The sequence below is a fragment of the Falco punctatus genome (genome assembly GCF_963210335.1).
Source record: "Falco punctatus genome assembly, chromosome: Z".
Taxonomy (NCBI): Eukaryota; Metazoa; Chordata; class Aves; order Falconiformes; family Falconidae; genus Falco; species Falco punctatus.
This window is the reverse complement of record NC_137586.1, coordinates 34,198,539-34,477,389: the sequence shown is the minus strand read 5'-3', so window position 1 is coordinate 34,477,389 and position 278,851 is coordinate 34,198,539. Positions and strand designations below refer to the sequence as shown.

Genomic DNA, 278,851 nt, shown 5'->3' with positions numbered 1-278,851 from the left:
GAATACATATTGCAGTCTATGATGAAACCAAGACTGTATTTTGTAGTTTAACTGCAGATGGATTTGAGTCAAAAGTTTGGATAAAGTTTCAACTTTTTTCAAAGCTTAGGGGTGTTTGGATCTGGTTTTGTGGTAGTTTTGTGCTTCAGTGCAGTCAATGGAGACATTCTTGCAGGGTTACACAGGAGTTGGATCGGGTTTTCAAAATGTAATATAAATGGATAACACCATAAATGTCTTTATTATGAGAGCATGAACTGTAGGATTTTGTAAGGAAAAATTTCTTAGCATTGATACTTAGCTTAAAGTGTAATATTTCCAGCTGAAGAGTTCTGTTTATAACTGTTACTATCAAATCAAGTAGAAAATAGCAATCATCAAAGAAAGGGAAGGATTTGGACTTGCTCTGCTTGATAAACCAGTTGAGTGTAAAATAAAAATATGAAAAAAGAAAAAAAAAGTTAATTTGCATGGTCATTAGATGGATTTATTCTTTATAAATACATCAATCACTTAACTTCAGCCATAAAGGGGGTTGACTGTGCTCTGTGTTATGATCCTGTAACATTTCTCACTTCTTAGTGAAGTTTTTCTCTAGCCAGAGGGAAAAAATAATAGTAACATATCCAAAATCTGTCCAGAAAGAAGTGGTTTTGGCTTTTCTGTATCTAAGGAAACTGTCCAAATCAATTTCAATCACATTTTATTCAACAGAAACCAAATAGCACACACGTCTCTGAACATAAATTCTGTTTAGCCACAATTAAAGCAGCAGTGAGACTAGAGCCCAATTATTAAGCTCTCTCACACAGGATTTCATAATAGAAAAAAGTAAAATAATTTGTGTGTATGTATGCAGTACAGGAATATTAACCAGCTGCACAAAACTAGGTAGCTTGTAATTTCATAAACTGGGTCGGATTTTTCAGCTGGAGCTTCAACAGACATACATAACAGCTGATGATCTCTGCTGTTATTTTCCCACCTATTTTGTATGTCACAGACAGTTGCCCATCCTTTAATTTAACTGTAGTCTAGTGTTTACATAACAAACAATGCCAGCTATGTGTATATCACTTGCAAGTTTACTTCTGGGTGATTGTAGTAGAACATCTTGCAGTTCTGGGCATGCCACTAAGGAAGTATCATGTAGAATTGGTGCAAATAGTTTTGAAAAGAAAATTATTTCCAGAGAGGATATGTTAATAACAGAAACTAAGGATGTGTTGAAGGAAATATATAACTTCATGGGAATAGGTGAACTAATCCCTCTCTTATCGACTAATGACTTACCTCACTGAACTGGTTAGATTCAGGGAGGACGACTGTTAAGTTCTCATTTGATCAAATATTAACGCTACCTGGAAAAAACAATGAAACGTGCTGAGATGCACCTATCAGGTTACAAATACATGCAGTTTGATATTTATACTCAACTCAAATATTCTGCATTTTTTTTCTTTTGGAAACTACTCTAGGAATTTTCTGTTTCTTCCTTTTAAAGTCTCTTTACATTTTGGAAACTTCAGAGAGAATGGTTCTGTAAATGTCTTCTATCTAGGGTTCATGAAATTGGTTCAGTCTATAAGAGTGGTGTGCCAAGGCAATGAAGTGCTAAATTCAGGTAGTACACACATGCTGGGTAAAAGCTAGGCTGTGCTGTGGTCATCATGCAATACTAAAGCCTAATAAAAACTATCCATTGACCTTTCCATGGAGGGGGAGAAAAGATGTTTACACTCTGTGACCTCAATGGTAGCCCACAAAGCTACCAGGTAGAACAAAATAAGCATGTTTATACTACCATAAATTTTAAAATATGTCATTATTTCAAGAAGTCAGAAACTGAAGCACTCGGAGACTGTCAGTCTCTCACATATTCAAAGACTGGGTATAGCAGGGGTACTACGATGTCAAAACACTGTCAAGTGTTTTATGGAGCCGAGTTTTTATGGACCACTTACAGTGAAATGACACTTCAGCTAAGATCTTTCAGCTCTGACTTTCTTGATGAGAAGACTGTTAAGAAGACTGATGTTTGAAGTTGTGGTTTTGTAACAAGACTGTTATCCTTTGGGAAGATCTCAAAAATCACTAGCTTATTTAATGAATGATACTGAGGGGATAACCATCTAATTTTAATTGTTCTTTCCACTGAACCAGTTTTAAATCCAAAGCTCAGGGGACAAAGAAAACCTTCCAAGTCAGAAAGCAGCAAGACTGGAGTGGCACCATAAGGGTGAACTGGGAGCTGAGAGGGACAACACACTACCACAAGGTTCTCAACCATCAGTCAGTGATAGGGTTGTGTTTCCACAGCCAAGACAGCCTGAGGATGACAGGATAGAGGGGGGTACACAGGAGTCTCTGAGGGTCTAGGTCCCATGGTTTACCTTAAGATGAACATCACCAGAGCTTCTATGCATAGGAATGAACATGGTTGAGGTGGGTTGGGGCCAAGTAGGCATCTGGACATCCTGGACAAACTCAGAGATCGCAAAACTATGGGCACTGTGGAATGGACAGTGCACTCGTCCCAGGAGGATGATGGCAAGGAGTATTGTGTGGCAGGGTGCTGGTGCAGATGCCTCCTGACTGCACTGCCTTTGCAGTGGTCAGGGCATGGAGACTGCTTAAGCCAGTGGCCTTTGTCACCACAGCAAAAGCATGATCCTTCCCTACACCTGCATCCTCACTCTTGGGATATAGGGTGAGGAGTGGTGCCTACCTCCATGGACTTCTTCTCTGTGGGTGGTAAGTAGAGGAAAGTGTGGCTGAGCTCCCCTAAGGTCTCTGGTGCTCTCTCTTGTGTGCTGTCTGGCACCTCTCCAAAGTGACAGCCAGGTTCAAGACCCCAGGTTCTGTGTGGCTCTTCCTTGGCCATCTTGTCAGTAAGGGCCTCAGTCAGCACTGAAGCTGCATAGTATAGTATATATACTGAAGCTGCAAAGTATAGCGGGCTGCAAGGACTTCCTCCCAGCCAGTTCCCACAGCCATCTCCATGAATCCGATGGTGCCATCCGTGGCAGACTGGCTGCTCTGCAGGAGCTCCAGCAAGGGAGCCTCAGCCATGCCCTGGGATTGCTGTTTCTAAAATGCTGCTCCAGAGCAGTGAACTGGGAACATGGGGCCTAGGGCAGGGAGCATTGCCTTCTACCTGGGGGACACCCACTAGACCATCCTGAAGGGCCACATAATTACTGCTGAGGATGGGCTAATGTCTGTTGTGTGGGTCAGACATTACGTAACATTGAAAGTTAGACTCACCTGACAAAACCTTATACCCTTCCTCTGATCATTATCAAAGTGTTTGGGCAACTGGGGGGCAGGAGTTGCCCTGAGTGCAGTGGGTTAGGGAAGCCTGCAGGGCCATGACCTGCTGTTGTGTCCTGGCCCCATTTTGGGCAAAGCCCCTGGCAGATGAGCTCTGTAAGACACAGCTGTGGGTGCAGTCCCTGGCGTGGTTGTGGGGCCAGGACCCATGGTACGTGGCTGAGGGGGCAGCCCTTGACACAGCCATGGGGCCTGTCCCCCACCCGCAGCTCAGGTCCCATCAGGGTTTGGCCCAGGACCATCAGCAGGCAGTGGGTAGGGCCTGGCCAGGCCCTGGCAGCTCCAGGCTCAGGGTGGCAGTCATATTGACTTTCAGAAATCATAAGACATTCACTTAAATGAATGAAATTCAGCAGACACTGAGGACAGGACACACACAAATTCCTGTTTATTTGTGTGGATGGATTGTTCCAGCAAGGTTTCCATGTTTCCATATTGTCCTCAAGCGATGAGATTTTTTTGTTGCTTGGATATTACTACAGTATGTGTAGTGGTTGTGGAATAACTTTTTTCTTACATTAGAAAAACAAAACGTCCCAAAAGTCACTGAAGTGTTATTAGATTGATCCAAGACTGTGTTGCCAGATTTCAGTCAATAAAAATATAAGTGAAATACAGAGAACAGAGCTACCATTCATATTTATGTAATGAATATCCAGCTGTTAATAGATAGAAGTTCAGGTGCAATGAAAAGTGAGATATTACCAATAAAATGCTTGCTGCCTATGAGGAATTACATCCCCAGCAAACTCCACCTTTGCTGTTGGAAGTAAACTCCTGTTTATTTGCACAGAGGGATTATCCTAGCCCACAGCTCTCTCAATGTCTCTAGTCACACTAACTTCTTAGGGACACAGTCTACCTGAAAGCAGCTAAGCTGGTCTCCCAGTGCAGGAGGTTGCCATTTAAGAAAGTGGCATCATCTGGGAGACAACTCACTGAAAAAACATGTTGTCTCCTAATCCTTTGTTAGCACCATTGTGAGGCCTCAAACACAGAGCAGTTTCTGGCCTCTGCAACAGGCAAATTCTGTGGCTTCTTTCATAAAACTGCATCAGATCATTGATATTCCATTTGCAAACCCATGCTCAAATATCATTTATGTCTGAAAGATTTCTATCTTTTAATTAGGTTTTTAAAGGTGTTTCTATCACACCAGCCATATATGTCTCTGCATTAATGCCTTAGGCTGGCTGAAGAAGCTGAAGGGAAAAATGGCAACAATTTTTACTACAGCTCTGTTACCTTCACCCTCAACCTTGGCACCTCAGTATCCTGTCTGCATTATGTTAAAAGCAAGTCATTGACTTGAATATAAAACCCTTAGATTTATGTGTTCTGCAATTTCTTAAATTTCATACACTGGGCCACTTAAAAACTTGAAAGAAACAGGTTTTATATAGCAACTGTCAACATAAGGGGATGGTTCTTTGATTTATATCTAGAAATAAAGTCTAAAGTTTCAGGGTTGCCAAACCGCCCACTTGAAAAACACAGTAACTACAGGAGGGAAAGAAATGGAAGAAGTCCTTGTGTTCACAGTCATTCCCTAATAGAACAAATCTGTGCTGTTTACTGTTAACCCCTTCCACAGGCTACCTCACATATAGAAAAGGAGTAATATTTGTTCCTAAAGACATTTTGACTGTGAATTACTCACTCAGAGTCAAGATGTAGCTTCATTGAAGAAAAACATTGTAAAAGTAAAATTAAATCTTTGCAGATGCCAGTTGTTAAGTATCTTGCTTCTTCTGTGGTAACTTCTGTAACTGTGTAGCAGTCCTTATGTCTTGATGGGACGGTGAAGCTATTGCTTTAATAACTCATAAAAAATATGAACTTCATCCAAATTGAAATTATGGCTAAAAGCTAAATTACATGGTGAAGTTATATAGCCTGGAGCCAGCTCCATCTGCGAGGGCTGGGATGGGTGAAGACTTACCTTCTACTCACTTTCCCACCAGAGGTAGGAGACACAGAATTCTTGACAAGGAGCTCCTAGATACTAAGAAAACAGTCTACTAGGGAAACACTGCTCTAGATGCCTGAATGACGGATGATTCCAGGGAAAAGCTTTAATAGAAAAAAGGTCTCCACAACAGAGCAGCAGCAAAGGTATAGAGCTACAGTAGCAATAGCTGCAATAAAGCTGGCAAATGAAAAGTAATTTCCAGCCAAAACACAAAAAAATTGTTCCAAAACCACAACTGCAATAGAAAAAAGTCATAGATGGTAAACTGGAAGAGGACTTCTTCATTACACCAGAGTGGTCTTGTGGAAAAGAATCAAGAAAATTCCTATTAATTTCAGGATGGCCTAAGATTTTTCATTAACCTAGCCTATGGTGCCCTTCATGAAGACACTCCACAGCTCTTTACTGCCCAAAATGGTAAACTAGTAGCTTACAGCTACTTCAGAAATAAAAATACCTATCTTGCTGAGTCAGCATCACCCTAGGTCAGCCTCATTAGTATATTATCTGTCTCCCTCCCATCCCATGTGGCTGCAGCTCTGTAGAGAGAGCAGAGCTGTGTACTCCCCAGTGGAAGCTGTTCTGTTTCTTTCTGTCTGCTTTGCATTTCCTGCATTTCACTCACTTACTAAAATTCTGCAAGGACTTTCTCTGTCTCTAGCTACCCGCACTTCTTTTTCTCATTGTCAGACTCCATAAAACTTTGAAGATGTGGTTAAGGTTGCAAATCTCCCAGTCTTTGATAACAAATGCAGTGTTCTTCTTTTGAAACAAGTTCTGCCCTGAAGCAAACACTGGTTTCCCACATGTTTGCCCAACACAGAATAACAGCTTTTGGCACTTTTCCCCCGACTCCGCCTACCTTTTCCATGTCCTCAACAAATGATGCCTTGATTTAAATGGTATGTTTATTTACCTATGGAAACTGAGTTCTACTCTGGGAAATGGGAACTGGATACAAGCAGAGCTTCACAGCACATCACAAATATTTTCATTTGTTGAAAAATAGTGAAATTCAGGGCAGGAGAGGACAAAAAAATGAAGCTATGCAAAGATGTGTCCTCCAGGAGACACAGAGATGGCAAGTTCTCTGAGGTACATCATGGAAAGTAAAGGATGATATACAGAACTGCCAGAAACTCATGGAGAGAGGCTTCTGCTTCTGTCATTTTTGTATTTTCAGAGTTTTATAAGTAGCACCTAGATGACTGTTCCCCAAAATACATACTGTAACTCCACTGTTAGGCAAGTAGGATAGCTAATGCACTCAGACAGGCAAAAGACAGTAATAAAATCAGCAGTAGTTGTGAATTTTGCTATTTTGACTATTTGGTTGTCTGGCATAGCTAATATATCTAATTTTTCATGTCCACTTCCTTCTACTTAAAAGAAGACTAAGTTAGAAATTGAAATGAATCTTTACAGGGTTAAGGTAAGCATGGCCTGTGTATCAGTTTAAGATATTTGAGCAGAGTCCTTTGATGCACAGAGCTATGTAGTTGTTTCACATTTTCTGCACGCAGACTCTGCAGTCAAAAACATTGTGAATGCTGCAGGTATAGCAATAATCCTTTTGAGAAAGCTTGTAAAATCCAGCCAGGGATGTCCTTGAGGTACCAGACTAACCCTAGCCTAGCTCCTACCAGATCAGTAACAGTTAGGTGGACCATAGAGGTTTCAATTCCTGTTCTTGTGCTAAGACAGTAAGTGACCTCCAGATGCTAACTCCTTTATAATTAGACAAATCTAGTATTGACTCTTAGCTTCACATCAAAAATCCCCTTTTATATCTCCATCTGGTCTTAAACTAAACCATGAATCTATAGCTAACAAATCCACTCCTGTTTCTGATCTCTCTGTTAAATGCAGGCTAGAACCTTCTGCCTGATCCAGTTCCTGCTGTGGCTTATCAGCCTATTCTAAGCTTGGTGCTCCAGCCTGAATCCAACTCTCATTCCAGATCACTGGTGGAAACTTTAGCCTCAGCTGAAACTTCACTTTGGGCTCAAATCATCACTTTTGGCTGGAGATCTCTTCCAGCATTAGTCCTTAATCTGTGAGCTGTAGACTAAACTATTGACTTTGTTGTTGTTGTTTTTTAAAACTACAGATCTGTTCTTATGTACCCATCTGGTTCTATCCCTCATCCACAGCACAATTTAAAGAAGTTCTAGTGTATGGTGCCTAAAAAGTCTGGCAGATATAATCTTGTCTTGGAGATACAATTTTAAAATGTTCTCAGCTACGGGAAGTAGTCTGTAGGAAACTAGTTCCGGAATAAGGAGCAGACTGGAATATCTACTTTGTTTTCCACCAGTTTCTGACTGAATTTACATAGACTGTTACATTGAACTAACTATTCAATTGTTAATGAATGATACATCCTTCTTATTGTGAAACAATAGTTTGTATGCTTCACGTTTGGTTTCATTTAATAGTCAGCCCAACACTTGAAAGTATAGAGGTTATTATAATAACTCTACAGTAGTGCGGCTGATATACTGTCTGCTTTTTTATGTTCAGTCCAAATCTGCAATTTCCCCAAAGAGATCTGACCTCTTTATAAAAGTGTATTGAGATGCACTTACAGATAGTTAGGATTCCTGTTTATTCCTTTTTGTCATTGTTGCAGTGATTAAGTTGGTGTTAGAGCAGATGAGTGGAAATCAAATCACCTTGCACCAGCAGGGGTGTAAGGTAACGCACAGTGTTTCTTGAAACAGGAATTTTAGGCGAACTTGTCTGAACACTTATTTTCCATGCACTCTTGCACTCAGAGTTTCACAGTTATCTAATTATTCAAACACAGCAGTAAAATTAGTTTCACATTTTGCTTTTTATAGTATTAGCAATTACTACTTGCAAGCCACCACTGGAGAATAATTTCAGCAACTAAAGCTACCAGTGTTAATTATTCTGTTACTAGGTTCCTATGTTTTCTACTCCCTATTTGGTCAACATTTATGAAGTTCAAGGACTTTTGCAGGTTTCTATGAGAAATAGCATATAAATAATGTGGTCTAAAATACCTTTTCATTGCAACCCATTGTAAAGTAGAGAAAAGGTGATTAAAGATGATTTCACAACTCTTTGCATGGGAAGTTTTACAAGTATGACCTAACAGTGTGACTCTTACCTTCAATAGAGTGTAACCTGTTATTCCTTGCACTTCCAGGAGCTGCTATTGTTGTGGAATCATACGCAAAACCTAAAAGCTGTAGGACATTTTCCAAAGTACAAGCTGTACTCCTTACTCTGTGTGCATGTGTGTGTGTGCACATATACATGTGTATGGATATAGATATGTAGATACAGATATACAGATACAGATATGTAGGTATGTATATCTCTATAGCCTCAAAAGTTTGTGTGATTCTTTCTTGGCAACTCACTTTTAGGTTGCATGTGTTGTCTTGGATGAAGTCCTGGGGGAAAGCAAGCCCATGGAGAAAATTAGCAGCCTTTGACTCTGGACACCAAGTACTTGCAGGATCACATTTTCTAAGAAGGTCAGCTCTTCTACTCAGCTGAAGAGTCTGCAAATATTTTACTCCACTATAAACCCTTAGAAGTATGGTGATGACTATTCTAACACAAAGAGTGATTTAGCAGGGCTTGGAAACCATTATCTGCAAAGTTTTTCAAAATTATTACAGGGCTTACAAGACTTAGTGATGTCTATAATGCTTAATAAAATATCCCATTTAAATAAAGCTGTTAGAACATGGCCTTAAGAAAGCATCAGTACTTCCAGTTTATGGTTACAGTTTATACTAATACAATAGAACATGCTTTTCCTATTAATTTGGTGAAGAATTGCTCAGCATAGTGTTTAAGTATGTGCATATTGGAGTTCTGTCAGTTATTTCAACAGGAGGAAATCTTGCCTTGTTGGTAGTTGGTAATTTTTCCATGTTAATACATGTATATTTTCAGTCTTATAAAATGACACAATTTTAATAACTCAGTCAGCAATATCTTTGAAATACGATCATTAGAAAAGAGTAAACCAAATCCCTTGCCTCTTTCCCAGCAACTAAATTTATCTGCTGATTCCCTCACCATCTCCTAGACCGCACATCCCAGTAGAAGTGGTTTCAAAATTGTCCACTATTTGTGATTCAGACATGCAGCTGGGCTGTTTAGGAGGTGGACATGATTTGAATTCCCACATCTCCATTTGCCAGGTAAATGACCAGCCCTTTCAATTGCTTCTCATTAGGTGTACTTGAGTTACCCTTCCCTCTTATTTCAAGAACAAACACGATCCCATGTTTGTAGTTTCATTGACACAGGTGCATTCTTATGGAAAAGTTTTGAGTTTTCTTGAATTGGCTCTTTCTATTAAAAATTGAGTTGTGAAAAATTATTCTTGCCTCAGCAACATTTGCATTTGAAGGAATGGTAATTTCTATTTTCACATTCTAACATAACTAGACTCAAGTGTTAATGCTAGTAGCACTTAATTATAGCCAGAATATCTCTGCCTAAATTCTACTTACTGTAGCATTATTGGTTTTGATTTACTATGCCCTAAATTACGTTACCAGGAGTTTTACATTAGAAACTTGCATAGAGAAAGGTCATAATACAATTTTGATCTCCACATACAGCAAATAGCTTCTATTTTTAAAAGAAGCAATAATTGATGATTCAACGGGAAACCTCACAGTAGCTGTGTAGATAAGGCAATGAAGGGCCCAAGGGAAAAGGGAAAATCAAGCCAAGCCAGTTTAAGTCCTGAATGCCAAATTGCCAGTGAAGTTTCTGCAGCATCTTAGGGTAGAAGGGACTTTGAAAACTGCTGATCATCAGGAGTACTTTACCAGATGACAGAGGTGTAGTTGGTCATATGCTAAATTAAGACCTGTTCCTGAAGTAAAACTACATTGAAGGAAAGATGCCCAGAGTTCCTGGAGCACTGATTCAGACTCAAAGCAGACAGCAGACTGCATTGTCCTGGTTTTTAATGCCTTGCCTGATTGTATGCCACCTAAATGGAATGCCACAGTGTCATACTTGGTTCTCTGTATGGTCACTGTTTTGTCCTCACAGATCCAATGCCATGTGTTGCTTAATCCTGATCAGGACTTCTTTGTTGCCACATCAGGTAGTATGTATGCCAAAGAACTCACGTTCTGCTTTTTTAAATCATATTAATTTCTAAAATTGTCTTTTTTGTTGATTAAGCAAAATTGCTTACTCTACAAAACTGTTGAAATATTTATTTGCTATGCAGCTGCCAGTCATCTGCTATTGTTGCTTACCAACAAATTAAAACCTGGTTGTATGTTTGGGATGTCTCTTCATCTCAGGAATGTTGGAGACTATCTCTTTACAAGACAGACTATACAGCTTCAGAGGAATTTCCATCCAGTTGTGTTATACACACTTTTATGGGCAGATCTTTCTATTTCACTTAGCTTTTAGAAACATCAAAAAACAAACATAAAATAAAATTGTTACCTTCTCAAACTGAAAAAAGAATTTTATTAAAATGATAAGGCAATATGATGAGTCTCTTTCACTTACTGTTTCGTTCCCTGCTGCTTTTTAGCAATACACACTTCCTTACATTCTTCTATCTTCACCTCTTTTTGTCTGTCATGACAGTATTTTTAATCAGATTTGCTATTTAGGACACTTGTGGCCATATTCTAAAACTGTAAAATCATGTTTAAAACGTCAAGGACTTTCTTAAAGGGATTTATTTCCATCAGAAAGGCACTGGGTTGAGTATTATTGCTAACAGAATCACATAAGCATAGTATTTTCTCCCAGGTCTCCGTGGGGTGCTAGGTATTAAATTCATCTGTGAGAAAAAGGGATCAAAATAAGAGTAGGAGCTTGTCCTTACTGGGTTACCTAGCAGTATGAGTGTTGATATTTTATGGTGGAGTGAAGTGAAAACACTTTATCGTGTCTAATGGGACACAGTGCAGAAAGCAAATGTGTAAAGTAGGAATGCTTGTTCATAAGCAGACCAGTGGCCAGCCAGCTACGCTGGATGTGGGGAAAGAAGAGAACTGGAACTGTCTACTTGCTGTGGAAACACAATACCCACCCCATCTCTTCCTACTTTCCAACATCTTCTCCATCAGGAGGGAGAAATCTGTGAGTTGCCCTGGCTCTGGGGAAGAAAACTGATACAGTCTCTCATTTTTTGGTGGGGTGGTGAACCCAAACCTGTATGTAACTTCCCTCTCTGCTGCACTGGGAAATAGAGAAAGCACATACCTTTGGCTAGGACACCATTGGGATTGATTCAGACCCCAGGGAGAGGTGGTGAAACTTTGGACCAGAGGTTGGAAGATGATTGATGGTTCCTAGCATTTAGCCAGGGTAAAGGACATCCTGAATTCTCCTTTCTTCAGGTCCTAATTACACTCCTTACCTAATTGGAAGAACAAGATTCAATCTTCTGGTATGTCCTCCTTATAGAACCTTAGGGGGTTCTTCCTGAGTCTGTTGATACTAGAGTTTTCTTTGTTCCAAGAGTAGGGGGCAGACATCTGCTACTGGACACATTTTTTGGTTCTACTAAACAGCTGCTTCTGTGATGGTTATTGGCTCTTTAGCTCTAAAGAAGCTAGAGCTGGATATTCAAGCATAGGAATGCAAAAGAAGTATCTTACTGGCAGCTGGAGGAGAGAGGTGGGGACAGTTTATTCAAGAAGGTCTGGTTTATCAAAGAAAACCCATGATTCAGTTAAAAGGAAAGGCAGAGAGAGAGGAAAAGAAAGTGGGAAATTTGCTGTGATGGTTGGAAGGTCATAGAGCAGACGACAGGAAGAGAGGAGAGGCTTTGTTAGAAACAACTGAAGACAGCAGAAAAAGTGCTAGGAGAGATGTATTTTGTGTGAGGGATCAGCCAGGATTAGAAAAAGTCAAGGGCTAAGGGAGCAACAGAGTCAGATTTGTGAGAAGGAGGAAGAGGAACAGCATTAAAAGAGAGGACTTTGAAAGAGGGAAATTTGGGATGGTGGTAGGAAATGGGAGTGGGGAAAAATATTAGAAATGAGACGTGAAAAGAGGAAGGAAGAAAACCCCATTCTTTACTGTGGCTTTCATTTCTCGGTAATTATAGTGCGATGGTACTAATTTGGAGTGCTTTCTATTTAGAATGGAGTATGTCAATGAAGGATAAATTAAACTGATATCTGAAAATCTTGCAAGTGGCGAGTTAGAAAGTTAAATACATCTTGTGCAACCTCCATGGGGTTTCACTTGCAATACCACACCAATTACGCAGATCTTTCTATTCATAAAACACACTTGTGTAAGCATTAACATTCACAAATGACCTATTCTTGGAAGATGACAAAGAATTCATTGTACAAGGCTCTATAAAACAATTATAACAGGTGAGAAACTTCTGCATTCCTTTTTCATTATGTCTTAGGCACTTCTGGGAACAAGAAAGGTACTGAGTTGCTTACATACCTAACCAGTGCCATGCAATTTTGAGCCTGACAAGCTAGTTAGACCTCAGCTAAGCTGAGGGAGAATAAAGTCCTCATTGTTAAGCCAGAAGGAAGAACTTGCAGCTGCTATATGTGTAGGTAAATACATGGAAAATGGAGATGATGATATGAACCATGAAAACTGCTAGTTTATCCATCCTACTATTTTTTGGTCACATCAAACTGCACTGGGTGTGAAGAAGTGCAGATTTCAATTTAGGTAATGTATATGCAGTTGGAGTAGAGCAGGGTACCACGACTATGACAATCCATCTCCTGCAGATTAATGTCTAGTACAAGCAGGTATGTCATAAACTATAGCTTAATATGGAGAACCTCTCAGTTTTCCCTTCATTTTCACTAATGCACTGTGTGTGCTTGTGAGACATTCACAGTAGATGTAGGGCTATTCCTTTTAAATGTTGCCTCTGACACAGATAATGTCAAAGTGTCTGCATGCAGGCTATGCTCTTTTTAAAAAGAGCATCTCTAATGTAATGCAAATGCACATTGTGGGGAAATTCCAGCTGAGAAAATGAGGCCTTACATTTCTAAAACCATATACATGTCAATAGCCCATTATTCTCCAGTTTTAAATGTAATTGCAGCCCAGCTTGGAATGAATTCCTGAAATAATAAAATATACTGAGTAGCAGTTACTGCATCTTCCAGTTATTTTATGCTCCCCTTTGCCCTGCAAAAAGAAAAAAAAAAAAAAAAAAGAAAAAGAAAAAATAAAAATGAAGTGAAGTGGAAAAGGTAGAGGGGAGAACAGAGTGAGGAAGGAAGGCAGAAGATAAAAGTGAAAGTCATACCCTTTCCTTTAATGTGTTATTGGAACACTCTGTGCGAAAATATGCTGGGCTCCTAAAAGGCATTATGACATCAACACATCTGAAGCTTTTGTATAAATGTATCTTAGTACAATTTTGTATGACAAATTATTTCCAGGCAATTAAGAATATTTATAATTGTTTTCTTTGGTTAGAACTTTCTTCTATTTCCAAATTTCTTTTAAGCTAATGTTTCCTATAAAGCCTGAACAGCCATCATTTTGAAAGAATTCTGTCTTAGTCATGTGAACTGCAGCTTGCAACCATCTTTTTCTGATAAATTTAACATGTGCATAGTACAGCCTTTATCTCCAGTATTGGTATATTTTAAGGTATCATTATTTCATTGTGGAATTCCCCCCCCTGCTCCCTCAGTCTTTCTTGGAAGAATTCCAAGAAACAGTTTCTGTGATTAAAAACAATATAGATGAATATTTTGGTGGTGCTGAGCTGCAGTATTTCTTTCCTTTCCTTGCTCTCTGTACTTCCCTCCCATCTTTCTCCTCTTAGCATGAAACCCTATACTTCTCGGTAAATGAAACATAAATGGTTCAATTGCCCAGTCATATTTCTAGGGTAGAGAACATACACATGGAGTTTCTGAAAAAGCCCTGTATGCTGGCAGCTGCTTAAGAAGCTAAAGGATTATTATGAAGTGAATCCATGATAAATAGTCTGAATATTAAATTTGAGGTACAAATGTGTGTGTGCTGTAAATGTCTTTTGAAGACTCAGAAATATGAATTTAGTTTGTCAGTGGAGGTGGTTTTATGGAAATGGGCAATTGCAGTAAGAACCAACTTTTCTTTTCAGTTTCACATAAAGCAAGAGGTAGCTGCTGACACCATTGAGCATGCTTTATTTCCCTTTTGGTCTTTCTTCTCCTTCACTTAAGGGAATCTGGGGTCTTTCTGTCTGACTTCTGGAGGTGCCGTTAATTATTTAAACCTTTCATCTTACTCTAATTTATGTCATAGTGTAAGCATAAATTTCACTTTTTATCTGTTTCTCATCAAGCTGCTTTTCTGTCATTGTTTGTAAGCCCGAGGATAGACAAAACTGTAAAATTAACCGTGCTTCAGTCTTTGAAAGAAAAAAATATAGATAAAACCAGTCTCCTCAGAACTTAGTGCCTCTGGTAGCTGATTAGTCCCTGCAGTAGGGAAAATTAAATTTTGTGGTTGAGACTCAGCATGCTTGGATGGTTTAATAATGCTGTGGCCATCATCCAATGGCTGACAACCAAGAACTGAGGTACATTCTGTTCTTTCCTCCCTCATGCAACACCTGAAAATCCCGGGGCGAATCAAACAGCAAATTAAAGCTCAAAAAAACCCCTCACCTGCAAAGCATGTATAAGGAACTCATTTTAATGCTTTCAAGCTGAAGTCATTGGGACAGGAGCCCAAAAAAGAGTGACAAAGGTATCTTGGTAAGTTCTTAAAGCATCTTTTTCAATTTGTTGTAGCTCCAACTGTGCTTGGTCTTTTAATGTATTTCTGTTTCCAGTGCAGGTATCAGTCAGTCAAAGCCAAGTAGCTACTAAAAGCAATCAAGTCATATGAAGCCATTCAAAAAGCCAAATCAATGATTATGAGTGAAGGTACAAATGAAGGCTCTGGCTTCTCAAAAGCAGTTGTGTGAGCAATTTCCTGCTGACAGCTAAGCCCAGTCTAGCGCTGAATGTGCACTCTGTGCTGCATCTTGATTTTTAACCTGCCAGGGTGGTGGTTTGTACAACACATACATTGCCTGTGCGTCAGGTGTATTCCCAAAGACGACTCTCTGGTGGCCACATCTGCCAAGGGAAAAATGGTTTTGTTACCTGTTGAATGGAGAGTCGGCTGTAATGACATTGGCTCTGTTATTCTGAAGATAAAACGCAAGAAGAGTTCAGTGAAGTGTGAGGCTGGATTTGGATTATACTATGTAGAGAAAATTCGCAAAACAAAAATAATATGAAACTGCATTTTTGTGGCCTCTATAAGGTTTTTGATACATTGTTTTTAATAAAGAACACAGGAAATTTGGATGGAAGGAAAACAGCCATTTTATACTTCAGTGCTGAGTACGTGGTGGATATTTTTCTTCCTGAGGCAAATACCTTTAGATTCACAGTTTTGGCAAGTTCTGGTTGGAATTTTGCCACTTTTCCCTTTTAATGCCACATTTGTTGGGGAGAAAGGTGATGTTTTCTTTTGGATCAGGTATATTCTCAGAATAATCTTGAAGAAACAGCTGTCAGCTTTTTTCTGTTCTGGTTTAAATTGAGGTTTCAGTCACAAAGACAGCAGTTTCTTTTTTTATCATTCACTGCAGTATAGTATCAGAAAGCTGCACTACAAGTGTCGACTTAAGAACTAAGTCACAGTTTCTTGTCAGTGTTTTGCTTGAAGCAGGATGGGGTGGAGGCCATGTACTTTAGCAGTAGTTCTTTCAGTCAGATCTCCAATTATAGCCTTTGAAATTGTTTCCCTGCATTTAAATTCTGTTTGTTGGGAGTGCTTGGGAAAAAAACCCAAACAAACAACCCAATCACACTTCTGCTTTTTGATCTGTCTGTGCCATCACTTCTAACAGTTTTCCAGCCAGTGGTTGGCTTCAGAAAATTTGAGAAAGAGAAGTATCAAGGATGTTACATCTTCATTGACTTCTCTGAAAACAGGCAACTGGATGGGAAAGACAGAGTTAAAATCTTATATCTGAAGGATAAGCAATTGCAATTCAGTCCCATTTCTGTACTGAGAGGCTGCCCCGTCAATGTGTTTGACTGACCAAGTGAAGTCAGGGACTATCTTGAATCTGCTACGGCATGTGTTATGTATGGCTAACATGGAAACATGAAGAACAGAGCTGAAAAGCATGTATGCAGAACATCAAAATAAGCTGAGGGCACTGAGAGATTTTTATTTGTGAAGAAAGTGAGCTGGGTAAAGATGTTCTTTGAAGGCTTTTCTACACTGTAAAATCGGACAGCCCTGCATTAGGAAGTACCTGAAACCTGAACTCAGATTTTACCTTCCAAAAACCTTCTGCTTCAGATCTTTAGCAACCTGAATACAAAGGCTGGAGTTCAGCAGGTCCCCAGGTCTAAAATGTTTAAACCCCCAGTGTGGAGATGATGACATTTGTAGTTAAATACTATTTATTATTTACCTAGATAGGTATTTATCTCATCCCTTCCTTATGGCCAGTCCTTTGCTCCAGCAAATACCCTTGCAGTTGCTGTTTCAGGTAGGGTTATAATGCCATCCTCATTTTACAGGTAGTACCTCAAGAATGGGACAGTACAGGTGATGTTCTCAAGATTGTACAAGATACACATTCTGCCCTGAATGCAAGTCAACAACTTTATCTGATATGCCAGCTTTTTTGGGCCAACCAGACTATCTTTTGTGCTGACTTTTGCACCTCAGGAGTCTGGTTGAGTGATTAGAAGCAACGGACTCCCACAGGAAAACAGAAGACATCAGCTCCCAGGGAAGTCACTGTGTAAAACAGTGTTTTCTCCCGATGTACATCTGGACCAAAATACACAATTTGAAAATGACACAATGGGTTTTTTCCCTTTTCTCATGTTAAAGTGGTGGGGGTTTTTAGTTTAATCCCTTTGTTGCTTTCACTGTTAGTTTCTATAAGTGAGCATTAAAATTTCAATATTCTGTTCTGACACGTTTTGCCCAGTGTAGACAATGTTCTTGTATTTTCACCCAGTCTTCTTTTCCTTGTTTAGTTTTTACCCTAATGGTAGTCCTGATTTCTCTGCCACTCAGAATGGTTGATATTGTACATACTCTCAAGGGCATTTGCTAGTGCAGTCATTCCTTGAACTCTCAGACCTATTGGTAATGCTGTTTTCACAAGGGTGATTTGCATTCAGCCTAGAATGAAGTCCAGTACGTGCCCGCAACATAAAATGTGCTTGTTTTGAATGAAGTATATGCAGAGCCTCTTAAGAATTCACCCAACATAATTAGATACACACTGGTTCATCTAAATGTTATCCAAGGGCTAAATATCTGAAGCTTTAATTGAAAAAGCTAATTAACTTTAAATACAGCTAAAGTTGTTGAAAAAATCTCAGTGGAAATAGTAGATTCTCCATGAAGACCAAAAATAAAAGCATTTGAGTCTGAAGCTATTAATCATGAAGTTGACTTGCATATTTGTGCTACTTTTGAAGTAAGTCTGAAAGCTTAATTAAAAAAAAAAAAAAAGGAAACTTGTGCATGCATGCTAACTAAATTTTGCTATTTTGTTGTATGTTCAGTGGATCCCAAGTACTTAAAGGAGCCCAAAATAAAAAGAACTGCTTGATGTAGGAGCTGGCTAGACAGGTCTACTTGTTTCAGTCAGCTTGAAACAAATTGATGATTATGTGTGATACTTGTCCACAATGTACTGAACCAATAACCCTTCTATTGAACATCACATTAGCAAATAAGCTACCATCAGAAGGACATTCAAAATGTGTATATATGAAAACTGTTATCACAGCCAGTGGAATTTAATATGCAAAGGTAAGCAATCCTTAATAAAATGAGAGTACAATGATGCAATGAGAGAAAGCTTGTGTGATATGGATTGTATTGGCAGTAAGCTTCCACCTGGAACAGAAATAGGGAAGAATACCTGTCAAAGGTGAGGTATTAGTAGAGTTGAAATACTTGAATAATTTTCACATGTGCTGCAGAATGACCAGGATTAGCTGACACTATCATTTGACTTTCAGAAATATTACTGGGTAAAAAAGAACAGCCCGACCGCTGCAAAAGGATTTGGTGTGGTGATGATGTTGATACAAACAATGTGGAACAGTGTGTGTTACTTATGAAACATAAGTGGAAGTGCAGCTTTCACAGCTTCTTCGGTATTCTTTTCATCCTTTTCCTGTGAACTAAAGCAGAAATGAAAATCAACTGGTACTGTTACAGAATTGATTGTGAAAGTGGCACCAAGGCAGATTCACTGTTACAGCTCTTTTTTTTGGTTTTGTTTTGGTTTGGTTGGGGTTTTTTTTTGCTTTGGGGTTTTTGTTTGTTTGTTTGTTTTTGTTATTCAGATGCACATGAATTAATCTGGAGCCATACACCATAAAAATTTCAGAATTAATGTTAGGCAATATTGTTAAAGTATAAATGTGCACTACAGTGTCTGACAAATCTGGATGAGAATTTCACAAGGACTTTAAAAGGTGTTTTTAATATCTGAGCAGTATTCTTCTACCAGTTTTTATGTGTAAAACCACTGAACTATGACTTCAGTCAGTTTTCAGAATTAATTTAAAAATTACTCTAGCTCAACCTAAATGATCAAGAGTTATTACTTTCAAACGATTTCTGTGGGAAAACACTTAATATAGGACCAGGCTTCAAAGTACAATTGTCCTTAAAAGGAACAGCCCTTGCCATTAAAATAAAAATAATAAAATCCCAACCCAACCTCATTCTCCTTTCCTTTCCCAAAGAATCATGTATTAGAATATATTAGAATACATTTCTGAGATAGGTGTGTATAGTAAATGACTGTAATGCACTGCACAAACATTAATTAGTAAAAATAAAAGTAAAGAGAATTGTTTTCAAGAGCTTCAGTTTTAAAACCATAAAAATATAGTGAAATCATAAGAATTAATAGTACTAGAACATTTTCATTTGCTGATTTTTATGTAGTAGTAAAAAACCCAGGAGAAAAATTAATAGCCATTCTGCTAAAATTTGTTTTCAGACCTCCTAAATGAAAAGAAAAAGCATGACTTGAAGAAATATAAAAGAAATATATTAAAGAAATATAAAAGTCTTAATATAAACGAATAAAAATATAGACATGTACAAAATATTATTTAAACAAATATAAATGACTACATAAATGTGCTGTTTGTTCTGTGGAGAATTAAGCCATTCTTCTGATTTTTTAGGGATAGAGGAGCTTGACTTATTTGTCCTGAAGCTGGCAGTCCTGCTATTTTCTTTCATGTTGCTAATTTTCACACATTCAAACTTTCAAGAAAAAGTTGTACCTTTATAAGGATAGTCATACATAATTCATGGATTCTAAATAATGTTTTGGGTTTTTTTTCCTGATAGTCACATGTGAAAGTTAACAAGTTTTAAGTCTGCTAAAAAATCTACTGAATAGATTAAGTGGAAGTTTATTTAGTAGGTATTTAGTAGACATTTAGTATCTAGTAGATATTTTAAGAACATGTGACTGATGCTGTATTTAAACCTGTCACATAGAAACTGAGATCAACGTTTATAATTGTGGATGCTTACAGTTAACCTCTAAGAATTGTTCTGACTGCATGCAGAAATTTTAGATGTTTATAGCATCTTAAAACAGGCTGCTTACTTTACTGCTCAAACAACAGGAAAAAAAAATTAAGTAAAAGTCAGCTGTTATTTTCTGTGATGCTCAGGGAAGAGTGACCAAATTTATAAATGGGATTGCTAAATATAATATGTGGTTCAGAGGTTGCTTTTATCCTCCTTCCTAGACAGGAACAGTCCTGTTCATGACTTTCTGAAGAAAGGGCAAATGCAGGTATTTTCAGACGTTTTTGATGAAGTCCCTAGTTGTATCTAATCTTCATACACCCAAGTACTTGGCTGGAATTCGACAAGAAAAGTCTGTTTGGCAGTCAATAAATCTGGCTTATATCTTTCTTTTGTTGGGAAGGAAATCAAGTATTTTTTAATCTAGCATTCTTGTATATAGGCAAATATCAAACTCCTCTTTAAAAATATGCAGGGAAACTGTTTCAGGTAGCAATAATTTGATGGACTGCTTTATTGACTCTCTTCTCACTCTAAAGTGAGCTTTTTTTTCTCTTTTCTCTTGGGAGAGTTTGTTGGTTTGGCTTTTTTTTTTTTTTTTTTTGCCACTGTTTCTGCTTGTAAGAGGAAAGTCCCCCAACTGGTCAAAAGAAACTACATCCTTTACCATTTCCGGAGGCTAAATACTGGATTCAACACCAAATGCTTGCAGAAGTGTTGGTCTTAGATTTGTATCATTGGGGCTGGTTGACTAAAACACTTCATGAGTACGTTTCAAAAAGTCACAAGGAACTCTACAATCATGCTTAATATGAAATCAATTTAAGAGGAAAAAAACCCCAAATTTGTTTACTAGTTTGATTCAAGAGTGTTTCTTATGCACATGTAGTCAAAGTGAGACTGTACTTGCCTTAAGAATGGAAAGTTACTTATATGCCGTTCCCTGAAGATACTACTTTCAACTAAGCATCCAGCCCTTTTCCCCCTTGAAGGATGGTTTATTTCTTTTTCAGTTAAGGCTCAGGTTGCAAAGGAACTGGGTGTGATATTTACATGCCTCAAGGTAAATGTATTAATACACACCTGAACAGTTTTGCTGAAAGGTAAAGCCTTACCTAAGCAAACCAGAAATCACATTCTTTGCACCTTATGCTGAAGGTTTTTAAGACTCAGAAAATCTCCAGAAAAACTGCTGATTTTGGAAAAGTCTCCCTTTAGGCAGAGAGATTTTCTGGACACTTAGTAATTAGCATTAAAAAGCTCATGGGCTTTTTTTGACAAATGTTAAAATAAAAAAATCTTGAAGCATTCCATGAAAAGGATTGTTTTGTACAGCCCTCAGGTTACCAGGGGTTTGATTTGTTTTATTTTTAAAAAATGTTTTATGAGGTTTAATGCACATGCTTCAAACAGCATACGCCTCCCTGAATTGTGAAACTGCCTTTGGAGGCACGACTGGGGTAATACAAATCCAAGAGGAATACATTTTTCCTAATTTTAAAGTGAGTTTTGAGAAAATGCAAACCAACAAACTCTGAACTTTGTGCATACATTATACTAGCAAGACTGTCACTTGCTACGGTTAGCAACAATGATAGGTTTACACTATAGTCCTGGTTGATCTGGTATGTCACGCTGTGTGCTGTGTTCCAAGTAGCAAAACTTGCTACAGGGAGTAATGACTGATGAAAAGGAAGGCAACTAGAGACAGAAATAAATATAAAAGCAGGTTGCCGAAACTAATGAGTAATCAAGCAGTATTAGATTTTTCATGTGAGCTCATTCTACGAGTGTTGAACAGCAAGGAAATCTGTTTCAGATTAGATGTCCTTGCCAGCCAATTTGAATTCCCTCCTTTGTCAAAAAATAGGATATGAATTTTGCACAGGATCTTGTGGACCATTGGCTTTCCATACCCTGTTTATAAGTATTGCTGTCTCAGGGCATGGATGGATAACAAGAAAAAACAGGTCTCTAGAACTGGATTAAAGTGATACTTGTATTTGAACTACACAGAGCTCCTCTTTGCTCACCATAAGCACAGTTGTTAATCCAAGAGACTTAAAAGGGTGACAAGAACATCGGAAACTTGCCACAAACCTTTCTAAAAACAGGAGTTTGCTCTGAAAAGCACCACAGTGAAAACTGTCCCCTTCCCATTTCTAAATGATATCTACTTTCTGTCTGAAATCACCTGCATCTATACTTTTCTCGCTGACCATAAGGTAAGATTTTACTGTTTAATGTGTATGTGATTTGTAGCCAATGATAAGACACAACTTTAAAAAAAAAAAAGTCTCTGTATGTGAAAAAGAAATTGAAATATAAACTGGTTTTTTTCCTAATTTCATTCCTATTTCTGTATTAAATAACAATCTGCAACTGTAAATGCTTAATTAACAGTTATGTTGATTATGCATGAATCATGAAAGAAACAAGCTTATTGTCCTGTAGCTGGATTAGTTTCTGTGAAATAGAGGAAAAAAGGTTTATTTCTGTTCACAAAACAAAGCATATATAACCCCGTGCAAACATTAAGCAGTTCTGTTGCATACACACATTTTTTACAGTCATTCTTCTGACCATAAACACAATTTAAGATGCAATTTATTGGGCAAAGTGGTGAACGCCACCATGTAATAAATGAAACAGTAAAAGACAGATTACAACCTTCTTGTTAAAGTCACTGAGCCAAATTCTGCTCTGATGCACATATAAAATGGAAGCTGCTTCACTGTCTGTGAAGATAAGACATTGCCTTCATATGCAGAAGATGATAACCGAAACCAGGTGATGATGAAATGACCAGGTGGGTTGGTCTGCAGTAGTAGGGACACTGACACTAACAAATATCAGAAGGAAGAAGTAGAAGGAAAGAACATAGTATTTATACAGGGGAGAAGTGCTGCTAATCAGATGTGTCAAGCAGGTGGCCTTGAAGCAGATGGGAAACCATGGAGACTAATAAACTACATTTTGTTTCTTGTTGTGTTGTTGGGAAAGGTAGCTGAGACTATTTGGTGTCAGGTTATTGCTGGCAATGCAGTTTTGATCATGACTGGCTGTCAACTCTATACATTTCCATGAGTGAAGATAGGACCAAAACTATCTCTAGCAAAGATATTTCCTTCATCCTGGTCTACAGCAGTATGAAAAAAATATTGTGACTCATCCCCTAGAGGGTGCCTGTTATTGTTTTGGACCAAATACGAAAAACTTCTGGAGATCCTAAACATTGACTTCCTTAGGTTCTTTAACTTTTGACAGGGTCATATTTTTGCATAAGAAAAATAAATGTCTAGTAGGAGATAAAGAAATCAAAAACATTTTGGATGATTAATAGCTATGATTTACAGTATGACCCCAGGGAATTGAAAAGTGATATCCCTGGGACAGTATTGGTCTGGTTTCTTAGGATACATGGTCCTGCAACTGACGCTGTCTTCTTACTAGTAATCAAACTTTAGAAATAAGTGAGGATTCTTAACTACTGATTTCACAGTCCTGACCTTGCTTGAGGCTCTGTGGTCAGTAGAAAAATCACCCCCTAACACAGGCAAGTGCATTGGCCCAAGTAATCTGTTCTGAATGTTCCAATGATGGAAGCAAGATCCAGTCCTAGCAGCTATACCTAAAGGAGTTCATATACCTTGTTCCTGCTTGACCTCAGCTGCTCTTGGCCCATCTTTTGTTTAGGTTCCTCTGTCCAAAGTAAAAGTACTCCAGCAGCACACAATATCCACTTTTCTGTAGTACGTCCTGTTACTTCTACCCTGTTTTCTGACTACACAATTTTTGAGATGCAACTCCATTCTAGTTAAGCCTTCTAGTTAAACTGGAATAAATATAGGCATTGTGCATCTCAGTATTTACATGAGATTTTAAACCAGAAATGTCATAGAAGATCCCTTACAAAGGCAAGTCAGAAGATGTCATTCTCTTCACCATTTTCATCATAAAGCTATGAATCAACAACCCAATGTGGCTAAATTTAAAAGAAACAGAAACAAACAAACACACACAAAAACTATCTTAAACATTAAAAAGTGGGTTTTGATCTAGCTAAATTGTTGAACTAAGACTCAAGACACAATAAAAAATCCCATCTTGTACCACAGACACTGGCTAATCTGAGGTATGTCACTTGGTTTACACATCTTTGTCTTTAAATCAGGATAACACTTCCCTACCTCAAGTGCATGTGGTGAGGATAAAACTGATTAATGTTCACTACCCTACTATTGGGAATCAGACAGTTCAGTGAAATGACAGGAACTGAGATAAAATGCAAACTGCACAATAACATGAAACAGCCTGAAAGTATTTCTAAATTTCTACTTGTATTACCTGCTAAATTTCCTTCATTCTGTGTTTATATCTAGTGTTATTTTCATAGCTCTTCTACTGATTTAGTTGTCAGATCAGGACTTTGTACTGCTTCCTACTTGATATTGCCATCCTCATTTTGTACACTTGCTTCTGTACCCTTGCCACTGTACACGGTCTGTAAAGTATACTCAAAATGCTGGATTTTATTCAGTGCTTCTGTAAAGGCATGGTAGACAATAGAGTAAAGCAGGAACATTGCAGAGACTACAAGCACAGCTAGGTGCAACAATTGTGATCCTTAGAGTAGGATCCTGCTGTTGCTGACATCACTGAGAGAAACATCAAATCTCTTAAACGAAATATGGGAATTACTGAGGACTAGATATATCAGAGATAGAATTCACCATTACATTTATCTAACCCACAGTACTAGTTTATTTTCCTATTGGCTCCTAGATGAGACTTCTGATCATTCAGGATATTGCTGAAAGCTGTATCCTTATTTCAAAAAGTGCACGTAACATTCAGACTCTTGATGATGCACTGGTATTAGTGTGTTTCTTAACACTGAGAGAAACTGTCTATTTCATATCCATTATGGAAAAAAAGATGAATATTTGAGGGTGCATATTTAGTTTGCAGAAGCACATACCTCCTAATCATAGTATGTTTATAATCACCAGATGCGATGAATGTGTGTTTGTAGGTAATTGTTCTGATTTAGAAAAGAAAGGAAAACCTCAAAAATCTCATATATCTTGTCTCTAACTCCTCTGAAATAGCAGTGTGATTGTACACTGGATATAGCTGCAAGAACATTCTGATGGTCTGATTCAGATCTCATATCAATATAAATCTGAAGTTACTCTGAGTACTCTAACAGCTGAATAGTTTAAAAACCCACTTTTTTGTTTCTTTTGCTTTAACTTTTTGGTTAAATGGAATTTTGAAAAAAGAACTACTTTCTATTAATTTTTAAATTTTACTTAAATTTTAGGTAATTCTGCTGAAAAATGTTCATTTCTAATAGGAAATATGTAGGGGTTTATTAGTGTTTTTCAGGGCATGAGAAAATGAGCAGAAGGGAAGGAAAAGAGAGGGGAAACATGTTCAGACAAGCTCTAACAATGGAGTTATGCCTGTCAAACAGAGAATGAGGATTCTTGTTTTCTTCTGACTTGAAAGCATGATCATACATAATGTTGTTGTGCTAAGGGAAGCTATATTATTTCAGAAAATGACCCCCAAAAAACCTTCCTTCATCATTCTCACTTCTAGATGCTTAGATATTCATGTGTCAGTAAACAGGTTCACTCCTTAATGAATGCTGAGAAAACAGATGCAATAGCACCTTAGTGAAGAGTATTATTTTTTATCTTTTTCAAATTACTGATGGTACTGCGATGGTGCTGCTTACGTTACTTCACTTCTGATTACTCCAGGATTGGAAGCAGTTAGTAATGTAATAATGAATTTGGCAGCTGCAGGATCCAGATGTGCAGCCCTTGGAATGCATCTCACTAGCAATGGCAGCTGGCTATCACTTTCCCTTTTCTGTTTTTCTCAGCAGATGTGATGTTATTGTGGTGTGCATCACACCAATGCTATTCATCTTTACACCACTTTCTTGTAACAATGGAGAACTGACTCACTGTGGATGTTTTTGATGTGAGAGGGGAGCAAGTTATACACAGAGGTCCTGTTTCTCTTGCCTGCGTTGCTTTACCTTTGCCCTGTGTGGATTTAGCCTTAATTTAGATGGACTGAGGAGAATATTATTCATAATGCATAGGAATACTACACCAGCAATAAACAAAATTCAGCCTTCTGTTCTGTTTTTTAAATAGTGCAGAATGCTCCAATGAACTTTCAGAAAAACTAGTTACTAGGACTGTAACTAGGACTGAGGAGTTTCTTGTAACTTTTGAAACAGTTTGCTAGCAGACTTTAAACCAGAGTTAACCTAATTAAAGTAACACTGAAAACAGTTGACTCAGTCATCCTGGAGAATATAGATGGGGATAAAGTGGATAGCCTGTGTAAAAACAAAGGCATAGATAATACAGAGTGATTTTAAATTAGGCAACAAATACATTTTTTTTTGGTACACCAACATTAGAAAAAAAGGTTTTAAACTGATTTATGTCCAGAACAAGGACTGAATGAGAATTAATGTGAAGAGCTCTGTGACACTAAGCACTGACTAGTCCAGATAACCTAACTATGGGTAATCCAGAGTTGACTGCACACATGTTTACTGTGTAGTCCTTTGTTCAGGTTTATTCACTTCTTGGATTGTAATCAGTTAAACCACATGCAAAACAGGAATTAATTGGACCTAATTCTGTTGGGTTTTCTAATTAAAATCAAGCTTTAAATGAAATGTATTAGGGAAAGATAAAATCTCACCAGTCATTTTCTGATAACGTCAGGGGATGCTGTGAATTTCTGGGCTCTTCAGTAACTGTTCTTATGACATATGCAATTGAATTAGCAGGATTGCTGTCTGCAGTTGATGCTGGAGTACACACTAGTCATCTCTGTCCCAGCTGCTTCATCTAAGCGGACTGAAAGGGGAAAAAAGAATGCATGGATTTTGTTTGTAAATACATGATCCTAGATATAATTGGAATATTTGCCATGCATTATGCTGGTAGCCAGTTTTGATATTCATAAAAGTAATTTGTCCATGCATCTTTTCCAGTAGTCTAAAGGAGGAATATTCTCCTTTCCCCACAACACAGTCACATATCAGTGACTGAGAGTGACTGAACTCTGAAGTCCTGAATGCGTGGGGATATATGATCACTGCATGGCTGCCTGCATATAACCAACCCAAATTCATTCTTTTTTTTTGGCTCATGGAAATAAGTCTCAAAGTACAGACTCTATGTTTTTCTTCACATCCCGTGTGTTAATAAAAGGAAAGAGCAGACATCACTAGCTTTGATACACAGACATTAAATACTCTCATGTCTCACAGGGTTTATTGGGAAATAGATTTTAATGGTAAATTTGGCAGCTGCTGTCTCTGTTTCCTGACTTCCTTTTACTTTATTCATCCTATGACTTTTTGCTGGAGCCAAGTCCATGGATTCTCAACTCTGCAAAGTTTGGTTCTGTATCTTGATAAAGGCTGTTTAAATAATTTTTTAGTGTGTAGCTTTCTTTAATTGCTTGAGTTACATCCCAGAAGAAAGACCTGAACAGTAAAATCAAATGGACTATCAAAAACTACACACACACACATGCAGTTCTAGCTGTAAATTTAATTTGTGAGTGTTCCCATTTTGCTCTCTTGGGCTAGCAGATAAGAGTAGATCTCTGTTTTTTTACATCCTGGACAATGTGGTGGAGGGCTGTCAGCTTTTCACTTGTTATGAAAATGAGGTGTGTGGAAGAACCTAACCAGGCTTTTCCACTGGATTTGCTTCCAAGCTGGCACAGGCAGAAGTTACGTAGTTCTGGCAACATTGTACATTTTGAAGGTACCCAGTGCTGAATGCAAAAAAGAAGGAAAAAACCTAAACACAAACAAACCAAAGAGGAAAAAAAGGGGAGAGAAAGAAGTCATTTCCCCCCAACATAAATCCCTTTTAATCTTTAGCTATTTTAGAAGAGTGGAGAAGGAAGGAATGAAAAATTAATTTATTTTGCCCTCAATTAACCCTTTATTGTCCCAATATAAATTGCCAATGAACTGTCTTTTTCTGTTTTATTTAGTTTTGTCTTTCTTATCTTAAGGACCACAAAATCTTTTAATCTGTCTTTGAGCAGGCTTTAAACGATGAAATATAAAAAGTCATCAGGAATGCTAAGAGGTCTAAATTTTTCAGATCATTATTAAATATATAGGATATTAGCTGAACCAACCTAAGACAGTGAATTCTGCTTTGTACCATCAACAAGCCTGAAACTTCTGCTGGTGCATACACTATGTTTTTTACTTCTTTATTTTGTAAGGCATATATGTCTATTGGTGGTAGCAGAGAGGGACAGTTAACATTTTCAGTTCTGTACAAGAACACTGCTAAGGAAAGATGGTTCTGTTTACATAAAAAATAGCTTTCCCACTCCATTCACCAGCTCCAAACTCACCTTTCATGCCCTAGCAGACTTGGAGGATGATTAGGGTAGCAGAACAAAATTACAGTTTGATGCCTTCGTCAACTTATTCTCAAAGGCCCATGAATAGTAAGTTATGCTTTTCTTTCTGTGCGGAGTTCTATGAGATTGATTTTCCATGTTTTTTATTACTTTTTGCCTGCAAAGCTTCTACATCTGGAACAAAAGAGAGCCCCATAATTTCATTCTTTCACCCCGAACAGGATCACAATCTAAGTGCGTGTGGGGAGACGCATGTTAGTAATAAGAGGAGGAAATAGGGTCACCTGGGGCTGAGAGACAGATGAGATTCAAATGGAGAACTGTGGTGATGATTTTTGAGAAAACTGGGTGATAGGACTTCTGCAATGCACAGTCTGATCTGGGCTTGGCTGAAAAATACCAAAAAGCTTAGGTCAGAGCTGCAAGGTTCAGTGCATCTAAACATATATAATAAAGAAAGCTGTTGCCTTGCCTTTTCTCCCTGCTTAATAAAGTTTTTGAGCTGTATTTCATAAGAATACACAAACTTTCCTAAAGCTACCTGTATTTCTGATACCTTGTATAGTTAATTCAAGAAAATGTATATATTTATATGCATATGGTTGTAATTGTCTAGCAAAATGGTTTTGATCTAGACAAAACTGGCAGAGAAAGGAGGAAAAAACTAAGAACAGTGCAGGCTCCAAGAACATTCCCAAAGGACAATATTTTCAACAATAGAAAGATTAACATGGGAGAATGAAAGACACTACACTCACAGTCTTTTTAAGTTCTGTTATCAGTTATTCTAGGATCTAAATTCTTTTGGAGACTTATTTTATTTGTAAGCATGAAAAAAATTGACAGCTTTAAATGAGGGGTAGGTGTATGTCAGATTCTTGGCAAACATGCCAAGAGCTGCAGCTCTTGGGTGGTGTCAGGAAGAGAGGGAGGAACACAGTCCTGAAAAGACCTCAGTACCACAAAAATTCCAATCACAACCCATTTCCCTAAGCATTCTTGTTATGTGTCTATACTGTCTTTTAAAAAATATGTAATTTATAAATAAAAAAGTCTGCACACATGCAGTATTATATAGACTGGATAGATCAATGTGCTTTGCTTGGAAGATTTTGCACGCTGTATTGTCTCTGCCACAGATCGCAGTAATTCTCTCTCTTCTGTTACAAGCCTTTTCCTTTATTTTTAATAGGAGAACAGCTTTCTTTCTGTCTCTTTTTGTGTGATCATGTTACAGTTAACCCAATTCCACAAATAAAAGTAGTCAAACAGAAATGGCACAGTGCACTTACCCAGATACTTAGGGACTACACTGTCTCTCGTTATTGACTCCAGTTCTTTTTTACTGTAGGAGACAGACTAGGAGAGGGCAGTCAATGTTGGCTACTTTCTGCTCGTTTTCCAAATGCAGTTGGCTTAGGACATAACATGCACAGACAGCAAGCACCAGAAACAGACACAGAAAAAGCAAGCTATCTCAGCACAGATAAATTTAAAATAATAATATAATAGAAAGAGCAAATAATATTTTGCAGACATCTAATAAAGAGTAGTTTACCCTGGCATGAACCTTGGTCTAATGACGAAATTATATTTGGCACTGCACTCAGTGACAATGGCTGCACTATAGCCTGTGTGGTTTGTACATTTGCCTAGCACTTTTCTTGGGACAAAGAATTTAAAACAGAGGCGATGCAGAAAAAATAAATGAGTGGGTTTAAGTTTACTCTAATGTAAATACACAACAGTATTGCAGATGTTATTAATTGGCAAGTGCTGCCACATAATTATGCTGTGAACTTAATAATATTTTAATGAGCTTTTACCCTAAATAGCAATGAAAGTAACAATACGAACGAAATGGAAATGGGACAATAAGAAGCTCTCAAAGAGTAAAAAAGTTTGGGAAGAGGGGAATGTTGTTAGGTATTTTCTTTTGGGGAGGACTGTCTTTGGATAAAATCACATAACATATGTTGGAAAACATCAGGATCTAAATGATGTCTGTATTTAGTAAAGCTTAATCAACTCTAATACATGGGTATTCTATAGATAAAAGTATTGGGTTATTTACTTACTCATTTGTTCATTCATTCATTCATTCATTTTTTATATAGTACATGTGTTTTAAAGGAAAGTAAGAAAACCTACAAGTGTAATTCAAGTTGGGCTTGTTTTTTTAATGCTGGCGAACCCTTGAGTGGCACCATGACAAAAGTGTCGGTAATATACTGTGCCAATGAAATTCTTAAAATAAATAATAAACCACAATATTTATTGTAAATGTCATGGTAATTTAAGCATTGATATACATAGATTAAAAATATCTGGGGATGCAGGGAAAGGTAGTCAGTGAAGGGTTTGAGTTATTTTCTCCTAAAAAATAACCAACCACAAAACACAAACCGAACTTGACTAGGGATAATTCCAGAGAAAAGCGAAGAAGCCTGATAACCACATTAATGCTCATCATTTTAATTCTAGTGATCTGTAAAAAAGATCTCTATTCTTCCCTTGATTTACCATGCCACCAGCTACATGTGTAAATAAAGTCCACCTCCTCCCAGCTGAAGCAGCATAATCCACTTGGATTTCATTTCAGCATACCCCCATTATGAACTGTTTTCACAGACCCCTCTGTACCTTCTGGTGAGACAGTTTTAACTACAGGAAATCTGCTTTCTTTGGGTCTCCTCCCAGTGGATTCATGGGATTCTTGAATTCCACTGGAAGCCCTTTCCCCTGCCAAGGGGTAGGATGAGGAGTGCAGCAGCAGGGTGGGCACAGCATCTGACAGCAGCTGTCCTCTGGTTGCAGGGAAAGGAGGGACCAGAGGACCCGAGCCATCCTCCCTGCGTGTCTGTGGGCGGAACCTGGGAGGCCCATGGCCTTGATCTACTGCAGCTGCTGGAAGCGCCTGTGACAGTAGAACATGAGAATGAAATCCAAGTGGATTATTATGATGCAAGACTGAAATGGAGATGATTTTGATTGAACTGGTTGAATCCTCAGTTTACCTTGGGATAACCCATGTCTCTCCTCCCAGCTTTCTCTGCTCTAATTCTACACCAAGCCGGAGGATAGCAGCACTGACTCTGCAGAGACCATCTAGTAAAGTCCTCCCTGCCTCTTCTTTCCTGAAATTGTTCCTGAACTGACTGGTGAGCAGGGTTGTACCAATTTTTCCTTTTATATGCTTTCAAACCTCACATGGGGATAAAAAGAATGGAAAATTGGTGTAATTTGTCTCCTGAAGTCTGCATTTCTACAGCAAAAAGTGAATATACGTAGTTTCTTCTTTTCTGTAGGGCATTTGCAAATACACTTAGAAGCATAAGAGAAAAGGGTAAGATTTCCTGGGCTGGAAGCTCTCTGACACAGCTCACGTGCCATCAGGGGATCCAGCTGTTCCAATGTCTGTGGGTAAAACTCATTCCAAACCTGCAGTATGGAATACTGGTCTGTCCTCTGCATCCCACAGAGAGGCACCTGAAGGGAAGATGTGGGTGGCCTGCCATCATGGAAGGACACAAGAAGAGGGGGAAAAGGCCTTAGGATGTTTAACATTTCCATACACAGAATTTGTACATTGCACACACAGAATTTGCCAAACTGGTTTTATTTGTTCACAAATCTCAAATGATATATACAGGAGCATATCCTGAACAATGAGGTCAACGTTTGATTGATACGGAAGCCAAGATTTGCCAGTACATTTCATCCAACCTGTTAATGGAGGAAGAGCAGATGGGTAAAGTGACTTCTAAAAGGTGTGGAAAAAAAGGAGTAGAGATGTGGGAAAGAATAAAGATTGCTAGATGAAGATGGTTTTCAAACTGTGTTTCTGCTTATCCCTATTTTCTTCATTCACTCACATCTTGAAGAAACGCTGATTTGTTCCTGCTGATCTTGAAATTCTGAGAGGCATTATGAAATTAAAAACAAACTTACCTGAAATTTATCCAGCATACATTTCTATAAATCAGTAGAAGGACACATGATTTCCACAAGCTGGCAGAAATTAATCTTGGGATCCACCTCTTGGAATTTTTTTAATCCTGCCCATTAAACTGCTACTTAATTTAAAAGTATTTGTGCACCAAATACTTTGGGAGAAAGCTGAATTGAACTTGCAGTCTCTTTACAATGTTCTTTCTCTTCAATGTTGTCTTTTGATCGAAGAATTCAAAAAGATAATCTATCTATCTAGGCAGAACCATGAGGGCAGTGCAGGTAGCTCTTCTTTTACTGAGGTGATTACTTTTGGTGATAAGTTTGAGAAAGACTGAGTCTTGTTCTACCGTCCTACTCTGAAGGCCTTTACCATGAACACAGCAATAGCAACGACCTACATGGACAAACATGACAGAAGAGCAGTGGTCAGCAGAGGAATGTATGAAAGCTGCAGGGGAATCAGGGAGGTGAATCTTCACTGATCTTTGTTAGCCCAACAGTGGGAGTTGTGGATGTGTGAGAGCTACAGATCTAGCTGCTTAAAAAGCAGTGGAAATAATAGAAAATGTTCTGCCATGTTCTGATGCTGTCACACGTCTTTAGTATTGACAAACTACTGGTCAGGATAGTCTGGTTTATTAATGCTAAGCAATATTCTCTACTCCATGATGTTTTATACTGAATTAAGCATTTTTGCTCTCATTGCCTTACAGATAGCAGGAAATCATGACAGCAGCTGTGAGGTGCTTCAGGAAAGATGACCATATGTGGGTGTGTTTATATTGTTCTGCAGAGTACTAGATCAAAAGATCAAATTTCTGGGTACTAGATCAAAAGTCTTTTACCCTCTTCATCTGAAAGCAAGATTTGCCTTTTTTTCTGTTACTATTTTTCTCCAATTTGAAATGTTCAGAACATAAATCACACATTAAACTAAACTATTTTTTCTAGAATAAATTGTCTTTTTTAAAAAAAGCTACATACATATAGATCACATTACTTGACAACTTTTCATTTTGGCAACTTTTGGCAACTCTTTGAACTTTTAGACTCTGGTTTTCCTTCTTATGTTCTGCTCTTGTTTTTCACTGAATGCAATATAGTGAATTCTACTCAGAACCTTCACAGGATGCTGCTGCTGTAGGTATGTTTTTCATTCAGCTTTAGTTTACTTTTTTTCCATTTTGATGCATTTTAAAGCTGCCAACTTTGGAAGGCTGAAAGGTGTTTATAGTGATAAAGGGGAATATATCAGGATGATTACAATGAAATCTGCACATTGTCTTCCAGACCTTCTTCAAGCTAGAAAAGTTTGGAAACAAATGGAAAATGGGCAGTGGGTTGTCAGAAGTAAAACAGAGAAATAAACTGAAATCAATATGACTGTTTAAATATCAAACCTTGTACTCAGTGACAAAAAAAGCAGATGATCACTGCTTATTTTAAAGCTTAACATTTTTCAAAATATGTTTTGTAAAGCACTTCAGAAAGATGGAAGACTTCTAAAGTTCCTGTAATTGAAACTTTTAGAAAAATTTGTTTCAAACTTTTTAGTCTACCTTAATAACAGTGGCTTTAGATTTGTTTATCAGGACTGAATTTGCTGTCCTGATTGTTTGTATTTATTTTTAGGCTTTTACTCACTTTTAAGAATTATGCAAGTTTTAAAACTTTTGGTAGAATACTGGCTCCTCTCTCTCTGTCTCTCTTAGAAATTATGTGTGTAGTGTGATTCATAGTACAGGCACATATTTAAGGAAGCTGCATTGCATGATGCAATGAATTATCCTAACACAGCTGCCAAGAGCACCTAGTTACAGAACTTGCCTTCAGCTTGCTACAGTATCATAAGTCCAAATCCATGGACAGGAAAAAAAAAGGGGGTTTTTGGCTTTTTTTTCAAGGTAGAGGAGAATAGCTGGACTGTTAATCAGATTATCTTTTATCAGTAGATTTATTGTCACAGATATTAACATCTGATTCTCAGGCCCCTACAAAGGATAGAGAACTCTGTTGAGGATCTAGGAAATATGCCTTCCTCATTATTTAAATTTTCTCCATTGAAGACTGCTGGATCAGTCCCTACTGAACTGAACTGAACAAATGGTTGTTGCCATTGTGGATGACTGTATGGCATCATACAAGTTATCATATAAATGGTGGACTCATCCCTCTCTTTGCTGTTTTTTCTCTGAAATGTAAACTTCCCAGACTATTGCTATTATTTTGCAGAAATAATGACATTTGAAGGGAAGTTAATGTGCTTTCCCCTGATGAACCCAGTGTTCAATGATACTACAACAGCTTCTCTATAGCACATAGCATTACTGTATTATGTTAGTCATGAGGGAATCGTTGGCTTCCAAAACAAAACACCCCTTCCCAGATCTTGTCCCAAAGGCTTAAATTTAGACATTACAGACCACTGGGAAAAACAGAGTGCTTTTCAATCTGTCTTCTCTAGAGCATACTGTGCCCATTGTAATGCCTCTTACACACTGATAATTCCCCTGTGGCTCTACAGTAGAAGAAAATACTTAAGAGCAGCAAGCAATGGTTTTCAGGGTAGAGGCCGTGTCCTTTCATGTTTACAGCGTGTCCATTGCAATATCTGTTACACCTTCTGAATAGGAGTGTAGTACATGTACTAAGTGATAACTCTAGATACAAAGAGTAAATTGTCATGAAGCTTGAACTCATGGTTGAGGGAAGAAGAAAGATTCCTCTTCCCTCCCCCTGCCCCACGCCTACAGATTAATTTGTCACTATTAGCTAAAGATGGATATCCTATACCCATTTTTCTTTTCATCCTACTCTTGGGTGAAAAAGAATTTACAGTGGCCTTTTCAAAGAAAATAAAACTCCACCTGACTGTTTACTAGAAGTAATAAAGAGAAAATTAGAGACTCTTGTTCAATCCACTCAACAATCAGTTTTCGTTTTGCAAATAAGTGAGGACCTACATAATTCCCCAAGAGTTACCCCTCTCCATTGGTAGCATTTGTTGATTCAGCAGTAATTATCTTCCTGAGATAGCATGGATTAAAAAAATGCAAAATTCAACACCAGAAGTAGAAATTCTGTACTGTTTATTGCTCAGTGACAGAGGTATAAAATCGTTGCATCCATAGCTTCTGAACAGACAATTGTGCAGTAATCTTATACTTGCTAGGCAGAGTGGTAAAAAAACAATTCCATCTGTTTAATTCTTAGGGTGGTTTTTTTCAAAACCTTTATTATGGTTTACTGCTTTACTATGGCAGAAAGTCCGTCAATACATGTGTCTGTATTGCAGTTAGATATCTAAGTGATGAAAACATTCTTTTGCATGAATAATATTTCTAGTCCTCTGTGCTAAGATTTTATAAAAGTTGCTTTTTTGTGACAGCCTGTCATATCCAGGAAAACTGATTGCATTGCGCTTGCAAAGAAGCATAGTGAAAATATTGATTTTAATATATCACTTCCACAAAAGTGAAGAGTCTAACTGTTGGTGGTATTAGACTGCGGGTTATACATCCCACTAATATTTATGTGTCCATCCGAAACAGAATACGTTATGTTTTTACTGTCTTGCTGAAGGGGCATGAAAACCTGCTGTAGTCCAGAAGACAAAGAGCACTGAAGAAAGTATCTTCATCAGTGCCTTCTATTATCCATATAGAATATCTCTAAGGCATGAATTTGGCAGGACATAAATGTATATCAGGTATATCAGCCTTCATTTATACCTGTAAAAAATTCACTATAAATTGAACTTTATTGAGCAAAAGAGTAATGTTTGTTGTTCTATGTATAAATTCAGTAGTTAAAAAAATCACACAGAAAGTGTTCCAAACAATGTAAACAACATGAAATGCAGCAATTATAAGATAAACACTGAAGTAATCTTCACTTGATGGGGTGTGTATCTGCAGAAGTAAACCTATTGTATGGTAGCTGTTGCAAGACTTGCTTCCATGCCAGTTTAGGGTTTAGGTTGCTGTTAATCATTAAACACGTTTTAAAATGGCAATTATAAAATGGCAAACAGACCTGAATAGCAATCTTGTAATTGTGTTGTAGTAAGTCACTAAGATTTTCTCTATCACATATAAAATGGCTGAATGAGAGCAAGCAACATTATCCTGTCTTTTCAAGATCTCTGCAGATATACACCATCCTGAAAATGAAGTCATTGCTGGGATATGTCAGTAAGAATTAGGAGCTGCTACAAAAGGAAAAATAACTGGAAGTTAAGAGAACTTCCTCTAAAAAAATAAATCATAAATGCTCCATAGAGAAGGAATCACAAAAATCTAGAGGCTAAATTGTACGTAGTATTTCTATTGCATATTCAATATAGGATGTGTGAATCCACAGTCATTTAACCCATGATGGTGCAACCATATCACTGAGCTGATATGCCATGCTTTGCAGAAATGTGATGTATTTGGTCATGACAAACAGTATAGCAATACAATTTGAGGCATAGCACTGCAAATGCGCTCGTATCTGTGGGCTACTATGAAATAACACATTTTCCCCTTCTCTGGGAATCATGTTTTCATAAGACCTCATGACAGCACATCAGCACAGCCTCTTATTGAGAATTTTTCTCCTGCATAAATTCTGGGAAGTCTGAAACTGGAAGCTAAACTGACGAAAGGCAGATTAGGTCATGCACATTTGGCAAGAGGAGCTGGAGAGCAAACGTGGCTCAGCTATGACAGCCTTTGGCTGAACATTTTCACTACAGCTACTGTGAAGTGCTAATACATCTTGTAAGTTATATCACAGTCCTTCTGGTTGTGACAGACTTGTGACACAGGACCAATGTTAGCATTTAGGTAAACAAACCTAAAGTGTTTTAGGAAGGAAAAAATCTGTAGCTGAACCTCATTCAATCCTGCCTTCTCTGAAGTAACATTTTCAAAAATATTTCTTCCCTCTAGGAAAGAGATTTTGAGATTAATTTCAAAGTACTGGTGTCCAGGTACTCCTTTCCTAAAGTTCCACTGTTGCAGCTATCTGAAATATCTGCATTAGCCAATATCTTACTGAATGGTCCATTAGAAATTTAAGATTAAATTATTGCCATCTGAAAATCTCTGGCACATATTTTTAAATCCTTTCCATGTCTATATATTCTACTCCTAATGTAAATGCTGGGCTACTAGTACTGATATTTTAAAACAATAAACATTTTGGTTATGTTTATTGTTATTTGAGATCGTGCTGAAATAATTTATCTTACTTGATTCCAGGGTGTCATTTTTGTATAAAATAAACCCAATGAAGGGTAAAAGTAGTGGTCATGTGAAGCCAGAATTTGTTGAAAAAGGAAGATATGGTGAGTGTCCAAAGAAAAGTAACTGGAATGAGAAGCAAGGGAAAAGGTTAAAGAAATTTGTTTTGTTCAGTTTGGAAACCTGAGAGGAAGCTGAAGTACAATGACAATCTTTCAGTATATAAACTGTTTTACAAAGGAGGCTGTCATTAGCTGCTTTCTGTGGCTATCAGAGTATGAAATTTTTATGTTGTCTGTGTGTGTGTGTCTACAAATTAACAGGGAGCATCAGGAAAATCTTTCTTAAATATGAAAAGATGACCCAAACACAGTACATACAGAAGTTGTAACATATACTGTGTTTTAAGAATGCATTGAATAGACATCTGTTGACAATGGCCTCAATATACATATTTTGTCTGTGGAAGGAGCTGGTCCTGAAGGTATTGTGGTGGTGTTGTAGCCCACCATTTCTACAGCTATTCAAAATCTGGTTTTGATCTCTTTTGCCATGCTTGTGGTGTTATCTAACATGCAGAGTCTTTTCGGATGAAAATGAAATGGTGAGAACATTCTGTAATTCTTTGTCCTCAGACTCACAGACCTGCACGTATTTTAAATTTAAAAAACAAAAAAAAAAAAAACAAAAACCCAACAAAAAAAAGAAAAACCTAGTTTTCTGGTTAGGAACCAGGAAATATATAGTTATCTATACATTAACAATGGCACCTGGCTCCAGCGCTTGGAAAAAGGTCAACATGTGACTACCTGACTAGAGAAAACAAGAGGAAGGCAGATAGGAAAACCTAAACAGCATAAAAGAGTTTGAGATGCCACAATAAGTACTACTTATTTTCTCTCGATCCATCCCTCTGTCTCTCTGTTTGAGAACTCCCAGGGTTCTGGCACTTCTCATGTTCTTTCTGAATAGCCAGATGTACCTATAAATATGCTATAGTATAACATGATCAGCCTTGGTCATTGATGCCCCGAATTCATTGAGTCAGTGAGGCGTCTGAATAAGCAAGAAACTTAACAATCACATTGCAGTGTGCTGCTAAGTGTGGACTGTTTTGTTTAACACCTCTTATCTTTCCTCTCAAATATTTGCAGCCACTTTGAAAGTTCAAGATGTGTTTCATTATTACAGTTCCCAGCTGCACATTGACTCAGATGTCAGGATTGTTTTGAAATCTGAGGTTTAAGTTCATCCCACTTTTGGTCAAGAACTACAAAGCACTCCATCTCCCTGTGTTATGCCCAGAGCTGTCCACCATGCTGGGTATCTTCTGACCAGATACAGCAGTTCATACTAACCTTTAATGACTGTCTTCAATGGACCATAGCGCCTTTTTCCTATATGGGCAAAGTAAGGCATGGATAAATGGAGTGTATTTCCATTAAATGTTTCACTGGCTGATTGTCAGGGATAGGTACAGAAGGAATTTCTTGTACTGTCTCTCTTTATTCACTGAATACCACTCCAGTCCTAAACATTATGTGATTTGTGGTTAACCTGCAAGTCAGTTTGTAAAGAAAGTAGTTATACAAGAACACACTCCCTTGCCAAATTGCAAAGGAAGGTACATAACTACAAGGTGGTAAGGAGGCAGCGTTTAAATCTTGGCAAAGAACAGAATGAATTGGAAATGGTTAACCACAAAGACTTCTTGCTTCAAAGTTGTTACAGGAATATCACTTTCCCCTGCAGTGCTTGTTCTATGGAACACAACTATGTGGCATTAAAGCAGTAATAGGAATTTAAAAAAACTTGGCTAGACTGCCTCATAGTATATTCACAAAAAAAAAAGCTACGCACATTCACCACCAGTTTCATCCCTGTGACATTTGTAAGCATAGTTAGAATTAAGATTTGGAGCTATTTTGCATAAATAGGATGACAGCTCAGCACAGTTGGGGGTACTTCTATTGCCAATTTAACTGGTGTTTAATTAGTGGGTATTTAAGTGACACTAAAACAATTTAGAGTCCAATCCAGAAAAGTCTTGGCTCCAGAATATTCTGATATCAACGAAAAACTCTATTTTAAGCTTCTGTTCAACTCATTGCTTTGTAGCAGGCAATCACATTCAGTTTGAGTACATTGCCTCCCTGAGAAATATCCCATCTTGCTATGAAGTAGGTTGTCTCTGAACCTCTTTGTGGGGACTATGGATGCACAGTCCAGTCTAAGAACATGCCACAAGATTCAGAAGACTAATTTATAACCAGAATAATGAACTGAAAGGGTTCATCCAGGGCTTTCAGCACACAAAATATACCTACTGAAGTTATCAGCACTGTTAGATTTGTTCCCCACCCCACTCCAAATAGATGGTTAGTACATGGAAATAAAAAGCTACACCTCTAAATTTGCTACCCTCTTTAAAAAGACCTGCTGTGCAGTTATCTACCAGCAAATGTATTATTTCTTTTTTTTTTTTTTTCTTTCCTCAACATAAGGGATAAATTATTCAGAAGGCCTGATTTCATATACTTATTGTGTCTGCTGTTGAGGAGGCAGCATGCTGCAGCACCTGGAGAGCTGGGCACATTGCTTGCAGAGCTGTGTTGTGCCTTCCAGGGGCTTCTGTGCTTTCGGGTTAGTGGAGCAAGCACGGGAGTTAATGGTGGCATCAGCTGTGGAGACAGCTGTTTTGCCCACCCTCTGCGCTAGAGGAAATGTGTTGCTGGGGTTTTTTTTTCTTCTTTATTTTTTCCTCTTCTCACAATAGGGTGTGAATGAGAAGGAGTAAAGAAAAGATTTGGAGGATCAAAGAGAGATGAATGTTTCGCAGTTAGCCCTGCTGTTATTTCCCTTTTTTTCCCCCTCCATGTTTGAACATACACTGCAGCTTCCAAATTGTTCATGAGTCATTTCATTCTGGCAATTTACATGTTTGAAGATTTTGTTAGTGGATTTCAGAAATGATTTATTCTTCAATTATTGCTTTATTTACTTACCTAATGGCTTGATTGATGTGCCAGCATCCCCCAGGCAGCAGAGGCCCCATTTCTGTTTTTTTCAAAAGAAGTGAATTGCGAACAGACAAGAGTTTCACAAACACACTAAGTCAGACCTTCCTTATTGTTCTGTGTTTATAATAAGTTCCTGTTGGCCCACATACAGTACCTGTCACTGCCTATCCGTTGAAACACAATCACACACCAGGCAGTTGTGTGCTACGGCAGACACTGAGCGATAAAATACTGCATAAGGCTTTGGAATGCAAGCAGCGTTTTTCCCTGGCCTGGATGTTGAGAGGATGCTGCTTTCTCAGACAGCACTTTCCCAAAAGTAGCAGGACTGTTCCATAACAATGGGAGTTATTACAATCACATGTGGTATTGCTTGTTTGAGATGAGAAATGTGTAGGCACAGTGGGTACAGTGTGGCTTACTAAAATGGAGACTTCACATTGCCTGATGCTTTGTGTGACTATCTATCCAGGTCATTTTGATTCTGAGCTATGTATTCCCTGCTAAAAGAGCCAGCAATCATTGGGAGTAGGGGGAGTCAGAAAGGTAAGAGCAGTGGCCCACACACTATCAGATGTTTTTTCTTTCCTTGCCCACCTTTCCCGTACTCACCCTTCACTACGTTACCTCTTCTAATTATCTTGTTTCTTCTGTCAGTTCATGGTGGATCATAGAATCATAGAAATAGATTTTGAAGGGGAAAGGCTTTGTGAAACCTGTATGGGACTGTACTTGTGCAAATGTTGAAGCTGCGGATTCAGCTGGCCCCATTTCTATCTTTGTTCCCCAGTCTGGCTGTTCCAGCTGGCTGAACACCTCTGCAGGTTTGCCCCTCACAACAGGGAGGACTAAAGCCATATAAAGGGTTGTGGGTGAAAATCAGGGCAAATGAACTGGGTCATGAGGCTTAGATCAGAATCTCCTGCTTTCCCTTGGAAAAGCCTGGGATTGTTTTGTTGTTGTTTGATCTTTAAAGTGGTTTACAAATGTAACGATGCAAGTCTCACAGTCCTGTGCCAAAAAGGTCATACGCCATTTCATGGATGGGATATAATTGGGAAGCCCCGTTACAGCAATAGAAAAAGATAGTGTGAGACCAGGAAGAGATCCCAGATCCATACTGAGACTGTTTGACTATACTTCTCTTGACTCGACATAATGGAAGAACAAAAAGCAGCACAGCTGATGGCGTGCACCAAAGTGCACGTTATTTGATTCAGTTCAGATTCTAACCAGCTGGTCCCCTGCAAATCAGGGAGAGCATTTGAGTGCTCAAAAATCAACAACCACTGCTTCTCATCAAACTGTAGTTGGTTTGGCACCTTGCTGTACAGATAGGTATCATATCATTAGTATGGGACTGAATATACAAATGATGAGGTAATGTTCCTATGGAAGTATCTATGCTAACAGATGTGTTTGTACAAAGACTTGTAATATCATTATGCAGCTGCTCAAATGGATGCTTTTTAAAAAAAAAAAAAAACTTGCTGAATAATTGTACTCTAGAATCTCAGCTTTCATCAGAAATATTAAGCACTTGCCTTATGGCTGAAAGGATAATTGTTGAAATGTGAGTAGAGCAGAGGCCTGAGTCTGCATTCAACCTTACACATAGTTCTAACATTATTTGAACTATTTCCATTGCTGTCACTACTATTTTAACTCAGAACACTACCGGTGGCTCTTTAATTGTTGATATTACTTGGAGACTTACTGATAGCTTAATAGAGCTACGAAGCACGTAGTTAGCTGTGCTACTGGTTTTGGGAATAGGATGCTTGCTGGCTAATGCAGAATTAATTTTTTTTCCTCTAACATCCAGCATCAAAACCCAACACAAAAATTGATCGACATCTTGAACTGAGACACTGGCAATTAATTCCTTTGCCAGTATCTGGAAATCGAACCCAATTCCAAAGCCTTCCTAAGGGCGAGGAGCCCTACAATTTCCCAGTGGCTTCCTCTACCACACAAGTACATATAATATATTTTAAGACCAACTGTACTTCCTCTCTCCTCTGAGACTCACCAACAAATAGAAACACATAAATAGAAATGAGGATTAAAAAAGTAGTAATGTGAGATAGCAGATATTTCACTGGTAGTACCGCACCCTGCAAGAAAGTCTCTGCAATCAAGATAGCAACAGAAGGGATGTTCTTACCCACACCATTACAAGGTTCTTGCCAAATAGTTCAGATCTAGTGTAGAGGCAAACGGCCTCTGAGTACACTGAGTCATGCAGAAATGTTCTGAAGCCTTAACAATGCACAATCAAAGAGCATCAGGTAGTTACTAGAAAGTTTTGCCACCAAACAGGCTGCCTCATCAGAGTTTAATAAGCATGATATCCTCCAAGAAATGGTATCAAAACAAAAATCAAAGTATTATTCAATGAAAAAAATCATGAGGCAACAGCTAAATGTTATAAATGATCATATTTGTAATCTTGTACATAAGGCTTGCCTTTTGACAACTTATATGTGGTAAGTTAGATGACTTCAAATATACCATTTAAAGGTTTGAAGACCCATAAATTGCCGTTTGATGTTAGTTCTGTATCTGAGGTATTTCACAGATTTTTGAAGGACTACATGCTCCTGACATTGTAATGAATGATGATTTAATCTGGATTGTGAATGATATAGAATTAGAAAAACTGTGGAAGTTCCTTATAAAGATAATGGAAATCTCTGAATTTTTAAAACTGGTATAGCAGCCATTGTATCTAATAATGTACATATACTAAAAGAAGATAACATACACTGAAAGAAGACAACTTACACTAAAAGAAGATAACATAATTGCTAACTCAAATTTTAAAACCCTCAACTATTTAAACACTCCATGCACACTACAAAGGGCATCTACATGACTTCTGTGTTCAGATTATATTCTTTCTCCATATATTTGAAAGTGTCAACAGACCTTCATGGGACCTGCTGGAATATTACTTCACCTGCTATGAGACAGACATTTACAATAGCCATTTTAAAATTCTTAAGACGTAACTAATCATTGCCTTATCAGTATGTCTTCTGGAAAAAACTGCAGGACAGCCTTGGTCACCGCAAAGGAATTCTGCTCCAGTTTACAGCTCCACTGCAAAAGGCACTGAGTTCCACTGCCTTGCTCCATAGCCAATGGCATAACGCCTTACCCTTCTGCTCAGACCCAGGCTGCCCACCACATCTAGGGTTACTGCCTCAGGAAACTCCCAAGGTGCTTACACCTTTCTTCTTGAGTGTTTATGTCAGTATTGGGTTAGGCCCTTGATGAGATTTTCGAGCAGCAGAAGCAGCCAGATGTATTTGAGCGCAGATGAGCAAACAGGGCCAAGAAAATCTGTATTCAGGCTGCAGAAACAAAAAAAAAAAATAAAAAATAAAAAAAAAAAAAAAAAAGAAAAAGAAAGGGAAGAGCATACTTGTAACTTCATCAGCTTTTCTTTAAGTACAATAGTCACATGAGTAATGCAATTATATAAACTAACTGGAAATAATTCCAAAACTTCCCTTCCCCACAAAAAAATATGAAAATATTTTGATGTTCCACTGTCCTACAGATGGTGTTGAAACTATAGGAATGTGTGGCTGAACTTACAGCTACACTTTAAAAAAAAAAACGAAAAACTTTTCAAAAACCATCTTGACAAACAGCATACACTTTGTGGGACTCAAAATACCTAGGAATCCAGATCTGCCTCCAATGTCATGAGAGTCTTGTGTGGAGGAAGCACTGAGTACTGTGTCACTGCTGACTGCAGCATTGCCACTGTCACAGTGTCCAGCTAATACCAGCAGAGTTTAACATAACTGAACTGGACTGATTCACACTGGTCCTGCGTTGGGAGACAGCCAGCCAGCCAGCCAGCCACAACATGGACAGGATGCAAACAGCATAGACTAAGTAAAAGAACCAGTACTGTATTAGATGCTACACTCACCAGTTACATGCTGTTTCAAAGATGAATGTTGTCAGAGATCAATTTAAATAACAAAAAGGGATTGGGGAAGGCAGGGCAGGGGAAGGTTGGAAATGTAAGTCTGAATATCAGCTTACTGGTATGGGAATGGATATATTAGCATTGCTATGGCTGGGAAGCAAGGCCATGAAGCAGCCAAGAGTTGAGCCTCTAAGCATGTCCAATGTGAAATAGACCTTTCCAGAAGCTAGAGCACACCCAGCTGTGCTAATCATTCATGCCAATAATAAGTGCTGTTTCTTCTTTCCAACCAACCTGTCTCCTGAGTACTTATTAAACGTTGCAGTCACTGCTAAACCTGTTTATAGGGAATAGCTTTATCAAAGTGATGAAATTACCAGAGAAAAGATTCAGGAGTAGCAGAGGAGCACTGTGGTGAATGACAACCAGAGACTGTTCCAATAGCTTACAAATTTGGCAAAGCAGTCATGGGTCCTTTTCTTATGAAGGTCAATTAAAAATTTCAGCTGTACTGTAAACACCATTTTCCATATAACAGTGCCACACAATGTCCAAAGTAATCCCTTAATACAAAATATCAATTTTATTTTCCTCAGGAGATTAGCTCTCCTTTTGCAATGCAAATATTTTCAAGTGTACTAAACACATTCTAGCACCTCAGTATAGGGACTAAACTATTTGCATGCAAAATTACCCAAAGTAGGCAGACTGGCACAAGCTTATGCTTCTGCCATATGTGCTGAAGAATTTGAGCCAGGAAACTAGTAGTATCTGGATACTATTTACAATTTAAATTTGGATTTACATTATTATTCAAAGGAGAAAATAAATAAAAAGCTTTCATTAAAATCAATGGTATACGTGATGCTAAGTTTACCCCAATCTTATCTGATTACACTTTTCCAGCTGAAAACGTGGTCCAGGAAATGTGGAGAATTTTCTCATTAAAACTGTGGCTTGCTTTTTTTTTTTTTTCTTCTCAGAGCTTCTACTTTTTAGATACTTAAAAAAAAAATATCTGAAAGCTGTATCACTCACATTTCTTTTAGACATTAGTACTTGTGTCACTTTATGTTATTTCCCACATGCTGTCTGTAGCAGGTTGTCACAGAACTTTGTAGCCTGGCAGAGTAGAAACCTGATTTTTTTGCCTGGGTCATTGCATTCAGGGCCTGCAATGGCTTTTGTTTGCACCCAGTTAAGTTTGGAGGAACTCCACAGATTTTGGATGAGCTACTGCAGTTTTGCATTGGCAAAATGGAAAAACAATTAGAGCTGCTGTAACTTATCAGTAACCAGAACATGAAAAACACAACTTTTGTGCTTCATAAGTTCATAGAAACACCACTTTCAAGAAACAGTGATCAGCACGACGTATGACAGGGGATGGACGGCATCTTGCCTGTCGTTCCAACTGTGCTTATACTCTTGCTAGACCTTTGCCTGCAGAACCCATTGACAAGCCGCCTGGTAGCAACAGCCACCATCTGTGCCAGTGCCATGATGTCCTGATGGCATGGGTGTCACCTGCCGAGGGAATCGGGCTGGCGTGGCTGTGCTGTGCTGCCTACCCTACCCACTAGAAGCAGCAGGGAGAATCTGGCTAAAGCCAGCTTTGTGCCCTCCTGTAAGTGCAGGAAATGTAAGTCACAGATATAATTTATCTGGCTGTAGGTACCATCACCCTGAGGAGCTGGGTGTTTAATAACGTGCTTCCCTTGCCTCAGTGCTAGGTGGTGTCTCTGTAAGTATCATCAGGTATTATCTATATTTTGCATTTGAATAACTTCTAGTGGGAAGAAGTACCTCACTTTTTTGGCTCTTTTACACCTAGAGGAAATCCAAGGACCTAAAAGCGGTAAGTAAGATCAAAACAAAACAAAATTAAAGGCGTGTGCTGTCAAAATCAGTTTTGAAGTCTAGGAGCAAAACAGTTTCCAGATGAAACTGTCTGATTTAATTTTTCCTAATTTGTGTCCGTGTTTTACCTTAATTGAGTCTTACAGAGTGGTAAGCAGATCTGCAGAGTGACTAGGAAAGGGCAACTATCAACATGAGGCATTTCTCCCGCTGGTGTGGCAGAGATGCCACCAGAGCACCTTACCTTGCTCACACTTACCATCTCCGTGAAGTCAGTGGAGCCTTTCCTGTGAAAACCCGTTTTCATTCAAGCAGAACCAGGCCCCCTGTGTACCTTCTTCTACCTGATGTCTAAGAGCAAATCTAACATTCTCCTGACTCACAAAGCAACAGAAGTACAAGGAGCTAGCGTTTGCTCTAGTGCCAGCATCCCAAGTCAGCAGATGTTTTTCTTGAACAGAAAAGTAAATGAAAATATTAGGTTTTCTTTCTCTCCTAATGAAATTTGAACACAAAGAGAAAATTCTTGGCTGATACAAAATTGATGTACCTTCTGTGGCCTCTTGGGTACGCTGAACTGAACAAAGCTATTTTTTTTTTCTTATTATTGCCACTTTTCAAGATAAGACTGATTAAGTTTGATCTCACCACAACCATGGCATTGAAGTATGCCCATGTGCTTATCCAATGTATACTGGTGTCACTCGGAAATGCTTATCCCATGCCTCTCTGCCTTTAAAATGGTTACAGCATTACATGGGTTACATGACCAAAACAACAAAAACAGGTTTTTAAGTTAGACTCTGTCTTCCTAAAAATTGTCATGGTTAATTTGTTTTCAGTCTCAGAAACGCTGAAGAAATGCCTCAGTGCATGAACTCTTTCCTGAGATTTTACAGTAAGAGCCAACATTTCTGCTGCACTGACTTTCCAAAAACGTCCCACAAAAGTACTCAAATTTTGCGGTTGCGTAGAAAGTCTAGTGAAAATTCTCCATGTTGCTTTTCTACCCTTGCGCATTAATACCACTGCATTTTAAATAGTGGTTTGATTTGAAATACTGAGTAAGTGGCAAAACCCAGCCGAGTCAAACCTGCTACCAAAAGACATGCCAACACCTCCCTCTGCTGCCAGCGGGGAAGAAGCAGCAGCAAGGCGCTCTTGGAGAAAAAACAGGGTGTCCGTCCCAGGGCACCCAGAAAGTGGATGGCATTTAGGCTGCATAGTGCAATCCACTGTTGACTCTAGCAGTTTCCCAGTTCTCTCACTGCGGGAGTAAACCCATTAAATGCAAGCACTTCATCTTTCATATGAGTCTTTTTGCTAGAGCTGTGCACTGCCAAACGCCCTGCACTTTTGTGTGTTGCTCCCTCTGGCAAAAAAACCAAAACAAACTTGCAGGCACGTACTAGAAAGTATATCCTTGCATAATACAAATCTAAAAGGTGTCTTGCAGCAGCATTTCTCTCCTCAGCTGCACAGAAAACCAAGTCTCTTTTGAAAGGTCTCTGAAAAACTTTTAGAAGACTGTTTGATAACTTTAAAATACAGAGATGGGAATATAAAGTAGACTTTTGCATGCAGAAATAGAAGATAAGTATTCTTGAAAATTAGGAACAGGGTCCGTCTGTGGCTGGCTTTTGAACAAATGTGCAAACAAGATGTGCAAAGTCTCTCTGCCACACAGACATATTCTTGCTAGGACCATCTGTGGCAGCAGACACTGCAGAGGGATAAGGGAGGCATTATGGGGTCGTAGTTCCCCCTTCCAGCCAAAAAGAAACCTGCAAAGCAAGTGATGCCTGCTTTCTGCTATGAAGAGTGCTGTGTCATTGCAGGAGCTCAAGAGTACCTACAGAAGGGCTATCAGCTTTTCTGCGTCTCTTGAGAATGGGATGAGACTCAAGTTGTTTCAAAGGGTATGACTCCAATAGTAGAGTCATATCCTTTTGTTGCTCTTTCTGCAATTAGATTTCCCTTCTTTATATAAACCCATGCAAACCTGTCAGCCGTATCACCCATCTCTGCTTAGAATTGCTATCCTTTAAGCACCTGAAATAACATATGACAGACCTATCCAGTCTCACTCATTTGAAGTGAGCTGTCTCCTCTTACTTTTGGCTTCATTTTCATGCAGCCGTAAAGATTCACGGCATATATCAGTGGAAAATGTAATATAACACTCAGAAGTTTTCAAATCTCACTCATTCAAATGAGTGTGACTTGACAAGTCTGATGTGATAAAATAATGCAAAGGGTTTTAAAGATTTCACTGACATGCACAATGAAATAAAACCTTTTTCTTTCCTTTCTTTTTTCTGTTTTTTTTTTAAACTTTAAAAATGAATTCTAAAAAGCTGTATCAAACTGATAGAGAATAGGGAGACTCTTAGTGTAAAGCCTGTCATTTCTCACCTCAAGAAGTCTTTGCAGTCACCCTCACTTACTTAAACTGGCAGTTTTACAGGGAGGGTGGAGGGTGGGGGTTAGGCAGGCAATTGAAAAGATGTGAAAGACTAAGGAATTGCATACACTGGAGTAGTGGTTTTATCAGAATTAACTTGCAAAGAAAGAATTATAAATGAACAAAGAATTTAGCTGTAGCATACCTTAGCTGGCATGGTTACCACACTGTAAATGCAGGGAAGAAGAGAGAGGACAGAACACAAAGAAATAAAAACAGGTAAAAAAAGATGACCCATCTGCTTCCAGAGGGGTGCTTCAGTTGGTGGGTTAAGTTTTCAACTGTTGGATGGTTAGACGTTGTGGTAGTGAGTACCATTCTGAAATGGTTAGACTGATTTGATGGGAAAATATCTATACATACTGAAAAAGCTAACGTGCTGCTGACTCCTAGTCATCACAGATATTGGAGACATAAAGGAAAAATGTCAAACTTGCATAGCTAAGCATAGGCTTCTATAATTCTATTTGGTACACGAATAGTTGTGGATGAGTCTATAGAAGAACTGGAATTGCACAAGTTCTGTTGAGGCTGGCAGGACTAGAAGGTTCACATCTTTTTTGAAAGGCATTCTTATTTGTTTTGATATATGAATCCAGCTTCTTAATTTTATGAACCTGCTTTAAAGACCAGCCTCAAATGATTTAAATGTAGCAAGATCTAATGAAGAGGACTGTACTTTCTATATCTCCCTACTGAAGTGAGACTTGATTGGAAAGTCAAGGATGTACACATCCTGTTTACTTTACTGTGAGCTCTAGCTATAGCGGATGTAAGAAAATACCTCCTAGGTTAGTTGTTTTGCAGCTTCATCTAAAGCATATATTATTTTCTGCTCTCAAAAAGAAGAAACTTTTCTAAGTGGACCACTGTTCTAATCCATCATGTGGCAATCTTTTTCTTCCTACTATGCAGAATTAATCTCTGTACTGGAGTTGACGTGCTTTTCTTATTGCTGAACTACCTGTGCTTTAAGGGTGTTAGATTCTTGTTTGTTTAAAGCCACTCACAGTCTCACATAGTGTCAAAATTCAAGCTTGTCATTGTGCTGAATGTGAACAACTCAACACTGCTCAGCATCCTGTACAGCTACTTGCTGCTTCATAGCTATGACACTAACTGACTTCTGTAATACCTTGGCTTTCCTTTGGACAGACAAATAAGCAGAAGACAGAAGAAAGCCCTACAAAGTGGTGACAGACAAAGCAAAGGAGCCAAAAGCAAAAAGTCTGGGTCTGCTGGGCACAGATGTCTCCACCAAATAGTGCAACTAGAACTTTGATTCCTACTTCAGAAATGAGTAGGGCCAGACTTTATCCCCAACTTAAATTTCTAAAGACTCCCACAGTCCTTCCAGCTGGAAGGGACCTTGAGAGTCTCCATTCCAACTTTCTGCTCCAAGCAGGAGTTCAACGCTGAATTCAGGTCAGGTTGCTTAGGACTTTGTATAGTTGGGTCTTGAAAATTTTCAGTGATGGAGATCGCATAACCCCTCTGCATAATCTGTTCTACTGCTTCTTATGGTTTAACCCTGGCTGGCAACCAAGCACCTCACAGCTACTCTGCTTACTTTCCCTGAGTGGGATGGGGGAATCAGAAGTGTAGAAGTGAGACAACTTGTGGGTTGAGATAAAGGCACTTTTAATAGGTAAAGCAAAAGCCACACACACAAGCAAAGCAAAACAAGGAATTCATTTACTGCTTCCCATAGGCGGGCAGGTGTCCAGCCAACTGCAGGAGAGCAGGGCTCCATTATACGTAATGGTTACTTGGGAAGCAAACACCGTAACTCTGAATGTGCCCCCTTCCTTCTTCTTCCTCAGCTTTATACGGTGACTGTGTCATCATATGGTCTGAAATGTCCTTCTGGTCAGTGGGGGCCAGCTGTCCTGACTGTGTCCCCTCCCAGCTCCTTGTGCCCCCCAGCCTCCTCGCTGGTGGGGTGGGGTAAAGGCCTGGGCACTGGGTAAGCCCTGCTCAGTGACAATGGCAACATCTCTGCATTGTCAGCGCTGTTTTCAGCACAAATCCAAAACATAGCCTCATACTAGCTACTGTGAAGAAAATTAACTCTACCCCAGCTACAACCAGCACACTGCTTAATCATCCTTACAGTGAAATTTTGTTTCCCAGTATCCAATCCAATATCCAACGAGAACCTCTGCTGTTTCAGTTTATGACCATTGTGTCTCACCTTCCACCTGAACACCTTCGAAAGCAGCAGGGCTGCATCTCCTCAGTCCCCTCCCTTTGGTGCCTGGGCTGCTGTTGCATACCTTTGAAGCTGTCCCTTCTCCTGGCTGTATCAGCCCCAGTCCTCTCCTTGCAGGGCATGGGCTCCAGCCCCACCATCTTCATTGCCACCCCTGCCCTTGCTTGTAGTTCTTTGGACATGCTTTCTTGCCCTTTTTGAAGACAACTGCAACATTTTACTTTCTCCTGTCATCAGGGGATTTTTCCAGAAACTTTCAAAGATCAAGCAACCTTAGATGCTTCCTAACAAGTCCCAGGAACTCACAAGGGTCAAGATTACTCAAGAATCATAGAATCATTTAGGTTGGAAAAGACCTTTAAGATCATTAAGTCCAACCATAAACCTAACACTGCCAAGTCCACCACTAAACCACGTCCACAAGTCCCACATCTACATGTTTTTTAAATACCTCCTGGGATGGTGACTCAACCCTTCCCTGAGCAGCTTGTTCCAATGCTTGACAAACTTTTCCATGAAGGTATTTTTCTTAATATCCAATCAAGACCTCCCCTTTGAGGCACAAATTGAGTTCATTTCCTCTTGTCCTATCATTTGCTACTTGGGAGAATAGACCAATACCCACCTTGCCTACAACCTCCTTTCAGGCAGTTGTAGAGAGCAACGAGGTCTCCTCTCAGCCTTCTCCAGACTAAACAATTGCAGTTCTCTCAGCTGCTCCACATAAGACTTACTCTCTAGACCTTCAACAGCCTTGTTGCCCTTCTTTGGATATGCTCCAGCACCTCAATGTCTGTCTTGTAGGGAGGGGCCCAAAACTGACCATGGTATTTAAGGTGAGGTCTCACCAGTGCTGAGTATAGAGTGATAATCTCTTCCCTAGTCCTACTGGCCACACTATTTCTGATAGAAGGTAAGATGTTATTGGCTTTCATGGACACCTGGCCATGCTGCTGGCTCATGTTCAGCCGTCTGTCAACCAATGCCTCCAGGTCCTTTCCTACCAGGCAGCTTTCCAGCCACTCTTCCCCCAGCCTGTAGCATGGCATGGGGTTGTTGTGACCCAAATGCAGGATCCAGCATTTAGCCTTGTTGAATATCACACAATTGGCCTCAGCCCCTTCATCCAGACTGTCCAGATCCCTCTGTAGAGTCTTCTAACCCTCAAGCAGATCAACAGTGCCCCCCAGCTTGGTGTGGTTTGCAGACTTGCTGAGGGTGCACTCAATCCCCTCATTCAGAACACTGATAAAGATGTTAAACTGAACTGACCCCAATATTGAGCTTTGAACACCACTTGTGACTGGATGCCAACTGGATTTAACTCCATTCACCACAACTCCTTGGGTCCAGCCTACCAGCCAGTTTTTACCCAGTGAAGAGTATGCCCATCCGAGCCATGAGGAGCAATTTCTCCAGGAAAATGCTGTGGGAAATCATGTCAAAGGCTTTACTGAGGTCCAGGTAAACAAAATCCACACCCTTTCCCTCATCAACTAGGTGGGTCATCTCGTTACAGGAGGAGATCATATTAGTCAATCAGAACTTGCCTTTCATAAACCCATGCTGGCTGGGCCTGATCACCTGCTTGTCCTGTATGTGCTATGTGATAGCACTCATGATGATCCACTCTATAACCTGCCCTAGCACCAAGGTCAGGCTAATAGGCCTGTAGTTCCCTGGATCCTCCTTCCAGCCTTTCTTGTAGATATGTGTCACATTTGTCAGCCTCCAGTCAACTGGGACCTCCCCAGTGAGCCAGGAATGCTGATAAATGACTGAAAGGGGCTTGGTGAACACTTCCACCAGCTCCCTAAGTACCCTTGGGTGGATTCTGTCCAGCTCCACAGATGTGTGTGTCTAAGTGGTGTAGCAGGTTGCTTAACATTTCCCCTTGGATTATGGGGGCTTCATTCTGCTCCCCATTTCTGTTTTCCAGCTTAGGGGGCTGGTTACCCCGAGAATAACTGGTCTTACCATTAAAGACTGAGGCAAAGAAAGCATTAAGTATCTCAGCCTTTTCTTCATCCCTTGTCACTATGTTTCCCCCAACATCTAATAAAGGGTAGAGATTCTCCTTAACCCTCCTTTTGGTGTGAGTGTATTCATAGCAACACTTTCTATTACCTTTTACCACAGTAGGCAAATTAAGTTCTGAGTCAATCCTTATCCACTGGTGGTAGCACACCTCCCCCTTGGACCTTGTCAGGGGAGACCTGGGAGATTGTTTCCATGAAGGCCAAGGCAATGAATACTGGGTATCTCAGCCTTTTATGCATCCACTGTCACTAATTCAGCTGCCTCATTTAGCTGCATGATGACATATTCCTTTTTTATTCTTTTTATTCAACTGTGCAGACAGAAGCTCATCTTGTTGCCCTTGGTGTTCTTTGGCAATTTCAACCTTACCTGAACTTTGGCTTTCCTGACAATATCCTTGCATTCCCAGACAATGTTTCTGTGGTCTTCCTTTGCTGCCTGTCCTCATTTCCACCTCCTGTGTAAGATCATTTATACCAGGGCTCAGCCACATGTTCCTGTTTAGCCAAGCTATTCTTGTGATGAGTTGACTATTTTCCTGAAATTCTGTGTGACTTGGAGCTTGGAGGAGATTGCCCCGAAGACTCACTGCTTTTCTTTACTGCAGTTGCAGTAGTTCCCCAATGGTTTCATCATTCAAAGTGTTGCCTTGAATCAGCAGCAGTTGTCACTGCCATCTGGCATTAGAGTTGTTTTTCATACACTACTATGTTATTTACTGTTGCACAATAAATTCATAATGCTCACGATATTAAAAATATGTCAGCCTTTCCTGGTTTTGTGACTAGTTGCTTTTCTTTCTTCGCATATGCTTCAAGATTTGCTTGGGTGTTACTCTGCTGTTATGCAGGGGTCTGGGCTATGTTCCAGTTTTAAAGCCATGCTCCCTGAGAGAATAGTGGAGTAAAAGTATTTTTTCTTTGGTAGTGGTACATTTCTAGTAGATAGAAAACATACCTGTGTGCCTTGAATCTGTGTTGAATATGGCAATAACTATAAACATGAAAGATTTTACTAAAAGTGACTATTGCAGACTCTTGCACAAATGGGAACTTGTGGTCTTGCCACAGTTACAATGGATTAGAGAAGGAGGACTTTGCCACATGTGACAATAGTCATAAATACTGATGGGAAAATAAAAACTCTCAAGAGCTAGCTCTGAGCCCATCAGAGCACACTTGTGTGAGTAAAGGTGAATCTTGAAGGAGAGGAGGTAATACATCCCCATGTGAGTAATTTACAAGGTGCTGTACCTTTTAGCCTTTGGAAAATGCTCAAAACACAGCCTCAAATTTCATGGGAAATGAGATTGTTAATCTAATTTTGAACCAACCTCCACGTGAATAATAGCCAACTCACCAGCTATCACACTCAATCAGCAGACTGTACTTGAAGGCCCCAGGAGACATCCACACAGTTTGAAAACTGACTTGATATATTCAGTGAAGGATGATTTTCCACATGTGTGTATGTGTTTGTATATGTATTTTGAGGAATTTGTTCTCATAAGCTACTTTGTGCAATATCAAGTTTCATTCTTAAAGATGTTCATCTTCCTTCAATTTAAATAACAAATTGCAGAGAATAAGTATGATTTTTTTTCTCCCAGTCCTGTAGTTTGTGTAATTTCTACACTTTCATTTGTGGATACGGCATCGTACACTGTGAACAGAAAAAGGGCATACTCATATGACTGCTAGACATTTTTCTTGTTTAGTGCAACACACCCTTTCATGGCATATGCTCTCAATTTCCTTTCTTCCCTTAGCACCATTAAGTGACATTTCTTTACTATGAGGAATAAACTGCCTAACAGCTTCTGTTCCTCACCTATCTTCATCAAGTGGATTTTTATTGCACTCTTTTGTATTGACTACATTACTGCTGTTTCCCATTAAGCTGAAATTTCATCACATTTCTGCAAGTTCTTTCCTGAAGGTTACTGCTGCAAAGACGTAAACTAATTCATCGTAGTTCTCCTTTTCATAGTTTCTTTTCAGATGTATGTCTTTTCTGAAGGCCTATAAGCAGCTCCTAGGCACAACTGCAGGGTACTTTTGATATGAAAGCCAATTCCACTCAAGTATTGTGCTATTGACTCTACAAACGAATCTTTTCTGATTTCCTTTTCAGAAGCTTTACTAATCCTGAGCATAATTTTCTTCTTCTGTAATGCTTTTCTTCTAGTACTTTAGAGGCCTTTGCATGTTGTGGATGATCTTTCATTCACCAAACCCCGTCTGCTCCTGATTTTTAGATAAATGAAGGCTGAATGTTATTTTTTTCTGGCTTAGTACAGTTCTTCTAGCACCACCCACTTTGGAGTCTTACAGTATATTTAATTGTGGTGGGTAAAATTAACGAACACTAAGGTTTGCAGTTTGCCTGCGAAGTGAGATGAATAATTATTACAGCAATGAAAAAAAGGACAAACTGTGACATGGAGAGATGCTGAACTAAGTGTAGCTGTATATGGAATAAAATCTATATAATCTGATGCACAGAACAGTGATTTTTTAAAAAATAATTTTGTTTTTGTTGCTGTAAGTATATTTCCAGTCACTGAAATCACAGGTGCTGATCTTGGTTCTCACTATAGCTCAAAGAATACACTGCAATAAATATATGGTTCTGACTGGAGCTCCATTGTTTAAATAAAATCAGAACAACGTAACAGCTACAGGTGGATAAACAGCAAAGATACCTTTACAAGGGCAGATTGAGTCTTATCTGAGTAGCCTCTGATGCTCTGTGGGCACAGGGTTGTTTGTAGGATTTTCTGCTGAGCAGAACAGGCAGCCTGAAACTAATTCAGCCGGGAGGCTCTGATGGCCCGTAGGCAGTTAAATCAGCTTTGCTCTGACTCCCTCAGAGTTTTACTTATTCTGTTCTTCACGCTTGCCTTGCAGAGGTGCAGCTCAAAAGCTAACCAGCGATATTTTGGAGCACCTAGTAACGTGTCAAAACTTCCCAGAGCTGTTTCTTCTCTGACCTTTCTTCTATACTTCACACTTCTTGACTCCATCGTTGCCCATGTTTCACTGTCTCTTTGCTATTTTTAGTCTAAATTGGACTTTTAAATTTGAATTCTAGAAACAAAACATTTGGTCCCCTCAGCCTAGTAAACATGATTTAAACAAAATTAAAGCCCAGTAATTATCAGCTGAGTGGGCAGTTACATGGTATGCCTTTTGGATTTAAGCTTTAGGTTTTTAGGCATTCAGTCAGATGCAGTAATTTAAGGCATATGAGGTCTGGAAAAATACTGTTAGGGACTCATTTTCAAAAAATGTTAGAGACAGAATTTATTGCTAGAGTACATTAATAACTACATGAATGAAGAAAAAAGAATATTAATAAATAAAGAGATGGAATAAAAAGTCCCCTTGGTCCTGGAAAGGATGATTCAAGGTTTTAATCATGTTTACTTGGTTATGAGCCCTGTCCTGAGCTACATGTAGGAAAGCAGGCATCAGAAGTACTAATTATAAGCACTAAGCTCGTACTGCTGGAATTTTCCTTCCTCAATTTGAGACTGAAATATAAAATGACCAGGTAAACAATCAAATCTTAGTCCCTTTTTTCAGTTGCTCCAGAAACTCAATTTACCTAGTTAGAAATGGGAGCCTATATCTCTTCTTTTAACCCCTTCCCAAAGCCTCCATCATGAAAGGGTGTAAGGCTTGGTTATGCAGGAGTCGCGCCCCCCACTTCAGGCTGTGTACAGAGGGGTGGGATTTAGATCTGCTCATAGAGGATGCCTGCATGCTCTTGTCCTGCTGGATTCCCAGTGCTTCTTCCAGCAGTTCATCTCCCAGCTACCAGCAGTGGCTCTGCTCAAGCTATTCAGCTTGGGAGAAACTTCCTTGCAAACTGCCAAGCGCGTAGAGCACCCAGAGCACATCTTGCAGCCAGCATCAGCAGTTACAGGAATCGGAGTTACATCCCTCTCTCTGGCAAGGCTTGAGTGTTGGGATGGTACCATGGTGTGGAGCCCCTGTCCCCCTGCCCCCCACCCCACCCCAAACCAGAGATACCTTGGAAGCCAGGTGGGTGGTGCAGCTCCACTGGAACCCATGTTGTGAGGGTGCCTGGGGCAAGGATATGGCTTCTAACATGAAAACAAATGAATTAAATATTGCCATCCTGTTGTCCACAAAACCACCACCCAGCCCAGCATGGCTGGCAGGCATGTTTCTCTAGAATTAATGAGGTTAATTTTTGGCTCAGAGGTACAGATGAAGAAACATCCTTCTGCTGTGTCCTGTGGATATAGGGGGAAGTTGCTATAATTTGTTCCTTCCCCCCTGCTCTAGCACTTTAAAATTAACATATCTGTTAAGAAGCTTGTTTGTTGTTTTGTTGGTGCTGCAGTTGCTGTTGTTGTTTGAAGAATCTCATTTGCCAGTGTAAATCTTGTCAGTTTGTTCCTCTCCAGCATCCCCCTTCCTCTACCTCCACCCACTCCACCGTCTCCATCTCTTCATCCACCCTTTTTTGTGAATGTCACTGGGCTGGACCAGTCACCCACTCCCTGCTACCCCTATAGAAACCCTGCTCAAACTGAGACTCTGCTGTAGCAATCTAATCTGGAATGTGCTATTTGATTTCAGCAGCTCAATTGGATCAGCCACCTGCAGAGCAAAACACTCTCCTGCCAGCTTGGCAGAGCAGAGCTTAACCACTCACCCTTCAAGGCCAAGTCTGGTAAGCATAGGATGTAGCTCCACCATTAATCGACTCAGAGATTAAAGAAATGGCAGGAGCCCATGGAAAATATCCTATGTACTTCAGTAACTTGAAATTATAACTATTGACATCATCAGGTTTTTATATTTTGTTCTGAAGGCTGAAGAATTTTAACAGCAGAGAATAAGAAGAAATTCTTTTTTGTCCCCTAGGAGCAGGAAAGAGGTCATCTCCAGACTGTATTCCCAGGCCTCTCGCCACTCTTCTCCTTTGTCCTGGAACTGCAGCTGTCCTCTTTCTGCTTGAACATACGTTAACTACAGCATTCAGGAAAGACCACTTCTATAATTACTGTGTCATTACCACACTGAATTATTTGGTGAAGGACGTGATTATCCATCTGATTGAAAAGGCTGGTTTAGAAGCACCCACCTCAACCCTGCACATTTGGTTTAACAGGGCTTCTTCCCAAGAGATCAGTCAGCATTTACAGGTTTGCAGGGTGCTCCAATGTTCCTGCTGCCTGGTGAGCCCTGGCATTCATACCTCAAGATAAAATAAATTGAAGAAAGCTTTTAAAATTATTGCATAGCTTGTAAAATGCAACGCTTGCTTCTCATGCCATGCCAGGTCTTTTAGTTCCACTTGTAAGTTCCTTCAGTGACTGAACTCATAGATGGCTCTGCTTTTAAATTGCACTAGGTGCAGTCTGTAGGCTGTCAGCTGCACTGGGAGACAGTGTGCTGCTAAATATTTAATGGTTTCTTTTCCTTTTTTTTTTTTTTTTTTTTTTTTTTTTTCTTTTCCCCTTTGGAAGACAGATTTCTTACTCTTTCTCCTCTGGCTTCTTCACTGAGATGCAGTCCTCAGAGTCTGACAATCTGTCAACAAGTTCTTAAAGTATTTAGGGTAGGGGTGGGGATGGAAAACTTCTTCTTCAAGTTCATGACCACTTTTTCTTGGAACTGATCATCTGGGTTCCCCTCACCCGCTTCAAAGCTAGATTCAATTTTAAAGCTTGTTAGATAAAGCACAGTGTGCAATGCTATGGATAAAATAAATCTTCTAAAATGTATCCTGGCAAAACTGTGCACGCCATGTTCAGCAGATGCTTTATTTAACACAGTTAATTTTCTTTTAGAATTCCTGCCCTGTCCTCCCCTTCCTTTTTATCTCACAGGTCTGCATATGTACATGTTTTCTCTGTGCTGCGGATGAATATCTTCTTTAAAGATCAGCTTGTTTCTTCCACTTTTCCTCCTTATTATCAATAAAGCCTAAAATGCTGGATTTTGTGTCCAACTTTAAAAAGAATGATGTCCGGCCAAGTTCAAATTAAGCAATATGTATGAGCATGTGAGACTTAAAAGGATGATTTGCCAACTCATGACCATCGAAGCTGTTTTTTAGAGACCTATACTTGAAATCTTGCCAAGGAAAACAACTTTATGAGCTTTTATTACTGTCTGTTTGTAAAGGAGGAATGATAGCTCCACTGATATTACCTCTATGCTCTTCTACTCACCTTTATTTTACTTATTGTTGCAGTAGGTTTTATATTGTGAAAACAGATGAAGCATAGCATTTGCCTTTCAAATATAGAGTAGATTGGATCAATAAATTCTGGTTGAAAGAAGGATTCTCTTGAAAATGCAGAAGTTTGGTTACATGTAACAGTTCTGTTGCTTCAATAGCTATTAGTTTTTCACAATATGATATGCAATATTTGTTCCAAATAGCATGTAGAAAATTGGCATATTTCTGACCCACTACTGGGTAGCAACAGAGCTCTGCATTATGCGTGCTCCTTTTGATCAGTGAAGAAAAGCTAGATCCATGGAGCCTCATCCCATCCTGCCGATTCTTATTCTTTTGTAAATTAACAGAACTATATAGAAGTATATTATTTAAACCTGCCATGGTTACATGAAAATGAATCAAATGTCACTGCCACAAGAGAAGATACAAATTTATAAAACTTTTTTTTGTTTTGTTTTGTTTCCAGAAATATCTAAACAGATATCAATACATGCATCTTTTGTAAAAATGTCTTTATTGCAAGAAGCTTTTGACAAAAGGCAATGAGGTGAAGGCACTTAGGCTTCCAGCAGTCATGCAGTGAGGTGGAAGCCTGGGCACAGAGATTCCTGCATGGCTTAGCTGTTGTGAAGCCAGGATCTCCCAGAGACATGGTTGAGGGGCTCCTTGGTACCTCTGAGGGCTCCTGGGCAGCTGGTTCCTCTGCCAGGGCAGAAGGGTAAAGGAAGCCATGACTTAACCAAGGACTTTGCTGCTCAGTCTGCCAGCTCCATTTTCTTCCAGAACAAAATGTTTGCGTTATTTCAAAATGGCTCTTCTACCTAGACGTTTTCCTTCACAGCACATTTCAATGTTTCTACCCTGTGCTCCAAAACATAATGCTTTTTCAGGATGTTGAACTTTCAGAAAGGAAATGAAGATTTTTGAACTGTGACACGTAACTAGTGCCTTAGCAATGCTATTGGCAGGGAAGCCAGGGACTGAAGTTACCTAGATTGAGTCTGAGAGGCAAAGAAATAACAAGGAACATTTCCTAATGATATCAGTGCTATGCGTGTTTGTGAATACATGCTGGGTTTACTCTTTCAGTCTATGAAATTGACACCATCTTTGTGTATTTACTTCAACTCGACTTCACGCCCACCTGTCTTCAGAAATTCAGGAATTGCACAAAATGTTAAAGTTCAGTGTTACTCAAAGAATAAGACAGTTCAAAGCCAACTATGTGGGGATGGATTGGGAGTGCAAACAGACAAGGAATCAGTCGTGCTCCTTAGGGTTTAGTTTTCAGGCAGGGGTATGGTCACTGTGCCCAGCTGGAGTGACCTAGATTCAAGCTGCCTCCCACCTCGGAGCTGTATTGCTAAGCCCTGACACCAAGTTTCATCCCTCACCCCCTCCTCTCTGATTTTACAAGATCGACATTGGTCCCCAGGTTTCCAGTCACATACTGTAGCATGAGCCTCCTTGCCTGCTTGCACATCTTCTTTCTCATGACCTGATCCTGCAAAATAACTTGCTGTTCTCCCTGCTGCAGAGACAATCATTGCTCCTTGCTTTTCTTCTCCTTCTAGAAACCTCTGTCATCTGCAATGCAGCCCGTTCTGCTGGAACCAGCTGCTCCTCACAAATGGATGAAGTGAAGATTTATTATCATCAGAACATGTGGAAATTAGAAAATGGACTAATGGAAACCATTAATGTCCTCCTCTCGACAATCAGATGAATGGTAGATCAATGCAGTATATTAATAGATTGGATAGTTTTTAAGGCGATATAAACATTAAGTCTCAGATATTAGATGGGAAGAAAGTAAGAAAGAAAGGACAGAACTTCATTATATCTATGAAAAATACAAAATATCATTTTTAATACATATTTCCTGTCCAGCATTTTGATATCTTTGAAGAGATAATATTGAAAAACTGCTTTGCATCCTCCCATAATACCACCTAACTTTGATATGAAACAGTCTACCTCCTTACAAAGCAAACCTTATTGCAACCCTGTAACAATGAATAAATCTTATGTTTTGTATTCTACGGGTAAAACAATAATAATAATAGTCATAGTTTGCAGACAATAATTGTTACTTCTTTTAATATCAATGGCTCTTTTGTTTGCAGTATGTGCTTAACATTGTAAAAAGGAATGATTAAATATGATTGATACAACAGTTGCAGTACCCACACACATTCTACATAAACCTCAAAGGTAAACCTCAAAGAAGAGAAAAAAAGAACTCTAAAGGAAAATTACTGCAAAGTACTTTATGCTAACCTAGCATCATGCATAAAAATAAAATAATGTCTATTAGTGAATGATTCTTAAGCTTGAGGGACTAATTAAGTCTTTAATGTGGTCACATGTTTTGGAAAATATTAGAAGACTTAGGATCCAAGAAACTGCTTCTCAAATAAAACTTTGTGAGGTCAGTCCACCCACATCTTCAGGACTCAGTTTTAATCAAAATTCCTCAATAAATTCTCATTGAATTGCTTTGTGTCATTACCTGTGGGAGCATTTATGGATGCAGATGATGATTTGAACTACCACAAATCCCATAAATGAGAGGTCAGAAAGGTTAGATCATGGCAGTTCAGTGAAGAAATGAAAACAAACCATAAATTACCTCCAGCAGAAGGACAGCATGTTCAGCCAGACGTCACAGGTTTTGTTTTTCAATTGCTAACAGCCCTCTGACACCCTATCACAGTGCTTGGTTTTAACAGCTTGTAATAGGTCACTCCAATCAGGAGAGTTCAGGACTCACTTGTACATATTCAACATGCCAAGCTATAGCTGGGTAACTGAGGGAGTACTAATTCATTTTAATGGGTTGAATAAATCAAAAAGCATTGCTGATTTTTTTTTAAGTTGTAACTAGGAAAGAAAAATGTGAATATTGCTGGTTCACTTAATTTAGAATGGGGTGTTGACAAAGAGTGGTTAAAATAGTTTTGTATGCTGGTGTTCTTAGTGCACACAGAAAAAAAAAAGGTAGTGAATTTTAGAAGTTGTTTCTTGTTATTGGGGAGTTTACAGAGAAATACAGTAGGGAAGGACCCTGTCTAAAAGATTCAATGTCACACATTATGATGGGTATGAATTTATTTCATAGTAAGGTTGGATGCTATAAGTGCTTCCATTGCTGTTAAATTATACTTCAGCATAGCTAAGTGCACCATTAAAATCATGTATTACTGACATGGGTAATATTTATTTAATTTAATTTTATGGCACATATTTCAAGCAGGACAAGAAGAAATACCATCTTACCTGCCCCATGGTCAGGAAGTTTATGAGCATTGTCAAACAGACTCAGAATCAAGAAACTGTACCCATTAACACCAAAACCACTGGCATTATGGGACTTTTTGTTTTAAAAGAGGGTAAGCAGAGGACAGAAAAGACATGGAGCTCTCTGTCCATAGAAAGGGTGGTGACATCAAGAATGGAGGGGAGAACTCAAAAAGTGCAACAGCGATCCTGGAATGTGTGAGTTCTGGTCTGTAGAGGAGCCTAATTCTGGTTCAAGCAGAACAAAAACTTGAGAGAGGAATGAAAAAAATGAAGAATTAAAAAAGTATGTAGTGAAAAGCAGAGATGATGAAAGGTGTACTGAATGCCTCAAGAGGTTAAAATCCTGCCTTTCATCTCCATGTCCTTTGCTCAAATCCAGCTTGAGACAATTGTGACAAAAATATATATATTGTCGTATGATGTTGGTCCAGCTGCCTCACCAACAACATGAGATGGTGGTTACTATCAAGTTGCTGTCAGATAGATGCCACTGCAGCCATCATTAAACAGTTGGTGCTTGCAGGCTGGCTGCCTTACAGAGGAATGAAAGACCTGAATGATTTGAGTAAAGAGAGAAAGATCAACAGCTGAGAGTGGTTTCTCCAGTGGAGGTTGGGGTATAGTGGTTGAGCAGGGCTGCGATAACTTGCAGCACTGCCTGTGCTCGTAGCTGTTCCCTGAACAGAGGACTTCAGTTTCGAGGGCTGTCAAAACGCCAATTTTGGCAGTGGTTAAAAAAAAAAAAAAAGGCAAAGTGGATCACTGAACATAATCACAAAGGAATGGGGAACTGGACTTATTTTGGAAATGAAATGAGCGCGGTGAGACCTAGCTAAGAAATGCTGCTGTGTGCAGCTTTAACGGCAAGGAGAAAATGGCGCTGAACTGCTAATGTGGCTGGAGGACATGCTGAACACTAGGATATGTGCCATAAGATAGATCTGTGACAATTACGTGTGACCATAAGGCAGCACTGGCTTCTTGCTCTCAGACCCAGATGTCCGAATGTGTTTTGTGCATGTTTGTTGCCTTTTTAAAAAATGTAATAAATGGTTAATGTAAAAAAAAAAAATAGAGCACAATTATCCATCCCTGACCTGAATTCTGTAAGCAAAAATAAGAGATGAAGGAATATTACTGAGGGGAATGAGATCCAGAAGGAAAAATTATGGACTAGTGCCGGTAACTCTCATATAAGAACCAGCTTAAAATCTGGAGGTTAAAAAGGACCAGCCTAACAGCAATTCAGTCAGAATTTGTTACACACATGTAAGTTTTGGGCTTAAGTTGACAAGAAAAGATGCGTTGACACAGGTTAGAGGAACTGAAATAACAGTGTTGGTTGTGTTCCATGTCTTTAGTTAGGCATGTGAGGACAAATCTGTAAAGGTATGCAGGTACCTGAGGAATCTGACAAGGGCATTAAACCTCTCCAAAACTCACAAAGGCCAAACCCATACAAATTAATTAGATGCTGACACCCACTTGCCTCTAATTTTGCTTAAGAGAGGTGCCTAAATATTTCCAAGGATCTGGGGCTATGTTTCTATCTGCATCTGTGGCTGCCTAAACATCTTGGAAAACCTGGTCTCCACCAGCTAACTTCTGCGTGCACTGATCAGTTTGCACCCCCAGATCCTACTCACATGTCTGGAACTAATTTGCCTTCTGCAAGTGAAGAACTTTTTCACATGACTGTTTGCTCCGTTTGCATAGTACTGGGGCTAAACTGCCTCTCCAAATCATCTCTTCATCTGCTTACCTCCTCTTCCCCTTATGCCTCTGCCCCGTGGGGACGCGGGAGGGAGCAGTGTGCAGTGTTGCAGTGCCTTGCCCACAGGAAAGGACATATGCTTTTTCTGCATACCAAGCTGTACCATGTTCTCAGGAGCAGCAGGGTGCTGCTGAAGAAAAATGCCTTGGGAAAAGGGGCAGGCAGGGTCCTGGCAGAGCTTGCCTGATACTGGGGCTGGCCCCCAGGCCCTTGCTGCTAGAGAGAGACAGAAGAGGTAAGTTTCTCCCGGCTTTTTCAGATTCTTCCATGGTAAAGAGCAATCTGAATCCTTGCACTGAACCCTTGAGCAGCTTTTCCCTAACATTATGAACTGGAGATCACAAAACAAGACACAGCAATGCAGGTCGCTTAATCCAGATGGCTAGCACAGTGCTCACCAGTCACAGCTTCATATGACTTCGTGCAAAAAATAGGGGGCTTTTATGTTAAGAGAATAAAGGATTCTTTCAGCCATATTTCTATGATTTACACTATCAAAATACCAACAAAATGCCTCCTCTTGTTCCTTTGATGTATACTGTGTTTCTGAGGTTTACCATGCTCATGCCAGAGAACCTCATTAAAAACAAAGAAAAGGCAGCCAAATTAAACTCATTATTAGCTCCACATTTTTTCTCATGTGTGTGTGTCTGTGTGTTTAGGTATGTATAAAGTGCATGCATACACCATGTGTATGTCTATGCATTTTCCATACAGTAGAAAGAACTGGAATTCTGTAATGCTACTGAGGTGCGTAAGTTATTTGCTTTCTAGATATCACCAGTTGTGTAAAAACCTGCCAGTTTGGAGAAGTCTGTGAACTCAGACCTTCTGAAAAATACTGTAGACTAAGAATCATAGTTTTTTCATGCCAATGAAAAATCGCTTTACATCAAGCGCTGGTGTAAGCTCCCTTTTTGCTCCTGCAAGATGAACAGCTTTGGGTAAATTGAATGACCCACTTACCCATAAGCTCCATCAGAAACTGCAAAAGGCCAGTCTACCACATCCTGAACACTTCATGTCACTCTCCTTGCTCTCTGAGTATCTTACACTTTCAAAGCTGATGCTAAGGCTTCTGGTGCTCCAGGTAAACCTTCAAATATCTGTGCTTACCGCAGGAACCCAGATAAAAATGGTCATGGACTGCTTTGCTGCTCCTCCTGTTCTGCTGCCCTGGAGATATAACAGTTCCTGCAGATTCAGAAATTATTTGGTTCTAGCCTGTTTTAAACATAGCTTTTATGTTTGAGGAGAACGATGAAAAGAGGAAGAAGAAAGAAGATGGTTCAAAAACAGTAACAAAGACCTAGACAGTGACACAGTGCCTTAGGGAGTTGGAGACAAGCACCTTGTGGAGCTGGTTGCCCATTCTGATGTAAGTCAAGGCCACTTTTGTTTTCCTGTCACCCTGAAAGCCTCTGGAAAGTTGCTTCCATGTAACAATTTATCTTGCCTCGCTGAATACAGCTACAGCTTTCTTTTCCAGTTCCTGCCACTGGGCAGACCCTGTAAAGTGCTGGCTGCTCACCCACTGAGGTAGGAGGGTATTTCTGCTTTGTTGTACTAGATCACTTGCTAGGCCAGGTGGCAAGTGATGCTTGCAGGTTGCAGAGCCTAGCACTGAGCAGTTAACAGTAAAAAAATAAGTCCTGTTTTCTTGCCCTACTCCTAGATCCTACACACCACTAGGCATTAAAAACACCATAAAACCAAGCAGTTCCCTATTGTAGCTGAGGCCCTTCGGTACAAAACCTGATGTTTTTAAAACTGTTATACATATCAGCTGTCATCAACAAAGGCTGAGAGGAAAGCAGGCACACTGTGATTTACAGTGAAATCGGCATTTCTTTCAAAACCCGAAATAGATGTTGACTGAGATATCATCTGTCTCTTTCTTAGCTGCCAAAAATTATAATACATTGCTAACTACAGTATGGATGCAGACCGAGATTTATTAAGTTGAACAGAGCCATGCTATTCATTCACTATGTGGATCTGTGGACAGTTCTATTCCTCTAATTATGAATCTGCTCACCAGGAGGCAGCTGTTCGCATTGTCTCACCTGCAAGTCTCAAACCGTGTGGGCTTTTTTGGTGCATGCTGGGACAGTGCAGCTGGTACACAACAGATGGCATGAGGGAGTCCCTAGTCAGAGTATGCATATGTGCTCAGCCCCAGAGTCAAATCCGTGTTGTTTTAAACCAGGGAGTTGCCAGGCAGAGCCCATGAACGTGTCTGTAAGGTGCCAAGAGAAACTAGAGTAGAGCTACTGACTAAGTTTTCTATTTTTGCCACAGCCTAAGGGATGCTGTAGCTTAATGGGCTGTGCTGGCTCATTAGAGCTTTGCTTTAATTTTTGTCTTGTTCATTGTAGCTAAAGGTATCAAAACAATTAAGCACCGAGGGACAGCACAGTGGGCAGCTCTTAGCTCTTGGCTATTTTACAACATCCAGGAGAGAACCTCAGGAGGAAGCTGAAGGGTGGTAATGAAATCTGGAACATACCATGCCTTGCTTGCAAAGAAGTACCTAAATACAGGTATTTCATGCGCAAAGAGAACCAAAGACATTAAAAATCTGAAATATACTTAAACACAGAAACCCAGGTGACTGTATGTAACCGGGAAACAGGTACTAGTTTTAAGCAAACCTCGGCCTTGTTTAATAGAAGCACATCTGGACTTTAAAAGTCAGCACAGGTGTTCGCATTGTAATTGCACAAATCTATCCTGCTGCCCCATGTCATGCCCTGGAAAAGTTCGAAGTCAGCTCTGAGATAGCTGTACTATTAATACAGCTGTTGTTAATTGATCACGTGTTGGTCATGAAGTACTGAATTTAGAGGTAGGGCATTGCCTCTGTTTTCTCTTGTGGTTCTTTGTCATATTTCATTTCAGAAAGATATTCTTATTAATTAGTGGTTTACAGTTTTATGGGTTCCTCTGACTTCATAAGATGGGCCAGGGTTTTATCCTAGCACAGCAATATCTGCCGTGATCGTAATTTTATTCCAGGGCTTGGCAAAATTATACTCATTGATTTTTAGAGAAGTTTTGAAAATTCTCTACCTGTGTTTTGATCATTTTAGGGGCTAAGCTGCAAAATATGACAGAAGGAGAAAAACATCTTTAAGAGCAAAATTTTTTTGTAGTAAGACAGCATGTTGGGAAATCATAGGCAGGAGGAGTTATGATTTATGTGTTGAAGATTATTAAACAGTCCTGAAAATTAATGAAGTATAAACACATTAAATAAGGTTCAGTGATGAGCAGTGAAGCTGATAATGGAACTAATCTAGCTTGGTTTAAGATGAAAACTATCTGAACCATTACTAGGTACCTGGGAACGAAAAGTGTCCAGCTATTAGGATCGTTCGGACAAGAACAAAACAAGTATTAATGGGGAATACAGGAAACCAAATATCTGAAGGGTAGAAATGAAGTATTGGTGGCTGTTGTAGTCAGAAAGATACCTGCGTGCTGCCAAAGACTCTAACCTGAGATACTAGGATGATATTCGGGGGGTGGTGGGGTGGTGGTGGGGTGGGGATTAAAAAAACCTACAGTAGTGATGTATGGATTTTCTGTGGATCTTTTAGTAAGGTGACTGGAGAATGAGGAGTTTTAAATGATAATCTAAATGTCAGGATCTCAATGTTAGTTTGGACTTTGCAAATTTGAAGTGTTTATTTTCCTTTTGAGGTTTTGCTTGTTTCAGGGGTGGGTGGGTTTTTTTTTTTCTTTAACTTTCAGCTCCTGAGCTAGAGTTCTGATTACAGCATACTTCTCAAAGTATCCTGTGCAGGTGGCATACTTGGAATGGAGCCGATTTAATAACTGAAGGATTTAAGTCAGATTTAGTAGAGATAAAAATAAGGATAAATTAAGCTGGTTATGTTTCCTTCCTGCCTTTATCTGTGTGACACCTCACTACAGCTAAAATTATGGAGGAATGAGACATTTCAGACGAGAATAAAGCAGCCAAGAGATATAAACATCAGTGAGGAGGGAACTATTTTATTTTAAAAAGCCTGCTCTTTTCAAACCTGTCCTCCCTGCTGAGAAGGAAGGCAAGGTGAGGGAAAGGTTTCCCGCTGAATTTAGAGATAGCAGAATCAGCCTGGAATAGTAAAAAAAAAAATTCTTCTCAGAGGAGTGAAAGTCAGCATGAAACTAAGAGGGAGTATACAAAATCAGATGATGTTTGAAGATAACGAAATACATTTTACGGCTGGGAGAAGATAGGGGCAGGATGAGGAGTTCTGTTTACATGAGAAGTTTCATGCATCTGGAGAATGCCTGACAGGCATAGAGTACAAAAAAAGGACTGTTTTAGCCATGGAGACCTCATTGTGAGGCTTTGAAAGCATGGCAGAATTTTGAAAAGGACGGAAGCCTAAGTCAGAACCAAATTTAGGTTATCCAGCACAGTTATCATCCCAGTGACAAATGTGAGAACTAAGCAAGCACAAATACAATGGAAGGTATTTAAATTTGGATGGGTTTGAAAACAAATGCTTGATGAGGTTCATAAATGTCAAATGAACAGATGGAGCTGAGAATGAAACCAGCAGGGAGATAAGGCAGAGATTGCTGTGAGCAGGGGTGGAAGACAGGAAACTCCAGTCGGTGGGCTACGGGGTGAGAATGAGGAACCAGGGACTGCCAAGATAAGAGCTGAGACAAAGGCGGATATGGATGGTCCTCAGGCTGCAAGGAAGAGCAGAGGTCAGCACACTCAGTCATGGAAAGCAAGACCCCTGCTTGCAAATCCTGGAACCAGAGAGAGGGGTCGGGAGCAGGGCAGCCAAGGGAATGTGCTCAGAGCCAGGGTGCTCTGAGTTTCCCTACAGATCCATTTGGTGGCCTGCATGCAGGACCATACCCTGGCACTGCCACATTTTGTCACCAGCTTGGGGAGGTCCATATGTCCCTAACCTGGAAGACAAGAGCACTCTTGCTGGGCTGTGCTTGCATCTAGGGCCTCATGCAGTACAGCAGTGTCATGGGCCCCAGAGCCATGTTGTGCCAGAGGCAGGAGAATAAACAAACCTACACATTATTTTCCTGATGAAGTGAAGCTCTTTTTTAAAAAAAGAAGTAGCAACTTTTTTCCTTTCATGTCACGTGCTTCCCATGTTCCTCATGCCCATTATGAGGGTCTCCTGAGATTCAGCTTAAACTTTACACTATCTACCATAAAAAAGTAGGCTAATGAGTACACGTGCAATGCAAGGAGCTACTGCTGTAGAGTCCTCCTAAGCAAATAAATCTTCACTGAGCTGCCTCATAATCCTAATGTGCAGCCTGCATTGACAATGCTCTCCAACAACTGTGCACAATGGGAGTGTGCTGCAGGCCAGGAGGGCTATAGGGGCTGGACATCTGTAATTTCCTTTCATGTAAATTGCGGCAGGTTTGGCTGAATGGCAGAGCTCAGAGGGCTGTGATCAGCAGCTCAGTCTGGCCGGAGGCCTGTAGCCATGGTGCTCCCCAGGGGTCAGCACTGGGTCCAGTCCTGTTCAATTCATCCACCAGTGACCTGGATGAAGGGACAGACGGTCCCCTCAGCATGGTTGCTGATGACACAAAACTGGGAGGAGTGGCTGGTACACCAGCAGGCTGTGCTGCTGTTCAGCAAGACCTGGACAGGCTGGAGAGTTGGATCGAGAGGAACTTTATGTAACAAAGGCAAGTGTAGGGTCCTGCACCCAGGGAGGAATAATCCCACACACCAGCACGGGCTGGGGCTGACCTGCTGGGAGGCAGCTCTGCGGGGAAGGGCCTGGGAGTCCTGGAGGACAGCAAGCTGCCCATGGGCCAGCAGTGGGGCCTGGTGGCCAAGAAGGCCGGCGGGATCCTGGGGTGTGTTAGGAGTGTGGCCAAAGGTCAAGGGAGGTGATCATCCCCCCTACTCTGCCCTGGTGAGGCCTCACCTGGAGTGCTGGGTCCAGTTCTGGGCTCCCCAGTTCAAGGGAGACAGGGAACTGCTGGAGAGGGTTCAGTGGAGGGTTATGAAGGTGATGAGGGTACTGCAGCATCTTCCTTGTGAGGAAGGGCTGAGAGAGCTGGGCCTGTTTAGCCCGGAGAAGAGAAGACTGGGGGATCTTACCAATGTCTACAAATATCTTAAGGGTGAGTGTCAAGAGGCCAGGCTCAGGCTCCTTTCAGTGGTGGCCAGTGACAGGACAAGAGGCAACAGGCACAAAATGCAACACAGGAGGTTCCAACCAAATATGAGGAAGAACTTCTTTCCTTTGAGGGTGACAGCACTAGAACAGGCTTGCTAGAGAGGCTGTGGAGTCTCCTTCTGTGGAGACATTCAAGACCTGCCTGGACGTGACTGTGCAACCTGCCCTACATGAACCTGCTTTAGCAGGGGGTTGAACTAGATGATCTCCAGAGGTCCCTTCCAACCCTGACCATTCTGTCATTCTGTGACTGTGATTTAATGCGACATTCAGTGGCTCTCAAAACTAGTCTGCATGCAGTTTGGTATACGTTACCAAATATATGCTGACTCCTCTTACAGCATCTAGCATTAGTTTTTTGCCCATGCATTTATTTACTTTGCAAACAGAAACATAAAATTTTCTAGTGGTATTTCTTGGTAGGTTTGTTGATTTGTTTTTACAGTCTGACTGACCACAGCACAAAAAAAAAATGAAATGAGACTGCTGTTCCCAAGCCTCACCTTTAAAAGAGCCTTGTCAAATTTAAAATACTTACTCATCTTAATCTTCATTATTTTTACTTTATTCTTGTTTCCTGCCTTACCACCAAATTGTTTGAAAACAATGTGGATAAAGAATAAGATTATCCCTTTTTATTTTAGGTTGCTTCGCAAGTTAGAATATGCCAAACATAGTCAGTTTTTTGCTGTCCTTGGGTACTATTTAGGAAAGTGTACTAACTTCTCAGGTAGTTTGTGAACTGCAATGTTATGCTTACTGTGTTTTGGAGACCAGCCAAATGTAATCTGTATATAGTAAAAATTTTATGTACATCAAAACTCAATGGGTAAGAAATGTGATTTCACTTTGACTAATGCTTTCCTTTCATATAGTTATAATATTAAAGCATTGCACTCAAAACAACATATTTTCCTTTCTTTTTCCTTTTTTTTTTTTTTTTTAACATGATATTGCAACTGTGACAAAGCGTCTCTATTTTCCATTCCACACACAAAGTAGGGGCAAACAGAAAATGCAAAATGTGCTTGATGACTCCAAACACTTTTGTGTTGACACTGACTAACTATGGCACAGGCATTCGTCTTTTAAGAAGTAATGTATTTAGGCTTCTGTGCTGTTCTAGCATAATCACCTTACATAGTGAAGAAAAAAAATGACTCTAAGTAAAAAAATATGTTCTATAAGAATAAATTTATTTTTTGCAGCCAGATAAAGGCTCCCCCAGATATCCTTGCATGAAGGTTGCTCCAGAGTTTTTATTTCACTACAAATGGTTTTAGTCCAATATTCCACCTTCTTTACACTCATTTAAAACTGAATCAGAATTCAAATAAGGATTAACCACCTACAGGGCCTGGCACAACAATAGAAGTACTCACTAACCTTTTTCCTACATGTTATTAGCTGAGGGAATTTAGGTTAAAGAGTTTCATTAAGAAAATACAAATTTTAATTCTTGATTGCCTGTGGGTTTTTTTTCCTTTCTTCTCAGCAGCTGAAAGTTTCCACACATCATTGTGGCCCAGAGTAATCTTTATTCATTAAATATTTCAGATAGTGAATAACAGTCATCCTCACAAGCAAGTGGAGAAGTCACTCAGCAAGACAAATAAATTTTGATTTGCTGAATTGGACTCCAGTACTGGGAAAGAAAAAGGAGTAATTTCTTGTCTATCTGTCTCTCACCTTTAGTCATTCATTCAAAACAGTTAAAATTGGACAAAGGCAACAAATATTTACAGACATTTATGATGTTTGTCTTCATATTTAAAGGTAGCATTTTTTTCCATTATTTTGAGCGGAATAGAGAAAAGATTAATTTTTGAGTTATCAAACATGGAATTTAATGGACTGAAATAACAGTGATTTCTATTCCAGTCTAATTTTCAGATGTTAACATGTTAATGGATGGCTAAATCTGGGATGCTCCAAGCAGCACTAAATGCAACTACACAAAATTACTATTACTAAGTTTAAAAAGGCATATCCAATTGTCGATTTTAGCCAGGTTATTCAACTTTCATACCTGCATATCCGCACATACAACATTAGTAATGAGATTACAGAGGTAACTATCTATATGTATGTAAGTATTTTCAGTAGATTTTGGAGCTGTAGTTGCAAAGTATTATGACATTGCCTGAAAATGTGAATGTGAAAAGGATGGTCTGACAAACTGCTTTATTCAAGCTAATAGCAGAAGTCCCACTGGTTTTCAATAAAGCAAGAATTTTACCTTTGAGACAAGTGCAATGCATTTTTCCCTCAAACTGCAAGGAAACCATGGTAGTACTCTATGTTACTAAACTGTTCACCTGAATCTAGTCATCCAGGGAGGTTAAGAAAGCACCAATGAGAGCATTGGCCTCCAGCATTGTGAATCAAGACCCCAATAATTGCTGTCTGCATGGATGTGCTAGCGCAGGTTGAGCAGTAACTCTGCAGTAGGACAAGATGAAGGTGATGGGATCATTAAAATGGGAGTTTGTCAGAGCTTTACTATCCTGGTTTATTGTATTACCCATGCCTTTCAATAGAATTGTGTTGTCATACTATATAATTACTTACTTAGGTTTATTAGAGTGAACTTGTGAGTTTTAACCACAACTGAAATTAGGGGTTTGGCCAATCCACAAGAAGCTTCCTCCCCTTGCTGTAATAGAGCTGCATTTTTAAATCTTGTCTCTGCTCTATATTGTCTAGGTTTCTGCCTTCATTATTGTGCCTTTACAGCTAATTCCCAGGAAGGGTGTATATAATGTAGAGACAGAAGTCTTCAAACACCAGTACGAACTGTATGCACTGTGACTAGTTCCACTGAAATTATGCAGATAGGATGACACTAAGTTTTGGCAGGATTGGAGCTGTAAATTATACCAATGGGCATGCTGAAGAGGACATTCTGTTACTAGATCCTCTTTCCTACTTTTGTCTACTAGGCAGCATGGTACAAGAAAAAAAATAATTGTATCTCAGCTGGAAAACTAGTTTTAGAAAATAATTCTTTCAATAGATGACAGCCCATTTTATTAAGAAGACCTCATCTTTCAAGATAATTGTTTTCCTAGCTCTGAATTTCTTGTCTGAATACCTCATTTGCAAAAACATAATGTTCTCTCATTTAAAAAAAACCCAAAAATCCCATACCCCACCAAAACTAATTTCCTTAATTTTCTCTTGGCCAGACTGCTACATTTCTATAGAATTACATCCAGTCCAGAGAACAAACTATGCAGCAGGGTTTTTTCCCAGCCATTCACAGGTTTTATGTCCTAGAATAAAACTTTCTCTTGTGCAATGAGACCCTATCATACCTTACCTTCCACGTAATACTTCTTGGGTAAAATGGTGTTCAGCAGCATTGTGGTAATTCTCAAGTTGTCCTAGAGAGATCTTGCTCGCACCAGGAAGTCAAAGAAACATCATCATTCATCCCCTGAGATATGAAAGCTTTATCTCCTGCTTCAAGAACAAGTGCTGTATCATTGTGACAGAGAAGACCAACACTCTTCTCCAGTATCCATGGGCTTTTTACATATTTTTTGTTTTCAGCACTTTCAAACAATTCAGTGTTTGGTCATTGTGGATGTTCTGACTGAGATTACTGCAGGAAGCTACAAATTTTAAGCAAGTATCACCAAGTAACAAAAAAGACAGATCTGTAAATGTGAAATCTTTTCTGTGGTGGTGGGACACAGCTGCCCTTGTCACATTCAGCAGTGACCATGTGGTAAAACATGGAGGCTCTACATGCAAGAATGGCACCACCTCTGTTTAAACATGAATATTAAATACAGCACTTTTTCTTCTGCAAATTTAGGTCAGCGTGAGGGTTACTTTCAGCATTACTTCCCATCTGCACTGTTTGCTGGCCAGTGGCATGGGTATTGACTACCAGGTGTGGAGTCCCTTTCTGTTACCTACTCAAAGCTGAGTTAGACATCAGCAATCCTACAGTATGACTAGCAAGGCAGGTGAAAGTGGGTCATGAGCACTGCACCATGTGTGGGACCATGCTAGAAACCATTCAGACACACAGGCTCAAGACTGTGTGCTACTTGGTAAGCCCAGGTTTTCAGCCCTGCACTAATATGTTTACATGAGGAATTGAGAAGATGGATTGAGCTAGCTTTAACTTGCCTCGGTGCAATGTCTGTACACCTGAAAAAAGCTTAACAGGACAATTGGAACCTCACATTGCTAAAGTTACAAAGGTCCAACTACAGGCTGTCAGGTAAAGTTCAGGACAAGAATTACACACAGGAACAATCTGGGAAAAACTTTCTGGGAAAAACTTTCACAGAAAATCATATGATTGCAGGGATTTTATGAATGGCTAAAATAAGAAATTTGCTAGTCAGATGTTTTTCTATAAGTTATTTGCTTGTTTCTATTTAGTGTTAGAAAACTGGTCAGTCCCACACTTGCCTTCCAAGCTCATGTTGTATTATGCACCTGCAAACAGACTGCAAATGATCGGCTAGTTAGAGAGACAGATGGAGCACAAGGCTTTTTGTCTTTTTCCTTTTTTCTGGTTGTTTTCTGTTGTTGGTGGTTTTTTTGGTGGGTTTTTTTTTTTTTTTTTTTTTTTTTTTTTTGTGTTAAGAGAAAAGGTATCCAAATTAAGTCTTCAAATTACCGTGACCAACTCATGTATGCTATTTGCATGACTTGGTAACACTTTTGCACATTTCAGGAAATTCATTTGCCTTTTAAAGTTGAGGATGTAGTGTTCAAGTGAAGTGCCTACCCCTCAGCTCAGTAGGTGCTTGATGGGGCTGAACAGCTGCACTGACTTGAAAAGAGATACTACTGTGCATTCCACATTATGGTCCTGCGAGCAAGAACTGACTGCTGCCAGCCAGCATGGCTCTCCACATTCACTGCTGGTAAGTATCCTCAAGTTGAGAAACTGATGCTGCTGAGCATTTGCCTCTGACTTGCTTTCCCCCATGGTGATATGTCTTTATGGACAAACCTTCTGTTCTGTAGTTATCATCTTGGAGATAGGAGGAGTGTAAGGGGCGCTGTTATGGGTGATATAGTTGGAAGACAAAGTGCTGACTTCTGATGCTTCACCACTAGCTGGGTCCTTTTCTCTGGCTGCAATCCCTTCATGACACCCCTGGCTAGGCAGCGTTAAATACTTACTATTTAGTCCACACTGCAGCCTATTGAGAAAGAGAAGGACATTGTTCTGCAAGTGTTGACTCATAATGAGTGCCAAATACAACAGTGCTATCCACAAAAAAAACAACACTATATTCAAGTGCACACCACGTATTTTTCCTGAAATAAAGCATTGTATTTTAACTAGGCAGGAGGCTTCTATCTGATGACCAACGTTGGCTTCTTGCTTTGCTGGCTGGCAGGTGTGGGTAGCCCTGTGGAAGCAGCATAATCAGCCCCTGTAGAGGAAAGAGTCATTCACACCACTCAGCAGCAATCTCTCCTGCCAATTAAGGAGACTTGTGGATGAAATCCAAGGGGAATTGCAACCTGTTTGCCTTGGCTGGGAGAATGAAGGCTCTGGTTTGTGCAGGTGGGGCTGCAGGCAAGGAGAAAAAGAAAGCTGTTTGCAAACAGCTCCCTTTTGGGAGACGCAGATGAACTGGAGGCTATTTTAAGATTAAAACAAAATTGGAATTCTGAAATGACAAGGCAAATTTTTTAACATTTCATCTCTTGCTAAGCTAGCAGGCACCTGAAGTAAAGTACAATACAGCATTTTTAAAGGCTCGTTCCCCCATTAGGGTATGTAAAGTGAAACATCACTGGGAATTTGTGCACTGTTTATTCACTCTTGGTCACAATGACATGGCTTTGAAATTCACATCATGCACAGTTTTGGCCAAACGCAACAACAAGGGGGACTGGCAAACAGTGAAATGGGTATCTTCTGTGGGAGTAGATGGAGGGAACAGACAGAAGCCCCAAAAGACTTAGGCTGCAGCAGCCTGCCCGCTATACTTTCTGCTGTCAGACAGGGGCAAGTGAAGTGTCATTTAGCGATTTTAAGTGTACGCATGGGATATTAGCTGGAAAAGCTGCCAATACTTTGACTGTCCGAACCTCAAGGGGGGCAAGATTTATTATGGATTTGAGGATTTCAGAGGTAGTACCTTCAGTCCAGCTCTTATGCTGCTCAGTGGCAGAGGTGTTGTGGTTCTTCTTGGGTAACATCTGGGGCTGAGATACAAACCACTAGATAGAGAAGGAAGACTACCCTGTCTAAAATCAGAAACCTTATCTCTCCTTCTCCTTTGCAGAGCTTGGATTAGTCAGACCAGGGAGGCTATGTTGTAGTGCATATCCGTGATAGATCAATAATCATTAATATGTTATATTTTACGTAAATCTGAGGTTTGAGATGGTGAACTCACAGCAGCCTCACAAAAACAGGCATGAGCACAACCATTTTTGCATGAACTGAGTTTTTAGCTTTAAAACACTGTAGGTAAGGCTCAGTTGTCATGAGTCACTGGACCCACCCACGCCTTCCTTTATGCACAGCCTGACATCAAACTACCCTCTCTTATAGCTAGTAAAAATCAGTGGAAGAAAGTATGGTGAAATGGTCCTTAACCAACACCAAGATGTTCTGTTGCTCAGTACCAACATTTCTATAGGTCTATGAATGAAGAAGGAAAGGATATTTATTACCTGTTAGCAGTTCTGCAGGAGTAACACCAAGATAACATTTTAGGTCCTTCTCTAAACAGATCTATCTGTCATATTAAAGTTTAAGGGAAGCTGAAGAAAACATCCTTCTTAGGAACTGTGGGGCATAGAATATCCATAGAACGCTCAAAATGAATTTGGCCAAATTGTTTTGCAGTTCTGTGTCTTCCAGAGGAACTTTGCATTTGCCATCCTTGCAAAAGGAGCTCCCCCTTCTAGCGATCTCCATCCATTTGGCTATTGCACTGTGATCTCAGAAATCCTTTACTTTTCATGGTGAGGCGTGGAAGGATAAAAATAAAATTTTAAAGAGTAAACCATACTTGTATATCTCTGTTGCCTCCAGGCACTGGCAAAATTAGGTCTTATGTTGCATTTCTACAGTAGCATCTCTTGATAATACAGCTTGTATTTCTGCAGTTAAAAACCAGGATGTTCTGATGCAGGACCCCTAGAAGCTCTCCGGACTGCTCGAGGATGTGCCTGTACACAGGAATACTACATTGTGAACATGGCATGGAGTCAGTTCCTCAAAAATTCCTAACTGGTTTTTAAAGCTGGTCTTTAAATGCTTTTCACTACCCTCTTCCTCCACATCTCCATCCTCAAGTATGTGATGACTAGCAGGACCTTTTTTTCTCTTTTTTTTTTTTTTTTGGCTATTGTTGTGCAATGCTAATTACAGGATTATCCTGACCACTCCAGGACATGTAGCCAGCTGGTCTCGCTTCTGAGTGCGGGTAATAAACACCATGCACATTTCCTGTTTCCTGATCTCACACTGAGTATATTTATATTTACATAGATTTGGTGGTTGATTTCAACATTTATCACTGTTTCCCAGATCATTTCCGGCTTTCCTTCTCCGCAGAGCACACTCCTTCATGAATTGTATCAAAGTAAAGTACATTTCTGGGTGGTGAACATTTGTTTCCGGACAGGTAACACCCAGCAGAAGCAGATAACTCCAAAGAGTTGATGTTTCAGCATGCTGATATTTTTGCAGCACCTCTAGATCCCCCAACACAGCTCCTGTACGTCCTACTAAAGCTGGCAAAAAAACAAACAAACCACTTTGCCAGCTGGTATGGATCAAACTTTTCCTCACTCTTCATTTTACTTTGAGCTATGTACCATACGGCAGTTGGTGGTGTGCCTAAATATAAAGGAAGAAAAGAGCTGAATCCAAACAGTGAAGTTACATCTAGATCCTCATCTTTGCCTATGCACTATTATTTCCAGTGCTTCATCCAATCTTATTTCCTGTCTAGCACATATGCGATGGCTTTTTGTTGCATATAGGATAATGTCTTTGGCATTAGCAGATGCACAGAAGTTTTATTTTATTGAAAACTTTATTGTTATAAGCTCTGCATGTTATTTGCTGGTTTTTTTGTTGTCCTTGGTTGGGACAGGCTTTTTTAATAACTCTTCAAGCTTGAGATACTCATTTTTTACCTTGCCTTAACCAGATCTTTATATTTAAAATATAGTTGTTTTTTAAAATAACCCGGTGTTTCTGTTAAAAAATCTTGGTATTTGCAGAAGATGACATTTTGATGACAGTAAAAACTGAAGTTTTCTTTTTCCCCAGTAAACTGTTCTAGCATGGATGGGAGCCAGATCTGCACAAATCTGCTAGTCTGCATTGACCTGTTCCTGGAGGTACAGCTCTTAGAAAGAACTCCTTCCTAATACCTTGCTTGCTTTTGTTTTGGACCCAGCTTAGATAGTCAACAGAGGTGACGTTTACAAACGTTTTTTATCTCTGAGAACTGAGAAAACACAATTTCTTAAAGGTCACTGATGTAACTTTTATACAATACTGTATGTTGATTTCAATAATTTGAAATGCTTACCTCCATATGAAGGACTTTTTAGGCCATCAGTTTTCTCAAACCCTTACGTTAACTCTCAGCCAACCTCCTGCTCTTCCGAACAAAAGATCATTTTTATTTATGTAACTCTTAACATTTCTGTCCAAAAATTACAAAAGTAGTATCCCCAAGTTTTAGTGGCAAGTTTTCAAGGAGTGATGTAGGGGGTTTACCTCATGGTGCTTATTAAATTTCATGAGTCATATGACTAAATGTCCTCACAAAATTAATTTAAAGTTTAAGGAACAGTCAGTTAAACCAACAGACATGGATCTAGAGCAAAGAAAAATTGCCCTTGCTGGAGGGGGACCAGACTAGGGTATATTTAAGCGAACTGGACATGCACAAGTTCCTGGGACCTCATAGGATGCATCTGCGAGTGCTGAAAGTCACTGTGAAATCACTCTTGGTTATCTCTGAAAGGTCACGGTGATCAGGGGAGATCCCTGATGACTGTAAGACAGCAAGTATCACTCTTCTGTCTTCATTGTCTTCAACAATGGCAAGAAAGAGGACCTTGGGAACTACAGGCTGGTCAGCCTCACCTCAACCCCTGGGAAGGCTGTGGAGTAAATAATTCTGAAAATGATTTCCTAACACATTGAGGACAAGAAGGGGATTGGAAGAAGTAAGTATAGATTTATAAGGGAAGATTATGTCTGACCATTCTCATAGTCTTCTGTAATGAGACAACTGGCTTGATGGATGAGGGGCAAGAAGTAGATGTTGTTTAGTTTGACTCAGCAAGGCTTTTGCACTGTCTCCCATAACATTGTTACAGACAAGCTGATGAGGTATGGGCTAGGTAAGTGCACAGTGAGGTGGACTGAAAACTCTGAAAACAACTAGGCTCAAAGGGTTGCGAGCAGCAGCACAAAGTCCAGCTAGAGGCCAGTCACTACTGGTATACCCCAGGGATCAACACGGAGTCAAACACTTTAACACCTTCTTTTATGACCTGAATGATGTGAAAGAGTGCATCACCAGCAAATTTGCTGATGACATAAAAGCAAGAGGAGTGCCTATTACATCAGCTGCCTGCGTGACCATTCAGAAGGACCTAGACACACTGGAGAAATGGGATGACAGGAACTCCATGAAATTCAACAAAGGAAAATGTAAAGGCTGTACACAATGAAGAATAACTCCGTGCACCACCACAAACTGGGGGCTGACTGGCCGGAAAGCAGCTTTGCAGAAGAAGCACAGGGAGGTCCTGGTGGACACCAAGCTGATTGCAGGCCAGATATGTGCTCTTCCCATGGAGAAGTCCAACAGTGCCTGGGACTGCATTAGGAGTGCTGCCAGCAGGTTGAGCTATGTGGGCCTTTCCCTCCACTCAGCACTGGTGAGGCCACACCTGGAATGTTGTGTTCAGCGCTGGCCTCTCCGGTACAGGAGAGACATGGAAGTACTGGAGAGTGGGTCCAGTAAAGGGTGAAGATACTGAAACATCTGCCATACATCTGGGACTGCTGAGACTGTTTAGCCTGGGGAAGACTCAAGGGGATTTTATCTATGTGTATAATGCCTGATGAGACAACTGAAGAAGATGGAGACAGACTCTTGTCTGTTGTGCTCAGTGACAGGATGAGAAGGAACGGGTACAAACTGAAATGCAGTAAATACTGTTTAACCATAAGATTTTAAATTTTATTTATTTATTTATTTATTTATTTTATTGTGATGGGGGGAGAAACACTGGAGCAGAGCCCAGAGAGGCTGTGGAGACTCCACAAACCCAGACATAACCAAACCCAACCAGACATGTGCCTAAGGAAACTGCTCTAAGCAGAGGTGGGACTAGGCAATCTCTAGAGATGCTGGCCAGCCTCACCCACACTGTGATTCTGTGACTAAGACAACTAAATCCAATAAAAGAGAAATTTTCTTTATGTTTCTAATAAATAAAAGAGATGGAGCTTAAGGGGTATAGTAGCTGTTTGAAAATAAGATACACAAGAGATGGCATTCTTCTTCTATTTTGCAAGTTGTTCCTGGTCAGGTTAATTTCAGTGAGATAGGGGGCAGTGAGTAAATCAACTCAAAATGTTGACAGCTCCTTATTGCATTTGTGAAAAATGTTTCATTCCATGGAGAGCCTTACTTCTTATGGCTTTGAAGTTCTTCATTTGAGACCAAAAGATAAGATACCACATGCAAAACAGAAGAGATATTGTATGTCTTCTTAGTGACTCTTCCCAAAATGTTCATTGAACATTTTAAAAAACTAGATTACATGATTCTGGTAGATTACAGCTGGGTTACTGCCAGCAAGTTACACACTCCAAGAAAGGTGAAAATCTTCCCAAACTACAGTGAAATTAATGCTGCCAAAACTGGGTTGAATACTTTCCAAAAGTATTTCCAAATAAAACTCCTCCATCACTCACTTTGGTGCCAATAAACAGGTCAACTTTAAACCTTGGAACTTTAAGTGCAGTGAAAGCCAAGAGCTCATTTGCTACATTTTCATGACAAGCAGGATTTTTCTCCTTTTTCGTTTGAGTTATTAGAGGACACTTTCTATATTAAGAAACAAGTTGCTTGTCCTGCTTTACTTATCAACCTTGTTGTGATCTTACATAGAACAGAACTAAGATTAATTCTTTTCATAATTAAATTGGTGAAAATAAAGGGTGATTATTTTGATCTATACCATGGAAACTGAGGAAATTATATCTTTTTCATTTGGAAATTTATTGTGAGTGCATAGCATCTAGCTATCCTTTTATGCATTTTTTCTTTTAATTTTTTTTTAATAAGTAAGTTGGTCTAATGATTAAATGTTTAGTAAATTAATTCATGATACTGCCTGTATGGAATCCAACTTGTCAGGCTCTTGTGTGTATAATTATGTAATTAGAACATCCTAGAGAGTAAATGCAACAATAAAATATAATAGTATAAATACAAATGAAATAATTAGGAGAAAGTACCCAGTTATGCATGTAATTATTTTCCTTTTTAACATTCATTATAGTTTATAAATTTAGATCTTTCATGGGCCTTTGATCTCTAGCAGAACACTCTGTGCCAGATTTTGCTTTTGTGTTTGTTAGTCTAGTGACTGTTGCACAGCTACATCAGTGATATACTTGGACCTCTATGGGACCCCTTTGGGGATGTGGCGGGCAGTTGACTTTATACAGTCAAACGCATTCAGCTGTGACATTTCCAGGTATGCAACACAGCCACATTATACAATGTCATACATATTTGTATATGGTATCTATAGGTGTTTATGGTATCTGCTGCAGATCAACAGGCTTCTTATTGAGAGTTCTGTACACAGGGGTTGATTTTAACTTTCCACTTCAATCTGTGTTTACATATTGTTTTCAATAAGCAATCTCTAGAAAGGCATTTTAATGGTAAAAACTGTGAGATTTTGAAGACAAAAAAGAGGAAGGCAGAAGAGAGGAGACTGAACTGATTTGGCTCCACAAAGGGAATTGAAATGGAGAAAAGGCCTTCACAGAACAAAACAATTCTGTACAATCTCAAAACACTTTGGAGAAAAGGCTGATGGAAGACTGAGAAGAAAAATAATTCACCACAATTTAGGAGGGGAAAAACAAAGTAGAATCAGAAAAACAGATATTTGGAACAGTAGGAAAAGTAGGATGAAGGAGAATGTCCTTAATAAAACTAATTGTAAACACAAATTGAATAAAAATGTCAGAGAAATAGCTAAAGGAAAGACAAAGGAAAAAGACCTAGACAACCAAAATCAAGGATTAAACTTTTTATAACATACATACATACAGCCTGCTATTGATTTACAAAATTACCACAGAGAAAAAGCTCTGTTCTTCGGATTCCAGCAGTGCAGTGAACCTGCTAGAGACATCTGAGATATGTATCTGAATTATGATCTTAAATACAGCAAGGTTTTTTAAAGTTTTCCTTCTAGCTACTATACTCTTACTATATGTTATGGATGAACTGGGATTTTAGATATACCACTACAAAAGGGAAAAAAACCCTGAAGTATCTCTGCTTCTTCCTGCCCCTTACCCCTAGAAAGTGCTGGTACAGCTTTTTGAAAGGCTAAGATGAAATCTTATAAGGCAGTTTACTGACCCACTTTAATTATGCCACAAAAGAAAACTCTCTGTGTCTTGGAGATGGAGGAAAGAAGGGTAAGGCGGCAAGAGTGCTGTGCTGCAGTAGCATTTGGGGTCTCAGGCAGCATCAGCAGAGGGCATCCCCCAAGAGCACCAACCCCCCCAACAACATCAACCCCCCTACATGGCGCCACCTGTGCACTGTGTTGCTGCTCCATCTCTGCACCCATGCCTGGTTTGGCACATTGCTGCTCTCCTTTCCGCTACCTAGGCTCTGACCCAGAAATCCCCATCCTGACAGCAGAAAGGGATCAATCCTTTCAGCTCCTGGGATAGCTCCCACCATTTGCCCTGTCCGAAACTCTTGTGGAAGCCTGCTCCTTGCAGCCCAGCTAGGCATTATCAAAAGGACAAGTTCCCAGTCTGTGGTAGGATGTCTGGTGCCAGGAACACTGTAAAGCATCTGGAGGGCAAAGGCGCATGGCCGTAGGAGGAGGCAATGGGAGTAGGGTCAGGAGGAGGTGCACATGGGGTGGGCAGGGTGTGGGAGATGTTAGCCATGAGAGAAGGGCCAGGGAGAGGAATTTTCTGTGCTCACAGTACCTTGCTCTAATAAGTGCAGTGCTGTCATTCAGCACAAATATTTTTGTATCTGTTTCTTGTGACAGTTTTCTGCTGCCTTTATATGCATGTTTTGATGGGATATACGACAGTGTTCTAGGGGCCTCATGGCCTTACTCATTTATTGCTACAACTAGCTAAGGATTTACAGGTAAACACAAAAACTTTTATTTTGGTTTGGTTTGGGTTTTTTTTTTTTTTCAATATCTTAAAAGTCTTCCCCAAATAATTGAGCTTGCTATTTCAAAATATACCAGTGGACTGATTTACCCTTCACAGAAAGATTTTTCTAACTTTCCCTCCAATGATGCTGCCCCTGTTGGCTGTGTCTAAGTGGCTGCCTCTGACAACACTAACAGTGTTGTATGTAGCTTGTGCCCATGGAAGTGTGTGGGGTATGGAAGTAGCTTCTCAGATCTTTCTTTACCATCTTTACCATCCACTCTGCCTTGTGAATTTTTCTTCACAGCCCCAAGCCAAAAGAGGACAAAAATATGTGCTTGTTCCCTGCATTGCTCATGGAAAAATCTGAAGTGAAGCAATTAATTAAAAATAAAATTATTTTTATTATTAGTGCTCTCACAGACAGTTCTAACTATAGTATAGCTTTAATGGAAAGATCATTCAGCTATGCCGTAAATTTCCACATACAGACAAGCACTGAAAATGAGAAGCCAAGATATAAAAAGGATAGCTATCCCTGCAAACCCTTTGTGTTGCTCTAGCATCTGTCCTGGGCATACCAGCCAGCAGAGATCTCTAGAGGCTGCTCATGGCTTCATCCGCCTGCGCATTGGCATCCATCATGCAGGAGATGCATCTAAATACTCCACCATCTGTGGGACAGCCATTTGCTCCCATGGTTCGTACATGAAAGTCCCACAGCTTTCCCATTTCTGGACCATATGCTGCTCTCATTTATATCCCATGGATTTGGAACGGAGGCATAATGTAAATGGGAAAACCTAGTTATCAGGATTTGCTGTTTAATTTATGCAAAACTGGGGCACTGTCATTCTGCAAATCATATGGTACACATTTTAGGAATCCATCATTTACATGAAGATGGGTGTGTCCTGAAAAGTAGTATGTGTATGAAGACACACATCTGAATCTCAGAATCCAGACCCAGATTTCTCTTGCCACCTCATCTCCAGGCTCTATGATATTTGCTTCTCACTTTCAGGTTAGATTGTTGCAGACACAATGAAAAAATGTGCATCTGGGCTAGGTTTCCAAATGCCTTCAATATTTAGTTGCATCTGCGGTTTTCAGTCAGCCATTCTCTATTTAAAAAAACTCCCTTTCTTCAAAATTCTATGAAGACTCTTCTGTCTTTTAAAAGTACATTTTTGCCCAATTAAACCTGTGACTAATTTGGTCCCTTGAAAGTTATATACTTTATTAATTCTTTTTGTAAATTAAAATATGAGTTGGCTATGCTATGGACATGAACTCTTTAATCTGTGTTTCAATTCTAATGATGTGGATTTTTTTATTTTTTTTTTAATTTTTTAAATTTGCCTTATGGGTCTGGCAAGCACCAGCAGTCAAACTCATCATATTGCTTCCATCAATGCACACTCATGCAAACCTATTACTTACATGACACGTACTTTCAGTATGTTTGATTCCAAGTATTTAGAAGTATTGTGAGCCTTTTGTTGATGCCAAGCTGTTGGGGCCGTGGCAGTGTGGTCCTGAGAGCACCCAGCACCAAACAGTGTGAGAGCAAACTGAACTTTGACTAAGTTAACCTTGCTCATCCTTGTGTGAGCCAGTCTTTATTAGCTGGGCACCTGGTACTGTCCAGAAAAAGGAGTGGAGGAGGCTGGCTGAAAAGGCAGACTTCTCATTGCATTTGCTACTGATTTGCAAATGTGCTTTTATCAGATTATGTGTTTTTTTCTGTTTCCCTGACTGAAAGCCAGGTGGATAATTCTCCAAACAGTTGTGGGCTAGGAGTTGGGTGCCTAAATGCTTTGTGGATTTGAACTTCAGTGCCTTCCTCCTGGCACCATGAGGGCTTTGCCTCTGCCAGAAGCCACTGTACCACTGAGGCAAACCATTGAAAAACCGCTGGTGGCACCAGAGGGCTTGTTTATTTCTGTTGCTGTGAAGAGCTTTATTTGGGCAGGTTGCTTTTCATGTCCCATTTGTGGGTGTCTCTCATAACTCTCACTGCTGAAGATCCCCTTCAGTAAAAGGAGGTTCAGCAGTCTTCAAAAGGTATTAAAAAAAGGAGTCAAGAGTGGCTGCTTTCCTTATGCCTGCCCAGTTCACCTTTACTTTTTGGAACACAACCATGCAATATAGAGAGCAGGGGAACATAACTACCTGCTTGAACTTAAGTCTTTGAGTAAGCTAGCAGTGCTTCATATCTCATTAAGTTATGTCAAGCATTCATTACAAAGCTATAGGAATTTGAGCATCTTGCTCTCTCATGGCAGTGCGGAATTAGTATGTTGGCGCACAATTGGTACTTGCTGAGTCCTGGGAAGACAAAGCCAGGATGAAGGAGGGTTTAGCCAAGTTGCATATGTTGTTAAGTGATGCCACCATCTGGTGAGCTACCATTTTTCACGGCAGATTGTCATGAGACCCTCCACCAGCTGAGCAGTCACTCCAAAGGCTATGGTGTGAGCACAGCTCACCTGCGTTTGGACAGATGCCCCTCTAGGGACCAGGGTGAGGACAGTTTTTCAGGGTCAGTCAAGGTTGTGAAGGAAAGCAGGCACTTCAGCAATGAGCAGAGATGCGTGACAGTGAGATCCTAGCTGGGTATGCACTTAGTGATTTCCCTGCTGGGGTGAATTTTGTGACCTACTGGTGAGGCCAAGACACCTAAGGGTTATTAAAGCACCGAAAGCTCTTGCAGATGCAGTAAGCATGAAGATCTTATATGGTGAAGGCATGACAAAGTGAACACTCAGGCAGGAAATATTGGCAAAGTCTGAATGATTATGCAGCTTGGCAATTCAAGACAGGCACTCTCCTATCACTTTTTAAAATTATTTTTAAGTTTAAGTAAAATATAATAGCACTTCATTAAAGACAACCCTCTCTCTCAGAAAGTCTGTACTTGCTACGTTTTATTGTATAAAATTTATTTTCTGTCTTTTTTTACTGAGGGGACCAAGTATCCCTTGCATTTTGTCAAAGTATCAATGACTAATTTTAGATGTTTAGCTCTTCAGAGAGAAATATGTGTAAAGTTTTTCTCTCTTTCATAGTGACAAGCACTCCTCATGTAGTACCTATTGCTGTGTGACAGAGAGAAGTACTGGTGAAACAGGTGACAGGCTTTGCAGCGTTAAATATTACTTTCCATTTGCCTACAGGGGTCTGTTGATTTTAAAAGGCTAGTCCATCCCTTAATAAAGAATATCTATTCTTCTCCATCTTTGATCCTAACCACATTTCCCAGGCTGTATATTAACTACAGTCTCCTGAGTGCCTGATTTGATGTATCTGGTCAGAGAATTTAGTATCGCTGAAACATGTTCATCCCAAGCTCTGTAACCACCTTCCTGTACTGGATATTATGTACTTCATACATCTTAATGCCAGCTGTCTGGTAATAATCAGTAATCTGGGACTGATTATTGACTTTCAGGAGAACTGTGGAGATTGTAAATAATACAGTCTGTTAAGTTTGACAAAGAGATGTTAAACTTTCTACGATTCATGAAGCTAAGAAGGATTTTAGTCAAGAACAGACCTGTTCCTTGTTACCTTGGCATCTTTAGAGAACAGCCTGCATACAAATGACAAATTATTAATGAAAGTTTCCCTCATTGTAGAAAACCCATATTTGTGCACAGCCAAGACTCAGATAACAGGAGTCAGAGGGAGGAGACAGGAGCCTGTGTCTTGGTGAAATTCCTCCATTTCAATGCACTCTGATCTGCATTCCACCTTGAGGGTTCTTATATGAGTATCTAAAATCCTAAAGAAGTAGAGCCATTTGTGCATAATGACTTTGTTGTAACTTGATAGTAGTATGTCCAAGTTTCTTTAAAATGTGTCATTTAATAGTCATTTTTTTCTTCTCTCTGCTTCTCCTTCTTTGTTTTCAGGTAAACACCTCAACCGATTTCATTCTGCATGATGGCCATGGACTTTGGGTTTTGGAGTGAGTTTTCTGTTCCTCTGTCAATAGTTAATGACATTGCTAACACATCAATCATCATGAAGAATCTAATTTTGTGTTCTGCTTTAGGTGTAAGAAGTATCATCACTATTGCAGGCTAAAATAAATAATCACAGCTTTGGCATATGAAAACTTAAAATAAGGAAGAACACCATCATCAGCTATTTTACTTTTTAATGTGATTAGAAATCTACCAATTCAACTTATTTGGTTCCACCAACTTAACCGCCTATATAAGACACCATACACAAGCATATTTGTGGAACAAAAGATAGGTGTGTATAGGAGTAGAACAGGAATGTGAAATATGTATGTGGGGTTCAAACTAAAGAAAATTCTTTCTGCTTAGCTTGGATCTCATCATTTGTGTGAATAAAATTTCTTCGAAAATTCCTCCCTGAGACAAAACAGGACTTAATCAAGCCTCTTGTAGCATTTGTCGTTTTAACCTCCAGTTTGTAAACATTTTGCTATCTTCACATGTCAAAGTTGCAGGAAAGCAGATAGCTGTCAGAGCGGTTCAAATCCAGAGACAGAAGCCAGGCCTTTGTATTTCCAGTCTTGTGTCCTGTGGATCAATTTGTCATCTATGCAAGGACAGCTGAAGAATCGAGAAAAGCATATCCACTGTACATGGAGGAGCAGAGTGAGAAGCCTGTCACAGCCACACATTAAGTGCAAGTGCTCTTCTCAACAGTCATCCCAAGGTGCCTCAAAACAAACATGAAAATGATACAGAAGTCCCACAGCAGGACAGTTAAAAACATATACATTAAAAATAGCCAAACTGACACAAGAATGAGAAGTACATTACAACACTGCTCAATTAATATTCCTCAGTAGGGATGAAGGCTAGCACCAGCATGGAAATGAGATGCTGCACTACCCCTTTGGCTTTCTTGTCTTAGGGTCAGTCTACATGGGGGTTCACATCCTGACTCTGCCCCAGAGTGCTCTACCAGGGAGACCCAGGCACCCACCATGCTCCCCCCACATCCCCACATCTCCTCTCCCTTATATCCAGGGCAAGGAAATGTCAGCATGCTCACAGGAATGTAACGAAGCAAGCAACATCCAGGTGCCTAGAAGTCTGCTTAGCTGTGACTCTCATTTCCTTGGGCTTATTTCAGACTCTGTGGAGGATGGTGAGGATAAGCATCTTGAATGTAATAGGAAAATGTCAGAGACATAAAAGTAAGCTGGAATTTGACATAGTGTGAGTTAGTATCTACTGTTCCTTATCAGTGACCAGTTTGCCTAGGTGGCATTTGAAGGCCTTGGAAAAGGATCATCTGTTTGTGGCAGCCAAAGCAGCTGACTGAGAAGGTACATCTCATTTTGATTCTTTATTTTGATGGATGCTACTGATCTGTTTTGGCCTGAGGTAAGCAAAACAAAGCTGTGTTAAGGATTCAGTGTTCAGAGTATTGACACTTAATAATGTTTGCATCCAGGATCAAGGCTTTTTTAAACAGCACAGTCATGTATCATCAAATGTGTGTGCATCGTTTACCGAAGAAAAGACACTTGTGGTGTGTGGTATGTTGTTGTAGCTATTAGACTATCAGAACTGGTGGGGTGAGTATAATACATTGCCCCAAATACAGATTTGTAGTTATATTGGTGCTACGCATGGCGCTAGTTTTGCAGCTCTTTGGGATTCCTTCAGGATAGGGATTAATCAGGATTTCAACCCAAGGAGCAAGATATTAGAAAGGGAATAAAAGGAGGTGAAACAGTATGACAGTACCGTAGGAAAATAAACCTTCCAGACCAGAGCTGATTAATGTGAGTTTGCTATGCCCCTGTGCAGAGATATGAGGTAGCAATAGCTCTGCACTTGTTAAGGCTATTGTCATGCTATTCCTACCTCCTCTTTACTTTGAGGGTTAACGAATTCCAAGGTCTCTGCCTATTGACTACCTCAAGCTTTATTCAAACTTCATGTCCTTGAAATTCAAGAGAAACATTTTGTGATACAGACTTAATGGAACATCAGTTGTAGTCCTCTCAGCTCTGGACTTGTCCTGGAAAGGTCAGAGAAAACTACAGTTATCTTTCATAAATTGTAGTTGTCCCTTTGGATGGTTTCATAATCCCAGGTTCTGGTTGGAAGAAGCCAAGTCCCAATACCTACTTCTGCAAGTGCTACGAATTCTTTAATGTATGAACAAGTGGTTTTGGAAAGAAAATGGAATATTCGAGCTCCTGTTCAGCAGGTAAAGAAGATGCCTAGAAAATACTTTTGACATTTTTAGCACTGAAAATCTCTTCAAGCTCTTGACACTATAAATGAATCCATTTAAAAAGTACAGACTCAAACATTTCAGAAACTGTCAGACTGTTTAACGATATATTAACTTTCATCACTATACTTTCATTTGTCTGCACCAGTCAACATGAAGAATATACTCCTCTGTAATGTAGTTTAGTTCCATGATTGTACTGACATCTACTGGCATAGTAATACTTTTAACTATTAGGTGCGATATGTGAGGTAAAAAAATAACAAGCTTGTTAGTTGTGGTATAAGAAAACATCGCTCCCTGCAAGTACTTATTTTACTTTTCTTTTTGCATTAAAACAACCAACTATACTATTGTGCTCACATTTTTCTAATAATGGAATACATCTTCAGGAGTGGCATTTTCATCGTAATGAAAAATACGATCACCAGGGTTGCAATTTGAGTATTTTGGCTGGTGTTTTTGTTGGTTGGTGTAGCAACAAATTTTAGTTGGTTTTTTAGCACTCCCTAGTCATGCTTTGAATGGGACAGGGGATACTACAGGCTAAAGTGGTCCTAAAGAAAAGTCATTGCAATGACATACAAGAGATAGAAAAATGTAATGGTAGGCACAAGTTTTCCGAATCAGAGTTTAAATATTATGTCAGAGCTGCTGTGTTATCACTCTGACAGCACAGATGCCCTGCAACACAGTCTTTGCATGAGAATAGAAAAGCACCCAACTCTCCTGCAGTCGCCTCTGACTGAAGTTATTTTGACACTTCTTGGAGGAGTTTTTAATTTATAGCTGGCCAAGCATGTCATGAAATGGAATGCAATCCCATTAGAAATGAACAAGCTAAAAGGCTGATGGCCGGGAAACAGTACACGGGAATTATTGCTCATCATAAATCATGAGTTTAAAACACAAGAAGACACACAAACCATAACTTTTAAATGTAATAAAACTTCCAACGGAATGTGCCCTCAGCCATTTAACACAAGCAGGAGGTTATGTGAGCCTTTTTTCAAACATCAGTCTGTAACATTCTAATGGATAACTTTTAGATGTTTTTTCTCAAAACCTGAGGAAGAAAAAGTATGCTAAGGTACCACCTTTTAAATAATGTTTCATTGCTACATTTCAAGCCACATTTCATGGGAAGTCCAACATTGGGAACGTTATCTTGGTTGAGTTCCCTGATTGCCGAGCAAGATTTTTATTGTGACTACAGGAGGGGGACACAACGGGTACTATGCCAGTTCAGAAATGGAAAAAAAAAAAAACTAAGAAATGAGATCCCCTGAAATGTAATAAGGCATTTGTATGCCTTGTCATTCAAAGGATCTTTGAAATGGTTTGTGGAATAGCCCATTTAATTACAAAAGTTGCAGGGTATGTATAGCAGCTGTTGTTTGATTTCTGTCTATGCTCATCATTAAATCTATTAACAATATGAGCAAAACACCAACATAACACATTATAGGACTGTGCTATGTTGAATGGAGCAACCCCTGAAGTGGTTGATTTATGTTTTACCTGTAGTCTGACAGCAACTATAGTTTTACACACTTCTTAGTGCTTAAACCACGCATCATGGTCTAACTTCAGGCGGCAACAAAGTACCACACAACTGCTCACTCCCTCCTCCCCGCACACCCCCTCTCCACCACCGGTGGGATGAGGAGGAGAATTGGAAAAAAATTTGTCGGTTCAGATAAGAACAAATTAATAACTGAAATAAAATACAATAACAAAAATTGTGAAGTAAAGGAGAAAGAGAGTGGAATAAAACACAAGGGGAAAAAAACCCAAAACGGTGGTGCACAACACAATTGCTCACCACCTGTTGACTCATGCCCAGCCAGTCCCCAGGCAGCAATCAGCAGGTCCCAGCCAACATCCCCCCCCCCCCCCCCCCAAGTTTATATACTGAACATGACATTCTATAGTACGGAATATCCCTTTGGCTAGTTCAGGTCCGCTGTCCTGGCTCTGCTCCCTCCCAGCTTCTTGTGCACTTGCTCTCTGGCAGACCATGGGAAACTGAAAAGTCCATGACTTAGAGTAAGCACTACTTAGCAAAAACTATAACATCCATGTGTTATCAACATTATTCTCATACTAAATCATTGTACCGGCTACTAAGAAGAAAATTAACTCTATCCCAGCTGAAACCAGGACACTGCAGTCAGACAGGAACTACATTTTTACACACTTCTTACATGTGATTATAAATTTTATCTCAGGTTTTGGACTTCATCAAAACAGTAAGAAATTTCAAAGTTTGAGATGGAGGAGCAGTAGGCCTGACAAGTGATTAAACACTTAATTTGGGAAGGTGAAAATACTGACAGATGTCTTGATTACCTGTAACTTTGGATGATGAGGATATCTTGCACATGTGAACATATATTCTTTGTAAATTAAACATCACAATTACATTAGATAAATTCTTTTATGCTTCAGTCATTATAAGGATACATGACCCACTACAGTTTGCTCAAACTGCTGATAATAAACCTCTTAAATGCTTTTCCTTTACTTACTGACATGTAGTTTTCTAGAACTACAACAAATCACAAGCAATCTGGCCCAATCTAAATATTTTGTCATGACATGATCTCAGTGTGGCATTAAAGCAAGACTTTAGGAATAATAACTAATGTATAATAAATGGTTATTACTTTTAAAATATTTAAGACTATTGAAAAGATATTTAAAAGACTAATTTATTGTTACTATAGATAGTAATAATATGAAAAGCAGCTTTTAGTTGGAGCCCTCCAACTAAGTATTGCACAAATATTAATTAAAAACCATAGTTCTTTGGCAGTGTTAATTTATGAGAATTACATTATTTTTATATTTTTCAATACAAAATAGTACTTGAATATAATTTAAGAATTCCTAAGGCTGTTGTAATGGAAAATCTAAACTGACATGCAGAGCTGAAAATAATGGATTTATTTAAGATACTACGGAAGTGCTGCTGTAACTTAAAAACCTGAATATTTGACAATGATAATTTAGCACTCCTGAACAGGCTTAGAGCTTACCTTTTATCTTCCAGCTGTGAGAATAATGTGATAGAACTTGCTCTTTTAAAAAGAAGACAAAGGTGGGGATACTAGTAAGTTGTTACAGATGGTTTTAGAAAATATTTGTATGATTAGATATCATACTTAAATGCCTATATGACTAAATTTTCCATCATTTGCAGTACATATGGTAAAATTTTGCCACCAATGGTCAAATCTACAACTTTAATCCATTAGGCTAGACACCCACCTTTGAAGGACTGTTGCTAAACCCAACAAGGGTTCCAGCATAAACTTGTCAATTCACCGAAGCTGTAACCATGAAAGTGACTTCAGGCAAGCCAGCCTGACTTCCTCTGTAGTCAGGGGCACCACAGTTTAGATCTGTCAGAGCAGGTTCAGAGGAGGGCCACAAAATTGATCAGAGGGCTGGAACCTCTCCTGTGAAGACAGGCTGAGAGATTTGCAGTTTTTGAGCCTGGAGAATTCTTTTATTGCAGCCTTCTACTACTTAAAGTTGGGTTTATAAGAAAGATGTAGAGAGTCTTTTTACTGGGGCCTGTAGACAGGACAAGGGGCAACTGTTCAAACTGAAAGAGGTTGAGTTTAGATTGGACATAAGGAAGAAATTATTTACGATGAGGATGGTAAGACACTGGAACAAGTTGCCCAGGGAATTTGTGAATGCTCGCGTCATTGGAAATATTCAAGGCCAGGTTGGATGGGGCTTTGAGCAACCTGGTCTAATGAAAGGTGTCCCTACCCATGGTAGGTGATATGGACTAGATGACCTTCAAAGTTCTCTTCCAAACAAAACCATTCCACAATTCTATGACTTTACCTAGTATCTTCTTTTGCAAAGATGATTGATACCTATTTTAATACAATATACTTCCAATTAGCTACTGCACTTCTTCCAGTAAGGCATCCAGGCACCCAGTAAGGCATTCAGGGACCCTCTTGACTGTTTCTAGAAAAGAGTATGAGAAAATTATGATCATATTTTTCTCTGTCTCATTGTTTTTAATGTCTTCATATTTAAGTCTCTAATAGGTTTTCTTCCATATTTTTTTCTTATTTTTATTGATAGCATGTAAACGTCTGTCCTGTGGCAAGAAGCTCCACATGTTGCACAAAGAATCATTCCCTTCTGCTTTAATAAGTAACTTATAATTTAATTTGAGTTCTCTTAATACTTGCAATGGAAAAGACAATGAACTTTTTTTTTGCATTTTCCCTTTTTCTCCCATTTTCTGCTCTACGGCGTCCCTCAATCAATGTTAGCTTTCTGTACCCAAGGACTGTAGCAGCTATTATGGTATCTGGTGGGCAAAAATGTTTGATGTTGCATCAGCCAACTAATATGTACATCTTCAATTTAAATCATTTTCACTAAAAACATTTTTTTTATTCTTGTAAAACAGTGATAGCATGTTAATTGTCTGCATGCACTGTGGATTGTTCATTACCTGTAGTGTATATTTGATAATCATGTGTGTCTACATGATGCAACCACAATGGTACCAGGAGCAGAATGGTTGCATTAGCACAGTGTCCACTTAGCTAAAACACCCTGTTGCCCAGAACTAATTAGCTGAGTCAAGGTCCTGTACTAATGTGGATCTAGTGTTTCTGGTACCTAAGCCATCTCTGAACACCTGAAACTGGGTTGCCTATCTGCACAGCAGTGCATCATGCCACATAGGCATATCTGAAGTGCTAGGTAGCAACAAGAAGCCAGCACTAGTCCCAGCAGCAGCTTGAACCACCCTAGGGACCAGTTCTGCAGAGAAATTATGAGGGACCTGATGCCTTTCTTGCTTTATGAGCTTGTAACAGGTTCACCAAGTTGCAGTGACTGATACTCAATTACACTACATGCCTCTCTTCATCTGACACTTGTAAATATAGTCCTTAAATTTCTCTTAGTTTCTCTTGTGTGTTCAACTGATTTATTTACAATTTTGAAAAGAAATTAAGAAACCCTCTTTTGAGCCATCTGCCAAATTAATTTGAAGTATAAATGTCTTTTGTTGATTCTCTCCAAGCTTCTATGCTGAAAGTCTATCAGGTTTATGATTTCACTCATTGGAGAAATGCTTATTGAGTTTTAACAGATGTTCAAATTACTTAATTTCTCGGGTTTGCAATTCCCCCTGGTCTTAATGGCTGTCTTCAGTACCTCTAGGTTACAAGGCATTTATGTTCCCACAGAACATTTGATTTCTCAAATCTCCCATCAAGGTTGAAAAATCACTTATCCCCTGCCATGCTTATAAGGAAAATACCCTTGTGAGCAATGCATGACTGTCACTGCTGTACTTGGTACACACTCCCCTCTCAGACTGCTGATGCTTATGGCTTAATGAAAGCTTGAAGCAGCTGAAAGTCGGAAGGCGAAACTGGTATATATTTTTTTTTCTCAAAACTGTTTATAACTGGGTGTAAACATACTGTTCCTGAATGAAATTACAAAGGCAATTTAAGTCTTAGCACACTATTCAAAAGATAAATTTGCCTGGTTAAAGTATTTCAAACATTTCCTTTAAAATTCATATAAAAGGATTCAAATAAAATTACTCCAAAGTTGAGAGCATTATGCAGAGTAAGAGACCTGTTTGGATGCTTTCCTGAGACAAAAAGTAGAAGGTAATGAATCTGGAGCTGGATCTGAAGGAAACGTGCTTAGTCCAACTCGGTATACGCTTTTAAATACATTAGATGCTACTCCTTGCTATGCCTTTCAGGGCCTTGGTTGAAGTACTGAAATATGGGCAGAAAGCATTTGTTGTCTTAATAAAATGATGCTGGGCCAAAAGCTGCCTTAACAAAGAAGAACATAGACAAATCCCTCCCCCTCCTTAGACTGAGGCATCTCCTATCACGTGAAGTTTATGAATCATGAAGTTCTTGGGCCAGTTGATACCTGAAACAAAAGCCTGCTCCTTTTCATGCAGAATAGAGATGTCCACATGTACACAGAGTAGTTTGGTGGGCAGATTCCCCACCTGGAGTGTAGCAGACACTGATTCAATTTTCATTCCTCCCTTTGTTTGGACTGAGGGGTCTCTTGATCTACCATCACATTCCTGGATTGAGCTAAGTTAAAGACTTGTTTTTAAATGCCAATAATGCCATGTTTTAATTTATGAGGACTGTGAGATGGAACACTGTCTGTGTCAAACGCAGGGACTGTGCCCAGCTCAGCATACCATTTGCTAGAATAGTCTAGGTTATTTTTGCAAGAAATGTGAGTTTAAAACCCTTCCAACAGGGTTTTCAATTAATTTGTCTGAGTGTCAAATTATTCTTTAAAAATGGTGAAGAAGCAGGATGCCCTTTGGTCATTGTGGTACCGGTGCAGTAAAGTTTCTAACTGAGAAGTCTGGGTACAGACCTCAAAATCGGGTAGAAAAATGTCTGGTTTATGAATTCCAGCAGGGCTTACCTGAGAGTAGACCAAAAGCATATCAGGAAACAAAGATGGAGTCATCTGGGTAAATTCAATGTCACAAACATAATGCTGACAGATCTCAAGTTGTGTAGACCCAGACAACAGACTTGGATGGGGCTGTGTTGCGTGTAATGACACTGGTAGCTTATACATATCTGGAAAAAGGCTCTTTGATCTCTTCAGCTTGAGTAAATTCTCTAAGAACTATTTCTCTGTTTCTGAGGATAGTTTCAATATCCAGGTCCAACATTTATTTTGCTAAAAAGGAATGGGCAGTGGCAGTATTAGAAAAAGCATCTGAAGAAGACATCTGCAGTGCAGATGACCTTGCAAGCATAGATTTCTGAAGGCACCAGCAACGTTCCTGCAATGCAGTCCACATGAGTTGTCATTCATTAGGTTCCAGAAAAGGAGAACACACAGAGTAACCTGGGAGAGGGAAGGAGAAACACTGCTTGTAGCCCTATGAGTAGGATGATGGGCTCTGCGCTGTGGGGCAGGGGGCTGTATGCAAACTAGTGGTCTAAGTTTGCATACAGGTACTTCCAGCTAGTTTAGGCAAAGAGCAGTCCTAAAAACTACACAGATTTTCCTCCTGCCACCAGCTTCCCTCCTGTCTCTCTTGTCAAGTCTTCCCTATTGAAAAGCACTCAAGGAGGTGTAGAACCATGTCTCTTGCTGTCTGCAGCAGCTCCTTTCGGCTGTTAAAAGCAGCATTTTACAAACCAGATGTGCATTTTGGATCTTCTTAATGTTCAAGAATGTCTGTGTATCTTAAGGCAATACAAGGTTATAAGATATAATAAGCTTAATATTTTTATGTCGTTTACCTTTCATGTTTCAGAAGCTGCCTGGGCATTTAGAGTTCTGTTATTCAAAGCTCAAGTTCTCAATGATACAGACATGAGACAGAAAGCATAGGAGGGAAACGGTGATTTTTCTTTAGTTGGGTTTAGTTTATTTTCTGAAATTATATTAGTATTCTTCATTTGTCCTGCATACAAATTAGATTCAGAGTTCAAATATTATTAACAGCAGCTTTAAAATTCATCACTTTGCAGTTGTTAAATCCATTTCCTCTTGGTTTGTCCCCTTGGCAACAAAAATTAAAAGGCAATCGTGTGATGAAAAAAATAACGCAGCTCATCTGAGCCTGTCTTTGCATAACACATTTTGAGATTCTGACTGGTTGTAGACTTGATGTTTGCTCAATCCAAAAAACTGGAGGAAGTTTATGAGTGCCTTGAGATCCTGTCCTGTGCTCTGCACACTGCATGAAACCTTAAAAGGCTGGGGAAAAAATGGAGACTTTGTGAATGACAGTGGCGACACCAGCTAGCTAGAAACTAAACTGTTTTCTGCAAAGTTCTAAGTACAGATGGGCAACCATTTTACTCCTGAAAGTGAGGAGTTCGTCTTACTACAGTTGCGTGGTTTTATATGGAATATCTGTTCCTATTCTTACTTACAATGGAAGATTCTGGCACTTACTGAATAGCTAAGGGCAAATTTCCACATTTAATATCAAGGTGTTTAAGAGCTTCTCATGGAAATATCACTGTGAGAAGGAACCCTTATCTAAAAGTGCACTGTAATAGAAAGAAAGGATTTACTGAATCAGCTTCCAGCTTTACCACAGCTTTTTTAAAGTTGGTGAGAGTGCAGTTGAACTAAATTTATAATCACTTCATTTGCTAAAGATGTTTTTGCTTAGTACTAAATTCCTATGAATGAAATTCCTAAGAATGAAGTAAAATGGACCTTTCAGTTATCATATACTTGCAGAACTGGGCTTATTCCAGAAACACCAACCTTTTAAGTATTTCAGTCAGTTCAAACCTTTTTCCTCATGGTGGTTTTCAGTTTTTCTTAGTACTTTCTTGGTGGTGTGTAGGAACAGTGAAGTCCTTTGCAGTGGCTGAGCACGTACAGTGGAAGGCAAGTCCATCAGCAATCAAAGCACATTGTAAAGATTTTTACATCAGTGAACCCGCCTGAGACCTTAAAAACTTGTCCAGTTACAGACATGCTCATTCAGAGCTGGGCCAACAGTCTGTAGCACAAAGCACCAGAAGCTTCCTCCTTTCATCCAGTTCACTGAATAGGAGGTATTCTCAATATGGGAAATGGTCCCCCTACTCGTCCTGTTTTTACAGGTGCTGATCTTGCTAGACAAATAGCATTGGTATAGGATAACAGGGATAACGGCTAATAAAGATTTTTTCCTGGGTAGCCTCTTCAAGAGATCAGAGCTATTCCTTCAGATATGTCACCTGCCATCCACAAATGACTGGGTGGATGCGAATGAGCAATATGTAGTTTTCAAGTTCCTAGGCAGAGGGACATGTACTTGGCATGTTTGGAATTTAGACTCAAAATCTCCATACCGACACCAACACCAACACTGTGTTGGTAATACCTAGTCTGTAATAATCAGATATTCAAATCAGCTATGTATTAATGGTATTAATTGCAGTTGATAATACCAGTAATATGCACAGCCTTAGTCCTAAACCAAAGCACAGCTACAACATAAGTAAGGTGCAAGAGGACACATGTACATTTGGGCCTCTTTTCTACACTTAAAAATGAGAGAGATCACACAGAGCCATGTGGAAACAGCCCTTTTGGAAGAGCATCTGTGGAAGGTCATAAAGGCTGGTTGTTTGCAAGACCTCTGTCCACACAATGACTTGGCAAAGCGATCTGTAACTATTCATTGCCCTTTCAAACACACCACAGCTCTGAAGCTGGTCCTTGTCTGGGACTGGGAGATAGCATTTTGATGGTCCAATAGGTAGGGAACTGTTTATCCGAAATGGGTAATATCATGACTGTTTTGGGGAACAAAAGGCTGCAAATGCAGAGCTGTATTTCCCCAAAGTTTTTAACTCTGAAACACACCGAAAACAGAAGCACCCCTCCAGTTTCACAGTTTGGATCAGAAGGAAAGAATTGAAGATGATGTGTACTCTTAAATCTGCATCATACACTGTATAGGGCAGGATCTCAGACACTCTGAGTAGCTAAACAGTGTATACAGAGGAAAATACGAGCTATTTGGACAGTGATAAACTGCAGAGCCATATGACAAGTTGATCTATCAGTATGTCTGCTCTGCTTTACTTCAGTTTCACCAACTCATCTTCAAGAGGATTTGTTCTGAAACTAAATCAACCTGCCAGAGAAATATTTCCCTTCCCTCCTATAAATATGGCTCCCTCCCATCTAATGTACTGCAGTTTACCTGGCTTTAAAACTGGTTAATTACATGGCATTTGTTCAGATAAATTTGTATCTCTGTTCTGATATTCTAACACTTAGGGAAGAGGTGATACCATTTTCAATACGTAATATTAACATGATCAGCTGCATACAAACTCCTGACCTCGTCAGGTCAGTTCCTCCCATTCTGATTTTTTTAAAACTCAAGGAAATCTCATGGAGGACCTAACAATTTTTCTAACACAAAATCTATTAATGAGATATTGTCTTGCCATTTCAACACTGGAACAACTGTTGCATTGACAAGTACCCCAAATCACATGTTGCTCTGGACTGTGTCCCTTGAGGCACTTCCAAAAAGTCAATTAGATCATCTGAGAGTGGGGGTCTATCAAATACATGGCCACCTTTGGCAAAACACAACATGGGGGAAAAAAAAAAAAAAAAAAAAAAAAAAAAAGCCTTAATCTGAAGAGACCAGACTCTCCTTGTAGATATTAAGTGTCTGTAAAATCTACAATAAGGTTAATAATCTTTGTCACTTATTTGGCTTCACATCTCTGCTATGGGCAAGGCCTGTGGTTTTAAACAATCCTGTTTGTGTGTAAATAAATGCCCTTTTAATTTGCTATAATTTCAAGTATTTTGTTTTGTAGTTACAAATAATTAACATACCTTTTATGATTTTTTTTAACCTTACGGGGCATACTTTCTCTTCTATGCACATGTGTAACCTCCAATAGCAATAGTAACAGTTATGAAGTATGTCCCCAGGAGAGGCAATTTCCCTAAAAAGCTTTAAAATGTAAATCTATGCACCATTCTTGCCAACACGTATGCTCCAGTAAGTGAGATAATATTCTGTACTTGCCAGCATAATAATCCAAAAATTGAATAAATTCCAAGCACCAAAGTTAAGAGAAAGTTCCTAATTTTAACTCTGCATAACAACATGCATGGTGTTACCTCCAACTGCATAGGTACTTATTGCCATATGACTTTTGAAGCGTAACTTCTATGTTGAGGTGATGGAGAAGAGTGTTGTATTTAATTTGATTGTATGCTTTTGCATACATAGTATACATACACATAGTATAAATTCTGAAAAATGCAGTACAAAACTATTGTATTCTAAAGAGCTCCACGAAAAAGAAAGATAGCAATTCAGCCTTATTTGGATAGATAAGGATAGAATGCATAACCACATACTTAGCATATTTAGATTAGCAGCTATAGCAATTATGATCATAGTTACCTTTGATGTCAGATTGGTTTTCTACAGTTTAATTCCATTTATGCAACGGATTACTCTTGGTTTACACATCTGGGAATAACATTTGATCTACATTCATTGCCATTTTCTAACAAGGCAGATTGTTATTAGTTGAGTTTAACCTAAAATTTGAGTAAATGCTCTGCTGAAAAGTGTAATATTGTGTCAGTGCATGCATAAATACACATGAATATACATTAAAAAATGATGCTGTAATACTGAAGAGTAAGGCTATAAAAGCAGAAATGTATTAAATTTTTAATTAAGGTAGAGTTTATGAAAAGGGTTTACTGGTCTCTTTTTATGTTTTATTCTAGTTTAGAGATGGAATTGTTCAAGCATAAATATAAAGTATATAAATATTTCTGAGTCCTTCCTCTCAGAATTCTTCTAGGTCCCTAAAATATATATCCTACCCATTCTGCAGTGGCGCATGCAACACCAACGCCCATACCAAAATACAATACCCAGAGTGATGAAACAATTACTGTTATAAACAGAACTTTTTTTTTTTTTTTGTTAGGAAATAAATTGACACATGCCGTAAATGTTGTCAAATGTGTTTCATAAGCAATATCCTTCTCACAGTGAAGTCAATGTTTGTGACTCAGAGCAGGATCAGACTCTCGCTCCCATTGCATTTGTGAGATCCTGTTCCCATTACTATTTTAAAAGACTGCATTCCCAACAGTGGTCTGATGAATGATTTAATAGACACGCAGCCTTGTTTTTGGTGCCCCTGTTATTTCTGTAGACTTTTTACTCTGAGTTTACTTCTTCATGTTTTCTAATAAATCTAAGCAGTACTTTATTATTAATTGGTGCTATTTTACCAGCAGTATGTAAATCAGGAAGACAGACATCTCATCCAATATTGATACTTACACCATGAGTATATTGTAAATCGGCTTGAGAAATTAAATATTACTGGAGATTAATACTAGAGAACATAAAATGTTGGGTTTTTTTTCACTTCCCTTTCATCTTCTCCTTAAGAATCCTTTCTGACAGAATATTATATCATGGCTTTTGTGGTCATAATGGTCTTTTGAAGAAAGTTTATGTTTTAAAAAAAGTGCTTGCAGTTCTTACTTAAAATCACATGGAGAAATGTATGTAGATATGTAATTTATTTTTTTAGTTTGTAAACATGTTTAGACTTGAAATACAGAGTAGATTGGCTTTCCTCAAATTTTAAGGACATTTTAAGGGCAGCGTCTTGCAAAATTATACAACATTGAAGGCCACACTACTCACACTAACAAAGCCATGACACAGCTTAAACATTATGTGTCACTGTGCATCACTTAACCCATCCTGGGGAATCCTTAATACTTTTGAGACCCTCTTTTTCTGGGAAGGGGATGGAGAAGTAATATGGTTTCCTCACTGTGGAATCAGTGAAATGATTATCTTTTTAATAACTACTTTATAACGTGTCTGGCAAAGAAATGAGTAAATACTAATTGCTTATGTCTTTCTAGTTATCTTTCTAAACCTGTTAGCAGGTATACCCCGAAGACCACCAAGGTACTCCAACCTCTAACAGTTTGCTTTGCTATTGCCTAGATCTGTGCCTGTATGGCTCTTCATCAGAGTCATCAGGTACCATACACGAGAGCTCATGCGATGCTAATTCCCCTTACAGATGTGCTGTATGTTTACTTTGTGGGTACAGCTGTGTTAGCATAATTATACCCATGCAAATATTTTCAATACAGGCAATGTCTAAGGTAGTGTCATGTCTTGAACTTCTGTAGGTATAATCTAGTTAATATATACATCAAGGGACTAGACAAAATCCGGATATAATTGAAAATGCATTTCTACTTGATAATAGCAGTTTGCATGTTAAAAAAGTATCTGAAAGGTATATCCCATATAAACACAAATTGCACTGGAAAGAACTATTACACAGTGATGTTTTTCTACATGAAGAGCAAAATACCATTTAACCTAATTTTGACCGGCTTTTAGCTCCAAATGAACTTACTAGAGTCACCATACTTTATTTCAGTAGAGTGCCACAGTTAAAGCCAGAGCAATAGAGAAAAGAACAATAGCTGTCTGGTTTTGCACTTACCTAATATACTGTGGCTTATTTAGTGAACAAAGATACATGCCAACAGTACTTTATTTTTAAGATTTTGTTCTGGATTCAGTAAAGGCTCATGTAACACAGAAAGCCGCTGGGACAGTTTATAGAGCATTGAATGTCCTAGCTATAGTAAACAAAGCCTCTAGATTTGATTTAAAAAAGCAGTATGTTCAGCAGCATACACTGGATTGAACAACGTAGCCTGTGAATAAAATCTTGGAAATTATTTTTCCTAAGTTAAGAAGCAGAAGAATGATTGTTATACAAGGGTAATTACATGCGTATTTTAATATACAGCAGAGGAAAAAGGTAGCTAATCATTTGGAGTTCTTCAGTCTGCCAACTGTAATAAGCAAGAGATTGTTTAGAGGGCCAACTTTTTTCAGAAGTTAACCTTCCAAATAAAAAAATAATAAAATATAAAAAGATTTATTTCTTAAAAGTTACATGATGCATGTTCTTCTTGTGAAAGTGTGTGTACCAGGACTGCATTTATCGATCCTTTCAAACAAATAGGGCAGTATTCCATTCTATCTCCAAAACAATAACTTTGTTTGTGGGACAAAACAACTACCCCAAACAACTACCACTTGAATAGGGTTCTAATCCATTTGGAGAAAGAACCAAACCACGTCAGAAGGCAAGCAGAGTAAGCGCACAGCGCTGGCGTGCCCAGCCGAACAGCCCGGAACATTTCCCCTGTGCGGGGTGTCACCTCAGGGCAGCTGCCCGAGCGTCATCTACAACAGAGTTGTCCCCTGGCAAGGAGAAGGGGACACTGTGATCCTGCTGATGTTTGCTGGGTGAAGCAAAGTTAAAAAACAGCAAAATACTTCCACCTTCTGAAGAACTTTTTTTAAAAATTTTTTATTTTTATGGTCATTGCAAACACTTCGTGTTATATTCTCAAGATGTATGTGCATACGTGAAAGGTACGCAGCATCTTTGCTTTTAGGTAAGAGACTAACTACCTGGTGCTTAGGAGCAAAGCCCCGTTCATGTTCATCACCCCTACGCCCTCGATCATCATTTTGCCTAACGTCACCGTGGGCTGTAGGTTTTCTTTTAAACATTTCCAGGCGTCTCCCACCCTCTCCCGCTGCAGTGCAGGCGCCCCTTGCCGGGGCAGGAGGGCCGGCGGCCGGCCGGCGGGGCAGCCCCGCCGCAGGAGGCACGGCACCCCCGGCAGAGGCGGCCCGCCGCTGCCGCCCTCACCTCACGGGCAAACCGCCTGCCTCGGAGGCCGGGGAGGCAAAGCCGGGGAGGCAAAGCCAGGGCGGCCCAGCTCCTCGGCGGCCTCCCCGGCGACGCGTGCGCTTCGCCGCCCAGCCCCTCCGCCGCCGTCTCTGCAGCCGGGGAGAGAGAAACTTCGCTGGAAGAGCTGCGAGCCGCCGCGCCGCGGCGGGGAGGGCGCGGGCCGGGGAAGCCCCCAAACGTGCCCCCCCTCAACACCTCCGCCCGCCGCTGCCGGGATGCGGCTGCAGCCCCGCCCGCCCCAGCCAGCCCCGGGGGGCGCCGCTCCCGGAGACCCACCGCGGGCGGGTCCGCGCCCGGGCCGGGCCGGGGGGGCTGCGGGGCAGGATTAGGTTTCAGACCGCCGGGGCGTGCCTGAGCGCGCTTCCCCCGCGGCGCGACTCGGCGCCGTTACTTGGGGGCGAGAAAGACGAAGGCGGAGAGCGCGGCCGGGCAGCGAGACCCGCCGAGCTGCCGGGGTAAGCGGGGCGCTGGGCCGTGCCGGGCGGCGGAGCAGGGTGAGCCCGCCCGTCGTCTGCCGGGGGCGCGGGCAGGGCGGGGAGGGACCCACCGTGTCGCCGGAGTTGTGAGCGGCCTTTCGAAACGTATTTATCGCGCGAAGTTTTGTTTATTACTGTTCTGTTGATGCGCCGTGTTTTGCCGGGGCCGGGGGGAGAGCGGGTGAAGGAGAGAGGCCGGGGAGCCACGGGGGGGGCTGAGCTTGTTGCTGCCGCCCCCCGCCCCCCCCCGGGCCAGACTGCCGGCGAGCGGCGGGGAGCGGCGCTGGGGGCCGGGCCGCGGCTCCGGCCTGCGGCAGGCGGGCGGTCCGTGGAGGCCTGGCGGGGAGCCGTCCTCACGTAAACAAAAGCCGAGCTCCTCTCGGCTGCTGCGGGGAGCTCTGCTGTGCTCGCCCTCTCTCCACAGCTTGCCCCTCTTTTCTCGTTGTAAACTCAGCGGGAGTGTGCCGTGCCCGGGGAGGTCGCCTCACCTGCTGCCGCTACTGAGCGGCCGCGGCCCGGGGAGGGGGTGTACAGGGCGCGGCGGCCCTCGCCCAGCGCTTGGCGGTGGGCGGTGTGGAGGCTCGCAGGAAGCCGGAGCCGGCCCAGATGCCCGGGCAAGACCGGCGGTTTCCTCCGCCGCGGGCGTGCTGGCTCCCGGCGGAGCGGCGGACCTCGGGCGCCGGCGCCGGTACCTGTTGCCGTGCCGGTGTTGGTGCTTCCCGCAGGTCCGGGCCCCGCTGTGGCTCTCCAGCATCCCCCCCGGGACCGCATGTAAACGTGACCGGTTTGGCGGAGTGGAAGTGGGGGGGCGAGGCGCAGTCCCGAGTTGTGTGCTTTGGTGGGTCTGGGTGCGAAAAGTAAGAGTCTGCTTTTTGGGATGGCTTGTTGTTTCTTGTGTGGTGTCATCCCCTGCTGCCCGCACCTCACTGCGTTACTGGAAGGAGCAATTGGAAGGAACAACGTTAAAGAAAAGCTCTCGCGAAGCCAACTGTTTGAACTCTGTGTACCACATTTAACAGATTTGATTTGCCATTTGGCTGAACAGTATTACGTTGTTTTGTTTTGTTTTTTTTTTTCTTTTGTTTTTTTAAGCACTGCCTCATGCTTTAACTTTTTGCTTCTTAACACATGGAGATGATTTTGTTAGTGTAAGCTGTTGAAGAGAAAACGTCCTTACTGGCTTTGGTGCCAGAAAGGGTAGCAGGAGTCTCTTGCCGGAGCAGAGCATGATTTACTGTAATCAAGCTGACAGGTCTGAATTCTGGTCTTGCAGGAGTCTGTTGTGTAATGCCTTGTTGTTTCCCTGTCGGCACTATGTTTTCCAAGGTAACAGGAGGGTGCTGGGAGGAAAATAAATTGGGAAAAGATAAAGTGGTAAAATGTATTTTGTGGAAATGTTTGATGCATCTATGTAAGTGAAAAGCAATGGAACATTAGAAGAAAAGAAGGCAGAATCAAAGTGTCTAAGGGCACATCCACCTTAATGGCAACATTTTTTATAACAGAGAACATCACATTTTTTTTCTTTTCAAAATCATTACTATTTTTAATATACATGCTTTTTATCTTTCTGTATCTTGTGAACAGTAACATGCATGTAACATTTACTGATTAGCTTTGGTGTTTCAAATGGCTTCCTTTGGCTTTCAGGAAGCTTTTCCATCAGGAACAGGATACATTCTCCCCTCTTTTCACACAAAAGTGTACTAGGAAAGTTAGATTGGTATCAGCACTAGTGAAAAAAAGACCTGCACTACTTACATGCTAATGGATGATCTTTATATTACATCTGGCTCTGTTCCCTCTGAAGACTTAACAGACAATGCCCATACAACTTCTCAGTCACACAGATTGCTGCAAATGGTTTTGTTTTAGTAGGTAACACTTTAATCAGTGCATTGAGAATGATTATAAAGACCTTCTGAATTGTGTGCTGAACGTTTCACGTAAGAAAAATTAAAATTCTGTGGAGTTACTCAGTAGATTTTCTAATTTGAGCATTCTTCTGAAACAGTTTAAGCTAATGCAATGCTGTGCTGGCAGTATACTGTATCATCATTGGTAAGGACGCCTCTGTTTCACTCATGGAATTCCCAACAAGCCAATATATAAATATGCCATTTTTGCCAAGACAGTACTGCGAATTTTTTTGCTTTCGAAGAAAGACCCCATCCTTGCATATGAGACCCTGCACGGTAGTTGTTACACGCTGTAATGCTTTTCTGCATTACTCTCCTGTTACCATCACAATATACAAGGAGAAGTTTGTGTTTTCAGTTTGTAAGGAAAATGGCGACTCTTCATTGAAGCTTACTGGCAGCTGTTCAGTGGGGCTCCTTAGTCATTCATTTATGTATGCTGTTCTCACCTCTGTGAAGATTCTAGTATAACAGGTGCAACTGTTGTAGGAATTGTGCTTCATCAGGTTTTACTGAATTGAATGAATATAATTTTCAATATCAATTGATATCAATTATCAATTGCTTTAACTGAAAACAAAGAAGAAATATTAACCGTGCCTGGGTTTCGTACATGAATTCAGTATATGTAATGTTGCATATATTCTGCATATACTAAAAAGTTGCTTTTCAGTTTCTGAAGCTAATACTGTATTTCAAAAGTTAGAGGAAAGTGATTCCAATTAATCTCAATTTAAAGTATTTAGTGAATTCTTTTTTTTTTTTGTAAACAGATGATGTTAGTTTCCTTAACTGAAAAAAAAACAAAACCCAAAAGCAAAAAAACCCACCAGAAGAATTTCCTCTTCGGTGTTGTTGTTTTTGCAATACTCTTTACAAATTACTTTTGAATACCCTGTGTCACACATTTATCAGTATGTGAAAGCGTTAAGTATAATTTAGGCTCGTTTCCCAGTTGCAATTACAACTTGCTCATCAGCTAACATGGGTCTTAGTCTCATATAGGGCTCCTTACAGTGTTACAGAAGATTATTAATTAAACACAGCAGATTGCTTGTTCATTGAAAAGCATTGTAAGTTTCCTTCATGTGTGATGTGTACAGAAGCTTAGAAATAGTTGAATGTTCAAAATTCTGTTTTCGTAGTTGTTTCAAGATAGATAATCCTGTTCAGCTCTATCACAGTTCTTTCACATACAGAGCCACTACTATAATCTTTTAACATCTTTTTGATGCATTCAGTATTCTTCTAAATTTCAGGCTAGTAACGTCACTTCTCAAACAAAACTGCTTATAGTCTTAATATAGGCTGTGCATTAGTTCCTGAACTGCCTTTTTATTTCTGTTTTGAGTGCTTCAGAACAATTTTCATTAGTATAGGTCTTAAATATAAATGTCAGGCATCTTGTGCTTGCCTGTAACATTCCAGGTAGTCAATGGAAATCTGCTTTGTTCCTTGTGAACAGTGCATGGTAATTTTGTTTGTATTAAGTCCTTGATTTGAATTAGTTCTCTCTTCTGTTAGCCAGAAGCATGCAGTCTGGGGTCTTTTGGCTGATGAAACCAAGTGGTTGATGTTAATTTGGCAAGCTCACGTCCTGTCAGTAAAATGGTAGGCTAGCCTCTTTTCCCCTTCTCTCTTCCTTTCCACTTGTTTTTGTTTATCCTCCTTTCCCTGTTGGTGTCTGCTCTCCTGCATTTACTTCCACGCCCTTTCCCACTATGTTAAAGCATGTGTGTTTCTTTCATTACAATAGTGAAGGCTATACCAGTCAGGCTACAGTTGTCAAGTCCTTGTAATATTGCTCATAATCCTGGAAAGTGCTGTATGCAACAGCAAAATTGCCTTTGTGACAGTAGAAGAATACATAGAAAAGTGTGAGGTCTTTCAATTCACCATGAATGGTTTCCACTGCCTTTCTGTTGACAAGACCGCCCCCAAAGACGCTGGGGATCACCTTTATTTTCTTCCCGGGGATAGTAGCCAGCATGCAGGAGGTAACTGAGTGCAATGGAAGAGCTTCTGGAAATTTCAGGCAAAGCAGAAGGTTTAACAGTGATTAGTATCTTCCACTTCCTCTGCGGTTTGATGTCCATTCCCACACCAGGCAGTGCTAGCACAACATGCCTGTCTGAGTGATGGACAGAAACTAGGGGAGGGAAATGATATGGGATAGAAATCAAGTACAAAAGGATATCTCTAGCTCAGCCAAATCCAGGCCCAGGTGTTGAAATTTAGATTAGAAGATCTGAAATACTCTTTTTAGCAGCTATAGAATGCATGTTGTGATGACAATGCTGCTTAATTGAAATAATTTAATTTTAGTCTCAAGCAACTCCTAGCCAAAGTTTGAGCCTAGAGATCACTCTTAAGATAGGCATTTCCTCTGTATCCTCAGACCCCATCAAGTAATGCAGGAGCTACAGAGCAAAGCCCATTACTGTGTTTTCTATCTTTGGCATTGCATATTTGCTAATCCAGTGCTATGAGCATTAGTATCCAGGGTATTACCTGAAATGGCTTTGTGAAATAGTAGCTGGACTACCTGTTAGTCAATCAGAGTAAGTTTCCTTGTAGAAATTACATGATCAGATGTGAAAGAGTAGTCACTGGAAGTGGGTCATCTTTCCCTTTCCATGAATCTTTTGGCTGTTTAGCTAAATGGCTTGGGTGGTGCAGGGGAAAGGAAGTGATCAACATAAATTTCATGTCTGATTTTTAAAATTCTGAGACCAATGGATTTTAGTGTTTTAGGTGTGGGCACAAAGAAACCAGAGCTGCAGCACGGCAACTATTTTTTGGGAACTGACCTTATAGAAGAAGGGCAGGATAAAGTGGAGAAATGTGTATATACCATGTTTGTTTGTTAGCATAGGAAGTGTCACATTTCAGAAGTGCAAGTTTGGAAGGAATCGTATTTAACTTCTGTGCATGCTTAGTAGACGATGGCGTGTGTCTCACCATTTACCTGTCTAAAATGACTTGTTTTCTACTTTCCTGTTATAAAACAGGAGGAAAAAGAAAAGATGCTTTTTTTTTTCTTTTTTAGCCACATCTTTCACATACCTGTGCCTTTAAAAACTTTAAAGTTAATTTAACTTGCTATTCATTTAGTAGTGTTTCTTCAAGTTGCTAATAAAAATGACTAACACAGTCGGTCTATATTCTTATTACTGTGTGATTAATGAACTTCGACACTGAAATGCAAAAATAGTTAAATCTGCTTTAGGCTAAGCTAGTAAGCTCTTTGAGGCGTGACCAGTATTTGTATGATGTATAGAAGGGCTTGTTCTGGCTTCAAACTGTTGTGATACAGGCTGCCTGGAGTTAGCAAAATGAGAGAATCAGAACTAAACTTCCCATTTGTGCATCTAGAAGTCTGTGATGGCATTATAAAAATAGTCACTATAGCAAATGATAGGCTTATGCCTTTCAACAAATAATCATTCATGCCTCCATACTTCTCCCCAGCACATTATTGTTAGAATACCTGGAAGCAAGCTGGTTTAAAGGCCAGGAGTTGCAGCTGTAGTGGTTGTTGATGGTTATGGGTATGTCTCTGTGGTGCTTTTGGACAGATGTGTGCTTGCTTTGCCTGTACTTCAGCTATGTTAATGTGCCCCTAAGCTGGTGCTGACAGATCCCACTTGTTAGCATGGATGTGGCACAGCAGGAGTACAGTCACGTGGCTTTTCGCCATTTCAGAGTGCAGGCAGAGCGAACAGAGGTCATCTTGGACTGCAACATGTAGAAATGCTGGTGTGTCTCAGTGCCTTGCGTCTGCATCAGAGGAAGTGTCCTGAAGGAAAACATCCTGACTGCAGTTTTGTTCTTGCTCCCACTTAGCGCTGCAGTTGATGAAAGCGTTAAGCTGGTGAGCTGAGGAGGGTTTTCCTGCTAATATAAATACAAAATAAGGAAAATTAAACTGAGAGTTAAAAATGGATTTGCTGACGTTAAGGTAGCTCTAGAGCAGTGTTCCTACCTCTGAAGCATGAGGTAAATAGAAAGTATATAATAAGTGTCTTAACAGAGCTAAGGAATTAGTTTCATTGCAAATTAGGTAGCATCATCATTTATAGAGTATGTTTAGGACTCGTGTCTGCTTTTAGAAAGCTTCCATTATAAATCATTAGAGTTCGTACCTATGTGATTGCATGAAGACAGTGGTGACCTTGTCCATTCTGTCACTTGTAAAACATGCCTTTCGCAGGACACCAAGAATGCGGCTTTAGGCAAGTTTAATCATAATGTAAAGCAATATTAAGCTGCTCCAAAAGATACGTAATTTTTACAGCTGCATCTGTTGTTGAGGTTCTCAGGGAGCTAAAGCAGAAGAACAATAACCCCGTATTTTCCCTCATTAATTTCCTCAGAAGGTGGGTGTTGAATGTACGGTGCTGTGTGCTTGTGTGTATAGTACTGTGATAAACAGGATCATGGCACTGAAATGACTGAAAAATACTCCACATCCTTTTTTTTTTGCACAGTTTTCTGGTTGCATTGACAACACAGCCCCAAGAGTAGCTATAGACGAAGAACTGGAACAGTGAAACAGGAAAGAACTGCTTTGGTTGGCATTGCCACTGAGAAAAACAATTTTGAACATCACTTAAATACCTCTATTTGTAAATAGGGGCTCTGGATAGAAGATGTGACAGTAGTTTGTTAATCTAGAAGGAAAAACTATAAGCTGTTAAGGTTTGGAGAAGCCATCTTCCTTCATAATGTATAAATAATCTCATCCAGACTTTCCCCATGTAAAATAGACCTTTTTTTGTCTTGTTTTTGAAGAGTGTCAAAGTGAAAACACAAGATACTGGGTTTGGTTTTCAGATCTGGTAATAATGTGCTGGGATTTGCCATGCCAAGTGAGAAAACAAATTCATAAAGGCTTATTTTTATTTATTACTGAAACGTGTAATTTGGATCATGCAGTAAGGTTACTTTGACAAAGTCAGATTCAAAGGATTTGAATGTTTGTCCCTAAGTAGTATGTTGTACTAGAAAGAATGATTAGTGATTCTATACTGATGTATTGGCAAATTCAGATGCAATACTGTAAACTGATATGAAGCCCCAGGCATACTGAATCTAGAGAAGCCTTGGAGATGGAACATGAAACCATTCTAAACCCACTTGATGTGGGTTTTCTGCACAAACTGGAAATGATACGTGCTTGTCAAACTGTTCATCCTGGCTTCTGTTCCTTGTAAGTGAATCTATGTTAACAGCTGGTTGTTTTTTTTTTATTGTGAGGATTAATTAATGCTTGTCCTGCTTAGGTTCTATAACTAATGGTCTTGTTGAATTTTAGTTAGGCTCTCTTACCCAGAGATCTGTCAGCACCATTCCTTTCCCTATTTTTCAAGAAAAAAACCTTTTCCCTGAGTGTGTCAGGATCATAGCTCACCAGATTCAAGTCAGGATGCTGTACTGAAGTGCTTTCCTATTATCAAGAAAACAAAGGCACCGTTGTGAAAGATAAGATGATAAAATGCACAGCTTAGTTCATACACCTGCAATGATATTTGAACTCCTCAGCTATCCAGCTCTGTCAAACATACTCTGTCACTACAAATTCCTGAGAAATTGCAGTCACACTGTTGAAAAAGAAAATAACCCCCAAAAAGTAACAAAAAGGAATAACAAAGCAATTTCAGAATTCCTTTTTCCCAGTGGACGATTTCCAGCCTGGAAACTCACGCTGGCAAAAGACCCGCCATCATCCAGATCTGATCAGTTCCAGTAGGCACCAATAGTGGAGGCTGTAGTGGGAGGGTCCTGCAGAGCTGTGTAGCATGAAGACTTGTGACTTATGTGACTTTTCTTTTTAAAAGGTGACTTTAAAAAATATGCTATGGCTCATGCACCTGAAATTGTTAACACAGAGCTTGAAAATGATCCCTCAGGGGATGTTTTTTATGATTCACTGGAAAGGAAAGCAATGAAACTGTGTAAAGTATCAGTAACAGCTATGATTCATAGCTTCTGATTAAAGCATTGCAGGAAGGCATGTTGTGCAACAGCATGCAGACAGCAGCTTTGATATGGAAATGAAAAAATATTACAAAGTATATTCCTAAAAAAAAATTCAGGCAGGTTTGAAGCTCCGAAGTGACTTAGGATATGGTCACTGTTGAGGTTATATTAATTATCCAAGGAGATGCAGTTTTTGTGGATTGTTACTTTGCAGGGCTGTTTCTTCTTGTTAGACGTCAAGCTTTTTTCTTCTTCAGAGCTTAGTGTTTCTATAAATGTGACCCTTTTCCCTTTCTGTTCTTTTTCAGAGAAATACTGTATTTCTTACCATTATTGGAATACAAGCTGAGAAGCAGAAAACATGTTGGAAACAATTGGTAATTTTTTTTTTTATTTGTATCACTATATTTTTGTGGCGAAATGAAGTGTGCATGATAGATTTAGGGCATTGGTACATACTGCTAAAGAGAGGTTCTGTAAGAAATACCTGCTGTGCTTAGAAATACATGATGTATTTGTGTTTTTGTATTTTGTATTTGCAAACAAAAGAGGTACCATCATTTGTTTAGCATACTTAATTTTGAGCCTGTTGTCTTGATTTCGTTGTTTTAATCTTTACAAAATCTTTATAAAAATTAAAATAAGTTTGTATGAAAAAGACAAATGTTTTCTGTTATGGCTGGTTTTGTCAGTACTTATTCACAGTAGTCTGTAGCCACAGGTCCTGTAACTGAATTTTAATGGAGGTTTTTTCACTTCTGTAACCTACTTCTTGATGGACAAAAATGTAATTTTTGTTGGCTTCAGTTTTGTGCTCTGCCTCTGACTTCCTGATTGATTATCATAGAAACATAGAATCATTTAGGTTGGAAAGGACCTTGGAGATCAAGTCCAACTTTTAACCTAGGGTTGCCAAGTCCACCACTAAACCATGTCACTAAGCGCTGCATCTATGCATTTTTTAAACATTTCCAGGGATGGTGATTCCACGACCTCCCTGGGCAGACTGTTCCAATGTTTGAAAGATGTGTTTGGGCTGGGGTTTTTGTTCAGAATGGAACCATTCAAGTCCTCTGTGGTTTGAACAGTAGAGAAGGATACATTTAAACCTGTTATCTGCTTGTATGAGGCTGTTTCTAAACTGCTACTGACTAGGAATGATTATTGCTACAGATACATATCGGGCCCTTCAGGCCATGGAGCGCTTACAGGCAAAACTTCGGGATCGAGGTGACATTGCAAACGAAGAGAAACTGAGCTTATTAAAATCAGTGCTGCAGAGTCCTCTCTTTAACCAAATTCTCAACCTTCAGACTTCTGTTCAACAACTGAGAGATCAGGTAGGAAAAACACCCTCCCAGGTGTAAGAGGAAAAATTGTCAAGAAGGTGCAAAAATGTGTGTGTCTTTGTATGTTGAATGGTGAAATCAAATAGCCTAAATTAAATGTCTCATACAAAGCTTCAGGGTACTGGGGGGAACATACCCATGGACTTTTCTGTGCTTTGTTAAGGGCCATAGTTTTTTATGTGGGTTTTACATATATGCTTGTTGCTTGCAATGTGCATGGTAGGGGAATGGTGATACTGGGTGGGGCGTTAACATAAGGCTTTCTGTCTCTGTCCTTAAAAAGAAACACGTTTTGTATGAGGTGAGGTCTTAGAATTTTTTTCCTAGGAGCCTTTTATTTCTCTCATGTGTCTTACCCTATTACAATGAGAATATATGAGGGAAGCTGTGGAATATTGATTTCAGAAGGACATGAAGATCTTTTTCTTTTTAGTATAGGAATAAAAGATCAAAATGAAGCAAGAGCTCCTACCTCCTTTTTCCTCAGTCAGGACTTTATGTAGAAGTACTACTTTTCTGCATGTCTTCAGTGAGGATGAGAAAAAGGGCAGCAAGTCTACTTTATTGACTTGATTATTTATTGCTATAATTTAATTTCTTTGTCAGCAGAGTAAGAACTTGAAGAATTTAAAAAGGTAGTCCAGTAACTGAATTAGGACTAACGTGTATCTGGTTTTGCAAATACTTGTTCCTGTGACTTCTGCAAGATGGGCGACTTTGTGGCTGGTATGCAGTAATGCTGAAGTGGGAAGATGCAGCCCTTGTACACTGACCTTATGGTCACTGTGGAGCCACATCTCTGACTGGTGTGCAGCTGGTGAGGAGTCCTCACAATTTTGATGCCACTTCAGTTGTGTGACAGAACAGTCTCACCCTTTATTACTTCTTGTGCCATTTTGCAGAGACAGGAAATAAGTTAGAATGGTGTCTACAGTGCTATACATGACCATGTTTTTCAGAGTTTGCATGTTTAGTGTTTAGAGATGTGATGATAATAAAGTGATTTTAAAAAGTCTAGGAAGAAAAAAAGCTGTTCTGAGGGTTTTTTTTGCTTTGCTGTTTGAAAAGAAGAATTTAACAGTGACATCTAGAAATTATGTGAATGATGTAGTGATGACTTGGGGAACGTGTAATGTGAATGAGTGTGCCTGAAGCATGAATGGGAATTCAGTGAAAAGGCAAATTAAATTTTCACTTTGAGACATTAGCTGTGAGGTTAAAGGATGTCACCTAAAGGTTAAATACAGTCACATAAATTAGTAGTATTAAGAAGCTGATACTACAGGTGGGCAATTTCAGATGTGTATTTTTTAAAAAGCAAATAATTTTACTTTCTGCCCTAACCCTGCGGGTTTATCTGTGAGGTAACTTTAGTGATCTGTGCATGTTCATGATACAAGCATCCCAGCAAAAGTAGGTCAGAAAGTGAGACCTACTTATGGGCCTGTAGGCCTTAATAAATTTGAGGGTAGGAAGTGTCTTGAGGCACTGTATCTGGAAGTGTCTTGGTTTAACCCCAGCTGGCAACGAAGCACCACACAGCCACTCGCTCACCACCTGCTCTCCCTCAGTGGAATGGGATAGGAAAATCAGTAAAAAGATAAAATCTGTGGGTTGAGATAAGTGCAGTTTAACAGGTAAAGCAAAAGCCGCACATGCAAGTGAAGCAAAATGAGGAATTCATTCACCACTTCCCATGGGCAGGCAGGTGTTCAGCCATCCCCAGGAAAGCCGGGCTCCATCATGTTTAATGGTTACTTGGGAAAACAAATGCCATCACTCCAAATGTCCTTCCCCTCCTTCTTCCCCCAAGTTTATATACTGAGCATGATGTTCTATGGTATGGAATATCCCTCTGGCTAGTTTGGGTCAGATGTCCTGGCTCTGCTCCCTCCCAGCTTTTTCTTGTGCACTTGCTCACTAGCAGAGTGTGGGAAACTGGAAAGTCCTTGATTTAGAGCAAGCACTATGTAGCTACGTATAAGACATCCGTGTGTTCAACATCATCCTCATAGTAAATCCAAACCATAGCACTGTACCAGCTACTAAGAAAAAAACCCCAAATACCTCTATCCCAGGCTAAACCAAGACAGGAAGGCACAGAAGTGACAGGCAGGAGCCCTGTCTTCTATTTGTGCAGTGAGTCTGGAAAGTGAGCTGGCAAATCCTGTAAACATCTGTCATGTTTCCCTGGCAAAAAATAGGATGCAAATACACAGTTTTAGCAGACAGACATGCCTTGCATTCCATTGAAAGTTGCTACTATTTTTTACAGTCTAAAATAGTGGACTTCCTTTTCTTTTTTTCTCCCTGAGGATAACTGATCTTTTAAGTACCAAAAGAAGATTTGAGAAAGTGTGTGTTTCTCCGTGCATGGAGGTGTTTTATATTTGCTGTCCTATTTTATTAAAGCTTCTGCATGTTAATTGGAAATTGATCTACTTCATTGTTGACATGTGCTTCAGAAGAGCCTCTTGAGTTTGCATTTGTGTTATGTGCAGTGGTGTGGGCCGAGTGCTGTGTCGCTTCATCTGGGTGTTGGTGAGGCTAACTAAAGTCAGCAAAGCTGATGTTTTGGTGCTTATTTGTAGGTGCTTTAAAAGATTTTTTTAATTAATTGAGCAAGCAGGTTTTGTTTGCAGTGCATATATGTCATTGCGAAGTGAGGAAATGGAGTGGGAATAGTCTGGACACAGCAAAGGTATGATTTTTTGAGAATTACTGTCCTGACTTCACTAGTCGCTTGAGTTGAGGAGCACTGAAGGAACCATTTTTTTTCCCCTGCCTTTTCAAGTGTTTATTGTCCTGATGAAGAGCAGTCTCGTTGTTAGAAGATAAAGGAGTGACAGGAAAGAAAAAACTGGGACATTGTGATGTTTTGAACTTTTCAGTAATATTTTATTTTCTTTATAAAATATTTTAAAGAAAATACCAGACCATGCTGGCAGTTCTCTCCAGCTTCTCTTCCTTTCCTTTGTTTCTCCTTGTCTACCTCTTCCTCTTCTCCTTCTCCCGTCTCCGCTCCAGTCAGGGCTCTGCCAGAAAAAAATACCCTTCCCTTGGCAGGGCTACATTCCTCAGATGTTTTTTTTGCTTGTGAGTTTGACCATATTTTTTCATTCGCAATGCAGTCAGTAGTGAGAAAGAGTTCCCTTGCGGTGCAGCATATACTGGGTTCTATGGGATAGCTGGGTGTGAGGGTGGAAGAGGATTTAGGGAAGAAGTGGAGAAACTGTCTTTTCATACTGCCTGTGGACACTTGCTTAACTCTGTGGCTTGCTGTACTAGAGGAGACCTTTAAGTCCTATCCTGACCCCCTTTCTGCAACAGTGCTGTTTGCTCTGTGCTTTGAAACAAAATGCTTATAAGAAATGCTAATGTGGGATCTGCTTCACCACCCTGAGGATGGAGACAACAGGGAGCAGCCAGCAGGGTGGTGCCGGAGCGGCGTGGATGCCAGTGCCAGTGCCTGTTCCTGGGGAGCCTGGGGCTTTTGCTGTGGGGGAGGCAGTGTGCCTGCGGGGATTGCTGGGCAGGGCAGGACGCCTGCAACTCTGTCCTTGCTGCTGCCTCTCTGGAGGCCTCGCACAGCGGCTGGCTTGTGCTTCCTTGCTTCCAGTGCGATTGCTGTTGCAGCCAACGTTTTTGTTGCTTGGAGCACCTGCAGCAAGCTGAAGTGCTGCCCTGTGCTTCTGTGTGGTCTCCAAGGGCTGGGACTCAGTGGCTGGAGTGCAGAACCACCAAAAGTGCAAAAGTTTGCTCTTGTCCAAGTTGAGATCTAGCAATGCGGATTATGTTACTTTAAGTTTTGATGCACCGCAGACATGGCTTGGGTAACTTTTTTTTGTTAAAAAAGTACTTTGAGGAACTGCATGTAGGCACTATTTGATTGCATTTAATGTCTGTCTGTGTGACTGTAACGTAAGTTTTATCATACTTGGTGACATTTGTGAGATTTTCTTTTTGTCTTGTGCCAAAATATGACCACATTGCAGATGTTACATACAGTAAGGAGAAAGCCAACCAAGGAAAATTAGCATAAGCCAAATGATAAAAAAAGCAATATTCTTCCATATGGTACTTACAAAATCAGAGTGCTATAAAGCTACTTCTTGAAGTATGGTGATTTTACTACTGCAAAGTAGCGCAGTCTGTATGTTACGAAAAATATTTAATGCAACCATAAGAGCATTGTCTTTCCAAGATTTTCACTTGTGGTTTATTGCTCCCCCTGGAATCACAGAGTGATCAGGTTGGAAGGGACCTCTTGGAGATCAGCTAGGTCAGCCCCCTACTAAAGGAGATTCTCCTGGAGCAAGTTGCACAGAATCGCGTCCAGACAGGTTTTGAATGTCTTCGTAGAAGGATACATCACAACCTTTGTGGGCAGCCAGTTCCAGTGCTCACCCTTAAGATATTTGTAGACATTGGTAAGATCCCCCAGTCTTCTCTTCTCCGGGCTAAACAGGCCCAGCTCTCTCAGCCCTTCCTCACAAGGAAGATGCTGCAGTACCCTCATCACCTTCATAACCCTCCACTGAACCCTCTCCAGCAGTTCCCTGTCTCCCTTGAACTGGGGAGCCCAGAACTGGACCCAGCACTCCAAGTGAGGCCTCACCAGGGCAGAGTAGGGGGGATGATCACCTCCCTTGACCTTTGGCCACACTCCTAACACACCCCAGGATCCCGCCGGCCTTCTTGGCCACCAGGCCCCACTGCTGGCCCATGGGCAGCTTGCTGTCCTCCAGGACTCCCAGGCCCTTCCCCGCAGAGCTGCCTCCCAGCAGGTCAGCCCCAGCCCGTGCTGGTGTGTGGGATTATTCCTCCCTGGGTGCAGGACCCTACACTTGCCTTTGTTACATAAAGTTCCTCTCGATCCAACTCTCCAGCCTGTCCAGGTCTTGCTGAACAGCAGCACAGCCTGCTGGTGTACCAGCCACTCCTCCCAGTTTTGTGTCATCAGCAACCATGCTGAGGGGACCGTCTGTCCCTTCATCCAGGTCACTGGTGGATGAATTGAACAGGACTGGACCCAGTGCTGACCCCTGGGGAGCACCATGGCTACAGGCCTCCGGCCAGACTGAGCTGCTGATCACAGCCCTCTGAGCTCTGCCATCCTGCCACTTCTCAGTCCATATCACTTCTCATCTAGTCCATGCTTCCTGAATTTACATGTGAGGATGTGTACGGGAGACAGTATCAGAAGCTTTGCTGAAGTCAAGGCAGACAACATCCACAGCTCCCCCCTTGTCTATCCAGCTAGTCATTCCATCACAGAACTTACTCAGGCTGTTCAGACATGATTTCACCTTGGTGAATCCATGTTGACTACTCATGGTAACATTCTTTTCCTTCAAGTGCTTTGAGATGGCCTCCAGGATGAGCTGTTCCATCCCCTTTCCAGGGGTGGAGGTGAGGCTGACTGGCCTGTAGTTTCCTGGGTCCTCCTTCTCGCCCTTTTTGAAGACTGGAGTGACATTGGCTTTCCTCCTCAGGCACCTCTCCTGCCCTCCATGACCTTTCAAAGATGATGGAGAGCGGCTTAGCAATAACATCTGCCAGCTTCCTCAGCACTTGGGGGTGCATCTCATCAGCAGATACGGATTTGTGGGTGTCAGGTTTGCTTAAGTGATGGCTGACGTGATCCTTCTTGACCAAGGGAAAGTCATCCTTTCTCCAGACTTTTCTCTTACCTCCAGGGTCTGGGAAGCTGGAGGGCCAGCCTTTGTAGGGATGACTGAAGTGAAAAAGTCATGCAGTAACTCCGCCTGCTCTGTGTCATTTGTCACCAGGGCACCCACCTCGTTCAACAGCAGGCCCACATTTTCCGTAGTCATCCTTTTCCTGCTGATGTACTTGAAGAAGCGCTTCTTGTCCTTAACCTTCCTTACCAGATTTAAATCCAGACGGACCTTAGCCTTCCTTGTTGCTTATACTGGACCTACACCTCTGTGCTTAGCAAGAATATACACCAGTTCTTCGCAACTTTTACATGCTATAAGCCTGTGTTTGGGGGGGACAGGGAAAAGTATGGTTGTCAGGTTTTTGCTTGTAATTTGTCTGTGGATTCTGAACTTCTACCTTTAGGGTAATTATAAATGTGATTATAAAACAGAGATGTTTTTAAGGTGTAAGTGTGTGTGTGCGCGTTTCCAGAGAGGAGACATTCTAAAATCCTATTTTTTTTGCACACATGCATACACAAAACTTCATTCTGTTAACAGTTTGACATTTTTTTTAAGGTTTCATTTTCTTCTTGAACTTTCAAAAGTCAGCTGCCACTGTATATGAAGTAGGCTTACAGTGTCAAGCAGTTCCTCCACTGAAGGTGTTAGCTGTGTTTGTTTAAAAAAGGTGTGATGAAAATGAGGTGTTTCTATCAATTGGTGTTGAAGAGGTGGTGTTCGATACCGCATTGTGGCTGTGCTGTAACAACAATTTTACTGAAGATTTGAGGTGAAGCTTTGTAAAGTTCTGGTTAAACTGGTGTGGATTGGAGGGTGATTTTTGTCTTTTACTGCATGTTTAGTGTGCAGCACTTCTTTTCAGTGATATTTCAACCATCACACAAATAAAAACCATCCTGTGTCTTTAGAATGATGCAGTTAATAATTAGTTTTGGAAAATGTCTTAGAAAAACATAAAAATCTTCCATCTCCTGGTTTGGAGGGCAGAAGAAATGGGACAGGCCAGTCAATTCCTAAATGTTTGCAGTGATGTCCCAGCTCATGCAAGTATGCAGAAAGCATGAAATGTCAGACTGAGAAGGTGGGCACTATATTGCTAGTTTGAACAGGATTCTGTCAATGAAAACAAACAATGCTAAACCAAAATAGGAGGTGTTACTGGTGCTGGTGCTACTTCTGTTTTAGCGTGGGGATGTATGAGTTTTCTACCAGAGAGAGAAACATAAATCCCTGAGGAGACTGTCATATCTTAATTGAAGAACTTAAAACTTGCCTAAAGAAGAAAGTGGTGATACTGGACACATGTTCAGCTGTAAGTTAACGTGTCCATCATGGCTAGCCTGCATTCACAAACTAAAGCAAGCCTCTGTTAAGCAGTACTAGCAGAACGTATACAGAACATAGTATGGGATGAACACAGAGCTCCTCTGCATACTGAAGGTTGTACTGTATGGGTTATTGAGTGGTACAAGAAGTATTTTGGATTCAGAGAAGGTATATAATTCAATTAATTATAAGGGCAATATGTCATACTCAGTAACCATTTATTTCTGATGTGTAGCTCCATTTTTTTCTTTGCTGTTTGTGCATACAAGAAAGTGTTTTATTTTATATTAGAGAAAAACAATATCATGATGAAAACACCATTTTTATCATTCATACTAATCTAAAAATAATGTATTTTAGGATTATTGTGGCTTGCTTGATCTACATTTTGTGCACTGGAATGATTTTTCCAGTGTTGCAACTTGCTCCCTATGTGTTTTTGTGTAAAGGAGTGTTGTAGATACAGCAAAACATTGACTTTTTATCCAGAGGGAGATTTCACAGACTGGGATTGTCTCTGGGTTAGCAGTGTGCACACCATGTGGTAGCATGGAAAAAAATGTAAAGTGAAATTTGTGAAGGAAGATGGAAGGGAAATAGAGGGTGAGGTGGGCACAGCAACAGCTTCTCAGCTACAGTCAGTTTCTGTGCCTTAAAATTCTGTTTCTATCCTTTTTTGCCTACATGGCTTGTTCTTTGTAAAGCAGAAGGCTTTCTGGCTTTCTGTATATAGCCTCAGATTTTGCTCTTAGCATTATTGTAGGATTTTCCTTCTTTTCATGTTTTTGTCTTAGAAGATGACTGCACACTTCATTTGAAGTGGGGGAATTCACACACAGTTGAGTTTTACAGGACGATCAGTAATACTGGTGATTCTTCCCCTTCCGCCATCCTGAAGATGAAACCTCAGGAAGCTCCTGCCACATTAAAAGGGTCCCATGACAGAATAATGCTGTGCTTAGAATGGTGCTAAATGAAATTGCAGGCATTTCAGGTTTTTCTCTAGGTTTAGTCTTGTTGACTGGAGTCATTACTGCTCTCAGCTGCTGAGGCTTGCATACTTAGTTTGAGGTTACCACTCCAGAGGCTGCACTGAAGAGGTTGTGTGAGCTCTCACTAATCTATATGCAGAAAAAACAGTAGGTTTTGCTTATAGTACCCTGTTGCTTGTTTAGGGTAATCTTGCTGGCTTTGCCTGAGCAGGTGATGAATTCTCTAGTGACTCCTTTCAGCAAGTGAGCTCTGAGGATGGTAACCTTCAGCAGGAAGGGCAGTTTGGTGCTGTTTTCTACAATAAGCAGTGCAAATTAGAAAATGAATGTATACATGTTACTTAGGAACATTTGTGATATCAGACGCATATACTGTGGCCTTTGAGTATGCATCAGAAGTAGTTTGGATTTATATCATTTAGGCTGCTTCATTTTGCTGTAGAAATGTAAGAATGTTTTAAAATAGAAACAATGCAAGACTGGCTAGGTACAGTAGTATTAGTTATTCTTGCAAATTACAGTTTGACCCATGACAATTTTTTGTGGAAAGGAATGTGACAGCAGGATGCGTAAGAAGATTTGAAGGTAGGAGAACAAGAAATGAAGCACTTTAATTGACCAAGTTCAGTGATATACTTTTATACATTGAAATGGATGACATTGGGAAGGTGGAAGTGAATTAACCTGTTATATGGAGTCAAGCACATACAAAACACAGTATGACATAGACTTACTAGTTTCAAATCCATGCATATAATGTAAGGGGAAGTCTTGTGTTCATGGAAAGGGCAGAATTTGATTATGTCTCTGGGTGTTGCTACATGTAATGAACTGTGAAACTAGGCTTGCTGAAATGACTGTATGTGATAAAGAAAGTGCATGTGTGCACATATTAGGCATTATGATTCGTCTGAAACATAACACAAGTGATACCTCATACATATGGACAGCAGAGTGTAAACACTGTGAGATAGAAATCACCGAGTTCCAAACATCCTGGTTTTCCTCTTTCCATTTTTTTATGGCAGACCAGGCTAGGTGCTGTTGAGGACTTTTCTTTCCAGTGCTGTCTTGTGGTATTTTTTGTGTAACTTAAGGGTCTTCCCAGCCATAGGTGTTCAAGAAATTACATTCATTCTCTTGTATTTTCCTAAAGCACGCGGATGAGAAGGAATTGTGTGATGGAGAACGGTACTGATATTGTAATGACTGGATGATTGGGAGAATCATGTGATAAACCTAGTGGAAGTAGTGTGCTTAAACAGTTGAGACTGGTGCAGTAGACATTTTAGAATACATTGACAGTTTTGAAATTTTTGTTGATACTTGCAGTTTAAAAATAAGGCTTCAGTGAAGGGGAATCCCAGTCTTTTGTATTGTGGTGGGGAATGCTAGAAAATTTGCGCTGTAAAACTATGAGAAGTATTTGAGGCTGCGATATTGTGGTCCTAAATTGTGGTTAGTGTGCCAGGCAAGTATAAAACAGGTCAACGTGGGGTAAACCAGTGCCTGTTGACAGTCAACAGGCAAGTGGGACAACAGCCATATGAGGGCTCCTGCTGAATTCACCTGAGCTTTGTACCACCAGCAGCCATTCGTTAGAATGGTTGGCAGACATCTGCTTGAAAATAGTTTTTTTAGTATGGCTGGGCGAAGTGAAGAAGTCTCTTACTTTGTTTTCTGCTCTAAGAGAAGTATATTGTCAAGGTTGTCGGTGTAAAGGTAGGACTGTGGTTTTTGGATCAGCGTGGTGATTGTAGACTCGTTCAGTAATTTTGTGTTTAATTCTAGCTCATGTAGAGAGTTGCATTGGCAGCTGTAGTGCATAGTAATGCAGAAACCCTGACAGGTGAGATTTGCTCCCTGTGTAGCTGGTGAGACTTCTTTCTTTTTTCCATCAAAATACACTTCTTTTTTTTTTTTTAATTTTCTTGTAAAATAATTGATAAATTTGCTTTAAGCTTTCCCTACTGTACTAGTAGTTTTAGTCGTATTTGTTTACGTCTACGATTCTGTTGGAGTACTTCAGGCTGCTATGCTGATATGAACAAAAAGAATTCTAGACAGATTATGGAAAATAATTCAGGTTATTCTCATCAATTTCTTTAATGTTTGATAATTCACGACTTTACATCAGTTGTAAGTATTAAAAGATAATTTCCCTTCTAAAAATTATGTTTTTAAAATTGCAAATGGGGATTTCAGATATTTTTAACAAGCAATTGACTTGTTTTGGTGCTCTTGGATAGGGAAGAGATGTCGTGTTAGGAGTCTGAGGAGTGGCTGGGGGAGTGGGAGGACAGCCCTCCTGTTGGGTCATGAGATTTGGAAAGGATCCCCCTGCTTTCTGAACTCCTTCTCAGAGAGGAGTCTAGTTGTGGCTAGATGCAATCCTAGTCTCAGATTTGGTCAGCGGTTTTGAGTCTAAAGGATTATGTGTACAGCCTCTTACTAGAGTTAACCTTTACTTGTCAGAGCCCAGTTTAAGGACTTTCACTGAAACAGTTTTGCAAAGTTGAAAAAATAGAAATTATTTAGAGATGATTTATTAGGGTGACAGATACAACAAGATTGGAATTGACATTGATAAATACACTTACTGCAAAACTCAAGGGCTTTTGTTAGTGATACTGTCCCAGGTAATATCCAATGTAGTTGGAGCCGCAAGTCTTACCAAAGAGACGTCCCTTCCTGGGGAGAGAGAGATCCAGGCCCCTTGACCTGTCCTGTAGTTAAGAGTTCTCATTGTTGGGAAAAAAAAAGATACTAAAATGCCAGATCTTATACTTGTGGCAAGGTGGGACTAAGTCAGTTACTGTGCGCTGATTGGCCCTTAACAAGGTGTCAGTTTGGGAAGGTCGTCTGGGTGCGATGGTTCAGCATGGAGCGGGAGGCTTCAGTACAGGTACAGATTCACTGTCACAGATGTGCGAGGGTCTTCCTGGCCTTCACTGAAGCAGCACCAGGCTGTGAGGACCCCACTTCACCCTGGATATCACTCAGTTGCTTTGCTTGTTAGACTTCGTTCGTTATCTGTTTTGCAAGATAGACATGCTGCTCAAGCCAATTTCCTGACTCCATTTTAAGCTGAATACAGTGTTCATTGTTGTGTCAGGAGGGGTGGTGTGGGTGGCATGGGGCAGGGCACACCACCACAGGAGGTTTCTGCTCTGTCTATAAATCTATGTTGACATCAATCTTTTACAGGTAAATATTACACCTTCCATACATTCCACTGGTGAATTCCCCCAGCTTCTCCATCATGGTGTGAATGTGGGGTCCTTGCCCCATAATGAGTCATATTTGTTGGCTCAGCAGAATGGCAGCTCAGCTAAAGTGCTAGAAGCATCAATGAGATCTGTTACACCTCAGATTAATGGGAAGTCCTCAAGTGATGACTTTGAGCAGCTGATCAGAAATATGTCCCAGGTAAGCATGTTGCCTCGTAACCATGAAATGTGGGTCCCTAATGATCTGGAAGATTGAAATACTTGTATTTTTATTTAAAAGCAATTGGGTTATTGAGCAAACCGGAGCTCACTTGCTATATAAACTAAAAATAACCTTTTAATTTGAGCAACAGTCGGTAAGTGAGAAAACAGTTGGAAAAGTAGCCTTGACATCATCACTGCTGAGTTACTACTGTCCGTAGCTGGGCAGTGTGCCTCTCGCAGATCAGCATGCCATTATCTTTCCGTGCTGCTATATCTGTGCATGAGGGAGATGCTTTGTCAGAGCATGCTCTTGTATGCATAACTAATGAAAGCTAGTTCTGTGACTTGCTTGGAAATAAGATGGAAAATTCCTTTTTGGCCTGGCTACTCATTGTTCTGTAGTCTTAGCTGCTTTCCCGTGGTAGGCAAAAATGGTGTACAAGTCCCTTCAGTGGCTGGAGCTGAGAATGGCCAGGCATATATTCTAGCATTTTTCTAATTAACCTGTAATAGAGCCAGGTAGAAGAAGTGTTCTGCTGTTCTGAAAAGCCTTTTGCACAGTCCTGTTTTCTGTCTTGCTGAAATCCATCCTCTTTTCCTAGTTCTGCTTGAGAGTTTGTCTGTGCCCTCTAAAATTTTATAGACACATGTCGTAGTTCAGTCTCTGCTAAGTCTAAACTCTGTATATTTAGTTGTTGTTTCCTGATTTCCTCTCCTGGGCTGTAATAATCTTTATTTCTCAGACTTTTCATAATTGTCACTTTGCTGTGTGATAACAAGAAGTTTGAACTGAACAACTGTTCCAGTTGTTATAGCCTTGTCCAGCTGTAGCTGTCAAATTAGGAAACTATTCCCAAGTTGTTCACCACATTCGTTAATACTGCTTTTCAACATTTTAAACATTTGTACCCTTTTTTTTCCTTCTACTGAACAGGGTCGGCTTGTTGAGACTATTGAGCTTATTAAACCTATAAGTGGTGGTCTGGGCTTCAGTGTCGTGGGACTCAAGAGCGAAAACAGGGGTGAACTAGGAATATTTGTGCAAGAAATCCAGGAAGGAAGTGTGGCACATAGGTAAGATTGCTACTGGAATATTTTACTGTATCAAGTGCTAATATGGCACTGCAATTTAGTTGTGTTATTGCTGTTTTTGTGGTACAGGGGCACATTTCTCTGGCATTCTAAGCCATACATCATAGTAGATTTAAAATTACTGATCACTACAGTTTATGTAACGTTGGAACAGGGCAGTGTACGATCTGTTCCGAATTTCTAGAAACTACAGATGTAGTTCCTCTGTGGTTTGTTTATAGTATCACCTTTCCAACAGGGAAATCGGGAAAGTTACTCTTCTCTGCCATGGGTTTTGAAGCTGAAATATAGATTTTGCCATCCTTGAATGCAGTGAAAAATAGTTTGGTGCAAAAAACCCAGTTGTAGCTAGCAGCGTTGTTTGTTAGGTAGGGTTCCATTGAGCAAGTGTGAAACCTAGGTTTTAAGTCAAGCAAATCTTTAAGAGTTGTTGAACTCTTAAAGATACTTGGTTGATGTTACCAGAAACTCAGCAGTGACAACAGCTTGCTCTAAGTATGCTTTAGACTTTAATTCTGATTCCAGAAGTAGTGTTGAGAGAAATGGGTTTCTGCTGTTAGAACAGCCCAAGGGAGCAAATTAATGCAGTAGTGAATGGCAGCAGCACTGGTTCACTGCAGAATGGTGGAGTGTATCACTCTGTGTGGATTTGGTGATCAGCATCCCTGCCAGAGCTGGTTTGCGGTGCACTCTGTATGTTGTGTGGGATGTCTGAGTCACCTCACTGCTCTTTCTCACTGTGCTGTAGGGAGAAAATTTCTGATTATTTGTAGTCTGAACACTGTCCTTTTAACAGAGGGCAGAGCGTGGCCTACAGAGTTAATTCGGTTATGAAAAGTGGCATGCTCTATTCATGACAATATTTTTTAACCTGCCTAGATTTCACTTTTCCACTTCTTTTTTCTTCCCCTTCAAGATGTGTTCGCTTTTGCTTTTCTTATTCCATGGAGTTGAGACATATCTTTACTGAATCAGGCAGGGCCTGATTCACTGGCAAGAAGAGAAAAATTAAACAACTATTACAGGGCTCATAAATCAGAAAAGCCCTGGCAGTAATGAGTCTTTGAGAGCACTCTGAAAAACAGTTCAAATTCAAAAGCACAGAAATTATGGGTTGAAGCTAAATAGCATTTTTCCTGAATACTGTTGGGTACCTTGGCTTCTACATTGTAGGTGCTTACAAAAGCTGGTGTAATAGGCATCCTTCGTTTTGTTACTGCCCTTTGATTTCAAAGCATTGCCACTTTGGGATGTTGAAGACAAGACTCCGGAGTTTTTGCTGGTTTGTTGCAGAAGCAATAGAAGTGGTAGAGGAGGCAGAGGGTAACTCATCTGTGTATGCTTTGTACATTTCCTTTGAAGTAGGTCTGAGGAAGGGCTTGGTGTGTAATTTAACAGTAATGCTTCTTTTGTCAGAAAGTGAAGAGTTACTTTTTAATTTGTTCAGGGCTTTCCCCCCCTCATTTAACAGGGGTCCGTTTTATCATTTTCTTTCTGTTTCTGTATCTGCCTTTCCTTCTTTTTTCTTCCCCAGCCCCCCTCACCACCCCCGCCCTCCCACCCCCTGGCCCCCCTTGGTTTTTTGCAAAACAAAATTTGTTTCCGTAACATCTTGATGAAAGTGTGTTCCACTCCATGGTTTGATGAATATTCAGAAGGAGCATGTTGAACAAAGTGGAGCACTTGGTCTGTTAAGCAGGAGGCTCAAAGTCAAGGATAAACATAAGTTCCCAGGCTATGGATGGGAGTGACTGAGATCTAATATGCTTAGTCTTGCATGAGGGTACAGGGAGAAGAAAGCTGGCTGGGGGGTAGTAGCCGGGGAGAGTGGCAGCGGGATTAGCTTCAAAGGAAACGATCACCAGGATGCCGCATCAGCTCCTTTCAGCGAAACTGCAGGGAGAGATTAAAAAGTGGGGGGAATAGAGACCAGGTTATTAAAAAAACTGGAAAACTGTCAAAATACTGTAATTTCTGTGGCAACACTTCTTTGGTTTTTCTTTTTTCTTTATTTTGTCATCCACCTTCCCTGTTTACACATGCGTGACAGAGATGGAAAGCTGAAGGAAGCAGATCAAATCCTTGCTATTAACGGACAAGCCCTTGATCAGACAATTACACATCAACAGGCTATCAGCATCCTACAGAAAGCAAAAGATAATGTCCAGCTAGTTGTGGCCAGGGGCACTTTCCCTCAGCTCATCAGTCCTGTAGTTTCCCGGTCTCCATCTGCTGCTAGCACAGTTTCAGCCCATTCCAACCCGGTGAGTATACCCCAAACATCTATGTGTTTAGTTCTGGGCATGTAAATGCTTAGTGCATCCAGTATTTTGAGACTTTTAATTGTAACTTGTATGTACATTTCCTTCACATTTCTTGAGGTTTTTCTTCTTTTTATCTTTGTCATGGCTTTTCCCCATAAGAGTGGAAAATACTCAGATTTGCCTGGGGGGATCTTGATCTTGGACATATTCCTTCTTCCTGTCTGCCAAATTCTGTGTGTACACCCATGCAAACTCATGAAGCTTTATGTTGAGGTTGCAGTAAACACTATCTTTTTTCTCTCTGCCTTCTGCTTGGGCAAACAAAAGTGTTATAGATGTTGCTGAATGGTCTGCACCACCAGCTGGATGGGTGCTTCTCTGTTTGTTTCTCTGTCATCTGTCAGCAGTGGGGCTCAGTGGGGGAATTGCCAAATGCCTTGTGTAAGGACATACTTCAGGACACCCAGAAAACATCTGTGCTACCTTTCATTTCTTTTGAAAGCTTTTGCAATCCGTGTGTAGAGAACATAGCTCAGAAACATGGTAATACTAACTGCACTTTCTCTTCCTGGTGTCTTACTCATGTAAGGGCTTACCCTGGGATGAAGTGGCCTCTCTTTGGTTTCTGTGGGTTTTGCTATTTAGTCGCCTGTGGCTCTTCTTTAAGAGAGTCAATAATAGGGAGTATATAGAGCAATCAGTCTGGAAAAAGCAGCTATTCTAGTGTTTATTTTAATAATTAGTGTAAACCTTTGGTGAAGAAATTTCAGAATTATTTTTTTCTTCTGTGTGCAGGAGTAAAGCTGATTGACCTAACTTTCCCTGTCAGCACATAGGAGAGGCTCACTCTCTTCCAGTATTCTTGTGACACACTTCTTTCTTTATGTGATTGCTTCCGTATTCTCTGAACAGCTTCCCTTGCTTGTAAGAATGTTCCTTTCAAACCTGCCATGGCTCCTTCCTGTTTTTATCCCTGCCTTTCCCAGTCCTTGTGTTCCCTTTGCCTTCAGCTGCTGGGGGAAAGCAGCTTATCTGGAGCTGTCCTTTTTCCTTCAGGCTTTGCTTGATCATTGTTGGTTTATGTTAAGACTGCAGATTCCCAAACAGGTACTATAAGGCTTTGAATTTGCAGTACCTTAATTATTCCAAAATCAGGTCTTGTTTTCAGGATCCTACCTGATGGAGCACCAGCTGTGACTTTAAATTTCAGATGAGTTTATGATGTGGTTTGTTCTTCAGGAGAAACAATACCAGAAGCTTCCAGTCATCCCTTCAGTACCACCCCACACAAACAAGCTAGCATTTGTCTTTTTCAGAGCAGTTTTACTCCTGTCAGAACATGAAGCCTGCCATCACAGCTACTTCATTCCAGCGCTGTTTACATCAGACAACCCAGATATCTTTGTTTGTTACACAGGGGACAATTCTGCTAATGGCTACCTCGCGATACCTGGTGCTGCTTTTGGCCTTAATCTCTGAACTGGGTTTATGCTTTCTCCTGTGCTTTGTTGTGGTGGCTGATGTGAACATGCATTTACCTGAAGATTTCAATTTCCAGACCTGTGAGATTTCCTAGCAGTAGTATTTTTCTCACTGACTGCAAAGGGACATGGAGATGGACAGTCCTAGGTTGCTGCTTAAATTAATTCAGCAAGTGCTTGAAAGTTGTGACCCACTACCCAGCTCTGTTTTGTACCTGAGAAATCCAAACTGTCATGGAACGAGCGTTTTAGTGCTTAAATATTATGTAATCTTACCCTTAGTAGTAATTGTTAGAAAGGTCCCATATTTCCACCTTCTACCCACCTTCCCTTATTCAAACACATACCCAAGAAATAAAAGAGAATCTATTTTGCAAGTATGTCCTTATTTCAGTCATTTGCAAGCTCATATTTATTCCTTTTAGGTTCACTGGCAGCACGTGGAGACCATTGAGTTGGTGAACGATGGCTCAGGTCTGGGATTTGGGATAGTGGGAGGGAAGTCAACTGGAGTGATTGTTAAAACCATCCTCCCAGGAGGGGTGGCTGATCAGGTAAATTCAACCTACTCTTCTGTTTACCTTTCAGTAAGGGGTGAAGTTACTGTTTTATAATCATGCTAAATATTTTCTCCTCACGAGTATAAAAAAGAGAGAGCAAGTGGTGAAATTTATCCTCAGTAAAGGCGTGTTTAGTGCAGGGGACCTATGCATTTGAACGTAAAAGCTGGATTAGGCTCTAAATCACATTTTCAAACCTATTACATTATACATGTTTGCTGTGGATGCATTTAGACTCCTAATTCTTTCATGAATATACTGGTTATAATCCACGGATGAGGGAACACACCAAACACTTATCTGCTGTGTCTGGACAGCTAAGAAGAGCATCTGCTTCTCTCTGCTGGGCTTACTGAAGCTTGGAGCAGGCATGTGGCTTCATGCCTCTGCTTCAGGACACAGGCTCTGCTCCTTCCGGAAGGGTTCATGCGAATTTAATTTTATAATCATGGCTCATTTCAAGCTTGTACATTGGACAAGTATCTGGGGCAGTGTTAATGATGGTTGGGGATTGAACAGGCACAGAGACTGGTCAGTCTCCCAGCCACAGAAGTGGTGGTCGCCAGATAACAGGGCTGCAGTAAGGGAGAAATGTGTTTTATTTTGAAGTCATATTTAATCCTGAGGACCAGTTTTTAAATACAAGCGCAAAACTGAAGATTATGGCATCTTTTGGAAGTGTGTTTGGAAATTTTGAAGTCATATTTAATCCTGAGGACCAGTTTTTAAATACAAGCACAAAACTGAAGATTATGGCATCTTTTGGAAGTGTGTTTGGAAATGAAACCTGAAGTTCTGTAATTTACATGCACTTGTGAAATAGCAGTAGGTAGTAACCATAACTATATGCATTTTTTTTCTGTGTTTGGGTGACTGACTGATTCATAAAGGATGCCCTGGATATTTCTGTGGAAATTCCTAGTAAAATTAGTGTGCCGTTCTCCATATTATCAAGATACTGACTTGGCACCCAAAAAAATACACCTGGTTCATATGTCTCAGAAGTGACTAAAGCTATGTGGTGTTTTCCTAATTGTATGTATGTGGGAGGAATGGCAGGATGTTAATAGATTTCTTTTTTCCTTATTATTCTTCCTCCAGCATGGGAGATTGTGTAGTGGTGACCACATCTTGAAAATCGGTGATACAGACCTCGCTGGAATGAGCAGTGAGCAGGTGGCACAAGTTCTGAGACAGTGTGGAAATCGAGTGAAACTGGTAATTGCAAGAGGTCCTATTGAGGAGCCACCTCTACCAGCAGTCCCTCCAGGGACGCCAGTACCCATCTCCATGCCAGGGAAGCAGGTAAGCAACAGTGCATACACTTAACTCATGGCAAACTTTTATTTCAGATTTTCTTTTAACTGCTTATTGAATGTCTTCCACACTTAAGTTCTCAAAAAGACAGGGGTTTCTTTCCCAGTAATGTTGTTCTCATCTGACAGTCTGGGAGAATGTAAATGTCAGGAGTCCCCAACGCAAGGAACTACATGCTTGAAGCCTTTTGGAATCAAGGCGTAGGACTTCCATAAGTGTGATCCAAATATCATTTGGTTCTGGGTTGCTTGTGATTGTGCAGTAATACACTGAAAATAGCTGAAGCCATGCAATCTTTTCTTCAGACAGAGCAAGCTGGCTCTGTAGCGTTTCTCTGTCCACCTGTCCCTTTCTTCTCCAGGAACATTTCTTATTTCCATATAATCACAGCTATCCATCAGACAGTTCCTCCCTGTGCCAACCAGCACACAGATGCTGTTTCTTTCCTACATCACCTGGCATTGCTCATTTGCTAGGTATCTTCCAAAAAAAGTCAGCCCTTATTCCCCTGCTGATGGTTGTACTCTCTGTACTGTTAACTTTTTTGCAGCTGTCAGCCACTTAAAAAATGCTGTAAATATTATCATATCCTGTCAGCTCAAAACCTCTACAGAATAGGTCACTTTCATGTTTGCAGCAAAGCCTGGTTTCATGGGAGCCAGGACCAGTAGTGTAACATACGCTTATGACCAGATACATTTAAATGTGTATAAGTGGAGGAAGCGAGTGAGAGAAGAAGGAGGAGCTTGGCTTTGAGCCTACAACTAGATATAATTTTTGGTTTACTTTTTCCTGTTGTTTTTTTTCTAGACAGTTTCGTCCCAGTTGCAATTTATGTTTTGGATAGGTCACTTTGGAAGAAAAAAGCCCCAACAATTTTTATGTGAATACCATAATTTTGCCTCTGTCCATTGTAGTTGTATCTGTGGAAAAAAAACCCCATATATTCATCCCTTCTTTTGCGGCTGTAAGGCAAAGAAAATTAATCTTAATGTGGAGTCTTCTGAGCATCTAAGAGGAGAGACAGACTGGTACTTTTGTCTCTACAGCACTCAGAGGCATGAAAACCCAGCTGTATTTTAGATAAAGGGATCAATATTTAGCCCAAATTATTGTTTCTGTGAAAAGGAGCAGTCTTCAAAGAGGAGCTGAATTTGATAATCTTATCTGTGTATATTTCTTCAGTATTTGCCTTCCTGAGGTTATATGATGCAATGTTGAAGACTGTATCTGCAGCTGCAGGATGTGTAAGATTTCTAGTATGGAAGAAATAGCTCAAAGCCACCAAGTGGCAACATCTGACTTTTTTGCCACCTTCCTCTCCATTTCTGTCCTTTTTAATCCCTTGTTCCTGGTACATGTGTCCTGGCAGGAGGCAGGCTATTTTTAAACTGTTTCTGCCTGCACAAAGTCTTGTTCTTGGAGGGAGCACCCAGTTAATGATGCTGCAAACCTCATTAATTTGAGTCTGGAGTGAAGGTGATGATGGAGACAGCTTGGTTTGTTAATTTCTTCCTGGTGAATACAGGGTGGGTGAAGACTTCATGATGCTTTTAAAGCTATTGGTGAGAGGAGAATGGCTTTCCGAAATGGGCACTTCTCATCATGTCCCCTGTAGATGTCTATCCTGTAAAAATTTATGGGGTTGTAGAAATCGGATGAGGTTTTTAGTCGCGTTACCTGTGGCCAAACTAATCCTGTATTATCAATTAGGGAGGTGGTTAAAGCAGTAGAAATTTATTTCCCCTGTGTTTGAATATGGTTTTGGGTGGAGTTCTTCAGATAAAGAACTGTTTGGATTCTCTTTTGTCAAGTAGCATCATAGCTCTTCTGAAGTCTTTTTTTTTAATTTTGGCACATGCATACTCTTCTAGTCAAACTGGATGTAGTTAGTATCTGCCTGATTGCTGTATTGGCACTTTAAAAAATATTGGCTGCTATTTGTCATGCAGAAGAGACAGAATAAAAAATAGGAGTATAGTGGGATCTTGATAGATTTGTACCATATTTATGAATTCCCATTTTAAATATGTGCATAAAACCTGATGTCCATATAAATACAGTGAAATTGAAGCCTTATCCTGATACATATTGGCTATGGAATTGGCTAGTAATTTTCTGGTTTAGATAGCTGAAAGATGAAAAAAATTTAAAATAACTTTTTTAAAGTTGAAATCAAGTTTCATAAGTTGATTTTTTCTTTTGACATGAAAGCAATACTGTTAAAGTGGGATTTTAATAGGTATTGTACTTTCATTAACAATAAATAAATGAATTTGTTACCCCAGAAATTCTTTGTTACTGAAATTCAGAGGGTTGTAGTAGTTATTAGCAGAGATTGTCATTATTTGACTAGCTGGAAATATAATTGCTACATTCCACTCCAGAATCCTTATGTCTTTCAAAAACAAGAAACGTAATTGCCTCGCTAGTAATGGCTTTTATTATGCTTTAAAATTGGCATTCATAGGAAAAATAGCTGTAGTTATTGAACAGGAATTTAAACAAACATGACACAAAATATAATGTTGATCTTTTTTTCTTTTTAATAACACAGCAGTCTAAAGCTGGTTCTGAGGAGGTCCCAGAAGGGCAGCAAGCTACATATTGTTCAAGCATGGTTTGTGTAACTTACTGTACAAGAGGTTCATTGTTCAATTTATACAAGTCTCACCAGTCATTTTAGTCATCAAATAATGTCTTTATAGGTTAGAGGGTGATATCCCAGGGGTAGCAGTGTGGGGAGGGCATGACCTGCATTGCTCATGACCTGCATTGCTTTATATTGAGGAATGTTAACCTATGTTTAGTTTCTCTGCTGAGCACCAAGTAAGAGCAGAAGCAAAGCTGGTACTTTTGTTCCTACTTTTGTTCTTACATTTGTGTCTATAATTTTACATGTTAATGACATCACATAATGCGGTTGATCTTTAAAGGGAAAAAAGCTTCCTTTCTAATTATGCTTTTCTTATTAGGCAGATGCTTCTGTTGATAGCTGTGAAGATGGAGAAAAATTTAATGTTGAGCTTACTAAAAACAATCAGGGATTAGGAATAACTATTGCTGGTTACATTGGAGACAAAACGTCAGGTAATGATCAGTTCCTGCAGTTTACTGTACAATCTGTGGCGTACTATGATGCATGTGCATCAAAGACTTAATTTTATTTTTTAGTATAGTATCTCTAAAGTAATCCTTGAGCATCTAAAATCTTTTTAAGGTTTGTAAAGAAAAAATATTTTTTTTTTCTTTTGTGAGAAGGACGTTCAGGTTAGAAGTAATCAGTTTTATTACAGAATCCTTCCTTCCCAGTAACATTTGTCATATTGTTTCAGGTCTGCAGAGGCACTGGTGTATCTCGACAGCTGTTTAAACCGATTTTATAGTGGATTATCTTCCCATCAAATGTATCCATTTAACAGAATTGGAACATTTATTATGGGAAAGTGGATTCTGTTAAGATTTCTGATACCAGTGTTAACAGGCCTGTGACTCTCAGACTTGATTTCATGCCAGTTCATGCTACTGTTTTCTTGATGTTATGTATACTATGCAAAATGTGCATGTGGGAACTGAGCTGTTAAAAGTTGTTTCAAATTCCAGTGTGTTTTTCCTGAAATGGCTTTCTTTTAATGAAATTCCCATCCTGTAGGTCATTTATATATGTATATGACTTTTCCTTCTGATTCAAAATTGGTAACTGTCTAAAATGGTTCCCTTCTGGGTTCTTTTTTTTTACTTTCTTTTGTGTCTTCTTTTTTTATGTTGGATGAAATGCTTACAGCTGCAGTTAAAAGCTGGTTTAAATGCAAGTTGTAGTCCTGATTGCTTACTGTTTTCTGCACTTGGTTATCTAAGCTTGCATTTTCTTAGATAAATACAGAATTTGCCAGATTAGTGTACTCAGACTTAATTTTCTGTCCTGCGGTTTTAAATCTGACCAAGAGTCAGAGATATGGTTTTTGTCAATGTTGGTTTCAACATTTAGATTATAATAAATTAGATTATTTCTTCTTCTGCAGCAACAATTGGGAATTTGGCATTGTAAGATTTTGAATGAAATCTGGTTCAATGCAAGCTGACATGAATCAGGCTCATCCTTTAGAAAAATAGTATATAGATGTTTTACGTAAAGCAAATAACTTTCTTGATGATTCTTTCCTTGTCTTACCTGGACATTTCTTTCTTTTTCTTCCTTTGACTGGTGGCATTAGTTGGAGATTGTTGCATAAAGTTGTTTCTTAATAAATTGGTTAATACAATTTTCTGTTTTTTCATCCCAGAACCTTCTGGTATCTTTGTGAAAAGCATTACAAAAGGCAGTGCTGTTGAACATGATGGCAGAATCCATGTGGGAGATCAAATCATAGTTGTAAGTAAACACAGAAAGAAATGGTTATCACTTGTCTGCAAAACTCTACTTCTTTATGTTGTAAAGAAATACTCATATAGTACTGGTTTAAAATGTTACAGATTGGTGTTGAAATGGTGACTCCTTTTTTTGACTGACTATTCGATCACATTATCTTTCTGATGATGCTGTCTGTGTGTAATTTGAGTTTCTTAAGAAAACCTGTTTTATATGTGTGTACCTTATCTGTAGGAGTTTTGAGACTGCTTAGTAAAGTTAGCGTTTTGAAGTTTGATTCAAATTCAGCAGCTGTTTTCAGAATGATTTTTAAAAGTATGTCATTAAAGTTTTAGATGCTCAGAGAAAGAATAAAATATTTTCATGCATAAAATGTTAGTTGTGTGGTGAAAATCAGTTCATGAATAATTTTGATCTGTTTTTGGATTTGTGGAAGGCAACACTGAGCAAACTATAGTCTGTGGTTTTTATAATGATTTAAATGCTGACTACAAATGGCTAAAATTGATTATTCCAAAGTTTGATTTCTTCTTCTACTGCAGATGCAGAAGGAGAAAAAGATTTCACTGACCTTAGACAAAAGGATAATAAACTCTTTAAAGATACGTTTTGGTTAAGTGTGGAGGAAAAATTAAATAACCTCAGCTCATTACTTTCTATTTAGAAGAGCACCAGACTTGGAAAAAGTTCAAGAGAAGGGCAACAAAATGATTAAGGGTCCAGGGGGAGTAAATTTTCATGCAGGAGGAACTGAAATAATGGAGTGTGTGTGTTGTATAGGTAGACTGAAAAAGCTACAGGAGTCAAGGAATATAGTTTTGTTAGAAGTATTTCAGAAATTTCAAGGCACTGAGGGGTGAGACAGAGAAAGAATAGGGTAGTAGGAAGTCTGCAAGAAGTAGAATAAAAAGTGGCATGTACTAGGGATAATGGAGTGAAATTGAGCAATGCCAAAGTCTTGAGTTTCAGAAAAAACCTCTTTGAATTAATGAGATAATGGAGTTGGTTCAAACAGAAGAGGCCAAAATCTTGTTCTTTAAAATGTTAAAATGATGGACCAGAGGTAACATTGGGTTGGCTGGGACAGTGTTTAATTGGGAAACTGGACTTCATGGTGTTCAGTAGTGGACTTCACTGTGCCTAAGGTTACTTGGCCTCAGAATGGCTGCTCTCTGTAGTTCTTCCTACCACAATGAGTGGATGTCTCTATCCTCCCTTTCCCAGCTCTCCCAGCCATGCCTGTGTTGGTTCATTCACAACAGTATTTTCTCCTTGGAGGTACGGATGGCAGAAGGGGCTGAGCAGGAGGGCTGCACAACACGCCCCACACAGCACGTGCTCGGTCACCTCCACTTTGCAGAGCAGATCTGCGTGGCCCAACTGTGGTGGACACCCAAAGCACTTCTTCCCACTTTGCCATACCAACCAACCAACCAACAAACACACCCACCCCTCCCCCCCCACCCCTCCCCAAGTACCACAGTACTTGTTACCTAGCTGTGGGGTACTCCAGTGAAAGTGCTTAATGTATCCGGTCTTATTAAGTCATCCAGGTTTGTGTTCTTGTCCCTCCACTTGCTTTGTGTTCAGGCTAACAGATGCTGAGAGCTTGCCATGTTATTTTGCACTGGACATTTTTATTTTTTTCTGGGTGGTGTTTTGTGGGCTGAAAGGCTGCTTAATGCTGCAGGTGGATGGAACAAATCTTCAGGGTTTTACTAATCAGCAAGCGGTTGATGTTTTGCGGCACACGGGACAAACAGTTCGGCTCACGTTGATCAGAAGAGGGGTTAAACAGGAAAATCGTATTCAGCCCCAGGAGGACTTCAGTGCTGCTGTTGAAAAGGACTTACTGTTCCAAACAATGGATAGTAGCACAGACAAAGGTATTTGAAACTGGGTTTGCTTTAAAGTTGGCTTGAAACATTTTGCTTCTCAATTGCAAACTGGAAATAAAATGGGCGAGATTCATTCTGGGTAGCTATTACTGATGGCAGTACATGAGGGAAGAATTTGGTCTACTATAGTTTGATTAATCTTTTAGACAGAGTGGTATTATTTGCTACATTCTCAAAGTGAATGTTGAAAGCTTTACACTGCATTGTGCTTCTGGCTGAATTGCTTCAAGACTTTGATCCTGCAAATCTTCAAATGGTAAGAATGCAGTGAATGTTTTATTCGTGCTCAAGGGTTAGAGCTGCATTCAAGAACAGGCAAAGAGACACCCTCCATAATAAGCAAAAGCAAGTCTCAGTTCCTTTCACTCTTGGTACGTCAGTGTCATGAGCTTGAGGTATGAGAGGAGTGGCCTTTATCTAGAGATTCTTAATACAGAATGGTCAGAGTTAAAAGGGACCTCTGGAGATCCATCTAGTCCAACCCCTATACTAAAGCAGGTTCACTTAGAACAGCTTGCGCAGAGTTGCACCCAGGCGTGTTGAATGTCTCCAGCGAAGGAGAATCCACAGCCTCTCTGGACAGCCTGTTCATGCGCTGTCACCCTCAAGGCAGAGTTGTTCTTTCTCATATTCAGAAGGATAACCTGATAGGGCATTAACTATTTATGTGTACAAAGTTCAGAAGCCAATGGCCAGTATTAATTTGCTGCTGCTGCTGAGATTAGTAAAGCTTAATCTTACACTGTGCACGTCTTGAAAATCAGTGTGTTTGAACAGAAGATCTGCACAGAGGCTGGATGCACAAACGGATTTTTGTCAGCTGCTTGTGCTGTAGGTTGATGTCAGCAGTACATCAAAACTCATAGACTGAGGCATAATCCCCACTTCGCACAAAATTTTGAAAGACCAGTAGTCTGTTATCTGTGTGGCATCCTCTCATTCCCAGCTTGAGCAAAAATTACAGAGGGAACGTTCAGAAGGTGCTGTTTCTCCAGCCTAGAGGTGTTTGAGACAGCTAACCCCCAGCAACATGCCTAACAGAACTCTGTGGTAGGTGAGGCTTTCTACAAGTGAAACATTTGTCAGGTATGCAGGTTTCAAAGTCTGTGGACTTCGAAAATTTTTGGTTTTCTGTGTCAAGCTTTCTGAATTGTACAAAGGAAGGAAGAGGAAGAAAAAAAAATGTAATACAAGAGTGCTAAAGAATATTATATGTCTGCCAGTAACTTTTCTTTCAATCACAGAGGTGCAGCTACTAATAGTTGTACTCTTTTTTTGTCTTGTTTCATTGAAAAATTCACTGGAGAAAGCAAAGGATTTACAGAAGACAAAATGTCTTAAAAATGTGGTATTTCTTCTGGGCCCCTCACGCCAGATTCCGATTGCCAAATACGGATCTTCTGAAGTCCAGTGCAAGAGATAGTCGGTGCTCTGAGACATACTTGTGAGCTTGATACATATTGCAACACATAACATAGCTGAAGAGGCTTCTTTATCTTTTTCCAGATAACAGTGAAACAGAACAGGGATCCCCATCACTGCCGTGCAGTGCCAGTGTGGTAAATACTGGAGAGGACATGAAACAACAGGAAACAGGTTATTAACTTGTAATTTTTTATTGTGTGAAAATGCACTTGGATGTGCTTACACGAAGATCAGGTGTTTTGCATGCCTTTCATCTCCTGTGTGCTGTGTGGCTGGAGTACAGCTAGAAAGTGAAAGTAATCATACATGTAAGCATGTACCCTTGAGTGCTGCGAAATCATTGACTACTGTATGTGTCTGAAGATAATTATGTGTTGAAGATGTCATATGAAGCAGTCTGCTACATACTCAGCCCTCTTTTTATGGTTTTGTATTTCTACTCTTTTTAGTCTAGTTGTGTATTAGACTTTTTCCCTCAGGCCGGAGACCAGCCTGCCTTATCTTTCCAACTGCCTGCAGCTGTCCAGCTGCAGTTCCGGGACTTTTGCATCTTCTGATAAAATTCCTTTCCACAAATTCCCGAGTTTGCATTCATTTCAATCTCTGTTCTCTGATAATGTTTGAAATTCAGTCAGTTCTGGTGCACTGATGTGCTCTGACTTTTCCCATACTCTTTGTAGAAACTCATACTTCCTAATGAGTATTTTCCTTTCTGTCTTGAGCTGTTAAGGCACTGTGCTGCATTTCCAAAGTCGTATGTGATGATATGTTTTCTACATTGAGCCATCACTTGTGTTTTCTAACATCTTCTTGCTTCCAGAGCTGGAGGGGAACTGAAAAGCATCACCTGTATGAGTTCTCTAATTTATCTTTTCATAACTCATGCTTTCCATTATTCTGGATAGCTGAAGAATTTCTTTTTAACACCTTTCCTTCAGACAGTGTAGGGTCTCTGCTTTGGGGAAAGTATTGTCATATTTGAATGCCACACAACACCTGGCTTTATTTTTAGTAATGTTTCTGAGCAATTACTAGATTTAAAACAGTCTGAGGCTATTAGTCACTTCAGATTGTTACTAATACCAGTGGGAGTTGGGAACTTAATCTTGTGAAGATTCTGTTCTTCTCCTGTGATAAGCATTCAGATCTGAAGAGTTTATTTTGATAATTACTGCATACAGACCACGGACCTTCTATATGTAGGGTCCTATTAAATCTACTGTGTTTGCTGGCTGTTGATTCTAAATACTGATTTTTATTGGTTCCTGCCCTGGAATCTAAACAGCGCGAATGAGGAAAAAATGAGTAGAACAGCATTTCTCTGTTTTTTCTGCCTGGAGATAAACTTTCAATCAATTTAAGAGTTGCTGCAGTTTGCTGCCTATCCCATCATAATATTTTTCACAGCATATTCCTTTTCTACCTGCCTTCCCTTCCAATTCCGTTGCTACTCTTCAGCTATTAGAATTATTTCTTATTGCATGTGTGCATGTATGTAAACCTAACAACAACCAAAAAAAAAAAAAAAAAAAGAGCCAGGACTTGTGTTCTTTCACTGCCCTCTAGGGCCTACAGTTTCAAAAAAATCTTTTATAGTTGTGCTCATAGTTTTGAAAATACCAAACCTCCACATTTTGTTTGAAAACTTTCCTTGGACTCACTGTAAAATGCAGGGTCAGTTCAATAAGATCAGTATGTAGTATCATATATGTAAGTATTACCAGCCATCCCCCTGAATCAGCCTGCTCAGCCAGCATGCACTCTGGTTTAACAGATGCCCAGGGCGTGCATGTAAATTTTTCATTTGCTTTGTGTGCATTATCTTGTAAAGTTGCGTTATGTTCAGTTGACACTGAGGCTAGTTTAAGCACACCAGAATTTGTGACTGAACTTCTTGTCTTTCAAAATACACAGTTACTTTTATAAGTTTTGAATCTAATCTATTCTGCCAGTTTTAACTCTGGTGAACACAAGCCTGGTATCATGGTTTAACCCTGGCCAGCAGCTAAGCCCCACACAACCATTTGCTCACTCCCCCCTTGTGGGATGGGGAAGATCATTGGAAGAGTAAGAGTGAGAAGACTCCTGGGTTGAGAGAAAGACAGTTTAATAGGTAAAGCAAAAGCTGCAAATGCAGGCAAAGCAAGCAGTTCGTTCACCACTTCCCTTGGGCAGGCAAGTGCTCAGTCATCTCCAGGAAAGCCGGGCTCCACCCCGCATAACAGCTAATGGGAAAGCAAATGCCATCACTTTGAATGCCCCCCCTGCTTCCTCCTTCTTCCCCCCAGCTTTATATATTTATATACATACAGCATGACATTCTGTGTTAGGGAATATCCCTTTTGCTGGTTCAGGTCACCTGTCCTGGCTGTGTCCCCTCCAAATTTCTTGTGCCCCCCCAGCCCTCTCACTGGCAGGGCCCAAGAAACTGGAAGGTCCTTGACATGGTATAAATGCTGCTTAGCAACAACTAAAATACCGGTGTGTTAATCAACATAGTTCTCACACTACATCCAGAACAGTGTTGTGCCAGCTACTGAAAAGAAAAAATAACTCTATCCCAGCTGAAACCAGGACACCTGGTGAAACGAAGCATGCCATGTTTTCAGTTATATTTAGGAGAATTCTGGCATTTTGAGAATGTTTGTATAGTCTTGTGTGGTCCATATATTTCATCAGTTATAGGATCAGAGAGGATGTTCTACTTTTTGTCTCAGTAATCTCAGACGTAACTTTTAGGTTTCCAGCTAACCACTACAGAAGAAGCAGCTGTGAAGGCAAAGTGGCAAACGATTATGGGTTCGAATTATGAAATAGTGGTATGTAAACTTTGATTACTATTATTAAATGCCCTTTGATGTATCCACCTATTATTTTGCTAACATACAGATAGAAATATGTTTGTATTGTGTTTGTTCCTTTATTTATAAAAATCGTATGTATGCTCCTTGAACTGTTGAGATTATTTTGTTTTGATTATAGATTTTGAATATAGGTATATTTACCTATATTGATTTTAGCAAAATAATCATGGTCTTAAGTTATGGGGCCTAGCTTCAAGAGGATAAATGTGTATTAGAGGAAAAAAATAGTATTTAAGGTGAACTTCAAAGCTCCCTTCATTAGCCAGAATTTGAAACATCCTACCCTTGCTGCATACTGAATGAATTGTTTCATGTAACAATCTCAGGTAAAGAATAGGACATTTACTGTAGGTACAGTTGAAAAGCAGTACCTGACTGTAGGACTTGATTTGAAATTTTTGTGCCAGAACTGTAGTGTCTGCAAAATTACGTGTTATTAGATATATTTGTGTCATATACAGTTCCCACTTGTTTATGCTGATGTGGTATATGATAAAAAATTCACTTTTTACCTGGGTCTCTCTGTTACACATGACAGTATTTCTGGTTTCTCACTCCTGGAATATTCACCTCATTGTATGTAAATTTAAATAAAGTAACAGTCATGGCTGTAAATATGTCAAAATTAACAATTTCTTAATCTTATTTTAGGTGGCTGTAGTTAACAAATTTAGTGAAAGCAGTGGGTTAGGGATAAGCCTTGAAGCTACAGTGGGACATCATTTCATCAGATCTGTCTTGCCAGAGGGGCCAGTTGGACGAAGTGGCAAGCTGTTCAGTGGAGATGAGCTGCTGGAAGTAAGAAAAAATACTACTTTACATAAAGTCTGCGTTCAGTAAGATTTTTGAGCAGTGAGTTGCTTCTCACAGGTTATGATTTTTAGAATGTAGCATATGTAACTGCATACCAGCCATAACCAGAAGTGCTTGAGCAGTCTCTTCGTATAGGCATATACGAAGTATAGGCATATTTGTGTGAATGCATATGCTTACATGTGTTTCTCAGCTGATAGCTGATTTTTTAAACACAGTTCAAGGTCACTGAAAAAGAATACCTAGTAATAAGCATTAAGATTTAATTAAAATATTCCTACACAGTGAAGGGACTAAACATGTGTTTACTTTTCTAAATAATTTTCTTAGAATTACCATGTGAATTTGGTTCACATGAACGCAAGAAACATAAGGTGGCAGAGTATGTGGTGTTTGTAGGGTGCTGTTGTGCAATTTATGAGACTATTCATTCAGTTCAAAACTTACCTTGGTGCTGAATTGAGCACTGAATTGAGTAGAAATTAAGGGTTAACAGCATACATGAGCATGTTATTTTTGTTTTGTTTTGCTTTTTGAATTAGGTGATTACTCAGTCCGTGTTTTTTTTTTTAAAAATTTGTTCATTATATTTATAAACAATGTCTGTACTTATAAACACCAGGTATTCTTTATTTTTTGAGGTGAATGAGATCTCTTTGCTTGGAGAAAACCACAAGAATGTGGTCAGTATCTTGAAAGAGCTGCCTATTAAGGTGATAATGGTGTGCTGTCGTCCAGTACCTCCCCCTGTCACTCACCCAGAAGTACTGGAGAGGCTAAGTCCGTCCGAGGTTCAGCTCACAGAAAAGGTATTTTCTTTTAAAAAAAACACTGAGAAAATGGTTGCTTCCTTGAGAAAAAACATACAAAGTTCTTGTACAAGATCAGAGATACATTTTCATATTTTAGGACTTGGAACTAAATGAATAGAAAAAAGCATGTTAGTTCATCAGCTGTACTTCTGGCCACCAGAAGATGTCAGTCCTGGTAGGTTGTAGCAGAATATTAGCAGAAATACTGTGGGATGCAGGTCAGTCCACCCAAGTACTTCCATTCATCAGGTGGACTGTGGGGCTATGGCAAACTGAGCTGTGTGTTCTTTAGAATCTGAGCATATTTAATCTGGATTTGAACTTTGTTTTCTGGGTTTGTGTTTTGCAGAACTACATGTGCATTCACTGGCAGACACGCTTCTGTCACTTGTGAGTGCAAAGCTCTGGGCAGCCTGATGTAGTAAACATGTAGAAATGGCCTGCAGTATAGTATACAAAGCAATAGCATTTAAATGAAAAGAGACACAGTTAATTTGGAGTTCTGGGCAAGGCACCAGATTCAGTTTATAGTTGCTCAGCTTTTCTATGAAACCAAATGAAGAACATGTGTGCGTGTGTGTGTGTATGTATGTGTGTGTGTTTTCTTTTTTTAAATGTTCTGACTCCTGTCGGTGCTATGTTTAGATCGAGGCATATTTTTAGACATACTGTTTAATAATAGGTATTTCCTGTATATTTGAATACACATACTAAAGAAGTTTTCTGGAGTTTTTAGTTTGACAGATTCCATTTTCTAAGTATTTTCTCCAGTGAGTACTTTCTTTTATTTGAAGCATAGCTATATTGTTAAAACGATATGTGAATTCTGTTCTAGGTTTATCAGACCTGTTAACTCTGCTGAGTGCTTGCACTTTCTCTTTAGAGGCACATCACTTGGTTTTTATCTTGTTCTTCATGAATGGAGTTTTGTGTCTGCAAATTCAGAAACATGTACATTCTGTTGGTGAACATCCACTGTTTTTCTCAGGCTCACATAGAACTTGGATTCATTGGCTCCTCAGACACAGAGGGAACAGCTTTGGAAACAGCTGACGAGGGTCAGAGTACGGAAGAGGTGCAAAGCTCGTCTTTGGCAATGTGGGAAACAGAAGTACAGCACATTGAGCTGGAGAAGGGGAGTATGGGACTTGGATTTAGCATACTGGACTACCAGGTAACTTCTGCACTCCGTTCTTTGAGTAGAGGAGAAAATACATTTTATTGTTTGGATCTCACAGTATGGTCTAAATATGTATTTTAAGGGTAAACGTTAATGGAAACCAAGCAATACAGTAAAGCTACCAGTAAAACTACTGGTAGGCATCCCACTAGCTATGTTACTTATTCTTCTTCCTGTATTAATGTTATAATTAAGGTGATTAATTATACAAGTTCCAACGGTAATGATAATACTGGTCCAGAAAAATAGATAATCTGTAATAGTACTAGGATCTTCAGAAAGCTCATCTGCTCGTATGCCAGGGGCAATGAGTGATGTAGTCAGGATATTCAGGCATTTAGCTGCAGTGAAGTGCTTAGGGCAAAATCCAATAAAGGACTCAGGTACTTAAAGCAGGTTTTACTAAAATCCAGCATTGTAATTCTGAGATCCATTGCTTAGCTGCTCTCTGTCCAGGATGTGCCTAAATGCCCCCAATTCATTTTGTGTTTTGACTTCAAAATTCCTGGGTAACTTAAGCTGTGATTCTTGGTGTGTCCTGATGACACACAGCGCAGCGCCCTGTCTGCAGTTGGTCAGAATCCCAGAACAAGTTTTCTTCCTGTTCTCAGTTGTCACAGTGGATGATTTTTAATCTGACTTCAAGTAATTTGTCCCTGCAGACAGCTTAGGCTCTTGCCCATCTATTTGATGAGGCTGCAGCATCCTGTCTCCTCCAAGGTCTCTGCTAGATCTTGTCCCTAAGAGTATATGCAGTTGCATCTGGAGGTCATTCCAGGTGGAAATTACGCCCGCAGTGCACTGCTTAGAATTAATCTATGCCTCAGTAGTATTTTGCATTTGCACACTGATAAAGGTGAAGAGCAGTGTGGTTTAATAATTAATTGGAAGGGTAAAGCCATAGTCCAATGTCTGTTTTGTGAAACAGTGATTACTCTCTAGTGTGTTGCTCATGATGCTCTGCAGTGAGACACATCAGCCCAAAGAAAAGCATATTTTTACTTCAGGCTCTTCTGAAGCATTGGTACAAACTATTGTTGCCTGTGATGTTAGTTACTGGATTTTGATTGTGGATGGTAATACTGAAGGGTTGCTGGAGGTACCTTAAATTATTTTGTATATTTTGCAAATGTGAGTTTGAGTATATCCTACAGCTCTAGTCAGCTTTCTGAAATTTAAATTTATTTTAGTGTTATAACATACGTGACTTGTCCTATGTTCTCTCCTTTGACATGTGGTTAAAACATTTCAGTTTGTCACTGAAGTTTCTGCTTTCATCCAAGACTGTGAACAATAAGTTTACAGTGAGATTTATCTTTGTGTTTTGTTGTTTCCATCAAATTTTCCATTAATTTTCAATGAAACTAAAGTTAAGGACAGTTATGTTCCTACTAACATGTTCCTCATGTTTTATGCACTGGCAGGCCTGTAAGAAAGTCTACATGATTTCTTACCTAGGGAAGACTATTACATATGATGAAAGAAGTGATTTTTGAAAAAAAAAAAAAATCTCATGCAGGGTCACCTAAAGTGGCAGTGTAAATATTGATTAAAATAGGGAGGGAGGTGTCAGTGTTCAGATTCAAGCACTATGTCCAGCAATGCTAGTTATATTTCCAGTTGTGTTTTATTGCTCCACGGTATTCTTCTTACTGCGTTAACTGCCATGAAGTGTTAAGGGTCTTCTGGGTGCCCTACCCTCCTGAGCACCTCTCTCTCACACTAGTTTTGAGCAGTGTCCAATTCCTGTGGTTTTGGGTGCCACCTTGATGATGTGTGTGCTTTCAGATGTGCATCTTGGCATGGAAACTTGTTACAATTGTGTGCCAGTTTGTAGATGTTTGCTTTTCTCTTCCTTTTGCTGGTACATTACTACATTTATTGTTTTTTTCTCTGTGTGTATTCAAGTGAATTGCCATGTGTTGGAAGTTTTGACATGTAATAGTGTTCCTTGTGAATGTAATTGTATAAGAATCATGCACCTGTGTGTATAAGAATGTGTGCACCTGTGGTGATTGTTATAATAGAATCATATGTTCCTGTTACTAGTTTTTGATGCTAGTGTTTTTATAAAAATCAGTGCATTGGGAGGATGGGGACTACAAACCAGTTGTCCTTGAAGCAAACGCCACTTTGTTGTGTGTTGTTGATTAGTGCTGTTCTGGTGTGTTCCTGTCTCCCATAAAGTGTCTAATAGGGCATGCACAAAGATTTGCCTCTTAAAAAGCGCTTTCTCAGCTGACCAAGATCTGGTGCCATGAAGCATAAGAGAGTTACTGAAAATAAGCCCTTTGTTGCACTAGAATGCACATATTAACTTTGCCCCAGTCTGCACTGCCCAGCTGTATTCCCAAACCATTGGATGTAAGGGAAGATGAAGTCTGCAACACTGTCATTGCAGTAGGAAGTATTTGAATTTCTGGTGTGTATTTACACATTACAGTATGAACAGCACTCTGCAGTTTACCAGTATTTTGTGCTGGAGGTGTATCGTGGGACATCACCTAGAAAGAAGTAACAATTTTCACATATAAGAATTAAAAACAGGTGGAATTCTAATGTATGAGCAGTATGGACAGAAGGGTAAGTTGCTGATGAGCGTTCATCTGGAGCAGAGCTCCAATAACCCAATTCTGTTGGGTTAGTAACAGCTCATGCATAAAAGTTAGTCTCTCAAGACATAAGGCAGCACACAACATAACCAAAGTAAAAACTCACCTAAGACCAAAATTTTTAAGATGTTGCTTAATGATTTTTTTTTATTTGTTTAATTAGGATCCAGTTGATCCAGCAAACACTGTAATTGTGATTCGCTCATTAGTTCCTGGGGGTGTGGCTGAGCAAGATGGCAGACTTCTTCCTGGAGATCGGCTTATGTTTGTCAACGATATCAACTTGGAAAATGGGAGCCTGGAGGAAGCAGTACAAGCACTGAAAGGAGCCCCACCAGGAACAGTTAAAATAGGAGTTGCCAAACCACTGCCTGTAAGGATTTGGGGATTTGATGGGTACTTTTCATGTCATTTAAGCTGGTACATGATGATCCTGACTTCTGCATACACTTGGTGTGCTTTGGGGTATAGTTGGGTGGCTCAAAACACCCAGAAGCTGTCTTTAACAGGTTGCTGTATCTCCTTGCATGTAGGAGTGTCCTGTGTAGTGTATGACTGGTGTAGTGATTGCAGGACCTAGCACACCTGTCTCGCAGCTGTTGAAACAGCGAAGCGTCTTGCAGCCAACACAGTCTTTCAGGGATGCAAGTTGCCAGGCATAATTTTATACACTTTGCCATATGCTCTGGATGTGTGAGATGGTGACATTAAGTCAGTTTGATGTGGTTTGCCTGGAATTTACCTGTTCCTTTGCTTTGCAAGGTATAGTACATATGCAGTCTTCCTATTTAGACTGCACACTTCATGTTTAAACAGTGGTGAGTAGTCTTCAATTCATATACCTCAAACTGGTTATTTTAATATAGCTATAAACAATTTCAGGCTTGATTTCAGAAGGTAGTGTGTAACAATTAGAAGAATGAGGTTGAAGGAGACCTAGGGTTACTAAGATAGTGTATCAGTAAGGATGCTAGTGGATTAGTGTCCCTGATGTGTTAGGTTTGGATTAGTAGAATGGCACTAGTTCATACATACAAAGGAGATATCTTTCACTGTGTTTATAAGTGCAAGTGCAGTTTTTGGGGTTCATTTGTGCTTCTTATGAAATTATAATCTTGTAATCTTTGTGGATGCAGATACTGAATTTTAATTCTTAGTAGAACTTTGTGGAGAGGGTGGGAGGGAATGGCTAATGTTTAAGTTACTAGAAACTTTTTTGTTCTCTGTAAGAGGGTACTTTTAAAACTTGCTGTGTTAAATTAGTTTTTTGCAGTGGGGACTCTGTGTTACACACCAAAATATCTTGCAAATCAACCTTTTCATGCTTAAGAAGATGCCACTCTAAAAGAGAACATGCATGGGGGTTTTGTTTCTGTTCCCAGCAGTTTGTAAATATTCAGCAGTTGCACTGTAATATTTCACATATTATGCGTGTCAATTAATTGAACATTGTGAATAATCACTGGTTTCTTTGCAGTACTGGATGAATGCACCTAGCATCAAATTGTGTTGGAAAAAGCTATTGGTTTATAGTCAGAATTAATCTTTTGTCCTCTTGAGACCATTCCACCTAGTAGATATAATCCTAAAACACAGTGAGTGCAGTCTTCTGCCTACTAACAAGATTGCTGTGTGGCAGGCAAGGTTGTGAAGGCCTCTGCTGTTATGCTGTTCCCCTGGTGGCACTCTGATGGCAGTTTTAGTATATGTTTAATAAAGAGCAGAAATTGAAAATCAGTTTAGACTAAGCTGTGGGCTCTGTGGTATAGCTGGGTAGGCCTTTTTCATTACTTGGAGATGTAAATGACATGTGAAGCTGAATCAGTTCAGGTAAATAAATAAAAAAAAATTTTCTCTCTACCTACCCAACACTGTGACTATGATTGAAATGAACTCTTTGCTGCATTTGGAATTCATTTGCCTCTGTAAACCCCCCACAGCACACGGTCCATGCCCTGTGTCCTGGCCACTCATCCAACTCAGAGCTTCATTCTTTCTGCAGCTTTCACCAGAGGAGGGCTGTGTCTCTGCTAAGGAAGATTGCTTTTTCTACACTGCCCAGTCCCTTGAGGAGGAGGGGCCAGCTGATGCAGCCCTCTTCCATGCTGAGCTGGCTCTGGTTAGTGGCCCAATTTACCAAAGATTTCTTAAGTCTTTGCATTTTGTAATGAAAGGAGTTACTTTGTCACTGTTCATACTGATTTTTTTTAGTGTTTACTGTCACTACATTACTTATCCACCATAGCTGGGATGGATCCCCACATGGTAGAAACTGGGGTCTGGAGATTTTGGCTGTTTGCATGAACTGTGAATCTGGCCTGTGATATGTTAGTTGCTGGAAAAGAAGGGAACTATTCTGAGATTTTCAAAAATGTATGGCTACCCATTTCTGCTTGCATGAACAGAGTATCCCTTTGAAAATCTTACCTTGTGTAGAGAAGGGTTCATGTGTTTATTTTGTCAATAAATCTCTGCCTATATGTCATATCACTGATCTATCTTAAAGTTTTTTGGGACTCTCTTTTTGCATGTAATCCAGCCTTACAAGGAATGCTGTCTGTCTTCAAAAGCTGCCAATGCTTCCTCCTAATAGTATTTAGACTTCAGCATCAACCAGTGATTATGAGATTTGCAGGGTCAAAAGGTGTTCACTTGTATAAACAATGGGACTTAGTGGAGCATTTAGTGCCTTACATAACCCAGAAGTTACCAATAAGAACTCAGATAAAAAAGACAAAGGAAATAATACTCGGGAAAAAAACAAACAACCCACAACCAAAAAAAAACCCAAACCCCAGAATATACATGTATTCTGAGTGTGTCTTCTTGTGGTTATATGTACTGATCTGGGTCTGATACTGAAGTTATTTGGCCCTCATTTTCTGGGACATGAGTAGAGGAGCAGTTTTTACTGAATACCAGAATGTAATTCGTTAGAAAAAAGAATTAACCAAACCAAAACCCTGAAATAGATGATTTCAAGGCAAAAAGTCTCTGAATTACTGATTCCAGTATGTTTACTATTTTTCAAATGTTTGCAAATGACAAGCTGGTTTTGATAACTTTTAAACAAGACTGCCTGTATTTTCTTCTGCAGTTTGTTAACTTGGTATGGTAGTTAGATAATAGTATTTGCCTTATTCTGTTCATCGGGAAGAAGTATGAAGAAGCCAAGTTATATATTACAGATATCCATTAATTACAGATGTGTTGAAAAGATCAGATTACAAATTTGACTTCTGTCTGTGATTCATATAAGAAAAATAAATTGTGAAAGAACAATGAAAATACATGACAGATAATAATACAGTTAAATTGTCAACTCTGTCAACTGTCTAATTAAATGTGCAAAATACGAAATTGAATGTGCAGTCTCCCGCTGAAGATGTGTTTGTAGAGGGCACTCATGAGATACTGTTTTTCATAGATAAATCTACATTCAGATTCTACAGGTCTGTCCCTGTTTTTCACAATCCTTTTCTTAGGGCATAGGTTTAGTAACACTAGTCTGCATTTTCCAGAAGATGGACTGAGAGCAACTTACACCAAAGGAGCAGTTTGAATTAGCTGTGAAGTGTTTAGGGTTGAGATAATAAAAAAATGGATCATTTTTACCCCAAAAAGGAATCAATATGTTGAATCACTGGAGATTGTTGCTATTGCTGTTGTGTATCTGACATAATGAATACATAGTACAATGAATCACAGAGGCTGAAAAGCAACAGTTAGGTTCCATCTCTGCAGATGGGTGCACTTGGCTGTTTCATAAAAGTCTATGTTGTGGTCGTGGCTCTGAACTTGCTGATCATTTTTGTTAGCATGCACTGCTTGCTTGAGCTGTGCCAGGGGAGATGAAATTATAATCAAAGTGTAGAATATGAAGCATCACAAATTAAGTCGTTTAGGTCTTAGTTTTATTCTAGTTTCTGAAAGTATATGAGTCTTGGGGGGGGGGGAAAAAAAGTATTTAATTGTTTTTTAAAAAAGGCAAAAAGTACTGCCCATGTCCATGTCTGGAACTCTTCAAAACTTTATTTCTTGTGTAAGACAGGAGAATTATCCTGTATTATCCAAGTATTAATCTTGTTGTCAAATGTTAAGTATTTTAGAAATTAGAAAAAATGTTATAATTTTTTCTTATAAATACATTGGAAAGCATTGCTGTTTCCAGAAGATTATTTTCTATATGCTTTTAAGAACAGCCAAACCTGTGAAGCTGGGCGAACAAAACATTCCAGACAGGTGGCACTGAGTGAAGCTTATGTTTTTTTCAGTGCTGATTCTTGTAAAAGAAAGTTAACAAGCAAAGAATAAAGCCCTACAAAAATCAAAATACTGACAGCAGGGAGTATAGCAGAATTCTCCCAACACCTCATACTCCTGTTAAAAGCCTGCCTCACCCCTGCAACTCATTCCAGTTGAGACTTTCACTTCAGCTACTTTTTTAAAACCTCTGGAGATGCAGTAACATTAATTGTAACTGGAAGCAGAAAATTTCCCTACTGTGCTGTGCAAATATAACTTCAATGTAAAGCATGGAGGGGGGGGGGGGGGAGAGGAAAGTGTCAGTCAGTATGTAGTGGCTGAGGTGCATGTGTTCGGGGCTTATGTGGTATGAAGGTAACAGATAGCCTGGCTGATTGAATTGCTTTTGTTGTTAGGTGGACTCCAGCGAGGCAGATCTAGTGGATGAGTCCACCTTTGAATCGCAGTATTCTCTAGAGAGTGACGTCTTCCAGGCTTCAATGATAGCTCTGCATGGCAGTGCCTGTAGCGGTGAGCTGAACTACAGCTTCTCTCTTCCGTTGTCAACTCCCAAGGTAAAAAGTAGGATGGTTTTATTGATGACAAACTTTGATTATAAGTGTGAAAAGGCTGTATTATTAAATATAAATGTTGTATGTCATCCTGGTTCAAATGTCACTATTTGTTACCAGATTGAAGTGCAGTTTTGTTTAGGGTGGTGCTGGTGTCTTTCAGATACCTGTGTTGAAGAGAGAGGCAGCTAGAACATTGGAAGCTTGGATTTGTGTTTTGTATAGCCAGATAAAGTATGATGAGATGTTTGCAGTATTAAAGCAGTGGTGAGCAGCCTGCTAAAAAAAAAACTTAATTGTTGTTACTTCAGAGCATAGTAGGGAGTGGTAGCACAGAGTAACTGCATTATTCTAGAATATTTTAGGTATGAAAAGCAAGAGTAAGTTTTCATCCTAAGCTTTGCTTTTATGCTTCTTAGTATGTTTGCTAATTCATTTACTTTGTTCTTGCATAAAATGTTCATAATGATACTGTAATTAAAAGTAAATCTGTACATATCAAACCTCTTATTGCTAATAATTTCTATTTAAAGTCAGTAAATAAAGATAAGTTCTTTAAAGGTATTACAAAGAACAGTATTTTTTTCTTACTGGTCACATACACATACCCATAATGACTTGATTGTGTGTATCAGACTTGGTGTCCTGTTTCTCTCCATTTTTTTTCATTCTCTTTTTTTCTTGGCAATCTATAGATTTATTTTGCTAATCCAGACTCTTCCAAGTAATTTCTCCTAGCAGTCATCTTTGAAAGCAACATTGTAGGGATTTTTTCCAGGGTTTGCAGTCTGTGATCTTGAATAGAGTAGCTGCTGCTTTTTCCTCCTCACCTGAGCTGCGGTAATTCCCTTTATCCCTTCTGGAATATGTTCAGCCTTATGAGGCACGGGTTGGAAAGCTAAATTCATCTTCTAATGGTTTCTTCTAATCCACAGAAGAGCACATCTCTGCTGTGCCAGTGGGACAGATTGCATTGTTTAACTCTGTAATTGTTAAACGGATTATGCATTTTGCATGCTGAAAAGTATTCTGTGAGATAGAGGCTGGATTTACATCATATATCACGTTGAGGTTCTAGAAAGTCTTATGTTATTTCCAGCATTGGCTTAAAGATGTCTTTGGTTTACATGTTTTTTTAAAGATTATGGTCCTGACTTTTCAGTGCTCCTTTCTGTGCACTGGTATGAAGTGATACTAAGTTTTCATCAAATAACATGTTATACTGTGCAGTTATGAGTGATTTCACGAAGTAAACATAGTGAAAAAATCTGTTCATAAAAGACTTCTGAAACAAGTGAAATGTAGTAGGATTATTCGATGCTATGAGGAGCTATTTCTGACTGCAGGACAGTTGACAGTTTCTGAATGCCTTTGGTGTCACTTAAAACAGGTGATGAAAAAAAATACTTACAAATGATCTAAAGAGGCCACATGCTGCTGTAGTTACAAATTCCTGAAATCATATTTTTCTTGAAAAATTACAGCATTAGTCATATGCTGCAACTCTTAATATGTAATATGGCATATGGAATAAATATTCAGTATGATCTGGATCTTGTTTTCACTGATGCAGATATGGATACAAAACATACTGTAAAAGTAGGTGTCCCAGCTGTCACTGAATCCTCATGAAAGAATTTAAGTAGGTTATAGTCCTGGTGTTCTGTTCTCCAAAAGGTGGTAAATTATTTCATTGATTATATCATGCAGATTAGTTGTATTTAGGCTTTGCTCAATTATCTTCTCAGATGTTGCTTAAGCCACTTATTTACAGATGAACCTTTTTTGATGATTATCTGGGGACGGAGCAGCATGTATGCACTAAGGCCCTTGATACAAAACGTTGCAAAATATCTCAAAATCCTGGGAAACATATTTTCCCCATTATTTGGAAAAAGAATAGAAGATTTAATAGGACCAGTGGATAACAGCAATGATAGCTAGGGGAAGATGTTCTTATGACTGCATTTGCTGCATTTCAGAGAAAAATCCCTAATACTGCTACAGAGCCTCTGATATATCTTTATAATAGCAAAGACCTGCATGTTTTTAGAGTTACTTATTTTGAAAGCTCATATAGAGAATACTTGAAGGTGGATGGTTTTATTGTTGGTTTTTTTTTTTTTTGGGGGGGGGGAAGGTTGTGATTATTGAAATACATTAAAATATTTGAAATACAGGACCTTGGAATCTTGAAATTCTAAATAAATTTTGTGGAGAGAACTTAATCCTAGTGCTGCAGCCGTAGTCAATACACTTGCAGTAAATACTAACTGCTAAGGTTCTGTAACTGTATCATTGTATTTCATTGTTGTCACGCTTCAAAACTTCCATGCTCATTTTTTGCTGAGATTTGACCGAGTATTTACTTTTCCCTCTTTGCATGGAAGCAATACCTAAGTATGTTTTTACTTAAGAAGTGATACCTCAATATGTTTCTGCTCAGTCAAATGGATGATAAGATTGCATGCTTATTGTGTGAGCTGCTTGAAATTGCTCGTTGCTTGCTAAGTGTTCTGAGAGTGAAGACCTTGGTCTTGTGAACTTCTTCCACTTGAGAAAGACAATTGGATGCTTTAATTTTAGTAGTTTGCTGGAGTTATGTGTAGTTTGAGAATGTGTGAGTGGGCATTACTTTGCTGAAGTTAGTGAAGAGTTATTGATGAGTGCCAAATTAGAATTTGGCCTTCAGAAGTAGCTTATTTTCATTGATTTCTGGTATTTTAAAACAGAAGAAATAGTCTGAGGAATCAAGTAAATTTTATAGTAAAATGCCTGTAGGGATCTACGGAAGACACATATGTTACAACAGATATGTTTAAATTCTGTGAGATTAGTTTCTGTTTAAGATTTTAGCATGAAACGTACTTTTCAATTATACTTAAAATATTGTTGATTGTTCATTGTCTTCTGTGTTTTAACAGTCTGTTGGAGAGGAGCGTTCAAATGCTGCCCCTGATTACGATGTGTCTGACAAGAATCTGTACAACATGGATCTGAATCAGAGAGTGAGAGAACAAAAGTCCGTAGCGGGCAGTAGCCTGGAAACTGCAACTGGTTTTACCCAAAAGGATCTTCTGTCTCTGAGTGTTCCGGATATCAACCAAAATGAAAGTGAAAACACAGCAACATGGACTGGATCTCAGACAACAGCAGAAATTCCACTAAGTGCAAGCCTTGCCACTACCATGCCACTTGATCCCGCTGGAAAAGTAAAATGTTTCTTTTTTTTTTAATAATAATTTAAAAAACCTATGGAAAGGACATATTACACTGTAGAATCTCTTGCAGAAATTGACACTGGCCAGCAGCCATGTAGGGTTCTTTGATGGTAAATGTCTGTCAGATGTGGCAGCTCACACCAAAACTTAGGGATTTAGAACTCTACAAAACAGGAGGTAATTTCTGGCGTCAAGGTAGTAATTTCTGAGAGACTGGTGATACAGGGTTATATGAAAGTCTGTTTGTACCTCACAGCAGTAGATGCTGCTGGACCACAGTGTAGTCACTGGGCAGGCCAAGGGGCTTTTCATATCCCCTGTTAAACTCCACAGAGGCATGAGCGTAAGGAGGAGGTGCACAGCTGGTAGCTAGGCATAGGAAGCCCAGGGGGAGCAGTTTGAAAGTTGCAACCTGATGTTCACACAAACCTGCACGGTTTAGCTCACAAACTGGGCTGTGATGCCACAGTATGCAGACATTATATTCCTGTATATGACAGTCACTGTGTCATGTGTTTCTTTTTTCTTCCGTTCAGTGATTTATCCAGAAATTCTTAAAAGACCTCCAGTTTCTTAGAAGATTTATTACTTTAGTGCTGGCAGATTGTCAAACATCTGTGGTGAATGACTCTGAGAGCCCTTGAATTCATTGCATTCATGTTAAGAGTGTAACTGATGTCCCTAAATTAAAAGCATACTTTGTGATAGATTTGCTATGTTAACCTGAAAGAAAACAGAAATCTTATGTATGTTGGTTTGATCTTTGATGGACTGACCTTTCCAATGTCTATAAGGGAAGATGAGTTTAGGTCAGTATGTCCAATCTCTTTGTATTCTGAACTGATACTTTCCTGTGTGTTAGGATCAAATGCTTTTAATGGAGAAGAAATGCCCAGTATCTTTGGAGGGAAGTTCCACAACCCCAAATCCAGTCAAAAACATGTATGAGATGACCATCACTATTGCAAAAGGCAATTCAAGTCTAGGTAAGGTAGCTAATGTTTTTTGTAACCTATTCAAGAACGTGGCTTTCTGTTTTTCTCATATGTTTCCTGTTTTATTAGTAAAGACTAAATATTGACATTTTATTGGGGAAAGTATAACAGGATATTCGTTCTTTGCTGCTCTTCCTGTGTTTGGCTATAATGGCAGTGGGTCCATTTGCTGTCACAATGAACATAAAAGTGTCCAGTGTTACAGATATTTATTTTTTTTTGCATAAAGGAGTTTAGTCACTCTTAAACATTAGCAGAACAATTTTAATACATCATTTTTTAATGTCTATACATGTATACAGTATAGTAGGAAAACGAGATACAGCCAAGGAATGCTGTAGGAGAAGTCTTCTTGAGTCAAAGAGCTGCAGACTAGACTTTCAAATGTATGTAAACACAAAATGATCTTGCTTTCTGAGGATAGTCAAGAGTCTAAAGAAGCTACATATTTGTATTTGTATCTTAAGTGCCTCTATTTCTGAATATCAGGTCATTGACACATTTATTAGGTAGTATTTTTAGCTCAATGTTATTATCATTTTGTAGAGAATTTCAGAATTTTAAATGATTGTGATCTGCAGCTTTGTGAGCATACTGACTATAGATACATTTTCGAGCAAACAGGTGTAACAGATGGAAGTGTTTTTCAGTGTCTTCTCCTGGTCTCTGGTGTGGCCCTGGGTAGTGTGAGGGGGAACATGGGGACAGCGTTCTTCCAGGCCAGTTCCCAAAGCCAGTAACAAGGAGGCTTTTTGGTGGAAGGCAGTGGTGCTTCCCTCTCGTTTGTGGCCGGTGTGTTCATTTGCTTTGGTTTAGGTTCCTGGTGACATTTCTTCCGGCCATCTGCACATCCTTGAAGACTTTCTGGTGCTGGTAGGGCAGGAGTTTGTGTGGGCACTGGCTGTTTGCAGTGGCTCTGCAAATGCTTTAACATGGATTGTCCACGAAACAGGCTGTTCATAAACAAGCACCACTCAGGACTCCCTTGCTTTGCAGAGGTAGGTGCGGCACAGTGATGCTGTATTTCAGTGGAATAATCTTCCACCTGGAATAAACTGCCCTCTGATGGCTGGATCTCAGTCAGCCCCAAATCACCTTCTCCTTTGTGATACAGCCAGTGTCCAAACTGGATCAGGAGCTGATCTGGTTTAGAATCTGCCTCCCCAAAATACAAAACTGTTGGCAAGGTTGATGTGGGTATAAATTTTGAGTTTTGTTGGGTAACTACTGCCTTTATTGGCCTCATTGCCAGGGTGTATAAAGTGCAGGTCACAGTGCAGTTCCAGGCATTCAGATTTTGTTAAAAAAAAGTTTTGTTTGCAATAACCTCTTAACTCAGTTGAGCAGTGTTTTTCATGTATGTCTATGAGTATTTTGTTTTCATTGAACATACAAAGCAAATTTAGCTTAGTACAGCATAATAATAAGCATAATGCAGCATAAAAATACAAACTGGGGGCAGTGTGCACATTGGCAGCCATCACATGCATGAAAAGTAGGACTGGCCTCTCATGTATACATGATATGAATGTGAATAATGCTTTCTCCTGCCTTTTGACTGTAGTCTTCCAGTCTGTGTGTGCTCTGGCCTGGGAAGCTGGCTGGGCACAGTGACCAATTTACACACATGGCTGCACTGCTTTTAACTTCAATTTTTACAAAAGGAGCTAAATCGAGAGCTGTGAATGATGTTGAAAGCTGCAGCTGCATCAATTATTTCAGTTGAGAACTGGCACTTTTTTTTTCCTTTTAATTGGTGTCACCCATAGCTTGCAACAGCTCTTCGAAACCAACCATTTTTAAAAATCCAATTGATTTTTAAAAGGTAAGAGGACAGAGGACCCACATGCCAGAAGGGCTGAAATGCCATTGTCCTGTGTAATTCATTTGGCAACTTGACAGTGGCATTTGCATTTCTAACCTGAAACTGTAGCTGACTGAAGTGTGACATCAGCCTTGCAGATCTGCTGTAATGAGGATGTCAGCATAGGTACTGGGGGTGATGTTTTTCTAGAGTGCTGTTACACTAACCTTAGCAATACTGTTGGTTGTTACTGGCTTAACCAAGCAGCAAAGTTAGGTTCAGAATTTCAAACCACATTTCATCTGTTTCCTTGGCAGTCTGATTTTGTATTATGGTGAGACCACTCTGTTGCAGCATTGTGTTTACATTCAGATCTGACTGAGTAACCCGTGTGAGCACATCGTTCAAGAGGTGGTTGTTGGAAGGAGTGCGTGAGTGTAAATGCTGGCACACCCACCCCAGCACACCACCTGTAAATGCCAACTGTGATACGCTCAACATTGTAATATTGCAACATCAATGATGCACAACACCACAGTCTTTCATCAGAATAATACATCATCATGAAGATGGGTTTTGCAGTTTTTCCAGAAGATAAACCTTGACTTCTGCATGCCAAAGTGGAGAGGTGCATGTATTCCTGTGTCTAAGACGTTTATTGGGCAGTTCCTTGCTAGTCAGGGCCACCTCCTCATACTTCAGACAACAATGGTGATCTCAACTACAAGTGGGTGTGAGGAGCCAACGCTACTGAGATTTTTGTTTTCTGGAAGGAGTCCTAAAAAGCACAGATTAATACCTAGATTAGTGTCGTTCTTCAAATGGTTGCAGTATTATTTTTCTTTTCTCTGAGACAGATATGTAGGCGGGTGTTTGTATGGCTGGCTGAGTCTGGGTAGCCTGGGGCTTATAGCTGCCTTCTAAACTATTCAGCCAGCCTGTCTCCCAAGCTCCAAGGTCACCGAGTAAAGTGTTCAGTCTCTGTCTTCTGTAGCCATGTTTGTATGTAAATGGTTAGAATTTTTTCATGGTCAGTATCCTTGGTTGTTTTGCTTTATCTTCTTCATTCCACTTGTAGTCTGGACAATAAGGTCGGGGATTGCAGACACACAGCTGCACTCTAGTGCTTGCTAGCCCGATATTTAAGTGCAAAACCAGAAGAACACATAGTAGGGTAGCCACTGCCTCCTTCTCCCATATATACTCCTCTGTAAGGTGCTCTTACAGAGCTTCCTTGCAGCTTACAGAAGCTTACAGAAGGTGGCTTCATCTTGTCAGTAAAGGAGAGCTTCCATGTTAGTGACACAAAAGATTAAACAAAGTTTGGCAGTATTGGGATAGTGGAAGTCCAGTGAGTGAGTTTTCAGGGTACTGGCCCTTCAGCTACCTTTCTGTTGCCTCAGTGAAGAACAGTTTTTCATGAAACTGTCATCTGGGTTGATTTCATGAGCACCATCTGCCTTGAAAATAACAGTGACAACTCATGCATGTAAAGACAGCCACAAAGACATGTGAAGCCCAGCACCACATGTAAGTCCCTGTGGGCTCCCCATGGGAGTGGAGGTGGAAGAGCATCTCTCTCTCTTTTTCCATTAGTGAAAAGAAACTAGAGTTACGTGGTTTGTATCCACGGGTGGGATCATGGTGAAACTCAAGTAGAGGACTGAATCCATCAGTAGTGCGCAGGCATTCACAGAAGCAGGATGCTCTTCTGGGTCTAAGTGATGGTCCACCTAGTAGAGCAGGAAGGCAGCTACTGTCTCAGTAGGATCCTATTCAGGCATTCTGTTGAAAATATGTGTGTGTGGGTTTATTTGCCCTATGCTCCTAATTAACTGTTTGATTATTTCACTTCCTTTCCAAAGAGAACCATCTTAAACTAAACTGAAATGTGGTGTATAAACTCAGTGAACCATCCAGCAGAGTGTAAATCTGACTGATTTAGAGGCAATTTCATTTTTTTTAAATTTATTTTCTGCTTATAATTTTCTACAGTCTTATTTTTTTTTTTAGATTAAGCCTGTTATGTGAAATAACACAAGGTAAAGATACTATGGTTGTGATGTGTAACTGCTGTCTCTTGTTTTCTGTTCGAAAGAAGGAAATGCAAGGGAGAATAAGAGCAATGTTTGTAGACTTGCTGACATTGGCAGATTGGCTGGCTGGCTTTTACCTTACCTGCCCCAGGTTACATTCCCTTTTCTTGGCACTCAGAGCTCGGCCTTGAAGACATCATTAACTGTTCCATGTGTTTTTCACTATAGGGATGACAGTAAGTTCCAATAAAGATGGCTCAGGAATGATAGTCCGCAGTGTCATCCATGGAGGCTCAATAAGCCGTGATGGACGGATTGGTGTAGGGGACTGCATCCTGTCCATTAATGAAGAGTCAACCACTAACTTAACCAATGCACAAGCCCGGGCTGTGCTGAGGAGGCATTCACTCATTGGACCAGACATAAAGTAGGTAAAGTTAGGTGATGAATTGTGGTAGGAATAGGCTAATAATAAACATTTGGTTATTTATGCAGGTATTCTAAATTAAAAAAGTGTTTGTTTTTACAACATGAATTTACCTTTTAAGTTACAGCTTCAGATGGATAATTCACCTTCAAATTACATCTTCATGGGTTTGAAAGATAAAATCGCTTGTGTAAGAGGCTTTGGATGTTCTTAGAAAAGTTGTTACTCTCATTAGTAATCATTATCATTACTGCCCTCCCTGTTTTTACTGAAGGAAGAGGATTAGCATTCATAGTATGACTCTTCTAAGAAAGGAAGGATTTGCTCAAAGTGTTTGTGTTTCTCACATGTGGACTGTCCTAGCCATTGCACAAGTGATTTCATTTGATGGAGATCTTTGTAATGGATTTTGGTTTTGACTGCCAGACAGAAAGTATGACGCATGATGTTAATGCAGAAAAGTAATGCTTAAAACATTTTTGGTACATCTGTGACAAACAGCAGAAACAGTCTGTTTTGTGAAATCACAAGTTTTTATTAGTACATATGAAGGAGCTGTTGTTTAGTGCATAAATATCTGCTTTTGGGAGTTACTACTTTAAACTTGCAGTAATTAATAGTTTTGGAAAATCTGCTTGCTTGATGAGAAAGTTTCTTCTCAAATTCACTCAATTGACAGAATTTTAACTTTCCCTTAAAGTACAGTTCTTTCTAGTTGATGTGATTGTGGAGTTTACTTTGCCCATGTGCACCATCTGGAAATAAGGTTGTTCCTGAGCTTGTGGACAGTGCTCTAGACACACCAGTTCTGGGTTTACAGCTCCAAAAATCTGGTAACTGTTTTTCTCAAGCCCATAGTAACATGAATCGTGTCATATCTGCAAATGGGATTAATAGAGCTGTTGGTAGTAGAAATCTCTACTTTTTTAAGAGGGTGGCCTTGAGAGGGATCAGTTCAATCCCAGTGTGGTTGCAGGTAAGTATGGTTTTTGTCAGTTCAGAATGGACTGCAGGGCATTCTGTTCTTGCCCAGAAGTATTCTATCTTTGAAGACACCCAGCATTTTGGTAATAGGTAGGCAGAGTATCTACACTGTGGGTGGTAGGTTTAATGGTCTGCCCCATAGCTGTCATGCATTTAGGATTATGATCTATGCAGGCTTGTTTAAATAATGGCATATGCTCGTATAATGAATTGCATTATTGTCAATGCTATCATTAATATGAATGAGTCAGTTAGGTAAAATATGGTGATTATTATTGTAGGCTTTCAAACTGTATTATAATTCTGACTGCCACGACTGAAATCAATTGGTATGTGAGCATGCATGTGTGTGTATGTCTGCTTAGATAGACAAATGCTACAGCACCATTTTTCGGTGAGGAGTCTTTTATTAGTTCTGTGTTTACATGATCGAACACAGATGTGTTCATTATTTGCACTTATCCTTTTAGAGCTGCTACATCTTACACTGTGTAACTCTAAGTTTTGGTTTTTAGTGTTAGGCTTTTGCAGATATGTCGAAAATACCAAAATCTTGTCTTAGACGTGATTATTCAGATTTTCCAGAGAAAAATGCATCCCTTTATGAAAGGTCTCACAGAAAAGGGACAGTTGCTATTCATACTCTTACTTTTTTGTCTTTCATTTTGTATTTATGTTCTTCAGTGCATTCCCATAAGGGTTTAAAGCAGGGCTGGCTTCTACATTTCAAAAAATGGAAAGACCAGATCCTTTGATAGTTTCTTAAGGAGTCTTGCAAGAATAAGGACAGTATTTTTGGGCCTACATAGTTTTGATACAAAACTATTCAGCATAATTAATATTTTCTGTGATTTTTACTTTCAGGAGCAGTACAGAATTACGGAAAAATACTGTGATACAAATATGTGGATAATGTCCCAAGTCAGAAATTTGGAGATATGGAGCATTATCCCATGATAGTTTTTCCTGTTTGCTAAGAGGAATACACAGATATGTAGATGTCATTTCAGAGCTAATGTGATACACCACCGTGCAGGATTTGCAATTTAAGCATTTCAAATAAGCAAGCTGAATTTCTTTGGTGTCTTCTTCAGGAGACAGGTGCATGTGCACTCAGGTGTGGCCATTTAGGTATCACTCCTTTTTATTCCTACAGGGCTACAAAGGTGTCTCTAATTTTTAGACTGAGCTTTTTTTGTGTAGCAGCATGAGCCCAAAAAGTGATTAAGTACAAGTATTTTAATTTCAAAGCTGTATTTCAGTGGCAAACAGTATTTGTTGAGAAAACATAAAGCTATTCTGACTTGCCACATGAAGGCTTTATTTTGTTTTATTTTATTAAAGGAAATCTTGTTTTGAATACTTCAAGAACCAGCAGTCTGAGTTTCAGGCTTAGGTATTTAATTTTTTTCCCCTTTGTGTGTGGAAAACCAGATGTGTGGCCTTACCAGAATGCATTCTGTTTCACTTCTCACTCCACCTTGCCAGGAGCTCTTACATTTCTGTAATAATAGCCAGGGTTTTGTGTTCAGCAGCAGCTGCTTGTAACATCTGTCAGGTAATTACAGAGCTGAATTATAATTCACCTGCCTAAAATGTGGGGATATTCCTTTTTCCATGCTTGTTAATAATAACTGAAATAGACAATCATAAAGAACAGATGCTTTCTGGGAGAGGTGTAGATGAAGCGAAGGTGGAATGGAAAAAAAAAAAAGAAAAAAGCAGCTCACACCTTTAACTACATAAGTATGCCTGTCACATTCAGCATGAGACATTGACATTTGTTAACACCATTGTATAAAGATGCTGCATCATATGCTTCACATTCTAGATCTTCTCCAGCACCTGCTGATGATCAGGCCCTCTGTTATGTGTGAGTATTGGCAATTCAGAAATTCATTATGGCTCTATGTTGCAACTTGTCTGTAAAATCATTCCATGCTTTTATGACATCCATAGTAATGTCAGGGATATATCCAGATATAGGTACATATTCTGTGTGTGTGTGTGTGCGTGCACATGTGGCTTTGTGTATATATTTTTTTTTTAAAGAAAAAGGTCATGAGAGTGTGTGTGTGTATGGCTTTAAACTTGGAAGATCAGTGCATACTTCCTAAGACTGAAATGAAAACACCTGTATTCTAAAAATTATTGCTAATATTTTTAAATTTCATTTATGACGGCTGTCCCAGATGTGCTCAGAGCACGTGGGTGGGTGTGTACGGGGTTCACTACAAGAATTGGCATGAATACAATGTACTGATATCTGGATGTACTGATATCTGGATTAATCTCAGTGTCATATTTTCTGTGGCACTTACATTTTACTTCCTTCATGTATAAAAAGGTTTAAATTAGACCTTAAGTGTTAATGACAGTAATCTGTTCTTGAACGTTTTCCATACTTCATTATTTGGTTTGTTAGTGTTTCAAGGTTTTGTGTGGCTGTTCAGTCAAGCATGTGTTATATGTTCCTCTGTACTGCATGCGGTGTTGTGTTTACAAGATATTTTCGTATGTACACCCTTTGGTGTTTCCATTGTCACTGCTTTCATTGCTAGTGCATATCTCTGCAGGGAGGAGGCTGATTGTAGCACTCAAGAAAGGAAACCAGAACACTTTCTCCTTCAAGCTGTACAGCTGTGAAAGAGGAATGATTAAAACCTGCATATACTTTCCCTTGAAATTGCTGAATTTTAACTTCTCTTGCAGATAAGGAATGTAACAGTCATAGAGCAGTCATTTACTTGTTTCCTGTTTTCTGTGTCTTTATCCCTATTTCCTGCAACTTGTTTCTCTTACTCTGTTCCCTGTGACTATATTAAGGCAGTTATCCGTCCCTTTTGCAGATCAACTGTTCAGGTGCCTGGGTGGGTTTTTGTTTCTACTTTACAGCACAGGGGTCAATGGAGTTGACCAGAGGAGCCCACACATTTCTTGTTCTGGGCCCTTCATCATCCTAGTTACATGCTGAGCTGTTCAGAAGGATGCTGGATGTCTTCAGACCTCACTGTGACCTCTAAGAAGTGAGCTATGGTAGCAATCCAGCAAATGGTGTATAGTATGATGGTGTGGTGTCTGCCCATGAAGTACTAAGTAGGGAAAAAGGTTGGCATATATAAATCCAAAGTCTTTACTACAATCTGACCTTACTGTGTGGCACAGAACGCAGGAGCAGGACAGACAGTCACTTAGCAAAGAGGACTTCCTATTTTTAGAAAAATAATGTATTTAGAAAATAAATATTTCCTAAAACTCTAATTTACAGCAGAGCTACAATTTTAGTGTAAGTTTTCATTTCAATAATAATATGCAAAGGAGAGAGGAGAGGAGGACAGCCACATCAGTAATACAGCTTAGCTAGTAAGAGCAGCTAGGGGAACCTTTGCTGTTAACTGGACTTTGGAAATCATGAGCAAGAAACAAAGGTGAACTCTTACTCTGATGCATTCCGTCCATGTAATTTAGTTTTCTATGCTATTTTTTTTGCAAAATGCAAGTAAGTGTTCTGGTTTATATTTATGAAGTAGCTGAAGCATTGTTGAAGTTTAGTTGTAGATAGGAATGAGCAGTTAAAAACATACTGAATGTTCCTTTGAGTGCTTAAACTATAGTTAGGCACTAAAATAGAAATAATGACATTTTCCAAAGAGCTAAAATGTAACAGTTCCCAGTGATAATATCTAAATTTGACTCCATGTGTGGAAATTAATTAATTTGGTTGCTCAATTTTAGATGCATTTTTAAAAATGGTGGAGGGAACCCCTTTTCTTCTCAGTCCCTGTGCTGTCACAGAAAGGGAAGCTTGCTTACCTAAGAGGGATTTTGGGACATGTTTGTAAGTAGCATCTGAGGCTGTTTTGAGAGAATTCTTTGAGCTGTACCTTTTGAATGCCCCATCACCATGTCAGTTATTAATTTGTATAATGAAAAACAAGGGTATCCCAGAAGTTGGAGTGCATATGGTTTGCCTCCTCCATAGCTGATCTCCAACGTTGATGTTACACAGATGTATGAGGTAAGGACTACTACTGCTCTGGGCCTTGGGAAGCAGCGCAATTGTTTGCCATGTGCTGCTTGCACAAAAGGGCTGGACAGAGTTGAAAGATGTTGGACACTCTGCTCACACTTTACTGTCTACATCCAGGCTGAATCTGGGCATATATGTTTCCTTTTTAGAAGCCTGCCATTCGCATTTCCATACTTGGAACAATAGCTTCCAGCTGCATTTTAGCATGAAGAAGGTTGTCCACGTGTTCTAGCCAGCAAAAAGATTGCTTGCAATTCTGGTTTCTTTACTGCAGCTGTCTTTCAAGGGAAAATACATTATTTCCTGCTTATTTTTATAGGGTGAAGATTGATGAATTTGACTGGGATGAAACTGTTGAATGTAACTGGATGAATGACACATTTTTGTTCATTGAAATGCAGCTTGCACATCTTTTAGGTTTTGTAGAGGCAAGGTGTTCTTACAGGCTTACTGGGCGGTGCTTCTGCAGCAGCGTTTACCCCATGAGAATTCTGTGACCTTAGTGCTAACACTTTGCTATAGTTAAGTGCCTTTGGAGTTGGTGATGGAGAAACGACTTTTTTTCAAAAAGCCTTTTCCTTCTTGATTCTCTCCATTTCACTGCAAGGGCTTCATGAAATAACTGCTGCATTTCTTGCAAGACAGATAAGAGTCCGTGACTTTGTGCTGAGTGTTTGTTCCCTGGTGTGTGTTAAATCCTCAGCACTTCAAAATGAAAACACTCTGTATCGAGCACATAACACTTGTGTGTCTGAAAAAAGGCCAGAGCAGAAGAGGGAGGAGATATAAGGAAGAGAACAAGTGTTGATAATATGGATGATATAGAAATTACCATAAAAACCATTACCCAAAACACTGGAGAGTTCCTCCTTTTCAGCACTCCAGGCACCTCCGTAATGACAGTCTTCAGCACTTTCCTAGATATGGTAGATGTGAGAGGAGGTGGGGAATATGCTTGCTCACAGATGAGGAACACAAACAAAGATGATCCTTATGATAGTTCTAACAGAGTGTTTTGGACAGACAGCATTAGTCGTAGAAATGTATTTGCTCTGCCTTCTGCTGCTTGCTGTATTCAGCAGAAAATCAATGAGAGGGGGAATTGGTGGCAGTCAGGGAACAACAGACAGAAGAAGGCTCCAGTCAGGGAATGATGGACATGAGAGGGCTCCAAGTAAGTGAGAGGCTCAGAGCTGAAGGAGTCTCTCCTCAGCAGTTTACATGTCCTTGTGAAGTGGCCAAGATTTTTTTATTTTATTTTATCCTATCTAAGGGGGAAATGCATTCATATTTGTTTTAACTATGTGATGGATGGGAGGACAGCTAGTTTTCTGGTGTTCGTTTTCCATCAGCATTATTTCTTGCAGACTTGGATTTGACAGCTAAGCTGCTTATGGAACAACTAAGGTTTTTTAAGAAGATAAAGCATTGTTAAAGAAGGGCCATTTAAGTAGCCCTGTTCAGGTCATGGTGTCCTTTTGCCTGTAGAGGGAAGTTTTTTAAGAAATGTTCTTCATGCCTTTAACTATTTTTACTTCTTTTTCCCCCTCCCCAGTCTACTGGACCATTTCTGCTTCTGACATTCAAATGTGATCAGGGTGCACCAGGGCTTCAGGAGTCTGCATGTAATTTGGCTGGTGAAACAGGACTGGCTGACCATCCTGAGCTGGCTGGAAGTGCATGAAGGGGTGGAAGAAGGAGTTGAGCAGGGGATTGCTCTCTGCCTCATAGGTGGTGTGCTGTAACACATTTGTATGTCTAGACCCATGCAGTACTTTTCACCAAAAGCACAGAAAAATAAAACAGGATACAAAACCACCCAGGAAAGCTGAAAACCTCCTGCAAGCCAACTTCCAGAAGCATTTTCAGCCAGCATTTAGGATGGTAATGATGCTTCACACCTTGCAGATCCTTCAGTGTTTGTCTTTGCATGAGGAATCTCTGTTTTGACTGAAGCTCAGATATCTCTGTGGCACTTCTGTCAGTCACTGTTCAGGCACCATTTACTTAAAGTGGCGTGGCCAGCCCTCAGAAAATTACGTGCTGGCCAGCTACTTAATTTGCTAGAATTGCGTATTTGTTGTAAAGTCACGAAGGATTCATGTAACTCCTTATTCCCAGCATACCAGCATTGTCCATTTGAAGTCAATGACTACGTGAAGTAATTTTGGGTGGCTTCCCCATACGCATTGCTCACACCCACCAAAGGCAGGACCAGCAGTCCTCATGCTACTTTAATCATGTTCCATTTTATTGCAGTATTACATATGTGCCAGCAGAAAATTTAGACGAGTACAGGGCCAGTTTGGGACAACAGACAGAGGGAGCTGTGCCACTTGAACTTTTTCCTTCACATACTGTCAGGTGAGTCAAAAGACACTGTTTTCTCACATAGGGTTCTCGGAAGTAACTTTTCCCATACACTTTGCACAGTTAAGGAAAATAAGTTTTATTTTCAAAGAGATGAAAAATTGATTAGTTTCTTCAGACTGGCAGCCATTACAATAAAAAGCTGTTCAGAATACAAGTTTTGCTTTTGCTGGCAAATCTTTCTGGTATTTTGGCAGGGCTGTTTTATAGATGCTTGATCTACCCAAAAAGGAGACTGAATATTGCCTTATCCTAAACTTTTCTTAAATGCCATGCAATGTGATTTATGTATTGCCACAAGTACTCAGTGCCTCCAGCATGTTCTTCCCAGAACATATACTAGAAAGAATGAATTATTCTGTCCTTTTCCTTCAGTTCCAAAAATGCATTACAGTTATAGGCCAGAATATTCAAAGTGACTAGTAGTTCTTGTTTTCTTGAAATCACTCTCCAAAAGCAGTAACTATTTTTGAATGCTGCTGCTGTAATTTCTTCAATTTTGGAAACAATAAACTGTTACCTTCAGCTCTGATTTAGTTCTAGTTCCAAAACACAGAACCTTTATTCTGTGATTGTCGGTTGATAGCAACTTAATTGTGGAGACAGGTGAACAGGGAATCCCCAAGCACAGTATGTATTCTAACAGACATCTAAAAGAGAAGTTCCTTACACGAACCCTGTGTACAAATTCTCATGCTGGCAGGGTGATCCAATACATGACATTTTGCAGTGAAAAGTAGTGATTATGTGTGTTCTTTAAAAATTAATTGCATGTTCCTGTTCATCAGCAGGGAACTCCCAGAGCTTCCAGAACGTGAAGAGGGGGAGGGAGAAGAAAGCGAACTTCAAAATGCAGCTTTCAGTAACTGGAACCAGCCCAGAAAGTAAGTGCAGATCTAGTTGCACAGTATAAAATCTCATCTGAAATTCAAAAACTTTGAAACCTGTAATACATTTTAAGAGAAATAAGAAAAGAACAGAAATGCAATATTATGCATTGCAGGAGTAATTCGCTGTTGTTTTTAACTGCCGTTGAGCTAAATCCCTGCAATTTGGAAGTTTCTTTATTGCTTTAATAATTTATCTTTATAGGCTGGCTTTCTGGGAGCTAATAAGAAGGGGTGAAGAGAAGGATTCAAAGTTTTGATTAGAATCCAAAATAAAGTGAAAAACCAGTAGATGCAATTACAGACTTGCTGAGCAGTTCAGTAGGTAACTCCCACCTAACAACAAAACTGTCCAAGGAGGAGTTATTTCTGGATATTTTTAAACCATTGTGCAAATCCAGTAATCTTCAGTGTGCAGCACTATCATAATCACAACAGATTTTCATTTATTCTGGTCCTTTTTTTTTGTCAAAACAGGGTTGAACTCTGGAGAGAGCCTAGCAAGTCACTGGGGATCAGCATTGTTGGAGGACGAGGGATGGGGAGCCGCCTGAGTAATGGAGAAATGATGAGAGGGATCTTTATCAAGCACATCCTGGAAGACAGCCCAGCCGGCAAAAATGGAACACTGAAAACTGGAGATCGGATTGTGGAGGTACGAGCCGAGTACCTTTTGCTTGCAATACCGTTAGCATCTTGGGAGCTACTTGAGATGGACATGTGGTCCTGGGCTGACAGCTGTGTAATTGCTGCAGCTGGTACCACTTGAGCCATACCAGAGTGTAGTACCATCTGCTGACGTTTGTGTGTAGACAGATTTAAGTTGAATATACAACCTGAAGTATAGATGACTATGTGAGCGGGAGTTTACAAAGCCAGCAGTTTTACCTGCCTATTTTAAAGCCAGCATGTCTAGGAAAAAGCTTAAGTTTGGTGAAGCTAAAAGGTTTTACCTTTGCATTTTGGATAGTAACAAAAATGGCCAGTGGATAGCAAATCGTGCACATAAATGCCAGGCTTATTTCCCTTTTAAATCTTAATCAAATCACATCATTCTTGTGCATCTTGTGCAGGAATTAAGGGAGACAATTTTTTTTCCTACTAACATGATGAAAGCTAGGTTTGATACAGAGGAGATCAAGAGCATTGTGCTCAGGTCTGAGCATAGGGTAGCCAGCGGGGTTGCAGGCAGTTTATGTAGATTTCTCTTCTGCTTTACCAGTCCTGTGCTTATGCAGCTACTACTGCTTTGTCACTTAAAGATATTGAAGAATGAATGTGCTAAAAGGAATATATCCTTCCTGTGATGATTATCAGTAAGTCAGGTATTACCCTGTCTCCAGTGTCAGGCCATTAGGAGCTGCACTCCTTTTCACCCTTAGCTGTCTGTCCATCAGTACAAACATAAAAAGCAGGATGGTGGACATGGCAATTCATCCCGTGGATCACACTATGCTTGCTTTACGTGATAATACTTAAACTGCAGTTTACTATCTGCTACGATATCCATGTAAAGGATCTCGAGGTAATGCCTTAATATAGGTGGCACTTCCTACAACAGTCTAGAAGTTTCCAGTGTATTACAAGTTGGGAGGTAGAATTTTGCGTGATGGCCCCAAAGTTAAAAAACATTCATTATATCTGAATATGTGGATTTTTATGAATATGCAGCAGTTGTCTCTGATGATACTTGCAGGAATTGGAGTGGGTGAGTGAAATTAAGTAACCAATGTTGTGTTAATGGGACTGTTTCAGAATGGATTATTTGAGTTTCTCAAGTTGTGGCATATCTAAGCTTTTCTCTCTACTAGTGCATAGAGTATTTCAGACATGGGGAACTGGAGAGCCTTAGTGTTACTGTTCAGTTCCTCATAGGTTTAGAATCGTCTCAAATTGTGTTTGTGCTCTCTTTATTTACATTGATTGTTTAAATTTAAGATAGAGAATTAAAAAGGTAGGGGTAAACATATAATTTTTGTGCACGAATTGCCACTAACAAATAACCTTTCTGCATTAGCTTCTAGCTTTTACTATGGTCACTGTGAGAATGTTTTACTGATGCTAACTTCACCATAACATGGTTCTTACTTCAATCACAAGACAAAGTTTTGCACTTCAATACAGACCAAGGCATGAAGAAAAGCAACCAGGCAAAAATTTGTCCATAGCCATCCTTTGTAAATACTTTCTCCTAGAAGAAGGATTTTCAGCTCTGACATAAAAATTTAATTTCTGGGGGAAGTGCCTAGTAGTTAATTTTTTTTTTTTTTAATAGAAAAAAAAAAGAGTTAAAGGGAAAAAAGTTCACTGTACTGACATAATATCCCATAATGAAAGACCTTCCAACACCTAACAAGTTTCAGTTTGTAAATCTCATGAAGAGAAAGCATTTACAGGAAGCAGCGTTTGGCAAACATTGCCACTCTTTTCAGATTACTTTATCTCTCCTATTACCATATATCTTCTATTACGTTGTCTGTGGGAAAATGTATAGAACCTGAACCAAGAATGCTGGAAAACCTGATTTTAAAACCGTGAAGAATATTTATTTGATGTCCTTTTAGTGCTCTGGGAAATCTCAAAACTGTGTGTGAGGGACTTCAGGCCAAGTCAGTAGAAACTTTTCTGCCAGTAACAGAGGTTTGGGCTTAAGCTTTTGTCAAAGTTCCCTAACCAAAACCCAGAGCAGACTCATGATTCTTGTAGCTTCTTGCAATGTTAAGATGAGGCCTTCCAATTTCAGGTGGATGGAATTGACCTCAGAGATGCCAGCCACGAACAAGCTGTGGAAGCCATACGGAAGGCAGGCAATCCTGTAGTCTTTATGGTACAGAGCATTATAAGCAGACCAAGGGTAAGCATAAAGAATATGAAAAGACATGTAATACATAGTAATAGATGAAACAATTGTTCAAGGTGGTGGTGTTTGGGAATGGGATGCTTAATCCTGAAAGTTCCATCTCAGCTATTTTAGGAATAAAGATTTGATTTAAGTATTATTTCCATTTAGAGTGAAATCGATTTGGATTTGGAATTACCTTCCAGCACGCCGTCCTCAAACTGTTTTGAAAAGCCTCAAGAAAGATAATTTGTTGGGGGGCAGAGTAGGAGTCTAACTAAACCCAACTTTTAGAGATTGACGGCATGTCTGAGAAGCGCATGCAGAAATACAACACGTGTTAAAAAATTCATTGGACATTAATGAAAGGACCTAGAAGTACACGGAAGTTTTCCGTCACTAAGCTGCATGGACATTGCAGACAAAAGCTACTGAGGTTTAATGTTAGTTGCTTGCTAGAAACTAAACTTCCTCATTGTGTAGAGTCTGTGTAAGCTCCATGTTTATTTACTAGTTGTCTCATAACTCTTGTTCCCCAGCCAGAGTCTCTTTATAGCCCTTCTTCAGCTTCTGCTCCCTGTGGGCAGAAAACTACTAATCCATTTTATCATCAGTCATCTAAGGTAAAGTTGCATGAAAAAGCTCTGTCGAATGTTGGTTATTGATACTCAAGCTACTAAAGTAAGGCTTTTGCATTTGCTGTGATGTGAATGAAATTGCCACTGCTGAATGTTTAGACCAGTTTGGGACGGGAATGAGGCCATTACTTTATCACTACTTACTTTCATTTAGAATTATTTTTATTTGTAGTTCTGTGTTCTCTTTATTTTCCAATTATTAAGCTTGTTGGTTATTTCTTGACTGTTTATTAACAAACCCTTGTTTCTCTGTAAGCAAAACATTGCAAATGCTCATCCTGTACACAAGCATTGTGTTGTGATCTTTGTAAATGCATTATATTTACTGTTTTCATCTTTTGAAACTTGCGTCTGTACTTTATAGTAAAATCTTATAAGGAAATTTCCTGCCTTCATTCATGTACAGTCACCCGGATACCTAGCTACCTGCACACAGTAGCTGTATATAATATGGTACCACTATGTATTTAGCGAGGCAGTCAGTTTCAAGTGACATGTTGCTAGCAAGTCAGTTTTCCTGGCCTCCCCACCCCCCACCCCCCCACCCCCCTATTTTTTTTAATTCTGTCTTCTGTGGTAGTTAAAGAGATCCTAAGTGTGCTCCAGAATAACCCAAATAATGCGAATATGCTGTGATAAGCTAGTTGATAGTTGTGCTAGTAAGCAGTTATCCATCGAGTCTATGTTTCATGCTGATGATGCTCTGGGTATTTCTGAGTAAGAATTAATCTGTCACCATGGTTATGGTCCAAGGTAATTTGTAGGGTTACAGCATTGTGCAATATGAAATGCTAGCTAGTTTCTGATACCTTAGCATCCTGGGCTCATTAATAGAATACTGAACACAAGTTAGTGGAGCAGGGATGGGCAGAAAGTAAAATAAAGACTGTTATTTTAGGGTTTGGATTTGGGAAGAAAAAAACAGTAAAAAGAAAAATACCATTATTTTAGTATTTGCTTTTCATGTCCTAGACTCTGCAAAAAAGCATGCTAAACCTGACTGTTAAGGCAAACTCAAGTGCTCCGTATTTATCATGGTAGTCAGTTCATATTAATACGGTGTGGTTGCGTAGATTAGAATTTGAGCTAGCAGTAGTATTTCAGGTGCTGTGACATCATGACAAAACACAAAAGGACGTATTTTGAATTACTGTGGCTGATCTTTTGTTTTCTCTTTTACTACGATTTCACAGTATGTGGCTGATACTTACTCTAGTTGCTTAGTTTCATCAAGGTACAATCTAAAATTTTATGCAGATGACAGATGTAATGGTTAAAGTGTAATAGGATCATTACACTGGCAAATTAGTTTTCCCAAAATTCTCTTTATAAAAGACAAAATCAAATGTGATTCTCACGTGTAAACAGAAAATGTTGTACTGTAGGGAAATTGCCTGTTAACTCTGACTGACTTGCCAGTGAAGAAACCTTGTCCGTGCACAGCTCTGCATTCTCGTTGCTGAAGATACTGTAGAACCAAGACATATGTTGTCTTACCAAATTGCATTACTTTTTGTTTTGCAAAATAGTATCTGAGAATAAATGTTTAGGGATGCGTTTTCTATTTTCAGGAGCATTTAAAAAAAACCAAAATGCTTAAAGAAAATTCTTAAACAACATATATCTGTTAAATTACTGTCATATAAATGTATCAGTTGATGCTGCAAGCCTTTCACAGTCCTTTTCAATTACTATGCTGTTTATTTTCCGGAAGTGTTCAGCTTACAGCCCTAAGAAATTTAGGCGATTGCCAGATTGCCTAGTGTAGAAATTACTTTTAATAATACATTGAACAGTATTTCCAACAAACTATGCAAAATCAGAGCTCTTCCCTCTTTATTAAACAAGTTATGATCTCAAAATAGAATGCAGTACAAAAACTGCAAAAGGAGCATGAATTACATCCTTTAATTTTGTCTAACATGAAAACTCTTTTTGTGTTAAGTAATGATAAGGATGTACCTTGTATTGTTTAAAGAGAAGACCAGAATAATTAGTTTCATTAAACTATAAATTCAGAAAATTATGGATGCATGTACACACATAAAAAGTGATCTGTAGAAGTTATGTTCAGATAGAGAGTCTGTTTAGAGATGCCTAATATTACTAAACGTTCTTTTGTGAAAATCATAGTGATTGTGTAACCACAAAAGATTAATTATGAGAACTAATCTGTGGTTTTAAAAATAAAACTAAACCTACTGCATTATTACAAAGAACTGTGTTTATTCTAATCCAGAAATCCACAATTTTATAATTAACTGATCTGTGAGAGTATCCCTTATGCTGAGATGCTGGGACAGAATTGTACAAATACCACAGCAAGTAAATTTTCTGTTGTTCGTGCTTCTGAGTTCTGTGCTTTATGCCCTTTGTGGGCTAGAACAGTTATGAGGATCAGTGCTTTTCCTCTGCTGTCTGCTAAATATAGCCGATACAAACACAGGGCAAATACAGTTCTGCTTACCTTAACATACCTGTAGCAAAGTGCAGGAAGTGAATCTTGTTTGGTTAGAACAAACAGCTAAATAACTATGTTCTGTTTCATGAGTCACAAAGGGTTCATTTTAAAATGGTTTTGCTTAGTTTCTATTATGTTTTCCTTTTAGAACCCTTCCCTGCCTTTCCCGCAGAACAGTCTTTTCTGTAGGCCAGCTGTCTTCAGCAGCACTAACCCGTTTGCCGATTCTTCTCAGTTCAACATTAGCAAGGTTGGATGATTCGACACTGCTTTTGACTCACCAAACATTATATGTGTGCTTCTTTGCCATTAGTGTCTCTCTGCATTTAAATTCTTTTACACCAATTTGGGTAAAATATTGTGCTGATGAGAGTGGAAATTCTGTGTAGTGGATTAAAGACACAGACACTTAGGCATAAAGAAGAAGTTTTGTAGAAGTTAAAGAAGGCCAGCTCCATTAATCATAACCACTAAATTTGTCTAATCAGAGCTACCAAAGGAGAAGGTTCTCTATTACAAAATCAGTCCCTATGACATAAGTTACAATATTCACCTAACTATAACTCTCTCATCAGCGTGAGGTGTTTTGCTGCTATATGTACTTAATTTTCTTTTTATGTGGTTAGAACTTTCCAGCTTTGATACATCTTTTTTTCATTTTGCATGGAAAAAAAAGCCCAACATTGGCAGCTTTTGTTTTATGATACTGAAAATGTTTTCCCTCTTGTTTCATGGAAATTTTTTTAATGCAACATGAACAGGATGCTGACATCTTTGGAAATACAAAAAAAGTTAGGTTCTTTTTTTTGTGGTTAGTGCTTACTGCATGTTATTAATATTGGGAGCAGAGTTAACCTCTAACGCAATAATAAATAAAGATTTAATTCTTATGTGCATGCATTTCTGATTTAATAAAATTATTTCTAGGTGGTTTTACATCTTGAGAGTGATTGTGCCCTTTGTCTGTTTTTCCATGTTGTCAAATATATTGAATGTACAATGAACATCTATGATGTGATATACATGTGTGTTTTTGAAATCACTTTGTGTCTGTTACAGTTCTGAGGAAAGGTATTAGAAGTATATATGATGGCTTGTGTTTTCTGTATTTTCAAAAGTATTTCTGAAAAAGCATTGCACATCTTTGTAGAAAAAAACTAAAATTTTTGCAGCTTCTGCATAATTCCTTTTTTAACATTGAGATAAAAATAGCCTTTTGTCATCGCTCTCTGCTTCTGCTGAACTAAGGTTCATGTACAGTAAGAAACTGCTGAATCAGTGTCCTTAGTAACCCTTTAAATACTTTTGTCCATTTCTAAATGGAGTAAATAAAAGTTGTTGCAGTTAACAAAATGAATCTGTAATTGAAAATGAGTTATTCATTAATAATGCTCTGTATTGCCAAAGGTGCTGTAACATGTGGATTGCTGTTTTGTGTTACTGTAGGAGGTATCGAATCCAATTAGGGTTACCTTCCGTTGTTCCCCAACTAACCCTTTTGCTCCCACACCATTCAAGGTTTGTCGTGATTTCAGTGAGTGGGTCTTACTGTGTGTGTGCTGTATGTTTGTACATGGCTTGTGATACGTTATGGAGTACTGCTTCTTCCTCCACGTGTGCCTTCTCTGTTGAAAGTGATACTGCTCCAAATTTGCTGCCTTTTTTAGTATTTGCTTGGCTGTGTTCAGAGAGACCCTGGTAGCCAAATGGGTTCATGCACTGTCTGATGCTTTGCATTTTAAATGAAATACTGTGCCGTGGCACACTGGAAGTATTTCATGAGTTAAAGCATTTTAGGTTTTTTGTGTGTGGCCCGATTCAGGGAGCAAAAGTCTTATGTGTGTGTAAACTGTGGGGGTCAGCTTCTGCTGCTGGCAGTGCATGCGTGACAGGCCAAGTTCTGGAGGCAGGATATGGTCCCCTCTGGCCAGATGGCATTGTAGCACCCTTTTTACCCTTCTCGCAAAGGATCCTTGCTTTTACTTTCAAGATTTCCTTAAACATCAACCATGTTCAACTTTATGTAGGTGTGCACAGAGATACAGAAGGAAGCATTTTTTTGTCAATCAGATTATGGTGGCTGCAGTTCTAAGTGCTAATCTGTCCAGATGTAGTGATACATCCATACCTTACAGATATTCTTGAGGTCCTTGACAGCATTTTTTTGTTCTTTTTTTTTTTTTGGCCATGTTTTTAAGTTTGTGCTGTTATTGGATGCTGTTATTTACCAAGAGTACCACTGAAGTGATATGTTAATTTTGGTTTTAAAACACAGTGACTGCTGTAAGATCTGCTGATCTGGTCTGCTCTCACACTGTATTTCCTCATTTATTCAGTGTGTTACGTAGCTTTCTAGCTAAAACTCTAAAAAGCACTCTGAAAAATCAAGTGTTTCTAGAACTTCTCTCCCTTTTAGCCCTCTTTGAGGTAGATATCTGTCACTGACTTTTCTCTGTGGTGGATACATGAATTTTTAATCACAAAAAGTCATTTTGAATGTTATTAAGTAGTGTTTCCACCCTGATCTTGATTGTGATGGGTAACAGTGTCTTTGCTAGAATTTTGCTGCTTCAGTTGAGGTTTATGTCTGCCCTGTAACTATTGGCATGTGTTAGAGTATAATTTGCATAAATTTTAAATAATTCCTACATGAGGGTTAGTGATGCAAGGTGTCATCTCAGCAGGATGGTATTGTCTTAGATTTTAAGCACAGGTCAATATGACCGATACAAGATAGAAAAAATATGGTATTTATATGTATTTTTAATAAAAATTGTTAGCTTGGGTGCCGTATTAAAACTTCCCATGCTTTTGACATTTAATGACTTCTTAGTTAAGCTCCTAGAACAAGTTCCTGAAGGAAAGGAAGATCTTGTTCAAGCAGAAGCAGAATGAGGGAGCTGAAGTAGGGCATTTGCATTTTCTTTTATTCTTTGGTGTATACAAAGAGTGAAGGTAACTCATTGCCTGAGGGATAGGACCTTCCTTAAACCTCAGTATGACTAAACTGGTAATATCCCAGTATTTTCAACACCTTCGATTTAAAGCAGATTGAAGTCTTCCCAGTTGTATATTGTTATCCATTTCACTGTTGCCTCTTATAAAGAAGTTGTCTCAGTGTTATTGGCACCCAGAGACACTATCTGAGATACTGTGTTCAAACTCTGCTAATGGCAGTAATGAAACCTGAAATGGTGAGAACAGGGCTGTGAAGCTAGGGCAACACCTGAAAATCTTGGTGTTGGAAAAATACTTGGTGTTCATCTAAAGTTGTTGTTGTTTACATCAACAGCTGATCTGCCAAGTATCAAATTCTCTTGGGCATGCATAAGCTTCAGAATGACGATTCTTGGATACAAATTTCTTGCCTACATGTTTACTATGGGCAAGCCAAAATGACAGAAACTACATACACTTAGCCAAAACCCTGATCAGAACCTGTATGTATTAGGGAAGCTCTTGAATGGAGGCTTGCCAGATTGTGGATTTGGGTGTTTAACCATTATATTGCAGTAGTCATGTGTGTATACTTTTAAATTTTTGCGACTATGAATAGACCACATACATCAAGAAGAAAAGTATTTGTCTCCTTTGTGATTTAATCTGCATCCTCCTTTATTTGATCTCCCCTGTGCAATGTATAGGAAACCAGTAAATGAGACTGAAAAAGTCCAGTTACTGTGGATTTCTTCAGTTACTATGTTTCATTTTGTTTTTAAATTGTCTTTTCATTTAATACACCAGTTACTTTCTTTTTTATCTGGAGGCATTTTTGAAAGGACAAAGTTCTTTGTTTCTTTTCCTTTTCCTCCTCTTTGGCTCCCAAACCATATGATATGAAAAAATTGTATATGCAGTAGCTTTTAAAAATAAAATAAAGCGGAAGTCTTTTACAAATAAGGCATTTAAAAAAAATCACTTGAGTTTTCATAAGAAACTTTTACTGAAATGTAAAGTGGCACATAAAACTTTACTGAATTGGGCTTTTATTGTGAGTTCTGTTTGCTTCCAAATACGTTTTGGAGTGATGTTATCTCTTACCTTGCCTGGTGTTTGTTTCTATCTTTGATCTCTTACAGCCTTTCTGTGCTGTGTTATTAATTTAGAATTCCAACTGCTTGGTATTTTAAACTTCAAAGCCATAGTCATTGCTCTTTCAACATTTTTGTATACTAGTTTGCCCTGCACAGAGTCTGAATCTGCTTAGCCATTGCATTTTTCTTATTCTCCACAGGCATTTGGTCCATCCGATCCAGAGCCAGAAAAGACTTCACTTTGTAACTTGCCTCTGCCTCCTCCGTCAGCATTTTCAGGAATGAGCTGTGATGTTGCACAGTCATCTTCGAGCAGAGTCTCAGAGGATGTGGAGAAAGAGGATGAGTTCGGTTACAGCTGGAGTAAGTTTATCCTTTGCGATAATGTTTTAAATATTCAGTGTTGAAATAGCACCCTAGAAATGGGGAGGTCCAGTTTAAACTACTTCGTTCTCATGTGCTTTGATGTTTAGGTGTTAAGTGTTGCTGTCAGCTTTCAGTTGTGCTTGGTCAGATGCACATGGAGAAATATAAAACTAATTTATTCTTCTTCGTTGTTCATTGCACTCCAATCTCTGTTTTCCTCCATGGTCCAAATTCACTGTTTCATGCGTAGGACTGCTTGAAGAATTTCAGTGTACTCTAAGTAACTGATGGCAGTGACTGATGTGATACCTCCTGTTACCTGAAGGTGTTACTGGAGGGAAGATTATTGCTTTTATGTATGAAAGGTCTTTTTTTAAGTTTTAGTGTTTTCAAAAGTTAGAAGGGAAACGAGGAAATAGGAATATTGTTATAAAACATCTAAGACTTAGCTTAAAGTGAGGTGCACACTTTAAATTTTTTCATCCCTTTGGGATTCTTCTGTCAGATACTGCCCACAGGACACTGATCTTGACTCTGAGTAATATATGAAACTTTCTAATGTAAATCCAACCTCTGCTGCCTACACTTTTACATTTAGAAAAGATCATGCAGCGCTATGGAAATCTACCAGGGGAGCTACACATGATTGAGCTGGAAAAAGGAAGGACAGGTCTCGGACTTAGTCTTGCTGGTAACAAAGACCGGTCCAGGATGAGTGTCTTTATAGTGGGAATTGATCCAAATGGAGCAGCTGGAAAAGATGGCAGGTTACAGATTGCAGATGAGTTACTAGAGGTGAGTTTTTGCAATTTATACTGAAACCCAAATACACTGACTTGAAATGCACTAAGGTATTACATTCTTGCAGCAATGTAGATGTTCTTCAGTGGACCTTGAAATACCCAAGTTATCCAACTTGACATCACTGTGCTACCAGATTTTCATTCTGGTGTATGCCAAATATTTGCAGCTGTGTGTGGCGTTTTTTCCTCGTTACAGTAGTACTAAGTAAAGATGCGTGTGTATTTAGAAAGGATAAAATTGGAGATGACAGCAGTTGCTGGGTTATGGAGATGTATGGAAGGGCAGTGCATTGCAGACCATGGGAAATCAAATGAAGTCCTTTAGTCCGTGCGTCTGTGGGGTGCTCCAGGCTTTCTGTTTACTTATCTGCCTACTGGAAATGTGGTAATATCATTGTATGTTTACGTTATGTAACATATAAAATGGAAGTTAAATTGGGGAAACAGGAACAGATCTGGTTGTATTACGGACTTTTATCTCATGACACATTCAGACTGTTTTCTGTTGGCTTTGTGAGGGGACTCAGCCACTGAACGTGCAGCTAACATTCTCAGTGTTGATATGATTATAAGGTATATTTTTATATTACCACAGTTCAGTTGATGATAGTTGCAGATGCATTCTCTGCTATAGCTTTTCCCATTCTTTCCAATAGCGGTCGGTAATGTTACCGCCACAGAAATGGCTTGTGTAACTACAAAGCTGTATGTGGAGGTGTTTGAGAATGTGCTAGGGAGATGGTACAGGGAGGGAATGGTGAGACTGAACAAAGCTTGGGGACCACACTGAAAGAGTAAATGATGTAGATTGGCAGCTGCAGACTAGGAGAGAAACGAAGGGATTTGTAGCACTGTGGACCTAGTCTCATGGTGGGACCTGTTATTTGCAGAGTCCAGTGTTACCTGCTAGATAGTTCTCTTGAATCAGTTTAAACATCTTTTTTTAAAACCTTGATGTTGCCGATGCTGAGTATCCTTAGAACACATTGAAACACATCTGTCTGAGTCTGCTTTCATGTGATTTCTTGCTTACTGTCCACACTGTAAACCTGCAAACTAATGTTAAGAGGTTGTCTCAGCCTCTTCTGAGAGGAGACATTTGAGCTTGCTCCTTATGTTGCCAAGTAGCTCTCCATCAGCTGTGGCAGACCATGCCCTGTCCCCCACCTGATGGCCTGACAGTGGTCCTTCACAAGCCCATGGCAAACACTGGAAGCAGTGCTGCATCTGAATTTCACCTCCACTATAAATGACAGGGCGCAGTATCCCGGTGACCATGCCTGGTGAACACAGCATATGGGAGCTGAGGGGTTGCTGCTAAGTTCAGCCCTCAGTTCAGCATTTTGTGTCTGTTGCTCACTGTTCACTGCTTTTGTGCTTCTCTGCTTCTATTAGTACTGCCTTGGTGTGTGTTGCATTATTTTCCCTTTGTGTAGGTCCAAGGTGTCCTTTTCCAATCATTTCCCCTTTCTTAGAGTGGACTTCTGCACTGTAGTTTTTATGTGAGTAGTTTATGACAAGAACAAATGCGAATGATAAACTGTGAGCAAACAGTGGCCCTAGTGGGCACATTCACACTGATACCTCCAATCATACTTGAATCATAGAAGCTTCAAGGGGTTTCAGTGAGCCTGCTCTGCCAAATTAATACAATGATTGTCAGGACAAATCTTCAGGTTGTAAATGCACCGGTGTTCAGACTCCTGTGTATAAAGTACCTTGCTCAGAACTGAAATCTGATAAATAATAGCAATCTCATTGCTGGATATAAGTGATTCATTTATTTGGTATGGTTGGAATTTCCCATGGCTCTGGTTTATCTCCACATCAGTTATGAGGTGATCAATGGCAGGTGGAAATAGATGATGTGCCAAGTCAACTGAGTATTACTCTGAGAATGACACTGAATGGCACTGTGACAATGTTAGTCTGAAATCAAACTATAAGGAATTTTTTACTGAAAGAAGGGAGTGAAAGCAGGACACAACATTTTCTATTACTTTAATACAATTGCTGCTTTAGCCGGTGATGTAGGATAATGGACCTTTTAAGGCTTAAAATTTAGTCTTAAGTATAAAGGAATAAAAATATTTTGAGAAATAATTGCTGCCTTCCTTTATGTAGATAAACGGGCAAATACTCTATGGAAGGACTCACCAGAATGCTTCCTCAATAATCAAATGTGCACCATCTAAAGTAAAAATAATCTTTGTCAGGTAAGTTCTGGGTAAAGGTTGGCTAAAAAAGTTTTTAATATGCACAAGTTTTGCACAGAGTACTTCTGTTTTATTTTTAATTTTGATAAGATTGATGTGCTTTTCAGCTCAGTTCTTGGTAGTTGTTAAATATGTCTTGAGTTTTCTATTTTGGTATTTGCATTGTGAGTGCCAGAAATAAAGTAAAAGAAACTACTAGACTTATACTTGTTCTAAGAAATGTGGTGCTGTATTATTATGTTCTTACTACATTCCTTCACTGAATCGATTGTAGAAATAAAGATGCAGTAAATCAGATGGCTGTTTGCCCTGCGAGGTCAGTAGAGTCTTCACAGTGTACGTCAGGAACACTTCAACATCAAGAGGTAGAGTAACTGGGTTTTTTTCTCATTTGACTGAGATACTAAGATTGTTCTGGATAAAGGATTGCCCTGTCTGCTTAGCAAATACTACAAAAGAAGCCATCATCCAAGGAAAAAATAAATGGTTTAGTAAAGCTGCTAAATTTGGTACAGCTGCACTCAGTTCTGTTTTATGTGCATCTAAACTATGAAGTAAATCTAACATTTCTGTGAATAGGGTTATAGCAGTTTAAATTAATCCAGAAAATGATCAGGCCCACTTTAAATGTTTGTGCGCTACTTTAGTGTGATGCAAAATGTTGAATACAATTGCTCACATTTATGTTTTCATTTTCTGTTAGATTGATATCAGTGCTGCAAACTCCAGTGCTTGTTCTGACTTCAGTTCATGTAAAAACATTCAATATGTGGAACTCCCTAAGGTATGTGCTGAAGATTAAATTTACATCAGCCACATTTCTGTTCATTAGCTTATGGCAAACAAACTGTCTCTTTCTTACTGGAAGTCAGAATAGAGATTTCTAGAGGTCTTCTCTTCCTATTCGTGAATGGACCCCAGAGTTTTACTGATGTAATGACTGTCTTTGGCAACTTGATGAATCTCGACCTTAATATAAATTTGCCAGTTGCTTTGTGTCTCTGGAAGAAGTCAGCTCTTGTCCTATTCACAAAACTTTTGATAACCAGCTGCTGGTGGTGCCTCAGGTAAAATCATTGCCTTAGTTGTTGAAAGTGAATGCATTAGCAGAATATAAGCACCAAATCCCCCAAACAACACACACATTTAGTGGAAATGGTACAGCTGGGAGAAAATGTCCAGGTTTTCTGTAACTATGAAGCTTCCAAGTGAGGGTGGAAAAATTGCTTCTGCTTACTGATATGGAGAAGACAGGTTGATTCAGTGGACATAAGGATAGAGGCTTGCAGACTCTTGTAAGTTTTTCTTCTTGGAAATAGCCTTCCATTATTAACTGGGAGAATACCTTACAGGTGATATACAGATGGTTTAATTCTAGGTGAAAGCATTAGGGAAATTTCACTTTGCCACAAACATTTAGTGATTTCATGGAAATAGCATACATTTTTCCATCCTCTGTATTTTCCACTCCTGTGCATTTTTTTGCTGTAGTTTCAAATAATAAATTTAAGCTATGTCTTTTTTTTTTTTTTATTTACCTCAGTTTTGTAGTTTCCAAATATTTTGTGGTTTTTATTCCTATGTATGAATTTAACAACTGAATTGCAGTTGACCTTGTAAGTTTCAAATGGGTGGATTTAAGTTATGGAAGTGTTTCAAATTTATCTTGGTAGCCAATATGCTGTTTGTAGGTTGGCAAAATCTATTTCAGAAATAGTTTAAAACAAAAATATTGATGCATTGTGAAAACCAAAACTTTTGTTTTGTCTGCAAGCTTTGCTAGAGTTTGGTGAATGTATTCTAGCATTTTGATAAACACAGTATTTAACCATCTGCATTTTTGTGTTTGCCCCAGGATCAAGGAGGCTTTGGAATTGCCATTAGTGAAGAAGACACAATTAATGGAGTAGTTATTAAGAGTTTAACAGATCATGGTGCAGCAGCAAAGGTGTGACAACATTAAAATCAAAATAGTGAATAAAAAATGTTTTTTGGGATAGCATCCCGAGCTGATATTTTTTACTCTATTTTTTTCCAGGATGGACGAATCAAAGTTGGAGATCAGATCCTGGCAGTGGATGATGAAATTGTTGCAGGATATCCAGTAGAAAAGGTACTTCTGAAGGGTCAGGAATGTAGGAGGTGATTGTGTCTTGAACAAACTAGTGAGGTTTTTGTGGCTATGCTCTGACTTGATTTTCAAAGCTGGCTATAGAACCAGAGATCTCCAGGCATTGAGATGCAGGTGTTGAGAATAAGCTAAAGCCTGAATGTAAAGCTTAGCTGCTATTTTATATTAATGCACTACATGAATCATCTGTATCTGTGCTACAAATGTGATTTCTTTTCCCCTGTGGTTCAGATCTAATGACTGGGAGGTGCTCAGTTGTGGGATAAAAGCCGTGAACTATCACTCAGTAATGACTCTTCGTAGCTTCTGCACTTGAAAAGTATTAGAACCAGTAAAATGAATATGTGTAAATTTACATAGGTGAGTTGTGTCAGTGGTAAATCAGGTCATGAACTGTGCTTTGACACGGGGATTGTCAATAATAACGGCCTCATTATATTCCAAGCCTGGTATTTCAACCCTTTGGAGAAACTGATCTCCATTCCTAAATAACAAGATTTAGTTCTACTAACTTCTAGCTCTGCAAACTCAGTTTGGATTCTGTAATGAATCAAGGAGGGCTTTTTCCTAGCACATTCCTTGGTACCAAGAAAAGTGATTCTTTAGGCATAAGAAGATTACTTTCTGTTTGTAAAGCACAATTAGGAGAGGATCCATCTTACTCTTTGATGCACTGCTATCTCTGAAGCAGTAAATGAGTAACAGAGTAAAGTGTGCAAGGAAGTAGGTAAGCTTTGAAAAAAGAAACAGAGAGATTGAAATCTGAAATCTCTGAAAGTAATTTCATTCTACTTAAATGTAAAGTCTTAGAAGGATTTGGTGTCTTTTCTGTGAAATGGAAATTAATTTTGAAGGTTTTTCAGTATTCCTTCAAACTAGATTTTGTGTTACACCTTAGTGTCCTTCTCTCCCTCCAATATATTGTTCAGATAGTATTTTCAGATTTTTCCTCCCAGCTGTTCATCTGATTAAGGAGCTAGGATGGCAGTAGCACATTTTGTTAAATCAGTAGATGTTTTGTTATTGACTTTGGTGGCATCAGAATTGGGCTCCACCCAAGCATTAAAAGACAATACTGGTTTTCCAATTTTTCTAATAATTGCTGTAAATGTAGTATTTTGTCCAGAGAAGCCATCAAAAGACTGCCACATTCTCATCTGCTATAGTTTGGTGAAGTGTTGTGGAAGCTACTTGATTAACATCAGCCAGATCTGGCCTAAGGTTAATTCTATTGCTGTTTCTTATAAAAAACATGAATATTTGTCCTTGTTCATTACCAAGAAAACCTACAGAATTGTGACTTGTAGCTCCAGACTGGAGAACAGTTCTTTTGTTTTATTTTTATTTTACAATTAAACCATCAGGTTACACTTTTCACCAGCTTTTCTCTTTGTCATTCAGTTTATTGGTCTGCTGAAGACATCCAAAACTATGGTGAGGCTTACAATCAACTCAGCAGAGACAGATAGTCTGACTGCAGCACCAGTCCCTTCCAGCACTGCCCCAGCAGAGAGGAGGAATACGCAGCCATCAGCAGCTTTCCCCTCTTCCAGCTCACCAGAACCAGAAGCAGTCAAAAGTAAGGTTCTCTTTCTGTGTCTGTCTTCACTGAGCTTGTGACTTTAAAATGAAGACCCAGCTTGTAAACAAGTTCTCTTTTTTTGTAGGCACTCAGCTGTCTTCTGAGTTCCATTTTCTAGTACTTTCAGATACAGATCCATCTAAATAAAGTAGTGAGGCTCACTACTCACACCAAAGACCTACCTCTTGCCTTCCCACTGGCCTGTTGTAGAGGTGGTAGGATGGAGGGATTTCCTTCTCCCTCCCAAAGGCTGTGCAGCAGGTGTCTCTGTCAAGGTGGTCTAGAACGAAGTGGGAGGCATTCTTTTAAATGAGAGAGAAAAATCATGTCATCTTTTCTAGAACAGGGGAATGGTTGAGACTGTCTTGCCATTTATAACTAGCCACATTTTGACTTTCCTCCTTCAGAGTGGAGAGTCAGGATGTAACTGATTGACGATAGTTACTAAGTTACTAAGTTACTGAGAAGCTAACAATAACTTGAGTAATGTGCACATCACAGTTAATTTGCCTGTACATCACTGCAGGTATTACTGAGTCACATTTATATTGCTTATTACTAGCAATAGTGTTGATACACAATTATAAAGAAATTTTAAGAGACACACAGGAGACCTACTGGGTAATAATTCTGCCGTCTTCCCATCTGCACTTAGTTTTACGTTGTCCAAGTCTTTTCCTTCCATCTCCACGCTGCCACGGCAAGTCTTAGGGATAAAGGCCTGATGGACATTTCAGCAGTGCTCCCTCCAGTATCCTGGGGATTTGTGATTGCAGCTTGGCTTCACTACCTTTCACAGCCATCCACAAGTCAACTATTGAATCTCTCCCTCCTCTTGTTTCTCCACCTGATTCTGTAATTTATTCCCCTGCTTTCTTTTACCAAGCCCACCTTTTTTGATGCCTCTGCACAGACTCCTTCCAAATAAGCAACCCATCCCTAACTATTTTTCCCTATTGGTCTGATTTCTACTACATCTCTGCCCAACTTTGGTGTTTCCAGTGGTGCTATGTAGGCAATTTTTGGCCCGATACTGATGCAGCTATCTAGATGAGATCAACATTGCATACCAAGACTCCTTTCCAGTTCTTCAGTTTATGTGTTTCATGTACATTTTATGCCTTCTGGTCAGAATTATTATACTTAAGCCTTGAAGCTCCTGCTTAGCTTGAACTAAGTAAGCATGAGCAGTTGCTCATCATACACACAAAGAATTTGCATAACAGAGCAATAGAGTTACCTGTTCTATACTCACATGGAAGCTTTACCCCTAAAAAGTCTTTTAACTGCCTTTCTGGTTCCCTTCAGAGACCAAGACTCTTGTTTTGAGACTTGTTGTCCACACTATACCTAAGTATTTGTCTAACGTAAATCCATATTTCTGAACGGTGAAGCCTTCTGTTAGTTTCAGGGGAACTTCTTTTAATCAGTGCCCTTTTAAAGTGCCTGAGAAGGAATTATATGCCTATTTTTACCTTTTGGAAAGAATGTAATTTTGGTGTTTCTTTAAAGCACAAAGGACATCAGTAATAGAAATAATCTGAAAATTCCAGATGTTTCAATTGCTGAATCTTTCCTTCAGTTGCTACATAATATACCCTCCTAGTATGTGTAACTTTTTTTTCTGTGAAGGATACAGAACTGACTAAAATACTGAACTGAAGATCCATTTTTGACATACCAGAGATCCCAAATTTACAGATAAATTGCTACATAGGTATGCCATGTATATCTGCACTATGATTTACACCACAAAGCTTACTGCTTCCAAAAGCTGTTTTGGTGTCCAGTTAAAAGTTGAACTGGTGTAAGGAAGCTTTTCTTGAGGGCCACTAAATACAATGAACTGAATGAATGATTTGACCATGGAGTGCTGGACTTGTGAAATATCACTATATTTGTTTCATACTTAATCTTCTTTCTTGTGGTACAAATCTGAGTCTGAGACAGAATATTTAGTTAGACGGATGTTGACCTGAACCATTGCAAAAATGCAAGGCTGACATCTTGAATCCATGTATTTAATACATACTGTGCACTTTAGTTACCCGTGTTCTGCATTCCATAGTTGCTGGTATAGATGTTTTAATTAAATTCTATCCTAAATAGAATCTGTTGTGTACAAAAGCTTCTTTGGCTATCCAGACTGTTATCCAGATACTTGATGGTGTCAGAACGGGACAACTGTAGTTGAATGACAGAATAGTACTTGTCTGAGGGGAAGGGAGAGTTGACAGCATCATTCTCTGCAGGTCAGCTGTTCAGCTGTTGCTCTAGATCTGTCAGTGGACCCTCAAATTGCTGTTTTAAAGTCACTTATCTAATATTGACCCCTCTTACAGTAACCAGCATGTTTAATTGTTGTTTTAGACACAAGTAGATCTTCAACTCCAGCCACGTTAGCCTCTGACCCAGCTACTTGTCCCATCATTCCTGGATGTGAAACAACCATTGATATCTCCAAAGGGCGGACGGGTCTTGGTCTGAGCATTGTTGGAGGAGCAGACACTTTGCTGGTTGGTTGGAAAAATGCATATCACTCAAGTGAAATAATAATGAAATTAAAATGTGTAATAGAAGAGATTTTTTTCTTCATTTGTTTCTGTAGCATTTATAGAAAGATACCAAAGATAAAGATACCAGCTCAGGAAAAAAATAAATAAATTAAAAAGCACTTTTAAGGTTGGAAGTATAAATGAACTTCTTAAACAGTTTAGTAATTTGTTCATCATACATCTGACTGTTTTGTTTATCACTGGTGAATTATAGTAGGAATTTTCAGTTCTTCTTGGTTAAAGTGAGGGGATGTTCTTTCAGCATGCAGTTTATTTTTGTTTTATTTGTCCACAGGGAGCAATCATTATTCATGAAGTCTATGAAGAAGGAGCAGCATCAAAAGATGGGAGACTGTGGGCTGGGGATCAGATATTAGAGGTGTGGTGGTTTCTTTGGTCACTTTTATTGTCATTTGCTAGCTAGGCATCTTCTGTTTGTCTGGTGGAAAGTCCTGCATACTTCATCATTTTGTATGCTTTCATTGCAGGTGAATGGGATTGACCTCAGGAATGCCACACATGATGAAGCGATAAATGTCCTCCGACAGACTCCACAGAAAGTTCGTCTGACTGTGTACAGAGATGAAGCCCAGTACAAAGAGGAAGACATGTACGATGTACTCAATATAGAGCTCCAAAAAAAGCCTGGCAAGGGGCTTGGGCTGAGTATTGTTGGGAAAAGGTATGAAAGTACCTGCAGAGTCAATGTCTGGGACTTGCTGGGAATGCTTATGTTTCTGTTGGGATCTGATGCTCAGATCCTGTGGGCTTGAAGGCTTTTGTGCCTAAGCTAATTGTCCATTCCTAGAGAAACTAGCCCAACATTACCTCAGCAGAAAAATGAGATAATGTTTATTGTGTTCCCAATAGCAAGCTATTAAAATGGCCCTCAAACAATACTGTAATGCAAAATCCATATCTGTATTTGCAGAAATGATACAGGGGTGTTTGTGTCAGACATCGTCAAAGGAGGAATAGCAGATACAGATGGGAGATTGATGCAAGGAGACCAGATACTGACGGTGAATGGAGAAGATGTTAGAAATGCTAACCAGGAGGCTGTTGCAGCTTTGCTAAAGGTATTTGGAAAAGAGAAGGTGGAAAAAAGTGAAGAATTCAGTGAAACCTTTGATTTTATTCAGACTGAGTTCAGACTATTATTGACATGTCAGTGAGGATGAACTGTGTGTCCAAATTTAAGCTTCCTGAAGTCTGGAGCATTCAGATTTTGATAGTTTGCCTGATGAAGATGGGAGGTAGTGGTGGTGCAGAGTGTGGCGTATGTTTAAAGGGCAGTAGAAGACCATTACCTAGAACAACCTAAAACTTAACACTGTATTTTCTCCAACAAACTCTAAACTGTTAACTATCTCACATTTTTAGAAAGATACACACAACTGACTTTAAATGATGGAGAATTCATCAGAGTAGTTGTGCCAGAAAAGTGATTACTTTTGTACTTGGTTGTGTTCTCTTTTCTGTGTATATCTAGCATCACCTTACATCCATTAAATAGTATAATGCATTTTCCTGTGACCAAGGCATCTAGCATAAGAAATTACTTTATCATAAAGATAACAGAGGTAAACTCTCAGCTGCAGCTCTTGGAACCAGAATTTCTGGTCTCAATAAATTTTGTGCTTCTGATGTCCTCCCCTTATTTCCAAATCAGAATGAAGTCAGATATATGACATTTCCTGTGGTCTGACAGGAAGTCCAGCTGGTCAGCCAGCTTGCCTATTTTCCATCCAGGGTTTGGAGACATTCTTGCTGCCTGGTAAGGATTCTATCGAGTCAGCATTTTCCAATGGAAAACTATTCCGCTGGAAAAAATTCAACAGCTACTACTCATAGCTGACTCTTGAATGCATAGATACATAATCATGCTTCTTTGCACTCAGGTTCAAAGGTATATTTATTTTCCAGGTCTTGAACAGTTCCTTGAGGTGTGGCTTTTTTTTTTTTTTTTTTTTTTTTTTTTTTTGTGTCTTTTGCTGGGGGTGGAGCATGGGAAGTAGGAATTAGAAAGTTGAGATCGGAGCACTTTCTCTGTTTTCAGAATGGGCCTGTAAGCAAGAAGAATGCCAGAACTGGATCTCTGACAGTAAACTTATTAATACACTCTTCTGGGGTAACAGCACTTCTCCATTCTTACCTGATACTTTATTTTACCTAAGGACAGCACATTTCTTCTTCATATGCTGCACTTTTACATCTCCTCTAAATTAAAATGCCATTTTAGTAAAGTTTCTTTCATTTTGGCAAGCATTTGGAGTATCTTATCAATGGTTCTTAATTCCCACTTACCATTTGTATATTCATGTTTTAAATACTTAATCTCTTTCAGTAGTACTTGTAATTAATTTTCCTAGCCCTGAGAAATAAGGCTTTTAAAATACCTCAGAGATATTAACAATTCTGTTTTGTTAACATAGTATAAATGGCATAAAGCACAATCAGTCATATGTAGGCAGTCAGCTATTTTAGTGCAGGTATTAGTTCTGTTTTCATTCATGAGAGTAAGGTCTAGGAACAAGTTTTGTTGAACTGCCTGAAATGTATTTTGCTAGAAAATTATTTAAAATCTATGGATAATCCCAGTGTATTTTAAGTAGCATGAGACCACTGGAATGTGTTGTCAGGTTGAGAATTCTGCCTGTTCTTGCAGTGTTTCTTTTTAAATATCCCTAAAATGTGAAAAGCTGATAATTTTTTCCCATAGTTTGACTTACAGCTTTATCAAGTGGGAAATTTCAAGAAGAGAGAGAAAGCTATAATAAAGCTGAGTGTGAGCTGATTTATTTGTAAGTTCAGTTGGAAAGTATGACCTCCCATTTTCACACAAAACTTTCAAATCTTATTTGTGGGTCTGCATTTTATGTAAGGACTATTACTTCCTCAGTTTTCCATTTTGGATAAGAGCTGTCCGTGTGGTTTAATACGAGTCAGTTCATACAAGTAGCAGAGAATAGTTTTGCCTGAGCTTTGATCACATCTTTGCCAGAACATTCATAAGTGAATATTATTTAAAAAATAAAAAGCAATTTATTAATAAATCTGTTTTAATGTCACCCCTAAGAGAATAGCAACAGGATGTGACGTATGGAAACCCTTTTTGAATGGATAAGTCCTGTTGTTGGTTTTCATGTATTGGTCTATTTCTTACTCTGATTTTCTGACAAATACGTGAATGCCACTTAGAGTAATAACAGCTGAAGCATGATAAATAAAGGCAAAGTTGTGTAATACTGAGTTCTTTGGATACAGGAGTTCATGCTGACAACTTCCCAGAAGAAAGAAGGAAAAGCAAAATAGCAACAAAACTTTGAAATTTCTGTATTTGAATACATTGCAGAGAGACGGTCTTCTTTTGCCACAACTTGTATTATTTTGGAAGTCTGGTTTTCTGCATGTTTTTGTGATAATAACGTACCTGTTTGCAAAATCAGCCTGGTGTGTGGTCTTCTAAATATTTGATTGCAGGGTGATTTTTTTTTTCTGAGACATGCATTTTATGCAGATGTGTAAATACTTAATAGTATAATTAAAAGTTTACAGAGTAGTGGAAAGATTTTCCAATATGCAAACAGTCTATATCAACCAGCTTTCTTTTAGGAGTTAGATGCCGAAAGGTCCCTTAAAATATAGATAGATGTTTGGAAAACTTACTACCCAGAATTTCTGTAGTTACGTTGGTATGGATCCAGAGTAACAGGGTGATTTCAAGAGCGGGAGAGAGGACTAACCTCTCAATTACATTAAATCTCTTAAAATTAACAGTTTAAATATCATGTTCTCAGTCATATCAGCAGAAATAATGATTAATACTTTGAGGTATTACACTATTTTTTAGTGCTTATTGTAAAAATAATCAGTTTTACTATTACTTGAGAAATGCTATCTTGAAAATATATGTTGACATTACAACTGAGAAGCCAAAATTACTCTGTGAGGTGAAAGTTCATAGAATTAGTTGTCTTGAGTAATTTTCACACCTGTGTTGTAATACTGGTTAATTCAAGAAGCACCCTGCTCAGTATTTAATACCATGATATACTTAGTTTGTGTGGCTTTGATGCTGTCATGAGCTCTGTCTGCTCAGTGCTCATTGCGGTGTTGTTCCCTTCTGTCCATATTTTTTTTCTTCTTCCACCATCTAGTAAGTGACTTAAATATTGTCGTAGGCTTTAATGTTGTGGACAGAAGAGATATAAGTGACTGGTTCTTTAGTGTTCATTAGGTATGGTAAGACTAGAGGTCGGAAGAATAAAAGCTGGACCATTCCACTCTGAGAGGAGGACATCCCAGAGCAGCCAGGTGTGTAACTGTAAAACTGTTTAGTTTGAAAGATACAATGGTTAAGTAATGAAAGCAAATAAAAATAATTGGTTTTGTGATGGGAATAATTTTCCACATACCTGATCCAAGAATGAGAGAATAGTTTTTATCTATTTTGCAGCTTTTTGGTAACCACTTTATATGTTCACTTTAGCATATTGTATCTGTTGATGACATGATCCAGCCAAAAATGTAATCCAGAAACGGCTTTGCTGTGTTACCTAGTCTGTTTTTTATGGCTTCAGCCTGGCAAGCAGGTAGAGCTCTGATTTTCATCGATACCAGAAGAAGTTGTAGTTGACTTTAAACCTCTGTTACTTTTGGAGTGCTTGGCAGGCAGTGGAGTATTATTTCAGTAAACTTAGTGAATTTCTCCACTCATTGCATACTTACCATAATCTTGGTCATCAGAAGCAGGAAACCTGCACCCTTTCCATCAGGCTTCTCTCAGGTTTGTTTATGTTACTGTTGGTCTAATGTTGGAGTGTTCCAAAACTGCATCAGTTTCTGTATTTCAGTGCATCCTTTGTGTGGTAGCAGCTCATACGTGGTATGTGGTATGCAGCAAAAATACGTGGAGGTTCACTCTGTTAAGTTTTAACTGGGCACAGAAAAAGTAAAATACGTCAGAATTTGCTGATTACAGTGAGTTACAGTTTTACTTATCAATTGGGTGCTTGAAGCTGCTCTCTAAACCCAGTCTAACACTATTTAGGTCAGTGAAGGAAGCGGCAGTCTCTCATCATTCAGTTTCCCAGTTTCTGGGTCCAGTGCACCTGAAGTCTTTGAAAGTGGTCTAAAGAAGAATACCAGTAAGATTTCTTTGGTGCTTTCGTATTTTATACATGTGAACTGGTAGCTGAGATCTTTCACTTTCTATAAAATGTTGTCATTATGTACTGTAGGTGTGAAAGTGATTCCTTAGTCATTAAAACGCTGCAGGGGTGGTTATCGTACAGTACGTCGTATATCTTCAAATAGCTTTTTGTAAAAGAAACCAGCAGCTTGTTATACTAGCAGTTTAGATTTTGAGAATCTAAGCTGAGCCATAATTTTTTATTTAATCTAAATACACCTTCAGTCAAGCTGTCTCATTCAGGTACTGTGTAGTTAAAATAGATGTGAAAAAGCTCTGTCATGCTCAAATGTAGAACAAAGTTACTTCTGACCAAGGTATTAATAGCAAATAATAACTTTCTCTATTGTATTTAAGTATGCTTAGCGGTCTTATTCCGAAAGTTATTTACATGGAGTGAATGAATGACTTTTCCACCCATTCTAGAAGTATTTCAATCCTATTAATTTAATGACAAACACTTTCAAAATCTGCTTAAAATGTATGTCTGTAATAAGCCAACAGAGAGAGTTATCATAGTGGTTTGGATAACTTTTAATGGAAAAGTTTCCTAAAAATGCTAGTTTAACTTTCTTTTTTCTAATTCATTTGACAGCAGCTTCTGAAATACAGGGACTGAGAACAGTTGAAATAAAAAAGGTAAGTTACACATGAAGTGGTATGTGTCAGGAACAGGCTTTGTAGATGTTGTGAATAGGTGTGTTTACAGAAAGGAAGAAGTTTGGCCCTGTTAATCATTTGGAGAGAGAAAGTTATATGGCAATAATCAGTTAATTTGTCTGTCTTTTCAGGTCAAGACGGTATGATCATCACTGACTGTATTTTTATGTATAATCAGTGTGATTTATGCTATCACATTTTGTGACCTGTTTTGAAAGCAAAAGGAGACAGGATTAGTGAGAGATAATGGGTCCTACTTTTACTGTTGTCAGACTCACTTAAATCCATACTCTGTTCTGGTGAACTCAGAGGAACTGTACCAGAGTTGCAAGCCCATTGATGGGTATTTCATATTTTTAAGGGGTAGGCTTGTACATGTTTTCATCACAGGTTTTTCAATCACAGGTTTTCAACTGTGAAATTCATTTGACTTCCCTATTTATAGGAGGGCATGAGATGTGAGTCAACAGACTGCTGATTATCCAGAATACTTGGGTTTTTGTTTGTTTTTTTTTTACTTTGCCTGGCATCTAGTTCACTTGATTGCATGGATGGTGTTTAGATACTATTTTTTTACAGTAGAACCTGCAAATACCAGTTTACAATAGCAGTTTTTGCAGTTAGATAGTAAGGTGTTGTGCAGTAGTGAACAGCTCGTTTTTCTTCAAGAGTAGGACACTAGGGGGAGCATAAAGATTAATTCTGCTCTCTGGGAGGTTCATAATAGGAGATTGATACAGACAGTATTAAGGACAGGCAATCGCTTCACTCCAGTTTTCCTTGCCCAGACTTTCTGTGCTGATATTAAGGGTCTAACACTAAATTCTCTAAGTGTTTAATTATTGTTTAAGATAAAGCATACAACTAAGTCAGTGAACTGTCACTTACCACTGATAGGAAGAATCATATATACTGTGCTCTCTTCACTTTCCTGAAATGATGCAAAGTGTGTTGGCTTAAAAAATGGCTTGAAACCTAGGAATTCTGATTTTTCTAAGACAGGGGCTTTAGTAGTTTTTTGATATGTCTACAGTTCTCTGTATGTGTTTTCTTTCCAGAAAAATCTAATCTTTTTTCATGACAATAACAGGGCCCTGCAGATTCACTAGGAGTGAGCATTGCTGGAGGTGTAGGAAGTCCTCTTGGAGATGTACCTATATTTATTGCCATGATGCATCCAAATGGAGTTGCAGCTCAGACTCAGAAACTGAGAGTAAGTTAATTGATAAGAAGGTCGTAAAGATTGCATGGTTAATGCACATTAATTACTCTAGGTAGGCAATTAATTAGCAGTTTAATGATACAGTCATAAGTGCTTCTGGCTGTGACAAGAATTTTTGCTGTTTGGATTGATGAAACTAACTCAGATTGGTAGCATGGTAAAAGGTAATTACTCAAAGATACTAACTTTGGGAAGGAAGTCATAAAGCAGTCTTGGATCACAGAGGTAGTCAGTTAGTTTGTGAAAGTTAAAAGCAGAGAGAGTGGTTAAGAATGATGGATTCTTAACCATCATTAAGATGGTTAATCTTAATGATTAACCATCACAATATGAGCTCCACTGGTGAGCATGGTGGTTATTCCTGCAACCGTGTCTGTGCAGTCTGTCTCTTACGTTTTCTTATTTACCTGTCTTAGGATAGAGATAGTGCTTTTTAAGTTCTGAGTTACAGTGGGAGGTCTTACCTACACTTACATGTGTACTGTATCCAGTCTTTACCAAAGGTGGTTGAATTTGACTCGTGAGCCTTGGAAAATGAACAGTGTTATTTCAGGATTAATTCAAACATACAATCTCTGATGATAATTTACTGCTTCAGTCTGTCCTATCTTCAGGTGACATGCAAAATGCATTTCTCACATGCTGTGTCTTCTAGAGTATTAGGATCAATTCTGTAAAGCATCATTACTTTTTTTACACTGAATATACTAAACTTGCAGTTTAGTATATTAAATTTGCTGTGTAATTTGCAAATTGTGATGTAGAATTTTCTGCCTTTGTTATAGGGTCGTTGTGTAGTTCAAAGATGATTTGCATTCATAGAATCATTCTATGATTGTATGGTTTTCTATGTTTTCTTCCGCAGGTTGGAGACAGGATTGTTAGCATCTGTGGAACATCTACTGAGGGCATGACTCACTCCCAAGCTGTTAATCTCCTAAAAAATGCTTCAGGCACTATTGAGTTGCAGGTAAAAAAATCTTCAGTGACATTGGGAATATTTTCTGAATACTATTTTGCCAGCTGCTACAATGAATTATTTTAGTGTCAGCATTCTCATTATACTGTTTAAAAACCCTGTTCCTAGGTTGTAGCTGGAGGAGAAGTGACTGTCATAACTGGTCAGCAGCAGGATCCACCTACGTCCAATCTTTCCTTTGTGGGACTAACTTCAACTGGCATTTTTCAGGATGATTTAGGGTCAGTAACTGCAGAATATACAACCTCTGTAGCCTGTTATTTTAGGTGGAACTCAACCTAAAAAACTTAGAAATTCTAGCAAATAATGTACAAATTGTTTGACTTAATCATGACTTACACATTTGGTATACATCAGACTTGGAGGCCATAGGTCCTTTTCTGCATTTTTCATGATGTGATTTTCTGTGCTGCTTTATTTGGGCCCTCTGTAGAATTATAATATCATTTCATTTCTTCTTTGTAAGTATAAGCCTCCTTTGTTTCACTGTGCCTTTGTAGCTGGGGTTAATTGATAGACCCAACATGTCTTTTGTCAGAATTAAACAGCAAGGCCCTTTCCACAGAGGTACCTGTGTTTCCGTAATGTCCTTTCTAGCACTGGGCTATCAGGAGCATCAAACTTTTCTGGTGTACAAAGTATACTGCTGGTAGTATACTGCAAGGTACAACTGTGTAAGCAAGTTTTGCCTTAAACTGTGTCATGAATCCAAGACTTTCTTCTAGGAACAGGGAAAGAAGGGGTGGGGTTCTCCAGCCACAGAGGTCTACTTTGAAAGATAGAGCTTCAAAATTTCTTACAGTCAAAGTATATGTGGGGAAATATACCTATAAATGAAGCAATTAAACCGTACAACATAAACTATTGGGGCTAATTTTAGATTTCTTTTAGGAGGTGTGATGGGTTAGAGGATTTTTACAGTAAATGTTTGTTGTGAAGATTTGATACTGGTATTGCATCTCTATTTTGCTAGAGCAATATTAAGCACTGTAAGTGGGACATAAGCACTGTTAGTGGGACACTGCAGCTGTAACTATGACCCGAGATGGGTGGAAGAGGTGTTTGAAGTAACTACCTTTAAGTAGTAAAGAGGACATGAAACTGCTACAGTGTTTTACATAAACTCAAATAGCAAGTTCATTATAATAAAAGCATTGGTGTTATAGTGGAAAGGGAACGTGCTACTTAGCTTGAAAGGAAGAATGTTTTTTGTTGAATATTCTACATGTTAAATTGTAAGTTCAGAATCTCAATACCCTTTTTTCCTTTTTCTTAGACCTCCTCAGTACAAGACCATTACTCTGGATAGAGGACCAGATGGCCTAGGTTTTAGTATTGTGGGTGGTTATGGCAGTCCCCATGGAGACTTACCCATTTATGTGAAGACGGTGTTTGCAAAGGTAAGTGTTAATTTGTTCAGTCAGTCCATTAATGAGTTAGATCACAGCAGCCACTATCTCAAATCATGGCCTGAGTTTGAAACTGAAGGTTTGTTACAGTTTCTCACAGCTTTTCTTCCTTAGTGCAAGTGCTGGTCAAAATGTGCTTGCAGCATTTGAAGGTTTTAGGTGTTAGGAAGATTCAGAATTTCCAAACGTGTATGACCCTGCCTATGGCACATTCTTCTTAAACTGTCGAAATGGGAATTGTGCACATACATAGAAAAACAGTCCCCTTGCCTTACATTCAGAGTGTATTTTCCTCAGGTAGTAGAAGGGACTGTTTTACTTACTGTGACTGAGGGCTTGAAAGGTAGACCAAGATAAAATAATTGAACTCAGTCTGGATGTTTGGAGAAGTTCAGGTACTGACCTGGATTTGATAGTTTGGGCTGTCCTAGGAAACAGCCCAGAGTCAGAGAAAAGTGGAATCAAGAATCATAAAGTTTTATGGTAAATCCAAGTACAAACCTGGGTTTTGATTGCTGAATTTCTTATACCAGTTGCTGAAAACTTCTTCAGATCTTGAAAATCTGACTTCTGTGATAGCAGAGTTAAAATATTACACTAGCTGGACGAACAGGGTTAAGAGAACATAAAAGTCCTGTAGATCTGATTTCTACATGTTGTGAAATGTAGACAGAGCAGGGCATACTGCGACACTAGCAGACTGTATTTGAATCATTGAAAATTAAAAAAATATAAGGGGTTTTGTGCACTGAACCAATCTTATTCAGACCATAAGAACAGTGGGGCAGGGAGAAGAAATGCGTGAGTCTGCAGTTACATGTTGTATCATTTCAGGGTGCAGCAGCAGAAGATGGACGCCTGAAGAGGGGGGATCAAATCATTGCTGTGAATGGGCAGAGTTTAGAAGGGGTGACCCATGAGGAAGCGGTGGCTATTCTGAAAAGGACAAAAGGAACAGTCACTTTGACTGTTTTGTCGTGAACTGGGTGCCCAAAGGAGTAGGGTCAGTAAGACTATGTTATTTACATTCCGCATAGCAAAGAGAACGGAAGTGTTTGTATAGCCTTCTTCCGCTTCCAGCTTCACAGGATTGCGTTATACAACACTGAAGAAAAATAATGTTTGACCATATTTTTATATACAATAGAAGTATTTCTTTTACTGTCAAACCACTGGGATGGAGTTATGTTAGCTATGGAAAGACATGGATATTTTTCCTATTAGTATTATAATGAATGCTTGTAAGCCACCAAAACAAAAAAGGAATGTTTGAATTCATAACCATGCCACAAAACTGGAATGTTTTGCTAAGAGACTTTGGATATTTGAAGTATGTTGGAAAAATGGTAAAGTCACCAAGTCAACAAGGGGCTGCCATGGGCAGCAGTAGTCAGAAAACAGAAATAAGGTTATTGAAGAAATAATAAAGTATTAACAAAATAAGGAATTTTGGGAAAAGAAGGTAAAGTGTGTAATTTGGAGGCAGATGATTAATGAACTTAGATGGTTATTTGTATTATTTCACAATGGCCAAGTAGAAGGAGCTAGGTGGGCAACTTGGGTAGCATTTTTTGCTTGTCTGTTTGTGTGTTTATATTTCCTAAGTCATGGTATATCCAAAAAGAGAAAACTGTGGTTTAGTTTGGCTTAGGTTTGAGGGTTTGGTTGGGGGTGGTTTTTTTGCGGCAAGGGGTGCGGGTGTGGGTGGGTGAGTGGGTGTGTGTGAATGGGTGTGTGTGTGTGTTTGTTTTGAAAGGAGAGGACTTGTGCTCAGGGCTTAGGACAAAATCCGTTTGCTAGTGCAAACTACTCCTGGTGAATGAGAGAGCCCAGCAACTGCAGTATTAGAAGAACTAGACTTACGTAGTACTACTGTTTTGTAGCCTGTATGGGTGTGAAAGCAACCTTCCTGACATGACGTGTGTAAGCAAAGGCTGTCCTCCTCCCATGTGCAAGATCAACTACAGGCTCAGTGCAGATGTTTCTGTGAACTGCTTGAATCAGAGCTACAAACTGCTCAGGGCAGGTTTACTTAGCTGCAGACAGACACTTGTGGATACTGGTTAAGCCAAGGTGGAAGGTGATGTTACAGTGTTGCTGCCGTTACCAGTAGCCGCAAAGGCAGAGTCCTTGTTGGACTGAGGAGGACTGAAACCAGGAGCTGAGGTGGGTGAAAGGATGAAAAAATGTCCCAGTGGAGTTGCATAGGAAGACAGCAGTTAAGGTCTTTCTGCATCAGCATTAAGGTATGCAGATATCTTAAGGGCTAGATGACGTGGCAAGAGGATGCAACCAAGCTCTTTGCAGTAGTGTGAAGCAACAAGCACAAACTGTAACACAGGAAGTTCCACCTGAATGAAAAACCTTTTTACTTTGAGAGTAACAGCACTGGAACAGGCTGCCCAGAGAGGCTGTGGGGTCTCCTTCTTTGGAGACATTCAAAACCCACCTGGATGTGACTGTGCAACCTGCTGTAGGTGAACCTGCTTTAGAAGGGGGTTGGACTAAGACTTCCAACCCTGAACATTCTGTGATTCTGTGATTAAGCAGAAGAGATTTGAGGGCTGCAAGTATTGTTTTGGGGGTTTTAATTTTAGAGGCACAAACAAAATACAGTGACTAGTAAGTACAATGCAACCATGGAGCTATTCTTTGGGCAGCAGTGTGGTCTGTAAAGTTATCAACAACCTCAGTTTTATTAAGTTGGGATCCTCACTAAAACTTTATCCAAAAAATGCACCCACTGAAACCCTCAGCTGATTGTAGCCTGCCTTTGCCTCTGCTTCTTCAAAGTGGCTCTTAGGAATCTGGCAGATAAAACACACCTTGCCCATGATTCACATTCCTGCAGGAAAACTTTACCAAGTCTTTTGAGGGAGAAAGATACCTAGCTAATTAGCATGCTAATTAGCAGCAAGACCCCTTGTGTTAGTTAGGAAAAACAGTTGTAGCAAGAAGGTCACCATGTCAGTTGTCATTTAAGAGAAATTTGAACTGAAAATGCAGGCAATGGTCAGGCTGTTATTAGGAGAAGGTACAGAAGAATAACATTTTTTTTAGTGGGACACCAGAACAGTATTAGGAATGTCTATGAAATATTATTAACAAATTCATAGTTTCATCTAACTGAATTTACTAAAAAAACACACTGTGTTTGTCTTTTTAACTATTCTAGAAGATAACAATGTGGCAGGCTAAGACAAAAGAAAACAGATGGTCATTACTAGATGCTGTTATTACTGAATTGCTCTTCTATACTTATTCCTTGGTTAGAGTGAGAAATGCCTACATTATAGTTTGTGAAGTCACCTTAAATAGTACCTATATTTGTAACAGAAGTAGCATAGAGATATTTTGTTGCTGCTGTTGTGTCTAAATGGAGGATTTGGAATAAATTGCAAACTGTCATGATGAAGAAATAAAGTCACAGGTGTGTTTCTGGTTGCTTTACAATGGCATGCATGCATTGTTCATTCTGTTGTGAAAGATTAATTCAAAACAATTTGATATAAAAAAAGGCATTACTCATTATGTGAACCTTAAAGCACCTGCTTAATACTGCTTTCTGGTCAGTCAATTTTTTTGATTTTCAGATAGGTAGGTAGTAAAATTTTTTTACTATTACTATTACATAAAAGGAGTATTTGACTTACGTACCATAAATTTTAGCTGTGTTCTTTGCTGAGAGTGCTATATTGGATTTTTTAAGTGCTTGCAGTTAGATGTCCAGTTTACCTATAGACAGACAAAAGTGAGAGGTGTTTGTCTTAGATGGGACGCTTTGAATTTGTCAGCACTTGTTAATGTTTTCTGGTATTTCATCCTTTGGCAGTTCATTAGTTTAGTTTATACGTTGTTAAGTGTAGTTCAGTTTCGTTAAGGAGCACACTTTTGACTGAGCAAGGTAAGCATTATAGCTAAAAGGGAGTGAATGTTCTTAGTGAGTGTTTCTGTGGGGTGTGGGGTACCCTTTTGAGACTCTCAGCACTGGTCAGCAACAGTGTCACAGTTTGGTGTGTTTTCATTACATTTTTTTATGCTGCTCACTGTTCATAGCCACAGAAGAGTGCACGATACCAGGACTAGGAAGACTGAGACCGCAGGGTACATTCTCAGGAGGCTTTATCAGGTTTCTACTACTGTACCAGATGGGGATAAGAGAGCCTGAGTTTCTTGTTGGGCATCTCACATGAATGCTTAGGCTGAGGCATATTAAAGGTCTTTGCAGGCTTTCAGGAAGTACTTTCAAGTACCTTCTCATAATAGGAGTGCCATAGCCACGGCATCCAGCACTTCAGACTTTCACATTATTGGGGATTTTACAAAAAAACAATGGGAGCAGCACCTTGGGAGTGAAGGAAATTAGTTATTCTCTGGTTTGGGAGATTTTTTGTCTAAAACTGTCAAAGACATACATACTTTGTTTTGGCTTGAAAAAAAATTTTCATTACTCAGTGCTAAATGTGAATATGTCTGTTGGGAGTAGAAAGGTCAGTGTTGCAGATGAGTTGCTTGAATATACTCCTAATGGTTAAAGCAGCAAATGTTCACTGAAATTCCTGTTTGTGACAGGAACCACCGAGCTCAGGTGATAATAAAGATTGTCATATGGGGAAAGCATTAACCTTTGTTACTGTCACTAAGACCAGAAAAAGGTTACAAGTGATAGTGTTCATATTTTTGTCTTGCTTTCTTAGTAAGTCCACACCAACTCTTTTTCCCAGATTTTATGTTTTCTCCCAAGTGTAAAGTGTCTGCAAAGAGCTAATAAGTTGTTACTCTTCTGATACTCTTGGAATAAAAAAAAAATTGCTCAGTTATTGTTTCAACTATGTCATTTTTCTTGGTTTTGCTGAATACATACAAATACAAGTAGCAAAGGAAAATGTCACTCTTAACATTAGAATTCTCTTGGGAAATCCAAGCAACTCCAAACCTAGTATCTGGGCCAGAGACTTTATGTTGGTAGTTGGATTTAAATGGGACAAGTGACACATTTAATGTAGTGATTTTTTTGTTGTTTCATGGTGATCTTAAATGCTGGATAATACCAGCTGCATCTGCAGCTCCTGCTTTTTGCATGTACCTAGATGTTAAGTGCTTGAATTCCTGTGTCCGGGAGAAGTTCCTCTAAAGAGAAGGCTTTCCCTTGCAAGTCATGCTTTAATGGAAAATAAGGTTTAGCAGCATTTTGACAGAGTAACTGCAGTTTTCTCTCTGTATGAGAAAATCTGAGGTTTAGGTCCCCTGCAGATAAAATCTATGATTCTGTTCCTGATGGACTTAGTCTCTGAGAGATGTGGTGGCTAGAAGCCCACCCCGGGCATAGCAGGCTCCAGGGTCACTCCCTGATTGGATTAGCGCATGCTTGGCTCTGCTCAGTTCGCATACAGGTGAGTACCTTAAATCTGACAAACTTGACTTGCAGTCCTAGAAGTCAAGGCTTTTTCGGTTCTTTGGTTGTGGGGCCTTTTTAAAATCTAGTCTTGAATGTCTTGGCTTTAATTTAAAGATTATGCAGAGGCCCTGCATTTGTTCTACCTTTAACTCCGGTTCTATTGTAACTTCCCTTTTTAAGCATATACATAAGGAGAAGTAATCCACTCAGATTTGTTGTTAATGTAGAATCAGAGGTTTTCTAATCAGATGTATGTGTTAATTACTTTACAAAAATGTTCGTGGATGCAAGTCTGCTGGCAAAGTTTTTACAACCCCTTTCACAACACTGAACAGCAGTGATTGCCTTTGCGTTAAATTACATGTCTAACAAAGTCTTTGCAAGAAGTATAAATCTGTCCTGGCCAGGAAAGAAAATTGCTTGAGACAAGGTGGGAGCCTTCTGGACTGAGCTGACTTTCCCATTATGCTAAGCACGCTCTCTTTTTGGTCTGTGCCTTACCTCCTTAGGTACAACTTGGCTTTTGTTTGTGTCAAATGGCAGCTGACCATCAGAATTCTGTGTATATAGTCTCCCTCTGGAAAAAGGCCTTTACTTTTCCTATTGCAGTCACTAGAGCTGGAAATAAAAATATAACTGTACCTTTGTCTTAAGTGCATATTTATGGATTATTAGCATTTGGTAGAAATAACTCATTTACAGTTTACTCCTTGCAATCATATGGTATCCTGTTCTTTCCACCCTCAGAAGTCAGAGACTTTTCAGACTGATTTATTTTGCCAGCTGCCAAACCATTCCTGTCTGCTCTACCCTTGCTCCCATTTCTTTAAATGTATGTGTGTGTTGGGGGAGGGTATTATGTGTGAGGGGAGGATGTCAAAGTTTTTGTGTTCGTGTGTGTGTATATATGCATATATATGTGTAGTTTGGGGAATAGTACTGTGTAAGTATAAACTGTTAGCCTGTAGATACTTCCTTCCAGGCATGGTATTTTTTTTTTTCATGGAAGAAATTAAAACAAGCACTCTAATCCTTCTTTATCCATAGGTCTCAAAGGATTTTTAAAAAAGGGAGTGAATATTTGATGTATTTTAATGTCAGGAAGAACTGCAGCAGAGGGATTATCTGTTTCAACTCGGTTAAACTGTGATTATCATGATTCCTGATAAATCTTTTCCTAACGTGAGCATACATCTCTTTTATAAGCCTAATATGTTTAAGAATGAAGTATCTTCCAGTTTGTGTTTTCAGGGCAATGAAATCCTATTTGAAGTTGAGAAATGTTTGGGACTAGGATAATGATGCAGTCCTTGTGGGACTAAGAGTGCCTCATGAAATATGAATGCAATTCAGACTTCCTTACTGTTCAGAGCTTTTTGTTTAGGCCCATGTCAAAGGTCTCACATTCATAGGACTGCTTCTTTTATATATAGGAACTGTACTCAGTTTTACCCAGCTGATAGAACGCATGCACCTGTATGTATTATTGACACTCAGACTTGAGCTTAAACCTGTTAACAAAGCTAGCAAACCTCTTTCACCTGAAGCGGCAACCTGGAATTAAATTGGTTTCTCTCTCAATGTCAAGGAGAAGATGAACAAAAAAAAAAAAAAAAAAGTTGGGTGACTGGCGGCAAGGAGACAGAGGCATTTGCCTGTTGGCTCTTCTCTGTAGTGAAAGCTGGCTGGAACTGCCCTAGTGTGAATTTCCAGTTCAAAAGTGAATGGGAACAGGAGAGGTGAAGTCCTCACCCATTTAGGTACAAATAGGCCACCACCAACAAAGGTAACACTGCCTGCATGGGTGTTGCTTTGGTTTTTCAAGACCAAGAAAAATGTTTATGCAGTCAGCTGCTGGGTTCAGCTTGGGCACTTAGACTGGAAGCTTGGGGTGCTGAAGCTATGTGGGAGACTCTATTTGTCTTTAGTACCCAGCCACACACACACACACCTTGAAGTCAGACTAGCTATGGAGAAGGGACCTAGGTTTGTCCATAGATGCAGACTGTTTTGTAGCTGCATTTCTATGCATTGGTCATTTTCAGTACTAGCCACTAGATAGCACTAGAGAATCAAGGTAAATCTCAAACAGCATGGGTTGCAAAGATTTGAGCAAACTCGAGCACTCCAAAACTAACAAGCAACGAAGTCCATCATTGATGTTCAGCTCTGATCAGCGACCTAATGGAAATTGTTCGATCAGGAGAAAGTTAGTTTAAATTCTGGTTTATTTTAAATGTCTTCAGTGAGGTATTCCCAAGCAAAAAAAAACAACCCACCACCACTCATAGAAGTAGCATGAACAGTTACTCTGCTCCAGCCCTCTTTCTATTACTATATTATTTCTAAAAAAAATATTTGATCTTTATTGAAGGCCACAAGCTACAACAAACTGTGCATTAAACCCAAAGTGTTTCATACTGGGCATCACAAAATAAACACTTCAAAACTGAGGTAAAAATACACGTCTAAAAAATTCCTTATGGATATATGCTTTCCAAAATTATGCCTCCAAAAACATATCCTCAACAGAACTCATTTGCAGAGAGAGTAAAAAGTCATCTGTGCCTGTCACTTCCTGGAAGTTTACTCTATCCCTTGCAAAATTACTTGGCTTTTTTAGCTTTCCAAGAAGAGTTTAAGGTAGTGAAGAAATCATTACTGACCATCTCTGTGAGAAGCCAAGAACTCATGTTTTTAATCTCAATTTTGAAAAGCAATATGGGTACAACTTGCTTACTGATAGCCTTTCAAGAAGCACCATATGAATTTTTTTCTAAGGGATTGGAAAACACAAAAAGGTTTTGGGAGAAAGGCATGGGTTACTGCTGCTTGTGCCGTGCATTGCATTTTCATAGGTTTTGCACTCTTCTTGCAAACCATACATTTAATGCACATATGTACTTTTGATCTGCACTTTCATGAATAGTTTTTCTGGCAGTCCTGAGAAATATACACAGGTGTGCATGGTGCTGTGCAAGGTAAGAAGCTTGGTGATCTCTGAAAACTGTGTTCCTGTGTTTTGTTCCATACTCTCTAGGTAATGACAAATTCTTCTCTTATTCATTAACATAGTTTCTATGCCCAACTTACTTTGATAACATGTCTCAAGAGTTTTGGCAGGGATGTAAAATTGGAAATTAGAAGGTCTTGAAATCCTGGATTAATGTCACCTAAATTCTTTTCTTTAAGGACAGATTAATAATCAGCTCAGAGCATCTGGATCTTGTGGCTTGCATGTTAAAGTACATTGAACAGACTTGTATCAAAATTTGCAGCTGTACTGGCCTTGCTTTGCTATAGGCATCCTTCAGCTTAGGTACAGGGACTTCAAGGACTGCAGGCTTGGCTGTCATGGATAGAAGTTCACGGGAACTCCCAGTGGACTGGGCTGATGTGTATGTGAGCTCTCGGCCAGTAAGCTGTCTCTTGCTGAAGTGACAGCCTGTTATCAAGAGATGCATGGGCTGTCTTTGAGGCTTGCTTCCACTTACAGTACATCCAGAATATCATCACCTACCACTTTCTATAGCAATTCACCTTTTCCTGTCAGTACGTGAGAGGTGTATGTTTAAACAAGGTAAAAGATTTTAACAGCACTGAAGGTTGATCATCTGTTTCTCCACAATTTAAATGAAGATTTTGCAGCCCTCCTTTTCCCTCCCGCTCCAGTCCCTCGGCTGCAGCTTGGGGGGCTGAACTTGCCTGGTGGCTAGAGTCAATTATGCGAACATAGAGCTGAGTAAGGTTTGTCAATCGAACTTCCAGCCTGCTTCAGGCATTCTTCACTAGTCAACAGCTATTTGCAGTTGGCAGGTCAGCAAAGCACTTGCCTACAAGACTGGAAGGTGAACTAGCGTTATAGTGCAGCTAAAGCAAGGTTAGTGACTGACATTGCATGACAAATCCTTCCAGCCCCTTTTTGGCCTTACTATTTATTGCACATGTGAAACTATACTAAGCATGTCCATAGTACTGCTATACTTCATTCTCAAATGCAGATGTTGCAATTTGTTCTGTGATTTGTTTTGCTCCAAGTGCTAGTGGCAGGGAAGCTGTTTTTCTAAGTGCTCTGTAAACAAGTTCCAGCAAAACTGATCTTTATCAGATCCCATTGAAAAGGCTACAGGTACTGAATAGAGAAACAGGCCAGTTAAATTTTAATCTGGGTTACATAAAAGATTGTTCTTAAAGTAGCATATACGGACATTGTTCTCACACTCATTAACTTGCAGCTGAAAAGTGAAAAGATAAAGAGACATGTCAAACCTCTGTGTGTATGTGTTTGTACATATGTATATATACAACTTTTAGGGTAGAATCATGGAAACCTTTCTGCACCATTTTGGCTGTTGCCATGTTTTGGTTTTCCTCATGGGGACGGGGGGATGGTGCCTTGCAGACTAAGAGTCATGTAATTTAATAGGTCTTTTGGGTGAAGGGTCCTTGTTTTGGGGACCTGCTGTCAACACACTGAGGATCTTGTTCATGTAAGTTTAAAGCAGTAGTGAGGTTGTGCCCAGAAGCCCGCATGTGGCCCGAGCTGAGAGGATTCCTAAGTAAGGGCAAAGGGATACAACATATACTCAGGCAAAGGACAGCATGCATTTAGCTTATTACAGGTGGTAATACTTAGTTGAGTTGCCCATGCACAATTCGAGGTAGTTGTTTTTAAAAGTATGTGCTGTTGGATGCTATTCTTTGTGAAGGACTTGGAGTTACTGCAGGAGAAGCAATTAAAGACACATGTGCCTAGACAAACCAAGCTACCACTCTTGAGAGCTGTAGGGTTGCACCAGTGCAAGCCTAAGAAAAATGAGAAGACAGTCTGGTGCTTTAGTTCCTTTTTTACTTTCTTCCTTTTTTTTGATTTTTTTTTTTTAATTTTCTGATAGTATTTCTTATCTGTAGTGAAACGTGAAGCAAGAATTTTCCCAAGTAAATAACCTCTGATCTTTAATATTAAAGTATTTAAAAGTTTCTCTTCTAATTAACTGTTTTAAAAGAACATGGAGTTTTTGTAAGAAATTAAGAATAGTTTTCTCTGTGTTGTAAAGTCACACTTTAGGTTGTATTAAGGTCTAAGAACAAGTAAGTTCTATAGTGTGCCAAACTTAGAGGTCATTTACATACCTGTGATGCCTATTAATCTACATCAGAGACCTTTCATATTTACACCTCTGTGCCTCAGATGATAAAATGGCCCAGGGCATTTGGTTCCCCCTTTGGTTTCACATGCTGTTCCATTAGTGTTGGGCATGACTTCACTTACATGCAAGACTGCTTCTTAAATCAGCATGAAGAATTTTTTGGTGATTGACTTTTTGCCATGGGAATTAACTGTTAATCAAAATCCCAGGAACAGTGCTGTAGCAAAAAGTTCAGTCAAGTGAGTTGCAATGGCCAGCTGCTGGGTGAAGTGGTAAGGCCAGGTGAGAATGATACACGCACAGGCATCAGAAGCAACACATTACAAAAGAACCTCAAGAGCTGGAGGGCCAAATTTATTTTCCTTAACCTATTTGCTGCGAGTTTTTGGAAAGTCACACATCCTCCTTGTTAATTGCATTCAGTCCCCAAAGACAGCTAAGGCTGTTATTTGGGGCTCTGTCGTCAATGCAGTAGCATCTCAGAATGACGGGCAACACAGTCTTCATCTATGGAGAAGGATCAGAGCAGGGAAAGAGTGTCAGAAATAGGGAGATGGCCTACCATTTTGTCACAGCAGCTGTGCCTTTTATTAAAGCTGGAGCTATGCTCAAGACCCAGCCCAGGAAAGCCAGTCACACAATAAACCCATATGGTTTGTTGACCAAAAACAATTGTTAAACCTACACTTCACATATTTGAGCAGTGATGATTAAAACGAACTTCCTCTCCACTGTGCATGTGGTCTGAAACTTGCTTGCATCAAAATTGTGAGGGTAATTGTTTGCTTGTGTACACTTCCCAGCATTATTTAATTAGGAAAATGTGCTTGACAGGAGGGAGGTGGAAGCTGGAAAAGAAAGAATTGTTGTCAACAACCCATGTGGTTCCCAAGAAAGCTGAGTGAAAGTGTGTGAAAGACAGGTGGTAAAACACTGCATAAGTGGTGGCATGTGTGGTTGCTGACAACCCAGTAAGTGAGGAAGAGCAAAGGTATCTGACTGAAAACTCCAGGAGTCACACACTATGCTATCATGTCTCAGGAAAGGCACAAGCAGGCTGGGGATTGCCTTTCCTGGTGCTTTATAGTCACTTTTCTAGTGCTTACAGGGCACCTGAGTAAGGTGTCGCTCAAAAAGGTCAAGAAATTTCCTACCTAGGTATTCCTGCTGACAACAGGTAGACTGGGAGAATTATGCTTTATCACTTAAGAGTCAGTGGGGAGATCTGCAAAACAATGTCCTCTCTGTTTTATAACAGCAAGCTTTGTCTTCCATATGTCTTACAGACGCTCCAGAGATTCAGATTTGTGTATTCTGGTCCCTAAAGCCCAGTTAAGATTAAGCAGGGACACCACCAAAATAAAACAACAGGAGGTGTCTTTTGCAAATTGCTGTCACCCTGAAAAACTGTCTTCAGGTTACTCTGTGGCATTCAGACAAGAGATGAGGCAAGCTGAAAGCAAGCAGCGGTCAGTCTGAAAGAAGGCTAATGTTATTGTCGGGCTCCTAAACTAGGTGATGTGGGGAAATAAATCTGAATTTCAGCTGGAAAATCTTCCTTCTCCATCTGTATAATTATTGTCTCCCTCCTTGCTTTTTCCAGACCTGTAATTACTACTTTAGCAGATAGAACCTGTAACTGAAGTTAAGGCAACTACGCTAAGCAGCTGTCTTTGCATTAGTGGTTAAATCAAGCAGGGCAGATCTGAACAAGATTTGTAAAGCATAAACTTACCTGGTAGACAAACCAACTAGAAGTAACATACCCCTTACTGTCCTCTCAGTGAAAGTTCCCAGCAGTCATGCTGCAAACATCCCCTGGAACTACTTTTATGGAAAAATTACTGACAAACTATCCAAATGCTTTATGGAATGATCAGGCTGGTGGGTGGCATCAGGGCTCCCTGGCCTTCAGGAGGCCAAAGCAAGTGCCCATTTTGAACCCAAATGTACATTTTTTAAGCCAAAATGTAGTTTTGATATGAATCCATTTACACCAATTAAAGGTGTAAATTCATGAACTTTATGGAGAAGCTTGTTCAAATACCTCAATAGAATATAAAGGAAATCCTTACTAAATATTTGTATTTATCTGGGACAAATAGGATTTAAAACTGCCAGAAAAGTCTTACAGAAGCTAGAAGTCTTACAGAAAAGGTAAGGACTGTCTGCTGTTCCAGGCAACGTGATGGTATTGAGGAATTTATTTCAGTTTTGATAGAGGCTTCAGCTATCATCCTGAGGAAGTCATACAGTTAAATATAGGCACAGCTACCAGTTGAGTTTATTCCGATGGCTTGACTTTGCTGAGATTTATGTGCCACAATGCTGTCCAGCTGTGACTTGATTGTTCTAGGAGATTTGGAGAGGCACTCCCAACAGGAAATGCAAGTAAACTGGAGACCACATTGACAAGGTACACATTTCCAAAAAAATGAATTTCTTAGGGTTGAAATGTTGCTTCTGAAGAGATATCCATCATACTAATTTTTCAGTGTAGTTATTCTCAATTTAATGTGTTCTTGTGGCACAGTTTCAGCTTTAGTCTCCTCCAAAAGTGTCCAGTTTGGGTGATTCACTACATGAAGTGAATTAGTATGGTCAATATCATACTTCAGCAGTAAACTCCTGATCCAGACTGAAGTGCTAATGCAGGAAAACCCAGACAAAAATATATACACTTGCAATAAAGTTTTGGCAATACACAGTAGTTTTTAGCACTCAAAATTGTTGATAGTTTTGGAAACCATTTTAACCAACAGATTTGTTATTACGATGTCTGTGCCTTGATAAAGAGAGATAGTGTTCACCTGAGGTCTGAGTCTAACTTGTTTCACATGAAGCACATAATGAGTGTGTTTGCTTGTAAGAGGCTGTGTGCGAATAGGGAGGAACTGAGCTGTGGCTTATGTAAAGCTTGTGCATTTTTAAATTGAACAGCATTTGAGTGATGAGATTGAAGTATGTGCTTTAGTCCTCAACACAGATGTTTCCATGTTTTATGGGTATTAAAAAAAAAAAATACTTTTTTCTTTGCACATGTTTTAGGGAGGAAATATTAGGTGCTATTTAGGAAACGCCACTGAAATAAAAATCTCTACAACATGTAGAGTCTCTCTCCAAGTTACTACTTGGCCACTGCAATTTGATAAACCAGTCCTCAGCTTAATGTATTAAGCCACTATGTTGAATCATAAAGAGCACCTGGGACATGGCATTCCTGGCTTTTTGCCAAAGATTAATCACCCTCTCTTTGAACTGGACCTAGGACCTATACTTACTACCAATTACACTGAATCTATCAAGAATTCTAACTTATTTAAAGGACTGTACAGGGAATGAGGTTCACATACAAGATTGTAATGCAGAGCTGCTGAGGTGTGCTTGCCTGTCTTTTGTATCCAGGAAAGCTGCAATGCTAAAGAGAGGAGCAATGGGGAAATCAGCAAAGCATGAATTTTATTTAGAGCTTTGTGGGTTGGAATAATACTGTGTGCTTTAGCCAGAATGTCAGAGATGGTGAAGGAATGAGCAAGAGGGTTCAGACAGATTAAGTGGGCAGCACTGTTTTGCCCACAGCGGGTAGAGGTAGTGCAGAATGTCAATGCTGCCAAAGTCTGAAACTGCGTTTCCCTGAGGGGGACCAGTGCCATGCCACTCTTGGGTGAGAGGACTTTCCAAGCGCTGTGCTCCAGCCTGGCCTTGCCATGCACTGAGTTTCGCATCCTGCTCAGACAATGGGCTTTGTGCTCTGATGCAGGGCAGCGTTTCACAGATGGTAGCTGCAGATACACGGGACAAGGGCCAGTGGGCTGTGCTAGGTTAACACAAATTGTGGCTTTCCAACCCTTCCCTTAGTTTCTGTGCTTTTCAACAGCTGCTGAACATGGCAGCAAGAGTTTTTCAAGGGCTGTTAGCTCTGTGTGTCACTTTGCCCTCATTAGCTGTAAAGGTATTACTGAGACACTGCTGGAACCGTTTAGGGAAGATCTAGTGAAGTGGAACAATCTTCATTAGATTGCTGCCTCTGAGATCAGTACCTTCTGATGTTGCATCTTATGCTTCATTTGTTTAATGGAGACATCACAGGAAGAGGGTATATTTTCTGTTTTCCTCTCCACTGTTTCTCTGTGAGTAGTCACAAAACCACAGGTTACTCCTTGTGTTTTCACTTCAGTATTTCTAAGGTAGTAAGATGCAAATCCTGAATTAGGTTTTTGACTTAGAGGTGTGAGGGATATATAAATATATGTATAGTTATATATAAATATATATACTATGTAATAGTGTATAGTTGTGGCAGGTTGACCCTGGCTGGACACCAGGTGCCCGCCAAAGCTGCTCTCAGTCCCCTCCTCAGCTGGACAGGGGAGAGAAAATACAACGAAATGCGCGTGGGTTGGGATAAGGACAGGGACACCACTCAGCAATTACCATCACGGGCAAGGCAGACTCGACTTGGGGAAATTAATTTCATTTATTACCAATCAAATCAGAGTAGTGTAATGAGAAATAAAATGCAAACTTAAAAGCAGCTCCCCCCCACCCCTCCCTTCTTCCCAGGCTTAACTTCATTCCCAGCCCCTCTACCTCCTCCCCACCAGCAGCACAAGGCAGACAGGGAAGGGGGTTACAGTCAGTTCATCACACGCTGCCTCTGCCACTTCTCCTTCCTCCTCAGGGGAGGCTCCTCACACTCTTGCCCTGCTCCAGCATGGGGTCCTTCCCATGGGAGACAGTTCTCCATGAACTTCTCTAACATGAGTCCTTCCCACAGGCTCCAGCGTGGGTCCCTTCCACAGGGCGCGGCCCTTCAGGCACAGACTGCTCCAGCATGGGTCCCTCGTGGGTCACCAAGTCCTGCCAGCCACCTGCTCCAGCATGGGCTCCTCTATCCGCGGATCCACAGGTCCTGCCAGGAGCTTGGTCCAGCATGGGCTTCCCATGGGGTCACAGCCTCCTTCGGGCACCCACCTGCTCTCATGTGGGGTCGTTCACGGGCTGCAGGTGGAGACCTGCTGCACCATGGACCTCCATGGGCTGCAGGGGCACAGCCTGTCTCACCATGGTCTTCACCACGGGCTGCAGGGGCATCTCTGCTCTGGCACCTGGAGCACCCCCTGCCCCTCTCCTGCACTGACCTGGGTGTCTGCAGTTGTTGCTCTCACATGTTCTCACTCCCCTCTTCCGCCGCCATTTGTTGTGCAGGTTTTTTTCCTCTTCTTAAATGGATTGTCCCAGAGGCGCTGCCACGGTCACTGGTGGGCTCAGCTTCGGCCAGTGTCGGGTCCGTCTTGGAGCCAGCTGGCATTGACTCCATTGGACATGGGGGAAGCTTCTAGCAGCTTCTCACAGAAGCCACCCCTGTACACCCACCTCACCAAATGCTTCCCACACAAACTGAATACAATAATGTTTATTTATAATACATATAATATCCAGTGTATATTTGGTGTACATGTGGTATATATATGTACTATATTTACAGTATAGTATACTGCTGTGTAAATATAGTATATAATAGTATGTACACTACATGTATATATAAAAGCATGTATAGTATATATATTATATGTGTGTGTGGGTTTTTTAATTGTATTTAATTGTATTTATCCTCGTGGATGCTGTTGGATGCAATATACAGAAACGTGGAGCCATATAAAGCAAATTGCAATGTCTCATTGTCTCTTGAGCACAAAATGGCTGTTAGCTCTCACAGTGCTTTAAAGTCAGATGGTCCTCACACACTTAATTGTTACAAACCTCCAAATAATTTCTTCTAATTCCAAGCCCCTCAAAGTGTTTGCTTTCAGGAGCTCTCGTAATGTTCACTGCCATACATACATATTTGCATGTTATTAAAGCTTTTCTCCTTTTTGTTTTATTACATCATTACTGTTTACTGCAAGCAAGAGTTCCATTTTAACACACTGTGAAAACTCAAAAGTTATAATGATAATTTCAAACATATTCTATATACTTCTTCCTTTAGGGGAATGAAGAGGAACAGATAACGGTCTCCACTTGCCAGGGAAAACGTGTGGACCGCTTGCTTCTGTTCAAAAGGCATTACACCTTGGATCGGAGAAACAGGACTGGTCTAACCCATCAGCTGATGCACATTTGCCATCAGCAGTGTTGCTTTTTGGTGTCACCAGAGATCCCATCCTGTGGTGCTCTGCGTCGCAGGGCACAACAGGTCAAAGGCAGGTCACATGGCAGTGGTGCTGACTATGCAGGGCTGCATCAAGTGCAGTAGGACAGATGACAAGCAGCATGCACTGTCACGGGCTTGCCACCTGGCAGGACAGCTCCTTCAGAGAGGCAATGGGAGCAGAGGCATGGGGCACAGAAAGGCACCATGCAGTGACTGCTGGCATTCTGAAAATAAGCAGTGATCTGTGAGTAAAGTTAAAAAGAAGGTGCTGATGTTGGTTGTGGTGATCTGAGGTCCCAGGCCCCATTCCCCTTGTCCCCTCAAAAAACAACAGTGACCACAAAACACATCTCGTGGACAAGGGAGAACTTGCCACTTGTCACACTTGATGTGCAGGAAGATGTCGACAGAAGCAGATCCTTTCCACATGGCTCCACATTCTCCACTGGAGAATACAGATGATAAAATTAGTTCAGCCAAAGAGACCAAAGAAACAGCAAAACTATTTTAGCTCTAGAAACTATCAGAGTATATTGTTTTCCTGAGAGATTTTGTGTGTGTATATATAAATACATATTTTGTGTGTGTGTGTTTATATACATGTGTAAAAGGATGTTTTAAAGGAGGAATTTTATTCAAAATGGCACTTTCTTAACTTAGAAGAGCTCTGACTCACAGGAGCCTAAATATTTAATTATCTGTACGTGCACTGAGATTACCAAATGTCTCTGTGCAAAAATATGGGAAAGATCAGGTAGGCTGCTTACAGGTCAATTAGCCACCTACACTAGTTAACCAAATTGCTTTCTTAGATCTTACCCCTCACCTCACCCACCCTTCAGCCCGTTTAGTTTATGAACCTCAGTCCTTTCAGGATCCAAAATCTTGAATAATTTTGTCTGGGTAGGCATGCAATACTTTTCATTCAGGAACACGTTGCTTCCCAGCACGGTAAGGAAAAGGGCTGACCCTAAGCTGTTTACCAACAGCACTACTGGAGTACTTATCAGGGGACAGCTCACAGCTGCCTTAAAGACAAAGGATATCATGTCCTGCTCTACACAAAGTACTGAAATTTTCTTTGGGCTGGCGCCTTATATAGTGTGATACTGCTTGTGTTGCTTACTAATTGCATCACTAATGTTAAGGAGAGAATTACTAAGCTATATAAATTGCTTAGCAAATCTAAACTACATAAGCTACTGTAAGATGTTCAGTGTAAAAATGGGATGCAGTTCTTCCCCCTTAATAGTAAATTAATAGTAAATAGGACTGGAAAGGACTGTAATACGAGAAGCAATGTGATTCAATAAAGCATTCAAGTGGGAAAACATAAAACTTTGTTACAACATACTGGATCTGATGAAGATTTGACAAGGGAAGCTGTATTTGGTCTTGAGAATATCATCACAAGAAAAGTGCCAAAATACTCAAGGAATCTTGAAGCACAGTTTAAAAATTGCTGGTCATATCTAGGGTTCTCAAAAACTTTGGGTCAGCTCCTGACAAACTGAGATGGGATTTGGTTTTGATATGGCTGGCATAGAAAATGAATCACAGATATAGGCTAAAAAATCCATTGTAAATGTTCTTAAGCTTGAATCCTGTGACCTTATGCTTCAAGTAAGTACGCAAATGTGAGTGGTGGTGGGAGCTCTAATCTTTCTAGTTCTTTGGGAATTTTCCATATGTTGTACTTTACCAGTGTGGCCAAGCTGTTAGCCTAAGAGGCAGTTGCAATTTGTCAGGACCTCAAGGTTGGGAGGGAGGTGGTGGGAAATGACTGTCAGGAAAGCATTTGAAACATGTCATCCAAACATTTCTCTTTGTCAGCTTGCAGCCTTAGGCTTAAAATGGGATTATCCATGTAGCTTGCAGAGATGCCCCAATCCTGTCAGAGGCCTTCTGAAAGACAGAACCCCTGCCCTTGTTCTAGGTCCTTCAGCTCTGGAATATACGAAAGCACTTACTACTCTGCACACACTTGATTGGGAATTCCCAGGCTGAGCAGAATAAATCCTGACTGCTCTCAGCCTGATTGCGATACTCTGGCTGGGTTTAGAAGAGGCAGCATTTCAGCTGGGAAGCCTGCTGCTTAGTGTCAGAACTGCAGAATCTCAGCAAGAGGAAAATAAAACCTCTTCAGCTGAGACACTCCAAAGAAATAGGAAGTTGTGCCAGAATTTTTCCCATATCCACCCTGAAGATGTAACATACAGAGCCAGGTAAATAGTAGTCCTCAGATAAGTTGCATTTACAATTGCCATGTGATGGTGACTTGGCTATGGTTGCTGAGAACAGTAATGATCTATTTAATATAGTATCGGTGATGGGTTAATAATTGAAACTCACAGCTGCTGTTGCAAGGACACATTGTTCAGCCCTTTATTCATATCTGGATCTTTGACTGCTACCTGGATCCTAATCAGTTTGATTAACTGTGCCCTGGTATCTCTTCAGTTAAAAAGGACAGTAATTACACATGCCAGGAAACAGAGGAAAGTCAAGACAGTGGAACAGACTGGGATAGGCCCATGGTACTTTGTTTCAACTAAAGAACAAAAAGTAGCTCTTTCAAGTTGGTTCCTGAAATAAAGAAGGATGCAGTTTGTTTGTTCAAGGTGGAATTACGGATATGCCTGTTGCAGAGAAGTAGAATAACCAATGGGATTGTATAACGAATTCCCCTGTTAGTCTCTGCATGAAGGAATCTTAACTTGTGCTAAAATAATAGGTAATTTGTGTCCAGCACTGTAGAGGTGATGAGGTTTTTTCTATCCAAGAAGTTATTTCATGCAGGAGGGAATCTTACAGACCATGTATAATAATATCTTGATCTCTGCCCTTGTTTGTTGGAGGTTATATAACTTTCCACAGATAATTATTTTGCTGCATTGATGAAAACTATTGAGCTGTTATTTAATGCTTAGCTACTGCACTGTGCTTTTGAAAAGGAGGTCATAGAAGGATTTGGTCTGTCCCTCTCCCACACTCATGAAACTGAGTATAACTTTGTCTTGAGTCTGTTTTCCTTTTCTCAACTGAAGGTCTCAGTGCTTTGGCAGTTTCTAGCTTAAGTCCAAACTAAAGAAGTTTCTTTCCTCTGAATCATGGAAAAATGTACCTATCTGCTAAAAATCAGTGATAAAAAGGTACAGGTGGAACTGAGCTGCTTAAACACAACTATTCAGTGTAATTTAAGGTGCTTTATCTGAGACATCTCCACTGGGGCAGAAGAGACAATCCAACCCAAGAAAATCAGTTTTCTGGGTTTATTTTGTCCAAGGCTTTGCTGTGCCTCCCACTGAAGAATCTGAAAGTCTTGTGAAGAGGAAACCATTGATGCTTCCTACTCATTTCCTTAGAGGCAGAATCACCCTGAAATTTACCTTGTGAACGCATCTGTTTCTAACTACATTTCAGAGCAGCATCACTGGCAGGGAAAGGAAACCATGCCTGTCATTTCACAGGCAGTCTGCACATGCACTCAGTCTGATGGTTTTGGTGTGTAGGATTTGAATGTTTGTTTATGCAAGTCTTCTTAGTTAATACTAAAACAGCACAGGGATCAATAGCCAAAAGATAGCAGCTCCCACCTAGGATCGTACTAAATGGGGGGCCCATTATCTACATGATACCGATTTTAGATTATTGTCTATGCCCAGCCTGCTTTCCTTGTACAGATTTAGGGATGGAGCAATTCTGAATTCAATTGATTTCCCATTAATTTCAAGGTTAATAAGATGCCTAAATAAACCCATGAGATTGTGGAAATTTATCTCCAATTCATGGAAGCACTTTAGCTTCACTGAACTCTATTCACACATTTAGGTTTACACAGGTATGCCTTGCTGAGTTCATTGCTCTTAAATCTTAACTTTAGCAGGTAACTGATTTTCTTCTCTTCTCTTGGCTTATTTAAGTAGGTCTCTTGTGAGTCTTTTTACAGAATAGAACATTAAATGCATGAAAAGGGACAGTGTAAGCAATAAAATAATAAGAAAAGAAGATTAGGAATCAGGAAGTTGAGAGAGTCAAATGAGTCAGCAGAAAAAAACTACAGCCACTCCTACCTGTAATCATTTTGACTGTGTATTGTTCCTGCAGATCTGAACTCTCTAAAACAGACAGCTCATTGAACTTTTAATGCAGTCTTGGTTGCCAGGTAAAGTAAATAATAACATTGTGTTATGCAAAAAACTTTTGCCTTTTGTCTGGGGCGTACATTTTACAGTTCCTAAAACCTGAATTCAAGCCCTGGGGTCACTCTTCTGCCTAAGTAAGAGCAGTGTGCAGTCTGGCCTGGTTTCTGTCAATTCATATTCACTCACCAAGGGATTCTCTGGTTACTCCCGGGTCTGACTTCCCCTGAGCTAGTGAAGAAAATTCCGGATAGGATTTCTGGAAGCAAACATCTGGGTATGCATCTACTGACACTCACAAGAAAAGTGTGCCGTGTTCTGGGGATAGGTGCCTATTCCAGAGGAGGACTGATCCCTGGCTCACAGTAACCCTTGCTGCTGAGGTGGGATCCCTAGTAGATGAGGGTCTAGCTCTGATCCCACCTAGTTGCACAACCCTGTCTCAGAGAAGTAAGAGCACTAAGAGGGTGCAAGGATGAGCAGAAAAAATATCTACTGAGAGATAAGGTTGGTAACATTACAGACAGAGAGAGGGTGGTTGGAACAGGATCATCAGCTGTGCGAGGATGCCAGAGGGAAAGCACCTACATGAGAACTGTAAGGTCTAATGAAAGAAAGCAGAGAGGGTCATTCTAAGGACTGCTTGGTGTGACTAAGTCATCAGTGTAAAACCTGTGGATGGAGCTGGTGGAAGAGGCAGCTCAGCAGCACTGAGGATCAAGTCTAGGGAGCTCCAGGCACTGGCTCTTTTCCCCTACCCATGTCACTAATGCTTGCCTCACCAGCAAAGGATGTTTGAGTGCCTTATCAGGGTGGCAAGAAGACCTGAATCCTATCTCTCTTGTGTGTGTCAACTGAGAAACAGCTGTTTCATATTTTTTTAGTTGTGTTTGTCTTGCCTGCAGGGTCTTTTCATAGGGCTATGAAGGCCCAACCAGAGTCACCCAGAAGAAGGTTGTTTTAAAAGGTAAATATCAACTTGAATAAAGATTTCTTTTTTTTTTAAGGAATTGTTACTTATTTGCAAAATTTTGCCAGACTTGAATACACTGAATGTCTGAACTGTGTGACTGCTGAAAACACATTGCTTGAAGCAAGCTCGTAATACATGAGTTCAGGGCGGAAACAACAGTAGACATATTGGGTCAGCAAAAATATGTTAGGAGTTGTTATCTCTGACCGTGTTAATAGGCAGATTTCTGTAACGAGTCAGGTGGCAATAACTGCCATTTTTACTTAAAAATTGTTCTATGGAAATAGGCTACCCCCTCTTTTTCTCTACCCCCAGCCCCTCCCCGCCCCCCTGTCCCCCCTTCTTTTTCTCTCTTTTGGTTATTTAATTCTTCAGATTTATCTCCTTCTTGTTAGTACTTTACCAGTTATTATCAAAGTCTTCCCGGCTTCACGTATTAAAAGCAGCTGGTGCGACTCTGGCAGTCCCTCATGGTATTTTTGAAACCTGGTGATTTGCGGCTATAAAAAACATTTTTTTCCCTTTTGTACTGCTTGATTTTTTTCCATCACTTAATTTGTAACTGTTCTCTAATGATGCATTTATGTTACCTGTGACAGACATATTATGTTAATACAGACTCATGAGTTCAGACTGTTGCACCAAGAAAGGTTTCACGTTTGGATTTAACAGGTAGGAACTCATGGATTAATTCTGGTACATGCTTCACAGAATTCAACATGACATATTCAAAATGCTGTATGTTTAACCTTTTTCATTCTTACAGGCTGAGGTAGAAGAAAACAAGAGCTGTTGGTCTTGGGTTTGGATTCTGGACGTTAAAGAACAACTCGGTGAGATGACTCTTAATGTGGAACCATAGTCTGTTCATGTAAATGTTCAGCTCCAGATCTTTCAATCTAACTTGAGCAGCCTGCCCATTCTGAGAAGCGGTTTCCCGCTGCTGTGTGAAAACAAAATGTCGATTAACATGATGTATTGCCAAACACAGTTTCAATGACGGCCGTAACTCAGATCATTTTGAATTCAGTGGCACACTTACGCTCTCAAAACACGACCTGTGTTACTAGTATAAGACAGATGGGAGCACTCAGAAAATTCTGTGTACACCCAGGCCTTTGCATATTAACTTTTATTTCCCAGGGAACGGGGAGGTATTCAGCATTAAAGCACTCCTGATATTCTTGAAAGTGATTTCTACTAGGTAATTATTTCACTGACATTGCTTTTCTTCGAGACTTGTGGCATTGTCCTACAGCATGTGTTATGCAGTGTTTGTTCATACTGTTGTGGTAGGTTAATTGCTGTGGTGATTGTTCATTTTAGTGTAGGTTGCGTGGATTTTTCAAGCAATCAGTGTGGTTTCCCTATTGTATTTGTATTATTTGACTCCTTGCATGGTCCATTTAAAACATTCTATTACATTAACTGCCTTTTTTCTTTCCTGTCCACAGCACAGATCACTTTCAGAATTAATAGTAAATTCTCCCCAACATTCAATTCGATGTCAAACTGCCACTCAGCTCCACCAGGTATTTTTTGAATAATGAAAATCTCATAAAATGTTGATTTATGCCTATTTCATGTGCATAAACAAACACAAATATCTATATATGCCTGTCTACACCTATGTATTTGCCTCTCCTTGAACTAATTACTCATGTTGTATTTCATTATTAAAGAAACAAATGACATCTGAGGGACATGACATGGATCTTTTTCTTCTGTTTAGGATTGGGATTTTTTTTCAGGAAAAAGGGTTCTCATTTGACTTTAAATTTTCTGGTAGCTTGTATCTATTAAGAAATCGCATTTTCCTTCTTTGGTTCAGTCACATATCACAGGTTAGAACAAGAAAAGGTTTTTCTCTTCTAGTGAATTGGGCCAACAAAGTTATTGCTGGAATCTACCAGTCTGTAGGTATTCAGAACTTGATGGAAGTACTTTTTCCATGGTTTACAGTCAAATGGTTTGATCACCTGTGTAGCACAGTGATACCGGCATGTGAACGTGCACATGCAATACAAGGACAATACTGTTCTTCTAGGAAATTAATTTATTTCCTGCAGGTACTACACTCGATGGATTTTGAAAGGAAGATTTGTTAAGTAAGTGTCAAACCAAAAAAAAAAACCCAAACCCAAACCAAAACAAAAGTCATCTTTCACATGAAACAAGCACTTTTTAAAGAATCAAGCATGTTACTAGTGGCTGTTGTATGTTACTTTAAGGCTACCACATAAATTATATTTGACAAACTAATTACGGAGGGCTATACACACCAATTTGTATCAGTGGTATGAAATATTCATTTCGTTGCAGCTTCTGTTTAACTGAACATAGTATTTCCTTCTCAAAGCTACTTTAGGGTCTTCCTTGTGTCTAGGTGTATGAATAATGCTCCGTTTTCTTGGTTTACAATTAATTGAGGCAAACAGCTTTTCTTGTCTCCTACTAAACCAGTGCAAATGATCCCCATTGAAAGCATCAGTTAAACTGTCAGAAAATTCAAGGGACATTGATTTGTTATTGTATATTAGTTACCTTCCATGCTGAGGTTACAGACAGAACACCATTGATCTGTTTAGTTAAAATGAAGTTGCAATGCATGATGCATTCCTGTTCATTTGATTTTTTAATTTGTCTGGAATATTTTTAGCTGACCTCTATGCATTCCACTGTCACTTTTTTAGAAATTTCCTAAAATATATAAATGGCAGTGACCAAGTTTGAATTAAAATACCTGTAATAGAAAAGCAGGTAGAATATATTACAACATAGGCATAAACAAATAAATCAATCTTCTTAAATTACTGTAGCTGTATTGACTAGTCCATGCGCCCCAGTATGTCCCAGGAATACCTCTTTTTTTTTTTTTTTTTTTTTTTTTTCTTTAAAAAAAAAAAGTATCTATATTCCTACAAGGAATGTTAAAAAACTGGACCTGTAAATATACTAGTAAATTAGAAAAAATGTCAATTTATTGTAAATCCATAGCAGAAAGTTGTCACTGCAGATTACAGCCAGGATGGATTTGAGGTGTGCCTCTTTCACCCTTCCTACTTGCTGGACATTTCACTTATACTCCCTATGGCTGAGCAGGTGCAGTAAGATACCTGCATACTGAAGTAAGTCTTCCTCTTCCCCTCTGCCCCCTCCCCACTGTGCACCCCACCCCCAAAACAAAAAGATAACCCAATGAAAATATTTGGGTGGACAAAGTTTGAAGTTTGTGATGAAACACATTAACTCAATCTGTTTTCTGGGCTGGGCTGTTGAGAAGATGATGCTCGAGACTCTAGGTTTGGGGAGCTTTCTCCTAATTAGGTCGAATATGGCAAAGACTCAGTCCAGAACATGCAGTATGTATGTGGGGCTTTGCACTGTGGTAGAAAAATGTGCCACCCATGCTTGGACTATCTCTCAACACATTGCATTTTGCAGTACAGTTTTGGGTGTCTGTGTGTTGCCCCCAGCATTTGGGAGCCAGACTCAAAGCTTGAGGCACAAGAAGAATGTAGTCCGAACTACTTTCTGTGCTGGCCTTGCCTGCATCCTGTTGATGTGTGTTATTAGTGTGGGGCCACTGAATGATTTGAAACCCAGCTAGCTGATGAGATCTCGTTTGTTATCCTTCCTCTTTCACACAGGACAATTTGAGTAAATGAGGTATCAGAGTTCAGGAGTCAGAAGAGATCTCAGGAAAGTGAGTTCAGTTTCTTCCCAGTGCTGATGCAAAACATGCTTTTTTCTTTGCCCTTCCCTGCTGTTTGGCTTGCTGCTAGTCTCGTGCTTGAAGGATGTGTTTGTATTCCCCTCATTAGGCACAGCCTGAGAGGTGTCTTTTCTGGCCTTTTCCGTTCCTTGGAAAAATGTCCAAATATCACATACTGCAGTGCTGTCTTTCTGATCCTGCAGCGGCCCTGGAAAACCGATAGCAGAAAACACTGCACATGCTTAATTTTGCATTTTACTGATAACAAGCAGGTGATGTTAATTCTGGTAAGCTGCAAATGTTTGCCCTTCCTACTGTGAGAACCATTCCTTATGGAAACTGAGAAAAACTCGAACCTTCTTGCCTTGAGCTGGAATTGTATTTACCCAAAAGTATTTGAAAACATTTTTCTCCTCAGTTACTAAGTCATGGCCTGACTCATGATTACTGAGCAAAATTGCTGAAGAATTACCAGACTGGACTATGATAAAAATCATGGCATGGCTGGTCATCTCAGGTGGTATTCCAAGCAAATACTCTTCTCCAGTATTGGATGTAGCAATAAGATGATGCTATCAGTGACAGTGCTCTGCAATTTATCACTACCTCCTGGTGGCAGGGAATAGATGCTGGCCAGACAACTCCTGCAAGCCTCTCCAGAGTTTAGGAGATGCTGGCAAATGCTAACTTTTGGTAAATAAAAAAACGATTAAGGTAAGAAATAGCAGGTACCTTGTGTTTGGCCTGTATCTGATGATGTTACCCTCCAAAACTTTGAAAATTTCTGACAGAATGCTGTGTAGCTGTGTTCATCTTGTATATTCATGCTTAATAACTTGGGTAGGCTAAAGTGCATTTAAAAGTAGAGAGAAAAGAATATTAGACAACTTCATTCTGAGGGAAGAAAAACAGTTCTGGGTTCTCCCTGTTCCTACAAGTGTAGTACAAAATGAAGCTTTCTTCATTGTGAAGAGACAGCCAAACTGTTGCATAAAGTTAACCAGCAGTGACCATGGTGTACTTTTTTATTAGGACTTGTAAAAATTGTACCTACACATAGGCTCAGTTGACCAGTGATGGGGTTTTTGTGCCCTAACTGTTCAGTATAGATTCAGTATGTATTTTATTTGAGAAGGGTGCCAAATACATGTGAGATGGTAAAGGTGGGTTGTTAAACAGCAGGCGTGGAACATCCTACCAGCACTACTTAATATGGAGTGGCAGTTTGTTTTTTCTATTTTGTTTCTTATTTTACTGCCAGCTGTCTAGCTATTGCTTCCTTAGTGTGTTTGTCTGGGCAAATCCAGACTGGAGTTGCCATGGTATTGTCATGTAAGGACTTAATCCAGTACATCTTGTGTGTGGAGTAATGCTCATCTGTATTAATGGTCCTGCTGGCAACGCTGGTATTAGTCACGTGAACAAATCTTAAAAGAACAGATCCAGCCTTATTCTGGTAAAACGTGATGTAGCTAAAATCTCGCTGGGAGACCAGATTTCCCACCTAATGTCAACTATGAGGTGGTGGGAGGAGGGAGAAATGGTGTGAGCAACCTGTCACTGTCTGGCAGTTCTCAAAACTGGTTATGACCTTCATTCCTCTGCCATCCTGAAGATAAATATTCTGTTCTTAGACCATTTTACTGGAAGGGGTTCAATAAATGTCAGTAATTATAAGTGACAAGTCTATGATAAAAGCAGTAATGTGATACTGGATCATCTCTGAGGAAGTCCCTTTCTCTGTCCCTCCGGCATCCATCTACCTGGTCTGGATGTGATGTATTCATCCAAAGCAAATGAATACTTTCTCCTTTGTTAAAATTGAGAGGATTGGAGGCCTAGCTTGTCCAGATTACTACTACTTATTTGGAAGATTTGCTCTGTTTGCTAATACGTGGAGTCACAGACTGGTAAAGTACATGCATGAAAGCAGCCCTTCACTGCGGAACATACTTGGCTCATTCTTGTCAGTGAGCCAGCCCGTGTGTGAACTCGCCACACAGATGGTGGCTCATGGGGAGGCACTCCCCAGAGTCTCCCAGAAGAGCAGGGACGCAGCTTCCACACTTATCACAAGGACATCAGTCTCTCTTCAGGCATCTGGCTTTCTGTAGCCCAGCCTCCTGAGACAATGACACAGTCCCTTCAGCATCTGTTTTAAAGCAAAAAAAGCCTTTGTGTAGGAGCTTACAAAAGAATGCAGAAATTTTTGAGCCAAGAGCTGAGATCACCATGTGTATTCAAAACAACAACAGAAAATGGCCATCTCTAGGGGCAATGGTGACTCAAGTGGCGTAGTGGGAATCAGCTGGAACCACCTTTTGGCTGCAAATGTGCAGCAGCCTCTAGATGTCTTAATGCTTGGGTTCTAATTTATGGATAATGATTTTAGGCAGCTACTAATTGGTAACACACACAGAAATAAAGTAGCCAGGCTGTGAAAGTCCACCTTGCTTTGAGAGAGTATCTGCCAGAACTTTTACTGTGCTCTGGACTTGACTGTCAGTGAAAACACAATTTCTTAACCCCTTCTATTCTTTGAGTTTTAAGGAATGAGCTGTTCTATTTGGTTAGTTCCTGCTTATACATACTAATGCTCATCTGTTCTCCTTTCTTTAATTTAAGCTACTATTGGTGTTTCTGAGAATGTGTTTGGGAGAACAATAGAATCCTTTGGTACACTGGATTCATAAGAAAACTTTGAAAAATCAAAAGTCATGACGTCATGTATCACAAGGAAGATAAAAGGCAAAAAAGGGCAGTAGGTAGAGAAACAAATACACTGGTCAGTGGTCATGATGTTGCCATTATACACAGGGTAGTCTCCTACAAATGTGCAAGTGAAATAAGAACACACATTTCCAAGTCAGTAAGACTTTTTTTCTTTCTTTCCTCTTTCAGAAGTTCTTGCTAAGAAAGGGACATCCATAGGCAAAAAGATTGTTGGTTTCAAAATATTTCCATAAGGAGTAAAAAAGATTTGTTTCTTACTACCTATAACCAAAGGGATGTATTGAACAGATGATGGGCTTAGGCTTAAGTCACTGGGCTAACTCTCAGAAACACTTCTGAGATCTGAGTTCTTAGGCTTCCTGTGTATTCTTGGATACACAGTTGCTGAATTTCATACCACTTTTAGTTTTCATGTTAAATTGAAAGATGAGGATTGCTGCTACACTTCAGCACTGTGGAAAGAGAGCTATAAATATTTATGGGTATCAAGCATACATGTTTACCTTGGTGTCTCCTGTGTTCCTCTGCTCCCGAGCTCTGCTTTGCATGACATGACAGCCATGACATGACAGCCTTGGCCTTGCAAATGGAGTTAGGTCGTTTTACAATCTGGGCATACCAAATCACTGAGAGTATTGAGAATAGCCTTGCAAAAAGCCTTCATAGATCAGATACTGTGATCTCGGAGATTCTCTGAGACAATCCTGTAAGTGGCTTGTCATCGTGGAAGTGGCCATAGTCATGATCTGTCTCAGTCTTCTTCCAAAATGGGTTGAAGAGACTGTTATGCTGCACTTCCCTGAATCAGTACATCTCCTGCAACCTTCAGTTGGCAAGGTGCAACTGTGCATGTCCTTGTTAGATGGAAAAGGGCTCTGCTTGAGCAGTTTCATCTCCCTTCTGTATGATTCATATATATAGGTTAAAAAATCTCATTGGGTGTACTGTATGAGGGAGAGATCTCTCATTTTCATTCTTGCTTTCAAGAATGCAGGATGTCACCAATGGTAAACACTGTAATGGGAAGTTTATATCCACATGGAGTGCAGCAGTACAGACTCTCCCACTCCCAGTGCTCTTCACAGAACACAGAAAAGGAGCACCCACTGGTTTTTTGGTGTTTGCCAGGAGATACTAGTGCCAGCAAGTGACTTCAGTGGAAAAATGCACTGGAAGATGTGTGCAACATATCTGTTAACACAACATGCCAGACCCTTTTGATTCAACATGTGCTAGCATAAGCATGAGAAAATCAACAATTTTAATGTGAGGAGAGAAAAGGGCAAATAAGCCCACAGATTTTTACACTAAAAGCAGATGTTGGGAATAATCTGCAAATCAAAGGGGGCAATTTTTCTCAAGCAGAAAATAACTCATTGGAAGGCAGCATTGTCTGTGATACGTTCACACAACTTTGGACAGAGAAATTTTTTATTCCTTTAAGCTGTGCAGACCAAGTAAGGACAATAAAAGACAAGTGTTTGTGTCATCTTCTTAATTTAGAGTGTGTAGTGAAGGGGCATGTTTATGTGTGAAATACACACATGGGACCCTGCAAGGCTGCCTGCATGTTAGAGCAGATGCAGGATTTAAATGGAAAACTCATTAATTTTTTCAATATGGCTATTTTGGAAAATGGTCACAATAGCTTAACAATGCTTAAAAATGAGACTGAACGGACCTTTTACGGCTCTGAGCTATTCCATTCCACAGTGTCTTTCTCTTCTGCCTTTTTATTCACATGGAGTACAAGCACATGAAAGTACTTGGATCTTGCTGATCCAAGGCTATTTAAGTATCATTATATCAAAAAAATCCATTGGATACTAATCTGAAAATATTCTTAATGGATATATATACACATACCTTTCTATATATCTGTAGATAGGCAGACAGACCATGTGTATCAGACAATGCAGTCTGCTGAGTCATTTAAATACAGCTTAAATGCTTGTAAGTCAGGGGTAGATCCAAAAGTAAATCCATGGAAGTGAATACAGAAAATCCAGATTTTTGGTGGGATAACTCAAATGCAAGAAATTTTCATGCCAACTATATTGCAACAGCAGTTGTTTGTAAATTTATTTGATCTTAATGAACCTTTTGACTAATTCTGACTTGATAATTTTAAACAAAACCTGAAAAAAGCCAGTGAAGGTTAGCAAGAGGCACTACAGGAAGATTTAGCAGCTCTTGTTAGCATAAATATGTCTTCGTGAAAAAAGGAAGCATTTTTCAGAACAGGTTGTGCTCAGGAAAACAGACTGTTGAGATATGGAAAAGAGAAGGATATATGGATTGGACTGAAAAGTAAATCTTAAGAGCAGTGGTACACAGGATGGGTAAACAAATACGATCAAGGTAAATGTTTGGTTGGAATTCCTCATATGACCTTGCTTGTTTCGTTTTTCTTTTAATTTCATGTTGGTTTTTGAAGTCCACTTTAGACTTTTTCAGATATACTACAGAAAGCTGACATATATTCCACAAAATGATCTGATGTTACCCAAACTCATACCTTCATTTGTAAACATTCACAAAAAACACTTCTTTTGGAAGTATAGTACTGAATATTGTGCTTTTATGGCAGCCTTTACTAATTGTGCATCAGGTTAGTTGTTACTGTAACCAAAGTATCAAGGGAGTGGAACTGAAATGAATAATGGAGAGCAAAACATGGGAGGGATGTTTAAGTAACATGAAATGAAAGGAAAACCAGCTAATTTTTAAAAAAATTCTTTCAGTGAAGTTAGAGGTGCTCCATTAAAACCAGATTTGCTACTTCATTAGAATCAGGTCAGGTCCTAATCAGTTTGCCGATAGAGTCCAATTAATCGCTAACATCATCTATGAAAGAAACGCAATGCAGTTGTGTATGCTAGGGACTGTCAGTGATTTAATCAACTCTAACTATTTCCTTTTCTCTTATACAAAGAAAAATTACAGTGCATCTGATATGTAGAGGAAAGGTGTGTTTTGAGTTTTGGGTTGTTGTATACTCTTATGTAAAACTTAGAATAGAGGAGGTTTTCAGTCTTGAAAAACTGTTTAGACCCCCAGCTCTGGCATTCCTATTCTACTAAGCACTGAAGCAAATACTTTAAAACAGCAATAGTCTGTTGAATTTATAGGACGGTGGGATGGCTACTTTTAAGTCTTTGCTGAATAGGACTTTTAATTAGATCAGTGTTGAGGACAGTTTGTTTCCATCATAAATATGATGAGCACACTTGGGCTCCACGGGACAAAAGCTCTCTTATGTCTTTTGATCATAGTGTGGCAAATGATGCTTTGGGGAAGACACATGCATGGGTCAAGTGAGAATGCAAATGGATGAAGTGGTTGAAATGCACTACATCTTCCCACAAGTGAAAGAATGGGAAGGTGACTGAGTGGGGTGAGGGCTCCACAAAATGGCCAGCAGAAACACTACTGGCACAGGCTGGCTGTTGATGTGCATTCCTCCAACAAGCTGCATGACGGGGTGTGGATGGATGTTTTTTCTCCATGCTGCGTGTTCTGCCACCAGATCAATGGCATGCCCACCACAAGGAGGTTTTTGAGGTTTTGTTTTTGTTTTTTTCTTTTTCTCTGAAGCTGATGTGAATGCCATTCAGTACTCCATCCTGCTCATTTCAATGGATCTGCTTGGCACCATAACCTGCTCTGAGCTGAGAAACCAACACCATAGAATTTTTCCTATTTGCTTTTATAGATCCTTTCTATCACTCCGTGATTTTTTCAAGATGTCTGATAGATAAAAGTATGCTTCTAGGGTTGCCTGGCCTGAGTTCTAAAAATATTTGGAAAGAATTACAAGACACTAAACAGTCTCCATTACTTAGAACATGCTAAGGATTTTCTTGAGGTTTATGAGGTTTTAAAGTTTTTAAATTTTATATTTTGCTAGTGCCTTTCTGCCTAGAAACATACAGTTCAGTGACTGCAATAGTAGGAAGATCTGTTGCCTCACTTTTTTAAAAAATACCAATTGACCATGAAACATTAGAACAGCAATATTACAGAGTGATACAGAATGAGCAACTTTCAGGTTTTTATTATGTAATTTCAGAAAAGTTCACATATACCGACTTCCTCGATACTATTGCATTTTATATAGGGTTTTTTGCACATTAATGGCACAAAATATACTGTTGTGTGCAATTTTCTTCTCAAAGACTAATAATAGAAGCAGCTTCTTACACTTTTGAAAAGTTAAATAGCACATGTGGGAATACAAAGATCTGTGAAAGACTGAAGTGTATTAATTAGCTGCATAGGAGTACCTTGTTAGCATAAGTCCAAAAATTTTTGTGTTCACTGCATCAGAGATGAAGGTTTAACAAACAAAACCTGCTTGTCCAGCATATTCTCACTATCTTTAGTTTTATACTTTCCTCTAGTTTTGTTTTTCAAGCCAGATTGATTTACATATCTTTTTCTGTTTAAAACAATTTTTCTGTAAATTTAAGTCAGGTGTAACTGAAACCTAGTTATTCTTAATAGTTTTATAATGACATCTGTGCCAGAGTAAGGCAAGCATGCCAGGACAAACCTAAAAGTGCAGAAATAAATATAAAGTGAAAATAAACTCAAATGGAAATAGTCTGCTTGCAGTAAAATGGCAGAATTTAACTTCAGTGTGGCTTTACTGGGCAAAATGATAACAGATCACCTGACTAGTTTTTAAAAATCCATCATAGCCAGGTACTGCACGTTCTTTGGTGATCAGTTGGGTAGCAAAGCATACAAGCAAAAGTTGGCTTAAACACTGTCTTCTCCATTAGATAGATCTATTTCAAACTAGGCAAAATGACATCATTGATAATGAAATTGTTCAAACAGAAGAACAGGAAAAATTGTTTTCCCAGAGATATTTACACCAGATGAACTATTTTGACTGCAAGGCAACTACTGCAGGACTCCATCTCATCTTCCTTTTTCTCATTATGGCATGCCAAAATCCAAGCTAATTCTTGATTGTGCACAGATTTCATTGCCCTAGCTACTTGCAGCTGTTGATTGTGACTGTAAGGCTCTGAGGATGCTGGCTACAGCAATGTGTTTGTTGTGTGGCCACTGAGCAGTGGCTCCTCAGACTCCCATCTCACTCAGAGCACCCCAGTGATAAGACAGCTACCAAATAACCTCCTGTGTACTTTTGACAGACATCTCAATCTGAAAATGTTTCTTAGTGCCTCATTTTTGTTTGTCTTGTCACTACAGCAACAGGGAATTATATTTTTACAGTTCTATTATGTACTGTCTTTTCTCACTGATGGCCTTGTGTCCTGATGACCTTGAGCTTGTAAATTTTTGGTTGCAGACTAGCATAATAGAACATAGAGACCTGTTTCATTGAAAATAATGGAATATTTTTCTGACATTAAAAAAATATTATTTGGTTTAAAAAAAAAAAGAAAAAAGCATATCTGTATGGGAGAGAAAGGCAGAATAGAGAAATGTACTTGGAGTTGCATCTTAGGTCAGCTGTCGTCATCTCAGACACGACATTTGTAGAGGCATTTCTTGCCAGGAATTAAAAAAATATCAGGTTTTAAAATACTTCTAAGCAGATCAAATGGCTAGTCTTCAAATTATCCCTTTTCTAAAATATCAGTTAGCAGATTGGGCTTGCAGGTATGATATTTTACTATTAATAAGTTTAAAAGTTCCTCACTAGGCAGTGTCCTGTGTGCTAGGTGGGGGAATTGTGGTGATATTACCGTCACAGGTTTATAAACTCTCTGTTACTGCAAATCTATGGCAAAAGAGAATCCTGTTATGCTACAAGCCTGCCCTGTATAAAAGCCCAGATGACAGAAAAACAAAAACCCCTCCAGCTACTCTAGTAAGCACATTTGTTTACACATAAAAATACAAACAAGCTACGGAAATACATTGAAAGAAGAATGGACATTTAAGTGCTAGTCTGCAGACTGTAGGATCAGAGCAAAAGGAAAATTGGATAGATGAACTAAACTAAATTAACAACTTCAAAGCTTTCTGCAGGATTCAATTAAAAACTTTGTATGTGAAATACACACTTAAAATCAATACAAATTTCATGCTGCAAGGACAAAAGTGCTATGGGGGCATCTAATTTCTTCTGGCCTTTCCCAAAAATGCTCTGCTGTGTGGGCGAGGAGCTATGAGAGAAAAGAACATGTGCTCCAGCTGGAAGTGAGGGGGCTGCATAAAGAGCAAGGCTGTTTTACTACTGGTATTTCAGTTGCATTATTGTAAGAAGCACAATGCAGCTTTGCACATGGAGACATGTTGACAAGCCCAGAAATTACCACACATAAATCTGAATCAGGTTCTCTTCTAATACAGTAGTCTCTTATTTTCTTCCTTTATGTATGCATGCACATTGTATGATGATGGAGATGATACAGCCAGGAATTTAACGTCAGTTTTCAGTATATCAGCACAGAAGCACTGAAACGTACCTGTAATTTCATGCAAAACCCATGGAAATAAGCAAAACTGGAAGGTTTGGCCTGTATATTAGAAACGATTTGACTGCTGTTAAGCATAGAGTGCATGCCACACATTAGCTAGTTTACTCTATTATTTAATTCCTGTAACAGAGCCAAGCCACTAAAAACATACTGCTGGCCTTGCAAATTAAAAAGAAGCAATTCAAGTGACAAGCTGCTGATGCAGTGCTGCTGTGGGAAGACATGATCTCGGTGTTTTAATATATCTGTAATTCAAGTTTTGTTAACAGGCTAGCTGCGAAGTTATTGTCAATGTGTTATGATTAAATCTGGAGCTACTGTTAGCTCTGTATTTCACACTTCATTGTAGCAGCTCTTCCACAAGTAGAAAACTAGAGTAAGACTGAATGTTGTATTCAGTCTTGTGACTTTATGGTCATTTTTTACATATTTTAATAAAAATGTTAGGTACAAACCTTTCATGGTAATTTCGGCTTCGTGAACTACTTACAAATGAAAAAGCTAATGTTCTTAGGTGTTAACAGCAGGTCTGTAGCGTGGTCTCTAGAGTACAAGCTGTCCTTTTCCAGCAAACCTCTTGACTCGGATAGAGAGTGGCACATCCCGTGCTGAGCTTACCTTTGGGTTCAGAACATAACATGCTGTAAGGACCGTACTGTAACATCCCCATGGGAATATCTTCCCAGCCTGCAGAGGAGTAGAGGGCAAAACCCAGCTTCACAGTTTGTAGTGGGTTAATGCCATACACAAGACAGCCTGGTACTCTGCAAGGGGAAAACGTAGGAATGCTGTGGCAGAATGGAGTGAACCCACAGCGGCTTCTGCCTTTTAGGTTAAAGACGTTTCTCCAGGGAAAGTTTGCCAGGGTTCAGTTCCCACTGGTGAATATGAGCAATCTGTGTGAAAAGGGTTGAAGATCTTCCTATGCATGAGACTGATTTCCATGTCAAATGAAGCCAGAATTATTAGCATGTGGTTAATAGCTCTTCTTTTTTTTATAAATACTAATGTTGATTTACTGGGAGAAGCAGAATGGCAGAAAAGCATTATTTCCCCCTGTTTTTCCCATAGATTACCCCTGAGTAAAGCCTGGTATTTAATAAATATGCAATGTATTTTCCAGCCTGATTAGACTGTGCAGTGAAGTAAGAGCTTTTCAATGTTTTTGAATGTTATTTCCTTATAACCTTCATCTCCCTTTGTGAGTGCATCAGGGACTTCTTTTAAAAAATAATAGAAGTTTGAAAATAATGATCATTCACAGCCGTGTGGTGGAACCTTTGAATGAACAGGAATTTGAGAAGAGTTGGGGCCGGTATTTGGTATAGGTTGCAGGAGCAGTAGGAAATGTCAAGACACCCAAAGGCATGGTTTAAAGCACCCCACCCCCAACCCCTCCCACACCCACACCCCAAATAGTAAAAATCTTATGTAATATAAAATTGTATCTATCTTCTGCCACTGACAATTGGGCTCAGGAGCTAGACCCAGGATGAATGGATGGATCATCCTGTTACAGCTGTGAGTGGACTGTCTTTTTCTGTATGATGAACTACAGAACTGGGGCTTATGAAGTACACTCAGCTTTTTGGCAAAATGAAATAGGAACTTTGAGACTTCATTCCTAGTGTTTCCATCTTACTGTTTGGGGCTGACAGCCAAGATAGTGACAGCACTTATACATTGTGTAGCTTGTTCTGTGAAGCACTAAGTTGCATCCTTTCTCTCTTTTTTTAATATCTCATGATCTCTGAGCAAGGCACATAACATCTCTTAAACATACGTCTTTGGCAAAGAAGAGAAATACACAGTGTCTCTCCTCATTGACTAAGAAACATTGAGGCAAAGTGAATAATTCATTCCCCACTGACTGCAAGTGAAGATAAACACCTGTACAGCACACACACCCAAACCACCAAACCACCCTGATGGAAACCTCCCTTATTCTGTGACTTGAGCAGGATTGTTACCAGGAGGACGGCAGCAACAGAATATGGTGAAATATACTCCAACAACCTTTCTGCTTCCTAGCCTTCCTTTTACATCTATGTCATAACAAAAGGCAGGAAACACGGGGATTTTCTTTGCATCGGTTGCCATTAGAGAAATAACCTTATTTTCCCTGAAGTGGCTAGGCCATCTGCTTGACCTGCCAGGATGTTGCAGAGATTTCTAATGGTAGCTGTCTCCCTACAAATGGTGCGTGAACCTACCAGATGAAGAAAGTGTTCTGTAAAGATGATAAAATTATTTTAAGCTATTGACTATGCTATGTTACTAAACACCTGTGTGATCTGTGGGCCTGCAGATGACAGCACTCATTATTGGCAGCAACATCAGCAGGTTGAGGGGGAACTGGAGTCCTGAGTTTAGCCCAGGGTATGAAATGCAGTCTCTTGTTTGAGATGCTTCTGCCACTGGCACCTTCTGCTTGTCTTCATCCTCTTTGACTGCTAATGCTTTCCACATCTGTTCAGATGCTTGCTCTCGCCCAGCTCTTTTGCTCCTCTGAACTTTTTTAAAGCTGCTGTTTCTGCCTCTTCTTTGATCCCTGTATGTTACTGGGGAACACAGTAACAACACAGATAATTTTAACCAGTGATTTGATGCAGATGAACTGGTTAGAGGGTCCACTTTCAGCTGTCAGAGCTGGCCTGGGTATTTACTGAAGTTTCAAGCATTCTGTCCTCTAACCTAGAAAACAGTGGTGTTCTTCCTGTTTTAAACGTTACCAGACAAAGACACCCATATTTTATTAATGTATGAGAAAGTGTCCATCATGTGTGAGGATTTTTCATTTTCAGTTCTTCCAGATGTTAGAACAGAACTGACCTGAATAAAGGTGTTTTGTTAACAGTAGGGGTATTTCTTGCTCTGTCATCAGCATTGTGTTACTATACCACTGTTTTGGAGGGATATTTCCCTTTGGAGTAGGAACTGTCAAACTACTTCAAAAAGGAAAGGAAAATTGCAACTGCTGGCTGAGAAATTGTACAGAAGTTATGCTTTGGATGTAGTATAGATTGGCAAAGCAGAACCAGGTTTACCTAAGAAGGGCTTTATGCTGTCAGTAGTCAGAAAAACATTAGTATTACTACTTTAAACTCCATTTAAAGCTGGTTTGTGTATTTCCAAATTACAAAGGAATTTTCAAGGGCCATGAAAATATGAATTTTGGTCTTGCCAATTAAACATCAGTACATATTCTTCAAAGATGGCACATCAGCATCTTCCTGGAAAAGGAGGGAGAAAGGCTGGGGGAGGCTAAAAAGTGACATGGGACCCCATGGAGCCTTTCACAAGGTTCTGAGGACTGGGAAAAGTCAGTAAGAATTTTGTGGGTTGTGGGGTGGGAAGTGTTTAGGAGCTCTCCTGGGAAAGGAAAAGGGATGTGTGGTGGGTTGACCCTGGCTGGACACCAGGTGCCCGCCAAAGCTGCTCTATCAGTCCCCTCCTCAGCTGGACAGGGGAGAGAAAATACAACGAAATGCGCGTGGGTTGGGATAAGGACAGGGACACCACTCAGCAATTACCATCACGGGCAAGGCAGACTCGACTTGGGGAAATTAATTTCATTTATTACCAATCAAATCAGAGTAGTGTAATGAGAAATAAAATGCAAACTTAAAAGCAGCTCCCCCCCACCCCTCCCTTCTTCCCAGGCTTAACTTCATTCCCAGCCCCTCTACCTCCTCCCCACCAGCAGCACAAGGCAGACAGGGAAGGGGGTTACAGTCAGTTCATCACACGCTGCCTCTGCCACTTCTCCTTCCTCCTCAGGGGAGGCTCCTCACACTCTTGCCCTGCTCCAGCATGGGGTCCTTCCCATGGGAGACAGTTCTCCATGAACTTCTCTAACATGAGTCCTTCCCACAGGCTCCAGCGTGGGTCCCTTCCACAGGGCGCGGCCCTTCAGGCACAGACTGCTCCAGCATGGGTCCCTCGTGGGTCACCAAGTCCTGCCAGCCACCTGCTCCAGCATGGGCTCCTCTATCCGCGGATCCACAGGTCCTGCCAGGAGCTTGGTCCAGCATGGGCTTCCCATGGGGTCACAGCCTCCTTCGGGCACCCACCTGCTCTCATGTGGGGTCGTTCACGGGCTGCAGGTGGAGACCTGCTGCACCATGGACCTCCATGGGCTGCAGGGGCACAGCCTGTCTCACCATGGTCTTCACCACGGGCTGCAGGGGCATCTCTGCTCTGGCACCTGGAGCACCCCCTGCCCCTCTCCTGCACTGACCTGGGTGTCTGCAGTTGTTGCTCTCACATGTTCTCACTCCCCTCTTCCGCCGCCATTTGTTGTGCAGGTTTTTTTCCTCTTCTTAAATGGATTGTCCCAGAGGCGCTGCCACGGTCACTGGTGGGCTCAGCTTCGGCCAGTGTCGGGTCCGTCTTGGAGCCAGCTGGCATTGACTCCATTGGACATGGGGGAAGCTTCTAGCAGCTTCTCACAGAAGCCACCCCTGTAGCCCCCCCACTACCAAAACCTTGCCACACAAATTGAATATGAGGTGACAGCTCCTTCTTTCTTTCACCACCCCCAGTAAGACTGATTTGGCTTTCTCGTGAGTGGGGAGGGAAGGGGGAGTCTGCTTCTGCTACAGGGGAGTCAGGAAAAGAGACCGGGCCTAGGCAGGATTGTTGAGCTGCCCCCACCCCTAGATGTGCTGCTCCTGCCAATGGTGGAAAGACAGAGTTCTGCCACTGGAAGAGCTCTCTGTCTCCCACCCCTTGCCAGTATCCACTGCAGACAGCCAAGCTGGGTCAGGGAGGCTGAGATCAACCACTCTGGGCAGCAGGGGTTTCTCCACTGATAGGTCTCTCTTTCTGTCCCCAATGCTTATCTCTGCTCCAAGACAGCCAACAGCAGGACCAATGCCAGCTCTCTTCTCTGACTAATTGACACAAAGACTAATTATCCACATTTTTAAAAAGCGTAGCTTTCCCTGACCAGCCCTTGGGTTTTTTCTTGGTCAAGATGACTCCTACTATGGAACAGTAAGGTATGTAGGGGGATGTTTAACTTCAGATACAGTCCTGCGGCTGAACCTGCTGGCAAAAGGAGGGCAGTGTGTGGCATGTTCAGAAGCACCTGCTCTGCTGACTGTGACTTCCCAAGAAGCTACTTAGGTTTGCGTTTGATCTGAAATGTATTGTACAATGCTGGTGAAGACTGAAAAAGCTGTAACATGCTTTTCAGAAGTGGATGGTGCTTTTTCTCAACTACTCTTACCCTGTAACAACTAACTCCTGCTATCAGTGATGCCAGATGAATCCCCTGAGCACATCCCCTCCAAGTATAGGAAAACTAACACAGTTTCACTCCACTATTGCCTCAACAGCAAACTGATCATGGCTTTTACCTTATATGACCTGACTCCTATAAATTTCGACTGTATGACCTTCTCTGCACTAGAAATGAGCTACCCGGTGTTGTTTTTGAGCTCAAATCCCAGAGAGGATATTTAGTTAATAATAGGTGATCTGTGCAGCAGCATATGGGCAGGTCATTAAAAGGGGTTCCCATTATCTAATTAGAACTAGTTCTCTGTTTGCCTTTCCGCACAGTGAATTAAGGCTTGGCTTGCAGCTCTGCTTCTGATCTCCCTTAGGAGCTTCAGTTCCCAAAACTACTACCCCTTCACAAATAGCCTTGAACCTTGTCTGGCTGCCTGAAGAGCAGTTTCCCCTCTGTGGATCCCCCAGGGTACCCTGCTGGATGACTATTCATCCACAGACAAGCCCGCTGGCTGCAGAGGCAGGGAGGGAGGGAGGACATGGCACATAGCTGCCCCCAGGAGCATGAAAAGCTACCCCATGGTGTTGATACACACTGTATCAAGATGTACTTGCTTTCTACAACACGTTATGTGAAGTGTTTCTTCCTGGTGGTCTTGGTGGCATTGTCCTGGACAAATATGCTTCAGAAATTTCTCGTGCCACTGGTAAACAGTGTTTGGATTTTATTTAGCACAAATAGTTCAGTCTTCCAGTAGCAGAGAAAGAAAATATGGTACCAAGGTGAAAATATTGCTACCATACAATGTTAAACATGGACTTACAGCAAATTAAATCTAGAATTATGCTCATAAAGGATTCAGACCTAAAATTAAAAGCTCTTTCTAACATCCATGCTTTTTTACTTGCTTTTTGAAAAGCCTGTTTTACGCTTTTCAGTTTTCATAACCTTAAATTTACTACGTTTTTTTTTGAGTACCTGTTATATGGCACTGTAGTCTTATAATTTAAAAATTGGAAATACTGGGTTTATGTCTTTATCTGACAAAATGGAATAGGACCAAAGCTACAGTTACTAAAGCCTAATCATTCAAGAGAATAAAGTTTATACTACAGGACTACCATAAGTAAAACTCTCTTTCATGTCTTAGTCATGGAAAATTTATATCAAGTTTTCCTTACAGTTGGACTGCAAATCTCATCTAGAAGAATGAGGAACAAAGACCTCTTAAGCTCTGAAATACTTTCTTGAATATCCTGCTAATGTTTTTTAAGGAGTTACAAGATAAAAATTCTCCCAATATTTCTTTTTTCTAAACACTAAATTAAAATAATATCATCTGTCTTATAAATGATGAATTGATATTCCTCCCAGCTTTGAAGAAAATATAAAAGGCTGTATAAAATTCTTGGCAATTTCTTACAGTTAAAGCATCGATTTGCTCTCCATTTTTCAATACATAGGTGCTTTTTTCAGTGCCATATATAATGTGCATGATTTGTTAAATCTAAGGGTAGTGTTTTGTGTTTTTTGAACAATTAAAAAACAGATTATTGCAAGTTCCTCAAATTTATCTACACTGCCACAAGTAAGAAGTCATTTCACTCCATAAGCACATAATAGATGCAGGTGTCTCTCAGTGGTGGGAGACAGCAGCATGTAGTACAGAGAACATCATCATGTGGGTTTGTGTGAACAAAATTTATACATTCATTGTCAGGTATTAAATTTGGTAACAGTTCTCTCTGCCTGTATTTAAACAACCACAGATGAGCAAGTCTTTTGAGTTTGGTGCTCATATCCAGGGATCATACCATGATGGTCTTCCAGGAGGAGAACTACGTGCAACAATGATGAAAACATTCTCTAATAAATCAGTTGCACCTGGGGTTTGGAGGCTTCAGTAGAGTGCCTTGCTCTTGTTTCTCAATGCATTTGATAACCAGTAGCTCCCTGACCTAAACGCTGTCAAAAGGCTTGTTTTAATGTTCTTACAGAGAGTTGAATGGTGATCTGTGTAATTATTAGGTTTTTCAGCTCGCCAACTACCATCGTCTTTCTCATCTCACGTTTCAATGAGGTGTGTGGGTTTTTTGTTTTGCTTACACTGAAGCCAGTACTGCCTTAACTGCTACAGGGCAGCTGAAATCTGTGCTGGGTATGGCTGGGATGAGGTGAACCTTCTGCACAACAGACCGTATGTATGGTGCTATGGTTTAGAACTATGATTTAAACGATGTTGATAACATACCAGTGTTTTGGCTGTAGGTGACCAGTGTTTGCACAACACTGAGGCTTTATCTTTCTCCCACTCTGTCCCATCAGCAAGTAGGCTGGGGTTGTGCAAGAAATTGGGAGAGGGCACAGCCAGAAGAACTGACCCAAACTGACCAAAGGTATAACTCATATTATATGATGCCTTGCTTAGCAAGAAAAACTGGTGGAAACAGGAGGAAGGCAGAACTTTGATGGTTATGGCACTTGTCTTCCCAAGTAATCACTACACTTGATGAAGCCCTGCTTTCTAGGAAGCAGCTAAACATCTGCCTGCCACCAGGAAGTAGTAAAGTAATTCCTTATTTTGCTTTGCTTCCACACATAGCTTTTTCTTCATCTGTTTAACTGTCTTTATCTTGATTCATGAGTCTTCTTGCATTCTTTATATGAGCTACTGTGTTTGTGCTTGGCCATTGACCAGGGGGAGCCCACAATAAAACCATACACGTATATTTTTCAGAATTAGTGGCAGGGACAAAGATTTTTCTATATGAATCTGCTTGGTGGCTTACTGCTCCAAAGGAAAAGCATGCTGTTCTCAATCCTAGTTATTGATGATTGCCTAGTGATTAGATTTTTAGCACTAGACAAGGAGTAAGGAAAAACCCAACAACATCACCATATTCTGGTGAAGTGAAAGTCCAGCAACTTAGTTTTCTACCTAAAAACTGGGTTATAAAAGAACAGCATGTGTAGTTTCTACACATAATGGTTTCTGAATAGCAACTTGTGGTTCAGAAGTTGCTTCCAATCACGTTTTCTTAATGCAGATGATGAGTAACTGTTCCTTTCCCCTACAGAGCACTATATTTCTATGAGGAGGTTCCTAGGCTACGAATGATACACTGTCATTGTTAGCCTATAGTCTAAATATGGCATACAGTTAAGTGAATCAGGGATAGAAGAGCTCAGAATACAGCATGTGAATGGCAAGCTGGTTAGCTTTTGGGATATCCTGGCCCAGGGGCTGCCAGAGGTCTGTGTTCTCTGGCGTCTTAATTCGGGCTGATAGACTCCAGTAAACTGCTCATGTATTGCTGGCTTCTATTTTATCTCCTAAGTCATACTGAAACGATGCTGTAAAAGAACTAGCTGTCTTCAGAATTACTTTTCTGTTACTGTTAGGTTACTGTTTCAATTGTAGGTTAAATTTGTGTTTCAGACGTCATTTCTAGACCGAAAAAAAAATAATAAAATCTTTTGAATATGTTTCGGGGTGAATAAGCAAAAGCCTTCCACATTGAAAAAACTTGTTTCTGACTCATTTTGTAATAGCATTGTAGTGTGCTATGCTATGTAAATACGTTGTAAAAACATACCAAGGATTCATGCTTAAACTAGTTCAGTAGATGTGTGAATCCTGAAAACATGTTCTGCTACAGTCTGTGAACAAGTTGGTACAGCTTTACTCAAAACACATTGCAACTTCCTCATTACTGTCTCAGTTCCTCAAAGCAGTAGCTTCTGGGAGGTTGAAGGGCACTGGCAATGAAGGCGAACACATAGAACAGCCATAGACCACCTAAACAGTGCCAGGTTACCTATGCATGCACGGACTCTCACAGGTTTAGGCAGAATGCCTTTGCCAATTGATGCAGGCAATCCTGAATCAATCTTCTGTTCCCCATTCAAAGAATCTGTGAGGCGTTACCCACTTTCTCTAAAAGAGAAGAAATGCCAGGCATGCTTCTAGAACAGGGCATACCTGAGACAACCCCAGAGACTCCACAAGAAAATTTGGAAGGGCAGATGTGTGAGAATTTTGCTTTAAAAAGCCTACTTTGGAAGCAGTGGCTTTGAGTTAGATGGTAAGGGAAGTGCTGCGTATGTATCCTGGAGCTATTTAGTTTGAATACCTATGTATTTCAAAACTGAAACAATATAGCTCATTGGGACGGTAGTATTTAGATTGAACTAACTTGAACTGACTTGTATATGTTTTTAATGCATTATTTCCATGTCTAGAATCCTAAGATGTCAGGTGACTTACTAAACTATAAAGCCAGATATTTCTTCTGGGTTTGTGGTGGGTGGGATAATTAGACTCGGAGATCAAACCAAGAGACGGATATTTAAATATAAACTTTTCATATACTGTCTTGTGTCGATGGGTGTCTCCACTAATGGTCTTATATCTTTTTCATTTCACACACAGCAGAATTAATATTTTTTTAAAGTTAATCAAGCTACCATTATAATTTAGGCAGAGTTAAGGTGGTATGCATATTCCTTTAGCTAGCATATGATGAAAGATCACTACATACTGGAGGTAATCCAACAAGGCATTAAATACACAAGCAGTTCTACTTGTTTCAGTAGGGTGAGTTATGTGCCTAAAGAGAGAAGCTGATGTGAATGTAATCACTGGCCTAGGTTTATGTTATTGCATACCTGAGACTGCAGGAAATGCAGAATGTGTATTTTCAGCTTGACAATTTTCATCTTCCAGTGTTTACAATGAAGTGGAACATTCTTAATATAACTAGGATGGGATAAAGCATATGAGCAAAGAGAACACCAAGTTTGCCAGGGATTTATATTTTTTTCTTTTCTATCTCTATTTTCTCTATTCATTCTCAAGTGTGAACATCTTTTGGTTCACTTACTCTGAAGACATTGAAAAACCTTGCACTGAACTACAAACAGTGACTAATACAACAACTTGAAAATGTACTGTTTGTTCAGATTTATTCCAAATCCATTCATCATCCTACTTTATGGAATAGAAATTCTATGTCTTCCTCTTCTTAAGCACAGGAGATAAATGAGATTGTACCAGTCAGCATATGGGTCAATGAAGTAAGCAGTATTTTTCAAGATTTTTTACTGCATACATTTAGTCTTTGAAAAAAAGGATCTAAAAGGAACATTGTGTGGACTGCTCCAGAGTGAGTAATGAAATGGGGAAAAACAGGGCAAAGAATATTTTGGCATTCCAAATTTTTCTGCTTCATAGTAACAGGAATCTTGTAATGTAGTAACGGTCAGACTAATGCTGAATTTAGATTTCTGCCACAGAGGTCCCATGCAACATTATCATGACACGGTTCTGACACTGGAAACCTGAAAATCAGTATTTATTGCTGTAAATCAAATTGGCACTTAAATGAATCAAAATCTTATTTCAGCTTACTTTGCTTTTACAGATATTAGAAAGTGAGTTTTAAATGAATTTTTATAGCAAAGCTGGCTAAGAAAATTACAAGAGCATGAATGAAACTGGCCTTAGGTATCATTTTTACTTATGAAAGACAGAAGTCCTCAGTTGTGAAAAATATGAAATATATTTAATTGTGTCACTGAGAATTAGTAACTAGCCCCTTTTAAAAATTATTTACTTTTTTTTGTGTGCTAGCTGTGAAACATCAAAGTTTAAAACTAACCCGTGTCTCTGGATTCTGCAAGTTAACTGTGGAAAGTAGGTTAAAGAACCATCTGTAGGACAGGCAGTAAACTAAGTTCACAATCTATCTCCAGGAAGAGAGCTGTGCAAGGAGTAACCGCACTTCTTTTTTTCAAACTAGCTAGAGCATTCATTCATTTTAGTTCCTCTTTCCTCTAGGAAAACAGCTGAACACCAGTCACCCTATGGTAAACTGTAATGAGAAATACCCTGAATTTCAAATAGCTTAAGGCTGGGAAACATGGTAAGTCTTTAAACTATCAAAAGTACCTCAGGTGGTTAACTAATAATTGCTATTTAAATGCTCACCAGCTTTTACAAAATTACTTCAGCTACAATAATATTTTTTAACCTCAATACAGCAATAACATTCCTACCACATACTTGATGGTTTGTTATTTCTTATGTTGAAATGAGACATTCCTTCTCAGAAAAGTATCTTGCTGTTCTTGAACACTATGCTAAAGTAAAAAATGAAACAAAAGAAAGCAAAAAATCACAAGTAACTTCTAAGATATTTCAGCACTAGATTTGTTGTCTGCTGGCAGGATTGGCAGCAGGAGACTAAAAGAAGATCCAGATCAGTGTGATTATATGTCTGGCTGGGGAGAAACAAAAATAGAAGACGACACTACCATGAGGTAGGTTGGCAGCTTTTATGGATGTGTTCTTTGTTCAAGGTACTTATACCTATTAATGTCACTAATAATATTTGGTGATATGGATTGATGGATTTAGTGATACCATGGAGAAAATCTTGGTTTAAAACCCCAAAAGCCAGATGGAACTGCATTAAGCTGTTTTCCAAGAGACTTAGTTGCAGTTAAGGCTGGTAGCCTTAGATATGGCTATTGCTGAAGAAATAATAGGCCCATATTTTATACATAAATCCCTTATATATTCCCTTCTTGCAAGGGTAGGGAAAGAGCAGAAGACAGTAAACCCTGAACTCATTGTCTTCTCTTGAAATATTCTCTATGCAGATTAATTGCTTTCCCTAACCTTTTTTTCTGAGCTGAAATAAAATTTCTGGGTTAAAAAGGTTATTACTTCTGAGTTTGAGTTGATCTTATAATAGCACAGAAAAAACATAACACATGCTTTTACATAGCAGTTGTGGTGATGAATTGAATTATTTGGGGAGGAACATATTTTGCCATTAGGAGCAAGCTTCAAGATATTAGGCTTTACTCCAAATTGGATGCAAACCCAAGGCATTGACAGGTATAACCATTTAAGAAGTCAGCTCTTCCACATCCTTTATTTATATTATTGAAAGCCTTTACATGGGATTTTGCCAGTCAGATCCCACCTAGTGAAGGATCTGGGGACACAGCCGGAATTCAGAGGCCTAACAAATCTGTTTGGCCAGGTAGACTTCAGCCTCAATCTGTTTGGCCAGGTAGACTTCAGCCTCAATTACATTTGTGTGAATTTATATTAACTGCACTGATATAGGATGTAGTTTAAATTCACATTAGTATAACCCACAGAAGAACCTGGGTCCAAATGCCCAATGTGAATAAAAAAAGTGATTGCATTTAATAGAGAAGGCTTTGTCCCATGTTAACATAAGCAATCAGTAAATATTATATTGTCTTACATCAGTTGCTTGTCCCTTTTTTGGGGTGATTATTGTCAGTATAGGAGTTACTATAATTGTTTAAATATCTCTAACGTCCATAGAACTCCCAGTGACTGTACCTCTTACTGCAGAGGGGAATTTAAAATCTATTGCTGGCTATGAGGAGAGAGAAAATCTTAAAGTTTGGGAATGTTCTGAATTTTCATGAGACCTATCTGAGGCCCAGAACAAGAAAAACTTTAGAGTTCTAATTCCATTGCACTCTAGAGGCTGAAATCATGTCATGATGACATCAGTAATACATCAGTAATCGTGTAAGTCAGTCCTCTTTACAACTGTGGGGACACAGGCAGAACCACAGGTATATAAACGTTTTGGACACTACTGACCCTTAGGTCTGTGAGCAGGTGTCTTAGTATGGTTTACTTCTCTATAAAGCAAACATGACACATATTGCTTACAAGGAAAATCAAGTCGTGTGCAAAATCTAAGGGGCTGAAACCCATTTCTTGTTAGTGGCTGTACTGACAGAGAATGGCTACTTAGTCTGCAATCCTCAACTGCTCGTGAATGTGCTCCTCCTTTTGTTTTCATTAAGATTAATTAAAATTTGGCTGTCTCAGGCTAAATCTTCCTTTGGGCTCAGCTGATGGGTTTTCTTCCTTCTTTCCAGAGAACTGCAAGCCCAGAAGTCTTCTATCTCTAGATGGTAAGTTGAATTCTGCATGTGAATACATTTCTTCTGTTTTTATTTTGTAATTTAAGTTTGTGCTTTACACTATATTCAATTTTTAATTAGCTTTACAAGTTAAAAACTACATTTCTTCTTTCCTTATCAAGGTCCACTAGACTAAGCCATGGCTGTCCATCTCCCACTTGTTACCCCAGTTCAGATTTGCAAAACTCAGTTCTCAGCAGAACAAACCAATAGCAAACTATCTGTATATAAGGCCAAGCAAGGCTCAGGATTATTTTTTTGAAATCAGGATTTATATACCAAAGTAGCTGTCTGTGAACAGTTTTTGAAGATACTGTAATTGCAGCAAAAGAAAAAATTTGTCTGAAAAAGTTGCTGTGACATTTTCTGATCTTTCCAACAGAGAAAAATACAGTTGTCTTCCTATATTTACTCTTGGACATCCTGAGTCTGTTAAGACAACTTATACAAAATCAACTTTAGACTCCTTCTTTATGCTGGAAGGTTTGATAGCTAGGTCCTTATATTCCTGCATGTGCAATCCTGCACGTGCAATCCTTTTCATGCCATCACCAGTATGATAATGTCTTGTGTGGCGCCTAAGCAACAGGCTCAGTTCTGTTTTTACTGGATGACTGTGCTATGATGCACATAGTGAAACTATCTTTGACATACACTGAACCAGGGAAAGTGTATTTGGAGCCTTTTCATCTGACTGCTTGTATTGATCTATGCACAGTGGACTTTTGGATTCTAGGAAAGCATCAGATGGGTGAATTCATAAAATGAAAAATTATTTGTGATGTTTAATACTTTATTTTGTCTCTCCCTAGAAAACACTGTGTGTTTGATATTTTAAGTCCATTTTTCTCTCCCTCTTCTCTGGCACATCTTAAGTTTTTTTAAGGGGAGGTGCTGAGGAAAAGACTGTTATCTGCTTAAGCATCACTAAACAAAGGAGTTTGTGCTGATGCAATCAGTGCCTGATTTTACTAGAATAAAAAAAAAAAGCATGAGTTTTACTCACTTTGGGCCAGCAGTTTATTCCACATGTGTTCTTCAGAGTCATCTTTCAGAATAAGCTTTATTTTCTACAGTTACAATGAACTTGAGCAAAAATTATGTGACCAAACAGTTTCTGTCTAGAAAAGCATGAATTCCTCGCCTCCTTACCCTTTCCAGCCATCCTCCCTCTCTTGCCGTACCATGTCTTCAAGAAGTAAATTAATGCTGGTTAATAGTCACTCATAACTAAAATAACGGAAGTAGAATAGCATCATGACCCTTTTGTGCAGGACTGAATGTATGGGTCTTCACTCCATACATAGCCTTTGGAAGGCATATATTTAATCAGTTTTCCACAGATAGTACTCTTCTGTCTCCACCACATCATCAACGTTTGAAGGAAGGAGGGGGGGGATATTTTCTCTATCATCTACTGCTCTGTTATTTAAAGAGGTATCTAGTGTAACAATTAGAAAGTCAATGACTCAGATTCATTTAGTCTTAAAACTGCTGAGGAGGATGTTCAGAGAAAGCCTCTCACACCTACCAGACTCTATGCCTGTTCTTCAAAACCAACGCCCTTAATATGTGTTTTGTATAAAGGTATTCTGTTGATAGATAAACAACGGGTAAATAGACAGAGAGACAGACTGAGAGACAGGTATGGCATCTGTCTAATACTACAAATGCCATACATACATAAGTATATGTGAGTGCATGTATGTAGGTATTTATCTTCAGATATCTAGGTATCCAGAAATACAGTCATTGAAAAATAAATAGATACATAGATAATGACATAAATAGATAGGGCCAAGACATAAATCAGGTCAGCTAGCTCATTTTTCCTCACAAACTCAGAAGAAACATTCACTAATGTAGATTTTCACAGTCTTGCAAACTGTTAGAGAAGCATGGAGAGTTTTAACCTTCCCATTTGCCAAAAGGAGCCTATGATGTTAAGGGTGATGAAGTCCAGCATATGCTTTGCCCCTAGGTTGCTCTATCAACTCACAGCTGATATCCTGAAAATCAAATACCATTAATATTAGCAGTCTAGTGGTAGATCAGGCTTAAAGTAGAGACAGTTAGGCAAGAGTGTAGCCATATGGCCTGACAAATACAGACAATGATTGATTTTACGTTTAATGGCAATTATGTACTCTGCAATGAAGAAGTGTTTTACATAGTTTCAGGTCAGAGCATCAATAAATACTGCAAAGCCTCCTGTCTTCTAAAAAGCTAACCTTTTTTGAGCTATGTAGATGAGCCTTGCTGGATTTCAAGGTCTCCCAACACACAGCCCTGAAAGAAAAGGAGAATGATAATTAAGATTTAGTATAAATTTTACTGCGGAGGCATTCAGTCACTCTGCAGGCCTTAAGAAAGGTTTTACATTTTGAAGGCCAGGAGAACTATCAAGAACTATACTCCAGTGACTTTTATATTTTTATGCAGTGTAATTTGAGAAACAAAATGAAGTGTCTTGTTCTCTGTTCTTGTGCATTTTTCTGTGTGATAGCTTTGGTGCATGTTGTCCTTGGTAATACAGTGCTGGCACATCAAGCTTCTGAAGGGAGAGAAGGCAGTCAACAGGTTGTTCTGGAGGGAGGATGATGATTACACCCTGATAATTACACAAATGATTCAGAGGCCTAAAGTAATGAGAACCTGAGGGCTAATGGTAAGAAAGTGTGTGGGGGAAACCCTCAAGCAAAGCTTATGTTTCATGACATCCACGCCCACTGATCATGTAAACTGAATATCTCTCTTAGCCTGGTGGAGCGACCCTTCCACTTTGTCAGTCTGGACTAGCTGCAAAGAATGCCACAGGACAGTTTTATCTTTAGGGCCAAAAAGAAGGTGGATCTCAATCTAGAGACTGTTGGTGACCTCCTTCAATGGAAGTGATCTAGTTCTCAAATGATATACCTCAGTAAACTACAGGGAAGAAAATCAAACACTGCCTGACCATTACCTCTGTGGGGTTTGATAATTCTGTTGTTTCTTGTTTTCCATCTCAGTCAATGGGTTATAGTAAGAGTTATGAGGAAGATGGTTAAGAGGCCCATCAATCAATTTCTCACAAACTTTGGAAAGTTACATATTAGGAATTTTCCGACCTTGATTCCTAAAAGTGTTTTCTGGGTTATGACAATGGAAATGAAAGAATTACTGGGATGTCTGTCCATCTGGACAGGAGTGTCAGGATGGGACTTAGTACCTCCCCAGGGCACCCATTAATTCCGGCATCATCATACTTATTCTAAGCAGAAAATACATGAAGATGAAAAGGAACATCATCACATTTTCCTGAAAGATAATTCAAATTACTCATATAGTATTCTAGATAACAATTCATGAGTCACTGAAGTTATTCTAGACATCAGTAAATAGAAGTATATTCATTGTAGGAAAGTGGTTAATGGGAGGGAATACTTCTTGGATAAATAATTTTATATTCCTCCCACAGTCCCTTTATGTAGGTTTACTTTTTGAAGTAAATCTTCGTAAAAAAATCTTAAGAAAAATGCATGAGTGAAGACGATGGACCAGTTGTGACAGAGGATTGTTGACAAGTGAGTTGGTAGGACGGAGGAGGGGATATTCAAGTGAGATTACAGATTTGGCTGATTATCAGAAAAATATTGTTTCTCTGAAATCTCAGTTGTTACAGTTGGCTTGTTGTATATCCTCTGAGTTTTCTTTTCCAACAGCTTGCCCTGTACTATATTAGCTGCCAGTACCAAAGGAAAAGTCAGCTAAGAGGGTCATTTGTGTTACAAGATTTCTTGCAGGAGGCAGTGACCTCCTGTCTGCTAATTTCATAGTCAGCATTTGTTTTGTAAAGCAGTTCCAATGGCAAAAGTGCTCAACAGTAAACATCAAGAAGCAGCTTACCAAAAGTATGTACTCCTAAATAAATCAAAATACTGGGAATCACTGTTATGTGGTGCCCTAGTCCTGTTAGCATTTCTGTTGTGTGTTGAAGGCTGATGTTGTTGGCCAGGCATCTCAATACTCAAGAAACTTAATCTGAAGACACCAGTATCATGTCTTCCACCATGACTATGGCTTTCTAACATTTCAAATGTATGGCTTTTTAAGGCCACCATGAAAAGGTGCTCATGACATTTAGTATATTTAAATATTGTTTGTCAAGCACTTGTGTGTAAACTAATGTATCCAAGTCTTGATCTGTGGGTAACTGTTCTAATTTTTTTTTTCATTAAGGCTTTTTCATATGTTTTGGTGTTAGAAGATACTGACTTAAAATATTGAACTTTTCCATGACACAGGGAGTTCTGTCAGTGAAGTATAGCTTTCAGGACATTGTCCATAGTTAACATTTCACTTGCATAAGCCCAGATAAACAAACCATTGTCCTTTCTACTGAGTCACCCAAAAGGCCTGCTTTCTGCATATGTCATGAATAACAGCTACTTACAATCTACATTCATTGTTTTGCTTCTTGTATTCCAAAGTCCATATGTAAGACTTTTTGTCTTGACACATTTTCCTTGTCTGCAGCTGAAATCTCCTCAGGGTATTTATTTACTTTCTCTTTTTAATTTTCTGGAAAATGTGTTTGCTAATCTAAAAATGTTTTAGCTGCCAATTGTCACTGGTCTTTATAAATAAAATCTTATAAAAATGTAATAGTTTTCAAAAAATTTCCACTACATCATGCTGCAAGTGTTTATATCTTCTATATACTAACAGAAAAACAGGGTTGCTCACTCAGTCTGTTCTCTGTCTGTAATACACTTTTATAAATGAACTGGAGCTGTTCAGCCTTATGTTCGGAATAGTATATTAAACCTTTGCCTTTCATTGGATCTTTGCCACTTCACTTTATTTCTTGACACCAAACAATCATTCTTCTTACGGAAATCAGATCTTAACTGGGCAGAACTGGGCAAAACTTATTTCACACTTATCCAGACTTCAGAGGAAATGAATTTCAGCCCCTATGTTTAGATGATTTTAACTGCTGAAAAACTGGAAGCTGAATGTTACCTAAGCTATCATAGATTACTTTAAGGACAGATGCATCAGAAGGAGAAACTGTCAGACATGGACCTTCTGATAAAGCACAGCTTCTATGTGTGGAGACCTACGTCTCAAAGCTGATCTGCCAAGGAACTGTAGACCTGTGTTTGTTGCTGCTCGGGAGCATTTCCAGGATCACAAGATACTCTCAGCCATAATAAAACTTGAGATCTTGTTGTTGTTTGGAGATAATCAGTGAGATTAACACCTCCTGTGGCTGGTTTGTCTCAGGCTGGGGTGACTAGGATCCTGAATATGTTGTTTGCCAATGACTAAAGTGGGAATCTATACAGGTAGAGAAGTTCCTTTATCACAGCTAAAGGTGGGTGAGATCAACTCTACCCCTAGCGCAAAGTGTTGGATCTAAGAAATCCAAGCTGTTAATGTCTAGGCCCTATAAAACTGAGCCACAGGTAATTGGGATGCCACTGAGGAGAACTCAATAATAGTCCCCAGGGTTTGAGTTGTACATTATTAGTGCTCTTAAGACCTATATTAATATATGGTTATGTTGCCATATAGTCAGTGCTAAGCTGAGGGGAAAACTGTATGGTATTAAGGCAGAGGAAAGACAGACTGGACAGTAAGAAGCGAGTGCTGAAAGAGAAAACAGCACGCATCTTCCCTGAATACCTCAGTGCCTGCTCCTTCATTTATGTTTGCTGTTAGGTACAAACTGAATCTGGAAGATAGAGTGACAACAGAAAAAGTACCATAGCTCAACCTGCAGCCTGCACTTAGCTTTGTGAAAAACACACTTTGCTGTAATTTGACAGAAAACTGGGTTTAACAGTCCTAAAAGATTGATCAGCATCTCCCATGATTCTGAGGCTTTACCTGTTGGCAGTTTAACTTTATGAAAGATGAGATTCGGTGCTGAAATGGATGCAGGCCCTGGTATTTGGGTCAACACAGGGGTTTGTTTGGCTGTAGATATGCAGATTCAAAACCTCGATTATTTTCAATAATAAATGATGGTCTGGTGATGAGCTCATTGTGGGTATCCAAAGGAAAACCTCTTCTTCGTCCCTTCCACTAGGTAAGCATGGAGTTAATGAAATGGTGAGATAATTTTGGACAGTGTTTGTGCCTTAGGTGGGACTGCTTGTCATAAACCACCCCGTGACTGTGGCCTTCACTGTCTAATACAAAATCCAAGATCTTCTTTTTATGGGTGCTAGAAGAAACGTTGATCGTAAAGGCCGAAGGCAGGTTGTAATGTTGATTTCAGGGAATCTGTTTGACCCCACATTTTTTTCTTTGGAAAGGTCATCTGACTCTTGTCACATTTACAACTGTTGACATCAATCAGCCTTTGACTTGCTCAGAAAGGTCACTTAAATGGACCACATGAAGAGGCATCTCTGCAGCTGTGGCGCTGGCTTGCAAGCACAGGTGTGGTGCCAGTCACGGCATCAGGGACTGTGCTGAAAAGCTTTTCATAGCAGCTGTCCTCTCTGCAGAGGGCTGAGCGCTGTTCCCACACTGCAAGGAGCTGTAAGTCAGACTTACAAGACAACAGGGCTGCCTACTTTCACTGGCTAGTCTTAATGAATTTTGTCATCAGCAAATATCAACTCTTGCCACTAGCTAGGGTGCTGAGCTGTAAATATCAGAGACCTACTTAAAAGGAAAACTAATAAGTTACTTGCTTGTAACTTGGAAGCTGGAGCCAGATCCAGAGAACCAATTAAGCTTAAATTTCCTAGGGAATCTGAGGATGTGTCCAAGGCAGGATGTCTCAGGGATGTATCGAAGCCACTGACAGCAATGTTACTCTGCCTCAGCACAGCTGATACCTGTTAAAGCTACTATAGGAGCCCTGCACTGAACAGCACAGTTCCCAGCAGAAGTACATCAGAAAGATTGAGCATGTTGCTCAGTTTCACATTGCAAATTTCATGCTTCAGCTAGAAAAGCTCATGGGCATGTTCACATGAAAAGACCATCCCAAAATAGCAGTGAGACAGACAAGATAAAGTAGATTACAGAATGTGTTCAGGCTCTAATACGAATAACGTTTTCTCCTTTACAGCTTTAACTCCTTACATGTCATATATCAAAACAGATATATAAGTAAAAACAAATAAGTATTTGGGGCGTGTGTGTGTGTGTATACTGTAAAAAAGGAAAGTGACTTCAAATGAACCTGTTCCTTCTGCCATTCTGGAGAAAATACATTTCCAAAAATGTAAGGAACTTAGTAGAGTCCACGACATTTTTTAGAAGCGTATTGAAGAACTAAACATATAAAATCATTTGAAAAAGCAAGATATCAACATGTTATGTATATCCTTTTCATCTAAGGAAATCGGATTTCATTGCACTGTAGAACGCTTGCCGTAGGAAAAGTTGATCACACAGAGTATAGCTCAATCTTTCTAACTCCAGGGTTGGACACACAACACATGGCCAAAATGTAGTTATTTCTTGCAAAGCTAAGAAATTCAGCGAGCACATTAAAAAGGGAGCAAAAGAGTGTCTTTTTTGGTGAGTCATCCAAACATATGACTTCAGGCTATGCTAAACAACATTATAAAAAATGCCTACAATTATCATAGATCCAGGTAAACTGCTAGATCACACAGCCCTTCCCTCTTTCCTGCCAAATTTATAACATTTCCTTATTTACATTTACAGATTTTTTACTCTTACCAATATTCAAATCTCATGTTCAGCAGGTTTCCCCTTTGCATTTAAAACTGGTTTCTTTAAATGTAAGATTGTTGTAGTATCATAAATTAAAATGAAATTTCAAATATCTAGTCAAGTAGTAGCTTAAATGGTCCCATGGATGATCTTCATTGTTTCATATATAAAAGACATGAAAATTTTCAGCGCCAAGCTGAAATATTTTAACTCTTCTCTAAAGAATTGCTGCTGATCTGTGTTGCCATACTGCAGGATTATGGGACATTTTTCCTACAAAGCTGATTTATAAAGTACTATACAACAAATAACAGAGGGAGAGAACCACAAATTCAGCTAGAATGGAAAGGAAAGCACTTTAATAATCATGACTTTTAACAACTTGCTAATCATATCTAGAAAAAGTAAATCATTCAGGAGAGATTGCTTTAGGAAATATTCACCCCTGGCCATTCTTTACAAAGCAGCAGATTACTAACAGAAAAAGGACTGAAGGTTAGACATCACCACCCTATGGTGTTCCATCTTCCAGCCTGATCAGAAACCCAGACCCACACTGAAGTCAAACTAAGACAGGCTTCTGGGTGAGCATCAACAGAGTAAACAAAGACTTCCTCCGCTTCCATAAGCAAATTAATTTTGGTATCAGCTGCCACTTCAGCCATAATCTTGAAAGCCATAGAGATAAGGTAAGTGGAAGGAAGAACAAAAGGAATGTAATAGAAAATACAAGTATTCATGCCTCGGGGTGTGTACCATTGAATCATCAATCACTGAAAAGATACTTTAAAATACACTTATTGCTCTGACAGTCAGAGTTCAGTTTTCAAATGAACCAACAATTCAAATCTTTAACAAATCAACAGCATTGATTTCTGTGTTAAATCCCTTTAAACTTCTTCCAACATTGGCTTTAGAGGAAATTCAACATAAGCTGGTTCCTACTCCAGCCTTCCTAAGGAATGTAGTGGGCTTCTGAGAGGAAAGGTGGCAAGAGGATACAGCCCCAGTGTACGTGTATATGCATATATACAACCATATGTAATGAATACATAATATATTATGTACATCTACATATCTATCTGTCTGTCTATCCATCTATCTATCTATAATGTCCTTTAAGAAAAAGGCAAAGAGGAATATGGCTGTTCCAAATTAAATAAACTCTGAAGGAAGATATAGCTCATTATCTTCTTTTTCTAAGCAGTTCATTCTATGCTGAGCTCCATATTTCTAAAGGAACAGAGATACTATTAATCAGGATATTCCACAACAGATCACCTTCAGATGGTAAATGAACTGTTGGGGGAAAAAAAGAAAAGAATATAAACTACCATTGCTTAAACGTTTATTGATCATGCACAAGCTTTCCACTTTGCCTAGAAGAGGTCCAATAAATGGAGCTCCCAGACAGCTGAAAACCACTGATAAATGCTAACATTAGCTTTCCTATTTCACCAGACTGCAATCTATATAAATGTGGTCTTATTTATAGAAAGCATGTTTGCGTCACTACTGCCAGGAGTTCTAGCATGAATAACACTGCAGAAGACAGAAATACAGAAACATGAGGAATAGAATAACTGTTCTGCATGCACAGAACTCTTACTCCTATATGCAGTTCTGCAAAATCTGCATACCTTGGCACTAAATGTGAAAACTGTAAGCTAGAAAGTATCTGTGACTCTGAGGATCCTAAAACCAGAAATCCTTGTAAAGGGTTAAATGATAAAACTGCAAAACTGCATTGCAAATAGACACACACTGCATTTTCTTACTATACTTAGCAGACCAATATAACTAACATACACCTCTATTACGCATACCTAAAGCAGATTAAATCAAAGCAATTGATTTTGTTTTTTCTCTTTCTCCAACATGATCAGCATAGCTATTATGCACAGTTAAACATGATCATAAATTTCTCAATGAACAGCAATGTTAATTACGGTTTTGGATGCTTCCTTGTTAAAGAGATGATAGCAGACGGCAACAGAGTGAAGAGGAGCAGTGGAAAAACTTAACTGAAAGCAAAGGTGGACAGTTCTGTATGTAAGTATCATACAGAGGTGAATAATAAAAAGAACATAAAAGTAGTTACATATCAAAATCTACAGCTTAGACTTTAATTGCCAGAAAATGTAGGTAACTTTTCCCTCCATAGAGCCTTTGCTCCTTCCTCTGCATCTCTTTCTGGTGAAATCTGGTCCTTAAAGACAATTACATTCTGTGTAGTTATGGTTAAGAGAATGAAGAAAAAGATTAAAGATTTTAATCTATAGTATTCTGTCCCCAAACTACATAAAAACTCCCTTATATTCAGGACATTTTCTCTGACCAAATTTCTTTGACCAAATTGCATTTTACATAGCTTTAATATTCTTCCCTTACACTCTACTGGGTTTTGGCTGTCAAGGATAACTATCAATGATAATTTTACTTTTGTCCTGCTAATTCTATGCTCTGTCTCTGTATAATTGTATGTGACAGTAATAAACTGATGTGTCCCAAAATTGCAATAGTTGCGACCTTGGATTTGTATGGCCAGAACAAAACCTCATTTAGTTTGCAGTATTAATCTCTGTAGTCTTACTAGGAAATGCATCAGCCTTTCATACATGCTGGGGAAAAAAGAAGAAAAGAAAAAAAAAAGAGTAAGATTGAACAGTAATTAGGTTATTATGGGCAGAATTTAAAGATTCCTCTTTATTCTGACTGTCTCGGATTCTAAAACAAAAACATATCTATGTCTTCCATGTGTTTGCATTTAAGAAGAGAGGAAATACAAGGCTGCATGTGTGTTACCCAAAAAATAAAGCTGGTTAAATAAGAATATACCCAGTTTCAAACTCTTCCGTTCTTGCTTCCAGTTGATAGTCATAAGAAATGGTACTAGAAAAAGATTTTTTTATTATTTTTGAGAATGAAATGCTTTTATCTTGGAATTAATAAGATTTTCCTAGCTTTCATGTATTTGATTACTTATTTTTTTCTTCTTGGATGTCAGAAATGTTTTCAAGGTCATTATGAGTTTGGCTGGAAACTCTATTAGTAGAACTTCTAAAATGTAATTAAAAACATTTTTCAATTAAGTCAGGGCCTCAGTCAAAACAAACAGAAACAATGAAGCTGGTGATTCAAGTATCTAATCACAGAAAGTGTATTTCTGCAGTGAGAAAGGAAGATGATTTCATTAGCTACCTTTGTTAAATGTAAACGACTGAGAAAGCAAAACAAAACTATTTTTAATAGACTCCCTGGGTAAAATTAAACTTTGGTCCATGTAATAATGACAGCTGTAAATACCAGTATAAGAAGTTAGTAAGAGCAATTACTCAAGTCCACTTAAAGCCCTAAATCTCTGTTAATTGTAATATAAAACAGGTGTTGCTCATGTAGAAAATATGTCCACTAAGATACCCAGCTAGTTGCATCTTTCATCATATTTTTCAAGGGACTGGTAATTATCCAAAAGTCTGAATGTTTTCAGACCCATCAGATCCTCCTTATCCCTCTCCTAACCCCATCTACAAGACACCTACACACAGATACAAAGGGTAGGTTAATCTTACATTGTTACAGTCTTTTCAGTGTGCCAAAAGCCAAAATGATTTATGTATCAGCAGTTGGTGGGCAAGTTAATAAGGCAGTGCCTTGCTCTCAAAAGTTACTGAAGCTTCTTTAAGCAGAACAAATATTTTTCCCAGGTTTGATATTGCCTGCCATTTCCCCCAGTGTCATGTAGGTTCCCTGGGGACTGTCGCCAACTGAGGAAAACTGCAGGCACTTCACAGCTGCATTGCATAAGGTATGCTGGTTTTGTGCAATATGGTGTAGTCATCTACTGAAGAAGAAAATCTTTGAGAGAAAAAGGAATGCATTCTGTCAGGCTGAAGGGCTGCCCTACGCTATCGCAATTTGCTGGCTAAAAGGATGGCAGTGCAGAAAACACAGTTCTGAAGTCTTCACAATGTATTGGCATAAGTTTGTCTTCCACCTGTGTACTGCAGATATGCATTTGCATGCATAGCATAATTTCAGCTCCCCTATTTATGAAAGTCAAGCAAACTATTAACTCTGTCCAATCCTTCTCCCTTACAGTACTTAATAAAAGATACCTTCAAAGAAAATCTGTTATTTTGGTTATATATTCCACTCAGCTGTTTGTTCAGCGTTATGTCCTTTCTGCTGTGTTTATAGCTTCAGTAATGCACACTGAACTGGAAAGCACCGTCAAAATGCAGAACACATGAAAGGTCAAATATATCGTAGGAGGCTATCAGTGTTTGCAGACTCATTGTCATGGATAACTCTGTAATGAGGCAAGATGTTAAGAGGTGCTATCTGTTATGAACCTGCCAATAAATAAGCTCTAAATTATTCTTTAAAAAAAGAACAAATAATTACAATTTTACATAAATACTCAAACAAGCTTTTTTGCATATGCAGAAATCTCAGCAGTTGAAGGAATTGAATACAATAGCTTGTTCTATCCCCAAATAAATAGATGAAACCAGTATCTATTATCATTTGCTAACTGGGTGGTGCTTGATTTCATAAGTGGTGGTTATAGCATGTAAATATTTTGTAAATATCTCTATGTCATAATCTCCTTATGTTCATTCTTCACAATAAAATCAGAGGTAGTTTAATAGGATCATGTATTAAGACTGGTTTTTTTTAGTGCTACAGTTCCTTGTATTAGAACAAGATAGCTTAGATTCCTCACCTTGGGTTAGTGTACTTGGAATTCGTGGTTCTGTGGATGAGAAAGGACTCTAGACAAATGGAAAATTTTTCACAGAAAAGTTTTTTAAAATCACAGAAATCTTTTATTCACTAGAATCTGTAGACCTTTATCCAAAACTAGTGTTTCTTTCTACAAGGAGAATGCATAATACAAATTGGAGAGAAACTTCTGTGTTGAGCAGCATTGAAATTAATTGCATTTGTGAGCAAAAAATCAAGATTTCTTCAAAGATGTTTATTGCAGAGAAACTTTAGAGTTTACTCAAACCTTGTCTCTACCAAGACATTTGTTTCTGTGTTTGTCCTTTCACTACTGGCTCACATGGAGGCAAAGCATGTCATCCACATCAGTGTTCTTTCAGCACAGTAATTGCTGTGTCCTAGATTCTGGTTCTGCTACTTTCAATTAATGCCCCAGTTGGGTTTTTTTGTTGTTTGGTTGTTGTATACTTTTTTGTTTGTTGGTTGGTTTTTTGGTTTTTTTGTTTTGTTTTGTTTTGTTCTGTTTTGTTTTGGTTTTAAGAATGTTAGAAGAAAACCTCTTTCATAACAGATGTAATACTTTGTCTTTTGCCTTTAGTTTTCCTGCTGTGATGTTGAATATTCTAATCACCTCAAAGTGGAAACAGGACTCAGGCATATCATCATTTTCATCCCTTTTATCATGACCTTGGTGATTAGTTTTGTGCCACTGAACAGTAAACGCTATGCAGGTGAATTGTATATTAACTATCATTTTAACCATAATTAGAAGTTCACTTAATGGTGTTTGCATTCCTTAAGCCCAGAATAGACAAGTACATAGGAAGTAAAAATTAGTAAAAACATTTATGCATGTGAATATTAAAAAAAGAGTGTTTATTAATGGATATTACTTGTGGAAATTGGGAAGATTCACAAAGCTGTACAAAGCAGCTGTACAGAGTGTGAGGTCACAATGCATGAGACTTACACAATATGTTTATCAGAGGATTAGATGCTTCCCACACGTCTTCACCTTAGTCTTTGGAGTTCACTCTAAAGTCTTTCACTCACCATCTGTCAGGCAGAAGAAAATTATTATTGTGCCCTTTACTGCAGCATAGAGAGCCAGGCCATCCATAGCAGCTGCCTGACTTATGTTGCTAGTGCCTCTCCTGCTTCATGCTCTCCACATCTGAGTAAACCACCCTGTTTGCCACAACATCGTGGTCTCTTATCAGCTATCTGAAGGCATGGCATTTCAGCACCTTCTTCCTTTTTTCTTAAATCAAAAGGTATTTTATTGTTTCATGATTCCCAGACAACTCTTTCAGCTCTGCTTACAGCTCAGTGCAATAACAAAATAACCCACTGTGTGCAACCACAGACTAAGCTAATTTTTTTAGACAGATGACCTTGAGTGACACAAATGAAAGTTTCCTTAGCTTAGTCCTTTATTTCCTTCTAATGCTTTCCCCTTTCTCAGAAAGTGGAGACATTCCCTTCTACAGATTTAGTTTAGCTTCCGAGCTATCTTGAAAGTCTGCCTCTCTGTTCCAGATTTTCATTAATTAGGGAAAGAAACTGGAGACCTCTGGCAAATGCTACATTATAAAAAAGATCATAAATTTCAGGCTTCTTTCAAAGTCACAATGATGGAGAAACCAACTATGTCACATACACATCATTTGCAGACTGCAAAAACTCCTTTCTGTGTGGAAAATTTCAGATTTTCCTTTCATGTAAACTGAGGAATCTGAAACATAATCTGCTCAGGAGACATAGATGTGCCAAAGCACTGGAAAAGAAAAGGGGAAAAAGTGAAAAGTGAAAAGTTAGGAACCTTTCATGGTCTGATTTATTTCACATACCTCTCTACTGCTTTGACAGCTGTTTTGAGAAACCTGGCATCAAAATAGTTCTGTTTTCCTTCTATCTGCAAATCTCTTTGACAAACCAGTCAGACAGACACTGTAAAACTCAGGATGGATAAGCTTCTTCAGCAGTGGTATTTCTGGTATTTCAGTGTTTATACAGGGAGAAGTTTCAGTCCATGTGACTCAATGGAAAAGAGTACCAAGGCTGTGTGCTTTTCAGACTTCCAGTTTCCTGCAGTGAACTGCGTTAGGTATCTAAAAGGAGAGTATGAGGAAAGAATCAACACATTTATCCTAATGACACAAGTTTTTTTTCCTGTTACATTGTCAAGCCATGAGGCTGGTGCACCTCCAAACAGATAAACACAACAGTGCTTTGAAGGAGTCCTTAAAGACACATTTGGTGAAGTTTTACCTTCCTAACACTTGCTCAGTCCTTTTCCAGTATTATTTGCATTACTGCATGTTTTGTGGAATGGCTTGTGCCTGTGGGGCTCAAAGTAGTATCTAAGTGGGCAATGGCTTTTTTTCAAGTGTGCAGACCAAGCTTCATGAAGGTATTCAGGATTAAGTTGATCTTAATGTGGTCCTCAATTTCACTGAAATCTCTTAGAAATACATACCAAGTTGCTTCTCTAACTCTGACTGGGGGCCTGTAGCAATCTTCCAATACCTAAATTCATTTTAAACAGGTAAATAAATTTACTTGTCTAAAAACTACCTTCCTTTCTTTCATATTGTTAAAGATACCAATCATGTTTTGATGTACTAATGAGCCAGCAGTAATCCACCTGGATTCTGTGTAATGACACCAGCATCTTCCAAGAGAGCCTCCCAGTACGAGAATCCTGTAATCTTTCCCACTTGAAATGCCACTTTGCTCTTGAAATCAGTGTGGCCAGCCCTGAAGAAATCCAGAGAAACAGAAAAGGTTGAAAAAATTTAATATTAATACTAAACAATTTTCCTGGAAGTTAAAGATTAAGTTTGAACCATAATATAGAAACTAAAACCTTGTCAATTTTACATACAGATCTACCCTTATATGTATGATAATGAGTTCTGAAAGAATTAGTGTTTTAATAGGACCTTATATGATTTTTTTCCTGATTATATATTATTTGATTTTGAAGGGAATATTTCAGTTGTTATTGTCTAGAGGCTTCTCTGGTGGGCTGATACAGGACATTAGCAGTGGCAACAGCAAGAGCCACCTGGAAGTTCACAGGTTACTAAGGAAACAAATGGAATTCTGGAGTATTTTAAAGCTAGATGTTCTGCTGGAGTTTACAGATAAAGGGTAGTCTGCATTCCACAAGTACTGTATTTATTAAAAGAGACAAAACACAGTACTCATGTAAGGTCGTAATGATTCTTGGCAGGACTAGAAAGCAGTAAAACTTTGAAACATACCCAGTGTGTTATAGCATTAGTAGTTAGGGCAGTCATCAATTTGCAGATGCTTTGGTCAGTTTGTTTTCTTCTAGCTCTCCTCCTACCTGTTCCTTTCAGAATCATGATTACATTCTTCCTTCCCAATTCTAGTTCGAGTAAATGTTATAATATCTAAACCAGCAGGTGAGGGCTGTTACAGACAGGTTCAAGGTGTGCCACACTTCTAAATGAATAGGCTGTTGATCAACAATTTCAAAAATTTACTTAATCTAATACTCATTAATCGGTAGTGACTGTCCAGGTAAGAGAAAACCTGGAAAGCACTGTCCCAAGTTCTGCTGCCTCAGAGCTGCAGTGACTTATTACTTGACATCCTGTAGAAAATGCAGCTGACAGGTAACAGGGTCTCCTGTGCTAAAAGCAGAGACTGTCATTAGGAAAAACAGCAAAATCATCCTATTGCCATTTTAGATGGAGAAAAAAATGGAAGTGACATTTGACAAATACCAAACTTCACTGGTTACAAAAGTGAAAATCAGATAGGAATAAAACTTGCTGCTTACAAGTCTGAATTCACATAAATTAGAAAATAGACATCTTTTGCAGGAAAAACCAGCCCAGCAATATTTCCTGGAAACTGAAATTACATTTACAAGAAGGATCCCTGTCCTAAACCAGGGCATTTTATCACAGCCAAAATGTAGTCTGTGATTTCTTTCTAAAAAAGAGATCTTTTGACTCAGATACATTGCTACAGGTCAAGGTATTCATACTAATTCCATAGAGGAGAATTGTGAAGCCACATCTTTATACTACCATATTTCTACATGTTATTTATTTATTTTCTGAGTCTAGTGACCCAGGGCGCATGATCTGAGAAACTGCAGGCAGCAAAAACTGATAAGAAAAAGGGTTGTGTAAAAGCTTGGTGAACAGGAAAGCAACTCTGTCTTGCCTTGAGATGGCTGAATGACTCTTACTCACCTTTAAAGTCTTTCATCATGTTATTACATAATTGTCTTATGAAATGTGTTCTGTACAGATATGCGTAGGAAGCAGAAGAGACCTGTGGCTGTCACCTAGAAAATCTTACTAATCTTGTAATTTTCTGTATTTCAAGATTTTGACTTGAGGATCTGCCATGACTAGAATTTCTAACATTGTAAAAATCTTTGATTAAGTAGCAAGATATTATGCTTTAGTTGTTGTGCTTATACAATAGACCTATCCTTGCGCTGCATTAGATACCTATATATTATTTGCCATTTCACAGGGCTGGACAAATAAACAGAATTTTACAGATGGTAGATAGGTGACACATGGGGATTCAAATATTCAGCCTTCCTGAGTTTTTTGAGTTTTAGGAATAAACTGTGAAATGTAAAATATAATAAAGATGCATTCTATGTGCTCTAAAACCAAGGGTCGGTGATAAGAGCAAACCCATTCCTGTTTGAAAGTTGTATAGGAAAGAATATTATTTAGGTTCAGTATTGCTCTTAGTTCACAAGGATTTTGTGTTACAGTTCATTGACCTACTCCATCTATTTTTAATTAAAAGTACTTGCTACCCTAGGCTTAGGCTAATCCCTCAGAATTATAAACACAAACAGCTATATAAACCAGAAGAGAGAAAATAGTTACTGTCAGCTACTCATGGAGAACAAATCTGGGCTCTTTAGGTTACTGTGCGTAAGTTTCGGAAGTGAAGATTAACACACAGGTGGGCATCCAAGATTGTGTTTCAACCTGTAATGAAGTAACCTTGAAGCATGAAGGTTTGTAGTTTCTCTCTCATCTTGATTTAAATAGCTACAGCAAACTGACACAAGGGAGTGAGAGGAGGTGAGAGCCAGTAGAGGAAGGAGGAAGGAATAAAAAGAGGAGAGAGGGAAGGACACTCACTTAGTGTTCTGTCTTTGGTATTCCCTCCATTAAACGTTCCTAAGCATTCTTCCTCGGGGTACAAACAGTCCTGTTTCTGTTCAGAGCCGCTGTAGTTTGCATGGAGGCAGGTGAACACACAGTAACCATTCTGGTAGTGTTTCATGAATTTTTAGATAAAATTTATTTCAGATATATTTGCTTCTTATACATAAAACCAAAAAAACATTATGTAAAACAACTACCAAGTCTAAATTGCCTTTAGTACATAGATGCTGTAAACTGAAATATGTTTAGATGTCATCAGACTCTAACATGGATCAAAAGCAGTCCTTTTAACCAGAGTTATGCCAATTCACACCATCATGATAGCTACGTTAAAAAGCCTTAGCGGCTCAGATATACAGTAGGGATGATAGAACAATAGGGTGCAAGAAAAAAAGTAAAGCAAGGAGCAGGTAATAAGGTTAGATACCATATATTAAATATTTTAATTTCCCCAATTGCATGCCAACAACTAAGATTTATATGACTATTCTCTGCTAATGAAAACCACAATACTCTAAAATATCCCTGTCTTGTTTACAAGTGACTAGATACTCTCACTGAAGTTAAGTGGACCAATTAGGGGACGGAGTTTGTTATATTCAGGCCACTGGGTCACATTGTGTACAGTTTGAAAAAACTAAATATTGTTTCTAGGAAAGATTCAGAATAAATTTATCTATAATTTTCTTAAAGTTCCATCAGGGAAGTCTTCCGTTTTGTCAGGAAATTAAGAGCTTGTCTTCTAAAATTAATTTATGGCTCTGTCTTTACTGCAAAGTGCACAGCATTCAGGATACTTGCAGGATGTCCTTTTTTTTCCTTATTTTGGGGTGGGGAAAGATAAGATATGTAGCTTAGTCTAAGGTTGACTTTAAAATCCTTATGTCACCTAGGTATGTACTGTGAGAAACATAACACCTCTATTATCTCCGCTTTGAGGAATACAAGCTTGAATGACTTGAGAGACAACTTAAGGTTGTCTCCAGTTCAAGAGAGTAGAGCCCATGGGAAGTCTTAGTATGTGTAATAATTTCATATAGATTGACCAGTCTCATCTTCTGAAATGATGATATGCCTATTAGGTAACACACAAGAAGCAAAGCTCCCAGTGTCTATCTCAAACCTTCAGTATTAGCTTGTGAACATCAGAAACAGCACTCTGCATGGCAAAAGTGTTTAGGACTTGTTGCCTGTGTCATTCTGTCTCCTGAGTTACCTCACACGAAAAGTAAAGAAATCTCAGACACAGGCAGTGGAACAGGCTGAGCTCTGAGCTACAATCTGAAACCTTCCCAGTCCACACAGGAGAAATCAAGTTCTGAGCAACTGCATAACACTGGTAGTTTTGCACTAAAACCATCACTTTGTTTGAATTATAGCATATCTTTAGAAAAAGCAGCTTGCATTGGTTTAATAGTTTTCGGCGGCAAGGAAACCACTCCACTGTTCATACAGTGTTTTGGTTTTAGCTTTCATCTCCACCAGCTTCCTTCTCTTGATCTCTTTATGTGTTTTTCTGCTAAAATCCATAAATGTCTCCTATGTAGATACTTAAAAAACAAGATTCAAAACCAAATCCTAGCCTCCTGTTGGATTATTTGACAGATTGACACCTTAAATCTTCCACAGTAGAAGGGTCTTAAAGCTTACCCTATACAGTCCAGTTTTCAGAATTCAGACCATCTCAGTAGGCCTTTTCCAATTTTGTATATTACTTTTAAATAGGTCTGTCAGGAACAGTAATAGTCTCATTAATGCTATAAAGGGAAGAGCATTTTTCTCCTCCTCCTAATATTCTCCTACTGCTTTGCTCTCACAGCATATTTGAGACTTGTTTCTCGAGCTTCTTAAATCAAAGAACAACTTTTTTAAAAAAAGGTGGATCTTTTAAGAAAGCATGTTATCCTTGGATAAACACTTCCCATTTATCTTTTTGACTGAGTTTTTCCATTCAATAGAGACTATACTGACTGTATGGTATGTTCTTGAAATCAGAATATGTGAATTGAGCCAGAAATGTTCTTGGTCTGACTCTCTGTACAGTGAAGATGTCACCCTACCCTGCAGCACTGTTTTAAGTATCAAAAAATAAGGTCTGAAGTCTATAAAGGACCCCAGCATTTTCAGTCTACAGCACTTTCCTCTCAAGCAGGCTATAAGGATTTCTGCAACTCCAGATTCACGTGAGTCATGGAAGGAAGATGTGATATCATTCATATCAGAGCTTTACTGAGTACACAGGGGTTGCTCCCTTCAGGTGGAAGTGAAAACTGTCCAGCCAGGCCTCACACTGCTATTCAGACAAATGGGAAAACCAAAACACTGCATGTAAGTAAACATATGCGGTGTAACCATTCCTTCACCTTCACCTTTTCTCTCTGCATGCTAAGAGAGACACAGAGGTTGAGAGCACAAGGCACTGGGCCTGAGATGTTACACGCCGCACTATCATAGCTGAAACACCACAGAAAACAGTTTGCATTTCCCTTTCCTCTGAAAATGAAAGCTGAACAAAACAAACCCCATCTTGCCTCATGGGTGGGAAGGGTGGGTGACAGAATATGACAGCAGTTGTGCTTGCACTGTGGTGCTGCATGGGACTGGTAAGATCTTCCTTCCTCTGCTATTAGACAAAAGCTTCTCACCAAATGCACTAGTACCTTGCATCCTCACTGCACTCCTAGAACAACACTGAAACAAGCACAGGTGTTTTTCTGAGGCCAAGAAGGGAAAAGCAATGAGGAAATATGTGTGGAAATGTAGAAAAAGTGCTTCTTGAGTTTTACGTCAGAGTGGTTTACACATTGAAGTTCTGGAGATGGAACTACTTGTCCAAGATCTGGAAAAAAAAAAAAAAAAATGTTAAACACAGAGCTGGTTACACAAGCATTCAAGCTTCAGGACCTTCCTTAGGAACTCTCAGGAGGACTGTAAATCACTCAGATATAATTCCATGGGAAAAAAGCCCATTGCTCTGGGATGTTTGAAAAAAAGCATCTAACACATTTTTACAAAAGAGTCATTATGTTTAGATTCTATAGTAAACACTTCAAAATGTATGACATGCAGTACAGCATGCAAACCATATCTCAAGAACAGTGAAGAGCTCAGTAAAACCACATTGAGTGATATAGCTTGGGTTTAGAGAAAAATAGGTATGAATCTTTCACTGGAGAATTCCTGAACCAATGTCTACATCTCTTAAGGCTTTCTGTATGGTGATTGAATATCTCCTACTCTGCCTCATTTAAGAATCAAATGCACTGAAGTATGTTTTAACGTTACTTATAATTAGGTCTAGTCAAACATTTTCTCTTGAAGAGTTCTGTCGGAAAACACTAATATTTTGAATGTAAAACTTTTGAACCTAAAAATACCCCCATCTTTTCATTTTGTGAATTCTTGCTGAGCAAACAGGAAGAATTCATTTCCCTGTTTTCTGGAGTAGACTACAGAGTCACCTTGTTCCCAGCTGTGTGCCACAGTGGCAGTCTGAACCCAGTGAGTTCAGCAAAGGAGCCAAGCAAGATTCCAGGGACCTGTTGTGACATTTCTCTCTCCATAAGGTTTTGCAGGGTTGGTGGATTTTGAAAAACTCTGCTTCAAGACTCTTTTGGGAATGGAATTCCTAGAGTATCTCTTGAAAAAAGAGGACATGTGAGATGATAGGGTAAAATAGTATACAGCAATTAGCTGCCCCATATGGGAGAACTCAGACTTTTTCACTAAACACGAAGGTGTGGAATACCTTCAACAATATGTGTGTAGTGTGCGTGTATTAATAACACACTAATACCTCACTGCCTATGAGTTAGGTCTTTCAAGGAAAGGAGTCTTCATTTTCCTGAAGTTGTTTTTGACATGTTATAAGTTTCTGGAAATATCCATGGCACCTTGGTAGTCCAAGGTAAAATTCCATGGTAGCAGTTAAGAAAAGGTTTCAGAACCACAGTTTTTAGAGGTACCACTTTAAGTTTCCAAGACTTTAATTTTTTATTATTATTTTTTCCCTAAAAGAAAAAAAAAAGCCAAAAAAAGAAATCAACCCCCCTTATCCAATAAATCTACATTTCAAAAATGTAACTTTAAAGTTACATTTTCTTTTTATTTCCTGATGAAAACCTTTTGGTATGTTTTGTTGTTATTTTTTTATTTTTTTTATTAAGTAAGCCTCTAAAACATTTGGGGCACATTTCTCTATCTTATTTGTAATAAGAGTGTCAAATAAAATATTATTTCCCCTTCAGATCATAGACACCCACCTCATCAATGGTTCTCCATTAACAAGAAAGTGAAATCCAGACTTCTACTTAATAAAACTGACGCCTTCCCACATTCCAAGTAAAGCCATATCAACCATTTCTCATTCCTTAAGAAATAACAAGTTTTTCTACAGTTATTATTAATCTACAAAGTCTTTGCAAGTACTGTTATTAAACTCCTTTTGATGCTTGCTCAGAATAGCTCAGTGGTGACTTTGTATTGCCCCGGCCTCTTTTTTTCGACAATACAGTGATTACAGCGTAAGTACTTTGAAGCAAGCCTTGGAATTAACGTTCCTATGGTCAAATTAAACCTTTTTGTAACGTTACTGTTCCTTCTACATACGAATACATAGTTCTTACCTCACTGGGGGGAAACCTCTATAATAGTAATTGAAGCTTCTTCATTCTTGCATTTTCCAGGATATCTTTTTCAGCTGTTTCATTATTTTGTTTTAATGAAATCATATCATCCACTCTCTACAATGATTTAAATTCCTATGAGAGTTACTTAGGACAAGGATTCCCTGTTCATTAATATGATGTAGTGGTTACGGTCCAGGCATGGCAAACCTAGATTTCCTGTTAGTCATAGCTTCAGTCTTTTGTGCCCTAGTCCTGCATTTCCATTAGGACAGTAAGAATGACAAGTTAATTAAATTTGAAATTATGAGGTTCTCGTATGCAAAAATAATACGTACATATAAATTCTTAGGGTAGAGTGCATTGACACAGTTATACCAAAGTCAGCTTACAACTGAATTCTTGTTTTTCCATCTGCCACAGAAAAGGCGTTGGGCAAGAAAAAGACACCTGAAAGCACATATTCAGACTTTGCTAGGGGTTATAGTAAAAATGTCAATAAAAAAATAATGCTTTATGTGACAAAATAGCCAGTAACAGAGAGGGTGGTGGACACAAAAGAGATCCAGCTTAAATTTTGTCTCATTTAACTTACTCATTAATGAACTAAAACCCATATGAAATGGAATGTAAATGAGATCTACATATTATAAGGTTTGCTGCGGTAAAAGAATACTAAAACCAGAGGAGAAATGAGAAAGCTTAGAAACTTGGGCAGGAAATGAGAAAATGAAGTCCAATCTGGAAAATATGCAGGCTATTGCATCAAGGGGAAAATTAACCTGAAACACAGATATTTAGCAGCAGAGGGATTCAGCCAAAATCCTTCAGGGTGACACCGGATAGCAAATTATAAGGGAGCTTGCAAAGGAGCACAGCAACAAAAAATGCCAGTGTAAATTTAGGCTGTACGTGTACAGGCACAATACTGTGGAGCAGGGAGAAGATAGCTGCCGTCTGCATAGTATAAAGGAGACCACACCACAGATACTGCTTATGGTTACAAGCACCTATGTGCCAAAAAATTTCAGTAAGCTGGAGTGAGTTCAGAGAAAGCAACAGAAATAAACATGTAGTTGTAGGGTTTAATTTATGAGGAAAGCTTAAATGAAATAAATACCTTGGTTTGGCTAAACAGTTACTAGGAGAGGATATGATTACATTCTTCAAACACTTCAGGACTCTTATCATCAAAGAAGAAGATTAATAGGATGTACAGAAGATCTGGCTCTACATTTACTTTCATAATGCCCATATGCTTGAAAAAACCTTCTGTGTTGTCTTCCAGACGACCTCTTTCATGTTACTTCAAATCCCCCTCAAAAATGAATGTGTTTATAAAGGTCAAACTGAAAAAGAAAAAAAAAAAAAGCTTTAGGTCAAATTAAACATTTTATCCAGCTTGAAATATTATTTTACTTCCCTTTCAGCTTGGTTTAGAGAAGACACTAGGAAAAATGTTAGCTGTTTCATGGAAGAATGCCCTTAGAACCAGGTGAGGAGGTATTCTCTATGAGTCCTTCAATTTCTATTGAATATGTGGTTCCATTTTGTACGAAATACATACATACTTATTGACAGCATGACCAAAACAGTTGTGTCAGTTCCCATGGGATTGGTTTAACCTATAAACCATGTCACTCAACAGGGAAGTATCTAAAGGCAAAGGACTTGAAATCAGGGGTAGAATGGATCTGAATCAGGATTTTCACATCTGAATGTCAGGCTGCATAATGGGCTTCAAGAAGAAAAACTCTGTTGGAAGAATTTCCTTCTAATTTATTCCGAAGATGGGGTTTTGGTCCCCTTTCTAAGGCTGGCTTGGAAACTTGAAACAGTGCATTCACAGAAAGTAAAAATGAACTTTCTTGAGATCTCCCACATAATTTTCCTTTCAGTTCAAACTAAATCATTAACTGAATTAGGGATGGATTATAAATTGCTTTAATGGGAATTTTTGGCATTTCTCAGCAAAGACAACTATAAAACAAGTCAGGAAACAAAAATAGGTCTCTACCATAGAACTCGTTTAGGCTATACATCCTGTGCAGACCTGTTTATCCAACACATATCCACAGCTTAACTGATTTATAAAGTCCAAGTCAATTTTGAATTTGATGGAGTGAAATCATTAATGGAGCTGTTCAGTCATGTACATGGTTAACCGATTAATATGAAGTTAATGGGCATTCTGAATTTGGCTTCCACACTGGGGACTCAGAGCTGGTAAAATTAATCTTTCTTAGTGAAAAGACCTTCAATCTGGGTATGAGTCATGCAACTAGCCAGAGTTAAATAAGTAGCCATTCATATCAGTAGGACTTCTAATGAACACAATTGAGCCAAAGTTTTCAATCTAACTGGGAAGAATTCTGGCCTGCTTTACAGAATTCAAGGACTTCACTATGCATACCCTATTTGTTCACTTGCTACACATACCCAGACACAGAGAATTTAAGTTGTTACTACCTTTCTTCTAAGATACTGGCAATACTTTCTGCTAAGTAGAAAGTGTAACTGTGATGAGCATGTAGTTTCACGTTGCTGCTTAGTGCTTTGGGAAGCTGGACCACTTCCTTGCATAAGTAAATGTGGATTTATTTGCTGAGTTTTAGACAATCCAGTTTTAAGCTGTTGACCTTTATTATAGAACAACTATTCAAGTCAAAGGTAAACTCCCACTGAATTCAATAGAAGTAGTTAAACTGTATCTCATAATATTGGCAGGAACATCAATAGTCACCTATTTCTGTCGACAGAGGAAGTCAATCAACCATATAAGAGATCCACACTGAAAAATAATTGACTGTAGCTCTATGCTCTTTTGAAAGCACTGGGCTACATACTTTCTGTAAGGAAAACATAAATATGAACGTCACACAGAGAAATATTTCCAAAAAGCAGTACAAAAATGTCAAGGACACTGCTATGACAGAATTTTTTGGAAGACGGTATGATAGCTTTAGTTTTTGCTAAAAGATAGTTCTTTTTTGGCTAAGCAAATTGTGTTTTGTCTATCTATGCTGATAACGTTTATGATTTAGTCCTACACATCTATGACATGCTGGCCCAAAATACTTCTGTGTTCTTTCACAATGATCTAGAAGCCTTTCCCATGTAATCAGCATGGAATCTCCCAGAGCCTATTTACTACATAGCTTTTCAGAGTGAAGTGAGTACAAATTGATACTTTTGTCCTAATACCATTACATACATTTCAGCTCTTGTCAAACTGGATCAAACCTTTGTAAACATTTAGACAATTCTGAAAGAATTTATGCCACCCATACTTTTTGCCACAAATATATTATCATATTTTGATGAGAACAACAGTCTCTATACTGCTTCTCCCTCTCAGAGAAAACAATCATCAGATCAGATCAGATAACAATTCCAAAGTTTTTTCCTATTGTTGGGCTCTGGTGCCTAAACAGAAAAAAGCTTCAAAAGCTCAAACACTTGCATGTACTTATAAGCTTATGTCCTGGGGAAGCAGTGTACTGTAATTATTCTTTTTTCAACAGCTATTGATTCCTTCCACATTGGTCAATACTTATTTAATTCCAGAGGTTTCTTGGTTGTTGCACTCTATTTGGTATAAGCCATTAAATGTGATCCAGCTGACGATTTGTCTGGATGTCCTTGAGCTTCACAGTGAATCAAATAAGCATTCCCTAAACAATCTTGTATTTCCACTGAAAACAAAATAGATGCAGATTCTGGTAAGACTGAATCACCTTTTTAATTAAAATGTGAGTTATATTAAAGAGATGAGGCTATAATTACTGGAACTTTCCTTGCAAAATAGTTTTCCAATTAAAATAAAACAACTAATGTATAATAGAAATAGATTTGATCTCTAAAATTAGGGTTTGGGTCTCCTTTCTCTTTTGTAAGAAGACTCTCAGCTACAAGGCTACCAGCACCTTCTGAATTTACACTAAGTAGGTGCTCATGCTCTCAGATTAAGGTTTGATTTCCTCTACAAGGTATATGATTTTTAGCAGTTACAACACACACATGCAAGAGAAAGACAGCATAACAGATGGAAACAATAAGTTACACTGGCCGCACTGTGGGGGCCCAAGGTTTGGTGTATTGTGTGCCGTTTACTGTCACACAGAAGTCATTCTATAAAAGTCCTTGGGACATTTGGATAAATAAATCTGAGCAAATGTGTAGTTGTTGACAGAAAGAGGGTTAGTCCTCAAGCATCTTTGAAGGATGTAGTTCACACTAAGATCTTACTCTCATATTTTAATTTTAAATGCCAGCTATTTCTATACATTTCTGCTTCCTCATCCCTAGAACTAGCAAGTTTACCTGTCTTCTGTTTATGGGGTCTGTGACAAAACATCAAGATAGCTGGGACACATTTAACTTTTCCTTCTCATTTTAAAGAGGAAAAAGGAAACTCCTTTTGTTAATCTATACCCAGCTCCAGAGACACTGTATGAAAAGTCCAGTAACAGCTCTGAACTTCTCGATCACAAGACACATACAGTCCTCCACAGTGATACTGCTTCTGCTGCGTATCCCTAACTAGTATACATTCTGCTGCATTTCTCTCTCTTGTCTGTGATAGTTTCATGACTTCATAGGCTCTTTAGGTCTTTCTCCTTTGGCTCCTTAGGAGACAACAAAAAACAAAAAAAAGAATAGGGTTTTTTTGCTTGTTTCTTGTAGATAGACAACAGCAGTAAAAGCAGAATTAAAACAAACAAACAAACAAAAAACCAAAAAGGCTTTTGTCAAAAGCCTGATCTAAGTCACTACCAGCTGACAACTAATGCAATGAGGACATCAGTAGAAGTATGGTAGAGACTTAGCAACAGCATCCATACAGAGCAGTATGAGAATAGAAATTGTATTCTATTTGAGAATACAAATAGATTTATCCTTCCTTCTCCTGCTCTCACTTTTCTGGATTTTAATAACACATGTAATGTCTTCAGGCACAACACCGTGTGTTAGCACAGAATTCACATGAGTGCATACTAGCAATGTGTAGCACTGCTCTTCACTGAAAGAACTGAGAAGAGCAGTCTTTACTCAATATGATGAAAGAGCTTCCCTTATCCTTAAAAAAAAAAAAAAAAAAAAAGAAACCCATTGATAGTTCATTTTTTCATGGGCTAATTTGAAGATGTCTGGCAAGTTGACAAATAAATTATAAATTTTAAACAGCTTAAAGAGGTGCCAAGACAGAAAGTAGTACTGATTTATCTGTGGCTGAGGGATTACTATTTTCCCTACTCCTGACCTGATGCAAATTTTCCATTTTTTTAGAAAGACTCGCTGAAAAATTGGCCTAGATTAGTACACCCCTTAAAACAAGTACTGGCTTTTTAAAAATAAAACAAACTCATATTCTGACTTATTTTTGGCTACACCCTGGTATGGTCACAGTTTTATCAGAGAATTGTTATTTACCAGAGAATATTGCTAGATGATGATCTCTGTAAAGACTAAGAAGGAAGCACATGAAAGCTGAACTATCTTCCAGTCATATGGTGATTACAGAGGCATTTCAGAGGCAGTGAAAACAATGAGCTGGGATACCAAGTGGAGACCATTTGGCAAAGCTTCATTTGGAAAGATTCAGTGTCTGCACAGAGTCAGCTCTGTGCAGGCTGAAAGGATAACCAGGACGATTTAGTTCCAGATCCAGCCAGGCATTTAAGGACATGAATAGTCCCATTGAAGTCAATGAGATTACTCACTTACTTGAAGTTAACCACATACTTAAGTATCTTTCTGAAATGGACGCCTACGCTTGCAGAACGGTAGTAGCAAACTGGTTTGCCGGAGACTGGCTAAGAATCAGCTTTGTAATGTTTGAAAAGTCTCTCAGAGCTTTCCCATGAAAAGGTATGTTCCCCCACCGACTGAACTGCCAGGATAGCTAGGGGCTAGTAGGTAAAACAATTAAAATAGTCCTTTGCCTTGTTCTTTTAAGAAGATTATGCAGGAGCATAAAGCAACCTTTTCCACTTCGCCCTGTGTGTCAAGATTGCCAATTGTTTTCTGGACTTGATTTTGTCATATTTGAATCTTAATGAGTGAGCTTATTACTGTAGCAAATCGTCCTCCTGGGAAGCACTTCTAAAATTAAATTAAAGAACAAGTGCTGATTGATTTGCAAGATTTGCAAAATGTTATTCATGTTGGCTGTTTTTCAAAAACGCTAAAATAACCTAACAGCATTATTCTAGGAGTTTGAAAGAAAGTTCCCTATCACTGTCAATGATCAGCCTCTCAGCTGAAAGGAATTGAAGCTGAAAGGGAAGATGGTACTATTTATTCTTATTTAACCTCAATTAGAGCAACAAAAGAGAGAAATCAATGTCCATGCTTCAGCATTATGAAAACAAAAAGCTCCAAAAAAATACAGAAGTCATCCATTTAAAATAATTTTAAACACCAGAAGGACAATGAGCCTGTACACAGAACAGAAACCTGCTTAATTTCCAAAATGAGGCTAAGAAATTACTATGACTTGTTAATCTGAAAAAAAACCCCACCATTCTATACATAAAGGATAAAATACTTGGAAAACATGAAAGTTTATACAGTACATCAGGTTTTTCTCTTAGAGGATGAAAGTCATAAGCCACGTTAGAGAATAAGATACCTACAGCAGAGAACAGTATTTTGTCAATAGGAAAAGGTAGTCCTTGGTAAAGTTATGTGGTTTCAGGTACTCTGGACTTTATTCCAAACTGTACTTTGAGCTTCCCTCGTTATCAGGGAAAAGTGACAAACCTTTGTACCATATTGTTCCATATCAAAAACACAGATAATTCTTCATTTTTAAAAATAATTTCTTCATGGCAAAGCCTTGTCTTCCTTACCTGCTACTGTGATGCTTTGGCACAATAAAGCCCTATTTTGTATACAAACTGCTGAAACACAAAAATATAGACTATTGCTGAATTAAGAAATTACCAAACCTATAAACTTTGTGCCATCACCACTACTTTTTAATTAATAAAACTCTTTTTACTGAACTGGTTAACACAAATCAGCAGCTGGCAAAGCCTGCAGTGCAGTTCTGAGATAGGAAGATGGGTTGCGTAGTGGCCAGTTCTCTCTCTGCCAGGATTCCTTCCCTGAGTGTTGAGAGGTACAGGTTAAGGTTTCTTCCAGGCTTTTCCCATGGTGAAAAAGAAAAGTGGTTTGGGATAAGAGGTAGATAAGGCAAACAAGTAGCATTTTAATGGGTTCATTAAATTATCCCCTATATGTGTAGAAAGAACCAGTGAAAAGGAATGATAGCTTGTGGTTGCCCTGCAAGTGTACATAGCCATGAGATCTGCAATGGTGGAAAGGAGATGGACTGGACAAATGAGATGCAACACTTTTCCTGGTTCCTGTCTTTCCTGGTGGATTCTGCTTTGTGCTCTTAGTTCTCAACCACCATCTGGAACCCACACACCATCAGCATCTTTTGTCACTTGCTGTGTTATAATTTTTTACCTCCTCTCTCTCTCCAACTCCTAATCTTTCTTGCTAAACAGTTCTCTTCGATATCATACATATGCCAACAGCCTCTGATGTTTAGCATCACATAATCTGGCACTGATGGAAAGGTGTTTTCCTTTTCCAGGCCTGTTGTGAGAAATCCCAGCAAACCAAGCTGTAAGTTTACATCTGAGAACATGGCTTCTGTCCAAAACATGTTATGTTTGTCAAAAGTGTCTGAAGCCCTTTATTATCACGCACTGGTGAAATGATTTGCCTGAAGGGGAAACAGAGCATTAATAAACTGAATGAATTGCACATTGTTCATGATAGACTGTAATGATACAGTCTTCTGTGTACTGTACATTCCAGATACCACCCCAGGTCCTATCTGATTAATATTCATCTGTATAAAAGCATAAAAATCAACTGGGGATTGGTAGCACAAATCAGCCATTCCTAGGTTGCCTCACTGAAAGCATTTCCCAGGCAAGATCGTATAGTCTTAAACCATGAAAATATGTCACATTTACATTGTCAATGGCTCAACAGCCTGATGACATAGCAAAACTGGCAATTCAGGCTTTAAATGTTTCTGCCATAACATCAAGATTAACATCTACATAGAAATGTGAAGTAAACTAAAATTGTACTTTTTATTGCCCTAATTGATTGCCATACTAAAAAAGCTGAGGACTTGGATGTTGCCTTGTAAGTCCTATACGATTTTTTAACTCCTTGAGAAAAAAACAGTAAATTTCTGTCTTTCTAAATAATTCTTACATCTTTATGAAATAACAAGAGCTTAACAGTCTTGCTGGAATTTTGTTGGCCCAAATGAGAACAGGAAAAGAGCTCTAGATTTTATTATATTATGGATTTATCATATTTTGGAAAAGAGAGATACAAAATTCAAATTCACATTGCGCAAAAACGTAAGGAAACCTTGATACAATGACTTCTCCAGTAAATTGCTTCAAGCTGATTTTCTTGTATGCTTATTTAAAGGTAGAGAAATGTCAGCATTGTAACAGAAAGTCCAACTCCAGTTATGGTGTTAACAGTTTATATTACTCAGTGAATGCCTTACTGGCTCTGACAGCCAAGCACTTGAAAATACAGATAGAAAAAGAGAAGGTATTTGATTTCCTAACCTATAGATTGTAGGAATGTAAGGTTTTTACCTTAGCATTCAGGAAGGAAAACAAAACAACCAAAAAAACAACAACAAAAGAATCAAAAAAAACCCCAACACAAACTCCATAACCCACAGTCACCAAACATTTACCCAGTAGGAAGTCTCCACAAATACTGTATCAAATTCCCTGTCCTTTGTAAGGTTCACCTCCACAAATCCATTCAGATTTTAATTGGCTTTCAGGACCATTGCTAATGAATACTTCACCAGGATCAGCAGCTTACTCTGTTTATTCAAATTGTTCTCTCCATATTCACTCCTCTATTTGTGTGTCCCAGTTTACCAAGAAACTACACTCCCTGGAGAGCTTACGTTCTCCCTCCCCCTCACAAAACAAAAGACAACCCCCCAAAACCTTTCAGCAAATCCAAGGTTATAATCTGAATTTGAAATAATTTCACAGGAAAAAGTATCAGTATTTTTATAACATTTTTGGTGGTATCTTTCTCTTTTACTTATGCTTCCACATAGTCATCAATAAATCACAACTTTCCTGTTACAACCTGAAACTCATCCTTCACCTTTCTTCAGTTGCAAAGCAATATAAGCTACAGGATAAGTGGAATGATAAGGCTGAAATCCCTAGGCTTATGTTATTTTTTAAAATAGAATTATTACGTAAAGGCCTTTCTCAGCTCTACCTTTCCTGATGACGGTGGTCTGAAGAAGCGATCTGCTCTATGGAAAGTTTAAAACAAGTTGGTAGCTTCCTGTACAGCACTATGATTCATTTTGGAAATCTCTGTGCTGATATCAGCATGTTGAATAGCAAGAAGTGACCCAGCAATGACTTTGGGTGGCTTCATGGGCTGAAGCAAATATTTACATTACTTCAGGCAATGGGGAGGTGGGTGGCACAGTGAAAGCCATATTTGTCCTACGGATTATGTCACTGCTCCAAACACAGCCTCTCTGTGCAAAAAAACGAGGAGCATTTTAACTACCCTTCTCCTCCCCCATCATCAAAACATTTTTAGGA

The 278,851-nt window shown here is 39.3% G+C and overlaps 1 protein-coding gene and 2 long non-coding RNA genes across 19 annotated transcripts; all 3 read left to right on the top strand.

The window, feature by feature from the left end:
• The first annotated feature begins 73,886 nt into the window (after positions 1–73,886).
• LOC308056462 lies at positions 73,887–86,813 on the top strand. The gene is made up of 2 exons (XR_013924841.1): positions 73,887–75,430; positions 78,817–86,813. It is a non-coding gene; the product is annotated as an uncharacterized lncRNA (long non-coding RNA).
• A 100-nt stretch (positions 86,814–86,913) lies between these two features.
• On the top strand, positions 86,914–203,860 carry MPDZ (multiple PDZ domain crumbs cell polarity complex component). Of its 17 annotated transcripts, none has more exons than XM_080371849.1 (50): positions 86,914–104,974; positions 113,205–113,273; positions 114,070–114,236; positions 125,458–125,679; positions 126,619–126,758; positions 128,827–129,040; positions 130,947–131,075; positions 132,183–132,386; positions 135,374–135,488; positions 136,682–136,770; positions 138,458–138,653; positions 140,172–140,261; positions 142,830–142,909; positions 143,606–143,752; positions 144,409–144,576; positions 145,568–145,753; positions 148,535–148,744; positions 150,374–150,490; positions 153,033–153,191; positions 156,113–156,400; positions 157,272–157,395; positions 161,473–161,671; positions 164,487–164,528; positions 168,945–169,049; positions 169,847–169,939; positions 170,420–170,597; positions 172,686–172,796; positions 173,321–173,404; positions 176,029–176,130; positions 177,327–177,398; positions 180,115–180,277; positions 180,879–181,075; positions 183,208–183,299; positions 183,574–183,664; positions 184,003–184,083; positions 185,155–185,247; positions 185,338–185,412; positions 186,832–187,009; positions 189,383–189,528; positions 189,863–189,946; positions 190,056–190,249; positions 190,499–190,646; positions 193,798–193,884; positions 194,621–194,717; positions 195,357–195,400; positions 196,512–196,634; positions 197,509–197,613; positions 197,731–197,843; positions 198,899–199,022; positions 199,866–203,860. In XM_080371849.1, exons 2-50 carry the CDS (start codon positions 113,258–113,260, stop codon positions 200,010–200,012), a joined length of 6,429 nt encoding a protein of 2,142 aa, XP_080227975.1. In that variant the 5' UTR covers positions 86,914–104,974; positions 113,205–113,257; the 3' UTR covers positions 200,013–203,860. The 17 variants fall into 17 exon arrangements, with proteins under 17 accessions (XP_080227975.1, XP_080227976.1, XP_080227966.1 ...); XM_080371850.1 differs by having other exon boundaries at positions 169,844–169,939; positions 195,360–195,400; XM_080371840.1 differs by having other exon boundaries at positions 169,844–169,939.
• A 7,217-nt stretch (positions 203,861–211,077) lies between these two features.
• On the top strand, positions 211,078–265,496 carry LOC308056460. Its single transcript, XR_013924839.1, has 3 exons — positions 211,078–244,926; positions 245,231–246,054; positions 246,085–265,496. It is a non-coding gene; the product is annotated as an uncharacterized lncRNA (long non-coding RNA).
• The last annotated feature ends 13,355 nt before the right edge of the window (positions 265,497–278,851 follow it).

Coding starts and splice junctions, on each gene's coding strand:
- MPDZ (XM_080371840.1), top strand. Junction 169,940..170,419: donor AACTGGAACCAGCCCAGAAA/GTAAGTGCAGAT, acceptor TTGTCAAAACAG/GGTTGAACTCTGGAGAGAGC. Junction 187,010..189,382: donor AGAACCAGAAGCAGTCAAAA/GTAAGGTTCTCT, acceptor TTGTTGTTTTAG/ACACAAGTAGATCTTCAACT.